We start from the raw sequence: 287,078 nt of genomic DNA, 5'->3' as shown, positions 1-287,078 counted from the left end.
AATGGGGGTGAAGATGCTCCTTCAAGTATAAGTGGATAGGGGAAAAGTTTCCTCCCTCTCTCGTAGCACTAGTGAAGCTGAACACAAAGTGAAGCTGAAAGTGGGACGATTTGGGACAGACAGAACAAAGGATTTCTCCACACAGCACGCAATGGAACTATGGAACTCCCTGCCACAGGGGGCAATGGTGGCCAGCAACCTAGATAATAATAATAATAATAATAATAATAATAATAATAATAATAATAATAATAATTATTTATACATTGCCCATCTGGCTGGGTTTTCCAGCCACTTTGGGTGGCTCCCAACTGAATATTCAAAATAGAATCAAACTTCCCTAAACTGCCTTCAGATGTCTTTTAAAGATAACATAGCTGTTTATTTGCTTGACATCTGATGGGAGGGCGTTCCACAGGGCGGGCGCCAACACCGAGAAGGCCCTCTGCCAGCTTCCCTGTAACTTGGCTTCTCCCAATGAGGGAACCGCCAGAAGGCCCTCGGTGCTGGATCTCAGTGTCTGGGCAGAACACTGGGGGTGGAGACGCTCCTTCAGATATACAGGATGGCTCTTTTAGATGGCTATAAAAGAGAATTAGACAGATTCATGGAGGGCTATCAATGTCTCCTAGCCAGGAGGGCTCTGCTCTGCCTCCACAATTGGAAGCAGCGATGCTTCAGAACCCCAGATGCTGGAAACCTGGGGAGGGGAGGGGGGCGCTTGGGTTTTGCTTGTGGGTTTGCCTTTGGGGCCTCTGGCTGACCTCTGTGGGAACATCAATAGGAGTATAGCATCTAGATCAATGGAAGTAATAGCGCCACTGTATTCTGCTCTGGTCAGACCTCACTTGGAGTACTGTGTCCAGTTCTGGGCACCACAATTCAAGAAGGACACTGACAAACTGGAACGTGTCCAGAGGAGGGCAACCAAAATGGTCAAAGGCCTGGAAACGATGCCTTATGAGGAACGGCTAAGGGAGCTGGGCATGTTTAGCCTGGAGAAGAGGAGGTTAAGGGGTGATATGATAGCCATGTTCAAATATATAAAAGGATGTCACATAGAGGAGGGAGAAAGGTTGTTTTCTGCTGCTCCAGAGAAGCGGACACGGAGCAATGGATCCAAACTACAAGAAAGAAGATTCCACCTAAACATTAGGAAGAACTTCCTGACAGTAAGAGCTGTTTGACAGTGGAATTTGCTGCCAAGGAGTGTGGTGGAGTCTCCTTTTTTGGAGGTCCTTAAGCAGAGGCTTGACAACCATATGTCAGGAGTGCTCTGATGGTGTTTCCTGCTTGGCAGGGGGTTGGACTCGATGGCCCTTGTGGTCTATTCCAGCTCTATGATTCTAGGATTCTAGAACAGGATGGGGGACTAGAGGGGACTTTGGCCGCATCCAGCAGGCTTTCCTTGTGACTCTGAGCCTCCCTTTCCCTTCCTGCTTGTTTCCAGCTCGCTATCCCCACATCCCTTCCTGGGAAGGCGCCACTCAGTGCCTGCGGGGGCTTTTCGCACACACACACGAATGATAGAGCAATATAGGCTTGTTGTCACTCTGCTGCACGCTTCTCTAAGCGGCAGTAATGCCTCCTTTAAGAACAGTATTTTCCCTCCGCGGGACTTCCTATTGAGAAGCGTTCCCATCTCATTATCCGGCGGGGGGAGCGCGCCAGGGATCTGCGCTCAGCACAGGTTGCGTTATTAAGAGGCTCGGCGCCCGGCTGGGAGAAAGGAGGGCGAAGAAGGAGAGGGAGCCGTGCCCTGCCGCATGCATTAGGGAGGGGGGAAGAGGGGACAACAGCAGCAAGCTGCGGTGTTTTTTTTTTTTGGGGGGGGGATGATGGATTCAGCTCTGGCCCTACCACTAGGCAGAAGGAAGCATGCGCCTACGGGCGGAAGATGCTGCGGGATGGGCAGTAATGGGGAGCTATTATTATCATCATTATTATCATTATTATTATTATTATTATTATCAGGTTTATACACTGCCCTTCATCTGGAGATTACAGGGTTACCCAGAGCGCAAAAACACAAAGGCAAATGACATAATTACAAACAAAACAGTAACATGCACACACAAACCATTGTTTAGGGAAGTTTTTAATGTTTTATGTTTTATCGCTTTATTATTATTATTCTGTTGGGAGCAACCCAGAGTGGCCGGGGCAACCCAGCCAGATGGCTGGGGTATAAATATTATTATTATTATTATTATTATTATTATTATTATTATTATTAAAGATTGGGAGGCCTGGGAGAAAAGGAAAGTCTCTACCCCCATTGTTCTACCCATACACTGAGGTCCAGCTCTGAGGGCCTTCTGGCGGTTCCCTCACTGCAAGAATTGAAGTTACAGGGAACCAGGCAGAGGGCCTTCTCGGTGGTGGAAGGATATAATTAGTTGGGATGTCATGTTAGTCGCTTTGAGACTCCTTCGGGTAGTGATAAAGCGGGATATCAAATCCAAACTCCTCTTCTTCTAAACCACTGAGCCTCTTGGGCTTGCCGATCAGAAGGTCGGTGGTTCAAATCCCCGTGATGGGGTGAGCTCCTGTTGCGCTGTCCCAGCTCCTGCCAACCTAGCAGTTCGAAAGCACGCCAGTGCAAGTAGATGAATAGGTACCGCTACGGAAGGTAGGTAAAATGGCATTTCCGTGCGCTCAGGTTTCCGTCACAGTGTTCCATTGCACCAGGAGCAGTTTAGTCCTGCTGGCCACATGACCCAGAAAGCTGTCTGTGGACAAACACCGGCTGCCTCTGCCTGAAAGTGAGATGAGTGCCATAACCCCATAGTTGGCTTTGACTGGACTTAACCATCCAGGTGTCCTTTACCTTTTTCCCTTTTACCTTGCCCAGCAAGAAAGGGGGTCAAGGAATATCATATACAGTGTTACCTCTGGTTGCAAACGGGATCCGTTCCGGAGCCCCGTTCGCAACATGAGCAGAACGCAACCCACATCTGTGCATGCGTGGGTCGTGATTCGCTGCTTCTGTGCATGTGCGTGACGTCATTTTGAGCGTCTGCGCATGTGCGAGCGGCAAAACCCAGAAGTAACCCTTTCCTGTACTTCCGGGTCACTGTGGGACACAACCTGAAAAGATTTAACCTGAAGCAAATGTAACAAAAGGTATGACTATGTTGTGGTTAAGGTCAAGTGAATGCGGCTTCGGAAATTGGCGGTGGGAGTTTCTTGGATAAAAAAGGGAGAAGTCCTGGAGACAAGCCTGAACTCCTGGAGCTGGCACCTGCCAAGGCACAGAGATTGTGTTTAGCCCCAGCTCCTTGGCACTCCTCCAGGCTGTTACCTTGGCCAGACAGCAGCCGAACTCCTACATGGCTTCTCCTGACTCCAATGACAAGGAGAAACAGAGCTGGGCGTCTTCAGCATACCAATGGACATGCAGCTGAATGTTGGAAGATTCAAGCAGAGAAATAATGGGCTTCTTCATGCAGCCTACACCATATTTTTTGCTCTATAAGACGCACCTTTTCCCCTTCAAAAATGAAGGGGAAATGTGTGTGCGTCTTATGGAGCGAATTCAGGCTCCTTGGCTTCAGCAATAGTAACGCGAAGCCTCCGAAGTGCAGAGGGAGAGCTCCTGCTGCGCTCCGAAGGCTTGCGGATAGCTTCCTGAAGCCTGAAGAGCGAGAGGGGTCAGTGCGCACCGATCCCTCTTGCTCTCCAGGCTTCACTTCGCTGGAGAGGCACTGCACAGTTTTCCCTCTCTGCGCAACGGCCCTTCAGCGAAGCGGGAGGAGAAATGGAAGGGGCTCCGTTTCTCCTGCCGCTTCACTGAAGGGCCGCTGAGCAGAGAGGGGGAGAATTTTCTTTTTCCTCTTCTCCCCCTCCTATGGTCCGGTGCATCCTATAGAGTGAAAAATATGGTAATTAAACAGTGGAACTCCCTGCTGCAGAAGGCCACAAACGAGGATGGCTTTCAGTTCTCCCACTGCTGGAATTTACTGCCTCTGGCAGGGACTTTAAATACTGTGAAGCATTGTTACATAACGCTTCCAAAGTTTAAAGTTTTAATGCTCCATTTAAACAACAGCAACAATGGAAGAGAACCTAACCTGAAAAAATACTTTTATTCCTTGTTTCCTCCATTATCCCATAATTTCCTTTATTGGTTGGAGTGATGGACTAGGACCTGGGTGACTTTGAGCCAATTGCTGCACCTCAGCCTAAATTACCTCACAGGGTTGTTGTGGAGATTAAATGAGGGACGGGGAGAACCATGTAAGCCACCTTGAGCTCCTTGGATAAAAATGTGAGCATAAATGCAATCAATTTTGGGCAGAGGCGATTTGATGTTAGTTGCTGCTCTGCCTCACAGAATCATCAACTCATTAAGTTCAAAGTTCCCAAAAACTGTGGGGGGGTGCATATCCTACAGTTATTGTAATTTTGATATCAAGGTGGTGATAATATCCAAAGGAAGAGTTCAAGATTTGAGAACAAGCGAAGATTCTGCTTTGATTTTGCTGGCTTTTGCATTGGGGAGCTGGGAGAGATCTTTACCTGCCACCTCGTGGCTAGGCTGAGAATTGCCACCACCTCTCTTGGCAAATATCAGTAGATTTTATCTAGATTCAGGTAGGTAGCCGTGTTGATCTGACACAGTCGATATAATTAAAAAATTTTCCAGTAGCACCTTAGAGACCAACTAAGTTTGTTCTGGGTATAAGCTTTCAGGTGCACAAAAGCTTATACCCAGAACAAACTTAAAGGTAAATGTAAAAGGTCCAGTCGTGGACGACTCTGGGGTTGCGGCGCTCATCTCGCTTTATTGGCTGAGGGAGCCGGCGTACAGCTTCCGGGTCATGTGGCCAGCAGGACTAAGCCGCTTCTGGCGAACCAGAGCAGCGCACGGAAACGCCGTTTACCTTCTCGCCGGAGTGGTACCTATTTACCTACTTGCACTTTGGCGTGCTTTTGAACTGCTAGGTTGGCAGGAGCAGGGACTGAGCAACGGGAGCTCACCCCGTCGCGGGGATTTGAACCACCAACCTTCTGATCGGCAAGTCCTAGGCTCTGTGGTTTAGACCACAGTGCCACCCGCGTCCCAGAACAAACTTAGTGCTACTGGACCTTTCGACTTGATTTTATCTGTTCCTTTAATATCCAACATAAAAGTCAGATGGGAACAGTCCTTCCTTCCTTCCTTCCTTCCTTCCTTCCTTCCTTCCTTCCTTCCTTCCTTCCTTCCTTCCTTCCTTCCTTCCCATTTAATGCATGCTCAATCTGATCTGTTTGCAGAGGGATTTAGATAACACTGGGCATGCATCTTAATGTTTTTGTGGGGAGGTGAGATGGCCTTGCATCAAGCACTTGTCACTCGACACTCTCCTGGACATTTTCCTTATCCCAAAAAGTGACTTGGATTCACAAGAGCTCTGAACCAGCTTTGATTGTGCAGCCTGGGTTTGCAGGGATGTGATTGAGCCCCACCAGAAAAGAGTGGGGTCTTGAATCCTAAAACTATGGAGATAGGAAGCACAAAGCCACCCATTGACACCCCCAAACCACCCAAGTTTAACTCTTTAAAAGCTTACCTGAAACGTGGCAGCAGTCAGTGCTCAGAAAGCATCAAGCAAGCAGACCTGAGCCTGAAGTCTAGCTTTAAACATGGGACAAAAGGGTCAATGTGTTTTTATCTTCTTTAAAATTCCTATTTTTATTGTTTTCGCATGTTGAAATCCATCCAAGTAGAGCAAAACAAACAAAACCACCCTCCCCTGGAGATGTTTTAACCTTTTTCTCACTGTTAAATTTAATATATTGTTTCAATTTCTTTTGTAATTGTTTTTATTTCATTTTCTGATGTATATGAAACAGAGAGAACAGCTATAACAACATATGAAAGCTTAAAAAGATGAAAAACAAGACTATAAAATAGGCACATAGAATAAGTACAGCTGCATGCGGGTTAATAAAATAACATCTGGTTATCATGTCCAGTTCCAGATTTTCCAGGCTTGTGATGAAGTTTGTATTGAAAATGATGGTTCTATTGCAGATGTAATTCACACCCCAATGCTTTTAACTCTTTTTATTGATCACTTTGATATTTCTCACAAACCGCATACAGGTTTCCTGCAGTATGAACTTTGTTAAGCACATTTGGTGAAATAAATAAAGATCAGCTGTCAGATGGGATTTCTAACACTCTGGGCAGGTTGGCACATTTTCATCCCTGCGTCCGGGTTCTGCGGGGAATTTTTTGCTTTTGCATTGGGTTATTTACCAAGCACCAAGACTTTATGTCTCTAACTCGGACTGTCCAGGGTGGAGACAGCTGGCAGCGGTGCCAGGATCTCTTCCAGAGACCTCCTTTGTATGCATGGACAATACATACAAATTGCAGCCATCAGCTGCCATGAAGGAAGTCTTTCCGGCAGCAATTTCAAAGAGATTACCCTGACGGCACTAATGAAACGCAAGTCAAGAGTGTGCATAAGGAGCTCGGGAAATGGTAAGTGGTTTGACATCAACACGCCAAATTTCATTTCCAAAATTATTCTGTTCTGAATCACATTGGGGGGGGGGGAGGTTCGAAAGCACATCAAAGTGCAAGTGGATAAATAGGTACCGCTCTGGCAGGAAGGTAAACGGCGTATCCGTGTGCTGCTCTGGTTCGCAAGAAGCGGCTCAGTCATGCTGGCCACATGACCCGGAAGCTGTACACCGGCTCCCTTGGCCAATAAAGCGAGATGAGTGCCGCAAACCCAGAGTCGGTCACGACTGGACCTAATAGTCAGGGGTCCCTTTACCTTTACCTTTATACCCAAACAGTAAGGAATCAGCCCTGAGTGCTCACTGGAAGGACAGATCCTGAAGCTGAGGCTCCAAGACTTTGGCCACCTCATGAGAAGAGAAGACTCCCTGGGAAAGATGGAGGGCACAAGGAGAAGGGGACGACAGAGGACGAGATGGTGGGACAGTGTTCTTGAAGCTACCAGCATGAGTTTGACCAAACTGCGGGAGGCAGTGGAAGACAGGAGTGCCTGGCGTGCTCTGGTCCAGGGGGTCACAAAGAGGCGGACATGACTAAACGACTCAACAACAGCATTCCCAAACTGAGGAAAGACTCTGTCAAATAAGACCCTCATTTGGAAAAAGCCAGATGAGAAACCTTGCTTGTCTCCACTCTGGGCTGAATGTGCTCTGCAATTAAGACTCAAAAGTGGTGCTTTGGGTAGCACCTAGGAAGTTTGTGGGGTTTGGGGGGAATGTGGTTGTTGCTGCTGGTTTTTTGCATCTTTATTTTAGATCTTGCTGTGGAAATTGTTCAGTTTAGTTGTGTATCTTTTTAATGTTTTATTGGTTGTTCATTTCATTTTCTTATGTCGCAGTTATGTAATTCTTTCATGTTGTAAGAAGCCCGGAGCCTGGAGCCTGGTTTGAACTCTGAAAAGGTAGCATACAAATAAAATTATTTTTATTTTACAAATAAAATTATGTATGTATGTATGTATTTTATCCCAGAGGGGTTGAGACTATGATCACTGCTTGGAATTTGTGTTAAAGGTAGCCTATGCAGAACATACCAGATTATAGGGATTTTAAACCACTGCTATTAGAACTGCTATTAAGGTTAATGAAACATTTTTAGTAAAGTCACACTTCAGTCGCCTCTTCCAAACAAACAGTCAGTCGATTTTCTCCTTCCTGTGAGGTCTCCCCTACACTTGGACCTGTCTCTCATAATCTGCTGCACCTTCACCTCTAAATTCCTGCAGTTCCTAGAACCTAACAAACACCAGGCTAAATTTTCACTGAATTCTTAGGAAAAGACAAAGTGTTAGCCCAACAGCTTAAATCAGAGGTGGGAGACAAGGTCCTGAGTCAGCAACCAGCCACCTGCCACCGGCCTTCTCCAAAGCAGAGATACGATGCGCACCATCAGGCCCCAAAGAGCGGGATGATTCAGACAGGAATGCAAAATGTGTATGGATTCAGCACAAATGAATCTATCTGAAAACTACTCCAAGTCCTTGGAAGACACAAGACTTACCCACTCTGGAAGAATGGCAGATGAAGGTGATTGACTACATGGAAATGGCCGAGATGACTGGCAGAATCCGAGACCAGGGAGAAGAGTCGGTGGAAGAAGATTGGAAAAAGTTTAAAGAATACCTACAGAAATACTGTAAAATTTATGAATGTTAAATGGACGTTGGATCGAAAATAAGCGGTGTTGGTAAAAAGATTACCGTATTTTTCGTCCCATAGGACACTCCGTCCCATAGGACGCACCTAGTTTTTTGGGGGGGAAATAAAGGGAAAAAAATTTCCCTTTATTTCCCCCCCAAAAGCAGGTCGGGGAAACCGTACCAGGTCGAGGAACAGCGGGATGGCGGCGCTGCACCTCCCTGCTGTCCCCCGAGCTTGTGCGGCTGGCCGATGTCTGCCCCGCGCGAGGGGTGCTCTGCATCAGGGCGCCCCCCCCCCTGCGGGGCGGCAGGCTGCTATCCACAGCGTGGGGAGCCTTGCCGGGAACTCCTGCAAGGCTCCCCACGCTGCGGATGTCTGCCTGGCGCGGGGGGCGCTCTGCTTCAGGGCGCCCCTCGCGCTGGGCAGCAGGCTGCTATCCGCAGCCTAGACATCCCTGCCGGACCTCCCGTAGGGCTGCCTAGGCTGCGGATGTGTTCCTGAAGCCTGGAGAGCGAGAGGGGTCAGTGCGCACCGACCCCTCTCGCTCTCCAAGCTTCAGCAAAAGCCTGCATTCGCCCCATAGGACGCACCCAGATTTCCCCTTCATTTTTGCGTCCTATAGGGCAAAAAATACGGTAATAAGAAAATGTTAATATAGATTGATAATGAGGGGAAATGTATTTTTAATATAGGTTAAGATCTTGAGTAAAGTTAAGGATAGAGGGTAAGGATTTGCTGAATTAAATATCTGAATTGGAATACAAAAAGGGAGGTGTGAGGAGGTCAAGAAATTAGTGATGAAGTATAGGATATGAAAATCCTAATCTTTTTTCTGTTTTGTTTGTTGGTATTCTTTGTTCTTCTTTTTCTTTATTTGTTATTCTGTTAAATGTTTCTTTTTTCTTTATTCTGTACCTTTATAAATTGTTCAATAAATATTTTTTTTTTTTAATGAAAACTACTCCAAGTCCAGCTGCTGAAATCCTTCGGTCAGCGTCTGCCCCCTCCCTCCCTTGCACTTTCTTCATAAACCAGTTAACTGTTGTGGAAAGATGTGTTCTTGATTGTCTGCCAAGGCTGGATGGAAGAAGAAGGTTTTCAGCAGCAGCTTCTGGACTCAAGTCCAAGGGCAGCCCCATGTGGCGTGCATTGCAGTTGTCCAGCCTCGAGGGTGCCAACACACGGACTCCAATGGGCAGGCTGTCCCTGCCCAGAAATGGCTGTAGTTGGCAAATAATAAATTTTATTTGTACCCCACCCTACCCAGCCAAGACGGGGCTCAGGGCGGCTAACAACCAATAATAAAAACAAGTTGATTAAAATACAACTTAAAAAACAAGATTAAAATATTACATTAAAACATTAAGATGCAGCCTCTTCACAGGAGGAGAAAGGAAAAAAGAAAGAGGGGGAGGGAATCAAATTGACTCCAAGCCAAAGGCCGGGCAGAACAACTCTGTCTTACAGGCCCTGTGGAAAGAAATCAGATCCCGCAGGGCCCTGGTCTCATGAGGCAGAGCGTTCCACTAAGCCGGGGCCAGTGTTGAAAAGGCCCTGCCTCTGGTTGAAGTAATCTATCTTCCTTAGGGCCCGGGACCACTAGGGTGTTGCTATTTATGGACAAAGCTGCTAACAGGGGCTCCTATTATTATTATTATTATTATTATTATTATTATTATTATTATTTATTAATGCACTACCCATCTGGCTGGGTTTCCCCAGCCACTCTGGGCAGCTCCCAACAGAATATTAAAAACGCGATAAAACATCACCAACTGCTTTGGTATGTTTTGTATGGCACAGCAGTAGACAAATACTTTTTAAATAAATAAACACACTTCTCCTTTGTTCTAAACTTTGGCCAGCCTGGACAAAGGACCCCAACCTCTGTCCATCATGCCAGATGATGAAGGAGAAGAGCCCTGCAGCCCCTCCTGCCATGCCCTGTGTTGCAGCTTGGCAAAGAAAGGGACTCCTCCACTGTGACACTGGCCTCGTGGAATTACGTCCTATTAGGAACAGCGGCACTGTGTAGGAACATCACTGGTAGCAGGATCAGGCTCTGTCTTCAAGCCGCGATTCCCTCCGTTTTGAAGCAATTCCAGGACTGGCAGATTTAATCACAGATAGCAGCTCTGCTTGGGGCTGCATCTTATCTGCGGCTTCCACCTTATCCCCCCATTGCAGAACTTCCCGTGTATGTAGAACATCTACACTCCCCTTTCTAAGCTTTCCTTATCTGCTTTCTTGGGGATCAAAGGATTCTTGAAAAAAAAAGAAATCAATATAATTTGAGATCTGTCAAAATGATTCACAGCCAGCCTTACTTTGAAATGTCATAGGAAGTTTCAGCTGCTGGTTCCAGAGCAGAGTGGGGACTGTTTATTGTGCCCCCACCCCATCACTGTGTACTTCCAGCCCCCCCTTTTTTTTAAAAAAAAAGGAAAATCTCCTTTCTGATACAGCTAGTCCTTTTTTGTGCATCTAGTGCAGGGGGCAGCAATCTAAGGCCCATGGGCTGGAAGGGGCCCACGGAGGTCATTTGACTGGCTCCTGAGCTGCCTGCTCATGCGCTGCGCTAAACTGGCACAACACGGAGCAGGGACTTGCTTCCGCGGCACTGGAAATCGCATCTGCGCATGCACAGACACAGAAAATCGTGAGAGCACGCGCTCACACACGTGATCCGACCCACGAAGGGATCTCCGCAGGACCAATCCGGCCCAGGCAAGATAAACCTTGCCGCCCCCTGATCTAGTGAATGAGGTCCTCTAGTTATACTCAGCAATATGAGGTCCCCTAGTTATATATCCAGTAGTGATGTATGGAAGTGAGAGCTGGACCATAAAGAAGGCTGATCGCCAAAGAATTGATGCTTTTGAATTCTGGTGCTGGAGGAGACTCTTGAGAGTCCCATGGACTGCAAGAAGATCAAACCTCTCCATTCTGAAGGAAATCAGCCCCGAGTGCTCACTGGAAGGACAGATCGTGAAGCTGAGGCTCCAAGACTTTGGCCACCGCATGAGAAGAGAAGACTCCCTGGTAAAGACCCTGATGTTGGGAAAGATGGAGGGCACAAGGAGAAGGGGACGACAGAGGACGAGATGGTGGGACAGTGTTCTCGAAGCTACCAGCATGAGTTTGACCAAACTGCTGGAGGCAATGGAAGACAGGAGTGCCTGGTGTGCTCTGGTCCAGGGGGTCACAAAGAGTTGGACACAACTAAATGACTAAGCAACAACAGTTATATATCAGAGCTTAAATTCTTACAGCAAAATTCTAGCTGGATCTGAGAAGGCCTTAAAAGTCTGGCTCAGTAGCTTTGACCAGTTGATCCTGACAGAAGAGCCTATGCTGGATCAGGCCAATGGCCCATCGAGTCCAGTGTCCTGTTCTCACAGGGGCCCACCAAATGCTCCAAAGGAAAAACCCCAAGCAGGATTCGAACACAAGGGCAACTCTCCTTTCCTGCTTGTTTCTAGCAACCGGCATTCAGAAGCTCAACAGATGGTGCCACACGTCTAAAAGATAAAGAAGCTATTTGCACAGCGCTGGAAAAAGCACAACCAGCATCTCCTTAACCGCAACTCCCCTGTAGCTGCTGAGGTCCTATCACAAATTCTGCAAAAACAAATTAGACGGTGATGGACTGGGCCTCAAGACCTGGATACAGATGGCCAAAGGTCACCCTTTTACCCAAGAAAAAAGTTGAGACCGTCAAGCCCTCCCCACCCCGATATAGGCAGGGGCGAACAAGGGCTAACCGACACCCAGGGCGGGGCAAACCACCAGCTGCGCATGTCATAGAATAGAATCATAGAATCAGAGAATCAGAGAATCATAGAATCATAGAATCATAGAGTTGGAAGAGACCACAAGGGCCATCGAGTCCAACCCCCTGCCAAGCAGGAAACACCATCAGAGCACTCCTGACATATGGTTGTCAAGCCTCTGCTTAAAGACCTCCAAAGTAGGAGACTCCACCACACTCCTTGGCAGCAAATTCCACTGTCAAACAGCTCTTACTGTCAGGAAGTTCTTCCTAATGTTTAGGTGGAATCTTCTTGTAGTTTGGATGGCGTCGCTATGTACAGCACATGTGTGCGACACCGCGCATGCGTTGTATGTAGCGGCTTGCTGCCAGCACCGCTCAAGCACCGTACGGACGGTGGCAGGATCCTCTGCCCACAGGGTGCCTTCTTGTCACCCCAGACATGGCACTCGGGGCAACTGCCCCCCGCTCTCTTGTGATGCCACTGGATACAGGTCCACATCGGTGGAGACCCAGCTCTGTTCGGTATCAAGGAACCCCCATAGATCTGTTTGGCACAAAGCGCCTCAAGGCCACTCTGTGTTTCTCAGCTGCCTGCTAATTTATGGACATGCTCTAATCTCCATAAGATTAGCAGTGTAATTAATAATAATTAATGGGTACATTAATCTTCCGCTGGCTGTGATAAGACCTATTCAGACAGACGTGGCTTAGTCTCTGTTTGCAGAGACGCAGAATCAGCAGAAAGGCATGGGTGGGGACTGTCAACGCAAGGACTTCATCTCAGAGTTATTGAGATCTGTTTCATATATATATATATATATATATATATATATATATATATATATATATATGCAGGTTTTGGTGTCTTCGGGTGTCTTCCCGTGTAAGAGTTGGGGTGTCTAGGCGACGTTTCGACGAGGTCTCACTCGTCATCTTCAGGCTGGTGCTTTCGGCTTCTTGTTACTGGAACAGAGCAGGATCTCAGTGTTTGAGTTCCTATAAATACTGTTGAGGGGGTGTGGTGTATAGCCTCCAACGTTCTGGGCAGAGAGGAAGTTCCCAGGTTAGTGTGCCTTTTCTTCTTTTGTTCCTTAATTACTTGAGGGATATCTTGAGTGATTTCTTGAGTGATATTCTGAGTACCACTTAGGTGGGTCATTAAGTGTGGATTAGTTGCTAAAGCTTTCGTGTCTTGACCTCTTGAGCTTGTGAAGAGTTTTTCTGAGAAGATGGCTGTACTGCACTTAGTTGTGCTCTGGCTTGGCTTCGTGTATAGGGGCGAGCTGTGGTTTTGTGCCCTGTGCCAGCCAGATCTGTGTAGGGATTGCAGGGGGGTGCAGCATCCGGAGGTGCCACTATGGTTTGGCTACTAGATGGTGTCTGTAATTTATCTGTGGAGAGTGCAGTACAGCCATCTTCTCAGAAAAACTCTTCACAAGCTCAAGAGGTCAAGACACGAAAGCTTTAGCAACTAATCCACACCTAATGACCCACCTAAGTGGTACTCAGAATATCACTCAAGAAATCACTCAAGATATCCCTCAAGTAATTAAGGAACAAAAGAAGAAAAGGCACACTAACCTGGGAACTTCCTCTCTGCCCAGAACGTTGGAGGCTATACACCACACCCCCTCCACAGTATTTATAGGAACTCAAACACTGAGATCCTGCTCTGTTCCAGTAACAAGAAGCCGAAAGCACCAGCCTGAAGATGACGAGTGAGACCTCGTCGAAACGTCGCCTAGACACCCCAACTCTTACACGGGAAGACACCCGAAGACACCAAAACCTGCATTCCTGTACCCGTGAAAATCTACGAAAGCAAATATATATATATATATATATTCACTCTGATTTATGCCCACCAGGCTGCCTCCCGAAGTGGAAGGCAGAGCAATGCTATGTTGACTAGTAGCCATCCATAGCCCTCTCTTCCTCCACAAATTCACCCAATCCTCTTCTAAAGCCATTTAGGTTGGGGGGCATCCTATGACAGGGAGTTCCATAGTATTATTATTAATTAAATTGATATAAAGAAGCACTACTTGAATAAGTACAAGAAATACAACCTCAGGAGCTAGTCTGGTGTGTTTTTCCTGCCCACATCTTGACAGTTCAGTACTAAATATGTTTCAAGTGAACGTTTTAAATGCAGAATGGTTTTTTTCCTTCATTCTTTGTTAGAAATGAAGCCAGATGAGGAACGGTTGAAGGAGCTGGGTATGTTCAGCTTGGAAAAGAGGAGACTGACTGAGAGGAGATACGAGAGCCATCTTCAAATATCTCAAGGGCTGTCACATGGAAGAAGGAACAAGCTTGTTTTCTCCTGCTCTGGAAGGTAGGACTTGAACCCATGGCTTCAAGTTCCAACTGGACATCAGGAACAACTTTTTGAGGGTATTAGGTATTCAGGACTGGAACGGGCTCTCTTGGCAGGTTGTGGACTCTTCTTCACTGGAGGTTTCTAAGCAGAAGATGGAGCCCATCTGTCTTGGATGCTTTAGCTGAGCTTCCTGCATTGCTGGGGGCTGGACTAGATGACCCCGGGGTGTCCCTTCCAACTCTACAATTCTATGATTCTATCTTACTCTTTATGTGGAAATTGTTTGATTTGGTTGGTGTGCTTTTGGAGGAGGAGGAGGAGGAGCTGCCACCACGGAGGCCCTGCCCCACATGAGAAGCTGGCTCTGAGGGTCCGGGCAGAGGACAGGGGCTGCGCTGGGTGGGAAGAACGGTGAAGCAGAGCAGAGCACCAGGAGTCCTGAATGCATTGTCCACCTGCATCTAATCTTGCCCCTTTCTCTGATTTATTTACTGGTATGGTTCTTTTTTTTGGGGGGGGGGAAGGTTAAATCTACCAAAGAATAAAATAAAATAAAATCAGGATTAAGGGGTTTTCTCAGGAGGGCGGAGAGCGTTTTTGCTGAGTCCTGTTGGCGCAGTGTCAGTGGGGCTTGCTCATCTTCTGATAGGAAATGCTTCTGCGGGGGCAGAGGGGACACAAAAAAACAGGGGGTTGAGGAGGGTGAGTTGGGGGGAGTGAGAAATGTCCCTATTTTCATCTGAGGAATGTTGGAGCTCCTGCTGTTATAGGGGGGAGGAAATCCGGGGTGAGAGACCACTGAAGGAGCGTCTCCACCCCCATCGTTCTGCCCGGACGCTGAGGTCCAGCTCTGAGGGCCTTCTGGCGGTTCCCTCCCTGCGAGAAGCAAAGCTACAGGGAACCAGGCAGAGGGCCTTCTCTGTGGTGGCGCCCTCCCTGTGGAACGCCCTCCCAGCAGATGTCAAAGAGATAAACAACCACCTGACATTCAGAAGACATCTGAAGGCAGCCCTGTTCAGGGAAGTTTTTAATGACATCTTAGTGTATTTTGGGTCTTTGTGGAAGCTGCCCAGAGTGGCTGGGGAAACCCAGCCAGATGGGCAGGGTACAAATAATAAATTATTATTATTATTATTATTATTATTATTATTATTATTATTATTCAACAGCCTAGCCTAGATATTGCAATGCAAGGCATCCCTGACAGGTGGCCATTCAACCAGATGAGGTGAGCTTCTCTCCAAAGCACTGTGCTAGGTTCCTAAGCGATTCTCCACCCCCCAAACAAAACTCCTACCCTTAAACTTAAGGCTACATCCTTTGGGGATATTAAACATCCCTCCCATCCCAGGCTCATCCCAAATGACGACTCAGCATGAAATGGCCGGCTGGCTTAGACAGCCATAAACATCCGCGGAGCCAGAGCCATTAAGGAGGCTGTCAGGAGGGCGAGATTAGCTGATCTACTGGAATTCGCCTGGGCTCCAACTCAGAAGAAGCCGGACGGGGCTTGTCAAGGCTTTCGGCTTCTCGGAGGAAGGAAGTCACCGAGCAAAAAGGACGTGATGCTCATGGCTCTCAAAGTGGCCACTTATGAAGTCATTTCGGCGCCAAGGTGGCTTCTTGCCCTTTCGTGTTCAAAATTGCGATTGCTTTCTCTTCTTAATAAGAGAATCGCCCAAGTAAATAAAAATAGGTAATATACAGGGCTCCATATTTGGCATATGGAGCAGAAATGATAATTAATTAGCTAAATGTCTCTAACACACATTCTTAATATTCCTACCTAAATATTATTGCACAATATTTCTGCTAATCTTTTACGTACTTGATTGATTGATTGCATTCTGATTCTGCCTTGTCTCCCTGGAGCTCAAGGTGCCATTGGTGGTTCTCCTCCTCATTTAATCCCCACAAGAGCCCTGAGGTTACGCAGACAGGCAGTGACTGTAACCCAAGGACACCCAGTGAGAGTCATGTCTTAGGGGGGGATTCGAACCCTGGTCTCCCAGAACCTTGTCCAAAACTGTGACCACTACACTGCACTGAAAAGTAAGGCAAATGGGGAGACCTCTGCCTCAGGCCCTTAATATAGCAGTGCAAGGAATGTCTTATTCTTATTCTTCATCATCATCATCATCATCATCTTCTTCCTCTAGCTGCTGTGAATGGCAACTGAGTTATTTGCATAAATCTATTTTTTTTAAAAAATAAATTTTTATTGATTTTACAAAGTTTTTTAAAACACAATGCAAACATATAAAAAGACATACAAACACACATAACTTCATAACCTTAATCTCATAAACCTTGTTTCTCGGACTCCCCCATACCTCCCCTTTCTGCATCCCAATGTCCAAAATTTTTTCAGCAACTTCTAATAATTCTGTCAAAAAGAAATGTCTTACTAATCTTTCCTCCAATCTATTCTTATATCACTGAAACCCTTTCGTTCTCAAAGCCTTGACATTTTAACATCCATCAAGTTTATAATAGTCCTTAAGATAAATTTTAAATTTCTTCCAATCTTCTTCCGTCGTCTCCTTCCCCTGATCACGGATTCTGCCAGTCATCTCAGCCAATATCATGTAGTCCATCACTTTCATCCGCCACTCCTCCAAAGTGGGTAACTCTTGTGTCTTCCAATACTTTGCGATGAGGATTCTTGCTGCTGTTGTAGCATACATAAAAAAAAATCTGTCTTTCTTTAGCACCAATTGGCCGACAATGCCCAAAAGGAAGGCCTCCGGTTTTTTAGGAAAGGTACATTTAAGTAGCTTTTTCATTTCATTGTATATCATTTCCCAGAAGGCCTTGATCTTTGGGCACGTCCACCAAAGGTGATAAAAGGTACCTTCAGATTCTTTACATTTCCAACATTTATTGTCAGGCAAATGGTAAATCTTTGCTAGCTTGACTGGGGTCATGTACCACCTATAGATCATTTTCATAATATTTTCCTTTAAGGCATTACATGCCGTGAATTTTATCCCGGTGTTCCACAACCATTCCCAGTCAGCAAACATAATGTTATGACCAATGTCCTGTGCCCACTTAATCATAGCTGATTTAACTATTTCATCTTGTGTGTTCCACTTCAGCAACAAGTTGTACATTCTCGATAAAATCTTGGTATTGGGTTCTAACAATTCAGTTTCTAGTTTTGATTTCTCCACCTGGAAGCCGATTTTCCTATCTTGTTTATACAACTCCATTATTTGATAATAATGGAGCCAGTCTCGTACTTTAGGTTTCAATTTCTCATGACTCTGTAACTTCAATTTGTCTCCTTCTTGTTCCAAAATTTCCCAATACTTTGGCCATTCGGCCTCCATATTGGGCTTTTTGAATGCCTTAGCTTCCAAGGGTGACAACCATCTAGGGGTTTTATTTTCCAACAAATCTTTATATCTTGTCCAAACATTAAACAATGCTTTTCTGACAATATGATTCTTAAAGGCCCTATGCACCTTGATTTTGTCATACCATAGATATGCATGCCAACCAAATGTATTATTAAAACCTTCCAAGTCCAAAATGTCTGTATTCTCGAGGAGCAACCACTCTTTCACCCAGCAAAACGCTGCTGCTTCATAATACAATTTTAAGTCCAGCAGGGCAAATCCCCCTCTTTCTTTAACATCTGTCAGTATTTTAAATTTAATTCTGGGCTTTTTGCCCTGCCAGACAAATTTCGAAATGTCTTTCTGCCACCTCTTGAAACAATCCATCTTGTCAAGGATTTGCAAAGTTTGAAACAAAAATAACATAAATCTAAAAACAGTTGCAATACTGTTGTTGTTGTTGTTGTTACTGCTGTTAATACCCTGTCTATCTGACTGGTGCTAACTGGGCCTCCAGTACATATAAAACAAGATAAAACCTCAAACCTTAAAAAGCTTCCCAAAACAGGGCTGCCTTCAGATGTTTTCTAAAAGTCAGGTAATTGTTTATTTCCTTGACATCTGATGGGAGGGTGCCACTATCGAGAAGGCCCTCTGCCTGGTTCCCTTAACCTCACTTCTCACAGGGAGGGAACCGCCAGAAGGCCTTCAGAGCTGGACCTCAGTGTCCGGGCAGAACGATGGGGGTGGAGATGCTCCTTCAGGTCTACTGGACGGAGGCCGTTTAGGGCTTTCAAGGTCAGCACCAACACTTTGAATTTGGGGATTCCTTGATAGGTTGGAAGTCCAAAAAGCAAGGAATCGTGGCCACATCTTCAACAGAGGCTGAATACTGTGCTTTATCAGAGTTGTGCAATGAAATAAATTTTTACGTTCAAATTCTCAATGATTTAGATATCCAATGTGGTTATCCAGTTCAAATATGGGTAGACAATCAAGCTGTAATAACTTTGGCTGGGTCTGAGCAGTTTAAAAATAAATCCAAACTTTTAGAAATTAAGTATCAAAATGTAACTGAAAATGTTAAACAAAACCTGATAATGCTAAAATACTGTGAGAGCATGCAAAAAGTGGCTGATATATTTACGAAAGCACTAACTTTTGAGAAACATGCACAACTAGTGACAAAATTAGGAATTGTTGTGCGTGATGTATAAATATGTTTTGTATATGTTTAAAGTACTGTTTTGTTTTCTGTTTCTGTTTGAAAAACCCCCTCTAAAAGGTCCTCATCACTCTGCACATGCTCAGAGGTGCTTTGCCTTTAGGGAATTCTTGGAGAGATAGTTCATGTCATCAAGAAGTAGAGGCATTTGGGACATCTTCAGAGGAATTCTGCTGATCTTAAGGAGGCGGCTCAGCAACTAAGCGTGAACAGGACCCTATATTCTGCAGCCTGCGTCTTTTGCCAGGAGGAAGGGGGTGGCGGAGGCAGGCAAGTTCGCCTGGAAAGGGTTGCCCCCATTTTCAAGGTTTCCCCCGGCTGCAGGCTTCAGTGAGCTTGGCAGTTGATTAATGCCTCCGCTGTGGAGTGGCAGTTTGGCCATACAGCTTCATCCATCATCCGCAGGCCATTTCCTCTGGGTTTGGAGACCCTAACAAATTGTCACCTAAGCGGCAGGGACAATGTCTCTTCCGTCGCTTGCCTGCTGCATCGGGAAAGTGCCCCAGTTTGGTGTGACGCTGGAGCGGGGAGAATGAAAGGAGCTCAGGAAAGCTCAGCACCATCGTGTTGTGCCCACGCCGGGATGTTCAATGGTGTTACGGAGTTTTTATTAGGGTTACGGATTCGGTGTTTGGGCATATAAGAATTTAAGGAGAGCCTGCTACTTTGGGCCAGTGGTCCATCTAGGACAGAATCCTCTTCTCACAGTGGCTGAACAGTTGCCCAAAAGCAAGAGCCCCCTCCCTCCCTGCAATTCGCATTGCTGCCTCCCAAGTGTGGAAGTCGAGCTAAGCCGTCCATAGCCCTCTCCTCCTCCATGAATTTGCCTCATCCCCTTTTAAAACCATCCAAGTGACCATCACTGACTCCTGTGGGAGGGAGTTCCGCAGTTTAACCATGTGCTGCATGAAGCACTTTCTTTTATCTGTCCTGTGCGCATGTTTGTATGACAAAAAAATCAGTTCTGGTAGAGATGTTCATTTAAAATCAACCAGAGCTGAATTCTGTGTTGTTTTGCAAGCCTGTTGAATGGACTGCTATCTATCTATCTATCTATCTATCTATCTATCTATCATCTATCTATCTATCTATCTATCTATCTATCTATCTATCTATCTATCTATCATCTACACACACACACACACACACACACACACAGAGAGAGAGAGAGAGAGAGAGAGAGAGAGAGAGAGAATTGGGGGGTAAGTTACATAAAGAGCCATAAAAAGGAGGTGTTTACTAGAAACAAATAAAAGGTTTTCAAGACCAGACAAGCACATTATTATATTGCTCATGAAATAAAACTAAATGAACATTACAACATGGGGGTGGGGGACAACCACACAATGATTTTATTTTGAAACTTATTACTCAAAAATTAATAAAGACACAAAAGGTCCCTTTTTGTGTGTGGTTTAAAGGTAAAGGGACCCATGACCGTTAGGTCCAGTCATGACCGACTCTGGGGTTGCGGCGCTCATCTCGCTTTACTGGCCGAGGGAGCAGGGGTGCAGCTTCCGTGTCATGTGGCCAGCAGGACTAAGCCGCTTCTGGCGAACCAGAGCAGCGCACGAAAACGCCGTTTACCTTCCCACCGGAGCGGTACCTATTTATCTACTTGCACTTTGACGTGCTTTCGAACTGCTAGGTTGGCAGGAGCTGGGACTGAACAATGGGAGCTCACCCTGTCGCAGGATTCGAACCGCCGACCTTGTGATCAGCAAGTCCTAGGCTCAGTGGTTTAGACCACAGTGCCACCCGTATGTGTGGTTTAGAGGGCTGGAAATGAAGAACTCTGCATTTCTAAAAAGACATGTTCCTTTTGATGTATTTATCGCATTGTTTTTCGATGTGGGGGTGCCTCTCCCTTGCTGCTTAGAAGGCGGGAGGACAGTTTCCCTCTCTCTTTGTGCCAATTGCATGCAGCCTTTTAACGCCATAACTTTTTGATCTTGGAGGGAAATGTCAGTTTTGAAAGGAGTAGGAAGAGCAGCTGAACCAGAGTTGAGCTGCCCTTTGCTTCTGAGAGAGAGAGAGAGAGAGAGAGAGAGAGAGAGAGAGAGAGAGAGAGATATCCCAGCCCAAGGGGAAGAAGAGGTTCATTTTTCATTTTTGTTTTGTTTCCCACAGTGCAAAATCTTATGCAATGGGGCAGGGGGAAAGCGTTGCCTAAACAGCGTTGCTTTAGGAGCAGCAGCAAAGAGACATGTGGCAGCCGAAAGATTTTGGTTTTTTTTGTTTCGATATATTCTTCTGCAACACGTCATTTGCAGGACACATAGGCAAGAATGAGACCTGACCACAAGACCGATAGGAACCAACTAAAGAAATTTTATTTTATTTTAGACTAGTCTATTGTGGTTTTAACTTTATGTATGTTTTAAATTACGGTCGTAAATTTTGTTGTTTTCTCTTTTTGGGAAATTGCTTTGAGGGTGTTTTTTTCCTGCAGTCAAGCAGTGTGTAAATTTAATGAAACAAACGAATAAATAAAATTGACATCTGGCTGCAAAAGTGAAAAGCATCACCATGCAAGGTAAGGTTACCAGACGTCCCTGTTTCCCGGGGGCAGTCCCCAGATTTGCGCATATGTCCCAGGACAAATTCCATCCCCGGAATGTCCCCGGATTTCATCTAATGTCCCTGGGAAACGCAGCAGCGGCAGTCTCAGCAGCCCGGAGCAGTTGGCTCTGGCTGGCTTCAGGAGCTGCTTGGAAGTCCCCGTATGATGGTGGTGCAGGGGCTCAAAGACGCAACTTCTGGGCTGCCTCCACCTTCCCTGAGCCCAGCAACTAAGCTGTGAAAGGAGGCTTCATGATGCCTATCGGAGCAGCCTCCCAAATCCTACTTGCGTGCAAGCTGGAGTGGGGCAGGGATCTCTCAGTTAGGCAATTGAAAGCCTCCCTTCCCAGCTGAGGGATACCTGCCCCCTCCTGCTTGCACACAAGTAGAAATGGGATTGGGGCTGCTCTGATGGGAAGGGAGGCATCGCGCTGCCCGAGCCTCACCGCCGCTGCCACTCTCAGCCCTCCTTCTCCTTCCATGCCTGACCCACAGCGCAACGCTTCCCCACCACAACCACCGAAGAACCAACAACTCAGGGGCTGCCCAGGCTCATGGAGAAAGGAGATAGAAACCTCGGAGGAAGGGGAAATGTGGCGGTTGAGGTCAAGGCAGCGGCTACTCCTCTGTCACTGCCATTGCTGCAGCAGCAGCATCCCGAACGTGTAGTATCTATCTGTCTATCTATCTATCTATCTATCTATCTATCTATCTATCTATCATCTATCTATCTATCTCTATCATCTATTTAAAGTGTCCCCAGATTCATTGAAAAAAATCTGGTAACCTTCGTGTAAGACACAAGGAGGGTTCTCCTGTGTGCAGTGAAAAATGGGTTGAGTAAGTGGTTAGAGGAGAGATGGTGGGGTGCTGGGGTGGCAGAAGGGGGTTGGGTAGAGGGCAGACAGCTGAGTTGCCATGCATTTGAGTTCACAGGGTGTGTCCTATATAGGGCAATGTCCTTGCAGACTCTTTGGACTCTGCCCAGTAATGCATTGCTAAAATCGACTAGGAATTTGGTGTGAACCTCTGTACTTGAACCCCCAAGAATGAACCTCCCACAGTTCCCATGTTCGGGAGACAGGCAAGTGACCTGTTTTGGATGGGATTGCTCTCCCTCTGAAGGAGAAAGCGTGTCACTCAGGGGTACTCTATCTTAGAGTCACTCAAGGCCCAAGAGTCCTCTGTGGCTAGGCGTATACCTGAAGGAGTGTACCTGAAGGAGCGTCTCCACCCCCATCGTTCTGCCCGGACACTGAGGTCCAGCTCCGAGGGCCTTCTGGCGGTTCCCTCCCTGCGAGAAGTGAGGTTACAGGGAACCAGGCAGAGGGCCTTCTCGGTAGTGGCACCTGCCCTGTGGAACACCCTCCCATCAGATGTGAAGGAAATAAGCAGCTATCCTATCTTTAAAAGACATCTGAAGGCAATCCTGTTTAGGGAAGTTTTTAATGTCTGACATTTTAATGTATTTTTAATCTTTCGTTGGGAGCCACCCAGAGTGGCTGGGGAAACCCAGCCAGATGGGTGGGGTATAAATAATAAATTATTATTATTATTATTATTATTATTATTATTATTATTATTATTATTATTACCCATCATTGCTAGGAGCCAGCCAGAAACCTCTCCTCCTCCACAAATTTATCCATACCTCTTTTAAAGCCACCCAAGATGATAGCCATCCTGTGGGAACAAGTTTCAAAGTTTAACTTGGACTACTGCCATGCTCTCTTTGTGGGGCTACCTTTGAAGGTGACCCGGAAACTGCAACTAATCCAGAATACGGCAACCAGACTGGCGATTAGGAGCGGCCGCCAAGACCACATAACACCAGTCTTGGAAGACCTACATTGACTCCCAGTACATTTCCGAGCACAATTCAAAGTGTTGGTGCTGACCTTTAAAGTCCTAAACGGCCTAAGTCCAGTATACCCGAAGGAGCGTCTCCACCCCCATCGTCCAGCCCGGACACTGAGGTCCAGCACTGAGGGCCTTCTGGCAGTTCCCTCTCTGAGAAAAGTGACGCTACCAGGAACCAGGCAGAGGGCCTTCTTGGTGGCGGCGCCCGCCCTGTGGAACGCCCTCCCATCAGATGTGAAGGAAATAAACAATAAAATGCAATAAAAACCATATAAAAAAAGACAGGGATCTCAGCTGCAGAATACTTTGACCGACGGCCATCTAACCTCTGCTTAAAAACCTCCTGTGAGCAGGATCCTGCCACCTTCCTGTTCCCTCTTGGCTCCCAGCTCTGCCTGTCCTTCAGCTCATTGAGTTTTTCCTCCCTCTAACTTGTTTGCAGGGCTTGATTTGATTTTCGTTTATTTGGCTGCAGCATCGGAGTCTGTTATTGATTTCCAGCGCTCAGCCCTCCCCCAGTTTGCCTTGGTCCGCAGAATTGGAGGCCACCATCAGAATCTCAAATGCCAGCGGGAGTCTGTGCGTCCCTTACGGACCGTGTCTCTCTCCACAGATGACGGGTCTCCATCTCCCTTGAAGGGCTGCATTCTCAGCCTCCCTCTTACAATCATAGAGTTGGAAGGGCCACTGAGGGCCACTTAGTCCGCCCCCCTGCAATGCAGGAATCTGCCCTGGCCATCCAACGTCTGCTCAGAAACCTCCAAGGAAGGAGAGCCCACCACCTTCAAAGGTGGTCTGTTCCACTGCTGAACCCTCAGAAAGTTCTTCCTAATGTGCAGTGGGAAGAGATAGCCCTCTCCTCCCCCATGAATCTGGCCGATCCTCGTTTAAAGCCATCCAAGTTGGTGGCCATCATTGTCTCCTGTGGGAGGGAGTTCCACTGGGTTTCTACAAATCTGAAACTACTATATTATCATACGCCACCCCCAATCTCCAAGCGGTTGTGATAAATTCAAGGGGTTCCAGGCACTCACCCAGGGTTTGGCTTGCTCGGAACAAAGGTCCTCAGAAATATATTTGCACACGGGTGCAACCTGAGCACCCTTCCCCACCCTTAAAATACGAAGTTGGTTTTGGGCAAGTGAGCTTCCAGCATTTGCCTGCCCCAAGAAAGATGTTCTACACTGAACATTTCTGGCAGGGGGGAGACACATAGTGGGCCAAACTACATTTAGGCCTAAGAGCAAAGATTTGAGCTTACACATGGGGTCCTTGGCTCTCAAGTATTGAAAACAGGTTAATACACCAGCAGGATTTTAAGAACACTTGTAATTTTAGAAATAATACAGGAAAGTTGAGGTAGGAAAATAATTTGGAGTAGAAATGATATGCAGTTGAAAAGGAAATTTAAGGAACCGGGAAGGAGAATCCCGTTTTATGGATTTGATATTGCTTTTGTGTATATTTTTCTTTGGTTGTTGTTGTTGTTGTTGTTGTTGTTGTTGTTGTTGTTGTTGTTGTTGTTGTTGTTGTTGTTGTGTTTGCTGTTGTTTGTTTTTGTTTTTTCTGTTGAAATTTAATAAAAATATTCTTAAAAAAGAGCAAAGATTTGAGTATACACAGGGGATCCTTGGCTCTCAGCTGTGCCCTGAAAGAGGGGACCAGTCCCTCAAAAAGGGCAGAGGACAGATGCCACGATTCCAGAGCAATGACATTTGCAGGCGAATTAAGCAGAGAGCCCTCGCCCGGGCACCACAAGCTCTGTTGGCAACCCCAGAGGGAAAGCTCACCATCAGCCTGATAGCTTTGGGAAGTCACTGAGTTTCGCCGGCCGAGAGTCGCAGCCCGCTTGCTAAAAGGATTGGAGTTCAGAAGCGCCTCCTGCGTGGGTGTCGTGTAAAATACGACCAGCGCCATTTAGCCTTAATTAAAGCTGCCACCGCGACGTGACACAGCCCTGCCATCGCCACCAGCGTTCCATCTGCATTTTGGACGTTTTGTCCTAGACATCCGAAAGGCAGGGAATCCACGCCCAGCAGCGTGGCGCTGTCTGGAATCAATCACCCAAGAGGCACAGGGAGGGCCTTTTCTCGTCTGTGCGAGTGTGCAGGGAGAATTGCTAAGAGGGAAGAGGCTAGCGCAATGCCACTCGCCTCTTGGCCCAAAACGGTCCTCGCTGCCTGGGGGCCAAGGCAGGGAAAGGAGCGCAGAGGAGGGAGAAGGCAAATGAGAACACAAGGAGGATGCTTCATATTAGAGCACAGCAGAAGCCAGTTGCTCAGAGGGGACTGTGCATCATAAGCCCCTCTCTCATGGAGCTCAGGTCTTCCATAGCATAACATGCCACACCAGTCTCTAAATGGTGATCCCGCCCATCTGGCTGGGTTTCCCCAGCCACTCTGGGTGGCTTCCAACTGAATATTAAAAACAATACATCATCAGACATTAAAAACTTCCCTAAACAGTTGTCTTTTAAAAGTAAAATAGTTGTTTATCTCTTTGACATCTGGTGGGAGGGAGTTCCACAGGGCAGGTGCCACTACTGAGAAGGCCCTCTGCCTGGTTCCCTGTAACTTGGCTTCTCACAGGGAGCGAACTGCCAGAAGGCCCTCAGAGCTGGACCTCAGTGTCCGGGCAGAACAATGGGGGTGGAGATGCTCCTTCAGCTGAGATTCCTGTCTGTTTTTAACTTTTTTTATATGGTTTTTATTGCATTTTATTGTTTATTTCCTTCACATCTGATGGGAGGGCATTCCACAGGGTGGGCACCACCACCAAAAAGGCCCTCTGCCTGGTTCCCAGTAACCTCACTTTTCGCAGGGAGGGAACCGCCAGAAGGCCCTCGGAGCTGGACCTCAGTGTCCGGGCAGAACAATGGGGGTGGAGCCGCTCCTTCAGGTATACAGGACCGAGGCTGTTTAGGGCTTTAAAAGTCAGCACTAACACTCTGAATTGTGCTCAAAAACGTACTGGCAGCCAATGGAGATCTTTAAGGACCGGTGTTACATGGTCTCAGTGGCCACTCCCAGTCACCAGTCTGGCTGCCGCATTCTGGATTAGTTGTAGTTTCTCGGTCACCTTCAAAGGTAGCCCCACGTAGAGCGCATGGCAGTAGTCTAAGCAGGAGATAACTTGAGACTCCAAAGCAGGAGATAATGTGGTGAGACTCCAAAGGTGCCGGGGTTTGCTTTCTGAGGGCACTGGCGTTTGCCCACAGACAGCTTTCCAGATCATGTTGCCAGCAGGACTAAACCACTTCTGGCGCAATGGGACACTGTGAAGGAAACCAGAGTAATGCACGGAAATGCTGTTTACCTTCCCACCGCAGTGGTACCTATTTATCTACTTGCACTTTGACGTGCTTTCGAACTGCTAGGTTGGCAGGAGCAGGGACAGAGCAACGGGAGCTCACTCCATCACAGGTACTTGAAGCGCCAACCAGTCGGCAAGCCCAAGAGGCTTAGTGAAAGGGATGTGGGTGGCGCTACACATATATACGACCTGAGCGTACATTAACACCCCAGCAGATCTCGCATTTCCTTCAGTCACAGCTTTGAATCCAGCCCAGAGCAAGCAGGTCTCTGTGTCTCCAGCTTCCAGCCTGCTTCCAGCTCAGCTCTCTCACACCACTCAGGCTAATCTCCTCTGATCTTGCATTCAGTCTATAGCACAGAGCAATCTTTTTTGTTATGTCGATCGTGGCACTTCGCTAGTCAGCCAAAGCCATTGCTTAGAAAAAGAGGCTGGGTTAGGAAAATTGGCTCTGACTATTGTCCTGGCTGATGGGACACGGGTGGCGCTGTGGGTTAAACCACAGAGCCTAGGACTTGCAGATCAGAAGGTCGGTGGTTCAAATCCCCACAATGGGGTGAGCTCCCGTTGCTCGGTCCTTGCTCCTGCCAACCTAGCAGTTCGAAAGCACGTCAAAGTGCAAGTAGATAAATAGGTACCACTCTGGCGGGAAGGTAGACGGCGTTTCCATGTGCTGCTCTGGTTTCGCCAGAAGTGGCTTAGTCCTGCTGGCCACATGACCCGGAAGCTGTATGCCGGCTCCCTCGGCCAGTAAAACGAGATGAGCGCCGCAACCCCAGAGTCATCCGCAACTGGACCTCATGGTCAGGGGTTCCTTTACCTTACTGTCCTGACTCCTGCCATTTGAATAGGGTTGCTATACATCTGAACTATTCCCCCCCACAAAGGCTCAACAATTTGCCCCCCAAAAGTCCAACAGCAACCCTACCTTTGATGTACCAAACAGGTGAGAGGGCTGGCTGTGGAAGATTCCCTCCATCAGCCACCGAGTTTGGGGCTTGTCAAAGTAAATGATTCCCAGAGTTTGCAAAGCTGGTGCCACTGGATTAAGTTCATCAGATTCATTGAATTAATTCAACTAAATGGTTTTAATGGGACTTTGAACCAATGTAGGATTCCTTGTTCCCGTTTTGAATTTTATTGTGTCAGTATTTTCCTGAGTGGGTTGTGCAAACTGCTATTCGGAATAATGCTTTTTGAAGGGTAGGGGGCACTGGGGGGTGGGCTTGTGGAACCAATAAGGAAGCAGCCCAAAAGAGTGTGGGAGCTACCGGCCTAAAGGCTCTTCTCTCCCCGCCTCCTTCAGAACGCCACACATTATGCAAACCTGGGAAAGGCAGCTGAACGGTTTGGCTCGGTAATCTTTGGGCTGTGAGCCAAACCAGTTCCAAAATGTATTAGCGATATGCACACACAGTTCAGTGGAGAACAGAGAGACTTTGGTCATTAGCTGAAGTGATGCAAAGCCAGGCGTGGGAGGCAAAGGGCTCACTTGGGGAGGGGAAATCCTGCCAGTGATGGTTTCTCTCGACTTCTCGTTTTTTCTAGTCCCCAGTTCAGGTCTGCACATTTCCATGCAAGTTTGCAATTTATTTTTTAAAAAATAACTATTCTGCTTTTAGTGCACAAATCTCCCTACAGACACATTTTTGCAAAGCAAATCTCCCTCATAATAATATGTTTTTGTGTGCTGTTTTCACTAACATTTGCATTTTTTTGCACACTTTGCCCTGGTATACACATTCCTGTATGCATTACCCGTAACCCATTGCGGCCCCACAAAACAGTGGATGTGTGATTTTTTTTTGGTGCAGGCTGTAGCCATGGACATGTTATGTGATCTGATGGTGAATTGGGGGTGACCCAATGCAAAAATCCTGAGGATCCATGGGTTTTTACCTCCCCCCTCCCAGGCAGCCTCCTTTACCTCTAGAGTCCCTTATCTCCCTCCAGATTGTTTGCAGATCAGCTGCTCAGCGACTTCGTTTCAACACCCGCTTCCCTCTTTCTAAAAATAAAAGCACGACCTGCTTTTTGCCCCTGGGCAATTCGGCTCCAGGGACCACGCATTCGCTCCATAAGACGCACAGACATTTCCCCTTACTTTTTCGGAGGAAAAAGGTGCATCTTATGGAGCGAAAAATACGGTACTTGGCTGGAGAACTGCACTGCCAAGTCCAGAGATGGGCTTCTTCATGCAGCGTGCAGTTAAACTGTGGAACTCATGACTGCAGGAGGCAGTGCCAGCCACCGACATGGGTGCCTTTAAAAGAGGATTAGACAAAATCATGGAGGAGGAGAGGGCTACCGGTGGCTACTGGCCAGGATGGGCAAGCTCTGCCTCCACAGCCTTCTGAAAGCCAATTGCTGGAGCCACAGGAGGGGCTTGCAGGTTCCCCAGGGGTGACTGCTTGGCCACTGTAGGAACAGGATGTGGGGCAAGATAAGCCAGTTGCCTGACTCAGCAGAGTCTTCTTATGTTTTGTGTTCTTAAATGCACAAGGGGTAGAATTTCTCCCTCTATCTGAACGTTGCCTCTGCAAGGCCTCTGCTCCTCCCAGAGGGGAGCGTTTGTGAGCAGGAGCAGCTTTCCGCTGGGGCAGGGAGGTGTGCTCAGCTCCCTGCTCCTGATTGCTTCTGCTGCCGTGGCCAAGCCTTCCAGCCGACCAATATGGCCGGCTGGTGGGCGGGGCTAGCCGCATTTAAATGGCCGTGGTAGCGCTCTGCTCCCAGTCTGTTCCAGCTTTCTTCGGATCTCCCTCCTTCCCTCTTAGGTCAGCTTCTTTTGTGTATTGACCTTGCTATGGACTTTTCGGTTGGTTGCCTTGGTTGCCCAAGGGGCCTGGTAGGACTTGTTTATCCATTTGGCAAATTGGCACCAGCTTCTTGGGTTTTTCGCCTTTGTTGTTGTTTAGTCGTTTAGTCGTGTCCGACTCTTTGTGACCCCCTGGACCAGAGCATGCCAGGCACTCCTGTCTTCCACTGCCTCCCGCAGTTTGGTCAAACACATCCTGGTAGCTTCGAGAACACTGTCCCACCATCTCGTCCTCTGTCGTCCCCTTCTCCTTGTGCCCTCCATCTTTCCCAGCATCAGGGTCTTTTCCAGGGAGTCTTCTCTTCTCATGAGGTGGCCAAAGTCTTGGAGCCTCAGCTTCAGGATCTGTCCTTCCAGTGAGCACTTGGGGCTGATTTTTGCCTACCGCGTAGCAATTTGTCACAACTTTCTGGTATTGGCAGTTAGGCACTGGAATATGTGTGCTGTGTTGCAGGATTGGGTATGCGCCATTGTAGTAAAGTTGGTACTGCTTAGAAATCATTCCTTGGTCAAGTAAAAAGAGCAAAGCCTTGTGGGAACTTCATCAGCCACAAGGACCCTGGGAAAGGGAGTTGTGTTTCTTTAAACTCTAGACAATCTGGCTCCTTGGTGTGAGAGGTTTATGGGGATAAAGGAATCCTTGATTTAATGAAATGCCTGACACCTGGGTTTCAGAGTGTGAACCTTCCCCCCCCCCCTTCAATGATGTTATCTGTCCTTGAAGTGCTTGGGAATGGGGATCTGGTTAATTTCCCCGAAAGGGAGGAAATTCTTTGATTTGGGTTTGGACCCTAAATTGACCCAGCTGCAAAAGGGTAAAGTGGTTAATTAGGACTTATGATTGGCTGGAAAGTTACGACGCCAGGGGCGAATTGGAAATAAAAGATCAAGGAATTGTTAGAGAAGTTGCTCTTTGCAATCCGCAAAGATGCCCGGCTGTGATGTCCACCTAATAGCCGTCGTTTCGTCTTTTGAAATGGAAATCTTCAAACACCTTCAATACGTGGATGCTTGAAAGGACTTTGACTATCCTAGCTGTGTTTGTCTTTGTGAGTATGTAAGTTAGTTAGACTATGCAATGTTTTTATTTTCCTTGCTTGTAAGTTCCATAAGAAGTGCCTGTTGTTTCAACATGTTTTTTGTTATTCTTTTAAAATAAATTTTTAAAGAAGAACCTGTTTGGTATTTGTGCCTTTTCCGGGGGAATAGCTAAATCCTAGCCTTACGCTTGGTTACGCTCTACCGTAAGAATTTCTGTCTGCAAGTCTGTGGATTCAGCTTGTAGAGGGGGGAATTGCCAGTCTAACGGACACATCCTTCTCCCTGGGTTGTGGCTCTGGGTTCCCCGGAACAAAGGGAGTGGTGGCAGCCCTACCGGTGTTATTTCGGCCTGTGTTTCTGAAAAAGTAACCTCGCCAGCCAGTGTGCTCAAGAAACCTGTTCTGGCTGGAGAGCAAAGACAGGTGAGGGAGGGGCAGCTGGGGGCGAAGCATTACCACAGCCATCATCTACCCCTCCTCTTTTGGATATTCTATTAAAGGAATCTGGCGGTCATGAATCCTGTCCGATGCCCTGCTGGTGGCTAGGGCCATGGCACGACCCCCGGTGATGTCATGGGGGAGCTTCCAGTTGAATTTGCATCAACAAATGTTAACAACCCATTGGTTGTTAACCCTGATATGACTCCCGTGGAGTCTGGTATTGCTGTTTTATCCAATGCCTAACCCAATACTACTCGCATACTGTAGCCAATAAAAGTTGTGGCCTAATTTTGCCCATTAACCTAAAACAATGTGTCTGTGTGTCTTACTATACTCCTATGCAGGCGGAGGGTCCTGGACTCACAACCACTTCTGAAGGCAGTAGACACAGTTACACCAGGGAGCAAATGGGAGATGTCACAGCACCTCGTGAGGAGGTGCCTCGGATCCAGATCCAATGTCTCTGTAGCTCCCCCCCCCCCCCATTCAAGTTGCCTTTTCATGCCTTTTGATTTTTTGCCAATTACAAGTTCCCTGAGCAGGGGCAAAGTCGCTTCCCTCTGATATATGTACAGTGGAGCTTTAATGGCCTGGTATGTTTTCACATTATCTGCTTTATGGAGACAAGGTTTTGAAGACTTCCTCATTCTTCGCTCGCTCTCTCTTTAGCCCATGGCCTTTAGCACTCCCATTATTTGTAACTGCTGCAGAAACACATTCCCTTTTAATGGTAGTGTTATAAGAAAAAACTGCTTCTTTTCCCTTACGGCGTATCCAAGAGCCCATATAGAGACCTGAAGTGGGTTCCCTGTAGGTAGGAGAACATAACAGAAGCCAAGCAGAGAATATTGAGAAGCAAAGCAGCTAGTAAGCCTGATCTTTATTAACCGTTGCAATAGGTTCCTCACTCACCACATGAAGGAGGGAGGAGGAACTCCGAACAATGTATGCAAGCTCTCACACAGACTTTTGAAATTGCCCACCCTGTAACCTAAGACCACCCCCCAAAAAACATCATACATATATCACAGAAGGAGGTGGGTCTACAGCAGAAATCCTGTTTGCCAGGATACCTGATAATGGTCACTGATTGCTTTTACCTGGGCAGTCTTTCTACACTTCTGTGATGGTAAATACTCCGTTCCTGAATCCAGGTCACAGGCTCACCCTATTCATACACGGATACGCCATTAAGACAGGATTTGTGAGCAAATAGACAATGGGGAGGTTTTCCCATTTCAAAACATTTAAGGTCAAATTGGGAGAGTCAAAATGGTTTCAGGACTAATTTCCTGTACTGTTTTCAGACGTGGTTTATATATTTATGTATGTGTTTGCCTGATACAGGGGACGCAGGTGGCGCTGTGGGTTAAACCACAGAGCCTAGGACTTGCGGATCAGAAGGTTGGCGGTTCGAATCCCTGCGACAGGGTGAGCTCCCGTTGCTCGGTCCCTGCTCCTGCCAACCTAGCAGTTCAAAAGCATGTCAAAGTGCAAGTAGATAAATAAGTACCGCTCCAGTGGGAAGGTAAACGGCGTTTCCGTGCGCTGCTCTGGTTTGCCAGAAGCGGCTCAGTCATGCTGGCCACATGACCCGGAAGCTGTACGCCAGCTCCCTCAGCCAGTAAAGCGAGATGAGCACCGCAACCCCAGAGTCGGCCACAACTGGACCTAATGGTCAGGGGTCCCTTTACCTTTACTTTGCCTGGTACATTTATGAACATTTATATCTTAGACCTTATCATTCTCATAACAGGTAGCTGGCTAGCTCTCAGGCTGCACTGAAGGAGGATACACCTGAATCTTGGAGAAGAGGAAGGAGCTGAATCACAGAATTGTGGAGTTGGGAGGGACCCCAACGGTCATCTAGTCTAGCCCCCTGCGATGCAGGAATCCAAGCTAAATAATGCCCAACAGGTGGCCACCCAACCTCTGTTTAAAAGCCTCCGTGGAAGGAGAGTCCACCATCTTCTGAGAGCTCTTACCTTCAGAAAGTCCTTCCTACTCTTTAATTGGAATATCCTTTCTTGTACTCTGAATCCTTTGGTTTCAGTTCTCCCCTTTGGAGCAGCAGAGAAGAAGCTTGAACCATCTTCTGTCCAACGACCCTTCAGATATTTGAAGATTGCTCTCAGATCACCTCTCAGTCTCCAGCTTGTTGTTGTTGTTTAGTCGTTTAGTCGTGTCCGCCTCTTCGTGACCCCATGGACCAGAGCACGCCAGGCACTCCTGTCTTCCACTGCCTCCCGCAGTTTGGTCAAACTCATGCTGGTAGCTTCCAGAACACTGTCCCACCATCTCGTCCTCTGCCGTCCCCTTCTCCTTGTGCCCTCCATCTTTCCCAGCATCAGGGTCTTTTCCAAGGAGTCTTCTCTTCTCATGAGGTGGCCAAAGTCTTGGAGCCTCAGCTTCAGGATCTGTCCTTCCAGTGAGCACTCAGGGCTGATTTCCTTCAGAATGGAGAGGTTTGATCTTCTTGCAGTCCATGGGACTCTCAAGAGTCTCCTCCAGCACCAGAATTCAAAAGCATCGATTCTTCGGCGATCAGCCTTCTTTATGGTCCAGCTCTCACTTCCACACATCACTACTGGGAAAACCATGGCTTTTACTATACGGACCTTTGTTGGCAAGGTGATGTCTCTACTTTTTAAGATGCTGTCTAGGTTTGTCATTGTTTTTCTCCCAAGAAGCAGGCATCTTTTAATTTCGTGGCTGCTGTCACCATCTGCAGTGATTATGGAGCCCAAGAAAGTAAAATCTCTCACTGCCTCCATTTCTTCCCCTTCTACTTGCCAGGAGGTGATGGGACCAGTGGCCATGATCTTCGTTTTTTTGATGTTGAGCTTCAAACCATATTTTGCGCTCTCCTCTTTCACCCTCATTAAAAGTTTCTTTAATTCCTCATCACTTTCTGACATCAATGTTGTGTCATCTGCATATCTGAGGTTGTTGATACCCAAGTCCTTCAGCTGTTCCTCAGTTTCCAGGCTTGGTTTCCAGATTTTTTTATCGTCCTCTGCATGTAGCAGAGCGTTCCAAATGCAGGCCAAACTTCAGCACAGTTTGTGGCACCTTTCCTTTTTCTGCTAATGGGGTGCTTAGTTTTAAATCAGAGGTTCTGAATCAAAAACCTGGATGTTTTACCTTTGAACAACAAGAAGAAGATGGTCGTGTGAACCATTTGCATTTCATATCATTACCAGCTATGCCAATCTGCAAACACAGATCTCCATCAGACAGTTAGAATTTCAGAGTTGGAAGGGATCCCAGGAGCATCTAATTCATGGGTAGCCAGGCTGGGGGCCGGATCTGGCCCAATCGCCTTCTAAATCTGGCCCACGGACGGTCCGGGAATCAGTGTTTTTAGAATGTGTCCTTTTATTTAAAATGCATCTCTGGGTTATTTGTGGGGCATAGGAATTCATTCATTTCCCCCCCAAAAAATATAGTCTGGCCCCCCACAAGGTCTGAGGAACAGTGGACCGGCCCCCTGCTGAAAAAGTTTGCTGACCCCTGATCTAATTCAACCCCCTGCAATGCAGGAATTTCAACATGCAGTCACCCATCCAATTTGAAACCATGCCAGACCCTGCTTAGCTTTGCAAATGTTCTTAGTGGAAGTTAAAAGTTTGATGTCAGAGAGCGATTCCCCCTTAGCTATGAACTGGGATCAGTGCTAGATTGAAGGCACCAGATGAGTGCATCCTAATTTTGGACAGGATAGACATAAAATCTCCCTCTAACCCTCTTGATAGAAACCTGATTCCTCCACGTTTATAGGGTGGCATTGCTAATCCCTTAAGGAGATGAATTTATAGCTGGCTTCAGTTATAAGCAGCCCTTTCCTCCCTCAGAAATGGAATTCCTTGTGAAACATTTGTATTTATGTAATACCCTAATTCAAGCTGCTTACTTGTGGATCATGTTTGATGGGAAATTGTTGCTAAATGGATGGTGATAACTTTCGGCCCTGAAGGTGGGAGTCAGATAACATGGCCCTTTCTTGCTCCCTTCTTTGGGATAACAATGGCTCTCAAAGTGAACCATTCACAGTGGGATCAGGTGTTAAACAGGGTTGTGTTATTGCCCCAACTCTATTCATTATTTTCATTGCATTGATCCTACACTTTGTCGAAGGGAAACTCCCCACCGGAGTAGAAATCATATGGAAAGCTTTTCAATCTGAGCAGGCTGAAAGCAAAGAGTAAGGTTACCATAACTTCCGCCATAGAGCTTCAGTATGCTGATGACAACGTAGTGTGCGCACGCTCAGAGGATGACCTCCAAACCATCCTAAATATCTTTGCAGAAGCTTACGAAAAGCTTGGCCTATCACTTAATGTATGCTTGTGAAACATAGACCGCTTATAAATGCTGTCTCCAACTCCTTGAAAGACTCCATCAACGGTGTCTCCGAAAAATTTGACACATCACTTGGGAAGACAGGCAAACTAATGCCAGTGTACTGGAAGAAGCAAAGATCACCAGTGTTGAAGCAATGATTCTTCAACATCAACTTTGCTGGACTGGTCATGTTGTGTGGATGCCTGATGATCGTCTTCCAAAGCAACTACTCTATTCCCAACTTAAAAATGGAAAGCGTAATGCTGGTGGTCAACAAAAGAGGCTTAAAAACTGTCTCAAGGCAAATCTTTAAAATGTAGTATAAACACTGACAACTGGGAAACACTGGCCTGCGAGCGCTCCAATTGGAGAACAGCCTTGACCAAAGGTGTCGTGGGCTTTGAAGACACTCGAACTGCAAGGGACGCAAGGGAGAAACGTGCTAAGAGGATGGCACGCTTGGCAAATCCACACCGTGATCAACTCCTGCCCAGAAACCAATATCCCCACTGTGGAAGGACGTGTGGATCCAGAATTGGCCTCCACAGTCACTTATGGACTCACTTTTAAAACCGTGTTTATGGAAGACAATCTTACGCGGCTTCGAGGGATGGCCAAAGAAGAAAGAGAATGGCTGAGCAACTGTGATTGTGGGGTGAAGATGAACAGAGGAATAGACGTCTTGGTGGGTGTTGCTCTTGAGGCTGCTGTAAGGTGGGCAGCTGCTGTTTTCTAATAATATTCAGACCTTGGAGCTGCAAGTGGGGACTCCATTGCTCCCCTATTTTGCTGTTTAAATCTTGGAAGTGGAGAGCAATATTCCCCATCGTTGCCATTATGGCGCAAGAGGATGCCTGCGAAATTAACGGGTCCATGAGATCAAACCAGCCAATTATTTTGTTTTCAAAATCCCTGCCAATACCAAAGTGTGGTACTAACACAGAGCTTTGAATATGCTGCACAGATTGTGGAGAAGGTTTGATGGAGGGCTGGACATGGCTTCCTTTTATTTTATTGCCTCCACTTTGGATGGTACATCGCTTCCTTTAAAATAGACTTTCAAAGGCAGGTACTCTTAAGACAGTTATCTTAAAAGACTGAATCCCCCATCCCCTTGAGAAGGGATCTCTGATCATGCAGTGCCTTTACTAAATGTGCCTCCAGGAATCTTATAAACTTTTCTGTACTCCGTCATAAATGGTGCGGCAACCATTTTTTGCTCAAGGCACAGCAAAGTCTCGTTTTGCACTTTCAGGTGAATTTAAAAGTGAATAAGATACTGTGGGCAATTTATTTTTGTACAGTGTGCGTCGCAAGGTTCTGCATAAGCTCTGAATTTTGGACAGCTACTATTTGTGCAAAATCTAAACTGGTGAGGAAAGGCATTAAGGTGAATTAAAAGTGGGTGGAGGCCTAACGTAGAATGTAAGCGGTATGCCTGTTCTTAATTCAACTAATACTAAATGGAAACATTAATGCTTTTCTGTATGAGAGTAAGGTTTTTTATGCTATGTCTGTCGGATATCAAGCCTTATCAGAGGAACTGGCCACTTTCCAGGCACCCGGCTTGATCTCCTTGTTGACCTCCCCATCTGCGGTCCCGGCAGGATTCAGGCTAGGTCACTATCGGCGATCCTCATCAAGCATGAGAAGAACACACCACTCTTCCCTGCTCCCTGCCTCCCCCAGGGAGGGGAAAGAGATAGACAGAAATGTATTTACATGTCTTTATTTCTGTCTTTGCAGCAGTACAGAGAAACGCGTCTGCTCTCTCCAAACTCCAACAGTAGAGAGACAAACTCCACCCCTGTACTTCCAGTACAGGTCAGATGACACTCTGAGCTAACATCCGGTGCTCAGCACAGTGAATAGACTGCCTCTTTGTTCCCATGGTACAGTCCCAAACATCAACATCCTGTTTTGCATTCCAGCCAGCTGCAGCTCGCTGCTGCATTGCTCCTTTTCCGTAACAATGTCAGCCCAGATACTGTGAGCCCAAAGATGGAAAGAGGAAACAGATTGGCAGACCAAATTAATGGACTATGCTGAAATGGCAAAATTAACTGGAAAGCTCAGATATCAAGATGGCAACAAATTTAAAATATAATGGGAAATGTTTACTAGGTAAGTCTTGTAAGCAGGTTAATACATTGGCAGGATTTTAAGAACACTTGTAATTTTACAGATAGTACATGAAATTTGAGGCGAAAAATAATTTAGAATAGAAATAATTGCAGTTGAAAAGGAAATTTAAGGAATGGGGGGGGAGTCATGGGATTCAGAGAATCCCATTTTATGTATTTGATACTGTTTTTGTGAATATTTTTCTTTGTTGTTGTAGTTGTATCTGTTATGGGCTTTTTATTTTTATTTTTGTTACTTTTGTTGAAAACTTAATAATATTTTTTTTTTTAAAAAAAAGAAAAGAGTAACATTTTGTGCGGCTCAGATTTTGAAGGAGGGCTGCTTCTGAGACTTGGAATGCAATGAGTCCTTGTGATAAGAGCTGTTCTTTCTGTTCCCTTAGATTTGCCTCCCCTATCTTTGGCTACAATGAGTTCTGCGCTTCCTTGTGTTCATGCGAGATTTATTTCTTCTGTGCCGTGTTTTCATCTTATGCGCCCTGTGCTGAAAAGCCAATAAAAATTATTTTTTAAAAGAAGCAAACTTCTGAGCTTTTTTCATCGGTGCACCGTTCAGCTGTGCCTGCCAGCAAAGCCCATTTCTCTCTTTTACGGCGTGTGTATTGCTCCAATCTTACTGGCCATTTTACAGATCCGTGGGGACTCGATGCAGCTTGCAACATTCACCACCCCGCCTCCTATCAGTGTTGATAGAAGACAAATATATGTGTATATTCGGTGCTTCCTGGAGCAGGAGATCTGTCTCAAAAGATTCATCTACTAACCCCTCTTCCATGCCCTGCAAGATCCCTTCCAGTCGGAAATAACCAGCTCTCAACTCTCTGCTGTGTGCTTTCTCCTTTCGTTAAGCAAACTCATTTCTCGTCAGCCTTCTCAATCTTCACAAGCCTACAGGCAAGCAGCACCTGGGAATGCTATTCCGCAAAACACTGGGAAACTGCACCAAGGCAGCACACTCTGGAGCAGGGCAGACAATGATAATGATGATGATGATAATAATAATAATAATAATAATAATAATAATAATAATAACAACAACAACAACAACAACAACAACAACAACAACAACAACAACAACAACAACAACAACAACTACTACTACTACTACTACTAATAATAATAATAATAATAATGTTGTTTAGTCATTTAGTCGTGTCTGCCTCTTTATGACCCCCTAGACCAGAGCACGCCAGGCACTCCTGTCTTCCACTGCCTCCCACAGTTTGGTCAAACTCATGTTCGTAGCTTCAAGAACACTGTCCCACCATCTTGTCCTCCGTCGTCCCCTTCTCCTTCTGCCCTCCATCTTTCCCAACATCAGGGTCTTTTCCAGGGAGTCTTCTCTTCTCATGAGGTGGCCAAAGTCTTGGAGCCTCAGCTTCAGGATCTGTCACCGCTACTGAAGTTGGGCATGTGCAGCAGTTGGCAAAGCTCAGAAAAGGCACCTTTATGAGACTCTGACAGAAGACTGAAATAACTTAATTGCAGTGAGTTGGAATTTCTGCAAAACCCATGATCAGCAAGGCTAGTGTCACACAAGCAAGAGTGCAGCCTGACCACAAAACGGGTAAAAAGCCATTAAGGAGGAACCTAACAACTGTCGTTTAAAGTGAAAAACCATGCCAGATAAAGTACAAGGAGGGTTCTAATAGATACTGTGAAAAAGGATTGAGTAAAAGTTGGATGAAGAAATAGTGAGGTTCTGGGGCAGCAAAAGGTGATTGGGTTAGAAGACAAAAGAGCTAAGATTATGCACATATTGCCTATAAATTGTGTCCTGGTGGAAAGTTCTTGCAGACTTTCTGAACTCTGTCCAGCTCTGCATAACTGAATACATTCTGACCGACTGGGAATTTGACGTGAGCCTCTGCACTTGAACACCCAAGGGAAACTTTCCCAATAACAAACACAGAAACACAAATAAAATCACAGCCCCAGTTAAAATGCCAACCCCTCTGATCAATCAACCCAGAATGCAATACTTGGGAAGACAGGCAAACTAATACCAGTGTCCTGGAAGAAGCAAAGATAGCCAGTGTTGAAGCAATGATTCTTCAACATCAGGTTTGTTGGACTGTTCATGTTGTGCGGATGCCTGATGATCGTCTTCCAAAGCAACTACTCTATTCCCAACTTAAAAATGGAAAGCGTAATGCTGGTGGTCAGCAAAAGAGGTTTAAAGACCGTCTCAAGTCATTTAAAAAAAAAATAGTGTAAATACTGACAGCTGGGAAACACTGGCCTGTGAGCGCTCCAATTGGAGAACAGCCTTTCCCAAAGGTGTCTTGGGCTTTGAAGATGCCTAAACTCAGGATGAAAGGGAGAAACATGCTAAGAGGAAGGCACGCTTGGCAAACCCTCACCGGGATCAACTCCCATCCAGAAACCAATGTCCCCATTGTGGAAGGACGTGTGGATCTAGAATTGGCCTCCACAGTCACTTACGGACTCACTGTTAAAACCGTGTTTATGGAAAACAATCTGACTCGGCTACGAGGAATCGCCAAAGAAGAAGATAAAGCTTCCCACAAGAGGAAATTTGTGTTCTTGTGTTATCTTATGCAGAAGGATGTTCAGGTGGGCTTTGACCTAAATCTTTTCTTCGTAAAAATCTACCATACCGATTAAAGCTTGCAGCAGCCCTCCTTAAAGCTCATCCATGTTCCACCGGCCTCTGGAGAATCTTAGCAGCCAGGGCTGAGGGACCCATCAGCAGTCAGACACAGCTGCTAGGGCATGTCTTGGGGAAATGGGAAAGGCTTGGGAAGAGTGTCATCCCTTGAATTCTCTCTCTCTCTCTCTGGGCTCATTTGGGATGCAAGGAGGAAGCAAATGATTCTGCTCCTTAACAAGACAGATATTTGTTTTTTTATGGAAGGGAACTGTCTAATGTGAGGAGGAGAGGTTTAAATATTCATCAGCTCCCTGTGCAAAGAACTCCATTTGCAGGGAAGGCAAACCTCTCTGGCATTCGCTGAATTTCAAATGAAGGCTTTATTTAGAAGAGCTGTTTCCCCACCCTGCCTGAGCAAACATCTTATTACACTTACGGAGCTCAGACAACGGAAATTGAGTCCCCTTGCTTGCTCTGAAGAGATTCGCATTATGAATAGTGCTGGGTCCTTAGAAGCCTGCTTTCGTTGTGGGCAAAGGCAAGCAGACTTCTCCAAGTTTGGTGCCATCTGTGCCTGCGCCAGGACTTAGGAACGTAGGGTGCCAACACAGGCCTACTGGCTGGAGCTGATGCCAGCTGAAATGTTGGCTTTCCTACTGGAGGCTGCAGGAAATGTCATGTCAGGATTGCTGTGAAGGCAAAGGACTCAAATTTGGAGGTGTTAAAAAAAAATTAAGGTCTTATGTACGTATATAGTGGTACCTCGGGTTAAGAACTTAATTGTTCTGGAGGTCCGTTTTTAACCTGAAACTGTTCTTAACCTGAGGTACCACTTTAGCTAATGGGGCCTCCTGCTGCTGCCGCGCGATTTCTGTTCTCATCCTGAAGTAAAGTTCTTAACCTGAAGGTACTATTTCTGGGTTAGTGGAGTCTGTAACCTGAAGCGTCTGTAACCTGAAGCGTCTGTAACCCGAGGTACCACTGTATAATAGATGTTCATAAATGTACCAAGCAAACACATACATATACATATATGTAAACCACGTCTGAAACCCACAGAAAAGTCCTGAAACCATTTTTTCTCTCCCAAAATGACCTCAAATATTTCTCTGCAAGGTCGAAGGAAATGGGAAATCTCCCCATTGTCTCTTTCACAAATCTGTCTTAAGGGCACATTTAAGATATGTATAGCAGAGACATCACCTTGTCAACAAAGGTCCGTATAGTTAAAGCTATGGTTTTCCCAGTAGTGATGTATGGAAGCAAGAGCTGGACCATAAAGAAGGCTGATCGCCGAAGAATGGATGCTTTTGAATTCTGGTGCTGGAGGAGACTCTTGAGAGTCCCATGGACTGCAAGAAGATCCAACCTCTCCATTCTGAAGGAAATCAGCCCTGAGTGCTCACTGGAAGGACAGCTCCTGAAGCAGAGGCTCCAATACTTTGGCCACCTCATGAGAAGAGAAGACTCCCTGGAAAAGACCCTGATGTTGGGAAAGATGGAGGGCAGAAGGAGAAGGGGACGACGGAGGACGAGATGGTGGGACAGTGTTCTCGAAGTTACCAGCATGAGTCTGACCAAACTGCGGGAGGCAGTGGAAGACAGGAGTGCCTGGCGTGCTCTGGTCCAGGGGGTCACAAAGAGTCAGACACGACTAAACGACTAAACAACAACAACATACAGTCATACCTCATGTTACGTCTGCTTCATGTTACATTCTTTCAGGTTACGTCCCACGGCGACCCAGAAGTACCAGAAAGGGTTACTTCCGGGTTTCACCGCTCGCGCATGCACAGAAGCGCAAAATGACGTCATGTGCATGAGCAGAAGCAGAGAATTGCAACCCGCGCATGCGCAGACGCACCGCTGTGGGTTGTGCTCTTTTCATGTTGTGAACGGGCCTCTGGAACAGATCCCGTTCGCAACCAGAGGTACCACTGCAGGGTGTGAGCCTGTGACCTGTGACCTGGATTCAGGAATTGTGTAACAAAAGAGTGGCCAGGATGCCCAGGTAATCCAATCAGGTAACCTGGCAGACAGGAAGAAACAACACACCCAGATTTACACCCCTTCTGTGATGTATGTATGACATTTCTGGGGGGTGGTCTTGAGCTACAGGGTGGGCAATTTCAAAGTCTATATAAGGGCTTGCACACCTTTGTCCTAGGTCCTCCTCCTCTCTCCTGCGTGTGGGGGGAGCACCCGGTTGCAACAGCTTTAATAAAGATCAGGCTTAAAGCCGCTTTGCTTTTGTATATCCTGGTCTGGTCTCTTTCCCGACCGGTTTGAGCCTTAAAAGGTACGCTCTCTCCAAAGATCCAGTCTTCCTTAAGAAGATGAACCCCTTGAAGGGACCCCATTTTTATTCTTATTTCACAGGTTACAGTGTGTGCTGTCAAAATAAAAAAATTCCTTCCAGTAGCACCTTAAAGACCAACTAAGTTAGTTCTTGGTATGAGCTTTCGTGTGCATGCACACTTCTTCAGATACACTGAAACAGAAGTTGCCAGATCCTTCTATATAGTGAGAAGGTGGGGAGGGGTATTACTCAGAAGGGTGGTGGGAATGGGAGATTGGCAGATAGCTGAGATGAGCCTGTTGACGACTCTTAACGACTGCAATAGGTCTTACAGGAAAAGGCAAGGGGTGAGAAGGTGAGAAATGGCTTAGTCGTGTATAATGAGATAAGAATCCAATGTCTCTGTTCAGACCAGGTCTCTCCATGGTTTTGAGTTTGGTAATGAGTTGCAATTCAGCAGCTTCTCTTTCCAGTCTATTTCTGAAATTCCTTTGTAGTAAAACAGCTACTTTGAGATCTTGTATAGAATGTCCTGGGAGATTGAAGTGTTCTCCTACTGGTTTCTCTGTTTTGTGATTCTAGATGTCAGATTTATGTCCGTTTATTCTTTGGCGTAAGGTTTGGCCTGTTTGTCCAATATAGAGAGCTGAAGGACACTGTTGGCATTTGATGGCATACACAATGTTAGACGATGAGCAATTAAATAGTCCCGAGATGGTATGTGTGATGTTGTTGGGGCCAGTAATGGTGTTGTCCGGGTGTGCTGTGTCAAGCAATACTTTATCTGTCCTGAATCTCCCACAGGGAAGGTAGTGTCAACAGGTGGCTCCTGGCAGTTAGCTGTGGGTGTGGAGGAAATACACAGGTTGGTGGCCCTCCCTGCCTCCGGAGTTCCATAGTTTAACTACGTGCTGGATCAATCCCAGCCCTCCTGCATCACGTCTAGTTTGGCTCCCCGTTGCAGACACTTCATGCTCATTCATCCGGTAATGACACTAAGGACCACGGGGTGAAAATACCCATTTGGACACAGGTAGACAAACCCACATTAAATCTCCTTCGAAAAGGACTAACTGGCAAACTGGTTCCTTCATCACTTTTAAACACTTCTCTATGCGTCCGCTACAACTGAGGATGGACTTAGAGAGCCATTGAAGCAAATGCAATCGATATTCAATTTCGCCGAGATAATGCAACAATAACATAACCGAGAAGCATTTATCAGAAACCCAAACAACATTAACAAACAGAAAAGCAGGGGCCCAGGTTTAAAAAGGCGTCGCACCGCTGAACGCCAATGTCAAGCTGCTGCGAAAGTTAACACCCCGTTGTTCCGGCCAGGTTGTGTTAGCAACTACGGTAGGTAACAGAGGTCTTGGCATCATATTTTGCCTTCTTTGCAGGCATCGGTGGAAAGATGAGATGGAAACAACACTTTTGTGGAACTTGCAGTTTGACCATCATTTGCGGATGTTAAAGAGAGTGTGCATCTGCTGGAGCAGTGAATTGGTCTTTGTTATAAGAAAAAACTGCTCCTTTTCCCCTTATGGGGTACCCAAGAGCCCATATAGAGTCCTTATGTAGGTTCTCTGTGGGTAGGAGAAAATAACAGAGGCCAAGCAGAGAATATTGAGAAGCAAAGCAGCTAGTAAGCCTGATCTTTACTGATCTGTTGCAACAGGGTCCCCACTCACCCCACGCAAGGAGGGAGGAGAGAACCCAGAAAAGTTGTGTCCAAGTTCTTATATGGACATTTGAAATTGCCTCCCCTGTAGCACAGGACCACCCCCAAAAAACATCATACATACATCACAGAAAGAGGTGGTCCCCAGCAGAAATTAGAGTGTGTTGCTTCTCTCCTGTTTGCCAGAATACCTGATCATGCCTTATCTGATTGCTTTTTCTGGGTAGCCTGGCCATTCCTTTGAGGTGGTAAATCCTTAGTTCCTGAATCGTATATGCATATTGAGAGTGTGCTCAGCTTAACAGATACTTGCCAGACTGTATTTGCAGGGAGGTATTAGCACCTACAATAGGAAGCTTTTCCCATTTCCTTCCTCCTTGCAGAGAAAAATATTTGAGGTCAATTTGGGAGAGTCAAATGGCTTCAGGATTGTTCTCCTGTACTATTTCAGACACGTGGCTTATATACTTATGTATATGTAATGAGGGTGAGAAAGGAGAGCGCAAAATGTGGTCTGAAGCACAACAGAAAAAAAACAAAGATCATGGCCACTGGTCCCATCACCTCCTGGCAAATAGAAGGGGAAGAAATGGAGGCAGTGAGAGATTTTACTTTCTTGGGCTCCATGATCACTGCAGATGGTGACAGCAGTCACGAAATTAAAAGACGCCTGCTTCTTGGGAGAAAGGCGATGGCAAACCTAGACAGCATCTTAAAAAGCAGAGACATCACCTTGCCGACAAAGGTGCGTCTAGCTAAAGATATGGTTTTCCCAGTAGTGATGTATGGAAGTGAGAGCTGGACCATAAAGAAGGCTGATCGCCAAAGAATGGATGCTTTTGAATTCTGGTGCTGGAGGAGACTCTTGAGAGTCCCATGGACTGCAAGAAGATCCAACCTCTCCATTCTGAAGGAAATCAGCCCTGAGTGCTCACTGGAAGGACAGATCCTGAAGCTGAGGCTCCAAGACTTTGGCCACCTCATGAGAAGAGAAGACTCACTGGAAAAGACCCTGATGCTGGGAAAGATGGAGGGCACAAGGAGAAGGGGACGACAGAGGACGAGATGGTGGGACAGTGTTCTCGAAGCTACAAACATGAGTTTGACCAACTGTGGGAGGCAGTGGAAGACAGAAGTACCTGGCGTGCTCTGGTCCATGGGGTCATGAAGAGTCGGACATGACTAAACGACTAAACAACAACAACAAATGTGTTTGCCTTGTACCTTTATGAACATTATATATATATATATATATAAGACCTTAGAATTCCTGTAACAGTCTTCAATGCCTCTGTTCATTCTTGCTTCTAAAACCCAGATGTTGGTAGCAGAAATGCGGCATCAAAGTGAAACAAAACTGAACCAACACACAAGAGTGGTGTGCTCATTTGGGGGGGCAGAATTATGCCGGTGAAACACAGTGCGATAGCAAACTCCACCTCAAGCAAGAGAGAAAGGAGTTTCTCTCGCTCCCCCTCCGTTCTTTCTTTTGGATTCTTCTTTTGATAGCAGTGCCACCAAGAGTCTGCGAGCCAGACCAGTGAGACATCAGATCCGAGAGAGAGGCAGGGAGGCAGCGCAAAGGAGCTTTGCAAAAAGCAAATCGCAAAGGGAGCCTTTTCCCTCTCTCAACTGAAGTCCAACAAATGAATTAGACTCTCCCCACCCCACCCAATATTTATGGAGCCGCTGAGGCAGAAAGCAAATCTCGGCTCAGAGGCCTACCTGAGGGTTACATAACAAAATACTTTTGGGCATCCAGTGAGTCAGCGCAGGAGGACTTTCCCAGAGCACTGCGAAGGATGCAGCAGCCTCTACCCCACAAAGGGAAGAGTTCAGAGGAGCCAGATACTGAACTGCAACAGTTTAAGGCTGCAGATCATGCACAGGAGACGGATTCACCCTTTTTTATTCTTTCCACTCTGGTTTAATCTGTTACCGTGGACGCTCGGGTTGCAAACATGATCCGTGCGGGAGGCACGTTCACAACCCACAGTGTTCGCAACCCGCAGCGTCACGTCTGTGCACACGCGGGTTGTGATTCAGCTCTTCTGCGCATGTGCAACCACCAAAAGGTTCCGGTACTTCCGGGTTTTTGCGCGTCCGTAACCTGAAAAAACGCAACCTGACGCGTCTGTAACCCGAGGTATGACTGTATAAGAAAAAACTGCTCCTTTTTCCCTGAGGGGTATCCAAGAGCCCATATAGAGTCCTTATGTGGGTTCTCTGTTGGTAGGAGAAAATAACAGAGGCCAAGCAGAGAATATTGAGAAGCAAAGCAGCTTGTAAGCCTGATCTTTATTGAACTGTTGCAACTGTTTCCCCATTCCCCACACACAGGAGGAGGAGGACCCCGAACAAAGATGTGCCCGCCCTTATATAGGCTTTTGAAATTGCCACTCTGTAGCTCAAGGCCACCCCCAAAACATCATACCTACATCACAGAAGGAGGCAGACCTACAGCAGGATCCTGTCTGGCAGGAAACCTGTTAATGGGTTTACCTGGACAGCCTGACCATTATAAACAATTAATTCCTGAGTCCAGGTCACAGGCTCACCCTATTCATACCCAAATGTGCCCTTAAAGGCAGGATTTGTGAGCACAGAGACAATGGGGAGGCTTTTCCCATTTCCATCCAAACTGCAGAGGAAAATTTGAGGTCACTGAAAGAATCAAAATGGCTTTAGGACTGTTTTCCTGTACTGTTTCAGACATGTGGTTTATATATTTATGTTTGTGTTTGCTAGTACAGTTAGGAACATTTATTATGTATCTTAGATTTTATAATTCTCACAACAATAACAATGCCTATGGAGTGAAAGCAGCATTGTGTGACTGTTTGAAGGAGAGAGACAGTTTCACAGCACTATTGCTTTCCTCCTAAAAATAATATTTTTTGTTAACGTTTTCTCCCTTGTCCTGGAATGAACTCCAGAAAGAAAGGAAGCAAGAAAATTCCTACAAAACATGGTCTGGCAGGTTTTCAGGGCAGAGGGCAGCACATCCCGGCAATTTCCAAAATGAGAGCACTCTCTGCGTTCAGGAGCAAAGCAATGCTCTTGGGGGGGGGGTTGCAGACATTTGCTTGGGTTTGGGTCCCAGTTCCAGGGGACAGGATGGACCCCTAAGGAGTGGGGAGTGGGATTCTTCTAGCGAATGGCCCTGGAAGAAACCCTGACTACATTTTCAGCGGAAGGCAATAATGCAAAGTGACAGCAGGAAAATACGGCTGGGTGATTTTAGGTTGGAAATAAGGCAAAGGCAGGGAGCACAGATTATTAACCTCCTGTGGGTGGGTGGGTGGAATTCTCCAATTTCTTGATAATGCAAGTCACACTCGGGGGCATTTCAGGAGAAACACACGTGTCCAAAAGCAAAAGGCAAGTCACAGTTCCAGGAGGGAATTCCTGGGTTCGTGGTTGGAGACGGGATGGAGAGAAGAATGGGCTGGTGGAGGACACACCTTACACACCTTTGCTATAGGTTTAATCATTTATATGGCATCTTTGGACCAAAAAGTTATGGCACCCCCAGGTAGCGCACAAATTTTATAAAAGCAAACACACCCATGCAAACACATTAAAAATCTTACCATTTCAAATTGTTAACAGAGAAATCTGAGGGCTCCCTTGGACAAAAAACAAGGACACCAGCCAGGAATACCAGAGCAAAACAGCAGCCAGTAGGCTTGGTCTTTATTGAAGACTGTTACGACAGGACTCCTACCTGCCACCAGGTGGAACAAAATGGAAGCCCAGAACAAAAGAAGACCCCAACTTTTATTAATTACTAATCCCCCAAAATACACCCCTAAGACTACATCACAACTACATCACAAAAAGGAGGGGTTGAGGGAGGCGTTGCGGCGGTAACCTGAGTGTCCTGTCACCTGGCTGGTTCCTCCCTTCCCCCTCCCCATGAGTCACTTCCAGGAGACAAAGGGGAGTTGGCAGTTTCCTGCCCCCAGAGGGAAGATCTGATTATTGTCCTTTGTTTCAGTCCATGCTGAATCCACTCCCATATGCAAGTTCTTTGTGATCTTGATGGTCTTCTGTCTAGGACCATAGGGTTGGCATAGCAACTGGGCAGGGCTCCTGTGTATGTGCTGGTATGCTCAAGGGATTATGGCTGCCCTGTATCAAACCTTCCCCATTTTGTAGTCCTTCCTTCATGGAGTAAAATAAAAGTGGATCGGTGCAGATCCGATGTATGGTTGTTTTTCTATGAATTTATAACAGAAGCGTAGCTGTCAGAGCTGCTTGAAGATCCTAGCTCACAGAGGATCACGCTAGCCAGCGATCATTAAGTAAAAGTCTTTATTGAATTACAGTTTCCATTCTCACGCTGCTGCGCGCAACTCTACGTCTAGTAGCTAGATCGGCGAGGCTCCGTCTGAGTCTCCGCCCCGTGTGCACCAACTTAATATCCTAGCCTTGCTCCACCTTTTCCGCCTGACTGTCCTCCTCTGGGTCCCTCTACCCCCCGGGGTTTCTTCCTTCCGGGATTCTTCTGACGCTGACCCGGACCCTCCTGCCTCCTTGCGCCGGGCTTTAGGACCTGGCTCCCTTTCCGGGCTGCTTACTGTGCCGCCCTCCTCTGCATTTGAACTTGGCGCGCGCGCCCAACCTTCCACTTTCCTCTTAACCGTTTCTTCGCTCCCCGATGGAGGTGTGGCCACTCCTGACTCATGCCCTCCCTCCTGTGGTGAGCTGCCAGCGCTTCCCCCCTGGCTCCCTTCCTCTTCCCTGCTCCCTGGCGGTGACGCTGGTCCCGATTTCCAGCTGCTCCCCCCTGAGTCCCCTCTGGCTCTATCTTCCTGGGGTGCCCCCCTAGACTCCCCCCTTGCCCTGGCCACTGGTGCTCCTTTCTGTGAATCCTCTGATTCACTGGAAAGACTAGGAGATCTCGGGTCGTCGTCATCACTCATCTTTTCTTCTGCCTCCTCCCCTTCGCTCTCTGTTTCCTCCCTTGCCCGTGCCTTTGCTCCTAAACCCCTGACATCCATCCCCCCCTCGAAGCCCCCCATTCCCCCCTCCCCTCCTTCCGGTGCTGGAGCTGGGGGCTGCTGTTGCAAAGGGACGAACGTCGGATATCGGTCGCTTCCCGTGGCGGGCCTCCATCTGAAGTCTCGCGGGTCTTCCTCCCTGCTCTCGGCGACAACGGTCACCTCCGCTTCCATCTCTGTGCCGCCGTGCTCGAAACCAGGGTCGTCCCCGAAAACGTCCATGTCCGTCTCTCCCTCACTTCCTCCTGGCGGCGTTGCTCGTCCTGGGCCTTCCAGCCACCTTCTGCGGAAATGCTCCTCTGGTCTATCGTCCCACCAATACGAGGGTTCTGATGCAGATCCTGAGGGTGACCCCTCCGGGGAACGGACGTCTTGTGTCGGGTCCTCGTCCGAGTTGAACCCCCGGAAAGTGCTGGCCGAAAGCGTGGGCGTGAAAAGCCAGTCGTCGAAAAAGTCTGCTGGCATAGGTCTATGGGGAAAGAGGGCATGAAACTCGTCTTTGAGGAGAGGTTCGTCCAAGGCGTAGCCCGGCACCCAGCTGTTCGCACTGGCCGGGGTGCCCTCCTTGGCGAGAAAGTATTCTACCCCCTCTTCCCCCCATCTGGAGTCCAAAATCTCCGTGACTTCGTTGATGCGCTCCTTCTGTGCCACTCCCGCGTGCCCTGTTCTGTCTCTGACCGGACTCGGCGCTGTTCCGGGTTCCTGGAACCTGTGCGGTGCCTTGTAGGGAGTGAGCACCGATCTGTGGAATACCAGATGCATTCTGGAACCCTCCGGAAGTGCCAGTCTGAAAGCTACCGGGTTGACCTGCTCTTCGACTTGGTAGGGCCCCAGTTGTTTATGCCCTAGTTTCTTCTTGGCCAACGACCTGGCCGGCACTGCGTGGGCTGCTAACCAGACCCAGTCTCCCACGTGGAGCTCTTCGCCAACCCTTCTGTGCTTGTCCGCTTGTACCTTGTATGCGTGTTTGGCCAGCTCCAGGTGGCGCCTCAGCTGATCGTGGACTTCCTGCAGCTCCGACGCGAACGCATCTGCTGTCTGCGGCTCCCCCTCCCCCATTCTTTCCAGTCCCGGGAAGGTTCTGGGGTGCCTCCCGTTGTTGGCGAAGAACGGCGTGACCCCCGTGGACACGTGCTTCGTGTTGTTGTAGGCGAACTCGGCAAGCGGCAGGTAATCCACCCACGTCGCAGGCTGTTGATTTGCATAACATCTCAGGTACTGCTGCATGATGGCATTGACCCGCTCCGCTTGCCCGTTGGTCTGCGGGTGTCTCGCCGACGCCAGGTTGATCTTGACGTTCAGGAAGCCCATCAGCTTCCGCCAGAAATTCGAGATGAACTGCCGCCCCCGGTCGGACAGAATAGACCGTGGCAGACCGTGAACCTTGAACACGTGGTCTATGAACAGTTTGGCGGTTTGCTCCGCCGTGGCCACCTTAGCACACGGAATGAAATGCGCCATCTTGGAAAACAGGTCCACCACCACCAGCACTGCCGTCTTGCCCCTCGAGCTGGGCAGATCCGTGACAAAGTCCAGGGCCACCCTTTCCCAAGGTTCGACCGGAGTTTGCAGCGGTTCCAACAGTCCGGCCGGCGGTTTGTGCACTGGTTTGGCCCTCTGGCAGGTGTCACACCTCGCCACGTAGTCTGCGACCTCCCCTCTCATTCCAGGCCACCAGAAATCCCTGGCTACTAATTCCACCGTCTTCTCCTTGCCAAAGTGCCCGGCCGTGGGCGCGTCGTGCAGCTGCTGCAGCACCTTGGCGCGAAGGTCGTCTCCCGGCACGTAGATGGCCCCTTTACGGATGAGCAATCCATCTCGTAGCTGGAAACCGTTGGCCGCAGCCGTACCCCTTTGCACCTCTGCCATCTTTGCTTGCGCGAAGGAGTCATCCTGCAACGCTCGTCGCACCACCTCCAGGTCCACGGTGGCCGCGGCGCACGCCCATACTGTTGGTGCGAAGATGTGCATGGCGGCCGCTGGCGTTGCGTCCTCCAGATACTGTGGCTTATGGGAGAGGGCGTCCGCCATGATGTTAGTGTCCCCCGGGACATACTCTATGCGGAAGTCGAAGTTCGCAAAAAACTCAGCCCAACGTATCTGCCTCTGGTTTAGGAACTGTGCCGTGCGCCAGTGCTCCAGATTCTTGTGGTCCGTGCAAACCTGCACCGTGTGCTTGGCGCCGATCAGGAAGTGCCTCCACGCTTTGAACGCTGCATGAATGGCCAGCAACTCCCTGTCCCAGATGGTGTAGTTCTGCTCGGACTTGCTGAGCTTCCTGGAGTAAAACGCTGCCGGTCGCCACACCCCCTGCTGGTCCTTTTGCAGCAGGACCGCCCCCACGGCTCTGTCCGAGGCGTCTGTCTCCACCCTCATCGGCCTGCTGGGGTTGACGTGAAGCAGCTGCTCTTCCGACGCGAAGAGACGCTTGAGTGCCTGAAAGGACTGCTCCGCCTCCTCTGTCCAAACGAACTTCTTTTTCTTGGAGCTAAGCGTGTCTGTGATGGCCGCTGTCTGCATAGCGAAGCCCTTGATAAACTTGCGATAGAAGTTCGCAAAGCCGACAAACCTCTGGACCTCCTTCCGGTTGCGTGGACTCTTCCAATCCAATACCGCGCGAACCTTGGCGCTGTCCATGGCGAGCCCCTTGTCAGACAACTTGTAGCCCAGAAAATCCACCTCCGTCACGTCAAATTGGCACTTCTCCAGCTTGGCGTAGAGCCTATGTTGCTTTAGTCTGGTCAGCACTTCCTTGACGTGTCTGTCATGCTCCTGCTGCGATTCCGAAAAGATCAGGATGTCATCTAAGAAACAGACGCACGTCTTGTAGAGAAGTCCCGCCAACACGTGATGCATGAAAGCTTGAAAAACGTGGGAGCCATTTTGCAATCCAAAGGGCATAACTCTGTATTCGTAGGTACCCAGTGGCGTGAACATGGCTGTCTTCCACTCATCTCCCTCCCGCATACGAATGAGGTTGTACGCCCCTCGCAGGTCTAACTTGGTGAACACTTTCCCCTTCCGCACCTTCGCCAGGAGGTCGTCGATTCGGGGCATGGGGAAGTCCGACGGCTTGGTCCCATTGTTTAAAATGCGATAGTCCACGACCAGTCTTTTTCGGGGCGTGTCTCGCTTTTTAACAAAGAATACTGGACTGCCCCCCGCTGCCTTGGACTCTCGGATGAAACCGCGCTCCAAATTATGATCTATGAACTGTTTGAGTTCCTGCAGCTCGTCCTCTGACATGGAATACAGTTTCCCCTTAGGCAGCGCCACCCCCGGCAGCAGGTCAATCTTGCAGTCATATGGTCTGTGAGGGGGCAGCCTGTCCGCCTCCTTCTCGCAGAAAACTTCCAAAAATTCTGCGTACTTGTGGGGAATCGCTTGCAGCGTGCCTAGCAGCAGCTGTGACTCCTCTTCCTCTCCTTCCTGCCGGGGCACGATGCAGTGTTCAGCACAAAAGGAAGAGCCGAAGATCAGCTGCCTCTGGTACCAAGCCAGCGTTGGGCTGTGCTTGTCCAGCCAACTCATTCCCAATACAATGGGCGTATCCGATAGTTGAGTGACATTGAAGCTGATGATTTCTTTGTGATTTCCAAGTCGCATCGCCATGGGCGGCGTCTGCTTCACCACTTGCCCCCCGAGCAGCTCCCTGCCATCCACCGTGACAACCTGCAGGGGCAGTGTGGCCGGCAGCAACTGTATAGCGTGCTTGTCGACAAAGTCCTGCCCTATAAAGTCCGCGTTGCTGCCCGAGTCAACTGTGATGGGCACGTCAGTGGTGATTCCATTGGGCAGCTGGAGAGATGCGGTGAGCCTCACCACTGGTTTGGGCGGGAGGGGGTTCACGGGCTGTAAAACCTCTGGGGACTGCGTCACTAACACGTCTGGCTGGGCCCCAGGGCCTCTTCCTCCAGCCAGACTGCGTCGTTTCCCTGCTGTGGTCCTCCTTGCTGCGTTGCTGCAGTCACCATTGCCGAGGCTGCAGTAAGCTTGTGGAGCCTCTGGGGACACTCTTTTGCCATATGCCCTGGCTCCTCACAGACGTAACACTTCCTGTTCCCTCTAGGAGGCTTCGCTTTCACTGCTGCCGGTGCTAGGGCTCTGGTTGCTGACTGAGCCCTTGCACCTCCAACCTCCATAGGTTCGGCTCCTCCTCCTGGCGGAGGCGTGGATTGCGCCCGCGCTGCTTCTCTGGGAAGGAAGGAGGGGCCCCTGGCTGGTTCGCGCCCTCCACGCCCTTCGTCCCTGCTCCACGGACGTTCTTCCAGCCTCACCCCCACTGCCAGTGCCCTCTGAACGACCTCCTGGGTGGTTCGGGGTCTCTCCCCCCTCGCGATCTCATCTTTAATCGAGTTGTGCAGCCCCTCCCAAAAGAGGTCTCTTACAGGAGCCGAATCTCTGTCCCATTCCAGGGCACTGACCAAGGCGAAAAAGCGGGCATGATACTGCCTGACGCTGGCCCTCCCTTGTCTCAGCCCATGCACCTCCTTCCGTGCAAGATCCACGTCAATACTTGATAAAAAACACCCATCCATCGCTTTAATAAAGGCATCTGCATTCTGGAGCGCCGGATCCTTATCTCTCCATAAATTGCGTAGCCATGCTTTAGCATCCCCATGCAAATGGGACATGATGAATCCCACTCTCTCTTGCTCATCTCTAAAGTCTTTATGCAGCAGTTGCAGTGCGCACAGTACGTCGGCTCTAAAGTTGGGATACTGCTGCAGGTTCCCATCGAAGTGAGAGACCAGCCCGCCTGTCCGTCTCGCCAACCCAATTCCCTCCTGCCGGGGTGTCTGCTTTGTCAGCACGTCTAACCTGACCTGGAGATCCCTGCAGGCGGCAGCTGCCTCCTCCTCTCTCTTCCTGGATGCGAGAGCCTCGGCATTCAGTTGTGCCACTGCTTTTCTGAGTTCCTCTATCTGCTGCTCAGCCGTCATGTCGTCTGCCGTTCGTGAGCTCGCTAGTAGGCACCTGTTTCTCTCCCCTCCTCGAGGCTGTAGATGCCCACAATCGTGAGACGGAGCTTACTGTCAGAGCTGCTTGAAGATCCTAGCTCACAGAGGATCACGCTAGCCAGCGATCATTAAGTAAAAGTCTTTATTGAATTACAGTTTCCATTCTCACGCTGCTGCGCGCAACTCTACGTCTAGTAGCTAGATCGGCGAAGCTCCGTCTGAGTCTCCGCCCCGTGTGCACCAACTTAATATCCTAGCCTTGCTCCACCTTTTCCGCCTGACTGTCCTCCTCTGGGTCCCTCTACCCCCCGGGGTTTCTTCCTTCCGGGATTCTTCTGACGCTGACCCGGACCCTCCTGCCTCCTTGCGCCGGGCTTTAGGACCTGGCTCCCTTTCGGGGCTGCTTACTGCGCCGCCCTCCTCTGCATTTGAACTTGGCGCGCGCGCCCAACCTTCCACTTTCCTCTTAACCGTTTCTTCGCTCCCCGATGGAGGTGTGGCCACTCCTGACTCATGCCCTCCCTCCTGTGGTGAGCTGCCAGCGCTTCCCCCCTGGCTCCCTTCCTCTTCCCTGCTCCCTGGCGGTGACGCTGGTCCCGATTTCCAGCTGCTCCCCCCTGAGTCCCCTCTGGCTCTATCTTCCTGGGGTGCCCCCCTAGACTCCCCCCTTGCCCTGGCCACTGGTGCTCCTTTCTGTGAATCCTCTGATTCACTGGAAAGACTAGGAGATCTCGGGTCGTCGTCATCACTCATCTTTTCTTCTGCCTCCTCCCCTTCGCTCTCTGTTTCCTCCCTTGCCCGTGCCTCTGCTCCTAAACCCCTGACAGTAGCGTATGTAGTGTGTGAAGTTTGTACAAACTGAATGATTGGGGGGGCGGGCTTCCTGCGACAAAATCAAACTTTGAAAGGCTGATATTGTGGGATCAAGTTCATGAATTTTGCTGAATTAGACTAAATAGTTTTAACTGGATTTTGAATCAATTGTTCCTGAATTTCCCTTTGAATTATCTTGTGCTGTTGTCTTCCTTCGTGAGACTTGAAACCCACTATTTTGAATAATGCTTCTTATGCCTTAGGGGGCAATGGGGTTGAGCTTATGGAACCAAGGGGGCAGAAACCATACACTGGTTTGGGGATTTTTTTTGCTCCTGCATTTAGAAAGAAAGAAAAAAGAAAACACACACACAGGAGGCCAAAAGAAAGAACAGCTCCGACACATCAAAGATGGCACCCAAGAAGGAAGTCACCCACGTTCTTGCAGTTCTGGGTCTGGTGACCAGATGGGCAGCTTCTGCAGTCAAGGAATGCAGAATGGGCGCTTTCAGACTTACATCTCAGGATGTCTGCAATTGTCACTTAATGGAGGGCCTCAGAAGGTGGCAAGCTCCCCTTTCTTAAGGAAACAATTCCGGGCTGAGAGACTACTCAAGAGCCTAGCTCAACAGGGTGCAAGTCCCCCGCGGGTCCATAAAGTCAGTAAAAGAAGGAAGCTCCAGCCAAGTAATTTGGAGCAAAACAGCGGTCAGTAGACCACGATCCTTATTGTTACGCAACAGGTCCCCCCAGGAGTAAGAACCCCGAGCAGGGGGCGGGTTGTAAACAAAAAAATTGCCCTTTTCCCTTATGGGGTATCCGAGAGCCCATATAGAGTCCTTACATAGGTTCCCTATTGGTAGGAGAAGATAACAGAGGCCAACCAGAGAATATTGAGAAGCAAAGCAGCTGGTAAGCCTGATCTTTATTGATCTGTTGCAACAGGGTGCTCCCCTTGCACACAGGAGAGGAGGAAGAATCCAGAAAAATGGTGTGCAACGCCTTATAAAGACTTTTGAAATTGCCACCCTGTAGATCAAGACCACCCCCAGAAACATCATACATACATCACAGAAGGGGTGTAACCTAAGACCAACCCCCAGATACATCACACCTACATCACAGAAAAGGCAGTCTTAAAACAGAAATTTGAATGTTGTTTTTCTCCTGTCGTTGTTTATCTCCTGTCTGGCAGGTTACTTGATTGGATTGCCTGGGGAGCCTGGCCAGTCTTTCGTAATGATAAATACTTAGTTCCTGGGCCAGGTCACAGGCTCAGGCGACGTCCTCTTTTAAAACTTCCCTCTTTCCGACTTCCGGTTCCGGTCGCGACCTGGGAAGGAGCGCAGAGAACCAGCTCTTGGTTTTTCTGGGCGTTGCGGAGGTCTGGGGAGCCGCTAGGGCGCAGCGAACCCGAAAAATCCTAAGGGGGGTACCCTTGGGAGACAGGCCCCCTGCAGCGTGGAAGCGGTCGTGTCACCTCTCCGCACCGATAGGGCGTGAAGACGGAGACCGCTAGCGCAATTGGGGATAGTTCCGACCCCGCAGCGTGACGCCTCGAGCTCCAGCCAGGAGAGGCGACGGACCTCCTAAAGAGAAGGAAGGCATCCGCAGTGTGTTGCAGCGTTTACATAGAACGCGTTCTTTTTTTCTGGAAGCGTAAAGCTAATAGCGGAGCTGCGTGCTGCCCAGTACCTTTTTTTAGAAGTGTGTAGGGGAGTTCACTCGGCGATGGAACTAAGATGGCGCAGGTGGAAGTCGGCGGTTTGAGGAGGCTTTATGCAAAGTCTGCCTGAGTGAGTGAACTTTAAGTTGTGGAACCAGAAGCGCGGTGTACCTGCCTAAAAGCCTTAATGGATTATAAAGAGTGACTAAGCAGTGGGGGGACAATAGCCAGCTCCTCTGTGTCGTTTACGCTGTTCTTAGCCGCTGTACGTCCTTTGGATTTTAAACTGTTCAAATTGCTTCCTACTTTTATATATTTCGTAACGGATATAAGGAATTTTTGGGGTGCTTTTTGGCCGCCCCTGAAAGGTATATAGACCGGCCCTTGAGAACTCTGAGGAGCGGACGGACTATTCCAGGAGAGAGGCGGTGGCAAGAGGTATCGTCACTCCCCTTCTCCTCCACGCCTCTGCTGCCTCTCCTTTTCCTTTTTCTTTTTCTTTTTCTTTCTCCCTTCCCCCTCCCTGCTTGGAGGACTACCCACCGGCAATTGGATTTGGATTTGGATTGGAAAGTGGAGAATATACCTTTAAGGCTTGATTGTGGACAGAAAGTTCTGCCGCCTCGTGATTCAGGACTAGTGGGGGAAAGTGGACTGGTGAGAGGGACTTGGAAGATAACGCCGGGACTTTAAGGCGGAACTACTCCGCTCTACGTCGCCCGCGCCCCCTTCTGGTACCCTTCTTCGAATTTGGATTTTGGAATTTTGGTATAGACGCCGGCATAGAACTCTGCCCTGGGGGTGCTTGGAGATTTATGTTTGGATTTAACCCCGAAGAGTCTGGCTATCTTTAGATGGTGAAAACTGCTTCATCTTTGCTTTATTTTTCTGCTCTATTTCCTCTTTGTTTCTGCCTATAATTGCTGATATTTGTTGAAATTTAAGGGAGGGACTTAAGGGGGGGGAAGTAGGAGAGGGAGGGGAAAGAAATTGGGTGGGGGAAATTTGGGAATGGCGGGGAAGGATGGAAAGGATGGGAAGAAGGGGGGCGGGACTCCGGGGGAGAGGAAATGGTCCCGCCAGGAAGAAATCAAAGATCTAGACAATTTGTGGGCGAGAATAAAGGAGGAATTTAAACAAAATATATTATGCATGGAAAATAAGCTAGGAGAGGTACAAGAGAGAATTGATAAAAGGATAGAGGGAGCAGTTGGGGAACTCTCGGCCAAAATCCAGGACCTCTCTGTTAAGTCCAGATTGATTGAAGAATCTAACAAGAAATTACAGAAAGAGATGAGGGATCAGAAGAAAGAGACAATGAAGGTGAAAGAAGAGTTAAGAGAGTTAAGCAGCTCACAAGACAGGATATGGGACAATCTAGCCATGGCAGATATGCGACAAAAGCAGCTACACTTGAAGTTCAGGGGAGTAGCAGAGGAAAGAAATGAAGATATAAGAGGAAAAATGATTAGAGAACTTTCTAAATGGCTAGATATAAGGGAGGAAGAGTTGGCTCTTTCTATAGAGAATGTTTTCAGGATGTCAAGACCTAAACATTTTAGAACTAACAAATTCTTGGGAGACTGTTTAGTGATTTTCAACTCAGCGGAAATGAAAAACCTAATCTTAAGAAAGAGCTACCATAATAGACTAAGAATTGATGGAAGACCCATTATTATTTACAAAGAAATACCGGTCAGGTTATTACGTAAAAGAGAGGGATATAAACAGGTGGTAGCTGTTTTGAAGAGAAAGGGGATACAATTTAGATGGGAGTTCCCGGAAGGGATTACCTTCTATTATAAGGACAAGAAATTCAGATTGATGGACACACAGGAGGCTGAGAAGTTTTTGAGAAGGTACGAGAAAGATCTGGGAAGGCCAGAGAACAGGCCTAGGAGCAGGGAGGAGGAGGAGGCGGGAGGAGGAGGAGAGGGGGGGCGGGAGGAGGAGGAGGGGATGGAGGGAACAGACGAGGAAGATGATGAAGCCGTGGTGGGAGCGGGGACGGCAGAGGAGGGGGAGCTCTCAGGTAATAGAGGCAGTAGAGTTTAGTTCGAGACTCCGGTCAGAGAAACCGTAATAGATAAAGAGAAACAATAACACATACATTAAACTTTTTATCCTGGAATGTGAATGGGTTGAATGAGAAAGTTAAAAGGAATAAAATTGAGAGAGTGTTGAAAAACAAAAACTATGATGTAATTTGCTTCCAGGAAACCCATATTGCGAAGAAACATAAACATATTTTGATGAATAAAAAATTAGGAGTAGAGTTTATCAATTCGGAGGTAAATAAAAAAAAAGGGGTAGTGATATATGTAAAAGAGAAGTGGGATCCCGTACAAATTTGTAAAGATGAAGAAGGAAGAATTTTAGGGATCCAACTAAATTTTAGAGGGGAAAAAATCAATGTTGTGACGGTCTACGCCCCGAATAAAAATAGAGCAGAATTTTTTGAGAAACTTGAAGGAATCCTATTAGAATTAGAAACGCATAAATTAATCCTGCTCGGGGATATGAATGGTGTGCCAGTACCGGAGCTGGACAGGAGCGAAAAGAGAGGGAATTCTAATAGAGGAAAACTGCCGAAATCTTTTAAGGACTTAGAGGATAACCTAGATTTAATTGATGTCTGGAGACAGAAAAACCCTACTTCCAAACAATTCACTCATTATTCAGAACCACATCAAAGTTGGGGTCGAATTGACCAAATTTGGATGACGAGAAACCTTATTTTAAGGGTGAAGAGATGTGAAATCTTACCTAGGACACTTTCTGATCATTGCGCGTTGGCAATGGAAATTAATGGTGGGCTTAAGGGACAATATAGATGGAGGATGGATGAAAATCTACTGGATAATGATGATGTGAAAGAAAAGGTTAAAGGCACCTTAAAAGATTATTTTGATTTGAATTTGAAGGGGGAACCCACCATAGATATTGTATGGGATGCCAGTAAGTCGGTCATGAGGGGGGTCTTAATTCAACAAAATAATTATAGGAGGAAACTAAGAGAACAAAAGAAAGAAGAAATCCTTACACAACTGAGAAATTATGAGAGGAAATTGATCACTAATCCAGCAGATGTTGAGGCCATCCGTGCCTTAAAGGTGCTACAGGCCCAATACTCAGCCATACTAAACCAAGAAATAGACTGGAGAATCAAATATATGAAGCAGAGGTATTTTGAATCGGCAAATAAAATGGGGGAAGTTACTCGCGTGGCAGCTGAGAAAGAGGAAAAAGCAAAATGTGATAAGTAAAATAATAATGGAAGATAACATCATAGAAGCCCCAGATGAAATAGAAAAAAGGTTTGTTCAGTTTTTCGAAAAGTTGTATGAAAGAGGAACGGAAGATAGATTAGAAATTGAAAGATATTTGGAGCAGGAAAGAGGAAAATATATACCGGAAGAGGACAGAACACAATTAAATAAGGAAATTACTGTAAATGAAGTGAAGGAAGCTATTAATAGGATGAAAAATGGAAAGGCTCCTGGGCCGGATGGCCTGCCCTCAAAATACTATAAAACATTAGGGGAACTCCTTGCTCCGGTGCTTAGAGATGTTATCAATAACATCCTCCAGGGAGGGAAAATTCCCGGCTCCTGGAAGGAGGCATTCATAACTCTAGTTCCAAAATCAGAAACTGAGAAAACTGATATAAAAAATTATAGGCCAATCTCTTTGCTTAACAACGATTATAAGATCTTTGCCGATATAATGGCAAGTAGACTCAAGAAGTTATTAATGAAATACATCCATAAAGACCAAGCGGGATTCCTCCCTAATCGACATCAGAAAGATAATGTGCGCCATATATTAAACATCATTGAATATTTAGATACAAGGATAGACACTCCAGCCGCACTAATCTTCATAGATGCCGAAAAGGCTTTCGATAATGTCTCCTGGGAATTCTTATCACTATGTTTGGAAAAGGCAGGTATAGAAGGCCCCTACATGAAAGGTATCAAAGCAATGTACTCGGAACAACAGGCCATGCTGATTATAAACAACAGCCTGACCAAACCATTTAAGATCGGGAAAGGTACAAGGCAGGGCTGTCCTTTATCCCCCCTGCTCTTTATAATGGTTTTGGAAGTTATTGCAAATAGAATAAGAGACGCAGTGGGTGTGAAGGGGATAAGAATTGGAAAGAAAGAATTTAAGCTAAAGGCATATGCCGACGACCTAGTCCTATCCCTGGAAGAACCAGTGGACAGTGTATGTAAGGTGATAGAACTATTAGAGGAATTCGGCAGACTGTCAGGATTTAGATTAAACAGGAAGAAAACAAAAATTTTAACAAAGAATTTGGCCAATGAGGACAAAATCCAATTGGAACAAAGGACTGGTATAAAAATTGTGAATAAGGTAAAATACTTGGGAATTTGGCTATCTCCAAAAAATATAAATTTGGTAGAAGATAATTATGATAAGATTTGGCAGGAAATAAAAAAAGATCTGGACATCTGGCAGAGGCTGAAGCTTTCATGGACGGGGAGGATGGCGGCGATTAAAATGTGCATCCTCCCAAGGTTATTATTTTTGTTCCAAAATATCCCGATAATCAAAGGCACCACCCGTTTTAGGAACTGGCAAAGAATTATGACTAAGTTTATTTGGCAGGGGAAGAGAGCCAGGATAAAGTTTAAATACCTGACAGATGCAAGAGAGAGGGGCGGATTTGCGGTACCGAATATAAGGTTATATTATGAGGCAGCTTGTTTAAGCTGGTTAAAGGAATGGGCCACCCTTAGAAACACTGATCTATTGGATCTGGAGGGTTTTGATATTAGGTTCGGGTGGCACGCCTACCTGTGGCAGGGGAAAGGTGAGATTCACAGAGGGTTTTCTAGTCACATAATTAGAGGTTCACTACTGGAGGTGTGGAATAGATATAAAAAACTGATTGAAAAAGGGACCCCTTGGTGGCTCTCCCCAGTGGATATTGTTAAAATAAAAAAACCGAACATGACGGGAGAAAGATGGACTTATGAGGATCTTTTAATTAAGACAGAAGAAGGTTGGAAGGTGAAGTCCTATGACGAGTTGAAAGATAAGATAAAAGAATGGTTTCACTTCCATCAGATCAATGCACTGTGGAGTGAGCACAAGAAACAGGGGATGAGAGTGATAAAAAATCAAGATTCCAGATGGAAATTTTAGAGAGTAATGATAAACACCTCTCTAAATTATACAAACAATTATTAGAATGGGATACAAGAGAGGATTTGGTGAAGGGCGCGATGGTGAAGTGGGATAGAGACCTTGGACACAATATCGATTACAATAAATGGCAGACACTCTGGAGGAAGGGTATGAAATTTACAGCGTGTGCAACCCTCCGAGAAAACCTAGAGAAAATGATGTACCGCTGGTATTTGACCCCAGCAAAGCTAGGAAAGATGTATAAAACTGTTGATAATAGTTGTTGGAGATGCAAAGAGAAGATCGGGACCTTTTTCCACATTTGGTGGACCTGTGAGGCAGTGAAGGAATTCTGGGGAAAGATCTATGATGAACTGAAAAAAATCTTAAAATACAATTTCCCCAAGATACCCGAGCTGTTTCTTTTAGGCATGATTGGCGAGGAAATAAAAAAAACAGATCAAATCTTTTTTCAATATGCGACAGCTGTGGCGAGGATCCTAATTGCACAAAAATGGAAATCCCCTGATATGCCTACGACCGGAGAGTGGCAAGTGAAATTATATCAATACATAGAATTAGCGAGATTAACACAGAAATTAAGGCAAAATAATACTACGAAACTTAAAGATGAATGGAAGAAATTTTTAATTTATGTTGAGAACAATATGGGTATTAGTAACACAACAGCAGAAGATAATTAACACCGTCGATGTAAAATACTATTGTAAATTCTACTGCAAAGATTATTTAATGATTGTGTAATCCTGGACCAAGTTGAACGGAAGTTTGTTTTTTACTGTTCTTTCTCTCTTGTTTTTTTCTTTTTTTTTCTCTTCTGAGTGTCTTTTTTGGTAATTTTCTTTTTTTCTTTTTTTCTTACTTTTTTTCTACTTTTTAATGGTATGTATATATGTATCTGATGTTTGACGTGTAACGTGAATCTCTTTTCTAATAAAAATTAATAAATTAAAAAAATAAATAAAACTTCCCTCTTTCCCCCAGAATACACTTTGAGAGGCATCACTGATACATCATCACTACATCACTGGCATGTCACATATGGGGAGGGGTCTACAAGGGTTACACAAGTCCAACATGAGGTCACTTTCTCAAACCCCTTTCCCAACACCTCTTAAGTCCCCATCACCAAAAGAACAATAAAACTCTTTCCATCTCCTTGCCCTCAAGACTGGTCTGAAGATGGGCTTTCAGAACACTAGACTTGCTCAACTGCCTCTGGGGGTGTCTAGTGTTGCCCCCCTGGTCGCTCCCTGGGTGGGGGGCCATGTCTGTGCTCTCACGCTTGGGGAATTATGGCGGGATGCCCTGTTCCTGCTGCCTGCGTGACTTCCCGCTTCTTGGTTCGTGGAGGGAGGTGGAGCCCAAATTCACCTTTCTGCAAGGGTTAAAATGGCACTGGAATGAGGAGAGCCGGTTAAAATATGGACTTTCTACGAATTTATAAAGCTGGGTATCTTCCCTGAGCTGTCAAGTCGAAAGGATACACAGAGGCATAATATTTGTAACATTGCAACAAATTTAAAGATGTGGTCCCCCCCCCCATGTCATTTCCGTAACACCTTCAATGGGGTTTTTAAAGAGAGGCTGGACTCTTTAGCTGTGATTCCTGCACTGCAAGGGGTTGGACTAGATGACCGCTGGGGGATCCCTTCCAATTCTACCATTCTAGGATAAGGCCCATCTCTTTAAAAGGTGATAGATTGTTAACACGGAGAGTGTTACTGAGTGCGCTAATAACGTATTGATTTCACCTGGGCAGGAGAAGAACACATTTTGAGAGTCTTTGCGCTTCAAACCGCCACCTCCACCGCCCAAGCCTGGCTTGCCTTGAAGTGGGGATGCCCTCATCCAGTCACCTGCAGCTGTGGGGTGTAAAGATGGATGGTACCAATTATTTCACAAGAACAGCCGGCAGGACAAGAGAACAGACTGGGCAAGCTGGGTTCCCAAACAGCCTCAGCATCCTCCCCTGAGGGACTCAGCACCAGTCGTCCTTCCCCTTACAGCTGTCAGGAAAGCAGGGTGCGTGTACAGTGGCAATGAAGCAGAGAACCCTGGCAGCTTATTTAACTTGTTTTAGAAAGACGTGCAGCCCGTGATCCTATCCGCTGAGTGACAGCAGGATAAGGCGGCCCAGGGATGAAGATGCAGACCTGCAGCTCAGAGGTTGCGCTACTGCTTTGCATGCAGCAAATCTAGCTGCAAGGCAGCATGCGGAGATCTGTGTTGATCATTGGAATACATTTGTATCTGAAGAAGTGTGCATGCACACGAAAGCTCATACCAAGAACTAACTTAGTTGGTCTTTAAGGTGCTACTGGAAGGAATTTTTTTATTGGAATACATTGTTATTGTTGCATAATTATATGATTACAGCGGTACCTTGGTTCTCAAATTAAATCTGTTCCGGAAGTCCGTTCCAAAACCAAAGCGTTCCAAAACCAAGGTGCGTTTTCCCATAGAAAGTAATGCAAAACAGATTAATCCGTTCCAGACTGTTATGTACTGAGTTGAATAGGATCCAAAATGCAGCAGTCTGATTGGTCCTAGAACAATAGGATTCAGAATGCAGCAGTCTGATTGGTCCTAGAACAATGCAGCAGTATGATTGGTCTGCAGGAGCCACCCAATCCAGCTCCAGGTGGAAGTGAATCCACAACCTGATTGGCCTACAGGAGAATCCTGGAATTAGCCAATCACGTGCGGCCCATTGTGTAAATAATGTATATAAAGCAGATACTTTGGGGGAACTTTCATTCCTCCTCACCACTATGAGCTGAATAAAGAGCATGAAATCCACTCTCAACTATGAGTATATTTCACAGACTTTTAAAAACAATCCCTAAAAGATGAATTTTACTATTCAATGAGACCATTGATCCACAAAATGAAAGCAATAAACAATGTACTGCAGCCACACAATCAGTCATACAATCAATCAATCAATCAATCAATCAATCAATCAGTAGCTGAACTGGGTTCCACACAGTCACAAAAACGAAACAAAAAACTGCAAAAACAAAAAGGCAAAATAAATAGCAAAAACAGTCAGACCAGCATAACACTCAAATGAATGCTTAAAACGGAAGTGTAACACTCAAAACGGGGCATATCAGCTTCCCAAAAAAGTTTGCAAACTGGAACACTTACTTCCCGGTTTGCAGTGTTTAGGTTCAAAGTTGTTTGAGTACCAAGGCATTTGAGAACCAAGGTGCTTCGTAATCTTAGAAGGGGGCATGGTTGCGATCACAAAAAGACCCGAATCTGCCTCTACACCAGTGCTTAAAGTTCCACGTAGAGAATCATTGTACCTCAGAGATGAGCAACTTCAAAGACTCGGGATAAAGTCTGGATCTTTGCTTTTATTCACAAAAAATATACATGATCAAAAGGACAGCAAAGTATTAGCCTTCCTCCTCCAAGTTATCTATGAAGCTGCCTTATACCAGGAATCTGCCCTTTCATCCGTCTACTCCGTGACACAAATCTTGGCTGTGAGCACATTTGGAATACTATGTACAGCTCTGGGGGACCTGCCTAAGAGAGAGAGACATTGTAGAGTTAGAAAAGGTTCAGATAAGTGCAGCCAAAATGATTTAGGCCACAGGGGTCAGCAAACTTTTTCAGCAGGGGGCCAGTCCACTGTCCCTCAGACCTTGTGGGGGGCCGGACTATATTTTTTTGGGGTGGGGGAATGAATGAATTCCTATGCACCACAAATAACCCAGAGATGCATTTTAAATCAAAGGACACATTCTACTCATGTAAAAACACGCTGATTCCTGGACCGTCCACGGGCTGCATGAGAAGGCTATTGGGCTGGATCCAGCCCCTGGGCCTTAATTTGCCTACCTATGTGAGTCTGACCCAATAATATTAGTTTCCTTGCTGTGAAAGTGAAACACTGTCTTCCTGCGAGGAGCAACCTTCAGTTATTGAGCACCCAGCTTCTGACTCGACTTGTGTTCGTTCAGTTTTTATGTGTTCTCTTACATCTGCTCGGTCCCATTGATTTCAATGAGGCTTACTCTCTGGTGACTAGAATTTTCAGCCACTTAACTGACATTTCTTTGACTTAAATTGTACTCTGTAACCTCATTTCTCTCCATTTATGCTTCAATATTCAGAAGAGGCTTTTTGCTTCATTTTTCTGTTTGTTTCATTTCTCACTGTCTGTACAAACAGATAATACATTAATCCTGGTTACTATGTCAACAGCAAATCATTTATATTTGGAAGCGGTGTATCCAAAAAGCGCTTTACCAAGGAGAGCGAGGCAAGCAAAGGTTATTCCTACCAGATTCTCAAAATTGCCCTCCGAATTTTGAAGTGCAATATTCACTACCAGATACACCCTAGCTATTTGAACATTGAATTGCTGCTACTTGACATTCAGGGATGTTTTTATATACCGTATTTTTTGCTCTATAAGACTCACCTTTCCCCTCCTATTATTCCTTTTGGCATCTAAGAATATATTGATGTGTAAGAAGAGGTTTTCCCAGTAGTGATGTGTGGAAGTGAGAGCTGGACCATAAAGAAGGCTGATCGCCGAAGAATGGATGCTTTTGAATTATGGTGCTGAGAGTCCCGTGGACTGCAAGTAGATCAATCCTCTCCATTCTGAAGGAAATCAGCCTTGAGTGCTCACTGGAAGGACAGATCCTGAAGCTGAGGCTCCAAGACTTTGGCCACCTCATGAGAAGAGAAGACTCCCTGGAAAAGACCCTGATGTTGGGAAAGATGGAGGGCGCAAGGAGAAGGGGACGCCAGAGGACAAGATGGTGGGACAGTGTTCTCGAAGCTACAAACATGAATTTGACCAAACTGCAGGAGGCAGTGGAAGACAGGAGTGCCTGGCGTGCTCTGGTCCAGGGGGTCACGAAGAGGCGAACACGACTAAACGACTAAACAACAAGAAGAAGAGACCACCTAAAAAGCTGGGGGGGGTCAGTCGACAAAGTCCTGCCTGCAGCTAAACCTGCAATTTTTTTGCCACTGGTAGCCCCAGTCAGTATGGAAGGACTGCAATCAGGAGAGGAAGAGAGTCATAAATAGCATCTGACATGGCGAGCTCTGCATTGTGAGCTCAGTAAATATGTTTTTCTGGGGAGACAGCGAGAGCAAAGAGATGCCAAGCCTTAATCTTGATGGAAGGTCCTTTTAGACCCAATGCATTAAAGAAACTGTTCAAGAACATCTCATCCTTGGAAAAATATTGCTTCTGAGTGGCTGCCAATATCATAGGGCGCCCCAGTAGTTTTACATCATGGAAATGATGGGGGGTGGGCAACACTTTCACAATGGCTTCAAAGGACTGGGTTAGGGTACTCATATGTTCTTTTCCCCTTTACAAAGTTGTGGGTTTTTTTGTCCCCCCCCCTTTTTTTCTCTTTTTGCATCACTTTACTGCTGCATATTTGATTCCCCCCCCAAAAGATCAATAAATAAGAAACAGGCAGTTCCTTTTTAAAAAATAATCTTTATTAATTTAAATGACACACATATACAAAGAATTTACAATCTCATACTACAAAAAGAAAATTAAAGAAAAAAATTAAGAAAAAAGAAAAGAAAAAAATACAGAAAAAAGAGAGAAGAAAAAGCAGATTTATGTGCACAAAAAACTTAATCTTCCTAATTAATACTTAAATGAACACTTAAATAAAAAAGACATCTGACAAAATGAGTCTTCTAATCATTCTCATTGTACTGTTTATACTGTCATTTTTTTCACACAGTTTTATATTCTTGAATATTGTTCCCGTCTACTCCACAAAAAACAGGCAGTTCCTAGTACAAAGTGAGGATTGCACAAGGAGGGAGCCAGCCGGGCTTCTCCAGGGAGGGAGTTTTAGAGTCTGAGAAGGTGGTGGGATGGAGAGAAAGTCCTCTCCCAAAGATCTCAGAGCCCAGGAAGGTTCATAGGGGAGAATAAAAAGCCGCCAATAACAAGATTGTGCAAAAATGTTCAAGCACATGTAACTGCAGATTACCAGCAAAGCAGAATGACCGCCATGTAAGCCGATTTAAAAGGACAAACACGTTTTAGAAACTTGTTGCAACTTCTGTAATTTTCTGGAATATTTGAGGCAGTGACTGAAATGCTACTGTATAAATGCTTTGCACTTTGTACCATGTTCAGAGCACCCATAGCACAGATGCGCGAAGCCCTTCTCCTGATAGGCATATCGGAAAAATAGGTCACCAGGTTGATGGACCATATGGAATTGATAGAAAGGACTGACAGAATCCGAGACCAGGGAGAAGAGACGGTGGAAGAAGATTGGGGGGGAAAGTTTTTTTTTTAAAAAAAAAAATTATTTAGAGAAATGTTGCAAAATTAATGAGTGTTAGAAAAATGTTGGAATGAAATTATATGGCTTTAGTAGAAATGTTATAAGAAGTTAAGTATAAATAAGTTTTAGGGTTTTAATGGTAAGATAAGGTTAAAATAAATTAAGATAACTAAATGATAGAAAACAGTGAAAGATGGAAAGGATTTGCTGAAATAATTAATAACTAGAATACAAAAAGGGAGGTGTGAGGAGGTCGATGAAACAAGCTAATGAAAGATAAAAATATGGAAATATTGGATGTGTTTTTAATTGTTTTTGCTTTTGTTTTTGTTTTGATGTATTGTGTCTTTTGTTTTTTTATATGTACTGTAATGTATTGATTTGTATTGTTTATTTTTTTCTCTTTCTTTTTTATTTCTCTCTTTAATTCTTAAACTTTTAATAAATATTATTTTTTTAAAAAAAGGAAAAATAAAATACGCTGGTGTAATTTTAAAAATGATTATCTTGTGGTTAGATTTCCTTCTAACTAGAGATCCCGACGGGAACGGGCAAACTCTGGCAGGTGAATCGACACAGAGATTTTGTTCCTCCTCACAGTGTAAGATTTATTCCACATCTCAGGCGCAAACCCTCTTCAGATTCCCACTGGGATCCAGTGTGGCGTTCAGGAGAGAGGCGATGGCAATCTGCGAATTGGGTCCCTTTTATCAGCTCTTTTCTCGTTAGCTCTGCTCTGCAAAGGCCATTAGGATTATCACTCAGCCATTCAGTTCAAAATTAGCAGCGTGCAGGAAAAGAAGTTCAAAAATTAAAAAAACTACCGCACTCTCCTCTTGGAGTGTTTGTAGGTGGTAATTCAGCTGTGCCGGGGGCTACATGGGTAATCAAGAGCAGAATTGAGCCTGTTGACATAATACAGATAGTTTTAATGGAATTCTCCACACCCCTCCTTGGTTTTGACTGTTTAACAGCTGCAGCAAAGCAACTTGCCATTATTGCATCTTCAATTAAAAAGACACCGCAGAGAGATTTCATGCAAAAAGAAGAGAGAATATGTTACCTAGGAAGAAAAAAGCTCTGAGCAGCTGGGAACAGGGGCGATGTTAATTAAGGCTGCCAAGTTTAGAAGGGGATGAGAAGGAGGGGATCCCTCTTTAAAGGAGAAAACACCAGATGTTTGTGTGGGCTGCGATGTAGCCACCCCAGCCCATGGTTTAAGGGTGTTGCGTGGTGGTTCAGGGCTGGGGGAGGCCCTTTTCTCCCCATAATTAAGAGGGAGAACATTAGGGCAGGGTATCCAACTGCAGGGGGGGGGGGGATAAGGGGGGAAGAGAGAAAAGCCATCACTGAGGATGTGCATAGCCAGCCTGGAAGACTTGCTCTCTATCATAGAACTGTAGAGTTGGAAGGGAGACCCATGTCCTCTAGTTCAACCCCTTGCAACGCAAGAATACAACTAAATAATCACTGATAAAAAGCAGAGACATCACCTTGCCGACAAAGTTCCGTATAGTTCAAACTCTGGTTTTCCCAGTAGTGACGTATGGAAGTGAGAGCTGGACCATAAAGAAGGCTGATCGCCAAAGAATGGATGCTTTTGAATTACGGTGCTGGAGGAGACTCTTGAGAGTCCCATGGACTGCAACAAGATCAAATCTCTCCATTCTGAAGGAAACCAGCCCTGAGTGTTCACTGGAAGGACAGATCATGAAGCTGAGGCTCCAAGACTTTGGCCACCTCATGAGAAGAGAAGACTCCCTGGAAAAGACCCTGATGTTGAGAAAGATGAAGGGCACAAGGAGAAGGGGAAGACAGAGGATGAGATGGTGGGACAGTGTTCTCAAAGCTACCAGCATGAGTTTGACCAAACTACGGGAGGCAGTGGAAGACAGGAGTGCCTGGCATGCTCTGGTCCAGGGGGTCACAAAGAGTCGGACACGACTAAACCACTAAACAACGGGCTCTTGGATATCCCATAAGGGAAAAGGAGCAGTTTTTTTCTTATAACAATGTACACTAAGAGAAACTTTCAGCCAGGGCCGTCTTAAGCATACCCGGCGCCGTGGTGCAAAGATCCATCTGGTGGCCCTCCCCCTTTCCCAGAGTTGCTGACCTTTTTATAGGGAAGACAGCGTTGCCAGTGATGTGCCCAGCTTTGCAGGGCTGGGGGAGGTGGGCAGTGGCTGGAGGGAAACTCCTCTGGCGGGGAAGAGGCGGAGGCTGGACGCTGTGGCTCCTGGTTCAGCTGGCCGCTTCGTGCCACAGTGGCCACAGCAGTAGAGGCTCCGGGCACGGCATGGCGGAGGTGGGCGAGGGCGGTGAGCTGATGTCAGGAAGCGCTGCATCCAGCCTCCGCCTCTCCCCTGGCGCCCTGCAGAACTTGGCACCCTGGTGCCCTGCACCACTAGCCTCTATGGGTAAGACACCCCTGCTTTCAGCTTAATGAAGTCATGTGTGGAGAGCTTCATCCACAACTTTGCACAGCAGTGAAACCGGAGGGTTAATTCTCTCCTGCGACGGTGAATGCATCCTGACAGGTAGAGACAAAGCAGGGAAGAGAAATCCATAGTTTTGGTTCAGCTTGGCTCACTAGACATTGTGGAACAGGAGGAGATAAGATAAGGCAGACTCACAGACTCTTTGCTTTTAAAGTTTCTCGCTCCATCTAGAGGCTGAGCTTATCTTCATGCCATTTAAAACACCTCTATTAAAGAGGAAGGAGGAAGAATTAGAGCACTGCCCCTCCCGCTCCTTCAACCCACACATATTAGGGGTGAGTGGAGCGCCAGGGGTCAGGAGGGCCTGCCGGGATAAGCCATCCCATGCTCAAAGTGGACTGCCTTAAAATATCCAAAATTTGAAAGGCTGGCTACGATCTGAAGGAAAGTGGCTTAGATAAGGAGCTGGAAGGCAAGGCAGGAAGAGAAAAACCTGGGGTTTAAGATCAGCAATTTCGTGGTGTGCAAACTTTGGTAAAGCTTTGAACTTTGCACTCTCAACATCTCTGGAGCCAGCATTAAGTACGGCTGGTAATTCTAGGATTAATTGCTTTCTAAACAGCACCCCCACCCCACCCCCGTCTGCCCCAATTAATCCTCCCCAGAACTGGTTCCAAAACTGAATGTTCAGAGTGTGCCCCTCTGAGGCCAAGGAGTTCCTAGTCCTTCTCCAGGTGCTTTCCGAATTGCAGAAATAGCAGTAATGAACCCTGCTAACTGGGAGTTAAGATTTGTTTGTTCAGAAAAAGCCCCCCAGGCAGCCTATAAGCCTGCCTGCTCCCCTCGCACGCAGGAAAGGAGGAGGACCCAGAACCCAGGTGTGCCCGCCCTTATATAGACATTTTAAATTGCCCGCCCTGGAGTCCAAGAGCACCCCCAGAAACATCATACATACATCACAGAAAGGGCGGTCTACAACAGAAATCTGAGTGCATTGTTTACCTCTTGTCTGGCAGGTTACCTGTTAATGGTCACTTGATTGGATACCCTACAAAGGACTCTGTAGGGGCTCTTGTGTTCCCCATAAGGAAATAAGGGCAGATTTTTGTTTATTACACTAGTAACTATCAAAAGCCATCTCCTCCTCCATGAATTGTCTGAGACTCTTGATCTCAGGGTGATGAGTTTGAGCCCCATGTTGGGCAAAAGAATTCTCCATTTGCAGAGGGTTGGGCTAGATGAATTTGGGATGTGGCTGAAGGTCAAGGTGCTTGGAAGGGGATGGTGGGACCTTCTTCATGCCAGGAAGATGCTGCACAGGCCTTCAGGGATGCGGAATCAGGTGGGCCTTGGGTCTGATCCAGCTGCAGGTCTTCTGCTATGCTCTTCGGTGTGGCCAGAGGCAAATGACTCACAGGAGGTGACACACCAGCAGCATGGCAGCCAGGGGTTTCCTCACACAGGCACCATCTTTCCATCCAGGCCAGCAAAAGGGCACAAAAGCACTTGAGTCTGCCAAACAGGGTCAGGGAGAGGTCTGGGATGTCCGCAGAACTGGACAGAGAGGACAGAGGCAAGGAGAGGGACATTGGGCCTGTGGTTCTCGACTCTGGCTTGCATGGTGCCCATATTGCCACCCAGAGCCAGCAGAGAGGCTGACACCTGCCTACATAGAATAATAGAATTATTGACCAGGGGTCAATCCAGTCCAACCCCCTGCAATGCGGGAATCTCAGCTCAAGCATCCAGGACAGATGTCCATCCAACGTCTGCTTCAAAACCTCCAAAGGAGGAGAGTCCACCACCTTCTGAGGGAGTCCAGTCCATGGTCAAACAGCTCTTACAATTAAAAAAAATAATATTTATCATGTTTAATTGGACTCTCCCTCCTTGTAATTGGAATCCACACTTTGTGCTCCTGATTTTCCCAAGCTGCAAATGTGCATATAATTATATCATAGGGCAGCAGCCGGCCCGGTCTCCCCCAAAGCCTTAAATCCTCCTGGCCAAAGAGCTCAAGTAATGGGCAAGGGCAACAATTTCTTCAGAAATTAACAGCCCGAAAAACTGGAGCCCTTTCACGAGAGGGCAAAGGGGAGACAGGCCCAGCTCGTTTTTTCTTGCAAATTAGAGCCGTTTTGGTTATTATAACTGCCAGGTATTGATCCCTTCCCCGCCAGCCTCTTTAAGTGACAGGGACTTAGGAGGAGGTTATCAATCAAGTTGGCCAGGTTTCAGAGGAAAGGAGTGAGCTGGCATAAACAGGGCAGCCCAGGTCGGGTGTGTGTGTGTGTGTGTGTGTGTGTGTGTGTGTGTGTGTTTGTGTAGAGCAGCAGGGTTCCTGCACCTTCAACAGCTTCAGTTCAGTTTGAAGGGCAAGCTGCCTCCTTCTCCATCTCTCCTCCTCCTCCTCCTCTTGGGTTGCCATGGCTTTGCAAAGCCCCAGGAGCGGCTGTGTGTAGCCTGCTGGTTATGTCTCAATGGCAATCATTCATAAAGTTTAGTGTCCTTCAAGAACATCCGTAAAATCGCCAGCACACGACCTCCTAGGACCAATCCATCATGCCCAAGCCGTTAAGCTGAAGAACGTTAAAGAGAACCTGGCCAAGGATTGCCCACCTAGGCCAGGATCCTGTTCTCTCAGGGGCTAACCAGATGCCCCAGTGGGAAACCCATAAGAGGGTTTTTCTCTCTGCTGCCAATTCCACCCACCTCTGGAGGGCTTTGGCGTCTGCATGGCCTGAAGCCAAACTCAGCTCTGAACCAAGCTCCTGGTGGTGCCAGGAACTGGGCGCTACAGATGAGAGACACATTTCCGCACCAGCCTTCTTGACTCCTCCAGTCTTTCAGAAAGCAATTGCTCAAAGGGATTTGCAATTGCATCATTCCAATTCATTTCAGCGGCTGACTGAGCTGCCAGAGAGGCTGTTTCTCAAAAAGGGTGGGCATCGCATCTCAGCGGAGATGAACCCCTGGCAGAGATGGGCTGTTCTCTCCTCTGTCCCACAGCCTAGATCAAGTCTGCTGGAGGGTGGCTGGCTAGCCTGCAAACCTTGCATTCAGATGCTCAAGGCTTTAAATTCCCCATCATGTAGAAAAGGCTTCTGAGTGGAAAATTTTCAGAAAGCAAAGCAGGGATGGGAGGAGTGATCATCCAAAATAGGGGTCAATTAATTTCTCAGTTTCGGTTTTGTCACTGTTTCTGATCCCCCCCAACCTAAATTCAGTTCTCTGTATTTCTGCAGCACTTTGCATTAAGCAAAACCAAAAACAACTTCACAAAAATTCACTAGTGATGTAGTATCAATTTTTCCTAATATACACAAGAGCACACTCCTGTCAGCTGAGCGAGGGCCTACAGAAGAGACCCCCCCCCTTTGCTATCAGACAAAGAGCTCTGTGTGGCACAGAAGCCTGAATATTCCTTTTCCCGGTTGGTCCACTCAACTCTGTCCTCCAAGGTTTGGCGTCTTTCAAACCACGAATGTGTTTGCGCTGCCCATTGGCTTCTGTTCAGAGTCCCACCAGCCCCCTCTGCCTGGGCTGCAGCTGTCATTTTTCAAAACCGTGACAATGAATAGACTTTAATTATTTAGTGTCCCAAATAAAACGCTAACAGCCTCTTAATTGTTTCGGCTGAGCGTTTTTGGAGGGACCTCTCGCATTTGCAAAAAGGAGCTTTCTCCCACACAGGCAATTCTGAATTAACACCAGGCTTTAAATGCCAGAGAGCCCCCTTTCTCGCCCCCCCCCCCCTACAGCTAAATTATTATTTCAGACATTCTGGTCTCTAAATATTTGCTCAGAAAGGATCCTCCTCCTGCTGCGTTTTCTGAGCAGCTGCAGAGAGTGAATTTGAGCTACAAAGGGCCAACAGAAGCTGAAAGCGCAGTTTAAATTCCACCTAAAGATTCCACCTAAACATTAGGAAGAACTTCCTGACAGTAAGAGCTGTTGGACAGTGGAATTTGCTGCCAAGGAGTGTGGTGGAGTCTCCTTCTTTGGAGGTCTTTAAGCAGAGGCTTGACAACCATATGTCAGGAGTGCTCTGATGGTGTTTCCTGCTTGGCAGGGGGTTGGACTCGATGGCCCTTGGGGTCTCTTCCAACTCTATGATTCTATGGTTCTATGAAATGTTTCATTTTTTTATTTGCAAAGCTATATTCCCCCCCCCCCAAAAAAGCACACTTCCCTGACTCTTTGCCTCCCCAGTGTTTTCCACATAATTCCATGGGAGCTGCAGTCTGAGGGCACTAGTTTGAGGAAGCACTATACAATAATCATTGGGATTTTTGTGTGCTCTTCTCATCCATCCTAGTTTGGCCTGATTTTGGGTGGCAATTTTCAAGCGTTCGTTCCACCCGATGTCAGAAACAGGCCTGCCTGCCTCCTGCCTCCCTTGAATTATTTGCTCGAGGAGCTTATATAACTCATTAATAATAATAATAATCAAGGGGAGAAGCGCTCAGAAAATAATCAGGCCCATATATCAGAAGGTTGGAGTTAGGAACCCTTCACTTAGCGCGGAGGCTTCCTGCGACCGCACTTAATGAGAAATGAAATTTGTGCCAATAGGTAAGGAGCAACCCTCCTCACTCTGCTAAGAGCCCAGAACCACCTAGCTGAGATTTACTGCTGCCCCGTTTTAATTACATGCCTGTTTGCGATCAGCTGGGATGTGATTAAAAGGTGCAACCTTCCAATGGTTTGCCTCCACCCACGAAAGGCACACATTTCTCCATTGTCATATGAGACAAACAGGTGCCAAGCTTATGGCATAAATACCCCCTGCTACTACTTCAACCATGCACTGGGTTAAAATCCATCTGGGATGGTTTAAGGGGAAGGCGGGGACCATGTTTTGTGGGCTGTGGGCAAGACCTGTTTAAAAATGCCCTCATTGCAGTCAGCACTTGTGAAGAGAGGCCTGAGGTGCTCACCCTTTCCTTACATCTGTGGGAATGTTCAGGGTGGCAGGAGAGGATATATTGTTTAATCACATCCTTCCTAACTTTCACTAGCAAGTTCTATAACTTAGCAGAGTTTTACATTCCCCTTTTAAACACACAGCAGTTCGCTTGTTTAAACCTCTCAATATTAGATTCCTGGTAAGATCCCTTATATCCCTCTTAAAAGAATGGACAAACCACAATCTTGTGTAAAGTATATAAAAGAAGTTTACTCACACATTCAGTTCACAGATGGATCCCTGAAGGCAGACTTAGTTGCAAAGTATATTCATGTGGAACTACCCCATATGGAGATAGTCTCTTTGTCCTCTGTTGGCATCTCTAGCTAAAAAGAGCTGTTGCTCCAATGAAGGAGGAAGTCGGAGAGAGGAAAGAGAGGAGGGCTGCGTGCCTTGTGGTTTTGTTACCTGCACAGGTAAGATCACGCCCACCTCTAGTCATATGCAAGAGGAAGGATGTCCCAGCCCAGGAGGAAACAGGAAGTTCCGACTGGCTGGAGCAAACATCCCCTTGCAAGGCCACTCTAGGAAAACAAGGAATGTTGTACTTGACTGCTATCTCTGTATCATATCCCACAACGTCAAGGGGTCATATATCTCCTTGTTAGTCCTCTTCACAGGATAAAAGGTACTTAAGGGGCTTCCTGAGGAACGTGCAGGACTGGGTACCATAAGTGTTTCAGCAGGACACGTTTCACTGTGATGCAGAAGTAAAAAAAGCTAATGCGATTCTAGGCTGCATCCACAGAAGTCTTGTGTCCAGATCAAGGGAAGTCATAGTCCCACTCTATTCTGCCTTGGTCAGACCCCCACCTGGAGTCCTATGCCCTGTTCTGGGTGCCACAATTTAAGAAGGATGCTGACAAGCTGGAAGGTGGGCAGAGGAGGGCGACCAAGATGATCAAGGGCCTGGAAACCAAGACAATGAGGAACAGTTGGGGATGTCCAGCCTGGATCAAAGGACACTGAGAGGAGCTATGAAAGTCATCTTCTGATCTCCATGAGGGCTGCTCCATGGAAGATGGAGAAAGCTTGTTATCTCCTGCCCTGGAGGGGAGGACCCAAACAAGGGATTCAAATGACAAGAAAGGAGATTCAGACTAACCAACAGGAAGAACTTTCTGAGAGTAAGAGCTGTTTGGCGGTTCAACATTTCGTTTAAAACAACAACAACACACACACGGATTCATGCAGAACGAATATTGTTCTTCTAGAACAGGCATAGGCAAACTCCGGCCCGCCAGATGTTTTGAAACTACAGTTCCCATCATCCCTAGCTAGCAGGACCAGTAGTCAGGGATGATGGGAATTGTAGTCTCAAAACATCTGGAGGGCCGGAGTTTGCCTATGCCGGTTCTAAAAGCACTTAGGAAAGCTGGCCTGAAAATTCTAGTAGCTGCTTCAAGATCTGTGTTGCTTGCAAGAAGTCCACCATATACAGTAATTGTCTGTATGTTTTTAATATAGATCTGGAGAGAGTTTTAATTCTATTGTTTAGTTGTTTTTTTAATTATTGTTTCCTGCCCACCAATATTTTAATTGTTATTATTTCTCTGTAAGCTGCCTTGAGGTGATAATATAAGCTCTCCTTGAGGCCACATTTTTTTTCTTTTTTGCCATTACATTTACATCCATGAGAGACAGGCCACTGCTGTGAAGAGGAGGAGGAGGAAGAAGAAGAAGAAGAAGAAGAAGAAGAAGAAGAAGAAGAAGAAGAAGAAGAAGAAGAAGAAGAAGAAGAAGAACTTATTGTTTCTCCCCTGCCCATCTGGCTGGGTTTCCCCAGTCACTCTGGGCGGCTTCCAACAAAAGATTAAAAATACATTAAATAAACATGTGTTGTGAACACACAACAGCATCACCTGTAACTTTGCAAGAGATCTGGGAGCATCTCCCTCCGTCTGTGCAATGCAGCTCTGAGGTCTGGGAAATGTCCTGGGCCTCATCCACCATTGCAGCTGAAGCTGGATGAGAGACCTTTAGCTGCCCTTGGACTGACATTGTTTTCGGTCTGAGTCGCTGGAGGACAAGCTGGACTCCTAACGGATTGGAGTTGTGCGGGGGAACGGACAGGAGGGGTGCACACAGACAAGTCCTGTCCAATGACTTCTGATCCGTTACTGTGAGAGAGAGGCAGCGCGGGCGAGAGCAGAGCATTGCCGCTGTCTCTGCTAATAAGGAGATTTTTCACGGTGCCACTCCTGAAGTGGAAGGAGCTGTCAAATGAGCCACTTGACAAATAGCCGTGCCGCAGAGTCCCTTACTTTGTCATTGTAAATAGAGGTCTTGTGCAGGCTGCATGGTTAAGCCCCCGCCTAAGTCTCTCCTCTGCTTCCACCACAGATATTTGACAGCCAGGCATGGAAGCCATTTCCCAGCTAATTGAACAGACCAGGTTTGTTCCAGGAGTAATAATAATGATAATATATTATTTGTACCCCGCCCATCTGGCTGGGTTTCCCCAGCCAGTCTGGGCGGCTTCCATAGAAACCAAAAAACACTAAAATATCATACATTAAAAACTTCCCTGAACAGGGCTGCCTTAAGATGTCTTCTGAATGTCAGGTAGTTGTTTATCATTTTGACATCTGATGGGAGGGCGTTCCACAGGGCGGGCGCCACTACCGAAAAGGCCCTCTGCCTGGTTCCCTGTAGCTTTGCTTCTCGCAATGAGGGAACCACCAGAAGGCCCTCGGCGCTGGACCTCAGTGTCCGGGCAGAACGATGGGGGTGGAGACGCTCCTTCAGGTATACTGGACCGAGGCCGTTTAGGGCTTTAAAGGTCAACACCAGCACTTTGAATTGTGCTCGGAAACGTACTGGGAGCCAATGTAGGTCTTTCAAGACCGGTGTTATATGGTCTCAGCGGCCGCCCCCAGTCACCAGTCTAGCTGCCGCATTCTGGATTAGTTGTAGTTTCCAAGTCACCTTCAAAGGTAGCCCCATGTAGAGCCCATTGCAGTAGTCCAAGCGAGAGATAACCAGAGCATGCACCACTCTGGCGAGACAGTCCGCGGGCAGGTAGGGTCTCAGCCTGCGTACCAGATGGAGTTGGTAGACAGCTGCCCTGGATACAGAATTGACCTGTGCCTCCATGGACAGCTTTGAGTCCAGAATGACTCCCAGGCTGCGCACCTGGTCCTTCAGGGGCACAGTTACCCTATTCAGGACCAGGGAGTCCTCCACACCTGCCCGCCCCCTGTCCCCCAAAAACAGTACTTCTGTCTTCTCAGGATTCAACTTCAATCCATTAGCCGCCATCCATCCTCCAACCGCCTCCAGGCACTCACACAGGACCTTCACCACCTTCACTGGTTCTGATTTGAAAGAGAGGCAGAGCTGGGTATCATCTGCATATTGGTGAACACCCAGTCCAAACCCCCTGATGATCTCTCCCAGCGGCTTCGTGTAGATGTTGAAAAGCATGGGGGAGAGGACGGAACCCTGAGGCACCCCACAAGTGAGAGCCCAGGGGTCTGAACACTCATCCCCCCCCACTTTCTGAACATGGCCCAGGAGGAAGGAGCGAAACCACTGTATGACAGTGCCCCCAGCTCCCAGCCCCTCAAGACGGTCCAGAAGGATGTTATGGTCGATGGTATCAAAGGCCGCTGAGAGATCCAGCAGAACTAGGAAACAACTCTCACCTTTGTCCCTAGCTCGCCGGAGATCATCAACCAGTGCGACCAAGGCAGTTTCAGTCCCATGATGAGGCCTGAACCCTGATTGGAAGGGATCCAAATGGTCCGCATCCTCCAGGCGTGCCTGGAGTTGTTCAGCAACCACACGCTCAATCACCTTGCCCAAGAATGGAAGATTTGAGACTGGGCGATAGTTGGCCATACTGGCCGGGTCTAAAGATGGTTTTTTAAGAAGCGGTTTAATGACCGCCTCTTTCAGCGGATCTGGGAATGTTCCCTCACAGAGGGAAGCATTCACCACCCCGCAGAGCCCATCGCCCAGCCCTTCCCGGCTTGCTTTTATTAGCCAGGATGGGCAAGGGTCAAGGAGACAGGTGGTTGGTTTCATGCGCCCAAGCAGCCTGCCCACATCCTCGGGGGTAACGGATTGAAATTGATTCCATGCAACTTGACCAGACAGAGCTCCAGCACTCTCCCGCCCCAGCCCTGCTCCCACGGTGGTGTCTAGCTCCTTCCGAATATGAGTGATTTTATCTGCAAAAAACTTTGCAAAATCGTTGCAGGAGGTCTTGGGGTCTTTACAAGGCCCCGGTGGTAAAGGTGGTTCCGTTAAATTGCGGACCACCTGAAAGAGTCTCCTGCTACTATTTTCTGCAGATGCAATAGAGGCCGTGAAGAAAGTCTTCTTCGCCGTCGCTATCACCACTTGGTAGGCTCGACGTTGAGCTCTAACCTGTGTCCGGTCAGATTCGGAGTGAGTTTTCTGCCACCGACGCTCTAGCCGTCTCAGCGATTGTTTCATCACCCTCAGCTCCGGGGAAAACCACGGGGCTGTCCGGGCTCCATGCAATCGGAGAGGGCGCTTCGGAGCCAGACAGTCGATAGCCCTGGTTAACTCCGCATTCCAGCGGGCCACAAGGGAATCAGCTGAAAGGCCATCAACATGGGATAAAGCATCCCCTACCACTCTCTGGAAACCATTTGGATCCATTAAGTGGCGGGGGCGGACCATCCGAATTGGTCCCACCTCCCTGCAGAGGAGAAGGGTCACGGAGAAGTCCAGTTGCACCAGGAAGTGATCTGACCATGGCACTTCTTTTGTTTCACTTTTACTTAGTGTCAGATCACCCACGTCACTAGAGGTGAATACCAGGTCTAAGGCATGTCCATGACTATGAGTTGGGCCCAACTTATTCAGGGACAGCCCCATGGAGGCCATGCTTTCCACGAAGTCCCGAGCGGCCCCTTGTAAGGTCGTGTCGGCGTGGATGTTAAAATCCCCTAGGACAACCAAACTAGGTGTCTCCAGGAGAACATCCGCCACGACCTGAAGCAGCTCGGACAGGGAATCCTTGGTGCAGCGGGGAGGTCGGTACACCAAAAGGAATCCTGTACTGCCCCTATTGCCCAACTTCCAGAACATGCACTCAGAAAACTGGGTCTTCCCAATAGGACGCCTGATGCAAACTAATGACTTCCTAAAAATCACTGCAACCCCCCCTCCCCGCCCACATGACCTGGGTTGCTGTGCGTAAGAGAAACCTGGTGGACAAGCAGCGGCAAGGACGGGCCCATCTGCTTCCTCCAACCAAGTCTCTGTCACACATGCCAGGTCAAATCCTCCATCCACAATCAGGTCGTGGATGGCAGTGGTTTTATTCATCATTGACCTGGCATTACACAGCAACACCTTCAGGTCATGTGGGTTTCCCCTGTTGATTCCAGTATCCATCCGGTCAAGGCCAGACCCGGAGGCAGGGATAGTCTTCAAACAAGGACTAAACCTGCCTCCTTGGTAATGACATGGTCTGGTCTTAGCGTAACTCCTCCTCCTGCCCATGATCACCGAGATTGGATGTCCCAGTGCTTCCCCCCCTGTGGAACTTGTCCCAGCCCTCCTGTTGGCTGGGGCCTCACTCCCAGGCAGCCCTGATCCCGCCCCTTAAAAACAAAACACAAACTACACAGAACCAATAAAACAACAGAAAACAAAAACAGAACAATTATACTAAAATTAATCCCCAATCAAATGTCCATCCCACCCACCCACCCCCAACAAAGGAAAAAAGGAAAAAAAGAAATACAAATTTAAATTGCCACCGACTGCTTGAGGACATTTTAAAACACATTAACCACTTGGAACAGGGAAGCAATTGCAGAACACTTCCCAGCTTCCCCAAAAGTTTGTTCCAAATAAGGGCCTGGGCCACGCCCCCTGGGCCAGTTGGAAAAGGCCCTGGAAGGGAGCAGGCCCTGCAGTCCTCACCCAGCCGAGGCTGAGGTCCGCTGTTTCAGCACTGGGAAGTTCTGGGAGGGCTGGGGTTGAAATAGCAGAGCTGTTGGGCAGATAAAAATTGTACCCCATGTGAAATGATTTGGGAGGCTTTGACTATGACAGAGAAAAACAGGAAGGGAGAGCAAAAAGTACAAGAGGTTACCATATCTGGTGGCCCAACTCTATTATTGTTATTGCCCCAACTCTGTTCATTATTTTCATTGCCATGATCCTACGCTTTGTCGAAGGGAAACTCCCCACCAGAGTAGAAATCATATATGGAACAGATGGAAAGCTCTTCAATCTGAGCAGGCCGAAAGCAAAGAGTAAGGTTACCGTAACTTCCACCATAGAGCTTCAGTATGCTGATGACAACGTAGTGTGCGCACGCTCAGAGGATGACCTCCAAACCATCCTAAATATCTTAAGAGAAGCTTACAAAAAGCTTGGCCTATCACTCAACATCCAAAAAACCAAAGTGCTGCACCAACAAGTACAAAATAACCCCTCTGCAGCACCACAAATCCAACTCAATAGTGTAACATTGGAAAATGTTACACCTAGGCAGTTATCTCTCCACAAGGGCCAACATTGATGCTGAAATCCAGCATCGCCTGAGCTCTGCGAGTGCAGCTTTCTCCTGATTAAAGTGCAGAGTGTTTGAGGACCAGGACATTCGCAGGGAAACCAAAATGCTTGTTTACAAAGCTATTGTACTACCAACCTTACTATATGCTTGTAAAACATGGACCATTTATAAACGCCACCTCCAACTCCTTGAAAGATTCCATCAACAGGGTCTCCAAAAATTTTTTACATATCACTTGGGAAGACAGGCGAACTAATATCAGTGTACTGGAAGAAGCAAAGATCACCAGTGCTGAAGCAATGATTCTTCAACATCAACTTTGCAGGACTGGTCATGTTGTGCGGATGCCTGATGATCGTCTTCCAAAGCAACCACTCTTTTCTGAACTTAAAAATGGAAAGCGTAATGCTGGTGGTCTACAAAAGAGGTTTAAAGACTGTCTCAAGGCAAATATAAAAAAAATGTAGTATAAACACCAGCAATTGGGAAACACAGGCCTGCGAGTGCTCCAGTTGGAGCCTTTCCCAAAGGTGTCATGGGCTTTGAAGACACTTGAACTCAGGACGCAAGGGAGAAATGTGCTAAGAGGAAGGCACGCTTGGCGTGACCAACTCCCGCCTGGAAACCTATGTCCCCACTGTGGAAAGACATGTGGCTCCAGAATTGGCCTCCACAGTTACTTATGGATTCACTGTTAAAACTGTGTCTATGGAAGACCATCTTACTCGGCTATGAGGGATTGCCAAAGAAGAAGAATCTGGTGGCAATGTAAAACCATTAAAAAGGCCTGGGAAAAGACATATAAAGACTTGAAGAGAATGTGGAAAATGACTGTTGTTAAAAAAACCCTGAAGTCATGGTATTGAGATGCACAAAACTTGATGGGCTTATAAAGCTAAAGATTTTGTTCCTGCATCTGAGTGCTGACAGATCAGCCCATCCCTATAGAAGGAAGAAGCCACCACCAAAGAAGATAAAGAAGACTGGCAAAAATTTATTAATGAACTATGCAGGACATATTAGATAATTTGAAACCCAAGAAAGAAAGAGGATATTCTTTTTTTTTTTTAAGGGAAATGTTTAAAGCATATTTTTCAAGGGTTGTGTACAGAATTTTGCATTAGTAGAACTTTTTAAAGTCCCTTGTATTAAGATGAATAAGGTTTGAAAATTGGATTGTTAAGAGTATAAGGCCTTATGGATGCGCATGAATAAGTTAATACAATGGAACTGAGAGGGGGAGCGGAGAGAAGTCATCTGAGTCAAGATTTATGATTTGAATTTCTATATTTGTTTTGTTTTACTTTGTTTTTGTATTGCTATTGTATTGATTTTTCTTTTTCTTTTTTGTCATTTTTGGAAAATTAATAAATTGTTATCAAAAAAAGGGGGGGGGGAGAAGCAGAAATACTGAGCTGCACTCCCTGGGAGGATATGTTCCCACCACCAAAGGACCAGAAAAGACTGTTTATGTACGCGGCAACAGCCACACGGATGCTACTAGCCCAGAGATGGAAGGAAGAGACAACCCCAACCAGAGAAGAATGTTACAGATAGGTAGCCGTGTTGGTCTGCCATAGTCAAAACAAAAAAATTCCTTCCAGTAGCACCTTAAAGACCAACTAAGTTAGTTCTTGGTAGTTCTTGGTACCAAGAACTAACTTAGTTGGTCTTTAAGGTGCTACTGGAAGGAATTTTTTTGTTCAGAGAAGAATGGAAAACCAAGTTGCTGGGCTGTGGCAAAATGGCAAAATTAACTGGGAAGCTCAGAAATCAAGGACTTTTCAAGAGTGGGACGGGGAAAGTATATGATTTACCGTATTTTTCGCACCATAGGACGCACTTTTTCCCCTCCAAAAATGAAGGGGAAATGTGTGTGCGTCCTATGGTGCGAATGCAGGCTTTCACTGAAGCCTGGAGAGTGAGAGGGGTGCTCTCCAGGCTTCGCACACCTCTCCGCAAGCAGCGGAGAGCTGCCAGCATGCCGAAGCCTGCGCACGCTGAGAGCAACGCGCCCAGGCTTCGTGGACCTCTCCGCAAGCAGCAGGAGCACTCCCACGGCTTGCAGAGAGCTGCCTGTTTGGGGGCTGGGGTCGGGGGAAGCTCGAGCTTCCCCCGCCCCAGCCCCGCGCCTGGGGGGGAAATAATTTTTTCCCCTTTATTTCCCCCCCAAAAAACTGGGTGCGCCCTATGGTCCGGTGCGCCCTATGGTGCGAAAAATACGGTACTTACGAGAACACTGCAAGCTAGTTCAAACATTGGCAGGATTTTAACCACACGGAAAGTATGGATAATTTAGAAAGATAAAAAATTGGATAAGTATTGATATGCAGATGTAAATATTATCAGTAGGACCCATGGAAGGGATGGAGGGAAGTCAGGAAATTCAGATCAGAGTAATCTCGATATTTGGACTTTGAATTTATATATATATGATTTCTTCACACCATTCAAGTTGGAGTTCACTTTTTATTAGCGAAAACCAGTGTTCCCCCCCCCCCCAAAAAAAATGTTACTCTCATTTCCCTACTCATATTGAAACACTGCCCCTCAATGCAGCCACACTTAGATTCACAAAATGTTTAAGGGAAGGGTATGCGTCCCCCCAGAAAAAAGCAGTGGTGAAAACACAGACTTGACAGAGGGTCAGGCTTAATGAGCTCAGCAGCTTATCCCCATGGATCAGTTGCCATGACTAAAAGTCCCTGCCTCCCCACAACTGTCTAGGTCCCCTCTTCTCCAGGGCTTTCCCCCAAGCAATCGGAGACTTTGCCTGCAGGCAGCCTGCCTTTGCTCCTCCCATTTCATGCCTCTTCTGGTTTTGGGAGAGGAGCTTGTCGCAGCAGGAGGGGGAGACACCCGTGATTCTTCACCAGCTGGACTCCTCGCCGTACTGAAATGTGCCCACTTGACTGCTTCAGTCAACAGAAATGGCTCTGTTACAGGCGGCACATAAGACCCGGTCCACATTTGTAGGAACTCAATATTTTAGTGCGGCAGCACCTACACCCTGGAACTATTGATATCAAGCAGGAGCCTTGACTGAACTCCTGTGGGACCTGCTGTAAACATCCCTGTTTAGACAAGCCTAGTGAAAGCTCTGGTTTTCCCAGTAGCGATGTATGGAAGTGAGAGCTGGACCATAAAGAAGGCTGATCGCTGAAGAATTGATGCTTTTGAATTCTGGTGCTGGAGGAGACTCTTGAGAGTCCCATGGACTGCAAGAAGATCAAACCTCTCCATTCTGAAGGAAATCAGCCCTGAGTGCTCACTGGAAGGACAGATCCTGAAGCTGAGGCTCCAGGACTTTGGCCACCTCATGTGAAGAGAAGACTCCCTGGAAAAGACCCTGATGCTGGGAAAGATGGAGGGCACAAGGAGAAGGGGACAACGGAGGACGCGATGGTGGGACAGTGTTCTCGAAGCTACCAGCATGAGTTTGACCAAACTGCGGGAGGCAGTGGAAGACAGGAGTGCCTGGCGTGCTCTGGTCCAGAGGGTCACAAAGAGTTGGACACGGCTAAACAACAACAAAGAGGTTTAGAAAGCTACTGGGAGTTTGAATGTTTTTAGGCCATTGTTGTTGGCTGGAGAACTGCATCACAACATCTGGAGACAAGGGGATTTCAAAGGACGGCTCTGCTTTGCATTGCATACGGTTTTAGAAAGTGTGAATTAGGCCGGTTTGCTTTTAGATGAATTTATCGTATTTTTTGCACCATAACACTCACTTTTTTCCTCCTAAAAAGTAAGGGGAAATGTCTGTGCGTGTTATGGAGGGAATGCCTACGGGTGGCATGCCTACGGATTTTCCTCCTCTAAAAACTACATGCGTGTTATGGTCGGGTGTGTGTTATAGAGCGAAAAATACGGTAAGTTGACTTTCTCCCTGCTTATAGCAGGCTTCCCAGCTCCACCTGTGCACTCTCAAATACATGGAGAGGGGCTCTCATGGAGAGAGAGAGAGATGGGTTTCAATACCTGATAGCTGCTATCTATTTGATGCGCTGTTTACTATACACTTGCAATGCTTTCCTTTCCTGCCTCGGAGCCTCCGGAATCTGACTTGCTTTTTTTAAAAAAAGCAAAAAAGCTGATAAACAGATGCACCATTCTTCAGCTCCTTACGGAACACAAGCTTGATATACCTCCTTCCTTAAATTCCAATTCAGATGAGGAAGAGAGGGAGAAAGCAGGCCATTATAGGGGGTATTGCAGTTGCAGTCCAGGAGGTGGTCTGCAGATTATTTTCTCTCTTTTTCTGGAGGTGGGGCAAGTGATGAGCTTTGGTGGAACAGGAAGAGACATGACTTGACAGCATTAAATTAGCAATATGAGGGTTGGTTTATACTGTAGACATGGAGAGCTTTGAAATAAGCAAGTGTTTTCGTTTTAACCTTCTGTGTGGGGGCAGGCATCTCATTTTGCAGACTGGGAATTGAGGTGTGGAATCTGGATATTTTAAACAGTTTACCTGTTCGCTTTGTTCACAGAGGATGAGATGGTGGGACAGTGTTCTGGAAGCTACCAACATGAGTTTGACCAAGCTGTGGGAGGCTGTGAAAGACAGGAGGGCCTGGCGTGCTCTGGTCCAGGGGGTCACAAAGAGGCGGACACGACTAAACAACAACAAAAATAGAGTTCTTCAGGCAGCCCCCCCCCCGTGTGTGTGAGAGAGAGAGAGGGAGGGAGGGAGAGACAGAGGGAGAGACAGACAGAAGAGACAGAGGGAGAGACAGACAGACAGACCGACAGACCAGAGACATGTCTGCAGCCTCTTCATCCCGAGAATGGAATAATTTGTCCCCTGTAGTAAATTCCATAATGAAGCGATGAATCACCAGGAATAAATCTGCACTATTACAAGCGGTTGAGGACAAACTGCTATTGATTTACAGCCTGCAAATCCTGTGTGTCTTCCTGTCACAGGAGGGGAAGGCAGGAGGTGTCCTGAGGATGTGGTGTCAACACCTGCTTGGTTTTTAATCCAACTTTTCTCTTCGTTTTATGGGCGCATAATCATTAGGGAGAAGCTGGCCCTCTTCCGTGTACCGGGATGGGCGTGGTGGGAGAAGTCTGGTTCAGGGTACATTTTATTGCAAATGAAAAAGGTGGCAGAGCAGCTTTTGAATGGGTTGCAGCGGGTGTGGGAATCCGGCAGGAGCTGAGGAGGGTCCAGTGGCCAGTATGACTAAGCCGCTTCTGGTGAACCAGAGCAGTGCACGGAAACGCTGTTTACCTTCCTGCCGGAGCGGTATCTATTTATCTACTTGCAATTTGACGTGCTTTCAAACTGCTAGGTTGGCAGGAGCAGGGACCGAGCTACAGGAGCTCACCCCGTTGCAGGGATTCGAACCTCCAACCTTCTGATCGGCAAGCCCTAGGCTCTGTGGCCAAAGCATGGAAAGTGAAAATGCAAGGGACAAAGACAGACATGCTAGACCCATGCAGGTAGGTAAAGGTAAAAGGTAAAGGACCGCTGGACAGTTAAGCCCAGTCAAAGGTGATCAACTCCCACCCGGAAACCTATGTCTCCACTGCGGAAGGACGTGTGGATCCAGAATTGACCTCCACAGTCACTTACGGACTCATTGCTAAAACCATGTTCATGGAAGACAATCTGACTCGGCTACGAGAGATCGCCAAAGAAGACCAAGTCTGTACCGAGTTGCCAGGCTTTTGCTGGGGTAGTTGAGAGCAGAACCTCATCTGGAGTCCAAGAGCAGCCTCCATCAAACATGTTTCCAAACTCACGATCCCTCTTTATTGTATGGATTACAGCCTTCGCAGAGCATTTGTTTCCAATTTCCATCAACACTCTTGATAGCAGTGAGCAACTGAAAGACACTACAATCAGAGATTTAAGATGCCTCGGTTGCCTCCTAGTGGCAGCTCGTATATACTTATTTTGCTTTGCCTTTTTGAGAATGTCATGCTGAGCAGTGGGCTTGATCCAGCAGGGTCCTTGGCTTCTCCCGCTCCAAACGGCCAGCCTGCCTGCACTCTCAAGGGTGTCATTGGGGCCTGGATCCCCTTGGAATGGTAGCACATATTCCTGGAAGCAAGGTTGCCAGATTTTGGGGGGCAAAGCTGTACTACCAACCTTACTGGTTGATGTATTACAGTATTTTAATATTTTTTTGGAAGCCGCCTAGAGTGGCTGGGGAAGCCCAGCCAGATGGGTGGGATATAAATAATAAATTATTTGTTGTTGTTGTTGTTGTTGTTTAGTCGTGTCCGACTCTCCGTGACCCCCTGGACCAGAGCACACCAGGCATTCCTGTCTACCACTGCCTCCCGCAGTTTGGTCAGACTCATGCTGGTCGCTTCGAGAACACTGTCCCACCATCTTGTCCTCTGTCGCCCCCTTCTCCTTGCGCCCTCCATCTTTCCCAACATCATGGTCTTTTCCAGGGAGTCTTCTCTTCTTAGGAGGGGGCCAAAGTCTTGGAGCCTCAGCTTCAGGATCTGTCCTTCCAGTGAGCACTCAGGGCTGATTTCCTTCAGAATGGAGATGTTTGATCTTCTTGCAGTCCATGGGACTCTCAAGAGTCTCCTCCAGCACCATAATTCAAAAGCATCAATTCTTCAGTGATGATGATGATGATTATTATTATTATTATTACTACTACTACTACTGTATGCTTGTGAAACATGGACCACTTGTAAACATCATCCCCAACTCCTCGAAAGACTCCATCAACAGTGCCTCCAGAACACACCACTTGGGAAGACGGCGTATTAAGTATTAAGACAAGTACTGTATTTTTCGCTCTACAGGACGCACTTTCCCCCCTCCAAAAATGAAGGGGAAATGTGTGTGTGTCCTATGGAGCGAATGCAGGCTCCTTGGCTTCAGCAATAGCAATGCAAATAATAATAATAATAATAAATTTTATTTATATCCCGCCCTCCCCAGCCGAAGCCGGGCTCAGGGCGGCTAACAACAATAAAACAGTATAAAAGTATAACATAAACAACACTCTAAAATCATTCATTGTAAAATTAATTAATTCAGGCCACTGGCAACCATTGGGCCAGAGCTCCGCGAAGATTGCCGAGGGAGGGAGTCAGGCTGTGCCCTGGCCAAAGGCCTGGCGGAACAACTCTGTCTTGCAGGCCCTGCGGAAAGATGTCAAGTCCCGCAGGGCCCTGGTCTCTTGTGACAGAGTGTTCCACCAGATCGGAGCCACAGCCGAAAAAGCCCTGGCTCTAGTTGAGGCCAGCCTAACTTCTCTGTGGCCTGGGACCTTCAAGATGTTTTTATTTGAAGACCGTAAGTTTCTCTGTGGGGCATACCAGGAGAGGCGGTCCCGTAGGTACGAGGGTCCTAGGCCGTATAGGGCTTTAAAGGTTAAAACCAGCACCTTAAATCTGATCCTGTACTCCACCGGGAGCCAGTGCAGCTGGTGTAGCACCGGATGAATGTGATCTCGCAGCGAAGACCCCATAAGGAGTCTCGCCGCGGCATTCTGCACCCGCTGGAGTTTCTGGGTCAGTCTCAAGGGCAGCCCCACGTAGAGCGAGTTACAATAATCCAATCTGGAGGTGACCGTCGCATGGATCACAGTGGCCAGGTCAGGGCGAGAGAGGTAAGGAGCCAACTGCTTAGCTTGGCGGAGATGGAAAAATGCCGCCTTTGTTATAGCTGCAATCTGCGCCTCCATGGAAAGGGAGGCGTCGAAGATTACACCCAAACTCTTAACAGACGGTGCTGGCACTAATTGCGCCCCCGCAAGAGATGGGAGTTGCCCCCCCAATCCCATATCGCCCCGCCCTAGCCACAGGACCTCTGTCTTCGAAGGATTTAGCTTCAACCGGCTCCCACGTAACCATCCAGCCACAGCTTCCAAACATCTGGTCAGTGTGTCTGGGGCCGAGTCAGGATGGCCATCCATCAACAGATAGAGTTGGGTGTCATCGGCATACTGATGGCAACCCAGCCCAAAACTCCGGACAAGCTGGGCGAGGGGGCGCATAAAGATGTTAAAAAGCATCGGGGAGAGAATCGCACCCTGAGGTACTCCACACACCAAGGAGTGGCGCGATGACAATTCCCCCCCAAGCGCCACCCTCTGTCCCCGACCAGAGAGAAACGAGCGCAGCCATTGAAGGACTGTGCCCTGGATCCCCACGTCGGCAAGGCGGTGGTCCAGAAGTTCGTGATCGACCATGTCGAAAGCTGCTGATAGATCTAGAAGAATCAGCAGCCCCGACCCGCCTCGATCCAGCTGTCTACGAAGATCATCTGTTAGGGCGACCAGAGCCGTCTCGGTCCCATGACCAGTGCGGAAGCCGGACTGGAATGGATCCAAAGCCTCCGAAGCACAGAGGGAGAGCTCCCACCGCGGTCCGGAGGCTTCGCGTTGCTTTCGCCGAAGCCGCCTGAAGCCCCTGCAGCGCAGGGAACTCCCACTGTGCTCCGGGGGCTTCAGGCAGCTATCCACAAGCCTTTGGAGCACAGCAGGAGTTCCCCCCGCGCTCCAAAGGCTTGCGGATAGCCGCCTAAAGCCTGGAGAGCTCTCCAGGCTTCACTTCGCTGGAGAGGCGCTGCACAGTTTTCCCTCTCTGCGCAACGCCCCTTCTGTGAAGCGGAAGGAGAAATGGAAGGGGCTCCGTTTCTCCTGCCGCTTCGCTGAAAGGGCGCTGAGCAGAGAGGGGGAGAATTTTCTTTTTCCTCTTCTCCCCCTCCTATGGTCCGGTGCATCCTATAGAGCAAAAAATACGGTACATAAGAAACCAGAAGATTTCTGCAGGATCAGGCCCATGGCCCACCTTGTCCAGCGTCCTGCTCTCACAGTGGCCAACCAGATGCCTCAAGGGGAACCTGCAAGCAGGATTCGAACACAAGAGCCCTCTCTCCTCCTGTGGTCTCCAGCAACTGGCATTTGGAAGCATTGCTTCCTCTGACTGTACAGGCGGAGCAGAACTATCCTGGCCAGTAGCCATCAATAGTCCTCTCCCTCATTAGTCTAGTCCTCTTTTCAAGCCATCCAAGTTGGTGGCCATCCCTGCCTCCTGTGGCAGGGAGTTCCACAGTTTAGCTCTGCACTGTGTGAAGAAGTCATTTAAAACAATTCTGTCCTGAATCTTCCAAGTACTCAGCTTCACTGAATGTCCCCGAGTTCTCAGAGGGGGACTGGTAGGGGGGAATTCAGCCCATTTTGTCTGGGGTTGCATTCCCCTTGACGGCTCAGAGTCTGTTGCGTGTACTCTGCATTCATCCCTGGGAGCCCAGTTTTGGAGCAGAGTCCATAAGTGCTTTTGCACAGCTCACAAAGGTCGCCTTTCCTGGATCTGACCACCTGAATCTGGTGTGCTGTAAGACACCTTCCCTAAATGACTTCAAGTCTTAGTGTCCAAATCAAGGGAAGTCATAGCATTGCTCTATTCTCTTTGGGCTAGACCCCACCTGGAGTCCTGTGTCCAGTTCTGGGCGCCACCATTTTAGGAGGGTCTGGAAACCATGCCTGATGAGGAATGGTTGAGGGCATATCTAGCCTGGAGAAAAGAAAATTGAGAAGTGACAGGATAGCCAACTTCAGATATCTAAAGGGCTCTCCTATGGAAGATGGAGCCAGTTTGTTTTCTGCTGCTTCCGAACCAATGGACTCAAACGGCAAGAAAGAAGATTCCAGCTAAACACCAGGAGGAACTTTCTGAAGGCAAGACCCACTCGACAGTGGAATGAATTCCATCAGGAGGTGGACTCTCCTTCCTTGGAGGTTTTTAAGCAGAGGTTGGATGGTCAAATGTCAGGGATTCTTCAGCTGCGATTCCTGCATAGCAGGGGGTGGACTGGATGACCCCTAGGGTCCCCTCCAACTCTGATTCTATAATAAGGAAAACAAGCATTCTGTTCCCCAAGTTTGAATGCACCCCAGGACAGGAGCCAAAAGCAGCTTCTGTCAGGAAATCTTGCCTCTCAGGAGAAACTGGCCACTCTCCAGGCACCCGGCTTGATCTCCTGTTGACCTCCCTGTCTGCATTCCCGAGCAGGATCCAGGGTAGGTCACGATTGGCGATCCTCCTCAAGCGTGAGAAGAACACACCACTCTTCCCTGCCCCCCCAGGCAGGGGAAAGAGATAGACAGAAATGTATTTACATGCCTTTATTTCTGTCTTTGCAGCGTTACAGAGAAACACGTCTGCTCTCTTCAAACTCCAACAGCAGAGAGACAAACTCCACCTCCTGTACTTCCTGTACAGGTCAAATTACACTCTGAGCTAAATCCGGTGCTCAGCACAGTGAATAGACTGTCCCTCTGTTCCCACGGAACAGTCCCAACATTCCCATCATGTTTTGCTTTCAAGCTAGCAGCTGCTTGCGGCTGCATTGTTTCTATATCGTAACAGCTTCTAGGCCCTTGGTGGGGTCCTTAAGGAGGAGAGACCCCTTTGGCTGCACGGCATGTGTTAACATCCTCCCCATGTTCATGGAAGCAAGAAGAATTACTGACGAAAAAAGAATGGAGGATGAAGTGGATGGACTACGCAGAATTAGACAATTAACAGGAAGGATTCGAAACCTGTGGGATCAGAGATTCTTAGAAGACTGGAGTAAATATATGGACTATTTGGAAAGTAACTGTGATGAACAGATTATGCTAGTAGGATTGCAAGAAGTTCTGTAAGGTGGATTGTTTGAAACATTGCAAGAAAGACTATGAAGAGAATTATTAGTTAAGGATAATTAAATGTAAAATAAAAATTAAGAAATGCATAATAAGTGATAAAGAATGGAAAATCATCAGAGGTGTTGACGGAAGTCTAAAACATTGTATAAGATGAGAATATATGTTGTATGACTGTTGGAACTGATATGTTAAAAAAATTAATAAAAATGTGTGTATATACACACACCGTATTTTGCGCTCTATAAGACACACCAGACCACAAGACGCACCTAGTTTTTGGAGGAGGAAAACAAGAAAAAAATATTCTGAATCTCAGAAGCCAGAACAGCACGAGGGATCGCTGCGCAGTGAAAGCAGCAATCCCTCTTGCTGTTCTGGCTTCTGGGATAGCTGCGCAGCCTGCATTCGCTCCATAAGATGCACACACATTTCCCCTTGCTTTTAGGAGGGAAAAAGTGAGTCTTAGAGAGTGAAAAATACGGTGTATACACACACACACACACCCTTCCCATGTTCTTGAAGAGTGGAAAATGCATGGCGACTCACTTGCCAATGACAGAGCAACAGCAACATATGCACACACACACTGTAGATAAATGCCAATCCTTTATTTATTCCAACATTGCCATCTCCAAAGGAAAACACAGCCTCGAATCCTGCCCCAGCATTTCAGCGCTCTTTCCAGTCTCTCAGCAGAGAACAGTGAAGATAGGAAGTCCACCACAACTTCCGCCAACCTGACGCGCTCCCAGATGTTTTGGACGGCAACTCCCAGCGCGGCTGCAGTGGCGGACGGGAACTGTAGTGCAAAACTTCTGAAAGGCAGCCAGGCTGGGAAAGGCTGGTTTTTGCTACTTCTAACAGATTGGAAGAACGTCGATGCATCGTCTGTGCAATGGCAAAGGAGGAGAGCAAAGGCCAGGAGTCTGCGAGGGCCTTGCACAGAAAGCAAGCCATGGAGAACAACAGTTTTCGACTGAAAATAGAAAGAAAACAGAAAGAAATGGGGAAGGAACGCAAAGGTCTGTAGTGCTTGGCTGAACTGGAAAGGCTTCATTCAGACAACCCTGGAAGCCCATGGAAATCTGCATCGGAAGTACGGCGGGAAACATAAAACCGTTTATCGGGCCCCGTTGCTTTAGGCACATGCTGGTTTCTTCGTCACGCATATGAACTTTGGACCGTGCAAAATCTTGAGAAAGTCCTCGTGCTTGACCATCCAAGTGCCTTAGGGGTGGGTGAGGGTGTTTCTGTACACAATGCAACAACCCCCATCGACGTCAGTGTGTGCTTCTCCCTTTGGCTTAAACTCACCACACCTTCCACAACTTTGCAAACGGATTTTACATTTAAGAGCAATAATTGTAGCAGTGGGCATTGGGTCAGAGAGCAGAGAGACACACCAAGCCGTTGTCTCTCCAGCGGCTCCCCCACCCAAGCTGGAAAAACAATATATATATAACATTTTTTAAAGGCAAAATGGCTCATTGTACATCCAGATGTCTTGCACACACACGCCTCTGGGTTACAGGCGCTGTGCAGTATCGGTTTGGACATTTATGAAGTATCAAGATTTTAATTCAAAATGAAAGCTACAGTCGCACATTACATTGCCAAGCAAAACACAGCAATTGTGGGGGAATCGGGAACAGAGCTCACTGCCTTGACAAAATCTGTTGGAGAGATCTAGATCTTTTAATCAGCACTTTAAAAACCTGATGCACAGGAACTCTCCAGCTTTGCACAGCCTTCTAAAACGCCAGATCCCTTCAGAGGGTGTATTAAACAACCTCCCCAATTATTCCATTTTGCCCTCCTCTGTCCCAGGAAAATTTCCAATTTGACTTCTCAAACCCTGCTTCGAAAGAAAACAATAAATTTACAAATCTAGTAGGAAAGAGAGACAGGCGCAATAGATGTAGGGGGGCAGGAGCTGGTCCCCCCCCTTTACATTCAGAATCCAGGGTGCCAAAAGCAGACAACACAACCTGGGAAGTAGGAAAGGCTGAATCGCAAAACAAAGCCAAGCCAGATTATTGCAGGTGGGGTTGTCTTATTAAGTGTGCCGTTTAGAAGCCTAGCTGCTCATGCTAGAGGCTGCTTCTACCCTAGTGATAAAGCCCCCCCAAGACTTTGCACGCTCAATTTTTTGTGGGATTGCTCAGTTGCAGCCTGAAAAGGTTGGTTGGCTGGCTGGCATTGGAAGAGTGTGCAAAGGGGAAACCAGTAATAACAGCCACCCTGCCTGAAAGAGCAGGAAGCAACAAATTAAATAGTTGCGCGAAGTAGTCAGAGCTTTGCAGAGTAAAGCGCTGTTATTTTAGCGCAAGGCTGCAAACGGTTGAGGGGAAAGGGAAGCCTCAGCCGGGCCAAAAAGTCCTAGCATGGAAGCAACTTTAGGGGCGAGAAACCTTATAGCTCCTGGAAAGGGAGGGGACAGGGTGGGCTCCAGCTTGGAATCTCCAAAGCCAAACCTCCACATGCTACGTTGGAGAATGGCGGCTGAAGAGATGCAGCTGCTGGTTATTCCTCTGCCAAAGAAGGTAGTTTGGGGACAGGTACTACAGTACGGAAACGCGGAAGGAGGCACCGAGGCAGAACTCCCTGTCCGGGGACTCAGCTACAAATAAAATGCTTCAAAGGTGTTGTAAAGTGCAATAAACAAACGTGGCACTAGGTGGCGACAGAGAGCTAGGCAAAATTCAATGTGTTTTTAAAACAGAGCATTTTCACAGCGTTCTTTTATATGTGTGTAGATTCCACCCGGGAGCTGCAGAAGAGGCAAGCCGCAAGCCGCCCTACATGTAATGCTGGGGAGGGAATGGGCAGCGGTATTGCTTGCTAACTGGGGGGGGGGGGGACTCTTGTCTTCAGGCAGAAGCAATGTAAGTGGCAGGTGTGTGTGTGTGTGTCATGGAACTTTGTGCTTTTAAGTGTGCAAGGTGGGGGGTCGCCTCCAACCAAAGTGGGGCCAGGAGGCACTTTGCAGCAGGAGCTCCTCCTGAGGTTCAGGTGTCCATAATGCCTCCCACTGTGCTCCACATATCTTGAAGGAGGATCAGCCACGGAGACCGGGAACCAACACCCCAACATGAAAGGGTCCAGCTCCACAGCTGTGTGCAAAGTTTCCTGAGGGGTGGGCGGAGAGGTCCTACAATCTCAGCTAAGCACCCCAATGCTACAAATCATGCCTCCCTGGGAACCCCAGGCCTAGAGGTGCCGGCTCTCGTTGCAAGCTGCACCCAGGGAAGCTCACCTTGGCAATGAGACCTGGGATGTGCCCAGGGAGACCCATGGATGGCATTTGCAAAGGGGGCAGCCTTTGCAAAGGGCACTTTCCTTTCTAGGCCTTTCCTCCCAGGAGTGGGTAGGACAGGAGTCGGCAACCTAAGGCCCATGGGCCACAAGCGGCCCATGGACCCCCACTGCCCGCTCAGGGACCCCCGCCGCCCGCAGCCAATGGGAAGCTGCGCACGCCTCCTCTGCGCCAGGAGGAGCGCCAGAAATAGCATTTGCGCTTGCGTGCATGCGCACACACTCCGGCCCACCGTGGCGTCTGATCCAGCAGCAAAAAAAGCTAATGTGATTCTAGGCTGTATCTGCAGAAGTCTAGTGCCCACAGATCAAGGGAAGTCAGAGTCCCACTCTATTCTACCTTGGTCAGGCAAACACCTGGAATGCTGTATTCAATTCTGGGCACCACAAATTAAGGAGGATGTTGACAAGCTGGAAGGTGGGCAGACGACCAAGATGATCAAGGAAACTACGCCTGATGAGGAGTGGTTGAAGGAGCTGGGTATGTTTAGCCTGGAAAAGAGGAGACTGAGAGGAGATATGAGTTAAAAGGTAAAGGTAAAGGTAAAAGGACCCCTGACCATTAGGTCCAGTTGTGACCGACTCTGGGGTTGCGCCGCTCATCTCACTTTATTGGCCGAGGGAGCCGGCGTACAGCTTCCGGGTCATGTGGCCAGCAGGACTAAGCCGCTTCTGGCGAACCAGAGCAGCGCATGGAAACGCGTTTACCTTCCCGCCGGAGCGGTACCTATTTATCTACTTGCACTTTGAGGTGCTTTCGAACTGCTAGGTTGGCAAGAGCAGGGACCGAGCAATGGGAGCTCACCCCGTCACGGGGATTCGAACCGCCGACCTTCTGATCAGCAAGTCCTAGGCTCTGTGGTTTAACCCACAGTGCCACCCGCATCTTAATAAATGTGAAATTGTTACTGTTTTGAACTTTAATTACCTTCTTTAGTAAGTGGTGCAAAGAATTATTCTGAATAAGTCTTTTTAATAGGGTCTGAGGGCGCCGGGGAGGAGTTTATGGAACAAAGGAGGCTGTGGTTCCAAAAGGCTGGGGAACCCCTGTGCTAGATGATGAACACCCCTTTGGACAAACCAGTTTCACCTACATGCCAGGGGAAACCATTTTGGAGCAACCAACTGGGAAGACGTCTTGCACAACCTGCATGGAAAGGACCAGAGGACAGGGAACAGTGCCAAATTCAAGGAGGCTTGCTCAGGAGAAAAATTTCCTGCACGAAGGACCCCATTGTCTGCACTCACCCTTGCAAGAACCCAAATGCGTTTAGTGTATGTCTGTGCCCTTAAGAAGAAAGTCTTGGCCCCCAAACCTAGTCTTTGACAGGACCTCCCCAATGTTTCCCTACACGTTTGGGGGGTGGAGGCACCAGCAAGTAATCTGGGGACAGAGGAAGACCCTTTCTCCCTGCCATGATCCCAATGTCCAACCAGGGGGAAAACATCCAGAGGTTTAAGCATCTCTCCATTTCCTTTTCCTGTGCTGAGCGTCAACAGACTCATGGCCTCTGCTCACCCCGCAAGGGAAATGGAGAAAAGACCCCCATCCGAGAGACATCCCCATGAAGACGCTTCATGGGAGAGGCTGACAAGACTTGGCAATGGAGGAAGAGACCCCAGTTGTGTGTGTACACAGGCAAGCTTTTGGCACCTGAAACAGCATTGTTGAACGCCGAGCAATAATAAATACAAGTTTTGATGGGATGCAGCAACACGGGAGAAGTGGGAAATGGCAGCTTCATCAGTAAAAAATAATAATCAACCAACCAACAACCGTCGACTATTCTATGTCATATAAAAATAAACCATATATTAAAAAAAACCAGCAACCAGACCACTGGACATGGCACGGTGGGAGATGGAGAACAGAACGGAAAGTCCCAATGTGTGTGTCGGTCGATTTGCTGCAAGGGAGAGTTAACACTTTCTGACCAAAAAGGGGAATCAAGCCTAAAAGATCAGGAGGGGAGGGCAGGGCAGTGAAATCTAGGCCAGGACGCAAGTTTGGGAAGGAGAGGAGAGCCATTCCTTTAGAGGGGCTTTTCCAGGGTGTAGATGGTTCAGGTAGGTAGCCGTGTTGGTCTCACGCAGTCAAAATAAATAAAAAAATTGTCCAGTAGCACCTTAGAGACCAACTAAGTTTGTTCTGTGTGTAAGCTTTCCTGTGCATGCATACGAAAGCTGATACCCAGAACAAACTTAGTTGGTCTCTAAGGTGCTACTGGACATTTTTTTGATTTTTAAAATTTATTTCTAGGTGTTGCATCTTAGGGCAAAGTGGGCAACCAGGATTCCCCCCCCCTCCTGCCCAAGGCACTTCAGAACAGCCTGCTATAGAGTGCTTTTTTAAAGTTCCTAGGCCTCATTGTTTCAGAAATACAAATGAAACCTGAAAGGCTGAAACTTCTGTAAATTAAGAGGAAAGTAAGTCTAAGGCCAGTAGCTAACCTGTTAGGCGTTTCAGAAGAAATGGGGCAATGCCGAAAGTATGTTCGGCAGTTGTATCTCATTCAGAATATGTCGAGAACATTTGTGCAGGAAAAACTCAGCCTGGAGCCAGCCTGAGATGACTCAAGTTTCTATGCATGTGTGAAGTTAAGGTGAGGGAACGCGTCTCTAGAAGCCGGTGAAATTTATACACCAGGAGACTGCCCTTTTGCTATGCCTGAGTAAAGCTGCCTTAAATATCACAATGGTGCGGCTTTTAAGAAAACCATCGACACCACCTTCTCAAATCCATGTGACGCTTCCACCTAGAAGGTGGAATTAACCATTTTTGTCTCCTGTTTGCATTCGCGCTAAAGAGGGAAGGAGAGAGAGAAAGAGCCAGAGAACATCTTGTTGGCAAATGGCAGCCTTGTGAACTGCAGGAGGCAACAAGGATGCAAAAGCATCTCCCCTGGATCAGGCCAACGGGGGTCCCCGCCCCCCAATCCAGCATCGTCTTCTCACACTGGCCAGCCAGCTGCACATCTATGCATAGCCTGCAAGCCAGCCAGGAGTACTGCGGCCCTCTTCAAACCTGCAATTCCCAGCAAATGGTACCGTATTTTTCGCTCCATAAGGCACACCGGACCATAAGGCGCACCTAGTTTTGGGAGGAGGAAAACAAGAAAAAATTATTCTGAATCCCAGAAGCCAGAACAGCAAGAGGGATCTGGCTTCTGGGATACCGTGTGGCTGTTCTGGCTTCTGGGATAACCGCGCCAAGCCTCTTCAGGGCAGCAGGATGAAGGCTCCCCCTGCCCAAAGAGGCTGTGCACGGCTAAGGCAGAAGCCAGGACAGGCGCGTCGCTGAAGGACTGCGCAGTTCTCCCTCTGTGCGCAGTGCCTCTCCTTCGCAGGAGAGGCGCTGCGCAGAGAAGGAGAGCTGCGCAGCGCCCCTTCAGTGAAGTAGGAGGAGGAACAGAAGGGTCTCCTTCTGTTCCTCCTCCTGCTTCGCTGAGCGGGCGTTGCGCAGCTCTCCCTCTCTGCGCAGCGCCATTCGCTCCATAAGACACACACACATTTCCCCTTACCTTTTAGGAGGAAAAAAGTGCGTCTTATGGAGCGAAAAATACAGTACTCAGAGCATCTCCTGCGTTATGTCGACCCCTCTCTGAAAGCCATCTAAGTTCATGGCCACTGCTAGATACTGGGAGAGCCGATGCTCTGTTTTAAATTTGTGCTGCGTGAATACAGCGCTACCTTGGTTCCCGAACGGCTTAGCTGGCGGACAAATCGGCTCCCGAACCCTGCAAACCCAGAAGTGTTCCAGTTAGTGAACATTTTTTTTGGAAGCCGAATGTCTGTTTCGGCTGTCGGCATTGTTTCCAGAGCCAGCCAATCAGAAGCCATGCCTTGGTTTTGGAAGTTGAATGGACTTCCGGAACGGACAGAGTTCAAGAACCAAGGTACCACTGTAATTGCTTCCTCTTTGTCTGCCCTGAAATCTCCCAAATTTCAGTCAGAGGCGTTTAGATTCTAGAATTACGAGAGAGGAGGGGGGAACCTCTTTGTCCCCACGGTCTCCGCAAAGGAGGGGAAATCTCCACCACACTTTCCCCCCATTAAAAGAGTCCCAAACACCATCGCTTTTCCTCGCTGGGGAGTCTCCCCTGTTCCGTTTATCATGAAGGTAGTGGGCTTTCCTTCACTGGAGGTTTCTAAGCAGAGGTTGGACGGCCCACCGCCAGGGATTTTTTAAAGCTGTGGTTCCTGCATTGCAGCAGTTTGGGCTAGATGACCTTTGGGGATCCCTCTCGACCCTACGACCCTGGGCTTGTTTCGGCTGCCCTCCTCCCAGCCCCACGAGATCCTCGCTGGGCAGTGGCGGCCGGAAGATGGCGCTACGTGATCCCAAAACCAAAATGCGCGACGGGAGAGGTGGGCTGTGAAAAAGCTGCCCCACGAAAGCCAGATTTAACTGCCCTGCCCAGGAGACCGGAGGGAGGTCGCCAAGGGAGAAACTCAACGAACTGGAGAAGAGGCACTGTTTGTGGACGTCACAATGCTCAGGAAGGAGGCCATTCCCCGGGAGATCCTTGGAAGCTGGAAGGAACCCAGGAGATCTCCAGGAAGGATTCCAGCAAAGTTTGCTACAGAAGAGAGTCCGTATCAGCAAAAAAAAATTGCCTCGTTCGTCCTACTGCTTATAGTGGTAACCTGCAAATGAAAGAAAGAGAAATATTAACTTGCTTTCAGTCCCCTCGCTGTCTTGAGAAGAGCAACAAACCTTTCAGCTCTTGTGGAAAACAAAGATGCTATTATTTTAGTGCCGTATATCAACATGTTTTAAAAAAGAACGCAGGAACATGTTGCAGTTCTTAAAACGTCTTACATCTAAATTAACTGGGGTCCATTTTTAACTTTTTGCGTGGCTTCCCTTCTGTACCTTTGTATTAAAACTGCTTTGATACCTGTATGAAACAGCAGTATATAAATATTTCTATAAATAAATTAGGCAAGCGTATTGGCAAGTTTAAATCAGTCCTTCCTGTTTAAAAGACCACAGAGCTCTCGAATCTCATTTCCCTTTTCTGCTTGCGAGTGAGATGGCCCGTGGCAGAGGCTTTCTCGAGAGGCCGACACTTCAAATTTAAATTTTGCAGCTTGCAGCTACAAGAATTTGCTGAAAGGGCGCAGTTAACAAATACCCTGAGAGGCAATTCAAAACAAAAATTTATGGAAAAGTGGGATAGATATAAAACATGTTCAAAAATACAGTAAAGGTTCGCTATCTATGCTAGCATTTGATTGACGTTGGAGTGAGACTGAGTTGAGGAATAAGGCTAAGAGCACATATTGATATAGGAATGTATTAGATAATATGTAAAGAAACATACAATAGTAAGAGTACGTTCATTTGTAAAAAAGGAATATACAATGGGAAAGACAGGAAGTCTAGTGTGTTGGTATGAATATGATTGGGGGGGAATTTGTTTCTGTTTTTTGTTTTTTGTTTCATTTTCTTTCTAGGTATATACAATTTGTATATAATTTTTGTATACATGTTGGAAATTATATTATAGTAAGCCTCCCCTCCCCACAACACGTTTGAAAGGGTATCAGGTGTTAAATCTAGATGGGCCAACAGCACCCCAAAAATAAGCAAGTTGGAGACCGAAAAGGAGTGCCGCTGTTCCCCCGAGTGGGTGGGGGCGTTGCCCCCCTCACCTTTATGAGAAGGCTCTGGTCTGGGCGTTTGATGTGCCAAGTTCTGCTGGCTTGTAAGGTTACAAAGGTGGTCCAGATCCTCGGAGGGCGGAGGGGGAGGCCTGGCAAAGAGAGCAGGGAAACGGTTTGGAAAAAGGATCCGTCGGCCGGCCTGTTACCCAAAGGTTGATGCTGCAAAGCCTTTCCCCCAAAGGGTCCGCTTACAGGTGGTTCTCCCCCTCCCAACCACTTTTTTAGTGTTTTAAATACTTGTTTTTTGCGGGTCATCTTACTGATTTATTCTCTCTGCAAACTGCTTGGAGGGTCTCTGCTCCCCCGCCCTTTACAATCAAGAGGCGTGTAAATTTTACGAAACAAACAGGACTGAGCCTCCGTCTGCTAAAAATCAATTTCAGCCTCAGTCCCTCCATCTGTAAAAGGGGACCTAACCCCGTGCACAGAAAGGACACTGCAAAACATTCACACAATGCCAACGAAGCGCCAGCGGTTTGTGCACGACACAATATTGTGAGCCGAAGGGCTGGCGATCTGGTTGCATAGCTTGAGAGGGAAGCAAGGAAAGTTTTTGCTGAGGTGAGCTGCCCGCCACGTGACGTGCGCTGCAGGTAGAATCTCCTCTGGCTCAACCTTCCTCTCTGCACTTAGAAAGCTAGGTGCCAGGGAGAAGGTGACTCCCTTCTACCCGACATACTTTTAAATCAGAACCAGCAAAGTCGGTGAAGGTCCTGGGGGAGTGCCTGGAGGCGGTTGGAGGATGGATGGCGGCTAATGGATTGAGGTTGAATTCTAACAAGACAGAAGTACTGTTTTTGGGGGACAGGAGGCGGGCGGGTGTGGAGGATTCCCTGGTCCTGAATGGGGTAACTGTGCCCCTGAAGGACCAGGTGTGCAGCCTGGGAGTCATTTTGGACTCACAGCTGCCCATGGAGGCACAGGTCAAATCTGTATCCAGGGCAGCTGTTTACCAGCTCCACCTGGTACGCAGGCTGAGACCCTCCCTGCCCGCAGACTGTCTCACTAGAGTGGTGCATGCTCTGGTTATCTCCCACTTGGACTACAGCAATGCGCTCTATGTGAGGCTACCTTTGAAGGTGACCCGGAAACTACAACTAATCCAGAATGCGGCAGCTAGACTGTTGACTGGGAGTGGCCAACGAGACCACATAACACCGGTCTTGAAAGACCTACATTGGCTCCCAGTACGTTTCTGAGCACAATTCAAAGTGTTGGTCCTGACCTTTAAAGCCATAAACGGCCTCAGTCCTGTATACCTGAAGGAGTGTCTCCACCTCCATCGTTCAGCCTGGACACTGAGGTTCAGCGCCAAGGGCCTTCTGGCAGTTCCCTCCGCCAGAAATGAGGTTACAGGGAACCAGACAGAGGGCCTTCTCGGTAGTGGCGCCCACCCTGTGGAACGCCGTCCCTTCAGATGTGAAGGAAATAAGCAGCTATCTTCTTTTTAAAAGACATCTGAAGGCAGCCCTGTTTAGGGAAGTTTTTAGTATTTAATGCTGTATTGTTTTTAACACTTGATTGGAAGCCACCCAGAGTGGCTGGGGAAACTCAGCCAGATGGGCAGGGTATAAATAATAAATTTTTATTATTATAATTACTAGTTTTCTATGTGCAGGGAGATAGATAACTGAATCACAAAACTGCAAAGTCCAACCCCTTAAAGCAGGCATGGCCAAACTTGGCCCTCCAGCTGTTTGGGGACTACAATTCCCATCATCCCTGACCACTGGTCCTGTTAGCTAGGGATGATGGGAGTTGTAGTCCCAAACATCTGGAGGGCAGAGCTTAAAGGGCCTTAAAGAGATGGAGATGAAGGAGACACAAACCAAAAAATCCATCCTGTAATCACACCGCCATCGTGCCCTGCTTACATCCGAGGCCATTTGACCAGATGAGGCTTCCCCACCTGCACTCCTGGATCACGGATCGGGGATCCCTCTCACCTCGTTGGCTTGTCGCTTCTGGACCGGTGACCTTCGTGACCTTCCCTTGACCTCGGGCGCACCGATTCGTGTGAGTCGTGCTGGGGAGAGGAGAGAGAGGAGGGCGGTCAGCTCAGACCGGAACACGACAAAATAAAGTCCTCCTTCACGTGGCGCAGAGTTAAGCTGTGGAACTCCCTCCCCCAGGAGCCAGCAAGGGCCACCAACTGGGACGCCTTTAAAAGAGGATCAGACTGCAGTGGCACCTTGGTTCTCAAACACCTTGGAACCCAAACACTGCAACCCCGGAAGTCAGTGTTCCAGTTTGCGTACTTTTTTCAGAAGCTGAACGTGCTCTGTTTTGAGTGTTACGCTTCCGATTTGAGTGTTATGCTGAGGTCTGTCTGTTTTTGCTATTTATTTTGCCTTTTTGCGGCTCTTTTTGTTTTGTTTTTGTGACTGTGGGGAACCCAGTTCAGCGACTGATTGATTGATTGTGTGACTGCAGTACACTGCTCATTGCTTTCATTTTATGGATCAGGGGTCTCGTTAGACAGTAAAACTCATGTTCAATTGCTGTTTTAGGGGTTGTTTTTAAAAGTCTGGAACGGATTAATCCCTTTTGCATTACTTTCTAAGGGAAAGCAGTGTTCCTTGATTTTGGAATGCTTTGGTTTAGGAACGGACTTCCGGAACGGATTAAGTCTGAGAACCAAGCTGCCACTGCAATTCCTTTGGCCTTGGGGATACTTTTAATAGATTTCTCTTTCCTCTTGGTTTTAATGTACCTGGGCATGTTTGCTGTCTATTGGTTTAGTTGTAAGGCGCTTTGGGTTGCCCCGGGCAGATTAAATCAATCATCGTAGGAGAGCTCCGCACGGACATCTCCTCACCCGGCAAAGAGAGACAAAGTCAACTGGGGACGCATCACCCACCTTCCAGTCTGGTTCCTGCCTCTTCTTCTCCAGAGAAGACTTCCCCCGTTCCTTGGCTTTCTTGTAAGCCTTCTTCTCCTCCGCCAGCAACAGGCGAGCTATTTCCTAGCAGAAACAGCAGGATAAGAACTTTACAAGGATGCTTTGAAAGAGAATATGGTGAAAATGATGTATAGATGGTATATTACACCAGTGAAATCAGCTAAAATGTATAAGACAAATAATAAATGTTGGAAATGTAAAGAAAAAGAAGGATCATTTTATCATATGTGGTGGGAATCTAAAAATGTAAAGAACTCCTGGGAAATGATATATAATGAGATGAAAAAGATGTTGAAATATACATTCGTTAAAAAAAACCAGAAGCATTTTTACTTGGTATTATAGGTCAGGACATTAATAGGCAAGATGTTAAATAGTTTTTATATGCAACAACAGCAGCAAGAGTATTGTTAGCCCAGAAATGGGAACAAGAAAAAATTCCGATGAAAGAAAAATGGCAGACGAAATTAATGGACTACGCAGAATTGGACAAAATGACAGGAAGGATTCGAAACCTGCCGGACCAGAGATTTACAGAAGATTGGAAGAAGTATATGAATTATTTGAAGAGCAACTGTAATCAACAAATTACACTAGTAGGATTACAAGAAGTTTTGTACGGAGAAATATACAAAGTGTTACAAAGTAGAAAAAGATAGAGATATTGGTTATGAGTTTGAAATGTAATAGGGAAGATAAGAAATGCATACTAAGAGATTAGATTGGAAAATTTTCAGACAGGATTGATGGAAGTCAAAAATTTGAATAAGATGTAAAAGTATGTTTAATTACTGTTGGAAATGATATGTTAAAAAAACTAATAAAAATTAGATAGATAGATAGATAGATAGATAGATAGATAGATAGATAGAATGTTACAAGGAGCTCGGCAGCTGGATTAGGCCCACGAGGGACCCACCTGGACCAGCATATTCACAGGGGCCGAAACCCTCCAGCAGGATGCAAGTGGAAGAGCCTTTTGCCGCTCTTGTTCTCCACCATGATTAAGGTAGGCTGGCTTTGTCCATGGAGGCTCCATTTAGGAATTAAAAGGAGCTAAGAAGAGGCCAGGCAGCTGGGCTCCTCCTCACAGTGGCCAGCCAGACTCCCACAAGGAAATCCCACAAGCAGGACCCCAGCCCCACTGTGCTCTCCCCTCCTGCAGAAAAGCTTTCGTCAAAGATGCTTCAATTTAGAATCCTGCCTTGCAGGGGGTTGGACTAGATGACCCTCGGGGTCCCTTCGAACCGTATGATGCGACCGTTTGCAGCAACTGGCATTCAGAAGCATCGCTGCCTCCGGTCACGGGAGCAGAGCAAGTTGACCGCTTTACCCACCGTGAATTTGTCTTTCAAAGCCACCCGAGGGGCTGTTCCACAGTTTAACTACGTGTGGCTACAGGGCACAACCCAACTGGGCAACTGCTGCAGCCTCTGAACAAAACAGAGGCAAGTCCTTCGGCCACAACCACGGCCTCCCACATCGGGGGACAAGTTGCAGCGTTGGCCTCGGGGTTTGAGGCTGATGCAAGAGCAGGACTCCAACCACCTCCGTGGGTCCCCTGACTGGCTAGCTGAAAGCAAGACATTTGAGCCCAAAGGGGTCTAGGATCTGAACTGCTTGGGGGAGCGAGACAGGGACCCCTGTTTACACGCAAGAAAATGGGTCCCGACGGAGAACAAAAGTGGTAAGCCGGGATTCACCACCCTGGCAACTGGAGCACAGAAAAGACCCACATGTGTCCGACTGCAGCCAGGTACGTTGTTAGGGCTGAGCTCCCTCTCCTGGCCCTAGACTTTCATCCGCCCCACCGCTCTGCCCTCCATGCACTTTCCCTCGGCCAGAAAACTCTCCTGGGCGCCTCTCCAGCCTGCAGGAAAATGGTTTGTCTTCCCTGCACCACCAAAAACAAGTTTCTTGGGGAGCGGCGAAGCCACATGGAAGGCTTCAGGCTCCCCATCGAAGGCTGCCGACTTTCCCACCTGCCTTGCTCCTCTCCCCCCCCGCCAGAGACCCTCGTAAGGCAAAGACTCTCATCTTCACATTTTTGCGGGGAATGTTCTTCACCTTTTGGGCAGCAGCATGGACGCATTGGGGTTTTTTTTTTTACTGGGTTTTTTTTTTACACCCAGCTCTATCTGTTGATGGATGGCCATCCTGACTCGGCCCCAGACACACTGACCAGATGTTTGGAAGCTGTGGCTGGATGGTTACGTGGGAGCCGTTTAAGCTAAATCCTTCGAAGACAGAGGTCCTGTGGCTGGGACGGGGCGATATGGGATTGGGGGGGCAACTCCCATCTCTTGCGGGGGCGCAATTAGTGCCAGCACCGTCCGTTAAGAGTTTGGGTGTAATCTTCGACACCTCCCTTTCCAGGGAGGCGCAGATTGCAGCTATAACAAAAGCGGCATTTTTCCATCTCCGCCAAGCTAAGCAGTTGGCTCCTTACCTCTCTCGCCCTGACCTAGCCACTGTGATCCACGCGACGGTCACCTCCAGACTGGATTATTGTAACTCGCTCTACGTGGGGCTGCCCTTGAGACTGACCCAGAAACTCCAGCGGGTGCAGAATGCTGCAGCGAGACTCCTTACGAGGTCTTCGCTGCGAGATCACATTCACCCGGTGCTATACCAGCTGCACTTGCTCCCGGTGGAGTACAGGATCAGATTTAAGGTGCTGGTTTTAACCTTTAAAGCCCTATACGGCCTAGGACCCTCGTATCTACGGGACCGCCTCTCCTGGTACGCCCCACAGAGAAACCTACGGTCTTCAAATAAAAACATCTTGAAGGTCCCAGGTCACAGAGAAGTTAGGCTGGCCTCAACTAGAGCCAGGGCTTTTTCGGCTGTGGCTCCGATCTGGTGGAACACTCTGTCACAAGAGATCAGGGCCCTGCGGGACTTGACATCCTTCCGCAGGGCCTGCAAGACAGAGCTGTTCCACCAGGTCTTTGGCCAGGGCACAGCCTGACTCCCTCCCTCGGCAATCTTCGCAGAGCTCTGGCCCAATGGTTGCTAGTGGCTTGAATTAATTAATTTTTATAATGAATGATTTTAGAATGTTGTTTATGTTGTACTTTTGTACTGTTTTATTGCTGTTAGCCGCCCTGAGCCCGGCTTCGGCTGGGGAGGGCGGGATATAAATAAAAATTTATTATTATTATTATTATTACTACCGTTGAAATGCTTTCATCTCTTTCACTGCTTGCTTTTGCATCCCAGTTCAATTCTCATCGTTCGCACCGTTTTGTATCTACATGCATATTTACTGCAGAGAGCCTTTTTGGCTGAAAGGCGGCAGGTCAACAAAGAGTATCCTAGCACCACGACAACACAGGGGGGTCTGCCAGGATCCCTTCCCTGCATGGGGGAAGGAGGGTTTGGGTCTGGCTCTGAGCGAGGCCAGCTTTTTTGGGGGGGGGGCAGTGCAGAGAGGCAGCCAATGGCAGGATGCAAAAGGGAGAGCTGTTGGCAGGCTCCCTGCACAGAGATATTTGCAAGCCTGAGCTTGAACACAAAGGGGGGAAAGGAGGGGGATCAGTGGGAAGAGACTGGAGTTGGACCTCCACTAAGAAGTAAGATCTCAGAAAGCCAGTTGCCTCCTCGGCTCCAAAGGCAGACACGCCCCATTCCCTTATTTGCATATGCAAATGCCTACCTCGTCCTGGGCGACCTGCGCTGCTCTCTTGTCCACGTGGCTGGCCTGAAGAGGAGACGAGAGGAAAAACAAGAGCTTTTATGAAACAGGAAACCCAGGCATGGTTGGTCAGCTGCGATTCTTTCCAGCTGAACCCTTTTAGGACTTACTGGAGGTTTCTAAGCAGAAGTTGGCCAGTCAGGGATGGCTTAGCTGTGAGTCCACCATTGCAGGGGTTGGACTAGGTGACCCACCCTCTGGCTACCCTCCAGAGCAGCAGAAAACAAGCTTGCTCCAACTTCCATGGGACAGCTGTTTAGATATTCGAAGGAGGTTATGGTGCTGGTGAGTCAGGAGGAATTAAAGAACCTTTTAATGAGGGTGAAAGAGGAGAGCGCAAAATATGGTCTGAAGCTCAACATCAAAAAAATGAAGATCATGGCCACTGGTCCCATCACCTCCTGGCAAAAAGAAGGGGAAGAAATGGAGGCAGAGAGATTTTACTTTCTTGGGCTCCATGATCACTGCAGATGGTGACAGCAGTCACAAAATTAAAAGACGCCTGCTTCTTGGGAGAAAAGCAATGACAAACCTAGACAGCATCTTAAAAAGCAGAGACATCACCTTGCCAACAAAGGTCCGTATAGTTAAAGCCATGGTTTTCCCAGTAGTGATGTATGGAAGTGAGAGCTGGACCATAAAGAAGGCTGATCGCCGAAGAATGGATGCTTTTGAATTCTGGTGCTGGAGGAGACTCTTGAGAGTCCCATGGACTGCAAGAAGATCAAACCAATTCATTTTGAAGGAAATCAGCCCTGAGTGCTCACTGGAAGGGCAGATCCTGAAGCTGAGGCTCCAAGACTTTGGCCACCTCATGAGAAGAGAAGACTCCCTGGAAAAGACCCTGATGTTGGGAAACATGGAGGGCACAAGGAGAAGGGGACGACAGAGGACGAGATGGTGGGACAGTGTTCTCGAAGCTACCAGCATGAGTTTGACCAAACTGTGGGAGGCAGTGGAAGACAGGAGTGCCTGGCGTGCTCTGGTCCAGGGGGTCACGAAGAGTCGGACATGACTAAGCAACAACAATCATATTATTTCTGGAGCCTTCTCCTTTCCAGGCTAAACACCCCCAGATCCTTCAACCATTCCTCATCAGGCTTGGTTTCATGACCCTTGATCATCTTGGTCACCCTCATCTGCACACCATCCAGCTTGTTAACATCCTTCTTAAATTGTGGCGCCCAGAACTGGACCCAGTATTCCAGGTGTGGTCTGACCAGGGCATAACAGAGTGGGACGATGACTTCCCTCGATCTGGACACTAGACTTCTGTTAATGCAGCCTAAAATCGCATTAGCTTTTTTGCTGCTGCATCACAGTGAAACATGTGCTGCTGAAACACTTAATGGTACCCAGTGCTGCTTGTTGTTACTGATTGCTGCTCAGTGCTCCAAACTCAGAGTCACTTCCACCCCCAAAACACTCTCTCTGTGTCTCTGGGATGAAGCCCAAATCTGTCCCACTTACCAACAGCTCTTCCTCCTGCAGCTTCCGGGCGATCTCTGCATCGTAGAGCTCCTGGTCTTGGGGGGCTGCCGGGCGGCCTTTGTGGTAGCTGGCATCCTTCGTCCCCCGCGTTTTCGTTCCTTAAGAGACGAGAAGCCACATTCCTCAGTCACAGAAGGGGAAATAATTAATGTGCCAGCTAAATTCAGAGCTACCCACACAAATAAAAAATAGTTCTGCACCAAGGTACAGTGGTACCTCGCAAGACGAATGCCTTGCAAGACGAAAGAGTTTTCCGTTTTTTGAGTCGTTCCGCAAGACGAATTTCCCTATGGGCTTGCTTCGCAAGACGAAACGTCTTGCTAGTTCTTGCGAGTTTGTTTCCTTTTTCTTAAAGCCGTTAATAGCCGCTAATAGCCGTGCTTCGCAAGACGAAAAAACCGCAAGACGAAGAAACTCGCGGAACGGATTAATTTCGTCTTGCGAGGCACCACTGTAACGCAAATTCCGAAGACTGTGTGGATCTGCTTATGTTCTGTGTGTCTTCCTGCTTTGGGGGACCAGAGGCTGCAAAAGGGGGGCTGCACGGAGCCCTGAAGAGATGCTTGATGTTGGTCCATCTATTCCAAATCAGAGCATCTCGCCAGGGATGAAGGCAGAGGCTTTGCCCACCTGCAACTTTCTCCATGGAACACACCTCCTCCTTAACTGACCTACGCTATCCCACCTTGGTCCAGAAGTCAGGGAAGGGCCGTAATCTTAGCGGCAGAGCCCCTGCCTTGCATGCGGAAGGCTCAATCTCCAATAGCCCCTCCAGGCAAGGCTGGAAATGCCTGCGGCCTAAAACAGGCCTCAAAGGCCCAGTTTCCTGAAGGAGCATCTCCACCCCCATCGTTCTGCCCAGACACTGAGGTCCATCTCCGAGGGCCTTCTGGCGGTTCCTTCACTGCGAGAAGCCAAGTTACAGGGAACCAGGCAGAGGGCCTTCTCGGTAGTGGCACCTGCCCTGTGGAACCTCCTCCCATCAGATGTCAAGGAAATAAGCAGCTATCCTATTTTTAAAAGACATCTGAAGGCAGCCCTGTTTAGGGAAGTTTTTAATGTCTGACGTTTTAATGTATTTTTAATCTTTCATTGGGAGCCACCCAGAGTGGCTGGGGAAACCCAACCAAATGGGCAGGGTATAAATAATGATTTTTTTATTGTTGTTATTGCGGTTGTTGTTATTATTATTATTTAACCCAGGAGGGAAATGGCTGCCTGCCTGTGCTGACAATTACTGAACTGCATGGGCCAGTCTGACTCAGCAGGAGGCAACTACCTGGGCGACTTTCTGCCCAGTTGAGAGGCTTCCAGATAGCTCAGTTGGTGGAACACAAGACTCCTGACACAAGACACAAAGAGCCCTGCGTTAATGGGGTCAGACTAGATGGCCCTGGTGGTCCCAATTCTATGAATGCATGCACACAATTGCAAGTCACCCGTCACAGAGTTATAGTACTCGAAACATGTGGGGCAGCCAGGGGTCTTCTGTGCACTCTGGGGTCTCTCCCCACCCCTTTAGACAAATAAACGGAGGAGGGCTATGAACGGCTCCTAGCTACGACTGCTCTGCCCTGCTCCGCTTCCACAATCGGAGGCAGCCGTGCTCCTGAATCTCAGCTGCCGGGAAAGGCAGGAAGGGAGAGACAGGGCTCTCGCGCTCGGATCCTGTTTTGGGGTTTCCCTTTAGGGCATCTGGTCAGCTACTGTGAAAACAGGATGCTGGCCCAGCTGGGCCACAGATGCTCTTATGCTCTCAGGCTGCAGATGTCTGCGGTGGAAGATAATTTTAAAACTGGTCCAGGCAGGCTGGAGGGGTTTGCTCCAACCTGCAGGAGCACCCGGGGTGCAGAAGGAACGCACAGACTTAAATAAGTCCCGCCGGAAAGTACCGTATTTTGCGCTCCATAAGACACACTTTCCCCCTCCTAAAAAGTAAGGGGAAATGTGTGTGCATCTTATGGAGCAAATGCAGGCGGGAGACTCTGCTCAGCGCTCCCTTTAAAGAGCCGCGTGGAGCATGTGTGCGGCTCTTGGGGGCTTTTCCCTGAGGAGGGAGAAGGGACTGCCAGGCTGCCCTCTGTCTCTTCCCACACCTCCCAGAAAAGCCAGCCAGAGCCACTGCCAGGCTCTGCTCAGCGCTCCCTTGTAAGAGCTCCCTTTCGCCCCTCGTCCCTCTTTACTGGGAAGCCAGCAGAAGAGGCGCTGCGCAGCTATCGCTCTTGCTCTGCTGGCTTCTCAGCGAAGCGGGAGGAGGGACGGAAGCGTCTGAAGCAAGAAAAGCGAGAGCCGCTTACATGCTCTGCGCAGCATATTTTTTCCCTTGCTTTCCCCCTCTAAAAACTAGGTGCGTCTTATGGTCAGGCGCATCTTAAGGAGCGAAAAATACGGTAGCTCCGTAAGTGTGCAAAGAGGCCGATGAAGGGGGCTTCGGCGCTTCTCCCGCACAGCCCTGGCAAAGTCTCGGGTTGCAACAGGGAGCCAGCTATGATTAGAAGCAGCAGGAGGAAGAGGATGCAAGCATCTGCTCACAGATAGACGGGAGCTATTTTCAGCCACGGCAAACATCGCAAAAACTGAAAGGGGAAATACCACCGAAAACAGCGTAAGTGTCATTTGTGTGGAAAATTGCAAAGATCAGTCCATCCGCCACGCACCTGCAACATGGGGGCAAGAAGAGTACCCACCCTGTGGAATTAACTGCCTGCCCTGTGGAACTCCCTCCCGTCAGATGTCAAGGAAACAAGCAACTGTTTGACTTTTGGAAGACATCTGAAGGCAGCCCTGCGGAGGAAGTGTTAAATGTCTGGCGTTTTGTTGTGCTTTCGAGATTTTGTTGGGACTCGCCCAGAGTTGTTCTTTTGACCAACCTACCTTTCAGGGTCGTTGTTCCAGCAAATACAGAGAGAAGCGCTTGCTGAACACTCAGGAAAACCCTGCCTCCCCCAACCTGGTGCCCTCCAGATGTTCAGACTACAACTCCCACCAGACCCTTTCAACACAGCTGGAAGGCCGGAGAAGGAGGCTAAGCATTGTCACTAAGCCTATTATGAGGACTTTAAAAATATTTTTAATGGCCAACTTGCACAGCCATTGCAAGGAGGAAGAAAAAGCTTTCTCCGTCCAGCTTCTCCATGTGATGAATCCTTTTACAAACTTCTACCTTACTGGCTCTGGGATCCCTCGCAATGCTGAACAGGATCCCAGCATAACAGCCACCAAGAGGACAAGACTCCTTCCATGCCTGCTCCAAAGTATTACTTGGGAAACCGGCTTTATTCTGCTGCGGGGTGCAGCCTCCGAGTCTTCGAATCCGTGCCGTTTCACGACCGCCAGCTGCTCTGGGCGGGGGCCTGTGTGTTTTTATCATCTGGGAAGCAGCTGCCTGAGTTTCAGCACAATACAAATGATGGAGGAGCGACAGAGGAGGGCATTAAGCAGCAAAAAACTCCCTGGCGTTAATGTTGCAAAACCGTCCAAAGCAGAGCCGTTTTCAAGACATAGCGGCCGATTAAAATGTCACTGCGCAACCAGGAAAAGCATCGCGGCAGGAATACGATTTTCCTAAGTATACCATTCTAAGCTGGTTTGCAATCTGCTAGCGCTTGGCCTGAAGCGAATCTGGAGTCGGCATGGGAGCCAAGAACACATAATTTTTTCCTCCTGTGTGGAAAAATAAGGCCTGTTGCATCTTCCGCCCCAGTCTGACAAAACGGCCTTTGTTTTCAGGCTCAAGACTGTCTTCTGTTTCAGCTTGGAGGGAAAATGAACTAGGAAAGCCAAACAGAGACAAATTAAATTTTATATATATATATATATATATATATATATATATATATATATATATATGCAGGTTTTGGTGTCTTCGGGTGTCTTCCCGTGTAAGAGTTGGGGTGTCTAGGCGACACCCCTGTTGAGGGGGTGTGGTGTATAGCCTCCAACGTTCTGGGCAGAGAGGAAGTTCACAGGTTAGTATGCCTTTGAAAAGCCATCGAGATAGAGAAACACCCTCACAACATGAACAAGCGTGACGACACGTCCCGCCTGCCAGACATCTGGAAATTAGCCCTCCCCACAAAAACCGACACCAGAACCAGAGGCACACAGAACGCCATCACCAATCAACCACACCAGACCCAAACCCAGACCCTCTCCACAGATAAATTACAGACACCATCCAGTAGCCAAACCATAGTGGCACCTCCGGATGCTGCACCCCCCTGCAATCCCTACACAGATCTGGCTGGCACAGGGCACAAAACCACAGCTCGCCCCTATACACGAAGCCAAGCCAGAGCACAACTAAGTGCAGTACAGCCATCTTCTCAGAAAAACTCTTCACAAGCTCAAGAGGTCAAGACACGAAAGCTTTAGCAACTAATCCACACCTAATGACCCACCTAAGTGGTACTCAGAATATCACTCAAGAAATCACTCAAGATATCCCTCAAGTAATTAAGGAACAAAAGAAGAAAAGGCACACTAACCTGGGAACTTCCTCTCTGCCCAGAACGTTGGAGGCTATACACCACACCCCCTCAACAGTATTTATAGGAACTCAAACACTGAGATCCTGCTCTGTTCCAGTAACTAGAAGCCGAAAGCACCAGCCTGAAGATGACGAGTGAGACCTCGTCGAAACGTCGCCTAGACACCCCAACTCTTACACGGGAAGACACCCGAAGACACCAAAACCTGCATTCCTGTACCCGTGAAAATCTACGAAAGCATATATATATATATATATATATATATATATATATATATATATATATATATCTCAGAATGACGGAAGGTTCCTTCAGCTGGAATCTGACAGTTCTCCAGCACATATGAAATATGCAGAACATTACTAACGGGGCCAGAATTAGACTCTGATGGTTTGTTTTTTTAAAAAAAAAACCCACAGAAACGAATGCCGCACAAATTTGCACTTAACGTGTTCCTACCTGAAGCCAGAGACTTTCACGCAAAAAAAGCTGGGATTCTCTACCCGGTGTATGTTTTGTGGGTTGCCTAAGCAGGAACCGTTTTATTTATTTCGTGAAATGTATACACCGCTCGAATGTCAAAAAGACAAGCAAACACCATCTCAGAGCAGTTTATATAAAAAAGGTAAAAGCCATAACATCACCGCCGAGAAAAGCCAACAACAATAAACTTCGGAAAAGTTAAAACAGCAACAGGCTAAAATTAGAACCAAGCTTGCGTAAATTAAATTGAATTAACTTCCAACAGAACCAGAGGAGGAGAGATTTTGCAGGGGTGCCTTCACCAGAAATCAGTGCCCACCGCGGGCGCCTTGTTACCTGGATCCTTACGGCGCTGGGCATCTGCTCCCAAGTCTTCCCCGCAGTGCGAGGAGGGAGAGGCGCTTGCCCCGTTGCGACGTTCCCTTTCTCCGTCCCTCCTGCCGCCTCTCCGGGGTGCTGGTGCTTCCAGGTCCTGCAGCCTGGGGTCGCGGGAGGGAGGCCTGGGCGACTCCCGGTCCTGGCGGGGTGGTCGCCTCTGGCGATCCGGGTCTGGGGAACAGCTGCGGCCCAGCCGGTGCCTTTCTTCCCAGACGGCGCTCAGGTGTGCCGGCCGCGGGGACCTCTCTGAGCTAGGGGACCGCCTCTCCCGGGGCTTACGGGGCCGGCCACCGCTGTCCAGATGCACCCTCTCATCTTCCCAGTCCAGTGGAAAAGGGGGCGTCCTGTGGCGACCCTCTCGGCTCCCTGGCCTCCTTTCTCTCCGCCCCATGCTGCTACCTGCGTGGGGCTGGACCTCCCCGTCCAGCGTGAGCGAAGAGGGCCGCCAATGTCTTTCCTGGCTGGACGGCTTTCTTTCCCGGCGGTCTGTGTCCCGACGGCTTTCCTCCTCCGTGTCCGAAGGAGGCCTCCGAGGCCTCTCCTGGCCGCCCCGGTTCCTGTCCTGCCTCTCCCTCCGGCCGCCTCCGGCCTGCCTCGCTTCCGAGGAGCTTCCCAGGACTTCCAAGTCCAGCCCCTCGGACAATAGAGGGGGTCCCCGTCGGGGTTCCCTTGGCCTCTGGGGCTCCCTCTCACCGCTCCGGGCTCGGCGAGGTCTAGCCTGCTCCCGGGGGCTCCCGCACGAGCGGTCTGAGCAAGGGGTGGGGGGCGAGACAAACAAGCGAGATGGGTTAGTGACACACAGGTTAACAGCCCACGTAATGGCAAGCAAACGGGGGGGGAGGGGGGGCAGCAGGAGGAGCAGCAGCAGCAGCAAAGGAAAGGCTGGGAGGCTCAGAGGCGGATGAGGAAAAGCATGCAAAGTTAGCAAAGCTAATGCTGCAGATTGGAAGCTGCCTTAATTAGAGTCCGATCGTTAGGAATGGCAGATGAAGATGATGGACTTTTCGGAGCTAGCCGACCTGACTGGAAGAGTCCGTGACCAGAAGGAGGAGTACCAGGAGGAATGGATGAAATTCAAAGACTATTTAGTTAAATATGTTAAGATAACTCAATTGGAAAAACTTGCAAATAATAGATAGTCTTAGGATTTAAATATGTCATGTTGGAGAAAAATATGTTTAAAGTCAAAATGAAAACAAAGTAAGATGTTAAGTGATTAAGTTAATTATATGAGAAAATTGGTTTTGGAAAACTGTTACAATGATATACACTGAAATTCAGCCGGGGGGATTTGAGGACGTCACTTAACAATGTTACTAAGATTGGATTAAGTATAGCTCAGGTGTATGTTTGTTTGTTTGCTCAAAATTTTGGAAAATTAATAAAAAAATTCTGTGGGGGGGGATATACAGAGTCCAATCCTTGGTCCACTAAGCCCCATACTGTTTACTCTGAATGGCAAGGTCTCAAGCAGAGAGGGGGGTCTTCCACGGACCCACTGCCTCTTGCTTTGCGGGGGCAAGTTGGGCTGGATGATCTTTGGGGGGACTCTTCCAACTTTGCCATTGTATGGTTCCATTTGCTTTCAGGTAGAGACACAGGTGCTCTAACCCTGAGCTGCGGCCTCTCCCCGTGAGTCGGGGCTCTGGATTTCAGTAGACCTGAAGGAGCGCCTCCACCCCCATCGTTCAGCCCGGACACTGAGGTCCAGCTCCGAGGGCCTTCTGGCAGTTCCCTCTCTGCCAGAAGTGAGGTTACAGGAAACCAGGCAGAGGGCCTTCTCAGTGGTGGCACCCGCCCAGTGGAACGCCCTCCTACCAGATGTCAAAGAGATAAACAACTACCTGACATTTAGAAGACATCTTAAGGCAGCCCTGTTTAGGGAAGCATTTAATGTTTAATAGATTATTGTATTTTAATATTCTGTTGGAAGCCACCCAGAGTGGCTGGGGAAACCCAGCCAGATGGGCGGGGTATAAATATTATTATTATTATTATTATTATTATTATTATTATTATTATTATTAATAATAATATTAATTTTTATTTCTGAGAGGGGTGTCCCAGAGGGGTGGTGTTCAGGGGCTGCCCAGTGTGAAAACCAGGCTCCCCGCTGCCCTTTCTGGCTCACAGCTGGACCTCCATGGCAGCTCAGAAGGCACCCCAGGCCCCCTTCACCGGGGAGAGGGGCCATCGTTCAAGCCCTGCTCACAGGCTCAGGCTCCAGCGACTCCTTCTAAAGGGATCTCCATCCCTGATGGCAGGAGAGGTGGGTGATGATGGCGACGCAACCAAAGGTGGCCGTATTGGGTTAGCAGGCTAATGTGATATTTTGAGTCCACTCTAGTCTAAGGAAGCATTATTAGTTTGCATGCAAAAGATGCTTGCGCCGGAGGAATATTTGGCGGGTTGAGGCTGCCTTGTTAAGAAGAAGCGCAAATCTAGAGGGAAATGGGAGGGGGGGTTGCCCTTCTTCCTCCACTTGGGTGGGAAAACCCACCACGAACTATGGAACTCCCTGCTTTGCAAGGGGTTGGACTAGATGACCTATGGGATCCCACCCAACGGGGCTGGGCGATATATTGGTATCTCATCCAAAACTGGTTTGAAGCCCATACAGTGTTACCTTGGTTCTCAAACGCCTTGGTTCTCAAACAACTTGGAACCCAAACACTGCAAACCGGGAAGTCAGTGTTCCAGTTTGAGCACCACACTTCCATTTTGAGTGAGGTCTGTCTGTTTTTGCTATTTATTTTGTGTTTTTGTTTTTGTGGCTTTTTTGTTTTGTTTTTGTGACTGTGTGGAACCCAGTTCAGCTACTGATTGATTGATTGTGTGACTGCAGTACATTGTTTATTGCCTTCAAGTGGTCTTGTTAGATAGTAAAACTCATGTTCAATTGCTGTTTTAGGGGTTGTTTTTAAAAGCCTGGAACGGATTAATCCATTTTGCATTACTTTCTATGGGAAAGAGCGCCTTGGTTTTGGAACGCTTTGGTTTTGGAACGGACTTCCGGAACGGATCAAGTTTGAGAACCAAGGGGCCACTGTGTTGTGATGTCAGTTTCCTAATTTTGTGCAACACAAAAATCACATTGTGGGGAAAACCGTGAAGCCTGCTAAGGCTACTCTCGATTCCTGCAGCCCATTAACTCTGCCACCTCAGCTCTCCCCCGTCTCGTGAAGAGGGCAGCAAATTGCAAGAGCGGGCGTTGGCAAAGCTCACGATGCAGGAAAAACCGTGAAGCCCGACGATGCCTGTGCATAGCTCCATCCTTATTCCAGTCGTTGTGACATATCAATATATCGCGATGTTTAGCTGGTGATCTATTGCGATGTTGAAAACCAGGTATCACCCGCCCCTACGCCCAACTCTGCAATTCTAGGATTCCCTCTCTCAGGAGGCAGAGATGGCCACCATCCTTGATGGCTTTAAAAGAGGATGAGAGAAACTCACGGAGGAGGAGAGATCACTCTTGTGCTGGCAACGCATTGTTGTATCTGAGTAGCCACAGTGAGAACAGGATGCTAGACTAGAGGAGCTCCCTTTGGCCTGATCCAGCACTTTCCTCTTAGGTTTCTGAGCAGCAGCAAGCAGGAAGAGACCTCGACAAGAACCTTCTGCTTTCCCGATACACGCAAGCTGAAGGAAAAGAGGTTTGTGCAGATGTGCGAACGAGGGCAAGGCAGAGGCACCCGCCACCAGCAACCAGAAAGCAAATCAGCAATTTGGTGCCCACGGAAACCCTCAGGATCACACCGTGTTTGATCGCAAAAGCATTTCAGAGAAGAGAAGCCTCTGCAATTTCTTGTCTGAAGCAATCATCTTTCCAGAGATGGCACATTTGGCGGTGATCAGAAAGGCAGTCCCGCAAGCGTCCCCGATTCAGGATCCGTCCGGCTCTCATTGCATCCGTCCTCCTCCAAAAATAATTGATTTTTCGTCATGCCAGAAACCTCCAGCGCTTTCCCAGAATAAAAGCGGGAGAACACACCTTGCCAGGATGAGGCACAGGGCGGCATCAGTGCCAAGGTCTGCGTTGGGGGGGGGGTTGGGCTAGAGGACCCCTGGGGGTCCACGCTATGAGGGGCTCCCCCTTACGGTTTCAACCCCTGCAGCGGCGGGGTCGGGAGCCCCACATCCCACCTGAAGCACATCCCTCAGCCCCCAAGATGACCACCTGTGCTTCTCAAAGCAAAGCTCAGCTCAGAAAGAGGAGGGAACATCCTGCAGCCCTGGCAGTAGGAACAACAGGTCCACAGGCACACCGGAGGTTTCGGAAACTCGGCAGAGTTCAAAGAGTTGTTCAGACCTGGCGGAGGCAGCTCTGGCATCTGCTGCGACCCACAAGCAGACACAAAACCTCCCGGGCTGGAAGGCCAGAAGGCGAAGATGCAATGCAGAGCCTTCTGGGTCTGCGGTGAGGACCACAAAACCTCCTGGTTCTAGAGGAGGTCCTGCTTACCTCTGCTTTCCGGGTAGTACCCCTCATCGTAAGTGCTCTTCTGCAAGGGCTCTGGGTGGGGCTTCTTCCGACGCTTCTCCTCCTGAAGCTCCTTCTGCTGCAGGATCCGAGCAATGTCCTAAAGGAAGGAAGAAGGTCAAACCCTGGCATTTTCGCAAAGAACGTTCTTGCCAGTTCTTTGGTGACTGGGAGCGGCCGCCAAGACCACATAACACCGGTCTTGAAAGACCTACATTGGCTCCCAGGACGTTTCCGAGCACAATTCAAAGTGTTGGTGCTGACCTTGAAAGCCCTAAATGGCCTCGGCCCAGTATACCTGAAGGAGCGTCTCCACCTCCATTGTTCTGCCCGGACACTGAGGTCCAGCTCCGAGGGCCTTCAGGAGGTTCCCTCGCTACGAGAAGCCAAGTTACAGGGAACCCGGTAGAGGGCCTTCTCGGTAGTGGCACCTGCCCTGTTGAACACCCTCCCATCAGATGTCAAAGAGATATACAACCATCTGACATCTGAAGGCAACCCTGTTTAGGGAAGTTTTTAATGTTTGATCTTTTATTGTGTTTTTAACATTCTGTTTGGAGCCACCCAGATGGGTGGGGGATGATGATGATGATGATGATTATTATTATGCCTTTTTGGACAGGAGCATGGGTGTGTTTGGTTTTAAGGGACGGATGGATTGTATTTCTAACACCGCTTTTCATTCAAACAAACCCCAAAACAGATTATACACTACAGATAACAGTAACACAGAAGCATGTGGCGAGTGCAGCATAAATCATTATATATATTTTAAAAATCACCAGCAAAACAACTGCAATCTTTAAACCACTATTAACAAACTGACAACTAAAACAATAAGCTAAACACCACAACTGCAGCGTGGGACTTATCATATGATTAACAAATCAATAAGGCCTTTATAAGTGATAAAACAGGGACGTGGATGGCGCTGTGGTGTAAACCACTGATGCTCTTGGACTTAGAATCATAGAATCATAGAATCGCTGACAGTTCGAATCCCCACGACGGAGTGAACTCCCATTGCTCGGTCCCTGCTCCTGCCAACCTAGCAGTTCGAAAGCATATCAAAGTGCAAGTAGATAAATAGGTACCGCTCCGGCGGGAAGGTATACAGCGTTTCCGTGTGCTGCTCTGGTTCGCCAGAAGCGGCTTAGTCCTGCTGGCCACATGACCCAGAAAAACTGTCTGCGGAAGCTGACAAACGCCAGCTCCCTCGGCCAGTAAGGCGAGATGAGCGCTGCAACCGCAGACGTAACTGTCAGGGGTCCCTTTACCTTAAACAATACTGACAAAACAGCAACTAAAAATAAGCTAGATGCTATTAGGTTCCTACACACACGTTACCATTGACATGCTTCAAATTTCTATTGTTTGCATTTGCATTATTGCATCTGTTTATTCCTGGGGGATTTTTTAGCTGAAAGGCAGCATATAAAGAAACGAGAACACAACGTCACAAGAGACAAGGGGTTGTTGATCGGGCTTCCCAGGGGCACCTGAAAACTTGAGAGGGAGCATTGGACTCAATGACCCTTTCGATCCTCTCTGCAATGCAATGAAATTTGCTTTCGATTTACTGGTTCCTGCTGCTGCCTCCGCAGCAGCAAACGCAGCTTAACGGACCCCTAACTCTCCCTGGCAGCCCTGTTCAGGGAAGTTTTTAATGTGTGATATTTTAGTGTATTTTTTGTTCTGTGGAAGCCGCCCAGAGTGGCTGGGGAAACCCAGCCAGATGGGCGGGGTACAAATAATAAATTATTACATTATTATTATCCCTGCACCTAGAAATATTCATTATTGGGGGCAAGTTCCTGGCAGCCTTGTTTTCGACATGCACGGCTATATGAAGTCAAAAATCAACTTCTGTGTTCTGGCGATGGTTCTCTCTCCCCCGCCCCCCCCCCGCTTTCCTTTAAAGACGTGAGATTTGGCCGGAGATCAGTCACTTTCCTCCCTGCCCGCGACACCAAAGGGCTGACCTCATCGTCCTCTTCTTGGCGACGCCGCTGTTCTGCCTCAATGACCAGCTTGACTTGAATTTCCTGAGCTATCTCGCAGTCCTGCCTCTCCCTGGGAAGAGACAAAGGGGAGGGGGTGGCAGAGGGGAAAAGGTGAGGGGTGGGAGTCCGTGGGAAAAGAGAGAGAGAGAGAATGTGGGGGGAGAGAAAGGAGAAAATGCAGCCCAAGACCCCGGCTTCACATTGAGAGATGAGCGACCAAGACGGGAAACACTCTCAAAACAGAAACGGAAAAAACAACTTTTTCTTCCGGTGCAACTTTTGAACCCTTAGCGCCGTGTTTCTCAACCAGGGGCCATATGGAGTCCTGGCCCCCCCGGGATATTCTAAGGGAGGGGGGCACAGGTGAAATAATATAATTTATATAAAAATGATACATTTCTGCCCAGCTAAACCAGGGAGGGGGCAGCCCAGAGGCAAAACGGCCCCCGCATCCCGCACACTCACAGGTCTTTGTGCCGCTCCTGGATCCGGGCCCGTGCCTTGCGGTCCTCCTCTTCCTGCAGCTGCTTGGCCATCTGCAAGTCATACTGCACCAGGCGGTTGCGCTGCACATTGGTTGCCAAATGATGCTCAACTGCAAGAGGGCACAAGAACAGGCACGTTTAATTCGGCTGCGGGTCTGGGAGGACCAAAACACCCTCTTGGCTGTGCCCCAAGGGGGACCCCGCTCTCTTGCTGGCCCCTTCCGCAGGGTGGAGTAAAGAATTGTGGTTTCCACCCCCTTTTGGTTCCGCACCCTATAAAAAAAATTATTCAGAAAAGCGGTCTGCGTGAAACCAAAACACAAGGACGTTCAGAACGGTAACAGTTAAATGCACATCGCAGAACCCAGCTTCACCCGCCAGGCGAGACGTACTTTCCTGTTCTTGCAGGCTGTGGGCCAGAGTGTGATCCTCGAGGACGGCAAAATCCCGGCACACTGAAAGAAAAGAGAGAATGGAAAAAGTGAGGGAGGAGAGCAACGCTTCTGACCGTAGCCTCGGTTATCATCCCAGAACCCAGAACTTCTTTCCAAGACACAAGGAAGTCGATGGGACATGACTCCCGTTAAACTTACAAAAATGTACAGAACAAACTGTTATAAGTGCTGGAAATGTAAAGAGTTAGAAGGTTCCGGAGCCCCGTTCGCATCTTGAAGTGAACGCAACTCGAGTCTGCGCATGTCGCGATTCACCGCTTCCGTGCATGACATCATTTTGAGCGTCTGCTGCGGAGCGCAACCTGAAAATGCCGAAGCTACTTCAACCCGAGGTATGACTACATCAAAAACTAATGGGAAATGATTTTTAATGAACTGAAGATGTTTCAGATAACTTTTGTTAAAAAGCCAGAAACTTTCTTGTTAGGTATTGTAGGACAGGAATTGCCAAAAGAGCGGAAGCCGTCATTTATGTATGCCACAACAGCTGCTAGGATATTACTAGCCCAAAAATAGAAGGACGGTAAGATACCAAGGAAGGAAGAATGGCAAGTTAAACTGATGGAATACGCAGAAATGGCGAAACTTACAGGAAGACTTAGAGACAATGACAACACAGTCATACCTCATGTTACATTCTTTCAGGTTACGCCCCGCGCCAACCTGGAAGTTGCAGAAAGAGTTAATTCCAGGTTTCGCCGCTCGCGCATGCGCAGCTGTGCAAAATAACATCAAGCACATGCGCAGAAGTGATGAATCGCAACCCACACAGACACGCCACTGTGGGTTGCGTTCTTTTCATGTTGCGAACGGGCCTCCGGAACGGATCCCGTTCGCAACCAGAGGTACCACTGTAGAGACTTTTAAAAAGATTGGGAAGCATTTATGCTGTATCTTCAGAAACAGTGTAAAGAATTGGACTTACTAGTAGGGTTTGAGTAAACGCTTACAATTAAGAAAATATGAGCACGGTTAAGAAACAACAATATGGAAATTAATTAAGTGCAAGATGTAATTTGAAAGGAAATTTGGTATCAAAATGGTAAGAATATAAGAGCGTTTAGCAAAAAATAATAATAGAAAGTAAGATAAAATTAAGCAGAAGTAGCATATATTTAAAGAACAAGAAGGGGAAGTTGAGGGAAGTCACTGGGTGGGGAGGGGAATTCCCTTTTTTATTTTTATGTGTCAAATGTGTCGAATATCCAATTGTAAAACCTAATAAAAATTTATAAAAATAAAAAAGAAGACACAAGGAAGTAGGAACTGCAGAAAGAGGGAACAGGCAGCGTTCTCTTGCAATGCACAAATCTCCACTTCCCACAAACACTGCAAGGAAGTCGCAAAGCGGAACATGCAGAGCCATTTCGAGGAACCAGGGGCAAAAGTTGATTTTTTAGTAACTTAAATCTAAGCAAAAGGAGCACTGATTTGCCCTTGGCACACATTTGGAGCAAGGCTCATCTCTTTAAAACGGAACAACCGCCCAAAAGTGCCACAGTTTAAGAAGGGTACCGGCAAGCTGGGGTGTGTGCAGAGGAGGCCTGATGAGGAACGGTCGAAGGAGCTGGGTACATTTAGCCTGGAAAAGAGGAGGCTGAGAGGAGATGAGAGACCCATCTTCAAATATCTCAAGGGCTGCCCCATGGAAGAGGGAGCAAGCTTGTCTGGAGGGTAGGACCTGAACCAATGGGTTCAAGTTGGTTGATTGGGGTTGCAGGGGGTTGGACTAGATGACCCCTGGGGTCACTTCCAAATTTACAATTCTATGAATCTCTAAGTTATAAGAAAGGAGATTCTATGCTGGAGGTGTAAGGATGGCATAGGGCCATAAATGCACATGTGGTGGGAATGCACAGCCATGAAAGAATTTTGGAATAACATCTACAATGAATTAAAAAAACTATTTAAGTTTTCATTTAAGAAAAAACCCCGAAACCTTTCTCCTGGGAATAATGTCACTAGAAATCAAAAAAGAATATAGACCACTTTTTATGTATACAACAGTAGCAGCCAGGATCTTAATCGCAAAAAACTGGAAAAGTGACAAAACACCTACGATAAATGAGTGGCAGGTCCAATATCTACGGATGCCTACGATGACAGGGAGAATTAGAGGGTATCCAAAACAGAAAGTACAGAAAGAAAGGAAAATCTTTAAAGACTATTTGGAAAAGTATTACAATAACAAACATCTCCTACGATAGAAATAGAATGATCCTTGTAAAACAACAAACATAATGTTTTTCTGGACATATGATGAAAACAAAGAAAGAAATACAATAATGTGGAACTGTGTGTGAAAAAACTGTAGAAATAATAATACAATGAGTCTAATCGGAAGTCAATTACCGTATTTTTCGCCCTATAGGATGCACTTTTCCCCCTCCAAAAATGAAGGGGAAATGTGTGTGCGTCCTATGGAGCGAATGCAGGCTCCTTGGCTTCAGCGATAGCAACGTGAAGCCTCCGAAGCGCAGAGGGAGAGCTCCCGCTGCACTCCGAAGGCTTGCGGATAGCCGCCTGAAGCCTGGAGAATGAGAGGGATCAGTGCACACCGATCGCTCTTGCTCTCCAGGCTTTGCTTCGCTGGAGAGGTGCTGCACAGTTTTCCCTCTCTGCGCTTTCCCTCATTCCGTCCGCTTGAAGTCCGGGAAGGGTTAACCACCAGTAGGGGGTGTCCTGCTGATGCCCATCAACTAGGAACTCCCCCGGGGTCACCAATAGGGGGCGTGCCTTAGGCCCTCACCTCCATAGGCTTTGGACGGAGCCATGCCCCCTGGAATCCTTTATCGGACTACCCTTCAATATGGGGGGCAGGTGATGGCGCTACCTCCCCTCTTCCATCTACAGAGCAATACCAATGCCTAACCACCAATACCCAGAAAGTTGTGACGATTTGCTATCAGGTACCGTATTTTTCGCCCTATATGACGCACCTTTTCCCTTCCAAAAATTAAGGGGACCCCTCTCGCTCTCCAGGCTTCAGGAAGCTCTGCGCAACCCTTGGGAGAATGGCGCCACTTCGCACCCGCCTCCCGATGGCTGCGCAGAGCTGCCTGCATTCCGAAGCCTGGGGAGACTGGCGCGACTTACCGCTGGCCTCCCTAGGCTTGCGGATAGCAGGCTGTTCTCGGGGCTGGGATTGGGGGAAGCTCGGGTTTCCCCCGCGTCTGGAGGAAAAATAAATTAGTCCTATTCTTTATTCCCCCCCCCCAAAAAAAAACTAGGTGCGCCCTATGGGGCGAAAAATACGGTATGTTTATTTTCCTTTGGGGTTTTTTTCCTTTGGTTTTTTTCCTTCCTCCTTTCCCCCCCTTCCCTTCACCCCCTCTTCTTTTTCTCTCTTTTTGTGCTTCCTTCCTTGGTCCTTCTCTTTCTGATACGTTATGGAAAAGATAAAGAGATAAAAGCGTATTATGAAAACCTCAGTAAGTTAAAAGTGATGCTATGTAATTTCCTTAGTAGTATTTATAAAATGTTTAAATTGGTTAATTGTCATGATTTGATGTAGCAACTGCTGTGGGTTTTGTTTTGTTGCTGTTATTGTTGAATTCCAATAAAGTTTTATAAAATCCAAAAAAAGAAGAAAAAGAAAGGAGATTCTGACTAAACACCAGGAAGGACTTTCTGAGGGCAAGAGCTGTCCAGCAGTCGTACAAAGACCCTCAGAGAGTGGTGGACTCTTCCTTCCTTGGAGGGTTTTAAACAGAGGTTGGCTGGCCAAATGTCAGGGATTATTTAGCTGTGATTCTTTCATTGCAGGGGGGTTGGACTGGATGACCCCCCCAGGGTCCCTTCCAACTCTGCAATTCTGCGATTCTAAATGTCTCCCTCAGATTTTGCAGGCTGCCTTCTTTCCATGGGCAGTTTTGAAAAGGCACACCAGGTCAAAACTCACTTGTATTAAGATAAACAAGGCTTGAAAAATTGGATTACAGTCATACCTCTTGTTTCAGTTACAGATAGGTAGCCGTGTTGGTCTGCCATAGTCAAAATAAAAAAATTCCTTCCATTAGCACCTTAAAGACCAACTAAGTTAGTTCCTGGTATGAGCTTTCGTGTGCATGCACGTGTATCTGAAGAAGTGTGCATGCACGTGTATCTGAAGAAGTGTGCATGCACACGAAAGCTCATACCAGGAACTAACTTAGTTGGTCTTTAAGGTGCTACTGGAAGGAATTTTTTTATTTTGACCTCTTGTTACGTTCAGTTCAGGTTACGTTCTTTCAGGATGCATCCCATGGCGACCCAGAAGTAACGGAACGGGTTACTTCCGGGTTTTGCCGCTTGCGCATGCGCAGACGCTCAAAATGATGTCACGCACATGCGCAGAAGCAGCGAATCGCGACCCATGCAGATTGTGTTCTGCTCATGTTGCAAACGGGGCTCCAGAACGGATCCTGTTCACAACCAGAGGTACTACTGTATTAAGATTATAAGGTTATAAGGACGTGTGTGAACAAGTACTAAACAATGAAACCAAGAGGGAGAGGGGAGGGAAGTCAAGCAAAAATTCTGGTTTAATTTTTTTTATTATGCTGGTTCCCCCCCCCCCCTTTTCATTATATATTGTTGTTTTCATGCTTACTTTTTATGTTAGCTTTTTGGAAAATTAATAAATTGTTATCAAAAAAAGAAAGAAAAGGCACACCAGGAGATCTGGTGCCTCACGCAGCTTCAAAGAGAAGCGTTCCACTGGGTAGTATTTCTCTCTCCTGTATTGTGAAAATAAAATGAAAACAAACGCAAGAGGCCAAGGGAAGGAACAGCTTGAACAAAACTCCACGCCAAGGATGGCACACCAAAAGGAAGTCGCCCACGTTTTTGCGATTCTGGATCTGGTGACCAGACGGGCAGCATCCAGTCACTAGCTGTAACGTGTGTGCTTTGGGGCTTCCGTCCCAGGATGTCTGCCATTGTCCCTTAAAAATTAAAGCACCAGAACAGGATCTGGGGGATTCTCCAGATAGCCTGGAGAAAGCGAAGTTTTTCCTTTCTGTCTCCTAACACCAGAACAGGTTGACATCAAATGAAACTGGACATTGGAAGATTCACGCAGAACGTAGTTAAACTGTGGACCTCACAGTTGTGAGTGCCAAAACAGAATGTCTAGTTGCCACTGGGGGGGGGGGTGTCAGCAAACCTTTTATTTATTATTTTGATAAGCGTGATTTAATCTGCAATTCACATGTGACACGTTTTTAGCAGAAATCGTTAATACGTGCTTAATTTGGTGCTGACAATAAAAATATCGGCACAGTGGTACCTTGGTTCTCGAACATCTCCGTTGACGAACATTTCGGAACCGAACGCCAAAAAACCAGGAAGTACCGTATTTTTTGCACCATAACACTCACTTTTTTCCTCCTAGAAAGTAAGGGGAAATGTCTGTGCGTGTTATGGAGGAAATGCCTACGGGTGGCGTGTCTACGGATTTTCCTCCTCTAAAAACTATGTGCGTGTTAAGGTCAGGTGCGTGTTATAGAGCGAAAAATACGGTAAATGCTTCCCCTTTCAAACGCACCTCGGAAGTCAAACGGCTTCTGCCGCGTGTTTTTCAATTTTCTCAATTGAATTTGCAGACCACCCTTTGCGCCTCAGGTTTCGAACGTTTCGGAACGCGAATGGTCTTCCGGAACGGATTACGTTCAAGAACTGAGGTACCACTGTACCATACTTCAGTTTTCAAAACACTCGTTGTTAAACTCCTTAACATATTGTCTATCCTTGACATATACTTTGAGGCTTCAAATCACAGAGATTTCAGTAATCCTTGAGCGTCAGCCAGGAACAAAATAGGGCATCCAGACTTTGGGAGGTGCAAAATGCGCCTGGCGCCCTGCTAATTTCGAACCCTGAAGGCAGTGATGCTTTTGAGCACTATTTGCTGGAAACTGCAGGAGGGGAGAGAATTGCTGTTGTGCTTGAATCCTCTTTGTGGGTTTCCCATAAGGGGCATCTGGTTGGCCACTGTGAGAACAGAATACCAGACTGAATGAGCCACTGGCCCTGATCCAACAGTCTCCTCTTATGTCTGTTGTCTATGCTGACCAGCAGATGTTCTCTCTGGGTTTCTCGGCCAGCTCTAAGAGGCTCCTGGGATCTGAATCTGGGACGTTCTACATGCAATGTAGGCCCCCCTCTGAGCTACAGCCTTTTGCGGCAACAAGATAATAATAATAATAATAAGAAGAAGAATTTATTATTTATACCCCGCCCATCTGGCTGGGTTTCCCCAGCCACTCTGGGCGGCTTCCAATCAAGTGTTAAAAACAATACAGCATCAGACATTAAAAACTTCCCTAAAGAGGGCTGCCTTCAGATGTCTTCTAAAAGTCTGGTAGTTGTTGTTCTCCTTGACATCTGACAGGAGGGCATTACACAGGGCGGGTGCCACTACTGAGAAGGCCCTCTGCCTGGTTCCCTGTAACTTGGCTTCTCGCAGGGAGGGAACCGCCAGAAGGCCCTCGGCGCTGGACCTCAGTGTCCGGGCAGAACGATGGGGGTGGAGACGCTCCTTCAGATATACTGGACCGAGGCCGTTTAGGGCTTTAAAGGTCAGCACCAACACTTTGAATTGTGCTCGGAATTGTACTGGGAGCCAATGCAGATCTCTCAGGATCGGTGTTATGTGGTCTCGGCGGCCGCTCCCAGTCACCAGTCTAGCTGCTGCATTCTGGATTAGTTGTAGTTTCCGAGTCACCTTCAAAGGTAGCCCCACATAGAGCGCATTGCAGTAGTCCAAGTGGGAGATAACCAAAGCATGCACCACTCTGGCAAGACAGTCTGTGGGTAGGGAGGGTCTCATCCTGTGTACTAGATGGAGCTGGTAGAAAGCTGCCCTGCGCCTCCATGGACAGCTGTGAGTCCAAAATGAGCCCCAGGCTGCACACCTGGTCCTTCATGGGCACAGTTACCCCATTCAAGACCAGGGAATCCCCCACACCAACCCGCTCCCTGTCCCCCAAAAACAGTCCTTCTGTCTTGTCAGGATTCAACCTCAATCTGTTAGCCACCATCCATCCTCCAACCGCCTGATCTTCAACAGGCAAAGGATGCACAAACAACGGGAGAATCTGTGCACTGGGAGACAGAGGCTGCAGGAAATGTGGACACTGATGCTTGATGAGGAACGAGACAGAGGTGTGTCTGGGCAGAGAATTTACAGCCTGGGCTACAGATCTCTCCCGTGATGCATGTGCTGTTGTTTGGTTTCGTTTCGCAAGGGAACAACAAATGCTTGTTTGGTTTTACAGCAGAAGGAACCTTGTTTAGGATGAATCTTCCAGCTTTGTCTCCTTTCTGCTCTGCTCAGGTATCTCCCAGGCATCGTTGGGTGGTGATGGAAGGCGAGTGGCAACTTCTGCACAACCAAGGAGGCGTCTGTTGGCACTTTAAGCACAAACATTTATTGGACTCCAGTTACAAGAAAGGAGATTCCAAGTGAACATCAAGGAAGGGCTTTCTGGTGGTAAGAGCTCTTCAACAGGCAACCTCAGAAAGTGGAGGGCTCTCCTTCCTTGGAGGTTTTTAAGCAGAGGTTGGATGGCCGTCTGTCAGGGATGCTTTAGTTGAGATTCATATGGTGACAAGACCTCACCCCTTTCAGCAATCGTGCTGCAGCATTCTGCATTAAATGCAGCTTCTGGATCAAGCGCAAGGGAAGCCCCACATAGAACGTATTGCAGTAATCCAGTCTTGAAGTAACCAATGCAACTAACGACTGTGGCCAGGTTTTCCAGGTTAAGGAATCTTTCCATTCCTTCTTCCCTCAGTGGGCTCCAGTTCTTCCATAATTCGCAGGGGCAAACCAATGGGGCGGCTTTCCTCTGACTGCGTGCGCACTGCTGAGCACCTTCGAAGCACATTTCTCCCCTCAAAGAATTCTGGGTCCTGTGGTTTGTTAAGGGCTGCTGCGAATTGGAACTCTGTGATAGATAATTTATTACGGCCGGAGACCAGCTTATAAAACACACTTGGGGGTACAGTCAGAGAAGAAAAACAAACAATTAAAACAATGCACAACAATAAATTTAAAAACAATGTACAACAATAAGCTACCGCAGGGAGTTGACCCAGAGTCACCCATGAAACCGAATTTGGGGATTTTCTTCACAAACTAGTTTGAGTCGGGGGATGGTCTGCGCCTGCAGATCTGTACACAGAATCTGGCGACCATCCGCGTCGTCTTCTGATCTTTACCTAACAGGAAAAGGTCAAATTTTTGCTTTTCCGGGAGGTCAGCGAGCCTCACCAGCAGGGGATCAATGGTCTCACTACGTGCCTCTTCGTAAAAGAGACATCTAAAGAACAAGTGCTCTGGGCTTCCTATCTCCCCCAATGAACAGGTGCAAAGTCTCTGAGCATATGGGACTTTTTAAAAGGATCCTTCCAGGATTGGCGAGGGCAGAGCCGAGCTTCTGGCGAGTGTAAAAGCCCTTCTTGCATTTTTGGATATGAGAAAGAAGAGATATGCTGCCGGTGCGGCTATATATCTCTCGATTTCTCCAATTTTATATGAGCTTTCGTGTGCATGCACACTTCTTCAGATAAGTGTGCATGCACACGAAAGCTTATACCAAGAACTAAGTTGGTCTTTAAGGTGCTACTGGAAGGAATTTTTTTTATTTTTCCAATTTTATAGTCAGGGCACCTTGAGCAGTCCCGTTGTCTCTCAGTGTCTATGATTCTTTGCCTGACTGTAGCTTTGGCCTGGCCCAAGCCCAGGCTTAGAAGGGCTTGGAACTCTCTGGCATGTGCAAACTACAGTGATGCACGCGCTGTTGTTTTGCCTAATTGGATGCCTTCCCTATTCCTGCTTCCCAGCAGCAGCGCAGATCCCAACACCCTTCTCGGCCGCTGCTATCAAGAGCTGGCACGAACTTTGCAAAGTGCAGATCTCCGAAAAGCCCCCTTGCCCATCCTTAAGTAGAAGAAGGCCTGTGGGGTGACACACAGGCAAGAGGCGGGAAGGAGAGAGCGTGCTTCAGCTTCTTGCTTCTCCCCCTGCCCTTCGCCTTCTCTCATGCCCTTCCAGGCCCTTTGTTCTCCTCTTCCCTGCACACGCCCCTTCCTTGGCTGCCGATGCTGACGCTCCCCCTCCCTGGGGAGAAGCGGCCCAGAAGGATGTGCAAGGAGGCACCAGGGACTGTTTGTTGCTTTTGGGGAAGGGGGTGGAGGGACCCGTCCAGGCCAGCATCCTGTTCTCACAACCAGACACCCGTGGGAAACCAGCAATCAGGATTCGAGCACAAGACCAACACAATCCTGTCCCGCAGTTCAGAATCATCGCTGCCCCCTCCAGCTTTTGGGGGGCAGGGCAAAGTCATCCTTCCTGGGAGCCATCGGTAGCCCTCTCTCCCCCACAAATTTGTCTCATCCTCTTTTCTTCATTGGAAATTTAATTTACAACATAACCCCCTACCCCCTCAATACAGAAATCCACCCTCACTAAACGTGAACATAGCATACAATAAGCATAAAATACAACAATACAAACAACAATACAAACAACCAAATAAAAGGCTTCCTTTATCCTGTATCTGGCCTCCTTATTTACTTCTTATAAGCTGCTTCCTTTATGAATAATTAAGATTTTTCTAATTATAACTTAAATATCCACAAAGTCTCCTGCAGACATTAATCGAAACAAGTCCAGCTATGTATTTTAGGGCACTGTTTTGTGAAGTGTTCTCTGCATTTTCCCCATGCTTTTCGAAACTCTTGTCTAGTGTGATCTCTAATTGCCTCTGTTAATCTAGCCAGTTCAATATACTCTAACAGTTTGTCTTGCCATTCCTTTTTTGTTGGCACAGTTTCTTTTTTCCAGTTTTTAGCAATTAGGATCCTGGCCACTCCTGTGGCATAGAGGAATATCTTCTGATCTTCTCTTGCTATACCTGTGTCCGTTATCCCTAGTAGAAAAGCTTCTGTATTTTTCATAAAGTTATACTTAGACATTTTTTTAAGCTCGTCATATACTATGTTCCAGAAGCTTCTGATTTCTTCACAGGTCTGTCTCATCCTCTTTTCAAGCCACCCAAGTTGGTGGGCCATCCCTGCCTCCTGTGGGGGGGAGTTCCATAGGTTAACTGTGCTGCGTGAAGAAGTCCTTTTTTGAAAATATGTCCCAACATTCAGATTCATTAGATGCCTATGGTGTCGAGAGAGCACAAGAAATCTTCTCTCCATCTACTTCTATCATGTTGCCTTTCAGTTGTTGGGGTCTTAAGTTTTAACGGTGATTTGGAAACCATCTGCTCTGGTCAGACCTCACCTGGAGTACTGTGTCCAGTTCTGGGCACCACAGTTCAAGAAGGACACTGACAAACTGGAACGTGTCCAGAGGAGGACAACCAAAATGGTCAAAGGCCTGGAAACGATGCCTTATGAGGAACGGCTAAGTGAGCTGGGCATGTTTAGCCTGGAGAAGAGGAGGTTAGGGGGTGATATGATAGCCATGTTCAAATATATAAAAGGATGTCACATAGAGGAGGGAGAAAGGTTGTTTTCTGCTGCTCCAGAGAAGCGAACACGGAGCAATGGATCCAAACTACAAGAAAGAAGATTCCACCTCAACATTAGGAAGAACTTCCTGACAGTAAGAGCTGTTTGACAGTGGAATTTGCTGCCCAGGAGTGTGGTGGAGTCTCCTGCTTTGGAGGTCTTTAAGCAGAGGCTTGACAACCATATGTCAGGAGTGCTCTGATGGTGTTTCCTGCTTGGCAGGGGGTTGGACTCGATGGCCCTTGTGGTCTCTTCCAACTCTAGGATTCTATGATCCTTCTACACTGCAGTTTCAGCAAAACTTGCTCTTTACTCCTCTGTCCATTTTTCAAGCCACCTTTGCAACTTGAAAACGAGGGTATCAGATGTGCGTTGATTTCATTTCCAGATGCACCCTTGGAAGCCGTCTAGAAAGTCGGGTCGGCCAAATGTGTTTCCCAAGATCCACACAGTGCTTCCCAGCCACCTCCCAGAGCCGACATATTTGGGAAGATGAAGAAGAGGAGGAGTTTGGATTTGATATCCCGCCTTTCACTCCCCTTCAGGAGTCTCAAAGAGGCTAACATTCTCCTTTCCCTTCCTCCCCCACAACAAACAGTGGGGCTGAGAGACTTCAGAGAAGTGTGACTGGCCCAAGGTCACCCAGCAGCTGCAGGTGGAGGAGCGGGGAATCAAACCCGGTTCACCAGATTACGAGTCTACCACTCTTAACCACTACACCACACTGGCTCTTGGCTAGCTTAAAAGACTGTGGAGGGGAGAGGGCTGCAGGTGGCTCCTTGTCCCCTTTGGTGTGACGGAAGAAGAACAGTCGGAAGGGACCCCGAGGGTCATCCAGCCCACCCCCCTGAAACACCGGCTTGAATGCGAGAAAACCTCCCTGCCATTGACAAAAACGTAAAGCAAAATATTTAAATACTCATCATGACAAAAAGAGGGGCGATCCAAAGATCGTTAAAATCAACAGTAGCTAAAAAAGAGGTGAAAGGCAGGGAACGTCGCCACATCCGGATGGACTTGATAAAAATGTTATCGGCCGGCCCAGAAAAGGATCAACCTTGTGGGAGATGAAATGTTGGGAATACAGGGACCGGGGGTGCTTTCTGGGAACAAGAGTCATGGATTTGTGGCTTCACTGGGTGAGGGGAATGTACGGCTCTCGGCTCAACTCCGGTCTGGATATTTACCAAAAGGGGACAAAATGTTCCCGCAGGAAATGCCTGATAATTTTAAGCTCCAGTTCTTCAAAACAGAGGAGCGTTTAGAAACAGGCACCGACATTCCAGCAACGGACCACCGGACGTCGTGGAGGAGCCCGTGAAACGTCCTTCTCCCAAATCACGCACTCCAACTTGGTGCGTTCCAGGTGTTCCTGGCCATCCCAGCTGTGGTCCAAGACAGGTTGCGGAAAGCTGCCATAACCTAAGGCCACAAGGAGAGGCTGCTGGATCAGGCCCCTGGCCCTTCCAGTCCAGCACCCTGACTCAGTGGGAAATCCTCAAGCAGCATTTGAACCCGAGACCCCTCTCCCCTCCTGCAGTTTCCAGCTGTGGAGGAAGGGCAGAGCCACCCTGGCTAGCAGCCATTGAGTGTCTATGGGCTACTTTTAAAATGAGGCGGCATTTTAAAACCTGTATTTTAACCTGTATTTTAAATTACCCCTCCTTATTATGTTTTTACTGTAATTTTACTGGTGTTAGCCGCCCTGAGTCTGGCTCTGGCCGGGGAGGGAGGGGTATAAATAAATCATCATCATCATCATTGTTATTATTATTATTATCATCTTCCACGAAACCCAACTAGCTGTGGCCAGGGATAGAAACTCAGGTATACAAATCAGGGGCCAAATGGCTCCTTAAACCTAGGTTGCAGTTGCAAAATCGGAATGTCTAGTTGCCATTTTGGGGCAAGACTTGTTTTTCAAAGGATGGGCTGACTGCGATCGATTCTCAGGTAAACATCTGGCCAGTTCAGATGACAACCTTGAGCCGGGTTAAGAGCTTTGAGAACTTAAAAGAAGGAATATTGAGAAACTGAGTCACTTGACCCAGGGACAGTCTGCTTAGAGATTGGTCTTTTCTGGCCTCTTTTTCTTCTGCCTGTTGAAAAATCAATAGCATTTTTTAAAAGGAGTGGTTGGGAACATCCTTGAGTTGTTTAGGGGCCCCTTTTTGGGCTTCGGTAGAGAGCCAGCCGCTAAATCCTCATCTGGCTGAGAACAATCGGGAGCAAAGAGAACGGGGTGGAGAAAAGAAGTTCAGGGTGGGCTCTGTTTGCGGAAAAGTCCCTGGTTCAGTACTGGTCTGTCAAAGAATGGCAGAGTTGGAAAGGGTTCCCCAGGGGCCATCTAGTCCAACCCTCCGCCATGCAGGAAGCTGCGCTCCCATGTGGCGCAATATTTGTACAAGAAATAAAACCACGCCATATAGATACAGTGCCGGATATACATATAAGCTAAACAAGCTGTAGCTTAGGGCCCCACTCTCTTGGTGGCCCCCCAAAAAATTAAAGGAAAAAACAAAACCTGGATGTACATTTCCAAAATATAAGATAAAAAACAAATAAAATATAACCTACATCCAGCAACCGTGTTTTGTGTTGTGTAGGCTCCTAGGATGTAAATAATGGGCCTCGCCTGCTCACCTGCTCCCTCAAATATCCCTGGTTTGCTCCTTTCTATATATAGGGTGCCTGCATTCTGCATGGACTGGTATTTACTTCTTAATCGTATTTCAGTTCCACAGTTACTTTGATAAAATACATATTTTGTTATGTGCAAATGGCTTTAGATACCTTTAGATACGTATTAGTTCCATAAGTGACCATATAACATATAAAGGTAAAGGAACCCCTGACCATTAGGTCCAGTCGCGGACAACTCTGGGGTTGCGGCGCTCATCTTGCTTTACTGGCCGAGGGAGCCGGCGTACAGCTTCCGGGTCATGTGGCCAGCATGACTAAGCCGCTTCTGGCAAACCAGAGCAGCGCACGGAAATGCCGTTTACCTTCCCGCCGGAGCGGTACCTATTTATCTACTTGCACTTTGACGTGCTTTCGAACTGCTAGGTTGGCAGGAGCAGGGACCGAGCAACGGGAGCTCACCCCGTCGTGGGGATTCGAACTGCCGACCTTCTGATCGGCAAGTCCTAGGCTCTGTGGTTTAACCCATAGCGCCACCCGTGTCCCTACATATATATAACATATATGCAACACAAAAAACAGGGACAATTTGTTGTTGACAAAGGGCAGCTGGACATAGAAAGAGCCCCATTACCTTCAGGAGATGAGGGCCTCATCAAACCTCAATCCAGCCTGTATAGATACTTTCAGCACACAAGATCCCTTTCCAAGAAGGGCGGTTTGCCAAAGCCTCAAATACCAGCCGTCCAGATAATGGAGATTAAAGGTCTTCCAAGGTTTTGCAATCCTTTGCGGGTGGGGAAGCGCGAAGCAAAGAGGGAACGGGAATGCAAGCTTGCAAACGGCTGGGGGATGGGCAACTTGCTTTCCCTGCCCCCCTTCCCCGGCGATCCCACCCCCACCCCATGCCATCTTCCAGAGCCTGGACAAAGGAGGTCTTCGTCCCCTGGCACACATCACGGACCTCCCAGGCAAAGGACGGCAAAGAAGAACGAGCAAACACAACAATAACCCAACCGAAGGCAAAAGCAGCCCCATTAGGAATGACTCAGGTGACCTTTACCCAAAGGCAGGGAAGGAGGGCTGGCGCCGCGCCACAGAGAATTGGCCAGGATTGGCAGCGGCTGGCGCGTGGAGGTTGCCCTGGCGACGGTGCCCCGCTCTCCACGCTCCGATTCAGTGGCTCTTGGCGTGTCAACAGATGCAGCCCTCTCCGTCCCCAAGAAGGCCAGACCCACAGCCCAGGTTACGCTGCCTTTTACCCTTGCAGATTTGCAGAGCTTTCATGTAGGAACTCGGCTGTTTTTTGTGCACTTTGGAACTCCCTGCCCCTTGATACCTGCATTCACGGTACTCTCTTGGCGCCTGCTAAAAACCAGATGCTTAGAAAGTTGGTATGGATCTCTTTCAATATATTTTTCTTCCTTTTATCTTTCTGTAAACTGCTTCCCCCCCCCCCCCACAATCAACTACAGTAGTGCATAAATTTTGCAAAATACATAATTTCGATCCATGAAAACACCTGAGCCAGTCACTCCCCCCAGCCCCATAAAAATGGCGCAAGACAGTTGCTAATCTGGAAAAGAGCTTTCCATAAGTTCAAAAATTCAGCCCCCTTGAGCCTATAAAAAGCACAATTCAAAATAGTGGTTTGCACAACCTTCTAGGGAAAGTAATAAAAAGTAAAGGGACCCCTGGCCATTAGGTCCAGTCGTTACCGACTCTGGGGTTGCGGCGCTCATCTCGCTTTATTGGCTGAGGGAGCCGGCGTACAGCTTCCAGGTCATGTGGCCAGCATGACTGAGCCGCTTCTGGCGAACCAGAGCAGCGAACAGAAACGCCGTTTACCTTCCCGCCGGAGTGGTACCTATTTATCTACTTGCACTTTGACGTGCTTTTGAACTGCTAGGTTGGCAGGAGCAGGGACCAAGCAACAGGAGCTCACCCCGTCACAGGGATTTGAACTGCCGACCTTCTGATTGGCAAGTCCAAGAGGCTGTGGTTTAATCCACAGTGCCACCCGCGTCCCTAAGGAAAGTAATAACGCAATATAATTCAGAACAGCAACAATTGATGTCACATTTACTCAAAGTCCAATTCAAGCTATTTAGTTTAATTCAACAAAACCGACAAACTTGATCCAGCGGCAACAGTTTTTCTAGGTCTGCTAAGCCATTTGCGCCTCCAGCGGCCCCTTGCTGCCCCCTGCCTCTTAGCACCCTCCCAGGTAACCCCACTGCCCTCCCCAGGGGGGGTGGTACCACCCACTCTGGGAACCACTGGTTAAAGCGAGGCTGGACCATCAGAAATGAAAAGACCCCGGCTCGAACCAGGGCCAAGAATTCAGGAAGGAGCAAAACTTTGAGAGCCACCTCGCTGCAGAGAACCCCCAAACTTGCTTCAATTGAGGCGAAACTTTGGTCACAATTCCAGCTGAGGTTCACCTGCCCTCCTCTAATGCCCGAGCTGCAAAATGCAAGGGCAGACGCTGTCAAGCTGGTGCCCTATAGATACTTCGGACTACAATTCCCATCAGCGCCGAATGGGAAGCCCCTGGAGGGCACCATGTTGATCCTGAGACGGCTGACCATCACTAAATTGCAAAAAGCAGCGGCTTGTGGGAGCCTCTCCCAGAATCACCACTTTTCAAAGCAGCCCTAGACAGCTTCTTTGCGCTTGGTGAGCTGTTGGCCTGTCTTGAGTTTTACTGCAGGTGTTTTTGAGCAGGAAGCGGGTTCGAGAGGAAGCAAAGAAGGGAGCCAGCGGCAGGCCAGCTGGCCAGGCAGCCCGTGCACCCATTCGCACAGCTGCTGAAAATTGCAGAAGCTCCACCTGCCTGCAAACCTCCGTCTAGGGAAAGTGCCCTTTCCCGGTTTGCTCTCCCTTCCTCTTGCAACTGCAAAGGCAGTTTCGCCAATACGGCACTTCTGCTGCTGGGAGTGGCTGGGTAAATAACTAAGGGAGATCTGGGAAGGTGTTCTGGCGGGAGGAGAAAGGGAGTTTCTAGAGCTCCACACTCCGTGTGTGTGTGTGTGTGTGTGTGTGTGTGTGTGTGAGAGAGAGAGAGAGAGAGAGAGAGAGAGAGAGATCTACTCTCTTTCTGAGCTGAATGCTGAAATATGAAATACAGGGAATTCTGAATTGCTCTTGCATTTCCCCCCATTGGGGGCATTCAACCTTAAAATAAGAACATATTAAGAGCCCTCTGGGATGCGGGTGGCGCTGTGGGTAAAACCCCAGCGCCTAGGACTTGCTGATCGCATGGTCGGCGGTTCGAATCCCCGCGGCGGGGTGCGCTCCCGTCGTTCGGTCCCAGCGCCTGCCAACCTAGCAGTTCGAAAGCACCCCCGGGTGCAAGTAGATAAATAGGGACCGCTTACCAACGGGAAGGTAAACGGCGTTTCGTGTGCTGCGCTGGCTCGCCAGATGCAGCTTGTCACGCTGGCCATGTGACCTGGAAGTGTCTGCGGAAAGCGCTGGCTCCCGGCCTATAGAGTGAGATGAGCGCACAACCCTAGAGTCGGACACGACTGGCCCGTACGGGCAGGGGTACCTTTACCTTTACCTAAGAGCCCTCTGGATCTGGAATACGTAGAATTTGCAAAGCTGATGGGGAAGATCCGGAATCAGCGTTTCAAAAGAACTGGAGCAAATTCACATTACATATGAAAGAACATTGTAAACATCTGAAAACGTTTGAAGCTTTGAGTTGAACCGTTTTGTCATGAGAATAGAAGGAACTGATTTACATTTAATAAGGGGAAATATAAAAATAAGAGAGAAGGTAAAAAAGGGGTTATAGAAATGCGAAGAATAAAGAAAATACGTACGGAAGTCAGAAAGAGGGGCGGGAGGAGGTCGACGCTCGGATGGAGCGATGTTTGAGTTTATTGATTTATGTATGGAAATTGTGGTTATGATAAAACTGAAAATGCAGTAAGAATTATTATAAAAAAGAGCTTCTGCTGGATCAGGCCAGTGGCCTCTCTGGTCCAGCATCCTGTTCTTGCAGCAATCAAGCAGATGCCGGGGGCAGAACTGCAAGCAGGATTCGAACACAAGACTCCTTAGTTTCCAGCAGCTGGACTTCGGAAACATTGCAGCCTCTTGACTGTGGAGGCAGAGCAAGAGCCACAGTAGCCATCGAAAGCCCCCTGTCTAAGCCTCCTTCAAAACCCTCTAGCTTGGAGCCCATGGCTGCCTCCTGCAGCAGGGAGTTCCACAGTTTAAGGATGTGCTGCGTAAAGAAGGACTTTCTTTGGCTTGCCCTGAATATGCCAATATTCAGCGTCAATTGAATGTCCACAAGTGCCAGTGTCAGGTCAGAGGGAGGAAAAACATTTCTCTCTCTGTCCACTTATTGCGTGCCACACATTATTTTATAAGAGGGGTCAGCAAACATTTTCAGCAGGGGGCCGGTCCACTGTCCCTCAGACCTTGTGGGGGGCCGGACTATATTTTGGAAAAATAATGAACGAATTGCTATGCCCCACAAGTAACCCAGAGATGCATTTTAAATCAAAGCACACGTTCTACTCATGTAAAAACACCAGGCAGGCCCCACAAATAACCCAGAGATGCATTTAAAATAAAAGGACACATTCTACTCATGTAAAAACACACTGATTCCTGGACTGTCCACGGGCCGGATTGAGAAGGTGATTGGGCCGGATCCAGTCCCCGGGCCTTAGGTTGCCTACCCATGTTTTATAAGCTTCTATCATGGGCTGCCTCTCGCTTGCCCTTTTCTCAAAACCCACCCATGCGCAATGGTCGCGACCATCGAATGCCAACCTACGATTTGCACACAGATACAGTGGACCCTCGGGTTGAGAACATGATCCGTGCAGGATGCACATTCACAACCCGCAGTGTTCGCAACCCGTGTTTGCGCATGCACGGGTTGCGATTCAGTCCTTCTGCGCATGCACAAAGCGTGACTTAGCGCTTCTGCACATGCGCAACCGCCGAAACGCAGACGTAACCCATTCCAGTACTTCTGCAACCCGAAAGAAACGCAACCTGAAGCGGCTGTAACCCGAGGTATGACTGTATTTCCAAGCGTGCCTAACCCTATCCCGTCTCCTGTTTAGAAAAAGATCTCTGCTAAGATACTTCCCTTTACACACATCGGCTTTCACATATGGGCACCTCAAATGCCATTTCTGTGCAGGTGAAAATCCAAGCCCCCCCCCAGCAGTGGGGAAATCTAGCCTGCCTCCGTCTCCCCCCTCCCCACTTTCAAAAGCAACCCGACCCTGACCCCACCCCTTGGCGCTTTCCCCACAGCTCAGCAACAGGGAGAAGACATCTCTCTTGCAGCATGAAAGGGAGTGCGCGGTTCTTTGTAGCAAGGCAGGCTTGCGATGCGCAGGAGGTTAAGATCAAGGAGCAGCCTGAGCTCTGTGTGCTCTCGGTGGGAGTCCCAGGGGTCCCTCTGCGCAAGCCCCCTCCCCGCTTTCAGGGCAGACAACAGCCGGGCTTTGAAAGAGAAGCCCCGGAGGATAATAGGCAAGCGCCCTCCCCTCCTGAAAAGAAAATCCGGAGGCTTCAAGTCTGGCTGGGGAAAGGAAAATGGCAAACAAAAGGCCTAATCCTCTCTTGGTCCGCAAGCAAAATGAAGGTTGCAATCCTGTTCCCAGGGAGCAAGGAAAGCCTGCTGGATCAGGCCAATGGCCCACCTAGCTCAGCATTCTGTACTTGCAGGATTCGAACACAAGAGCCCTTCCCTGCAACTGGTTTTGAGAAGCATTGCTGCCTCTAACTTAATAATAATAATAAGAAGAAGAAGAAGAAGAAGAAGTTATTATTTGTACCCCGCCCATCTGGCTGGGTTTCCCCAGCCACTCTGGGCGGCTCCCAACAAAGATTAAAAGCACAATAAAACATCAAACATTAAAGACTTCCCTAAACAGGGCTGCCTTCAGATGTCTTCTGAAAGTCAGAAAGTTGTTTATTTCCTTGACATCTGGTGGGAGGGTGTTCCATAGGGTGGGTGCCACCACCGAGAAGGCCCTCTGCCTGGTTCCCTTAACCTCACTTCTCGCAATGAGGGAACCGCCAGAAGGCCCTCGGCGCTGGACCTCAGCGTCCGGGCAGAATGATGGGGGTGGAGACGCTCCTTCAGGTATACTGGACCGAGGCCATTTAGGGCTTTAAAGGTCAGCACCAAAACTTTGAATTGTGCTTGGAAACGTACTGGGAGCCAATGTAGGTTTTTCAAGACCGGTGTGTTATGTGGTCTTGGCGGCCGCTCCCAGTCACCAAAGAACGGGCTAAATCGCACTTTGCGCATGCGCAGAAGCGCTGAATCGCAACCCGCGCCACTGCGGGTTGTGAACATCCATCCCACACGGATCACGTTCACAACCCGAGTGTCCACTGTATTACAAACGGGTGAACATAATAATACAGTCATACCTCGGGATAAATATGCCTCAGGATAAGTATTTTCGGGTTGCGCTCCGTGGCGACCCGGAAGTAACGGAGCATGTTACTTCCAGGTTTCGCCACTCATGCATGAGCAGATGGTCAAAATGACATCACACGTGTGCGCGAACCCACGGTGACCCACGCAGACGCGTCTTACGTTCTATTCAGGATGCGAACGGGGCTCCGGAACGGATCCCGTTCGCATCCCGAGGTACCACTGTACGGAAACCTGCAGAGGGCTCAAGGCATTTAAAGGCCACCTCCCCATTCATCTGCAACAACCCTGCAATGCAGGCCAGCCGGGTTGTCGCCATATTGTGGCCGTGGCGGGAGGGGTGGAGACCTGAGACTGACCTGCCTTTATGACCACCAGATGTGCTCAGGGGGACGTGGTATTTAAACCAGGAATGTCTTAAGTCGCTGCTCACTGTTTTGGTCCCTGCTCCCCAGCGACACCAGCTGCGGGGGAACCTAGCCAACCGTCTCCTTCCGGAGGTGGCGAACTCTCCCTCCTTGGAGGCTTTGGGTGGCCCATGTCATGGCTGCTTGGGCTGAGATTCCTGCATTGCAGGGGGTTGGACTGGATGACCTCTGGGGGTCCCTTCCAAGTAACGTCACAATTCTATGAACACTGTTATTTTTATTTATTTGGCCAAAGTCGTTACAAAGGAAGGTGCATGAAAGCAAAGCACATTGCCAGGCCAATTGTTATTAAAGCTAGGCATGTTGTCAACTGAAAATGAGCTCCCCTGAAGAATTACACTTACCATCCCCACCAACTTCTATCCTTCAAATTGCCACTTGAAAGGTAAAGCGGGATGTGTTGCTAATGTGTGCAAAGAGTCCAGATGCATGGAAACATCAGGTGCATCCACCCAGGCAGGTGGGCATCTTCACTTGGTCGCAGGTGGCCCACAGGCAGGTGCAAAATGCACCTGGCAAATTTCGTTGATCTGTGGAACTCCCTCCCACAGGAGGCAGTGACAGCCACTAACTTGGGAGGCTTTAAAAGAGGACGGCTCTGCCTCCAGGGTTGCAGGCAGCAATGCTTCTGAATGCCAGGTGCTGGAGAGTTGTGTTCGAATCCTGCTTGCGGATTTCCGTTAGGGGCATCTGGTCAGCCACTGCAAGAGCTGGACCAGATGTTTGGACCACTGGCCTGAACCGGCAGGGACCTGCGATGTTCTCATTTGAAAAACCCGCCACATGAAAGTGAGTCGCATCAAGGATTGAGCCGTCAGCAGTGTCAGACCTACTACCCCTTTGTGTGGCAGGAAATGAACATTTCACATTTGAAAACTCTCCGCAACGTCCGCCACAAATTCGGCCCTCGCCACCCACAAAAGGGTCGAGTCCATTTGTCCTGTCCCAACATGATTTATGCCAGACACTCTGCCCCAGCCTTGAACTCCAAAGCAATTAACCGGAACTCATCAATGCACATTCATTTCTATAGCGATCACCAAGAAAGCAGTTGATTTCACCAATTCGCACAAACTGAAATAATAGTGCCACGTGCAAGAGAGAGAGAAAATGTACCTCTCGGATCATGATTTGAGCCTGATTTGGTAAAGGCTGCAATCCTTCCCACGTTTACCTGGGAGTAAAGCCAAGGCAACTCAGCAGAGATAATTTCTGAGCCATGTTAGAAACTCAGATATATGAGCTAGGTACCAAATGGAGCCTTAAATCTAAGTCACAGTCACCACAACGGAACGTCTGTTCGCTAGGGGGTTGAACTAGATGACCCTGGGGGGACCCTTTTTCCAATGCTAAAATTCTGCGATTCTACGATCTCATTGCCTCACTGCAGCTTGCTCTTGCAACGATTCACTTGTCCCAGCGTGCAAGAAGGTGAGACACACAATGGAAATGGAAATGGTATTAACTATGATCGAAGGCAGAGGTTTTTTAAACTGTGGTCGCCAACCTGGTGCCCAGGTATCTCGCCGTAGTCACAGGTGGACCCGTGCCAGTAGCAAAACACGCCTGGCGCCAGGCTAATTTCTAACACTAAGCTCCGGCCCAGCAGAGCGGCCAACTTACATCAGGGGATCCTGGGTATATGCTTCCTTGCAACAGGAATGGCCAACTTTGGTGGGCTGTGGGCACCTCTGGGTTCTGGAGCACCAGCTGCGGGCGCCACCCCCCTGGATCCTTCCCCAATTCCTTCACGGGATCAGCTCTCCCACCCAGAGAAAGAGGCGCAGAGAGAACACAAACGCTTCGCTTTCCCAAGAGATCCAGGCAGAGCCTGTGCCTTGGAAAGCACATGGACCTGAAAAGATGGCCATTTTTTCAGCTTCCTCCGTTAGTCCTATGTTCCTGTTCAAGGGAGAAAAAATAACGACCCTTATTTCTTGACCAAGCAGGGTGTAAAAGGGGGTTGTGGGTCAAAGGATCTGTGGGCACTGGGGGGCATAATAATAACAGTAATAGTAATAATAATTTATCATTTGTACCCTGCCCATCTGGCTGGGTTTCCCCAGCCACTCTGGGCAGCTTCCAACAAAGATTAAAAATACATTAAAATGTCACACATTAAAAGCTTCCCTAAACAGGGCTGCCTTCAGATATCTTCTAAAAGTCAGGTAGTTGTTTATCTCTTTGACATCTGATGGGAGGGTGTTCCACAGAGCAGGCGCCACCACCGAGAAGGCCCTCTGCCTGGTTCCCTGCAACCTCGCTTCTCGCAGGGAGGGAACTGCCAGAAGGCCCTTGGTGCTGGACCTCAGTGTCCGGGCAGAACGATGGGGGTGGAGACGCTCCTTCAGGTCTACTGGGCTGAGGCCATTTAGAGCTTTAAAGGTCAGCACCAACACTTTGAATTGTGCTGGGAAACATACTGGGAGCCAATGTAGGTCTTTCAGGACCGGTGTTATGTGGTCTCGGTGGCCGCTCCCAGTCACCAGTCTAGCTGCCGCATTCTGGATTAGTTGTAGTTTCCGAGTCACCTTCAAAGGTAGCCCCACGTAGAGCGCATTGCAGTAGTCCAAGCAGGAGATAACTAGAGCATGCACCACTCTGGCGAGACAGTCCGTGGGCAGGTAGGGTCTCATCCTGCATACCAGATGGAGCTGGTAAACAGTTGCCCTGGACGCAGAATTGACCTGCGCCTCCATGGACTGCTGCGAGTCCAAACATCGTCTGTAGGCGATGAAAGGTCTTCCTCCCTTCTTTAAGATCCAGTGAGGGAACTGCCAGAAGGCCCTTGGCGCTGGACCTCAGTGTCTAGGCTGAACGATGGGGGTGGAGACGCTCCTTCGGGTCTACTGGGCCGAGGCACTGTGCCCACGAGGACCGTATTAGCGACCCCTGCCTCCAGGTACAGGGCGGTATATGAATTCAATAAACGATAAAAAAAAGAATAACACACATCCCATCACGGAGTATTTGGAAGAGTAGAAAAGCCTTTCTTTGCTCCCATGCCGGAAGTAGGACTGGGCCAGGAGATAGGCTCCAACATTTCCTGTTTTGCAGGGGGTGGGATGGATGACCCCTGGGGATCCCTGCCAGCCCTACTATTTTATGATTCCGTGATAGAAAAAAGCCACACACCTTAAAAACAAAACACACACCCTGCATTTAAACCCTATTTCCCAACCCAAAGCGAAGAGGCAGCTCGCAATACAAAGAGGATAACACAGAAAATACAAATGATAAAATATAAAAGCACAACTGCAAGGTCTGAAAGGTTAGTCAGCTACATTTTTATCAATAAAAATGTGCTACAATTAATTTGGGAGATCCACCCTTCCCACAAGTTTATTTTTTAAAAAATTCAAGTACTTAAAGAGCCAGAGTGTGGTGTGGTGTAGTGGTTAGAGCATTGGACTAGGACCAGGGTTCAAAACCCCACTTGGCCATGAAGCTCAGGCCAGTCACCGCCTCTCAGCCTGACCTACCTCACAGGGCTGTTGTGGAGCAATTAAATGAGGAGGGAGAGAATTATTATTATTAATTATTATTATTATTATTATGTCAGCCTGAACTCCTTGGAGGAAAGAGATTGGGATATAAATGCAATAAACAATGGGGGGGGGGAGAGAGTCTGAGGCCAAGCCCAGTTTTAAAAGACGCGTCCTCTGCAGGGGGCTGGACTGGAGGACCTTTTAGACCCCTTCTAATTTTACAATTCTTTTGTCCCCTGCCCCTTTTTGTCTGGAATGGAGGGGAAGGTCTCTTCCCTCCTGCCCTGAGGCACAGAGGAAGTGGACCTCATGGGCAGAAAAATCCCTGCACCAAGAAAGGTAGCAGCTTGGGGGGCAGGGGGGCCTTCTGCCCTTTGCCCCAGACACAGCCTGGACTGCAGCTCAGCGGTTACAGCAGCTGCTTGGCATGCAGAAGGAGGTGCCGGGTTCAGTGCCCCAAGGGCAGCCAAGACAGCCAGGGGAAAACAGCTTCCTCCATAGATCAACCCTTTGCCCAGATTCATGAGGACTAGAATCTGGTTTTATTTGGGGGACCAGGGCTGGGGTGGGGGAAGCTCCGGAGAGAGCAGCTGCTGCCGGCCAGAGCAGGACTAGAGAGGTCCGAATCGGTGACAGCTTCCCGGGTCTCCAACTGCCCGGGAGATCCGTGGCACGTCTGAAAGGGGCTCCCCGTGTTCCCCATCGCAAGGGGACGTGGTGCCAGGCAGACCCGGATCCGGCCCTCCAGGCCTTCTGCTCCACGAGTGCCACGGGGGGGGGGGCATCCGGCATAGAGACCCACCGGCGGTAGAAACCCCCCCAGCCCCTCCTCCGCAGAAGGGAGAAAGGATTAGATCCCCCCCCCGACTCCGAAAAGGGGGCGCAGCGGAGACCACCCAAAGGCACCGTGGGGGGGGAGGTATTCTCGGACGCCCCCCCAAAAGGAAACGCCCCCCCAAGGGGTCTCCGCCCTCCCGCCCCGCCCAGGGTCTTGCAAGGGGGTCTCCCTCTCCCCCCCCCACCAGAGGTTTGCAAAGGGGTCTCCCTTCCCCCGCCCCAGTCTCGAAAAGGGGTCTCCCTCCCCATCGCCCCCACCCCACCGAGTCTTGCCAAAGGGATCTCCCTTCCTCCCCCCATCTTCGAGGGTCGCAAAAGGGTCTCCCTTCTCCCCAACGCCGCCCCCCAGTCTTGCAAAGGGGTCTCCTTCCGTCCCTCGACGCCCCCCGGTGTCTTGCAAAAGTCTCCCTCTCACGCCCCCCCATATCGCAAAAGGGTCTCCCTTCTCCCCAACGACCTACCCCCCCCAGTCTTCCAAGGGGGACTCCTTCCTTCCCTCGAAACCCCGCCCCCCCATTCTCGGTGTCTGGCAAAGGGGTCTCCCTCCCTCCCTATCTTCGAGGGTCGCAAAAGGGTCTCCTTTCTCCCCACCGCCCCTTCCCAAGTCTTGCATGGGGGTCTCCTTCCTTGTCCTGACCCCCCCCCCCATTCCCGGTGTCTCGCAAAAGGGTCTCCTTTCTCCCCAAACTCCCCCCAGTCTTGCAAAGGGATCTCCTTCCTTTCCTCGACGCCCCCCCCCGTCCTCTCGCAAAAGGGTCTCCCTCCCCCCCACCGCCCCCTCCCCAAGTCTTGCAAGGGGGTCTCCTACCTTCCCTCGACCCCCCCCATTCCCGGTGTCTCGCAAAAGGGTCTCCTTTCTCCCCAACGCCGCCCCCCCAGTCTTGCAAAAAAGTCCCCCCCCCAGTCTTGCCAAGGGGTCTCCCTTCCCCCCCCACCGACCCCTCCCCAAGTCTTGCAAGGATGTCTCCTTCCTTCCGTCGGATTTCCCCCCCCCCCAAATTCCCGGTGTCTGGCAAAGGGCTCTCCTCTCCCTCTCCCCCCCCCCCGCCCCAGTCTCGCAAAAGGGTCTCCCCCCCCCACGGCCCCCCCGCTCCTTCTTCCCCGCCTACCTTCCTTGACTCCCGGCAGCTTGGACTGGTCGATGCTGATCTCAGCCATGTTGGCTTCGGGCGGCGGCGGATCCTCTTCCCGGCGCCCCCCCCCTCCAGCTGCTCTGGCCGCCGCCCCCGCCGGGGAAGGGGCCGAGCCCCCCGCCGCCGCCTCGCTGCGCAAGCCGGAGGGCCCGATCCCCCGGCTGCAAGACGCCGGAGCCTTTCTTTCCTTCCCTGGGGTGGGGAGGTGTCCTGCGCGCCCCCGCTCGCGCGGAACGAGCAGCCCGTGCGCCCGCGCGTAAAAGCGCAAAAGCGCACCCTCCGCGGGCCTTTGGGTCTCCTCGGCTCCGCTGCAAAGCTTGCAAAAAAAGAAAGAAAATAGCAGCGCTTGAACCCGAAAGGGGGCAGCGCCACTTTCCCTTTCTCCGCCTCCTCCTGCTCAGCCCTCCCCCGCGGAATGCTGGGAAGTGTAGTTTCGAGAGCTTCCATTATTGTGGGGGGGTTTTTGGCACAAAATCCGCCCGCGCGCTTTCTCAGCCGCTCCAGTGCGCGCCGCAAGATTTGCAACTTGATCCCTGGACGAGGGACTTTTCCTTGCACCTCCAATCAAAAGGGGCCCACCTGTTTCACAATAATCACCTGAGATCCTTTTATGGGGGGGGGGGGTTGCTATCCAATAAATCATTAAAAATAACTAACTGAGGTTCTGCCCCCCTCCCAGCATTATGCCCATGCCCAGCAACCTGTTCCCACAATGGCCAACTAGATGCCCCAGTGGCAGGGGCGCCAAATATAGGGGGCTCTGGGTGCCTAAGCACCCATAAAAATTTTACTGCAGGGTCAGGGGGTCTGTGTGACCAAAATGTATTTTATTTTAAAAATCATTGTAAACAGTTAAAATCATTAGTCGGATTGGAATAACACTTGGGAGTTTAATGGTGAATTTTGGACATAATGGAAATGTAAAAGATTTTTTATAAAAGATGCAGGAGAAAATGATTAACAATAGGACCCAGAAAGTGAAGGAGGAAAGCCCAGGAGATTCTTCTTTGGAATCTTGCTTTTATGATGTATGTTGAGTATGCGATTGTAAAAATTTAATTTGAAAACGCAAATAAATTTATCAAAGAGAGAGAGAGGAGAACGCAGGAGGGGTCCTGTGATTTCCAGCAACTGGGACTCAACAGCATCGCTGCCTCTGACTGATTGTCTTCTTTTAATTAAGGCCCTCCAAGTTGCCGGTCCTCACTGCCTCCTGTGGCAGGGAGTTCCGCAGTTGCACAGTCGTGGGAATGCCCTCCTTCCCAGAGGTGTCCCCCCCCCAACTTCAAAATCCCACTTGGGAAAAGACTTGGAGCCGTATGTGAAGAGAGCATTGGGAAACAGAGCTCATCTCCCTGCGCCCAGGAGTCTTCTTCATTGCAGCCTCTGCCATCCTGGTAACCCCGTAATAAGCCAAGCCAAGGGCATGATTAGGTGGTTTGCCAAATGACAGGAGGAGGATTTTTGTGGCTTCTGGGGCTGCTCTTAAGGAGCTGGGATGGCAGGTTGGCCGGCCTGCGTTGGCCACAACTTGCTAGCCTTATAATAGCCCTGGGCTGCGACGGAACTAAAAATGTGGGGCTGTTTCACACAACCTGACACCTTCCTGCCGAAAGGCGTCTTCTCCCTGTCCTGGAGCCCTTAAACTCACAGCCTTTCTCCACCTGTGGCTCCCCAGATGTTGCTGGACTACAACTCCCATCACCCCTAGCTAGCAAGGTCAGGGCTCAGGGATGATGGGAGTTGTAGTCTAACAACATCTGGGGACCACAGGTGGAGAACCCGGAGCAACAGCCCCTGAGGACGAAGCAGCAAAAGAGAGGAGTGAAGAACATGAGAAGAGCCTGCCGGATCAGGCCCATGGCCTGCCTAGTCCAGCACCCTGTTCTCACAGGGCCAACCAGATGCCCCCCCCCCAAAAAACCTGCAAGCAGGATTCGAACACAAGACCACTCTCCCCTCCCATAGTTTCCAGTGCCTGGGATTCATAAGCACCGCTGCTGCCTCCAGGCTGACTCATAGCCGTCTCCTCCTCCTCCCTGAATTTGTCTATTCCTCCTTTAAAGCCATCCTGGTTGGTGGCCTTCATTTCACCTTGTGGGAGGGAGTTCCATAGTTTAACACTGTGCTCTATGAAAATGTCCTTTCTGTCTTTTTCTTTCTTTTTTTTAATTTTTGTTGGAAATTTTATTTATAACATAAAATAAACCCCCCACCCTCCAAACAGAAATCCACCCTCATTAAACATGAACATAGCATACAATAAGCATAAAATACAACAATACAAACAACCAAATAAAAGACTTCCTTTATCCTGTATCGGGCCTCCTTATTTACTTCTTATAAGCTGCTTCCTTTATGAATAATTAAGATTTTTCTAATTATAACTTAAATATCCACAAAGTCTCCTGCAGACATTAATCGAAACAAGTCCAGGTACTGTTTTGTGAAGTATTCTCTGCATTTTCCTCATGCTTTTTGAAACTCTTGTCTAGTGTGATCTCTAATTGCCTCTGTTAATCTAGCCAGTTCAATATACTCTAACAGTTTGTCTTGCCATTCCTTTTTTGTTGGCACAGTCCCCCCCCCCCCCCAGTTTTTAGCAGTTAGGATCCTGGCCACTAGGTAAAGGTAAAGGGACCCGTGACCATTAGGTCCAGTTGTGACCGACTCTGGGGTTGTGCCGCTCATCTCGCTTTACTGGCCAAGGGAGCCGGCGTACAGCTTCCGTTTCATGTGGCCGGCTCCCTTGGCCAGTCCTGTTTCGGGCAGCATGACTAAGCCGCTTCTGGCGAACCAGAGCAGCGCACGGAAACACTGTTTACCTTCCTGCCGGAGTGGTATCTATTTATCTACTTGCACTTTGATGTGCTTTAGATCTGCTAGGTTGGCAGGAGCAGGGACCAAGCAATGGGAGCTCACCCCGTTGCGGGGATTCGAACCGCCGACCTTCTGATCGGCAAGTCCTAGGCTCTGTGGTTTAACCCACAGCGCCACCCGTTTCACTAAAGGACGTTTACCAAAGATGCACTGCACTAGTGGCGGCGCTTGTCATTCATGATGGCGGTGCTTGTCAGACTCAACAGCGGCGCTTGTCATTCTCAACGGCGCCATGTATGCGAAATTAACTCTTACATCAAAATATTATGTTGCGTATTGTATTGAGATGCTGTGAGGCAGCGGGGTGAGTCAGGGGCACCTTTGAGACGACTGATGTTTCTCCTAAGGAGGTGCCTAAACAATACTTATAAGTTTAAGTGTGGTGGTGTTGCATACTTAAGTACAAGTGTATTGTAAAGAAATGAGCAAATAAAGAAATTTGTTTCTTTTCCCTCCCTTCTTTCATAAACAAGGCATCAGCGTGGTGTCTGACATAAGCGTAATAAAGGTTAATTTGGGGGCGCTGGCTGGATCTTTGCACCCCGGCGGCGCATTTACTAAAGACAGCACTGGTCAGGGATGCTTTAGCTGAGACACCTGAATGGCGGGGTTGGACTAGATGACCCTTGGGTCCCTTCCGACTCTACAATTCTATGATTCTATATCTCCTCCTCCTCCAGGCCTGCACATAACTTCTCAAAATTCATTCCCCCAAGGAGCTGGATTTGCAGGCTGGTGGGAGTCAGGCTTTTCCCAGGTCACGAGAAAAGAGTCATACAGCATTTGTGTGGGGGTTTCTGCTCAATTGCAGGCAGGTTAAATGGGGGAGCCTCTCTTCCTCTCTCTTTCCATGTTGAAAGCAACATCCGTTCCTCCCCACGGAACTCGCATGTTGGAGCTGAGATTCCTGCATTTTAGGGGGTTGAGCTAGATGGCCCCTGGGGGTCCCTTCCGACTCTACATTTCTATAATTCTGACCAGAATCTGTTTGGGGTCTTTATACCCTTCACTTTTCCTGGCCATATCACAACAGAACTTTAATTATCAGTCAGGATGCCTTGTCAAGTTCATCGTCATCATTTTTTAATTAAAGGACGGACAATGTTTATGTTCATGCTGGCTGTATTTTTATTAATCGTTCTCAAGCCTCTGCAAAATTGAGTCTCTAAATTCCAATGCATCTTAATTATAACTTGCTGCCTCTTACAGGAATGGCTTCTGCCGCTCAACATCCCCGTCTTACTCAAAATAGATCCATCTTTGCCGTTTTCTGCATACAAAGTGATAATATTAATTGTCGTGCCTGTTGCTCGTTTGCTTCCTAAGAGATCTAGGGAGGTTTGGTTGACGCCTTGCCTGTTGCATTTCACACGAACTCGTGAGTTGCCTCTTTTTGCAGGCAGGGGAGGGGATAGGTTTACTGATTTCATAGAATGATAGAACTGTAGAGTTGCGAGCAACCCCAAGGGTCATCTAGTCCAACCCCTTGCAGCGCGGGAATCTCAGAATTTAATTTAATTCAATTTGATGAATTGAAGGAAGGTGGGGGAGGAAGGTCCAGAACTCAAATCTATTCATATACCTCCGTTCATTAAAAAAAATAATCAGTTGTGCATAAAATCATACAACCAAAACTATACAAAGTCAGAAATCAGCTAACTATTGGGGGAAATTCTGGAAAAGTGACTTGAAATTTACAGCATGTTATTCTTTGAAGGAGAACTGTCTGAAAATGATTCACAGTTGGTATTTAACTCTGAGTAGGATGTTAAGATGTATAAGACTGAATTAGATAAGTGCTGGAGATGTGGGACATAGCATTCAGATGACAGATTGGGGAAGATTATGGGGGAAAGATATAAAATTTACGGCCTGTACTGCATTTAAAGAGAATTATATGAAAATGATGTACAGGTGGTATTTAACACCGGTTAAATTAGCAAAAATGTATAAAAGAAAAGAAATCAAGTGTTGGAAATGTAAAGAAGTAGAGGGTACGTTTTATCATATGTGGGGGCAATGTAAGGTTATAAAAGGTTTCTGGGAAATGATTTACAATGAATTGAAAAAAAATGTTAAAAATAACCTTTGCTAAAAAACCAGAAGCATTTTTAATATGAATGAATATACCGAAAGAATACAAGAATTTGTGTGTGTATCTGTGCAAATTAAACCATATATCCTAAAGACACTGCAGTCTCCACGGACCTTCATGCCAAGAAAACTGAACCCAGGTAAATGCCGGGAACCCCTGGAGTCTCTCACCTCACAGAGGTTGGGATGGCCTGGAACAATACAGAGGGCCCGGAAATTTATCAGAAACAGCCTAGCTATCAAATGACAGTTTATGGATGTGAGACATCACAGCTTCCAAAATATATCAGAATCTGAATTTCAGAGTGGATGCCTGAGTTTTGCATTCTTGGTTGGGGCCAAGGCTTCTGCCAGGTATTCCAGGAAGTTCACACAGAAGAGCATGATGGGTATATCCACTCGCAACATCGGGAGGGGTGTTAATCAGTGTTCACCATGTCTAAAATACACCTCGGTCAGATTACCATCGGCCAAAGTGTTCTCTGTTTTCTTTCATTTTTCGCTCCGAACAGTCAAGCCTTTGTAATTTGAGAGTTCCTCTCCAGCCTTTCTAATGATAAAGAGTATTTTGTTTCGCTGTGATATGTTTCAAAAGCAATCAGTGGGCTCTTGGCTGGCTTCACACAGATGCCGGCTTTATTCCCTTTGGCAGATTATTGTCATCTCCTTTTTTAAGTTGAGGAAAAATCACTATAGCAAATTAGCAAGGATGGCACCAGGGTTAGGGAGATATTGGCTGCCCACAAGTGCCCTGCAGTTCAGATTACATGTTTGTACCGCAGCTGAGCAGATCTAAAGAGAGGAATATCTCCCTTTCCTTGCCGAACACCCCCTGGCAAAGCAAAATAAATGCAGTTCAAAGTGAGAGACTGAGAAAACAGCATCCTATGGAACTGGGTGCCACCAGAGATGTGGGAGTGAATAAAAGCTAGATCAGTTTTCGAAGGGTGTTGTTTTGGCCACAGCCATCAAAATAAAGGATATTTAAAAATACACTTCAGGGTCTATTTTAACTGAGAATCAACTTAAGCAACATTGTCACAAGATCAGTCAGTTGGTCATATCCATCAAGTGCTTTGTCATCTGACTAGTGCCAACCTTTGCCAACCTGGTGCCCCCCCCCCCCCGATGTTGTGGATGAGAACTGTCCCGGCTGGGGCAGAAGGAAGTTGGCGTCCAAAACATCTGAGGTCTCTTCTCTTCTGAATCCCAGTTGTTGGAAATCGCAGGAGGGGAGAGTTGATCCTGTGTTCGAATCCTGCTTGCGGGTTTCCCATCACGGGCATCTGGTTGGCCGCTGTAGGAACAGGAAGCTGGACTAGATGGGCCCCTTTTGGCCGAATCCAGCAGGGGTATTCTCATGTTTCAGAGAGTCTATTAACAACAACAAAAACAACAACTTATTATTTATACCCTGCCCATTTGGGCTTCCCCAGCCACTCTGGGCGGCTTCCAACAAAAGATTAAAAATACATTAAAACGTCAGTCATTAAAAGCTTCCCTAAACAGGGCTGCCTTCAGATGTCTTCTAAAACTCTGGTAGTTGTTGTTCTCTTTGACATCTGGTGGGAGGGCATTCCACAGGGCGGGCGCCCTCTTCCTGGTCCCTTGTAACTTGGCTTCTCGCAGTGAGGGAACCGCCAGAAGGCCCTCGGCGCTGGACCTCAGCGTCCGGGCAGAACGATGGGGGTGGAGATGCTCCTTTAGATATATTGGACTGAGGCCGTTTAGGGCTTTCAAGGTCAACACCAACACTTTGAATTGTGCTCGGAAACATACTGGGAGCCAATGTAGGTCTTTCAAGACTGGTGTTATGTGGTCTTGGCAGCTGCTCCCAGTCCCCAGTCTAGCTGCCACATTATGGTTAGTTGTAGTTTCCGGGTCACCTTCAAAGGTGGCCCCACGTAGAGCGCATTGCCATAGTCCAAGCAGGAGATAACTAGAGCATGAACCACTCTGGTCCTAGAGAACTTTGAATTTTATTTAGGCAATAACTCTTGGAGTGCAGCTCCCGGCTCTGCTGAACCATCGAAGGCCTCCTCCAGCTGCCACCCAGGAGGGAAGAGACACAGGCTCCATCTCCTGCCTTTGTTGTGTTGTGTTGTGTTTTGTGTGTGTGGTTGTGGAAGACAACCAGCTGAGACTCCCCATCATGATTTCCCTTCTCCATGGTTCCCAAGATCAAATATTCTCCATAAGTTTTGTGGCGAACCATGAGCGTTTTCTTTAATCTCTCAGGACAGCCCCTGAGACTTGCTTCCTTGGACCACCTTGAAGACAGAATAAAACCCAAACAAAGATTGCAATGCCAGGTATTTCTCTCTCTCCCCCCCCCCCCATTCTTCTTTTTCTAATTTTTGTGTTGCACCACAACTCCTGGAGCCACATTATGATGCAAGTGGCGGGTGTCCTGCAAAACACTCCACACGCAAGGAGCTTGGAACATCTGTTCTCAAGATGCGGAGCACTGTTCAGCTACGGAAGCTGCTTCAGCAAGAGGCAGCGAGACCCATGCAAACGGATGGCTGTGAAAGACGACTGGACAAATTCACGGAAGAGAAGGCGACCAAGGGATCGTGGCCGCAATGGCTCACTCAGCCTCAACATTTGGAGGCAGCAATGCTTCTGGGTACCAGTGGCTGGAAACCACAAGAGGGGAGAAGATGCTTGCTGGTTTCCTACAGGCATATGGTGACAGGATAGAACCACAAAATCATAGAGTTCAGCCCGGACACTGAGGTCCAGCTCTGAGGGCCTTCTGGCGGTTCCCTCACTGTGAGAAGCAAGGTTACAGGGAACCAGGCAGAGGGCCTTCTCGGTGGTGGCGCCTGCCCTGTGGAACGCCCTCCCATCAGATGTCAAGGAAATAAGCAATTATCCGACTTTTAAAAGACATCTGAAGGCAGCCCTGTTTAGGGAAGTTTTTAATGTTTGATGTTTTATTCTGTTTTTATTCTGTTTGGGAGCCGCCCACAGTGGCTGGGGAAACCCAGCCAAATGGGCGGGGTATTTATTATTATTATTATTATTATTATTATTATTATTATTATTATTATTAGCCTAAATCACTCTCCATTCCACCAATATTGACAAAGCTGAACCGTTAGGTAGAAAAAGCCTCTCCCTATTATTATTATTATTATTATTATTATTATTATTATTATTATTATTGAGTTGAAAGGGACCCCCGAGCTCCTGCAATGGCGGAATCTTAACTCTCAACTACCCTGATTTAGCAGGGCTTTTCTTATCTTCTGATGCCAGTTCTCATTTTATTGGCAGGCATTCCACATACACAAAGCATGTTCTTTGCAGGAGCAGGTGAGAACTACGAAGACACCTGCAGGGTCCTATCCATCTGCCTCAGCATCTTCTGTCCAACGGGGCCCCTGAGATGCTTCCAGGAGGCTCCTTCTCAGGCAACAAACCCCTGCCTTTCGTTTTCCCCCCTGCATGCGGCATTTATGTGGTTTGATTCAGAGGTTGAGGCTAACGCCCACGGATGGATTTGTCTTCGGTGAATTTGCCAAGTTGCGTCTTAAAACCTCCTAAAGCGTTGCCTCACCTTGGGGCAGCAAATCCCATCAATTAATTCTGCTCTGCAGGCAAAAGACAGGACAACGCCAGGATCTAATTCTGTGTGCCAAAGCCGACCAGGCTGGCAGGTGAACCTGACTTCAGCACAGGTGATGGGCCCGCATCCTGCACCGTACCTGAGGCCAGCCAGGTGGCTTAGGGAGCCGGGGGCAGCCTGCGCCGCACACCAGGTGAATTCCCAACTCCCTCAACCCTTCCTCATAAGGCTTGGTTGCTGCTGTTAGGATCGTCCTATGCTCATGTAGGACCCTGGCAGAGACACATGCCCGACTGGCAAGTTCTTTCCCTCCTGGTCTGTCGTTCGGGAGCTTCAAAAGCTTTCTTCTGCCCGAACATCACAGCGACCGATGCCAACAGACATCGGCACACTTAGGGATCTGCAGAGCCTTCGCAGCTTGCGTAACAGACCTCAGCAACTCAGCATTTTGGCTAATCTACTTTATTTACATATAATACACTCGGAGCATTCTGACTTAGCTCCTTCCTCTTTCTCATCAGACAGCAAATAGAGAAAGAACAAAGGACAATAGTCCCACTTCATGGAACACAGTAACATAAACATCCTGTCTCTGTCACGTCCCGCTCTGTGGAGTCAAAACATACACCGTCATGGGATAGACAACAATCCCATGACTGCAGTCATGGAGCAGGAATTTTAACAGCCGGACCCTTTGCTTGGCTGAATTGTTGCCTTCCCTCCCAGGACTGTTGTCCTAAGTCAGGCATGTCCAAAGTCCGGCCTGGGGGCCATTTGTGGCCCGGGGCCCGGTTTAAATAGGCCCCACAGGCAATTTGGAAAAAAAATCAATCTGTTGCGGCTCCTGAGCACCTGCCTGCTGTTCTGCTGGCTCTCCCCTGGAGCCAACACTCTGCCAAGGAAGGTTAGTGGCAGGCTGGGCAGGCTGTGATTGGTGCGTCTCCGGTGGTGGCACTTTGTGATTGGAACCCTTTGTTCACCTCTCACTCCCACCCATCGTTTCCGCTATTCCAAAAGGCATTTCTTAAGGATTGTGAGACCCTAAAAAAAGCTCAACAATCAACAACTTTGGGGGAACAATCCTAAAACATGGTCAAGAACTTCAATCCTAAAAAAAGGAAAAAGGTCAACAACTTTGGGGGAACAATCAAATAGTCAGGCAAAATGTGGAGGAAATTTAAGGACTATTTGAATAAATATTGTAATATAAAAAATTAGAAATTACTGGAAAGAAACAAATAGGCCTAGGATTAAACTAAGTTATAATTAAATAAATGGGATTTAGAATGTTAAGAAAAGTGAATAAGATGGACTATAATTGGAAATTGTTTTAGTTTAATAATGATATTGGAAAGCTGTTACTTTTAATTACAAGGAAACTCAGAAGGGAGGGATTTGAGGAAGTCAACCAAGATGTTTAAAAGGTTGGATTTGTGAAGAATTAAGTTTGTTGTTATTGTTTATCTGTTTATTGTTCCTTTTTTCTTTCTTTTTTCTGTTTTTGTGTATCATTTTGCTTTGTGGTTTGTGTTATCATTGTGGAAAATCTAATAAAAAATTATTTTTTTAAAAAAAATGTCAGGCAAAATGGTCGGCCCTCACGCATATTCACTTCATCAAATCTGGCCCTCTTTGGAAAAAGTTTGGGCACCCCTGTCCTAAGTGACGTTGTGTTATAAACACAGCCAATATGGAGAAGGAAGAAGGATAGCCAGCCACATATGACACGTTATGCTTTATTTGAACATGATGGAGTTTATCCAGCTCTTCCATCGCTCTAGAATAAGGAGCATCTCCAAGGACATAAGTCAGGAAAATACAGAGCTATTCTTGGAGAGAGAGAGAGAGAGAGAGACTCAATCAACAAGGACAAAGCATTGGTCGTTCCCCCAAACACCAGTTTCTTTTTCCATTTGCGACATGTAAGATTTCAGTGGTTAAAATAATGAAGGAGTTCAAGAGAAAATACGACGTTGCAGGAAGCAAAACTTCAAAGCTGAGGAAACTGGCACCATCTGGAAAGAAGAGTCACAGGACACCGGCTCTGCTTGCAGAAGGCCCCAAGCTTCAGTCTCCAGCATCGAACCAAAAGAGACAGTTCAGAGTTGGAAGATTCAGGGATGCTCTGTGTGCCCACGTAAAGCAGCTTTAAGGAGGGCGTGAGCTGCGATTCCTGCACTGCAGGGGGTTGGACTAGATGACCAGGTGGGTTCCCCCTTCCAACGCTACAATTCTGTGATTCTAAGGAGAGGAGAGGGGAAGCGGAGAATGAGAACAGGGCTGAGAGCCAGAGAGAGAGAGAGGCTGTCGAAAGAGATGAGGTCAGAAGGCAAGGCAGATTCCTAACATTCCACATGGTGTCTGTCATGGTCGTAAGCTGTTTACCCGATAGACAGGACTTGCTGCGGGGGCAGTTTCTCTCTCCCCCCCCCCCCAACTTGGATCACTTTAAAAGATGATGAGGCAAATTCGTGGGGGAGGAGAGAGCTCCTTACCTTTCCTGCCCCGCCCTGGCCACAGTGATCCACGCAACGGTCACCTCCAGGCTTGACTACTGTAATTTGCTCTACGTGGGGCTGCCCTTGAAGCTGTTCCAGAAACTCCAGCGGGTGCAGAATGCTGCAGTGAGGCTCCTCACGGGGTCTCTGCCATGGGAGCATATTCACCCAGTGCTTTACCGGTTGCACTGGCTCCTGGTGGAGTATCGGGTCAGGTTCAAGGTGCTGGTCTTGACCTTTAAAGCCCTTTGTGGCCTAGGACCCTCGTATTTATGGGGCCACCTCTCCTGGTCTGCCCCTTCATGGACCTTAAGGTCCATGAATAATCATAGTTTAGTGGTCCTGGCCCCTTAGGAAGTCAGACTATCCTCCACCAGGGCCAGGGCCTTCTCAGTGATGGCTCCGACCTGGTGGAATGCTCTGTCCCATGAGACCAGGGCCCTGCAGGATTTAACTTCCTTTTGCGGGGCCTGTAAGACAGAGCTATTCCACCTGGCTTTCAGCTTGAACTTAGCCTGATCTTTTATTCCCCTTCCTTCCCTCCCTCTCCCCTTTTTATGAAGATCACCTGCTCTGGGATCCCACAGCTAATTCTCCCCTGGTCTCCTCGCTGGCCCAAATAGGACTAATTTAGCCAGCTAGCCCTGGTGATCATCTAATGTTTATTGGATGGATTCCCCCCCCCCATTGATTTTTGAATTCTGAATTTATCGTTATTCACGTTTTATACTGTATCTTATGCTGTTTTTTGTTGCATCAATTAAGTGTTTTAAATTTGCTGTTAGCTGCCCTGAGACCGGTTTTCTGAACCGAGAAGGGCGGGGTATAAATAATTATTTATTTTTTATTTATTTACTGGTCTTGATGGCTGGGCTTCCACAGTTGGAGGCAGGGATGGTTCTGGGTACCAGATGCTGCAAACGCAGGAGGAGAAAGGGCTCTTGGGTCCACATCTGGTTGTTCCCTGGGAGAAGGCAATGCTGGACTCAAGGAGCTCTTGGCCTGACCCACTAGGCTCCTCTTAATGCAATTACCTGCAATTGCTGCTCAGAAGCATTTTTGGGTGGCTCCACATGAGAAAATCCCCACCAGCAGGACCCAGACGGGGAGAACTTTAGGAAGGAAATGCCAGCCAGGAGGTTGCGCTTGGATCGTAATGATGGGGAAGGATCATAGCTGTCAATGTTTTCCCTTTTTTAAGGGAAATTCCCTTATTCCGAATAGGATTCCTCGCAAGAAAAGGGAAAAGTTGACAGCTATGGGAAGGATGCTAACTTGAGCAGAGGTCCTGAGCTGACCTGAGATGGGGGACCAGTAACCAGGTGAAAAGGGGTTGTGTGTGTGGAAATAAGAAGCTTTGCTCATTAATGTTGCTCCAGAGTCAACAACACCACCTTGCTATTTTGCTGCACTGCATTCTAATAGCCCTATTAAACTCCCAAAAGTCATTTTTTTTTAAAAAAAAAGTGGCATGCAAATGAAATTGTTATATACATATAAACAAACAAGCAGACAAACAGACAAAAAAACCACTTTCTGTTCCCTTATTCAGGAGAGCAGAGCGTCAGCTGGAAGGAAGTGTGGTCTAGTGGGCAGATCCTGCTATAACGAGAACTGGAGGCATGTTTCTTTTGTTTGGTTTTAGGAGGCCTGTTTCTGAACTGCAAAGTCCCTGGGAGTGGCGGTGGGACTGGCGGAAGTGCCTTTGGCAGTGGGAGATGTTCTGCGGAGGGCGTCCACCAGGGCGGGCAAACCTGTAGGGGGGGAAGTCATGGGGGGGGGGGAGAGAAAAGAAACCCATAAGAGGAGCCTTGTAGCTGGATCAATGAGCTCCCGAACAGCTTGAACAGCTCTTCCTGGAAGTCACAGGAGGCGAGAAGAGGGGGTCAACCAAGACGTCCCCATTGTAAAGCCCCCAAGCTGGACATGCGCACAGCCTCCTCCCAGTTAGAGCTTTTCAAGCTGGAATAAGGAGGTTTGAGGGCCCCTCTTGGCTGTTTTCTTTTTAGCTTCTTGTGGGTGTGCCCTGCAATATAGAAGCCCTGTTAGAATTCCTGCTCCATGATTGCAGTCATGGGATTGTTGTCTATCCCATGACGGTGTATGTTTTGACTCCACAGAGTGGGAAGTGACGGAGACAGGATGTTTGTGTAACTGTGTTCCGTGAAGTAGGACTATTGTCCTTTGTTCTTTTTCTCTTTGCTGTCGGATGCTAGAGAGAGAAGGAGCCATGTTGCAGTGCTCCGTGTGGGTTTAGATGTAAATAAAATAAAAGGTAAAGGGACCCCTGACCATTAGGTCCAGTCGTGGCCGACTCTGGGGTTGCGGCACTCATCTCACTTTATTGGCTGAGGGAGCCAGCGTACAGCTTCTGGGTCATGTGACCAGCATAACTAAGCCGCTTCTGGCGAATCAGAGCAGCGCACAGAAACGCCGTTTACCTTCCCGCCGGAGCGGTACCTATTTATCTACTTGCACTTTGATGTGCTTTTGAACTGCTAGGTTGGCAGGAGCTGGGACTGAGCAACGGGAGCTCACCCCATCGTGGGGATTCAAACCACCGACCATCTGATCGGCAAGTCCTAGGCTCTGTGGTTTAACCCACAGCTCCACCCGCATCCCAGTAAATAAAGTAGATTAGCCAAAATGCTAAGTTGCTGAGGTCTGTTACACAAGCTGCAAAGACTCTGCAGATCCCTAAGTGTGCTGGTGTCTGTTGGCATCGGTTGCTGTGATGTTCGGGCAGAAGAAAGCTTATGAAGCTCCTGAACAATCAACCAGGAGGGAGGGAACATGCCAGTCAGGTATGTGTCTCTGCCAGGGTCCTACTCAAGAGGAGGACGAGCTCCTGACCAGGCCATCTGTCATGGATGCTTTAGCTGAGAATCCCGCATCGCAGGGGGTTGGACTAGATGACCCTTGGGGTCCCCTCTACACTTCTATAATTCTATGAGTCTCCTCCCCAGGGCAAAGAAGGGGAGATGTGTGAGAGCCTCACCCCTTGTGATGCCCTATGCGCTAAAGCACCCTTTGCCCACCTGGAGAGTGCCAGGGTAGCAAAGGCTGCCCTACAGGAACGCGTGATATTTGCTACAACCATTCGCCCAAGTGCTCCCTGCATTCCTCACAGCAGGAAGAGGTGAAATGCTTAAGGTTTATAAAATGATGCCTGGCGTGGACATTGTTGTAGGCGCCATCCATGCAGGGCCATGGGGGCCCAGGCACCCACAAATTTTCAGTGAAGGGGCTGGGCGGCCCCCAAAGTTCTACGAGGCAGTGTGCACCCTCTGGAACAAGGCAGCACACCTGGTCATTGTCATGCACTTTGGAACTCCCTGCCTCTTGACGTCACGCCTAGGCCTGATATCAATACCCAGCTCCCCCAACTGTTCCTTGGTTTCTGTTTTTGGGGGACAGGAGGAGGGCTGGTGTGGAGGACTCCCTGGTCCTGAATGGGGTCACTGTGCCCTTGAAGGACCAGGTGTGCAGCCTGGGAGTCATTTTGGACTCACAGCTGTCCATGGAGGCGCAGGTCAATTCTGTGTCCAGGGCAGCTGTCTACCAGCTCCAACTGGTACGCAGGATGAGACCCTCCCTGCCCGCGGACTGTCTCGCCAGAGTGGTGCATGCTCTGGTTATCTCCCTCTTGGACTACTGCAATGTGCTCCATGTGGGGCTACCTTTGAAGGTGACCCAGAAACTGCAATTAATTCAGAATGCGGCAGCTAGACTGGTGACTGGGAGTGGCTGCCAAGACCACATAACTTGAAACACCTACATTGGCTCCCAGTACATTTCCGAGCACAATTCAAAGTGTTGGTCCTGACCTTTAAAGCCCTAAACGGCCTCAGCCCAGTATACCTGAAGGAGCGTCTCCACCTCCATCATTCTACCCAGACACTGAGGTCCAGCTCCAAGGGCTTTCTGGCGGTTCCCTCCCTGCGAGAAGCCAAGTTACAGGGAACCAGGCAGAGGGCCTTCTCTGTAGTCGCACCCGCCCTGTGTCATGCCTTCCCACCAGATGTCTAAGAGAACAACAACTACCAGACTTTTAGAAGACATCTGAAGGCAGCCCTGTTTAGGGAAGCTTTTAATGTTTGATGCATTACTGTATTTTAATATTTTCTTGGAAGCTGCCCAGAGTGGCTGGGGAAGCCCAGCCAGATGGGCGGGGTATACCGGTAAATAATAAATTATTATTATTATTATTATTATTATTATTATTATTATTATTATTATTATTATTGGCTTCTAGATCCTTGATCATCTTGGTCACCCTCCCCTTCATGCTCCCCAGCTTGTCAATAGCCTTCTGAATTGGGACAGAATTGGGCCAGAGGCGGATATGGGGCAGTGTGACCGTCTCACTTGTAATGGGCTCTGATCTGAGAGGGGGCTCTTGGGGGGGGTGAATTTTGGTGTCACAAAGGGTGTCTCTGAAATCTGAAAGCCCCAAATCCGCCACTGACTGCACCCAGCACTCCAGGTGTGGTCTGACCAAGACAGACTAGAGTGATGCGATGACTTCCCTTGATCTGGACACTAGACTTCTGTGGATGCAGCCTAGAATCGCATGAGGTTTTTTTGCCGCCGCATCACGCTGTTGGCTCATTTGAAGGAGGTGGGGAAGAAACCGATACACAGAATAATTTCCAACCCCCTGGAAGCTGCCTATCTGTTGGAAGCCGCCCAGAGTGGCTGGGGCAATCCAGGGATGATAATAATAATAATAATAATAATAATAATAATAATAATAAGCTGCAGCCAAGCAACAGGCCCTGCAAGTCCGCTTTTATCTTACCCACGTCTGCTAACCTCTGGTGTTGCTCAGACGGTTCACTCCGATCCGGTCAAGGGGGATTCCAAACCGTCTCTTTGGAATTTCCACAACTTTCCTGTGGAATGAGATGCAATTAATTGGGATATCCCAATGCCCCTTTGTTGCATAATCTCCATCCTAACTGCCCCCAAAGTGGTGCCCTCCAGATATTTACCCACCAGCCCCAGCCAAAACAGTCAGGGGCTGAGACGACTCTTCTGCAAGGAAGTTCTGTGTGCAGATGCTTATAAAATTATTCATGGCCTGGGGGAAGAGAATAGAGGGTGGTTTTCTCCCTCATGGTACTAGAAGGAGTGAACACCCAGCGAAGCTGAATGTTGGAAGGTTTAGGGCAGAGAAGAGAAAGCCCTTCTTTACTCAGAGCATATCTGAACCCTGGAACTCACTTCTGCAGGAAGCAATGATGGCCAGTAACCTAGATATCCCTCCCAGCCATGAATTTGTTCTTTTCAAACTATGGATGGCTCCGAGCCAGCCTGGTTCTTCCCTGCCTCTACAGCTGGAAGCAGTGATGATTCTGAATCCCAGATGGTGGAAACCACAGAAGGGGAGAGTGTTGGTCTTGTGTTCGAATCCTGATTGCAGGTTTCTCATTTGGGGCCCCGGCTGGCCCCTGTGAGAATAGGAGGCTAGACTAGGTGGGCCGTGGGTCTGATCCACCAGCCTCTTCTTGCGGCCTTATACACATTAGAACTAGTGCAATGAGTGCTAGGATCCAGCATGCGCAAGACCTCTGTTTCTTTTGCAGGGCTCTACAAGAACCAAAGTATCACAAAGTGTTCCAATTGGAATTGGAACGCATTTGCGACTGTCACTTTCATGGGGTTTCCACAGAGCAAAGCTCATTGGCAGAGCACTTTTGGTGGGGACGTGCTCCCTCTTGTGGCCATCTCAAGCTATAGCAAGGCTCAATCTTCACTGCATGCTTGTGAAACATACAGGTAAAGGGACCCCTGACCATTAGGTCCAGTTGTGACCGACTCTGGGGTTGTGGCGCTCATCTCACTTTATTGGCTGAGGGAGCCGGCGTACAGCTTCCGGATCATGTGGCCAGCAGGACTGAGCCGCTTCTGGCGAACCAGAGCAGTGCATGGAAACGCCGTTTACCTTCCCACGGGAGTGGTACCTATTTATCTACTTGCACTTTGAAGTGCTTTCGAATTGCTAGGTTGGCAGGAGCAGGGACCGAGCAACCGGAGCTCACCCCGTCGCGGGGATTCAAAACGCCGACCTTCTGATGGGCAAGCCCTAGGCTCTATGGTTTAACCCACAGCGCCACCTGCATCCCTTTGTGTAACATGGACCACTTAGAATCATAGAATCATAGAATCATAGAATCCTAGAGTTGGAAGAGACCACAAGGGCCATCGAGTCCAACCCCCTGCCAAGCAGGAAACACCATCAGAGCACTCCTGACATATGGTTGTCAAGCCTCTGCTTAAAGACCTCCAAAGTAGGAGACTCCACCACACTCCTTGGCAGCAAATTCCACTGTCAAACAGCTCTTACTGTCAGGAAGTTCTTCCTAATGTTTAGGTGGAATCTTCTTTCTTGTAGTTTGGATCCATTGCTCCGTGTCCGCTTCTCTGGAGCAGCAGAAAACAACCTTTCTCCCTTCTCTATGTGACATCCTTTTATATATTTGAACATGGCTATCATATCACCCCTTAACCTCCTCTTCTCCAGGCTAAACATGCCCAGTTCCCTTAGCCGTTCCTCATAAGGCATCGTTTCCAGGCCTTTGACCATTTTGGTTGCCCTCCTCTGGACACTTCTAAATGCCATCTCCAACTCCTCAAAAGATTCCATCAACTGGGTCTCCGAAAACTTTTACACAACATTTGGGAAGACAGGCAAACTAATGCCAGTGTACTGGAAGAAGCAAAGATCACCTGTGTCGAAGCACTGATTCTTCAACACCAACTTCGTTGGACTGGTCATGTTGTGTGGATGCCTGATGATAGTCTTCCAAAGCAACTACTCTATTCCGAACTTAAAAATGGAAAGCGTAATGCTGGTGGTCAACAAAAGAGGCTGAAAGATCTCAAGGCAAAGCTAAAAAAATGCAGTATAAACACCAACAATTGGGAAACACTGGCCTGCGAGCGCTCCAGTTGGAGAACAGCCTTGACCAAAGGCACCACGGGCTTTGAAGATGCTTGAACTCAGGACGCAAGGGAGACACGTGCTAAGAGGAAGGCACGCTTGGCAAACCCTCACCGTGATCAACTCCTACCCGGGAACCTATGTCCCCACTGTGGAAGGACGTGAGGATCCAGAATTGGCCTCCACAGTCACTTACAGACTCACTGTTAAAACCGTGTTTCTGGAAGACAATCTTACTCGGCTATGAGGGATCGCCAAAGAAGAAGAACAGCAAGACTCAGTCTGGCTTATTGGGGCTGACGAGATCCGTAGTTCCTAAACAGCCGGAGGGCACCAGGTTGGGGAAGGCCGATGGAAAGCTTTCTGTTTCCTTTGACGAATGGCTGCCTCCATTTGTATTTTGAGTATGACACAAATTAATTTACGTACGGTGCAGAAGTGTGCGGTGCATATTATTGCAAATTTGTTTCAGCATTGCAAGCCCCCTTCTGCTTGTCCCCCGCCTGGAAGACACGGGTCTGAGCTCCTTCCCACTAGTCCCATGCTTCCTAGGCACAGTGGCTTTGCCTTTGCCCTGCTTCTCCTCCCACCCACCAAAACCCGCTCTTTAGCGCTAAATTGGAACAAACAGCAGTCTGCGAAAAACATGATTGCCATTTGTTCCAATTCAGCACTAAACCATAGGGTTCCTGGGGGGAAGCAGCAGAGCAAATGGAGCTTTGGGTGAGTCCTTCATTGTACACACATTCTTGCTTACAAAACTACCAGCATCCATAAGGGAGTGCAATTTAAGCATGTTCTTCCTGCGCATAGAAAGCAACCTTTGGGTCTCTTCTGCAGTTCCATGACTCTGAGATCCAGTTCTTCCTCACAGCTCACCTCTGCTTGGCTTTCAGGTCCAGGGAGCCAGCCGAAAGCCTATCGAGAGGGGAGCCAAACCCCGAGAAACTCCGCTTCTTTTTCGTCTCGATGACATCATTTTCAAGGGACACCAGCTCGTCGAAGAGGAGAAGCTTTGCGACCAAGTCGGCAGCTGGCTTCTCCTGGCCAGACAGAGACAGGTGACCCTCACCCAGGGGAGAGGAAGGAGCCGAAGGCTGCTGCAAAGGAGAAAAGAATGATCTTCCAGCTATTATTTATGGATTACTATAATTATCAGTCAATGACAAACCTAGAGAGCATCTTAAAAAGCAGAGACATCACCTTGCCAACAAAGGTCCGTATAGTTAAAGCCATGGTTTTCCCAGTACTGATGTATGGAAGTGAGAGCTGGACCATAAAGAAGGCTGATTGCCAAAGAACGGATGCTTTTGAATTCTGGTGCTGGAGGAGACTCTGGAGAGTCCCATGGACTGCAAGAAGATCCAACCTCTCCATTCTGAAGGAAATCAGCCCTGAGTGCTCACTGGAAGGACAGATCCTGAAGCTGAGACTCCAAGACTTTGGCCACTTCCTGAGAAGAGAAGACTCCCTGGAAAAGACCCTGATGTTGGGAAAGATGGAGGGCACAAGGAGAAGGGGACGACAGAGGACGAGATGGTTGGACAGTGTTCTTGAAGCTACCAGCATGAGTTTGACCAAACTGCGGGAGGCAGTGGAAGATAGGAGGGCCTGGCATGCTCTGGTCCAGGGGGTCACGAAGAGGCGGACACGACTAAACGACTAAACAACAACAACATCATAAATAGAATGAAGCACCAGGGCCAGATGGACTTTCGACAATTTATTATAAAAAGTTCCAGGATGCTCTTCTTGAACTACTTAAGGACACCATGAATAGAATTTTGGTGACTGGAGTAATTCCCGGGTCATTTATTACCCTGATCCCTAAGCAAGATGGTGACTTAACAAAGACAAAAAAAATTACAGACCTATTTCTTTACTGAACTGTGATCATAAACTATTTGCTATAATTATAGCTAACAGACTAAAAAAGACACTGACTGAATCAGTCCACAGAGACCAAGTCGGGTTCTCACCAGGCTGATAAATGAAGGACAATATAAGAAATGTAATTAACCTAATAGAGTATTTGGAAGTGAGAAATGAAAAACAGGCCACATTAATATTTTTAGATGTGGAGAAAGCCTTGGTCATTTTTGATTAAGGTGTTAGAGAAAATGGACATAGGTAATTCTTTCCTGGCTAGAATTAAAGTGATCTATAGTGATCAATCCGCAAATACTTTAATAAATAAAAGGGTTGTGTGGACCTGAGCTGTATTTGGGTTTAGTTGAGTAAAGAGTTTACTTCACTGGCATCGGAGACTTATGACTTCAGTGCTGACCTGGCACCACCTGAGCTACTGACAACTTTCTCCTCTTCCGGGAATTTGCCTGTTCCTCTTTTAAAGCCACTTTTAATTGTCCTTGCCTCTAGCATAGAGGAAAAAGGAGGATTGATGGCAGTAAAACTCTTCTTATGGTCTTTTCAAACTGCTTTTAAGAGCATTTAAAAAGAGAGACAGAGATTTTAACTCTGACCGCTCGAGGGCGCTTTGAAATAAGAAATCCCAGCCTAGGAGAACGTCTTCAGTGCAGAAATCTGGGCTTGCCAGAAACAATTGGGCCTTTTTTGAGATCACCACTTACCTCTTGCAATGCCGCTACCTGGAAAGTTGTCCTGGATTGCCACTGGAAGAGGGTGATAGCCAAGACAAGGTACCCAGCCGCTCGCTGGCAACGCAGCATCTGCAAAAGAAAGCAGCGCCACAGTCCTTTGCCCGGTCCAGTCCCACACAGCTGGGTGCCCACTCCAAGCAGGGGGAAGTTCAAGGTATTTATTGACTCGGGTATTATCAGCTACACTTGCACGGTGTTGCAGGAATTTATGTATAGGTTGGGGGGTGGGTTGCCTCTCCAGCAGATATCATGCACACGCAGCCCACTACCAAAATCAGCACAATCGCTTTTGTGACTTTTGTGCTTTATTCCCCACAAAACACTTCATCTCAGTTTCTTCCTATCTATTCAAAGGGCCTCTGCTGCACGATACCAAATGTCACAATTCACTGATAAACGTATCTATGTACTGGCTCACTGGGGAAACTTCAGAAATTCATATAGACAGGTGAGCTCAGCTCCTCAGCAGCCCCTCTGCCTGAGTGATAATTCCTGGCCTCCTGATACCTGAGTGCCAGACAGGTAGCCATTCCAGAAATAAGAAACCCAGATGAAGACAAAAGGGTGGGATTAACTTGGCTGGGAAACAGGGAAATGTAAAGATCTCTTTTGTTCCACTTGATGGGTGTTTGGTGGAGGACAAGGGGAACCATGGGGCAGGGTCCAGGATGCTCAGATTACTGCCACCAGACCTCCCCTTTCGTGATGTAACCATGATGTATGAGTGATGTAGTTGGGGGGGGGGTGTAACATGGCGGTTAGTAGCTAATAGAAGTTTCGGTTTTCTTTTGTTCTGGGCTTCCATCTTGTTCCACCTGGTGGCAGGTGGGAGTCCTGTCACGACCTGTTCAATAAAGACCAAGCCTACTGGCTGCTGTTTTGCTCAGGTATTCCTGGCTGGGGTCCTTGGTTTTTTTTTTGTCCAAAGGAGTCCTCAGATTTCTCCGTTAACAGTGGCAACCATCGAAAGAAGAAAGTGCCATATTTTAAAACGCAAAGCCAATAAAATGGAAATTTCTCCTTTCGGGTGGAGGAAGCGGGGAAATAAACTAATAATATGGTAAACCAGAAACGGTAACAGAAGAAGCAGAGATTATAACTTTAGAAAATCCAAGCTGCTCAAAATGCCTGGGTGAATAAAAATGGCCTTCAGCTGGCATCAAAGAGACGAGCTTTGCAGAAATTAAAGAGGAGAAAGGAGAGAGCAACTAAAGGTTAGGAAGAACTTTCTGGCGGTAAGGGACCCCCTGGAAGGTGGTGAACTCTCCCTCATTGGTGGGGCTTAAGCAGAGGTTGGGTGGCCATCTGTCATGGATGCTATAGCTGAGATCCCTGCATTGCTAGATGACTCTTGGAGTTCCCTTCCAACTCTACAATTCGATGATACTATGAAAATTCCTGGGTGAAGGTCCTGGGATTCTTCAGCAGAGGAAGCCATGGAGAAAGAGGTTTCTCTCTGCTGATAAAAGCTTTAGATAAAGTAAAGGTAAAGGACCCCTAACCATTAGGTCCAGTCGTGACCGACTCTGGGGTTGTGGCGCTCATCTCGCTTTACTGGTCGAGGGAGCCGGCGTACAGCTTCCAGGTCATGTGGCCAGCATGACTAAGCCGCTTCTGGCGAACCAGAGCAGCGCACGGAAACGCCGTTTACCTTCCTGCCGGAGCAGTACCTATTTATTTACTTGCACTTTGATGTGCTTTCGAACTGCTAGGTGGGCAGGAGAGGGACCGAGCAACGGGAGCTCACCCCGTCGCGGGGATTCGAACCGCCAATCTTCCGATCGGCAAGCCCTAGGCTCTGTGGTTTAACCCACAGCACCCTCTGTAAATCTAGAACCCCACTGCTGTGTTTTAAATGTCACAAAACAACCATACACACTCAGAATATATTTGTAGATGCTAAGGGTAGCCCCAAACCACCCCTGTAGTTTCTCCATCCCATTCAGGGGGTAACAGAATATGGGGAGGGAGGATCTTGGAACTTCTCGGTCATGGTGTTCTGGCAGAACTCTTTTCGATGCTTATGGCCTCCTACAAACTTTGACCAGTGAGCCTCGGCTGGCGTCCCTGTCCTCTGGCCCATCTTGCAGAGGCTGATGGAGACCAGACTCAGGTTGTTCACATACCCACAATGGCTGCGTTCTGTCCCCACAGTTGGGGGCGGCAATGCTTCTGAATTTCAGTTGCTGGAGACAGGGCTGGATTGAGGTTTGATGGGGCCCTCAGCTCCTGAAGGTCATGGGGCCCTTTTTATGTCCAGCTGTCCTTTGTCCACAACAAATGGTTGCTGTTTTTTGTGTTGAATGTATGCTGTATGGTTATTTATGGACCTCATAGGTATTTCAAGCCATTTGCACGTAACAAAATACGTATTTTATCAAAGTAACTGTTGAACTGAATTACAATTAAGAATAAGTATATACCAGTCCATGCAGAATGTAGGCACCCTATATATAGAAAGGAGCAAACCAGTGATACAGTGGTGACCCGCAAGACGAATGCCTCGCAAGACGGAAAACCCGCTAGACGAAAGAGTTTTCCGTTTTGGAGGTGCTTCGCAAAACGAATTTCCTATGGGCTTGCTTTGCAAGGCGACAATGTCTTGCGAGTTCCTGCTGGCCCCCTCCTTTTTCTAAGCCGCTAAGCCGCTTATCAGCTGATCCGATCAGCAGATAAGCCGCTAAAAGCCTCTAAAAGCCTCTAAAAGCCGCTAATCCGTCAATGGGCTTGCTTCGCAAGACGAAAAAACCGCTAGACGAAGAGAATCACAGAACGGATTCTTTTCGTCTTGCGAGGCACCACTGTATTTGAGTGAGCAGGCTACCAGGCGGGGCCCAGGACTTACATCATAGGAGCCTACACAACAGAAAACACTCAAAAAATATGTGTTTTATCCAAGTAATTGTTGATCTGAAATACAATTAAGAAGAAGTATACTCCCCCCCCCCCAAGCTATATAGCTTATACGTAAATCCGGCACTGGCTAGAAACCAGAGGAGAGTGTTCCTCTCGTGCTTGGATCCTGCTTGTGGGTTTCTCACAGCAATCTTTGTCACAGTGAGAGCAGGTTCACAGAATCATGGCGCTGGAAGGGACCCCCGAGGGCCATCTAGTCCAGCCCCCTGCAATGCAGGAATCTCAGCTCAAGCGTCCCTGACAGACGGCAACCCGACCTCTGCTTAAAAAGCTCCAAGGAAGGAGAGCCCACCACCTCCCGAGGAAGTCTGTTGAATGGCTCTTACCGTCAGAAAATCTTTAGTCTTAATCTCCCTTTTGGTAATGCAGTACTGGATCTGCCATGGGCCTCATCCTGCAGGCTCTTCTGATGTCCTTCTTTGCCTTCCTCTACGGCCCCTGGCGAAAGGGCAAATCTCAGCAACAGAGTATATCTGCTTTGCACTCCTGTGCCGCAGGGGCTGGGGCTGGGCTGGATGATCTCCGGGAGGGTCCCTTCCAACTCTACAATTCTATGATTCTGTGAATCCCTGACAGATCTCCCAGTGAGGCTGGGAGCTCAGATAAGTGCAGGTTGGCCTGACGGTCTGACTCAGTATAAGATGGCATCTTGTGCCCTTTGAATTTTTATGCAGGTTTCTGCGCCGCCAAACTGGGAAACTGCAGCCTATCGCTGCGCAAGGAACCCACATCCTGATTATCTGCCTACGGAAGTGGGGGCGGGGGACGTAAAAATAAATGGCAAGGTTAAACACACACTTTTTTTTTCTTCACGGTGAAACATCTGTGCTGCTGTTCATTCATCCCGGCGAGCTAAAAATAAGCCCCTGTACGCTAATCAAAATAAACAGAGAGGTCCAGAAGTGCAAAAAGGCATCTTGACTTCAACACAATTCAGGTAACTCTGGGAGTGGAAGAGGTGGGAAAGGTCAATGGCCCAGCTCTGCTTACAGGTTGCCTGGGGTCTTCAGCCTTGCCCTGCAACTAGCTGGTTGCACACATAATAATAATAATAATAATAATAATAATAATAATAATAATAATAAAATTTATTATTTCTACCCTGCCCATCTGGTTGGGTTTCCCCAGCCACTCTGGGTGGCTTCCAACAAAAGATTAAAAATGCATTAAAAGATCATTAAAAGCTTCCCTAAACAGGGCTGCCTTCAGATGTAATAATAATAATAATAATAATAATAATAATAATAATAATAATAATAATAAATTGTTGAACTATGGAACTCCCTGCTTCAGGAGAGATGGCAGCAATGAGTAGCAACTGCTGGAAATCCTGCAAATTATTGTCAGTCTGACCTTGTAGTCTTATAGTCCGGGGTCAGCTGCACACAAGGTTCAAATCATCCACTGTTAGATCTATATCTCACCTCTTCTCCAAAGAGCACAAGGCGGCTTAGACATTCCTGCCCTTCTCTCTTTTATCCTTACAATAACCCTGTGAAGTAAGCTAGGCTGAGAGATAGTGACTGGGCCAAAATCACCCACTGGACTTTGTGGCTCAGTGGATGATTTGAACCCTGTTCTCTCAGGTCCTAGTCCAGCCCTCTAACCACTAGGCAACACTGGTTGACCAAAGGGTACTCTATGCAGGTCCAGGTGTGCTAAACTGACACACAGTCCTATCCGGTATCTAGGACTTTCCCCACTGAAATCAGCTCTCCGACAGCACTAGACTTCTAGAATTAGGAAGGCTGCTTTTGCCAGGTTGCACCAGAAGTGGGCAGCAAGTCTTTTCCTTGACATCATTATTATGGGATGGTTCATCCTCATTTTGAGAACAAAGCTGATCCAAAATGAATGAGGCAACATCACATTGTTACAGGAAAGTGTCATGCTTTGAAAGGTTTTAAAGCAGAGGTTGGGTGGCCATCTGACGGGGTCTTTTAGCTGAGATTCCCGCATTCCAGGGGGTTGGACTAGATGCCCCTTGGCTTCCCCTTCCAACTTGATGGTTTTATGATTCTATAAAATATCCGACACGGAAGTTGGAGCAAGCTTGTATTCTGCTGCTCCACAGGGGAAGGCCCCAGGGGAAGGATCTAGGAGTCTTGGTTGACCACAAACTTGACATGAGCCAACAGTGTGACGCGACAGCTAAAAAAGCCAATGCAATTCTGGGCTGCATCAATAGGAGTATAGCATCTAGATCAAGGGAAGTAATAGTGCCACTGTATTCTGCTCTGGTCAGACCTCACCTGGAGTACTGTGTCCAGTTCTGGGCACCACAGTTCAAGAAGGACACTGACAAACTGGAACGTGTCCAGAGGAGGGCAACCAAAATGGTCAAAGGCCTGGAAACGATGCCTTATGAGGAACGGCTAAGGGAGCTGGGCATGTTTAGCCTGGAGAAGAGGAGGTTAAGGGGTGATATGATAGCCATGTTCAAATATAGAAAAGGATGTCACATAGAGGAGGGAGAAAGGTTGTTTTCTGCTGCTCCAGAGAAGCGGACACGGAGCAATGGATCCAAACTACAAGAAAGAAGATTCCACCTAAACATTAGGAAGAACTTCCTGACAGTAAGAGCTGTTTGATAGTGGAATTTGCTGCCAAGGAGTGTGGTGGAGTCTCCTACTTTGGAGGTCTTTAAGCAGAGGCTTGACAACCATATGTCAGGAGTGCTCTGATGGTGTTTCCTGCTTGGCAGGGGGTTGGACTCGATGGCCCTGGTGGTCTCTTCCAACTCTATGATTCTATGATTCTATGATTTATTGCATTTCAATGACAACCAAGGAAAGTAGAATTTGCTTTCTGAAAATAAAAGACACCTGACATTGGAACAGGCTCCCTCTGAAAGTGATGGACTCTCCTTCCTTGGAAGTTTTTGAACAGAGGTTGGGTGGCCATCTGTCATGGATGCTTTAGCTGAGATTCCTGCCTTGCAGGGGGTTGGACTAGATGACCCTTGGGGTCCCTTCCAGCCCAATGGTTCTATGATTCTAAGACCAACCTGGGCCCATTCAATCACCACAAGCTGAAGCTACACCTCTCTCCTCTTCCGAAGAAGAACCAGGGGAAGCCAAGCTGGGTTTCTTCTTCTTTGGCCAGGTGTAAAAGAGAAGCTGCAGAGAGATTCCTTCCTCCTTTCCTTCTACAGTGGTGCCTCGCAAGACGAAAAGAATCCGTTCCGCGAGTCTCTTTGTCTTGCGGTTTTTTTGTCTTGCGAAGCAAGCCCATTAGCGGCTTAGCGGATTAGCGCTATTAGCAGCTTAGCGGGCTTAGCGGATCAGCTGATAAACGGTTTAGCGGCTTAGCGGATCAGCTGATAAGCGGCTTAGCAGATCAGCTGTTAAGCGGCTTAGCGGCTTAGGATCAGCTGATTAGCGGCTTGGGAAAAAAAAGGGGGGGGAAACCGCAGGAACTCGCAAGACATTTTCGTCTTGCGAAGCAAGCCCATAGGAAATTTGTTTTGCGAAGCACCTCCAAAACGGAAAACCCTTTCGTCTAGCGGGTTTTCCGTCTTGCGAGGCATTCGTCTTGTGGGGCACCACTGTATTGGGAAAAGCGCTCACACTGTGCTCACATTACAGCCGTACCTTGGTTTTCGAACAGCTCAGTTCTCGGACGTTTTGGCTCCCGAATGCCGCAAACCCGGAAGTGAGTGTTCCAGTTTGAAAACTATTTTTGGAAGCCGAGCGTCCGGCGGGGCTTCCATGGCCTCCGATTGGCTGCAGGAGCTTCCTGCAGCCAATGGGAAGTCGCGCTTTGGTTTTCAAACGTTTTGGAAGTCGAATGGACTTCCGGAACTGATTCCGTTCGACTTCCGAGGTACCACTGTACTGCTTTATAGTGCTGTGAAGTTGTTGCTTTCCTTGGTATTATTTTTATTATGATTCATTGCATTTACATCCTACCCTATCCCCCAAGAAAATCCAGGGTGTACTTGGTTGGAGTGTCGGACTAGGACTAAGGGGACCCGGGTTCAAATCTCTTCTTGGCCCTGAAGCCCTGAAGGGTGTCCTTGGGCCAGTCACTGCCTCTCAGCCTCAGTTTCCTCACAGGGTTTTTGTGTAGGATAAACGAGGAAGGGGAGAACTGTTAAGCCACCTTGAGCTCCTTGGAGAAATTAACAGGATACAAATGTAATAATCATAATCATAATCATAATTCACATCTGCTTCATGGGCATGTAATGAACTTAGAATTGAACTATCAGCCCCCACTGAATTTCCATCCACTTTATTGAACTCGAGGGTTGGTAGGTGTTAATGACAGGAACTCTGAGATGGCAAGAATTTCAGCATTTTGGTAACTTCTGAAAATCCTGGTTTATCTCAAAAAAAGGAGTTGGCTGGTTGCTGTAGCAAAAGCCAACAGAGAAGGAAAAATAACCGCTATGTTGACGTGAAAAGGGCAATTTTGCTCTTATATCCCGGGAGAAAGATGAGCCACAAGTAGTTTGCTATTTTATTTTATTTTTTAAAAAATAACGCTTTGATCCTGAGGGCTTACGAGAAAAGACATCTTGCAGAACGCAAGCGGCTGATGCCGCCAGATAATGGGCACCATCAATCATTTACTTAAACCCTGTGTCAGGATGTCCGAGACTTGAGAAAACACACTTCCTTTCGTTAACACTGGAAATGAGCCAAAACAACCTGAGGTGGTTGTTTTTCTTAGAAGCTGTGACTTTTGGGCAATTTTCCAGCAGCTCTGGGAAAAAAAGTTCCCTTTCTTTCTTTCTTTTTGTTAGAATCGCCTTTCCTTGTCCTTGGCGATATCGCTGTGTGGCCAACCCTAACTGGCTAGGTCATGCCATGAATCCTGACAGGTTGGGATCATTCAGGTGGTTAATCCAGAAAGGAATAAGATGGGAATGAAACGATAGGAACATAACAAAAGCCTGCTTGGATCAGGCCAATGGCCCATGGAGTCCAGCGCTCTCTTCTCACAGCGGCCGACCAGATTCCCCAGTGAGAAACCCGAAAGCAGGATTCGAACACAAGAGCAATGCTCTTCCTTCGCATCCTGGCTAGTAGCTGTAATAAACGAAAATCTGCCCTTATTCCCTTATGTGGGACACAAGAGCCCTTTTAGAGTCCTTTGCAGGTTCTCCATTGGTCGGAGAAAAGAACAGAGGCCAAGCAGAGAATACTGAGAAGCAAAGCGGCTCGTTGCAACAGGGTCCTCACTCCCCAAACACAGGAGGGAGGAGGAACCCAAAAGAATGGTGTGCAAGTCTTTATATAGACTTTTGAAATTGCCCACCTTGGAGTCCAGGACCACCCCCCCCCCCAGAAACATCATACTTACATCACAGAAAGGGCGGTCTACAACAGAAATCTGAGTGCATTGTTTACCTCCTGTCTGGCAGGTTACCTGTTAATGGTCACTTGATTGGATACCCTGGGGAGTCTGGCCAGTCTTTTGTAATGATAAATACTTAGTTCCTGAGCCAGGTGACAGGCTCACCCTATTCATACACAGACATACCCTTAAGACAGGATTTGTAAATGACAATGGGGAGCTTTTCCATTTTCCTTCGACCTTGCAGAGAAAACATTTGGTCAGTCTGGGAGCCAAAATGGTTCCAGGACTGCTTTCCTGTGCTGCTTCAGACATGTGGGTTATATATTTATGTACGTGTTTGCTTGGCACATTTATGAACATTTATTATATACAAATACTATATTATATTTTCACTTTATAAGACGCACCAGACCATAAGACGCACCTAGTTTTAGAGGAGGAAAACAAGAAAAAAAAACAGCAAAAGGGGTTCGCTGCACAGCAAAAGCAGCGATCCCTCTTGCTGTTCTGGCTTCTGGGATAGCTGCGCAGCCTGCATTCGCTCCATAAGACGCACACACATTTCCCCTTACTTATTAGGAGGGAAAAAGTGAGTCTTATAGAGCAAAAAATACAGTGTATAAGACCTCAATTTATTTATTTCATGGCCATCGATAGCCCACAGCTACTCCATGAATTGGCCCAATCCTCTTTTAAGGGCATCCAAGTTGGTCCTCCTGCCTGCAGGAGTGAGTTCCGCAGTTTAACTATGCACTATGCGAAGAAGTCCTTTCTTTTACCTGTTCTGCATCTTCCGACATTCAGCTTGGACGGCTGGCCGAGCCAACAGCAGCCAGAGATATCGAACAGGATCAGAAAGGGAAATATCATCGCACAAGGCTAAGTATTCAGGGGACGAAAATTCCTATTGGAACAAAAATAGCTAGGATCTACTCAAAAACCCGAATCTGGGTGTCAACACTTCAGGGCTCACACGAGGCTGTGGGCACATCTTGGCAAAAGTCCTCTGCTGAAACAGGGGTGGCGCAAGGTTATATTTGACTTTGCTTGCTTCCGTATTTATTTATACTATATTTAGCCATTGGCTCTTAAAATCAAGATTAGGTCCATTAAAGTGTGGCTGTGTTTAGGAGATTGTGGTGGTTGGATCAGAGGCCAAGAGAGAGAAGCAGCTGCTGCAGGGGTAAAAGGTGGCCAATACAGCAGGATTGGACCTAGAATCGTAGAACTGAAGGGTTCCCAGGGGTCATCTAGTCCAGCCCCCTGAACTGCAGGAATCCATTTGCTCCTTCTCCTCCCAGGCCACCCTCCAGTTTCAACAGCCTTATTGGGGTTCCCTTCAGACTTAAGGGTACACCCAGTGAAGCTGAATGCTGCAAGGTTCAAGGCAGAGAAAAGAAAGGATTTATTCATGAGGCAGAGTTCAGCTGTGGAACTCACTCCCACAGGAGATAGCGATGGCTGAGATGGTTTTAAAAGAGAATTAGACCATTTCCAGGGCTATCGATGGCTATGAGCCAGGGATGGCTACGCTCTGCCCTTTGCATGTGGAGGCAGAGATGCTTCTTAGTCCTGGTTTCTTGAGACCACTGGCCGGATCCTGCAGTCTCATGTTACATTCTCAAAAGTGCTGTTTCCCAAAGCTGCCATCTACACCCCCCTTTGAACAGAGATGACTTGTCCATTGTGCTCTAACAACCTTTGGAATGGACTACTGCAGGGGTCAGCAAACTTTTTCAGCAGGGAGCCGCTCCACCGTCCCTCAGACCTTGAGGGGGGGGGGGGCGAACTATATTTTGAAAAAAATATATGGACGAATTCCTCTGCCCCACAAATAACCCAGAGATGCATTTTAAATCAAAGCACACATTCTACTCATGTAAAAACACACTGATTCCCGGACTGTCCGCGGGCCGGATTGAGAAGCTGATTGGGCCAGATCCGGCCCCCGGGCCTTAGTTTGCCTACCCATGGGCTACTGCAACACAGTGGGGCTGCCCTTGAAGACAGTTCAGAACCTTCAGCTTGTCTAGCCTGCTAGCCAAGGGGACTTCCTGAAGTCATCTAACTCCCACTGACTGCCGGTTAATTTCTCAGACGAATTCAAGGTGCTCAAATTAGTGCTTAAATCTATACATAGGACTACAATAGGACTAATTTAGCCAGCTAGCCCTGGTGATCATCTAATGTTTATTGGATGGATTTCCCCCCTAAATTGATTTTGGAATTCTGAATTTATTGTTATTCACGTTTAATACTGTATTTTATGCTGGTTTTTGTTGCATCATTTATGTGTTTTAAATTTGTTGTTAGCCGCCCTGAGCCCAGTTTTCTGAAGTGGGAAGGGCGGGGTATAAATAAAAAATTATTATTATTATTATTATTATTATTATTATTATTATTATTATTATTATATTACTTGGGTCCTAAATACCTGCAAGGCTGACTCCTTTCCTACAGACCAGACCAGGTGTTAAGATTAGTGAGGGAAGCCTCCCTTGGTTGGTTCTCTTACCCTTGGCAGTTCAAGGAGAAGAGATCCGATAGCCATCTTCAAATATCCGAAGGGCTGGAAGATGAAGCAAGCCTGCTTTCTGCTCATGCTCCAGAGGGCAGGACCCGAACCGGTGGATTCAGATTGCAAGGAAGGAGATTCCAGCTAAACATAGGGAGTGCTTTCTGAGAGCACAATACAGTGGAATGGACCCCTTTGGAAAACAGTGGACTCTCCTTCCTTAGAGGTTGTTAAGCAGAGGTTGGCTGGCCACTTGTCATTGATGCTTTAGCTGAGATTACTGCATTGCAGTGGGTTGGACTAGATGACCCTCGGGGTCCCTTCCAACTCTGCAATTCTATGATTCTAAGAATAATGAGCAATGGACATGAGCAAAGACTGTCGCACTTGGGCTGAGTCTTTGTCTTGTTACTTTCATCCAGGTCTGTGTTCGAAACACCTGAGTCCAGGTGTCCATCCCTCCCTCCTGTTTTTTAGTGTGGGAACTTATTCTGAGCTAACTTTTCGAAGTCTGCTTTCTCCTCTGAAAGTTCCCTGGAGAATGAATCAAAGGGATGGGGATGACTTTATCTGCTAAGAAAATCCTCCTTTCCCTAAACGCTAAAGTCTCACTTCTTGTCCATTCTGCAAGCCGGAGAACACCATTATTTTTATTTTCAGGAGCACAGGAACCAAGTTGTTGAGTCAACTCTCTTCTCTGGCATGTTTCTTTAGAGGCATCATGTTGTGAAGTTATTTTATTATTTACGTATTGCATTTATATGCCGCCTTCTCCCCCAAAGAGCTCCAGGTGCTCTGTGTGGTACTTCTTCCCCTGTGAGGGAAGTTAGGCTGAGAGAAGGCGATGACTGGCCCAAAGACACAGTTGTGTTTCATGGCTGAGGTGGGAATCGAACCCTCGTCTCCAAGGTCTAACACTCTAACCACTACACCACACTGCCCACACTGCATTTTTAAAATCAGCTGAACAAAGGTGTTTAATAATAATAATAATAATAAATAAAAGTAATATGATCTGCCGTTCCCTGCATTCAGACACCTCTAAGAACAATGCAAACAGCCCATTCCAGAACACCATTTGACACGCTGGGATAATTTTGGTCCATGTCAGCCCCGTCTGAGAATTGCAGTGAGACACACAGTGTGCAGGTGGGGGAACCCCCTTTCCACCCTCTGCAGACTTTGCATATTCTTGCTGGTTCTGAGCAGAACTTTTCAAAAGCAGCAGTGCTAGGATGGAAGCAAAGGGTTGTAAGAAAAGCAAGAGACACAGAGAGAGATGGCCTCTGCTCACTCACCTTGACTGGAGGAGGCTTGGAAGATCAGTCCTTCAAATCTTCCAAATAAACCCCTGGTCCTTCCAAGCTGGTTCCTCTTCACTTATCTCTGATGTTCACTTTTCTCTCGGAGTTTTTATAGTCTCTGAAGGCGCTCCTGCACTCCAATCCCTGCCTCTGCTCACTCTTACATCATTTCTCAAGATTTTCCACTGCTCCTCGTCTCGAATCCCTCTCTCTCTCGGTCTCCCTCCCCTCTCCACATGCTCATTTCTCCTGTTTTATTTATTGCTCCGATCAGGGCAATTAGATTATCGAGAAATGAGACCTGGGTGGGCTGGATCAGATTGGGGTGTGTGTGTGCGTTTCTATCTCTTCCCGACAAAGCCCAGCTGGACGACTCTTCTGGGAATCTTGCAAGTTGGGTGAGGGCCACAAAAATTATCTTCCTTGTAATCCGGGTAGAAAAAAAGAGGCTTAAATCCCAAGAGAAAAAAGCAAGTGTTCTGAGCCCAGAGCTTTTGCAGGACAGAAGTTTATCAGATGGTGCACTGCATGGAGAAAGGGGATAGGGTAATGTTTTCCTTGTTCTCCCCTAACACTGGAACTTGTGCATCATTCAGTGAATCGGAAGGACGGAAGAGTCAGACCAGGTAAAAGACTTTTTCATGAAGTGCATAATTAAACTTTGGAACTCCCTCCTGAAGGAGACAGGATTGGCCCCAGTGCCAGATTTACATATAAGCTAAACAAGCTCTAGTTTAGGGCCCCACTCTCATGGGGGGTCCCCCCAAAAAATTAAAGGAAAAAAACCCCTGGATGTACATTTCCAAAATATAAGATAAAAAACCCCAAATAAAATAAAACCTACATACAGCAACGGTGTTTTGTGCTGCATAGGCTCCTATGATGTCAGTCATGGGCCCCGCCTGCTAGTCTGCTCCTGAAAATATCACTGGCTTGCTCATTTCTTTATCAATTACTTTGATGAAATACATGTTTTGCTATGTGCAAATGGCTTGAGATACCTATGAGGTCCATAAATGACCATATAGCATATATTCAACACAAAAAACAGTGACAATTTGTTGTTGACAAAGGACAGCTGGACATAGAAAGGGCCCCATTACCTTCAGGAGCTGAGGGCCTCATCAAACCAAAATCCGACCCCAACCTGGATGGCTTTAAAAGAGGATGAGACAAATTTATGGAGACGGAAAGGACCATTGATGGCTCCTAGCTAGCTATGATGGCTTAGCTCTGCCTCAACATCTTGGGGCAGCGATGCTTCTGAAAACCAGTTGCTGGAAAAGCTCAGGAGGCGGAAAGGTTCTTCTGCTCCAATCCTGCTTGCAGGTTTCCCATTGAGGCAGCTTGCTGACCACTGTGAGAACAGGATTAGACAAAGCCCCCTTTGGCCTGACCCAGCAGCCAGGCTCTTACGTTCTTACAGAACCTCCAGGTTCAGTGGCACTCTATCCAGATTCCTTGGGTGGTTTGACCGCTGTGAGAACAGGATGCTGGACTTTACGGACCCCAGGCCTGATCCGGCAGGCTCTTCCCATGTTCTTACTATGGCAGATCAGAGTGAACCTTTTCACATACAGTGGTACCTCTGGATGCAAACGGGATCCATTCCGGAGTCCCGTTCGCATCCTGAGCAGAACACAACCTGTGTTTGAGCATGCACAGGTCGTGATTTGCCGCTTCTGCGCATGCGCGTGACGTCATTTTGAGCATCTGTGCATGCGCGAGCGGCAAAACCCGGAAGTAACCCGTTCCATTACTTCTGGGTCGCCGTGGAACGCAACCTGAAAACGCTCAACCTGAAGTGTCTTTAACCCCAGGTATGACAGTCCGTATAGTAAAAGCTCTGGTTTTCCCAGTAGTGATGTATAGAAGTGAAAGCTGGACCATAAAGAAGGATGATTGCCAAAGAATGGATGCTTTTGAATTCTGGTGCTGGAGGAGACCCTTGAGAGTTCCATGGACTGCAAGAAGATCAAACCTCTCCATTCTGAAGGAAATCAGCCCTGAGTGCACACTGGAAGGACAGATCCTGAAGCTGAGGCTCCAATACTTGGGCCACCTCATGAGAAGAGAAGACTCCCTGGAAAAGACCCTGATGCTGGGAAAGATGGAGGGCACAAGGAGAAGGGGACGACAGAGGACAAGATGGTGGGACAGTGTTCTCGAAGCTACCAGCATGAGTCTCACCAAACTGCGGGAGGTAGTGGGAGACAGGAGTGCCTGGCGTGCTCTGGTCCAGGGGGTCACAAAGAGTCAGACACGACTAAACAACTAAACAACAACAACAGCATGACTGTCCCCCAGAGGCTCTGTGTCCTACTGGGGTTTCTTTTTAAAGCAGGTCTGCACTGCACCATCCCTTGAAACTTGGTTGGTCCAAAGGAAAGCAGAGCAAGACGTTTGACACTAGCTTGGCTGCAGGAGTTGCTGGAAGGAGACGTACAAGGCACCATCCAACCGCCTTAGGGACTCCAGATTGGTGTAGAATTTACTCCTTAGCCTTTTCTTCTCCCAAAGAAAACCCACAAGGCAGCAGAGATTTAGAGCCAGAGTTTTCCTTGGTTTAAACTTTTATCTCAGCTGTGAAATAGAAATAATAATAATAATAATAAGAAGAAGAAGAATACTACCCTGCCCATCTGGCTGGGCTTCCCCAGCCACTCTGGGCGACTTCCAACAAAATATTAAAATGCAGTAATGCATCAAACATTAAAAGCTTCCCTAAACAGGGCTGCCTTCAGATGTCGTCTAAAAGTCTGGTAGTTGTTTTTCTCTTTGACATCTGCTGGGAGGGCGTTCCACAGGGTAGGTGCCACCACCGAGAAGGGCCTCTGCCTGGTTCCCTGTAACTTGGCTTCTCGTAGTGAGGGAACCGCCAGAAGGCCCTCGGTGCTGGACCTCAGCGTCCGGGCAGAATGATGGGGGTGGAGACGCTCCTTCAGGTATACTGGGCCTTTGAGGCCATTTAGGGTTTTAAAGGTCAACACCAGCACTTTGAATTGTGCTCGGAAACGTACTGGGAGCCAATGTAGGTCTTTCAAGACCGGTGTTATGTGGTTTCGGCAGCCACTCCCAATCACCAGTCTAGCTGCCGCATTCTGGATTAATTGCAGTTTCCGAGTCACGTTCAAAGGTAGCCCCACGTAGAGTGCATTGCAGTAGTCCAAGCGGGAGATAACCAGTGCATGTACCACTCTGTTGAGAAGGTCTGTGAGCAGGGAGGGTCTCATCCTGCGTACCAGATGGAGCTGGGAGACAGCTTCCCTGGACACAGAATTGACCTGCGCCTCCATGGCCGCTGTGAGTACAAAATGAGCCCCAGGCTGTGCACCTGGTCCTTCAGGGGCACAGTTGCCCCATTCAGGACCAGGGAGTCCTCCACACCTGCCTGCCCCCTGTCCCCCAAAAACGGTACTTCTGTCTTGTCAGGATTCAACCTCAATCTGTGAGCAAACCACTCTAAGGAGGATTTTTTTGGAAAGGAACAAGACGAAGATTGTGACACACTTACTGCAAGTAAAATAATAATAGTCCAAATAAGAGACTATAATGGTGAGACACCTTTTCTTAAAGATCAAGATATATATTTGGTAGTTCTGGGATGGCATTTCCACGGGGTGTGACTCATCTGGGCGTAACGGTGTTTTTCGAAGTTATCTTTTATTGTGTAGCCGTTTTTACAGCCCAGAGATAATTGGACCTTCCCCACACAACTTAAATGCCAAGCCTTCCCCAACACGACACCCTCGCACTTTAAAGAAATTTTAATGGCAGTACGTCAGGACACGGAAACACAGACGGGGCCCATGAATTGGAGAATTAAGGCATAAAGGTGGAAACGGAGTCAAGAAGCAAAGAAATGCAGAACTGAATAATTCTGGTCTTTGCAAAGAACCATTAATTTGCAGGTAGCCTGGAATAGTGTATCTTACAGCGATTAAAAAAAAGTAATGAATGTTGCCACCTGCTCTGGGTTTGCTTGGCAGTGAAGGGCAGGAATAAATTATACAAATAAAATATAAAATAAAATAAAATAGACAGACAAACAGACAGATAGACAAATATTTGGGCAGTGCTGTGGCAGAGACGTGTGCATGATAGCTGTTTTCTTCCTCTGTACCTGAAGACAGAAATGCTTCATAAGAATATAGGAACATAAGAATTGCCTGCTGGATCAGGCCAGCTGCCCATCTAGTCCAGCCTCCTGTCCTCACAGCCGCAAGCAGGATTCGAACACAAGACCAGCCCTCTCCCCTCCTGGGGTTTCCAGCAACTGGCATGCAGAAAATGGCTGCCTCTGACTGTGGAGGCAGAGCATTGACAGCAGGCATTGACAACCCTCTCGCCCTCCACGAATTTGTCCGATCCTCTTTTAAAGTCATCAAGGTTGCTGGCCATGCCTGCCTCCTGTGGGAGGGAGTTCCCCAGTCCAACTGTGAGCTGCGTGAAGAAGGACTTTTATTTAATCCACATAGCTGTCAATGGGACGCGGGTGGCGCTGTGGGTTAAACCACAGAGCCTAGGACTTGCCGATCAGAAAGTCAGCGGTTCGAATCCCCGTGATGGGGTGAGCTTCTGTTGCTCAGTCCCTGCTCATGCCAATCTAGCAGTTTGAAAGCACCTCAAAGTGCAAGTAGATAAATAGGTACCGCTTTGGCAGGAAGGTAAACGGTGTTTCTGTGCACTGCTCTGGTTTGCCAGAAGCGGCTTAGTCCTGCTGGCCACATGACCCGGAAGCTGCACCCCGGCTCCCTCGGCCAATAAAGCGAGATGAGCGCCGCAACCCCAAGCTACCAGCATGAGTCTGACCAATCAGAAAGTCGGCGGTTCAAATCCCCGCGATGGGGTGAGCTCCCGCTGCTCGGTCCCTGCTCCTGCCCACCTAGCAGTTCGGAAACACATCAAAGTGCAAGTAGATAAATAGGTCTCCTTCCCTCCGGTGGGAAGGCAAACAGTGTTTCCGTGTGCTGCTCTGGTTCGCCAGAAGCGGCTTAGTTCTGCTGGCCACATGACCCGGAAGCTGTACGCCAGCTCCCTCAGCCAGTAAAGCGAGATGAGCACCGCAACCCCAGAGTTGGTCACGACTGGACCTAGTGGTCAGGGGTCCCTTTACCTTTACCTAGCTGTCAACCTTCCCTTTTTTGTGGGAAATTCCCTTATTCCAGCGCCATTTCCTGCTGCTTCCCACTGCTATCCCGGATTGTTAGATATTCCGAAGACTGTCCCCGGGACACGTGAAGCTGCTGATCCCTTATTTTCAAATCTGAAAGCTGACAGCTATGTTAATCCACCCTGAATCACCCAAGGTTCAGCTTCAATGGACGTCCGTGAGTTCTTGTGTCGCAAGAGAGGGAGGATTTCTCTATCCACCTTCTCCATGCCATGCATAATTTTTAGAAACCTGTCTCCTGTCTGTTGCTCTCGAAACTAGAAAGTTCTGAATACCAGTTGCTGCAAAACACAGGAGGGGTTTCCCTGACGTGTTTCCCTTTTGGGGTATCTGCCAGGCCAATATCTAGGTTGTGGTCTCTGACCTGTCCCCCACCTCACCCCAAAGAGACGTGCCTCCTCACACTGCCCCATGGGGGCCTTGGAAGCACCCCCTGGCCAGCCCCAGAGGCACCATTCGCCTGGGCAGCTTGTAGCCAGGGCTGCTGCAACAAGCAGCTGTGCAAGACTTTGGGAGGCAGAGACCCGAGAGGGCATCAGAGGGAAGGAAAGAGGGACAGAGGAGAGTGTTGTCCGCAGCACCCCTGACCAGCAGTGCTGGATTTACGTATGAGCTAAACAAGCTCTAGCTTAGGGCCCCACTCTCTTGGGGGCCCCCCAAAAATGTACAGGAAAAAACCTGGATGTACATTTCCAAAATGTAAGATAAAAAACAGATAGAATAAAACCTACATCCAGCAACAGTGTTTTGTGTTGTGTAGGCTCCTAGGATATAAGTCATGGGCCCCGTCTCCTCCCTCAAATATCCCTGGTTTGCTCCTTTCTATATATAGGGTTCCTATGGTTTTCCCAGTAGTGACGTATGGAAGTGAGAGCTGGACCATAAAGAAGGCTGATCGCCAAAGAATGGATGCTTTTGAATTCTGGTGCTGGAGGAGACTCTTGAGAGTCCCATGGACTGCAAGAAGATCAAACCTCCCCATTCTGAAGGAAATCAGCCCTGAGTGCTCGCTGGAAGGACAGATCCTGAAGCTGAGGCTCCAATACTTTGGCCACCTCATGAGAAGAGAAGACTCCCTGGAAAAGACCCCTGATGTTGGGAAAGATGGAGGGCACAAGGAGAAGGGGACGGCAGAGGACGAGATGGTGGGACAGTGTTCTCGAAGCTACCAGCATGAGTTTGACCAAACTGTGGGAGGCAGTGGAAGACAGGAGTGCCTGGCATGCTCTGGTCCAGGGGGTCACGAAGAGGCGCACACGACTAAACGACTTAACAACAACAACATTCTGCATGGACTGGTTGCAGGGCAACATGTGCAAATGGCTTTAGGTACCTATGAGGTCCATCAATTACCATACAGCATATATTCAACACAAAAAACAGTGACAATTTGTTGTTGACAAAGGACAGCTGGACATATAAAGGGCCCCATTACCTTCAGTAGCTGAGGGCCTCATCAAACCTCAATCTCACCCTGCTGACCATCATTCAAGGCACCCGAAGGTGCCACAGCACATGGGTTGAAAACCTCTGCACTGCATGAAAGGGTCCTTTCTTTAGCGCAGTCATGCATCAGATTGCACTGCAGGTGATAATAGCACAGCGCCGGAATTAATTCCTGTGTGGCACTTCGAATTTTGGAAAAGTGCTGTACGATTGCTACGTATTAATAATAAAAGGCCACAGCTTCTCTAGCCAGTTCTATGGGCTCCACATTAAAGGTCCAGCGAATGCTATCATGTTTTGAAAGCGTACCATTCACCCTCCACAAATGCCATTCACCTGAATTATGCGCCTGTATCTCGCCAATGCTCCTTGGAGTTAATGCAACTCTAGCACAGGCAGATTAGGAGCGCTGTGGACAATTATGGATGCCCTGTCTCAACAGGGGCATCATCATAGCATTGAAAGGGCACAGTAAAGGGTGTCTAAAATGGCAATGTGGGAAAGCCAGTGACAAGACTTCCAGTTTATTCGCTGTGCTCGTTTATGAAGTTTATGTAAAAGCAGCATGTGAAATGAACTGTGTTGAAAAATGACAATAGCTTTTTTAAATAATATTTTATTAGATTTTAACAATAGAAAGGTTTAGAAAAAAACGAAAAATACAAAAAATAAAAATACAAAGTTATAAAATACAAAAATACAGACATTAAACACCAAAAAAAAGAAAAAGAAAAAACACATATAAAAGAAAACAAAAATTCCCTCTTTCTTAATTTCTCCTCTTTAGTTAACTTATTTTCCTGACTTCCTCATGTCTCCCATTTTTGTATCCCTTCTAAAAATTTGTTCAGCAAATTCATGTCTGACAATAGCTTTGTTATGTACTGAAGTTCTCACCCTGGGCCAGCAGGGGGATACTGCAGATAGTTTTCACTCAGGTCCACATATGCAAATAAGGAATTGAAAGCTATGTTCAGTGATTGGATAGTTACAGAAAGTTGTTACTGTTGCTTTGTAGTTGAGCTCTATATAAGCAGGCTGACTGAGCCATTCAGTTCAGTTCTGGCCTGTGAATAAACAAGAGCTGTCTGAAGAATCGCTGTGTCGTCTGATACGTTCGCCCCACAACTTAACAAGCTTATTTACTCCTGTATTTTCTGGGACTGATATATTTCGGAGCAGGAATGGTTCCCACTCTTCCTGGGATCAAATTGTGCTTATTCCCTCTCCAACAGCCTATTGTCTGCCCTTGTAATTTCTGCCAGTGTACAGGAAATGCAAAGTTGAATGAAGGACTTTCAGTTCTTGAGACCATCTCTCACATGAAGACACATGACTCCAGGGCTGTTCACATGTTACATCCAGTGTGCGTACAGTCTGTGTACACAAATAGCTGAGCTGTGCACTTGTAAAGTTATTCACACGTAACGTTCAACCAGTGTTCAGTCTGTGTACTTGTGCACACAACAGATGAGCTGTGGAAATCAACATGTGTAAATCTTTCACGAAAATGCTTGTATCGAGACAGAGCGTACCTGTGTTCAGTCTAATCTGTTGACAAGCCTGTTTTAGCTCTTAAAGAAATTTCAATAAAGAAATATTGTCATTCCATATAGAGTGGGAAAACTGGATTTACCCCCCCCCAATAAAACTTAAATAAATAGGTTAGAGCAAATGTTTTTTAACTAGTAAAGAGTTAGAAATTGATAGCTGAAAAATACACCCAGCTAAAATTACAAATTATCATTTCGTTAACTTAACTAGTCAATTAATTTCCGCAAGGGATCTTGATTCAACTCATTGCCATGAAGCTCCCTGGGTAAATTTGAGCAGAGAAGGGAAGTTTTACTCTCGTTTGCTTGAACACGTGCAGAGTGCCTTTGGGTATCAGAGACCCGCTTGAAGAACATCAGGGAACACCAGGGATCCTGCACTCAGATCCTGCTTGCGGGCTGGCCACAATGAGAACAGGAGACTGGACTGATGGGCCTGATCCAGCAAGCTCCTCCTATGTTCTAAGCACAGCAGCTAATAAAGTGGAATTATGTGTGGGTGGTCCACTATAAGTCCAACTATCATTTTGTCAATGACATGTTGCAGAATACTCCCACGAGAAACAGAAATGTCAGCAACCCCAGCCCAGAAGAGCGTATTTCATGTGTCGTCATCGACAATAAAAACCAACCCTGCAAGGCAGGACATTTGTACCCCTTTCTACAATCAGGGAAGGGGGGCAGAGTAAGAATGACCCACCAGGAGGTCCCCATGGTTGCATGGTAATAATAATAATAATAATAATAATAATAATAATAATAATAATAATTTATTATTTATACCCCGCCCATCTGGCTGGGTCTCCCCAGTCACTCTGGGCGGCTTCCAACAAAGTATTAAAATACAGTGGTCTGTTAAACATTAAAAACTTCCCTAAACAGGGTTGCCTTCAGATGTCTTCTGAAAGTCAGAGAGTTGTTTATTTCCTTGACATCTGATGGGAGGGAGTTCCACAGGGCGGGCGCCACCACTGAGAAGGCCCTCTGCCAGGTTCCCTGTAGCTTTGCTTCTTGCAGTGAGGGAACTGCCAGAAGGCCCTCGGAGCTGGACCTCAGTGTCTGGGCAGAACGATGGGGGTGGAGACGCTCCTTCAGGTCTACGGGACCGAGGCCATTTAGGGCTTTCAAGGTCAGCACCAACACTTTGAATTGTGCTCGGAAACGTACTGGGAGACAATGTAGGTCTTTCAAGACCAGTGTTATGTGGTCTTGGTGGCCACTCCCAGTCACCAGCCTGGCTGCCGCATTCTGGATTAGTTGCAGTTTCCGGGTCACCTTCAAAGGTAGCCCCACGAAGAGCGCATTGCAGTAGTCCAAGCGGGAGATAACCAGAGCATGCACCACTCTGGTGTGACAGTCCGTGGGCAGGGAGGGTCTCATCCTGCGTACCAGATGGAGCTGGTAAACAGCACAAGGGCCCACCCCTCCCTCTCCCCTCCACCACCCGGCCAAGGCCGCAGGGCTGTTCTTTCCAGCTCAGCATTTTGAGATGGGCAACATCCTTGCAGAGTCAGCTCCGGGGGCCTCCGAGCCAAATCTGGGCCCCCCTGGCGCTTTCTGCCACGGCGGCCTCCGCTGCCAAACCTACGAGGCCAAAGTGGATAACAGCCGAAAGGCATCCGTGGGTACTATATATATATCGGAGATAAGTGGCAGGAGGTGTTTGTGGGAGTCTCGCCTGGCCCTCGGCTGCTGATCTCACAGTTTGGGTTCCAAGCCCTTGCTTCCCCTCTGGGGGGAAAGGGGCAGGACTCTGGATTTTGCCCCTCTGCTTAAGTTACATTCCTGGGTAGCATTACCTATGCAGCAATCAGCGCAATTGCAGGCTACGGGAGCTCAGCCTCCCAGCCCTCGGCTCTTTTGCGGCGACAGAAATGGGGAATTAAAAATAGATTTACGGTGAGCTGCCCTGTCTGGATTGCACTGGAGACGTCAAGTTTTTCTGCTTCCCCGCCCTGTGCAACACACCCCCCTCCCCCCCAAAAAACTCATCCAAAGCAATCCCAGATTCCCAGAAAACGATTTTTCATAATTTGGGATGCTTTGGAAATAAGATTTTGCTTCAGAAGCTGTTTTTCCAATGGTCCTGAGCAGCACACCAAGGATGGCGTTGAGAAGAGGCAACTTTCCCCCCTGTGTCAAGGACATTTGCCAAATGTCACATTACTCAGTAGATATTCCCTAGGCACACTTCCAGCCTAGCTCTGGAACAGGTAATAAAGAGGAATATTAGCTTTATAATATGGGCTTTTTAAAATAGATGTAGATGTAGACAAAGAGGATTAGACAAATCAAAGGAGCAGGAGGTCAGTTGTGGTATGTTCTGGTTCCACTGTTGAAGACAGTATGCTGTGATTTCTCTATTGCCGAGGTTGGACTAGATGACCCACGGGCCCCTTCTAACTCTACAATACTACGATATTTCCCTATTTCATCCAATTGGCTGCTGCTGTGTCTATTTGGGGCCATTTCAGCATTTCCACAGAAGTTGAATAAAAGTTTATAAAATTAGAAGTCTGTCAGAGAAAGTGGACAGAGAGTCGTTTTCTGCCCTCTCTCAGAACTCATGGGCACCCAATGAAGCTGAACATTGGAAGATTCAAGAGAGCTAGAAAGCTAGAGTTGGAAAGATTCAGAAAGATCATCACACAGCATCCTGCAGGGGGCAGTGGTGGCCACTGAGCTGGATGGCTTTGAAACAGGAGGAGGAAGAAGAGGAGAGGGCAGTTGATGGTGCTGGAGGAGACTCTTGAGAGTCCCATGGACTGCAAGAAGATCAAACCTCTCCATTCTGAAGGAAATCAGCCCTGAGTGCTCACTGGAAGGACAGATCCTGAAGCTGAGGCTCCAGTGCTTTGGCCACCTCATGAGAAGAGAAGACTCCCTGGAAAAGACCCTGATGTTGGGAAAGATGGAGGGCACAAGGAGAAGGGGATGACAGAGGATGAGATGGTGGGACAGTGTTCTCGAAGCTACTAACATGAGTTTGACCAAATTGCGGGAGGCAGTGGAAGACAGGAGTGCCTGGCGTGCTCTGGTCCAGGGGGTCACGAAGAGGCAGACACGACTAAATGACTCAACAACAACAACAACTCTATTCCGAACTTAAAAATGGAAAGCGTAATGCTGGTGGTGAGCAAAAGAAGTTTAAAGACTGTCTCAAGGCAAATCTTAAAAAATGCAGTATAAACACCAACAATTGGGAAACACTGGCCTGCGAGCGCTCCAGTTGGAGAACAGCCTTTTCCAAAGGCACCACGGGCTTTGAAGACACTCGAACTCAGGACGCAAGGGAGACACGTGCTAAGAGGAAGGCACGCTTGGCAAACCCTCACCGTGATCAACTCCTACCCGAGAACCTCTGTCCCCACTGTGGAAGGAAGTGTGGATCCAGAATTGGCCTCCACAGTCACTTACGGACTCACTGTTAAAACTGTGTTTATGGAAGACAATCTTACTCGGCTACGAGGGATCGCCAAAGAAGAACAGCAAGACTCAGTCTTGCTTATTGGGGCTGATGAGATCCGTAGTTCAAAACAGCTGGAAGGGCACCAGGTTGGGGAAGGCCGATGGAAAGCTTTCTGCTTCCTTTGACGAATGGCTGCCTCCATTTGTATTTTGAGTATGATGCAAATTAATTTACGTACGGTGCAGAAGTGTGCGGTGCATATTCCCCACTGTGAAAGGACTTGTGGATCCAGAATTGGCCTCCACAGTCACTTACGGACTCATTGTTCAAACCTTGTTCATGGAAGACAATCTTAGTCGGCTACGAGGGATCACCAAAGAAGAAGAAGAAGCTCTGCCCTCCACAATTGGAGGCAGCAAAGCTTCTGGGTACCAGTTTCTGGAAACTGCAGAAGGAGAGAGTATTTTTGTGCTCGGATCCTGCTTGTGGGATTTGCACAGGCAACAAGTCAAATTACTGTGAGAACAGAATGTTTGACAGTGGACAGTCTCCCTCAGAAGGTTGTGGACTCTCCTTCTTTGGAGGTTTCTAAGCAAAGGTTGGCTGTCTGTCTGTCAGGGATGCTCTAGCTGAGATTCCTGCACTGCAGGGGGGGGGGGTGAACTAGAGGATCCCTGGGGTTCCCTTCCAACTCTCCAGTTCCAGGATTCTTTGACTAGATGGGCCATTGGCCTCTGCTTAGGTTCTTATGTTCCAAGGGTCCTGCACTATGTGTCATATCTCTGGATTTACATATAAGCTAAACAAGCTGTAGCTCAGGGCCCCATTCTCTTAGAAGTAAAGGGACCCCTGACCATTAGGCCCAGTCATGGCCAACTCTGGGGTTGCGGCGCTCATCTCGCTTTACTGGCAGAGGGAGCCGGTGTACAGCTTCCGGGTCATGTGCCCAGCATGACGAAGCTGCTTCTGGCGAACCAGAGCAATGCAGAGAAACACCATTTACCTTCCTGACGGAGCGGTCCCTATTTATCTACTTGCACTTTGAGGTGCTTTCGAACTGCTAGGTGGGCAGGAGCTGGGACCGAGCAACGGGAGCTCACCCCGTCGCGGGGATTCAAACCACCGACCTTCTGATCAGCAAGTCCTAGGCTCTGTGGTTTAACTCACAGCGCCACCCGCGTCCCACTCTCTTGGGGCCCCCCAAAAAAAATTAAAGGAAAAAAAACCCCTGGTTGTACATTTCCAAAATATAAGATTAAAACAAATAAAATAAAACTTGCATGCAGCAACCGTGTTTGGTGTTGTGTAGGCTCCTATGATGTAAGTCATGAGCCCCGCCTGCTCACCTGCCCCCTAAAATATCCCTGCTTTGCTCCTTTCTATATATAGGGTGCCTACTTTCTGCATGGACTGGTTGCAGGGCGACATGTGCAAATGGCTTGAGATACCTATGAGGTCCATAAATAACCATATAGCATATATTCAACACAAGAAACAGCGACAATTTGTTGTTGACAAAGGACAGCTGGACATACAAAGGGCCCCATTACCTTCAGGAGCTGAGGGCCTCATCAAACCGAAATCTGGCCCTGGGCAGAGGTTGTTCAAACCTAGCACCCCCTTTTTTGCTTGCTCCCAGCGCCTTTCCTCTCCTCCAGTGACCCATTCCCCCCCAAGCACTGCACGGACACCTCAACAGTTCTGAGGAAACGCTCTCCTATCCAAATGGCGAGCGAGATTTGAAACCCAAACCCTGGCCAGAGGGCCCAGCCCAGTCGTTTCGCCCTTGCCAGCATTTTGATTGCGAAGTCTGCTGACAAGCGCCTTTTGAGGGCAGCGCCACGGTCGAGCCCCAGTTCAGATCTGAGTCCAAGCCTCATGAGACCAAAATAAATACAGGGTTATCTGAGAAACGCCTTTGCAGTTTTATACGTTTTTTTTATTTTTGTCTCTCGTGTTCCAAACCCAAATGTGGACTAAGCACATCGGAGGATTTCTTGGAAGAATCTGCAAGAGAGGCCACTTTGTGCCCAGAATAAGGAGCAGGTTAGAGATGGAGTGGGGGAGATCATTCTGATCAATGATCAGTTTATTCCTTTGCCTCACAGCTGTCCCCCTGGCAGGGACTCAAGGCGGGTTGCACAGCTAAAGCAGAAGCAGATAAAAAAACAGAGGCGAGGCAAAACATTCATTAAAAAAAAAAAAAACATTGTTCTTTCTGTTGTTGGCATCCATCAGCCTCGAGAATCAATGTAGTGCGCCTCCAGGGGTGAAGACATACTGCTGCGCTAACAGCACCAAAGTGACCTCCCTGGGGCACAAGCCTGGGCAGGGTGCGTGGAGGCCCTGGGCTGCCCAGACGACAAGACCCCCCCCCTTGCTGATGTGGTCCAAAGGGAAGTAAAGGAAGACATTTGGCACCAGTTTGGCTGCAGAAGTTGCTGGAAGGAGGCGTACAAGGCACCATCCAACTGCCTTAGGGACTCCATTCCAGATTGGCATAGAATTCACTCCTTAGCCTTTTCTTCTCCTGAAGATATACGCAAAGCAGCACAGGTTTAGGATGAGAGTTTCCCTTCTTCAAGACGGGCTCCCTTCCCAGGTGGACAAGCCCCATCACTTCCCTCTAGGGCAAAGGCAGAAACCACCTTCTTGATCGTTGGACCCACTCCTGGTCTCATCTGCTTCATCCTTCATCCAGCAGAGCCCGTCTCTGCATGCAAGGAAAACCCCTAACGCATGGAGGGTTTGAGACCCATTCTCCCCTGCTTTAGCTGGCTAGTCAAGGCCATTTCCCATGGTGGAGCCCCTGTCGATTGCTGACAGCTTCCAGGAGCCACAGGTGAGAGCTGAGTGCACAGGAGGGAGCAAAGTTGGACAAACTACTCCAGAAGGAGCTCTATCTACCTACCTACCTACCTACCTACCCACCTATCTATCTACCTCGATCATCTCTACCTATCATCTATCTATCTATCTCTATCTATCTATCATCTATCATCTATCATCTATCATCTATCATCTATCATCTATCATCTATCATCTATCATCTATCATCATCTATCATCTATCATCTATCATCTATCATCTATCATCATCTATCATCTATCATCTATCATCTATCATCTATCATCTATCTATCTATCTATCTATCTATCTATCTATCTATCTATCTATCTATCTATCATCTATCTATCTATCTATCATCTATCATCTATCTAATCTCTATCTATCTATCTATCTATCTATCTATCTATCTATCTATCTACCGTATCTATCTATCTATCTACCGTATCTATCTATCATCTATCTATCTATCATCTATCTATCTATCTATCTATCTATCTATCCATCATCTATCTATCTATCTATCTATCTATCTATCTATCTATCTATCATTTATCATCTATCTATCTATCTATCTATCTATCTATCATCTATCTATCTATCATCTATCATCTATCATCTATCATCTATCATCTATCATCTATCTATCTATCTATCTATCTATCTATCTATCTATCTATCATCTATCTATCTATCATCTATCATCATCTATCATCTATCATCTATCATCTATCTATATCTATCTATCTATCTATCTATCTATCTATCTATCTATCTATCTATCTATCTATCATCTATCTATCTATCTATCTATCTATCTATCTATCATCTATCATCTATCATCTATCATCTATCATCTATCTATATCTATCTATCTATCTATCTATCTATCTATCTATCTATCTATCTATCTATCTATCATCTATCTATCTATCTATCTATCTATCTTATCTATCTATCTATCATCTATCTATCATCTATCTATCTATCTATCTCTATCTATCTATCTATCTATCTATCTATCTATCTATCTATCTATCTATCTATCTATATCTATCATCTATCTTCCATCATCTACTGAATGAAATCTATTGAAACATACAGATCATTGCAATAAAAACATGACAGCACCAACCCTTTCCTTAAAATACAGTCGGTTCTCCAAAGCCTGTTGGAACAAGGAAGTCTTCACCTGCCAGTGGGTGAACAGCAAGGAGGGAGCCAGTCTGGTTTCCCCAGAGAGGGAATTCCAAAGTTGCCTGGGAGCAGCCATCACTGAGAAGGCCCTGTCTTGCATGAGAACATACAATCCTTCATCTATCCTGGACCTTTTAGGTCCATTTGGAGGTAAAAGATGGGACCTTGCCTTCAGAACTCCTGGGACTATCCCATTCTTCATCCCAACATGCTCAGAGGGGGTCCCGTGGGTGTGTTACTTCATCTCCCTCTCTCCTTCCAGCCCTCTGGAAGGGTCCTCACAATGGCCGGCTATTGCTAACCCACGGGCAACTTTCCTGCAGAGATGGGCAAATCTACAGAAACGTCACTTTGGTGTGGCTTCACCTGACTCTTAATGTGACTAGTCCAAACTTGCAAACTGGAAATCAAGATATTTTGGGGGGTTTCAACACAACAACAACAAATTCCAGGCAGCATCAGCTGCTTGTCGCTAGTTCAAAATAATTCAGTGTTCGTTATCAATGAGGAAATCTGGAGGAAACGTGAGGAGGAGGAGGAGAAGAAGAAGAAGAAAATACAAAATGCAAAATACAAAAGGGGGGTACTACTGAAGACTGCAGTCTCAAGCTCAGCAGCCCTCTGTGTGCATCTGTCCTCCTCCCCAGCGAAAAGAAGGGAAACTCCCTTGGATGAGCAGGGCGTGAGCAGATGCACAGAGGATGAGGGCTGGATCCTGCCCAGAAGGTGTCTCCTCCTCCTGACTCAGCGAAAGCCCTGAGGTCAGCGAAGCGGCTGTTTCTCACAACTGCCTATCTTTCAGCTTGGCAGCCGAGCGCCACAAGCCTCCATGCTGCCTCGTCCGCCCGGCCAATTCCTTGAAGGGTAAACGATGTGTTCCATCGCAAAGGCATTTATTTCTCCTGCCTTTAGCCAACCTGCCCCTGGCTGCTCAGCCGGGTTTGGCCGGGATGGGCTGAGGGCGAGAGTTTATTTCAGGTGACGGGAAGCTTTTAGGCAGCACAAATGAAGGGGTTTGACAAAAGGGTCAGTGTTGGGAAAATTCTCTCTCTCTCTTTCTTTTCTCTTTCTTTCTTTCTCCCTCTTTCCCACATCTTTGCTGACGCTCATTCTTCCTCACACTGCCTGCGATGCAAAGACTGATTTGCAGGTCCCTTGAGTGCCGAAGGACCCAGTGCCCATGGAAGTGATAGCGGAATACACCATTAAAGGAAAATCAAAATACTATTTGAAGAAAATGAACTGATGCATTTGCGGGAAATGCGATATTTAAATAAATGGACTATGGGCTTATCCTTCCCTTTCCTCTGTGATTTCGAGGCACAATCCAGGATCCCTGCTCCTTAGCACTAAATCAGAGCAAATGGCCATCCACAGAAAATTCTGCTGCTGGGTAAAGAGTACAGGGACCCCTGACTATTAGGTCCAGTCGTGACCGACTCTGGGGTTACGGCGCTCATCTCGCTTTATTGGCCGGGGGAGCCGGCGTACAGCTTCCGGGTCATGTGGCCAGCATGACTAAGCCGCTTCTGGCGAACCAGAGCAGCGCACGGAAACGCCCTTTACCTTCCCGCCAGAGCGGTACCTATTTATCTACTTGCACTTGGATGTGATTTGAACTGCGAGGTTGGCAGGAGCAGGGACCAAGCAACGGGAGCTCACCCCATCGCGGGGATTCGAACTGCTGACCTTCTGATCAGCAAGTCCTAGGCTCTGTGGTTTAACCCATAGCACCACCTGTGTCCCTGATACTGCTAGTGTACCAATAAAACAACTGGACAGGGGCTGCCGGAGGTGTTTAGGCACCTGAGGCAAAACACCCACTACCACCTCCAAGATGGGGGTGCAAATCCCTATGGCAAAGCTGGGTTGTGGGACGCCTCCCCTCTTGCCAGCTTGGAAGGAAGAGAGGTGTTCCCCTGAGCTTTGTTGCTGATCTTTCTCTGCCCCTTGAGGCTGGGGAGACCAGCAGCAGAGCAGGGCGGTGGAACCAGAGTGACCCCCCTTTGGGGGTGCTGCCTGTCGCAGCCACTCACCCAGCCTCATGGGAGGGCCACCTCTGCCCCATGGCATTCTGTTGGGACTGCCAACATACCTGAGTTCTGTAGGATGTAACCCACTGGGAGCAGTCAAGTACAACATTCCTTGTAATGCTAGAGAAGACACGCGTGGGAATGTTTGGTCCAGCCAGTCGAAACTTCCTGTTCCTCCTGGCTGGAGCATCCTTCCTTTTGCATGTGATGGAAGGTGGGCGTGACCTAACCTGTCCAGGTAACCAAAGGACGAGTCACTCAGCACACCTCTCTTTCCCATCTTCCTTTCATCCTGCAAACTGCTGGACCGTTAGCCTGCAGTCACTAAGTAAATTTCCCTTATGGGGTAAACCTGTTTGTACAGTGGACGCTCGTTTGCGAACGTGATCCATGAGGGATGTGGGTTGAGATTCAGTGCTTCTGCGCATGTGCGACCGCTGAAACCCGGAAGTAACCCATACTTCTGGGTTTTGGTGGTCCCTAGCCTGAAAAACGCAACCTGAAGTGGCTGTAACCTGAAGTATGACTGCATATGTTTGGAACCTTAAGGCTAAAGCCTGCCTTCAGGGATCACACTGTGTTCTGCCGGATTGTGAGTAAACTTTCTTTTTATTGCTTATGAATGAGATTGTGGTGTCTTTATTCTTTTAAGAGGGATTCAAGGGAACCTGTTTAGGGAAGCTTTTAATGTCTGAAGGTCTATTGTGTTTTAATATTTTGTTGGAAGCCTTCCAGAGTGGCTGGGGAAACCCAGCCAGATGGGCAGGGTATAAATTCTTCTTAGAATCATAGAATCATAGAATCATAGAATCCTAGAGTTGGAAGAGACCACAAGGGCCATCGAGTCCAACCCCCTGCCAAGCAGGAAACACCATCAGAGCACTCCTGACATATGGTTGTCAAGCCTCTGCTTAAAGACCTCCAAAGTAGGAGACTCCACCACACTCCTTGGCAGCAAATTCCACTGTCGAACAGCTCTTACTGTCAGGAAGTTGTTCTTCTTCTTCTTCTTCTTCTTCTTCTTCTTCTTCGTCTTCTTCGTCTTCGTCGTCTTCGTCGTCTTCGTCTTCGTCTTCGTCTTCTTCAACTTACCAGTAACGTACAATTCAATCTGAGACGGACTGAATTGTATGATAGTGAGAGGCTCACACGAGCCTGCAACCAGCTATCTGCTGTGCATATAACTGTGCTACATAAAGGAACATGCTAGAGTGAGTTAGGAAGGATATTAATAAACAATATATCCTCTCCTGCCACCCTGAACATTCCCACAGGTTCACCTGTCGTCTTTCAGGGCCATCTCCCCGCTGCAGCACAGCTTACAACAAGCAGCTCGAGGGCCAGTGCTGACAGAATGGAGCTTGAATTCAAGCCAGCGGGTCTAAATAAAAACCAGAGTTCTGGCTGCAGGGCCTCGTCGAGAGAGACACGCAGGAGCTAAGATGCTCTTAACCACAGGATTCTTCCTGATAAGCACGTACAAAGCTAGCTGGTGGGTGCCATGGCATGACGTTGGAGAAGCAACATCTGCATTTAATCGAATGACTCCACTCAGATTCATCTGGAAGCCCATCAATCTTGCAATAAAGGCATCGCAGCCCTATCAAATATCTCTGTTTTCGCAAGGCAAAGGGCCCGGAGGGCGGGGGGCATCCATTAATATAATAGGTGCGGAAAGAACCAACTTTTGGAGCTTCAGGGCAACAGCTCTGCTGTGAATTGATGCGAAGTCCTTGGACGACTTTTGCGAGGGCCCCCACGTGCATCTGGGGAAGGGGGCAAGCTCTGCTGTGACTTGTTTATGTGTAGCAAAAAAATGGCCCATAGTTTTTGCAAGGTGTGAAACCCAATAAAGAGGAACAGTGTTGATGATTGAAATATGGGCATTTTAATTAAAACGCCTGCTTTTGTGAGCCAGGCGAGGATTGGAGGGTATGGCCTCATCCTGGTGGTTTTGGATGACGCCCTAAGAATAGCTGGGCTTCTTGCTGATCCATCACCAAACACTGCAGCAAGAATCTATTCGAGTTTATCATTGCAGAAATGAAGCCTCTGGGACCCTGTGAAATGTCAGGCCCCTGGGTCACCTGGCCCGGTGTTTTCTGCTCTCTGACTGGTGGTGCCTTTGCGGGGATTCAGCAGGGCTGGCTCAAGACATTTTGGCACCTGAGGCAAACCACAAAATGGTTCTTCTTCTTCCTCCTCCTTGGGAGATCCCTCCTAGCTGAGTAAGATTGTCTTCCATAAACACGGTTTTAGCAATGAGTCCGTAAGTGACTGTGGAGGCCAATTCATCCTTCCACAGTGGGGACATTGGTTTCCGGGCAGAAGTTGATCCCGGTGTGGATTTGCCAAGTGTGCCTTCCTCCTAGCACGTTTCTCCCTTGCGTCCTGAGTTCGAGTGCCTTCAAAGCCCGTGACACCTTTGGTCGAGGCTGAAACTGGAGAAACTGGAGCACTCGCAGGCCAGTGTTTCCCAGTTGTCGGTGTTTTTGCTACATTTTTTTTAGATGCTCCCCACCCAACAGGGAAGATTAACAGCGTTTCCGTGTGCTGCTCTGGTTCGCCAGAAGTGGCTTAGTCCTGCTGGCCACATGACCCAGAAGCTGTATGCCGGCTCCCTCGGCCAGTAAAGCGAGATGAGCGCCACAACCCCAGAGTCGGTCACGACTGGACCTAATGGTCAGGGGTCCCTTTAACTTTTTACACAACAGGGGAGAAGGGGCAGGTGAAGACCTACATCAGGAGCAAAAGGGGAATAAAGACCTACATCGGGAACAAGAGAGGAGATCTATTTAGGGAAAAGAGGGGAGGCCAGTGGTGCCTTGGAGGCCAGATCTGTTGCTCTGGTGGATCCTGTCACCTTAGCTGGTCACCTCCCCTTGCCTCATCAGTGGGCTGGATTTGGGTTTCAGGTGGAGGTCTCCCTTATCACCAATTTCCTTTCTAAAACTAAGGTTACCAGATTTTTTTCCAATGAATCTGGGGACACTTTTCAACTTCAATGGATTTTGTATGGGGACTGATTTGTAAATCCGGGGAGTGTCCGCGTTATGGTAACCTGTCAGAGGACTGCCATCGGAACAGGGGAGGGAGGCAGGGATACAGAGAGCCTCTGAAACTCCTGAGGAGCAGTTCCTCTTCCAGCGGTGGGAAAAGCCACACCTCCAGTGGAGAAGAGAGGGAAGGGGCCAGCCAAGCGAGGAAGGGGCTTGAGGATGCTGCTGAGAGCCCCAGTGCCTCACCTGGCCAGGTTGGCCAGGAGGGAAGCACGCCACTTCCTTCGTCCAGCTTGCACAGAGGGGTGAAACACAAGGAGGGGAGGAGGAGGCTTGGGGTGCCGAAGTTCTTACATTGGGGGAGAAGCTGGATGGGGCCACTCCCGGATTCTGCAAGTGACTGAGACGGACATGAACTTGGTAGATCTGCACTGTAAACAGTTTGCACAATAAAACCTGTAAAAGGCAGGTTGGAATCCTGCCTGGTTACTCACGAGCAACCACCATCAGCATCTGACATAACCTTATCTTAAACAGTCTCTCATCACACAGAGATGGTAGTGTCTTCCTCTCGCATTTCAAATGCACCCCTTCCACAAAGCCTTTGACACATACCTTTCTTTGTGCCTTTTCATTTTCTCTCGTCCTGGCCTCACAGGAACATAAGAAGCGCCTGCTGGATCCGAGCGCAAGAGTAGCCCTCCTCTCTTGCGGTTTCCAGTATCTAGTCTTCAGAAACATTGCTGCCTCTGTGGCGGTAAGGCCTGGCCATCAATAGCCTTCTTCTCCTCCTCCATGAATTTGTCCAATTCTCTTTTATATTCCGCTCGATTGGTGGTCATCGCTGCCTCCTGCAGCAGTGAGTTCCATAGTTTAACTATGCACTGCATGAAGAAGTACTTTGCTTTCTCTGTCCCGAATCCTCCAGCAGAGATTTCCTCTTTCCTCTCTACTCTCTCTCTAAATAATTTTATAATGCTAAAAATGAAAACAATAAGCAAGACATAACAACAGAAAAGAAGGTTCATGTATTCCCCGCCCCTCCCACCTCCCTCACCCTCACAAGTCAATTAATAAAACTTATGCTTGTCAGTTTTGTTTCATTGTGCAACTTGGAGTGATCAGAAGGAGTCCGGGTGAAGTTTCGCTTTTCTGTCACAGTGCATATGAAAAAGACGACCATCAACCTGACAAGGCAATGCTATTTCATGTTGTCGTTATGACAGCTATATCTGTCCTTGAATGGATAATTGTTCTCTCCCCTGATTGCCATTAATATATGAAATGAAAAGGCCCCCCCCAATAATGAAAGTGTCTTGTGTCTTTTGCATTTTGAAACCACCCGCTGTGTGACTTTGCCCTTGAAACAGAGCATAAATCTCCTTATTTGTGCATTTTGATTTCTCTGACCCTCGCCTCTTTCCCCCTTTTCCACTGCCAAAATTGATCATCTCTTTTATAAGTTTAAAGTATCTTAAATTATTGTTTCTCTCCTTTGTTATTTTCCCATACTGCTTTTTTGTATGTCTGTATGTGTATTTGGTTAAACTGCCTTATTTCCTAGAAAATCGGAATAGCAATGCATAAAATTTAGATTGCATTAACCTCACCAGGGCAGGATATATAGATATATGTTATTTGGTAAATTGCAGTATACAGTCATGGCAAAAATGAATCATCAGTTCTGTGACGTCCCATTTTACATTCTTATCTTTTGCAAACTCAATTCAATTTTGACCAAGTTGTAACTGACAACAATTGCCCCAGAAGTCAGAGAGATCTATGCATCATCTTTCTGTTTGCGGACATGAAGACTTAAGCTGATATTGTTCACATATAAATAACAGAAAAAGGGAGCTATTATCAGAACCACCTGTTCATTTCCAGACACAAAATGTTTGCCCTATTTTTTCTCTCTTATGTCTTGAATCATTCCAGGAAGATGACGCAGGCTGGGTGGGAAAGATGCCAAAATCCTCTTTCTGGGTATCTTCTCGGACTTTGCTTGGCAGCTGAAACAGCACCTTCTTCTCATTGTAGTGATCACAAGAAAACAGGGAGGTGAAGACGAGCTCAGGAGGTAGGTGTGGCGCTAGGTGTCTAGAGCAACGTTCTTGCATATAACATAAAGGATGGATCAAGCCCAGATTCGTCTAAGGCAGTGATGGCAAACCTTTTAGTGCCCAAACCGCAACCCCAAACCCTCTTATTTATTGCAAAGTGCCAACACGGCAATTGAACCTGAATGCTGAGGTTTTAGTTTAGAAGGGGAGGTTGGCGCATCCATGTGGAAAGAGAGTGAAGCACTACAGTGGTACCTCGTTTTTCGAATGGCTTAGTTCTCGAACTACTTGGAACCTGAACACTTCAAACCCAGAAATGAGTGTTCTGGTTTTCGATTTTTTTCCGGAAGCGGAACATGCTCTGTTCTGTTTTTCCCCCCAAAAGATATTTATTAAAGTTTTTAAGATATAACAATGAAAAAAGATAAAAAATAAAAAGAAACAAAATACAAAATACAACATAAAAACAGTTAAAAAACAAATAATTTTCCATAACATATCTTCCTGACGCTTATTTCCCCAGACCTCCTCATACCTCCCTTCTTTGTATTCCACTTCAATTTGTTAGTTCAGCAAATCCTTACCATTAAGCTTTTACCCATTTATAAACCTTTTTTTCGTATCTCCTAAAGCATTACAGCTGGAAACCCCTTAGTTTCTACCCAACATCCTTCTAACATTCATTAATTTTACAATATTTCTGTAAATAGTCTTTAAATTTCTTCCAGTCTTCTTCCACCGACTCTTCTTCCTGGTCCCGGATTCTGCCAGTCATTTCTGCCAATTCCATGTAGTTGATCACCTTCATCTGCCATTCTTCCAGCGTGGGTAATGTTCTGAGTGTAACTTCCGTTTTGAGCGCCACGCTTCCATTTTCAGAGTGAGGGAAGGAAGGCTGGATGGCAGGCGAACAGGCACTCCCCTCAAACGAGAGTTTAAAGGAGCCCCAATCTCCACATCAGATCCCCTGCAAATTCATGAAGGCAGCTAGGCTGAATAGTTGCTGAGGTTGGGGAAGGTGGAGGCAGCCCGGAAGCTGCATCTGAGAGCCCGTGCACCACCTGAAGGTCTATTCCTGCTCCTAGGTAAAGGTAAAGGGACCCCTGACCATTAGGTCCAGTCGTGCCCGACTCTGGGGTTGCGGCGCTCATCTCGCTTTATTGGCCAAGGGAGCTGGCGTACAGTTTCCGGGTCATGTGGCCAGCAGGACTAAGCCGCTTCTGGCAAAACCAGAGCAGCGCACGGAAACACCGTTTACCTTCCCGCTGGAGTGGTTCCTATTTATCTACTTGTACTTTGACGTGGTTTCAAACTGCTAGGTTGGCAGGAGCAGGGACCGAGCAACGGGAGCTCACCCCGTCGTGGGGATTCGAACCGCCGACCTTCTGATTGGCAAGTCCTAGGCTCTGTGGTTTAACCCACAGCGCCACCCGCGTCCCTTAGTAGGTGCGTGCATATGCAGAATCTGAATTGTCCTTAAAAATCTGGAACGTCCACCAGTGATTTTCTGGGAAACAATTAGAGAATCACTCCTAATGGCGGTTGCAGTTTGATACTCTAGATGGGAATGAAACTCCCTCCTAGGGAGAGAGGCTAAACTGATCTGTGATCAAAAATGGGTGTCTTGTTGTGAACTCCAGCTGCAAATCCAATTAATGCAAGGTCCAGAGACAGCAAAAAGGTCACCCTGCAGAGCAAAACGGGGAGAGAAACCGCACCGCAGCTCAGCACCCATCACCCTGCCTTTTAATCTTTGCTCTCCTTGGCATTATAAGGCATCAAGATCGGTCACCTGTGACTTTGCAAGAGGTTGCCTCTGACAACTTTCCCATAAAGATGCCTCTTTGCTGGTGTCGAGCAACACAAAGGAAGCTGCAGGATCTGTTCTGGGAACACACAAGGGGGGGGGGGAGTGCAATCTGCAAATGTCATCAGGAGAGAAGCCGTCCATGCATTCATGCAAACCTTGCAGGAAGGAGCAAATGGAGAAATTGAGATACTTCGTCCCAGGAAGCTGAAGGTGTCTTGATGATGGCAGCAGAGCAGGGCTTGGTGGGCAGACGGTCATTTCCTGAGCGATAATTGTGGGCGTTAAGGCAACCTTTCCTGCTTGCCAATGCCCTTTCCAGTGGCGAGTTTCCTACTGTTTGCCCAAATCCAGCTCAAAGTGACTCATCGCCCAAAGGTCTTCCCCCACTCTCCTTGGGTGACTCTTATCTCCAGCTGCCAGCCGTCTCCCCATTAGGACTTTTTTCCTTGAGCGGAGCTGAGATCGCCCTTTGCTAAATTATTCCTAATTATATCGCCAAGGCCCACCCCAAACAAGCTCCCTCCACCCTGGGTGTTTACATTTCTCTAGGGCAGCACCCCAACCACCTCCCACGCCCGGCTCGAGGCCCTGAAATGCGCCTAACCTTTTCCTGCGGCTCCAAGTTTGGTGATCAGGCGGCTATATTTATCCGCCACCAAAGAGGTGCCTCTTAGACATAATGACTTTCTCCTGCCATTTCACAGGAGGAGAAAGGAAGCCGGGTCACCTTCCGCCTGCCTCTGTGTGGAGAGGTTGCAAAGCTCAAATGAGGCGGCCCCTTAATCAAAATATTGTGGGCATTAGGTTTTCCTCCACCCTTCATTTTGAAACCGCAGGGGAAGCAATTAAAGCAAACGGAGGTCACAGCTTTTAATCCAAGTCAGAGATGTGTGCGGTTGCCCTCAGGCAGGGAAAAGGCTTGAATTAATGCAATATTTTGCAATATATTATGGCTTGCTGCAGCTTGAGTATTATTTGTTTGATAAAATCTACACACCACTTGATTGTAGAAGAAGCCCCTCAAGGATCATAGAATCATAGAGTTGGAAGAGACCACAAGGGCCATCAAGTCCAACCCCCTGCCAAGCAGGAAACACCATCAGAGCACTCCTGACATATGGTTGTCAAGCCTCTGCTTAAAGACCTCCAAAGAAGGAGACTCCACCACACTCCTGGGCAGCAAATTCCACTGGAATCTCCTTCTAACTTGAAGCAGTTGGTTCTGGTCCTACCCCCCAGAGCAGGAGAAAGCAAGTTTTCTCCATCTTCCATGTGACAGCCCTTTAGATATTTGACCTTGACTATTGTAACTCCTCTCGGAAAGAGCTTTCTGATGGCAAGAGCTATTTGACAGGGGAATGGTCTCCCCTAGAAGGTGATGGATTCTCCTCCCTTGGAAGTTTTTAAACAGGGTTTCGATGGCCATGATCTGTCAGGGGTCCCTTTAACCTTTACCTTTACCTCTAAAAGGGGATGCAGGTGGCACTGTGGTCTAAACCACAGAGCCTAGGGCTTGCCGAGTGGAAGGTCGGCGGTTCGAATCCCTGCGATGGGGTGAGCTCCCGTTGCTCGGTCCCTGCTCCTGCCCACCTAGCAGTTTGAAAGCATGTCAAAGTGCAAGTAGATAAATAGGTACTGCTCCAGCGGGAAGCTAAACGGCATTTCCGTGCGCTGCTCTGGTTCGCCAGAAGCGGCTTAGTCATGCTGGCCACATGACCCGGAAGCTGTGCGCCGGCTCCCTGGGCCAATAAGGCGAGATGAGCGCCGAAACCCCAGAGTCGGTCACGACTGGACCTAATGGTCAGGCGTCCCTTTACCTTTATACGACTCTTGGATGTATCTTCCAGCTCCACAGTTCTATGATTCACCCCATCTAGCCTAAACATCCCCAACTCCTTCAACTGTTCCTCATAAGGCTTGATTTCCAGAATCTTGGCTGCCCTTGTTCTAGCTTGTCAACATCCCTCTTAAACTCTGTTGCCCAGAATTGGACACAGGATTCCAGGTGTGGTCTGACCAAGGTAGAACTGAGTGGCCCTGTTGCTTGCCTTGATCTGGACACTAGACTTCTGTTGACGCAACCTAGAATAGCATTAGCCTATTTCTGCTGCTGCATCCCACACTGTGATGTGAATTTGGGGCAGGAGAAGGTGCCTTGAGTTTAGGGCTAGGGGTAAAACCCTCTTAAGTGTGTGCTTGTGCCTCCTCCTTGGCGGCTTTCCCTTCTCAAGACCTGGTGGTCCTGCACAGGGCCTGGCCACTTGCCATGGTAGCAGGGCTGGTGTTGATGGGCTTCCTGATGGCAGTTCCATGCGGCCGTCATTTTTTCTCATGTTGCAGGATCCTGCGCAGCCTTCGCCCGGGGCTGCTGGAGGAGGAGGAGGAAACAGGCTGCCTAGCGCCAGATCACAAAAAAACATCTCTTCTGCAGTCAGAGGAGATGTTCGGCTTCTCCTGGTGGGTTGACGGCTTAGATGAGGGCTTACCTTCATTTTCCACCTTTCTGCCGCAGTAATTGCTTTCCCGGGCACTCTCTTCGCAGCCGCTAATGAAATGATCTGGCCTTTCCAACGTCTTCTAATGTGAGCACATTGCCTCTTGGAAAACGGAACTGCTCTCTTGTTTTTTATTTGCAGTGGGGGGAGGCGAATGAGAGACTCAAAAGCCTGGCTTCATTTCCATCTTCTCAGGTGAGGCCTCTGCAGGGAAGGGACAGGGCTGAAACCTGCTTTGGGTGAATAACATCAGGAATTGCTGTTCATTCAGGGCAATGCTGATCTTACAAGCTGATTTATTTAGTTACTCTGCTTTATTTGTGAATCAACTTCCTACGAAACATCTCAAAGTGATTTATTATCACTGTTGTTATTTATTACGATTCTATACCGCCCATCATCCGAGGACTGCAGGGCGGCTTACGAGATAAAACACAAAAATACATACCATGCTGTCAGGGGTTTAGGAGCAGAGGCAAGGGCAAGGGAGGAAACAGAGAGCGAAGGGGAGGAGGCAGAAGAAAAGATGAGTGATGACGACGACCCGAGATCTCCGAGTCTTTCCAGTGAATCAGAGGATTCACAGAAAGGAGCACCAGTGGCCAGGGCAAGGGGGGAGTCTAGGGGGGCACCCCAGGAAGATAGAGCCAGAGGGGACTCAGAGGAGAGCAGTTGGAAATCGGGACCAGCGTCACCGCCAGAGAGCAGGGAAGAGGAAGGGAGCCAGGGGGCAAGCGCCGGCAGCTCACAACAGGAGGGAGGACACGAGTCAGGAGTGGCCACACCTCCATTGGGGAGCGAAGAGACGGTTAGACGGAAGGTGGAAGGTTGGGCACGCGCGCCAAGTTCAAATGCACCGGAAGGCGGCGCAGGAGGCAGCCCGGAAAGGGAGCCAGGTCCTAAAGCCCGGCGCAAGGAGACAGGAGGGTCCGGGGGGTCAGCGTCAGAAGAATCCCGGAGGGAGGAGACCCCGGGGGGCAGAGGGACCCAGAGGAGAATAGTCAGGCGGAAAAGGTGGAGCCGGACTAGGATATTGAGTTGGTGTACAAGGGGCGGAGATTCAGACGGAGCTTCGCCGATCTAGCTACTAGACGTAGAGTTGCACGCAGCAGCTTGAGAATGGAAACTGTAACTCAATAAAGACTTTTACTTAATGATCGCTGGCTAGCGTGATCCTCTGTGAGCTAGGATCTTCAAGCAGCTCTGACACATGCTAACAAAGGAAAACAATAAGCACCACCCCAGTAACACCTTTTCCCCATGAAAACATGCATATAACAATTTCACACAGAGAGATACCAACATAGATATAGCCTGGAGAGGAGAAGACTGAGAGTTGATACGGTAGCCATAAGCAGATATCGAAGGGCTGTCCCATGGAAGATGGAGCAAGCTTGATTTCTCCTGCTCCGGACGGTAGGACTCGAACCCATGGCTTCAAGTTACAAGAAAGGAGATTCCGACTAAAGATTAGGAAGAACTTTCTGACAGTAAGAGCCGTTCAACAGTCTCTCTCTGGGGGTTGTGGACTCTCCTTTGTTGGAGATCTTTAAGCAGAGGTTTGACGGTTATTTGTCACGGATGCTTCCGTTGAGATTCCTTCATTGCAGTGAGTTGGAGTAGATGTCCTTTGGGGGTCCCTTCGAACTCTACAGTTCCATCACATCAGTTCAAATGCCTGTCTAAATGAGAAAAGGACAGCCTGAAAGTGAATACAGAGGGAAAAGGCTTGTCAGATACAGCGCTGTCTTTAGTAAATGTGCCACCGGGGTGCAAAGATCTGCCCAGTGCCCCCAAATTTAGTTTAGCCCCCGAGTTAACTTTTATTCTGCTTATGTCAGAAACCACTCTGACGCCTTGTTTACGAAAGAAGGGAGGGAAAAGAAACAAACTTTTTTGTTTGCTCATTTCTTTACAATACACTTATACTTAAGTATGCAACACCATCACACTCAACATTATAAGTATTGTTTAGGCACCTACTTAGGAGAAGCATCAGCCGTGTCAAAGGTGCCACTTACTCACTGCGCTGCCGCGTAGCAGCTCAATACAATACGTAACATAATATTTTGATGTAAGAGTTAATTTCCCGTGCACGGCGCTGTTGAGAATGACAAGCGTCGCCGCTGGCGTGGCGCACTTTTGGTAAATGTGCGCACAAAGTCGAAAGTCCTTTAGTGAAACAGTAGGTATACATTTTGGTAATACATAGTTATATATGTATTTTGTTTTTCTAGCTTGATCAAAATTATTTATTATTTCATAACAGGAAGATAGTTAAGAGCTTAGGCGGCTTCAGCAGTGGGCAGCTGGCACCCCCCCCCATAATTCGGCACCTGGGTGCTCTGCGCCCCTTGCACCCCCAGGTAAAGATGGCCCACGTCAGATATCTCCTGGAAGACCACCTCCATGCTCCCCACCCACTGGATTTCAAAAGGAATTGGGACTTTTGGCGCTGACTACAGGGCTTGGAATATGGGACGTGGGTGGCGCTGTGGGTTAAACCACTGAGCCTTGGGCTTGACGATCAGAAGGTCGGCGGTTCGAATCCACGCGACGGGGTGAGCTCCTGTTGTTCGGTCCCTGCTCCTGCCACCCTAGCAGTTCAAAAGCACCTCAAAGTGCAAGTAGATAAATAGGTACCGCTCCGGCAGGAAGGTAAACGACGTTTCCGTGCACTGCTCTGGTTCACCAGAAGCGGCTTAGTCATGCTGGCCACATGACCCGGAAACTGTACACTGGCTCCCTCGGCCAGTAAAGCGAGATGAGCGCCGCAACCCCAGAGTCGACCACGACTGGACCTAATGGTCAGGGGTCCCTTTACCTTTACAGGGCTTGGACTTGGTTTAGGCTTCGATGTCTTCTTCCTGTTTTATCTTTTTAGAGATAGCCTTGCTTATACCCCCTCCCCAAGTTGGAGCAGCTGTTTGTTAGGCTGCCATGACTCCAGGAGCGAAGTTGTGTGTGTGCGCATGGAAGGGAGGCGGGAGGGACGCTTGGCACCTCGTACCCACTGAATGTTTATTTTAAACCGTGGGTGACATATTCTAGGAAATGAGGCCTGGAAGCCCCGTGCGTGCGCTTTCTCTCTCTACCCTTTTATAGGCCCAAGTGGTAAACAATCCAGTTTGGCACAGCGCTTTAATTTGTCCAAGGGAGCCCTGGAGGAAGGAAAAGAAACTTCGCACCTCTCAGAATGGAGCCGGGGAACCCTTTTTCGCATGACTCATTTCTAGGGCGCCTTTAGGATTGCGTCATGTCCAGAGGAGGCCAGAGTGGTTTGGGACGGTGGCAAATGTGCCTCTCAGAGAAGCGGTGCCCGCAGGGCAGAGAGGAAAACCACACCTCGTCTTCTGGGGCCTTGTGGGTACTGTGTTTCTCGTTGCCCACGTTTCTGTGGCTGGTGGAATCGCCGCTGTTGCTCATATGAGTGTATTTTAATCCATTCGTATGCAAATGCAGGGGCCAATTGTCTTCTCAGTGAATAAATAATATTGCACGGGATGGAGAATTGCTTGTAAGGCTGGAGTAACTAACAGCCCAGTTAATTCCGTATTTTCCCTAAAGAAGAGATTAATTGCCTGAAATGAAGAGACTTTATAATATTCCTCTTTGAATAAACATACACATTCTTCATGCACTGGGATCTCCCCTGTTGTTGGACAAATCTTCACATTGGAAACCCAGTTTGAAAGTTCCTAGGCTCTGAGTCACCATCTGTCCTATACGATCTATTTGAGATTCTTGCATTTCAGGGGTTGGACTAGATGACTCTTGTGGTCCTTTCAGACCCTACAATTCTATGATTCTATGACTGAACTATTGCCTTCACCCTGACTTGACACTTGCCTGCCTACAATGTGTTGCTTCTGTTATAGGAATTCTGAAGAGACTATCAAATTGAAATTTTGACGCAGAATCTTCTAAGAATAAAATGCTGTTTTTGTTTTAATAAAAGAGGATACAGATCATCTTACACTGGGAGACGGCCCTTCCTCAGGACTTTTCCCCAGAGGACCTGGCCACCCAAAAGTGTTTTGCAAAAATTTTAAGCAAAATCCAGGAATAATCCAGACTCGTGCAGCTTTGCATGATGTCAGCAATGTGTTTCCATAACCCCAACACAGCCAAGGAACCCCCTCCACAGAGAAATCTGTCACGGAGCAATTCTTTATAGCTTGAGAGAGGAGACAAAAACATTTGCTTTGTCAAGTTTCTGGCTGATTGATGAGCTTTTATAACAATATGTTTTACAGGCGTCTGGTCTAAATGACCATTGATCCTGCAGGTCTCATCTAACGTTTTTAAGGGTGAATAAGGATCCAGATCGTCAACGTTCTTTTCTTTAACAATTAAAATAAGGCAAAGGAAGTTTCTCAAAAATATCGCAGATAAAATAGTGTTCAGGTACAGTTAGAGATTTCCCCCCCCCCTCTCTCTCTCTCTCGCACACATACACACACACACTCACACACTGCAGCTAATGTACAAGGGATCTGTGTTGGGGTTTGTGTGTGTGGAGAAGACAAGGATCCTATTTCAATACAATATTTATAGGTTTGGGAAGCGCCAGGAACATAAGCTTTATAATAGTTATTAGGGGTTTTATGGATGCTGGGTGGACGAGCGGTTTCGATGGGAGCCAACCATGTATATATATATATATATATTCTTTTTAATGAAAAGATCATTTTGGTCTGGCAGGAAACCTCAACAGGACCTTGAAACAACAAAGCAAAAGAATAAGCAAAACTGAAAGTGTGGAAAGTAACTGCCTGCCTCAGCTCTGCTGCTGCTGGAGCTGCACGGTGGATCTGCCCCAGATGTTGTCCAGAGACAGAGAACCTTTCAGATGACCCAGGAATAGTAGTAGTAGTAGTAGTAGTAGTAGTAGTAGTAGTTTAGTCGTTTAGTCGTGTCCAACTCTTCGTGACCCCTTGGACCAGAGCACGCCAGGCCCTCCTGTCTTCCACTGCCTCCCGCAGTTTGGTCAAACTCATGCTGGTAGCTTCAAGAACACTGTCCCACCATCTCGTCCTCTGTCGTCCCCTTCTCCTTGCGCCCTCCATCTTTCCCAACATCAGGGTCTTTTCCAGGGAGTCTTCTCTTCTCATGAGGTGGCCAAAGTCTTGGAGCCTCAGCTTCAGGATCTTTCCTTCCAGTGAGCACTCAGGGCTGATTTCCTTCAGAATGGAGAGGTTTGATCTTCTTGCAGTCCATGGGACTCTCAAGAGTCTCCTCCAGCACCAGAATTCAAAAGCATCCATTCTTTGGCGATCAGCCTTCTTTATGGTCCAGCTCTCACTTCTATACATCACTACTGGGAAAACCATGGCTTTAACAATACGGACCTTTGTTGGCAAGGTGATGTCTCTGCTTTATCTCCTTGACATCTGATGGGAGGGTGTTCTACAGGGCAGGTGCCACCACTGAGAAGGCCCTCTGCCTTGTTCTCTGTAACTTCACTTCTCACAGGGAGGGAACTGCCAGAAGCCCCTTGGAGCTGGACCTCAGCTTACGGGATGGATGATGGGGGTGGAGATGCTTCTTCACGTATACTGGGCCAGGAAGACGACTTTTGCATGTTCTTTCTATAAGCAGGCCAGTGACTCTGGAGTTTTCTCCTCCTCCTCCTCCCCCTCCTCCTCCTCCAGGGGTTACTCAGAGTCCTTACTTCAGCCTCTGACAACCTGGCACCATCCAGATGGTTTGATCTACAACCCCGGACAAAGAGTCAGAATGAAAGGATGTCTTAATCACAGAACTGGAGAGATGGAAGGGACATCTGCAATGCAGGAATCGCAGTTAAGCTGGGCCCCGTGGCAGAGGCCCCCAATTCCTTTCCCTTGGTGACCCACTGAGGGCTCTCAGGGGCCCAGACCAACCCACCTCCCGTGTCGAACCAGACAATTGACCTGACCCCACGGCAGCCATTCTGGGCACAGAGCAGGAGGAGAGTTTTATTTTTCAATTGCCCCGGCAGAATCACCTCAGCTGAATTGCTCCCCTGAGACCCTTTCACATCTTCCCAGCTCCAGATGATAGCAGTGTTTTCTTCAAATAGCTCATTAAAAAGAGAGAGAGAAAGCCCTGATTATCTTTTGTGGTGGGGCCTCAGAACCATCAGCGATTCAGGGATGGAGGAGGGCCAGAGATAATTTCGGTTCTTTGTGATTTGCCAGCTGGGTGGGTGAAGTTCAGAACTGCTTCTTGTTGTAACTTCCCTCCTTTCCCTTTCTCTGGACTCTCTCTGGACAGTGCATTGTGTCAACCCCTGCAAAGGCACAGTACTCAAAAAAAAAAAAAAAAAAAAGCCATGCTCAACCCTGGAGCATTGACACAACTGGCCCCATTGCATGAACATCTGCAAGGTCAGTTCACCCATATTCCAATGAGAGGGGAGGTGAACTGTCAGAGAATCATGGAAGAGTTGGAAGGGACCCCTAAGGCTCATCTAGTCCAACCACTTGACATGTAGGCGTCGCAGCTGAAGAATACATGGCAGATGGCCACCTCTGTTAGGATATTGATGTTCCGCTCCACCTTAACATGTCACATGTCCGTTTACACTCCAGCACAGCTTGCTGCGAACTTTCGTCTCTGTGTATAGCTTTTGCTTATGCTGCTTGCTTGGACATGAAAGGGAGAAGACATGTTTTTTCATCTTGTCCTGATGTATGCTGAATAAACTGCTTGTAAATATGCTTTGTGGGACGCGGGTGGCGCTGTGGGTTAAACCACAGAGCCTAGGGCTTGCCGATCGGAAGGTTGGCGGTTCAAATCCCTACGACGGAGTGAGCTCCCGTTGCTCGGCCCCTGCTCCTGCCAACCTAGCAGTTCGAAAGCACGTCAAAGTGCAAGTAGATAAATAGGTACTGCTCCGGCGGGAAGGTAAACAGTGTTTCCGTGCGGTGCTCTGGTTCGCCAGAAGCGGCTTAGTCATGCTGGCCACATGACCCGGAAGCTGTACGCCGGCTCCTTGCTGGCCAGTAAAGCGAGATGAGCGCCGCAACCCCAGAGTCGGGCACGACTGGACCTAATGGTCAGGAGTCCCTTTACCTTTACCTTTAAATATGCTTTACACAGCCTCTCCCTGCCACTTCTGTTGTGCATTTACTCTGCTGAGTTGCGTGCACAGCTTCTGAAGCTTCTGAAGCTCTGGGTCGCAGATTCTTGCTGCACCAAGGACTGGAGTTCAACCGGCACATTGGCTGGTGGGCTGGAGACAGCTGGGGGCTTGCCAATTGCCCCCGATTCCTTAGCAGCATCCCAACAACCTCTGCTTAGAAACCTCCGAGGAAGGAGAGCCCGCCACTTTTGAAGGGAGTCCGTTCCGCTGTTGAACAGCTCTTGCCACCAGAACGTTATTCCTGACACTTAGTTGGAATCTCCTTCCTTTCTATTTGAATGCATTGGTTCAGATCCTCCCTTCTGAAGCAGCGGAAAACAATCTGGCTCCATCTTGTACAGACATCAGACAGGATTTTATTTGCACACCGACTTTCCACAGTTCAGACCATGATCAAGGCTGCTCATAACATGGGCGGGAAACCCACACAACTACAACAAAAGTAGTCACAAACAGTAAACAAAACATTAAAAAATATATTTTGTTGTTGTTGTTGTTGTTTAGTCGTTTAGTTGTGTCCGCCTCTTCATGACCCCCTGGACCAGAGCACGCCAGGCACTCCTGTCTTCCACTGCCTCCTGCAGTTCGGTCAAACTCATGCTGGTAGCTTCCAGAACACTGTCCCACCATCTTGTCCTCTGTTGTCCCCTTCTCCTTGTGCCCTCCATCTTTCCCAACATCAAGGTCTTTTCCAGGGAGTCTTCTCTTCTCAGGAGGTGGGCAAAGTCTTGGAACCTCAGCTTCAGGATCTGTCCTTCCAGTGAGCACTCAGGGCTGATTTCCTTCAGAACTGATAGGTTTGATCTTCTTGCAGTTCAAGGGACTCTCAAGAGTCTCCTCCAGCACCAGAATTCAAAAGCATCAGTTCTTTGGCGATCAGCCTTCTTTATGGTCCAGCTCTCACTTCCATACATCACTACTGGGAAAACCATGGCTTTAACTATACAGACCTTTGTTGGCAAGGTGATGTCTCTGCTTTTTAAGGTGCTGACTAGGTTTGTCATTGCTTTTCTCCCAAGAAGCAGGCGTCTTTTAATTTCGTGGCTGCTGTCAGCATCTGCAGATATATAACCAAACTGAAAAATTTCCACATAAATCATAACAGGATCTAAAACGATGATACAAAAAACCAACAGCAACTCCCCAGGCCAAGAGTCTGTTCAGCAACCTCAGCTTTTGCGTCTTCCATGTCACAGCCCTTCACATATCATATAACTTCTCAGTTTTCTCTTTTCTTCTCCAGGCTAAACAGACCAAACTCCTTCAACCATTCAGAAGCCGAGGAGCCCAGAACTGAACACAGGACTCCATGTGGGGTCTGACCAAGGCAGACTAGAGTGGTGCTATGACTCCCCTTGACACTCTCTTCCATGAATTTGTCTTACCTTCGTTCAAAGCCATCCAAGTTGATGGCTATCACTGCCTCCTGTGGCAGGGAGTTCCATAGTTTCACTGCATGGAGAATTCCTTCTTTTTGTCTGTCCTGAGTCTTCCAACATTCAACTTCATTTAAATGCCCCTGAGTAAATCCACACCTTTCTCTGTAATTGTAACTATAAGCTAATGCCTGCCTTCAGGGATCATGCTGTGAACTGAATGTAAGCAGGGGAGAACGAAGGCCAACCGACACCCTGGGCAGGGCAAACCGCCAGCTGTGCATGTGTGGCATTGCTACGTACGACACATGTGCAGTACGTAGCAATGCTGCACATGAGCTGTACATAGCGGTCGCTACATACAGCACATGTGTGTGACACCGCGCATGCATTGTACATAGCAGTTTGCCACCAGTGCTGCTCGAGTGCCATACCAATGATGGTGGGATCCACTGCTCGTGGCTGCACCTGCGAACGGAAGATCCTCCACATGCGCTGTGGAGGCACGATGGCTGCTCGTGTCGCTGTGCCTGGGGGTGGCTGGGCGAGCACCCCACGGGGTGCTTTCTTGTCACCCCCCGAACACGGCACCCGTGGCGCACTGCCCCCCCCCCGCCCCTTGCAGCGCCACTGAATGTAAGTAAACTTCTTGTAACTTTTAAGGAAAGACTGTTGTGTCTTTATTCATTTGAGAGGGATTGAAAGGGGACTTACCAGGAATAATCCAACCTGGGCAGGCCAGACTGGATTGCTTGTCTAAAGAGATTCAAAAGAATCTGCAAACTAGCTTCCTGTGTTATATAGGGGAATGTGCTCTGCTACTTGACTCACTAGCATGAGTAAGGAAGGGTAATATTTAACCAATATATCCTCTCCTACTACAGTGGTGCCTCGCAAGACGAAAAGAATCCGTTTTGTGATTCTCTTCGTCTAGCGGTTTTTTCGTCTTGCGAAGCAAGCCCATTGAAGGATTAGCGGATTAGTGCTATTAGCGGCTTTTAGCGGCTTATCGGTTTATCGGATCAGCTGATAAGCGGCTTAGAGGCTTAGAAAAGGGGGGGGAGGGGGGGAAAACCGCAGGAACTCGCAAGACATTTTTGTCTTGCGAAGCAAGCCCGTAGGAGATTCGTTTTGCGAAGCACCTCCAAAATGGAAAACTCTTTCGTCTAGCGAGTTTTCCGTCTTGCAAGGCATTCGTCTTGAGGGGCACCACTGTATCCACAACATTCCCACATAAACAGCCATGTATCCTAAAGACGCCACAGTCTCCACTGAGCCTCATTTCCAGAAGGAAACGTGACCCCTGTGTAACCCCCTGAAACCCCTGGAATCTCGCGCTGCTGTGGGAATTGGGGTGCAACAAGGCATGCTTCCGTCCTATGCACTGAGAGAGTTGCTGCTTCATTGAAAGAGCTGCATGTGTGCATCACTGGTGCACATTTCTGCTCCGCTTGCCTGGGCAAGTGCCCCTCCACCACCACCTCCGCCCGGTTGGCTCCATCCAGAAGAGCACGCGCCGCTGAATCGGTGCCCGGGCCCATCCTGCACTTTCCCACTTGTCCCTCGGGCAGAGTTTTCCTCCCTGTGCATTTTGGTTTTGGCACCGCGGAGGCTCCATTACATAACCCAGGGCTGCGCCGCAGAGACCAAGATTGCTACTTAGCCGCTGTTTATCTTTTGCGGTGTTCCTTTTGTTTGAGACCTCTGTGTATTTTACCTCGGTCAGAAGAACGCGAGGCTGGGGCCTGCCGCTCGAAGGTCGGGAAGAAGCGCAGGGAACAATTCTCCTTCGAGACGGAGCCTGCTTCTGGGGGCAAGAGGACGTTGAGGGCGACCAGTTGTTTGCAACAGCTGGAGGAGAGGGCCATCACCTTCAAATTCTGCCTGCGGGCGTCCTAGATTTATTACCTGACCTTCACCCCAAGGTCCCAGTTCTGGTTACAGCATTAAAACACAATATTAAAAACAGTTTAGCTTGTCATATGCACTTATAAAGACAAGGTGTTACAAGTCCAGCAGGCTCTTCTTGTAAAATTTGTTAAAAGAGTAATTAAATCCCACTAAAATTAAAACAGAAATGTTGTACTTTGCCACGCAGTGCATTGTGGTCAGGGTTTTCAAAATTAAGTTTTCGTATTTTTTCACATCATTCTGTTACAGATATCCAAACCAAAGAAACATCATCAACAGATCCAAAAACAAGTGAGCTGCAGGATGTATGCAGTTGGCGAGTACGTGGGTTCATTTATAATATTACACTTTCCCTGTAAATATCCGGTTTTCTTTTGGCAGTGCATTTGGGGAGTCTTGTTTGGGTCTCCACAGTGCACAGTCAGTCTAAGGAACTCACTGCCAACTTGGACAGCTTCAGAAGAGGACAAGACATATTCAAGGAGGAGAGGACTAGCGATGGCTGCCAGCCAGGATGCCCCTGCTCCACCTCTGCTGTCAGAGGCACAAATGCTTCTGGATATCACTTGCTGGGGGTTGCAGGGGGTGAGGGTGTCTTGTGTTCGAATCCTGCTTGTGGGTTTCCCTTGGGAGCATCTGGCTGGCCATAGTGAGAGAAGGACATTGGGCAACCCTGGACTTTTGGCCTCAATCAGCTGCAGGACTCTTATCGAGAGACAGTGTGGTCAAGGGGTTAGAGCAGAGATCGGTAACCTTAATCGGAGGATGGGCTGAAACGTCCATGCGCGCTCTTCCGGGTCGGAGGAGGAGCACCGGTGCGCATGTGCACACGCTATTTCCGGTGCTCCACCGACCCAGAAGTGAGCTGGAAATAGTGTGTGAACATGCGCACAGGCGCTTCTCCGTCCCGCACACGTGTGCACACACTATTTCCAGTGCACATCCGGGTTGGAGGAGTGCCCATGCGCATGCACATGGGTGCCATCAACCCAGAAGTCGGTCCCCGCGCCGCACTGCACCGGTGTAATGGCCTGGGACTTGGGTTCGGACTCAGAACCAGAGGAGACTCAGTCTGCACTGGATCCTTTGTCTCAGGCATCACCTGAACCAAGTCTGGGGCCTGATCCTGAAGAGTCCCAGTCTGCACAGGTTCCCCTGCAACAAACACCAGCTGAGTCAGGGGCCTGAGCCTGCCCTGGCTCCAGATGTGGGGATTCCCTCGTTGCCTCCAGCTGGGCCATCACTTACAGCTGCTCCACTGCCGGTTGGGTCAGGGGAGGCTGAGGCGGCCCCTGGGTCTAGTCACCCACCAACGTCTCCCGAGCTGCAGAGACTGAGGTCTGAGAGAAGGAGAGACCTGAGAACTCGCAGGAGGAGTGCTTGCCTTCGGGCGAAACAGGGAGGTGAGTCGCCGGGGGATCAGGACCGGCTGCTACCCTGACAGAGATAAAAGGCTGTCGGACCCCGCCCCAGGTTGCGGGAGCAATGTTTGCCAGAACATGGAAGACTGGGGTTTGACCATGAAGCTCCCTGAGCGAACTTGGGGGCCTCTCAGCCTAGCCTACCTCGCAGGGTTGTTGTTGTGGGGATTAATTCGAAGAGGAGGGGGGAAGAACAAGGGGGGCCACTTTGTTATTTTTGTAAACATAATCTTTATTATTATCACACATTAATGACACAAAACTCAATAAATATTACACAATACACAGTACATACATTTCATACAATACTTGCCCTTTTACCTTATATTGGACAGCACATCACACACATTTGACTTTCCTCTCAAAGCTATGTGGTGTAGTGGTTCAGAGCGGTGGACTCGTAATCTGGGGAACCGGGTTCGCGTCTCCACTCCTCCACCTGCAGCTGCTTGGGCCAGTCACACTTCTCTGAAGTCTCTCAGCCCCACTCACCTCACAGAGTGTTTGTTGTGGGGGAGGAAGGGGAAGGAGAATGTTAGCCGTTGAGACTCCTTAAAGGGAGTGAAAGACGGGATATCAAATCCAAACTCCTCCTCCTCCTCCTCCTCCTCACCCTCCTCCTCCTCTTCTTCTTCTTCTTCTTCTTCTTCTTCTTCTTCTTCTTCTTCTTCTTCTTCTTCTTCTGTGTTATCAATCTTAACTCCATACACATGTTCTTCCACATTCCTTTTGTTTGTCTATACATATTTTACCGTATCCTCCCTCTGTTTACAAGACTCAGTCTGAATCTGCTAGACTTGCGTTGTCCATATAGTTTTTAAGATATTCGTCAAAGATCAACCATTCTTTATTAACTTTTTGAACAGTGTTTCCTGTTCCTTTCCCTGTTAGTTTTGCAAGATGTAAATATTCAATCATTTTAGCCACGGACGCCACTTTGAGTTCCTTGAAGGAAACAGCATGTGAATACGGTGAATTAAATAATGCTAAATAACCACAAGTGTGTTACTAAGAAGGCTGCGAGCGATTTGGCAGTCCTTGCATCCACACCGGCTGTGAGCCTCAACTTGCTTTTGGTTTCGGCATAATGAGAACTTCAGGTGTGCGCCTGCAGGATGGGTAGGAAGGAAGCGAGACTTCCAGTCTTGGCATCTCAGCTTTCAGGGGGAAATCTGCGCTGAGGAAAGGCAAAGGACGAGAAAGGAAATTAAATTAACCTCATGGAGAAGCGGTGATATTCGTATCACCAAGAAAACCTCGCATCATGTGATGGCGGAGGATGTGGCGAGTTCCTGGAGAGTGGCAAAAAAGCTAATAATAATAAATAATAATAATAATAATTATTATTATTATTATTATACCCCTCCCTCCCCGGCCAGAGCCAGGCTCAGGGCGGCTAACACCAGTAAAATTACAGTAAAATCATAATGGGGGGGGGGACACACGACAATTTAAAATACAGGTTAAAATGCAATTTAAAATGCAGCCTCATTTTAAAAGTAACCCATAGATCAAAAACATAAGGGAAGGGAAAACATAAGGGTCAGATTGCGTCCAAACCAAAGGCCAGGCAGAACAGCTCTGTCCTGCAGGCCCTGTGGAAAGATGTCAAGTCCTGCTGGCATCACAAGAAGCCAGACAGGTGGTTTTGAGCACCGTCCGAATCGCCTTCTGCTCTTTCCTCATGAAATATGGCAGGGCGCCTTTTGGAGCCCGACTTGTGTGGTTGGAGTCAGCAACAAAGAGGGAAGCAAAGGGGCATAAGAGGAATATTGCTGGATCAGTCCAGTTGCCCAATTAGTCCAGCATCCTATTCACACAGTGGCTGAATAGCTGCCTGTTATGGGAAACCAAGAAAAAAGCACACCAAGAACTCTGGCCAATATAAATTTCAGCAAATCAATAGTCAATTGTAACAAAAGCTAATCCATTCAAAAGTATGTATTCTGACAGGGTTTACAAACTCAAATAGAGATTTTAAACTCAAACGCAGATTACAGATAAGATAAGAGTTTACGAGTAGAGATAAGTTCATGTGAGTCCGTAGTCAGATTCAATATGAAGGTCTTAGACTTTAATTCTGTAAAAAAATATTGTGTTATACATATCCTTATGAGCTTGAGTTTGTAATCTCTGTTAGAGTTTATAATCTCTATTTGAGTTTGTAATCCTTGTCAGAATACATACTTTTGAATGGATTAGTTTTTGTTACAATTGACTATTGATTTGTGAGCAGGGGCCACTCCCACTACTGAAATTTATATTGGCCAGAGTTCTTGGTGTGCTTTTTTATTGGTATATTATGGGAAACCCTCAAGCACGATTCAAGCCAAGAGCCCTCTCTTCTCCTGGGTCTCCAGAAACTGGCATTCAGAGCCACTGTTGCCTCTGACCGTGGAGGCCGAGCAGAGCCATCCCTAGCAACCGGCAACAGCGGCGGAGGAAGGGGGTGCGGTGGAGGTGGTCTGCCCCGGGTGCCATCCCTGAGGGGGGGGGTGGCATTGCTGTGCTGCTCCCCTGGGCTGCTCACTGCTCGCTGCGGGCAGCACCCTGGGACACTCGCTGCTCACCATGGAAGCCACCCCCTGCCCCTGGGACACTTGCCACAGGTGGCACCCCCACGAGTGGCTATCCCTGCCCCCGGGTGCGCAGCATGTGCACCGCTCTGGGTGCCAGAGCAGCTAGCTCCGCCTCTGGCCAGCAATTGCTCTCTCTTCCATGGATTTGGCTGATTCCCTTTCAAATCCACAGTGGCGTAGCATGGGGGGTGCAGGGGGGGCCGCACCGGGCGCAACATCTGGGGGTTAGAGTTAGGGGGCGCAAATCCACGGGTTAGGGGGCGCAAATTACTTGCCTTGCCCCGGGTGCTGACAACCCACGCTACGCCACTGCAAATCCATCCAGGGTGGGGGGGGGGTGTCAGTGCCTCATGTGGGGCTGAGTCCCACCATTTAACTGTTTGAACAACTAATATATATATATATATATATATATATATATATATATATATATATATATATATAATTTTGTATTAGTTTTTTTTAACATATCATTTTCAACAGTAATTAAACATACTTTTACATCTTATTTGATTTTTTTGACTTCCATCAGTCCTGCCTGAAAATTTTCCAATCTAATCTCTCAGTATGCATTTCTTATCTTCCCTATTACATTTCAAACTCATCACCAATATCTCTATCTTTTTCTACTTTGTAACGCTTTGTATACTTCTCCTTACACACCTTCTTGTGGTCCTACTAGCACAATTTGTTGATTACAGTTGCTCTTCAAATAATTCATATACTTCTTCCAATCCTCTTTAAATCTCTGGTCCCGCAGGTTTCGAATTCTTCCTGTCGTTTTGTCCAATTCTGCAAAATGACAGAACAACTATTTTCTCTTATCTGCCCTGTATCGTCCAACCCTCAGCTTCTTCGGATGTCCACAGCCTCTAGTGTTAGGAGAGAGGGAGGAAAACATTTCTCTCCTTGCAATGCACAATTATATGAGCTTCTATCGTGTTCCCTCTGAACTAAAAAAATCCCAAATGTTTCTGCCATTCCTCATGGGGATTCGCTCCATCCCCCCGATCATTTTGGTGACCCTTTTCTGAACCTTTTCCAATTCTGCAATGCTGTATCCTTGTTGAGGTGAGGTGGCAAGCATTCCAGATGCAGCTGCACCATAGATTTGCACAGTGGCATTATGATAACAAGGGACGCAGGTGGCGCTGTGGGTTAAACCACAGAGCCTAGGACTTGCCGATCAGAAGGTCAGCGGTTCGAATCCCTGCAATGGGGTGAGCTCCTGTTGCTCAGTCCCTGCTCCTGCCAACCTAGAAGTTCGAAAGCACATCAAGTGCAAGTAGATAAATAGGTACCGCTCCGGCGGGAAGGTAAATGGCATTTCCGTGCACTGCTCTGGTTTGCCAGAAGCGGCTTAGTCCTGCTGGCCACATGACCCGGAAGCTGTACGCCGGCTCCCTTGGCCAATAAAGCGAGATGAGCGCCGCAACCCCAGAGTCGGCTACGACTGGACCTAATGGTCAGGGGTCCCTTTACCCTTTACCTATTATGATAACAACATCATTGATGAGCTTCCTGACTTGGCTCCAGCAGGTTTTGCAGGATTGGCCTAGGAACCCCCAACCTGCCCCTTCCAGGTGTCAGTTATAACTTCCACCAGCCCCAGCCAACTGATGGGATTTGCAGTCCAAAATATTGGGGAAGGCTAGACTGGTCAGACTTTCCTTGCCCCTGGAGCACATCTGGCTTCCTGGCAATCATGCCTTCATGCGGGGGGGGGGGGGGAGATTTACGGGGCCATTTCTGGAGAGCCCCTCTGTTTCAACTTCAGTCGTAATGTCTGCTCATCCTCAAGAATGTTAACACAGTTCAGCTCTGTTGTCTGTGTTGTTTTCGTGTTGCCAGGGGAACAGGGAGATGTCTGAGTCCTTGCCTGTATGTTTTATCTCTTACCTTGAAGACTGGTCCAAAACTGGAAGGTAATTCTGCAAGATCTCAAGCACCCCCAATGTCTGTGGGGGCCAAGGGACAGAGAGAACAGATTGCCCCCCGAGTGTGGATGGTGTCCAATCTATTCATCAGGAAGTAGCCTTTAAACTGATTATTAGGAAATATATATATGCAAAGGTGTTATCAATTAAGCAATGTCTAACAACAATATGGAATAATGTGAATTATTTAAAGGTGTCATAGAAAATTAAGAGAAGCAGGATGGAATAGGAGATGACAGACTGAAAAACAAACTTCCTTTATTTTATTTTCCAACTGAAGGTATAAATTGGTGGAATCTACACACTTGCTGTGCAAATGCTCTTTTTAAAAACATTTTGAAGAACACATTGAATTTTGCATAGCTCACTTTTGCCATCTAGTGTCGCATTTGTATACTGCACTTAAGAACACAGTTAAAGCGTTTTATTTGCAGCTGTGCAGCTGAGTCCATTGTTACAAGCCACCCCGATCTCAGAGGGCTGAGAGATTCCTGAGGGTTACCTAGTTTGCTTTTGTTGGATTGGACTTTCAGCAGACACTGTGATGTCTTTAGGATAGATGGTTTTATTTGCACCTATGTACAGCCTGAGCATAGGATGGAGGTGCCCACAACATAAACACCCCAGCAGATCTCGCTTCTCCATTAGCAACAGCTTGGGATCCAGCACAGAGCAAGGAAGTCTCCAGCTTCTAGCTTAGCTCGCACTCCTGGCTATTGCCCACTTAGCCAGGAGGCCCCACTGCTTAGTTGTAGCTCTTGCAGCCTGGCTCATTCATCTGGGATGCTGATGAGAACACCCAAGTGGCCAGCTAAGGTCCTTGCCTTACAAAGAGACTTGACTGACTCTGTTGGAGTCTAACCCTCACTGGGTACAGCACCCCAAGAATGGGAAGGGATTCCTGAAGGCAGACTTAGTTACAAATATGTACATGTGGATCTACCCCATATGGAGGTATAATCCCAGTGCTTCTGTTAGCTGAAAGCTGGCATAGCAGTCCCTAGCTAAAAGCTGGTCCAATGAAGAAGGAAGTCGAGAGAGAGAGAGAGAGAGAGAGAGAGAGAGAGAGAGAGAGAGAGCTGTGTGACTTGTCCTTTTTGTGGGAATGTTCAGGGATGCAGGAGAGGATATATTGTTTGATTATAGTCTTTCCAAGTTGGGTAAGCAAGTTCACAATTTAGCAGAATAACATTCCCCTTTTTAAACTTGCAGCGGATGCGTTTGCTCAGGCTCGCTAAAGCCTCTATAAAAACTGCTCTGGTATTTTCCCCTTATTCCCTCATAAAAGATAAGACACGACACAGTCTTCTATAAAAGTATAAAAAGAGTTTACTCACTAACATTCTGTTCACAATCGGATTCCAGAAGGCAGGCTTAGTTTCCAGGTGTATGTTAATTTTCTAGGCTATCTCATTAGGAGACCGTCCCTTTGTCCTCTCTTGGCTGGAGGCCAAGAGAGCATCTTTGGCTAAGCAGATGTTGCTTCTTCGATGCATGTAGTCAAAGAGAGAGAGATGGCTGCCCTGCCCTGTGCTTTTGTCGTTACCTGCACAGGTGAGGCCACGCCCACCTCTAGTCACAGGCAGAGGAAGTCTGTCCCAGCCCAGAAGGAAACAAGAAGTTTACCTGCTGGCTGGACAAACATTCCTCCCCAGGTGTAAACATGTTCACTCTAGGAATGTTGTACTTGACTGCTTTTGTGTTTCACATCCCACATATTTGTGGTCCTCAGTGGTGACTTTTGCCTGCCCCTGATCCATTAAGTGTCAGAGTTAAGGCAGTATGAGAGACACTCTGATTCCTACACTGCAGGGGGTTGGACTAGAGGACCTTTGGGGTTCCCTTCCAACTCTTCTATAATTCTGTGATTCTATGCCTACGATGCCCTGAATGGCAGTTGCTGAGGGTTGCAAGTGGGGAAATTTGCTGCTGGGCTTGGGCCCGTCTTGGAGGCTCCACTTGGGGAGAACAAGACCCTGGGCTGGACAAACCCCTTTGGCCTCATCCTGCTCCAAGGCTCCTCTTCCGCCCTTATGACATCACAGACCAAAACTCAATGCTGATGTCGCCCTGCTACACTTTGCCTCCTACTGGCAGGTGGCAGGAACTGCATGGCTGAATTAACTTCTTGAAAAAGTGTTTCATGAACGGGAGTCCATAAAAAGTGTGTGAAGCCAGGCATCCGAATCCCCAAAAATGGAAAGAGGAGGAAAAAACCAAAGGGGGTGGGGAGGAACCGTTTTTAAGTAGCTTTTAATGGCTTTTAGTGGTTTGGTGGTTTTTAAATAATAATAATAATAATAATAATAATAATAATAATAATAATAATAATAATAATACATTTTTTAAATTTATATCCCACCCTCCCCAGCTGAAGCCAGGCTCAGAGCGGCTAACAACAATAAAAAAATGGCTTCTACCAGCTGTATTGTGGTTGAAAAATGCAAATTTTTTAAAAATTGCATTATTATTTGTTTCAAGCTCTGTTGTATTTCATAAGCATGATACTGTTGATAACTATATTTCTGTACAATGGTACCTCGGGTTACATACTGTCAGGGGTTCAGGAGCAGAGGCACAGGAAAGGGAGGAAACAGAGAGCGAGGGGGAGGAATCCGAAGGAAATATGAGCGATGACAGCGGCCCGAGATCTCTGAGTCTTTCCAGTGAATCGGAAGATTCACAGAAAGGGGCGCCAGTGGTCAGAGCAAGGGGGGCGCCTAGGGGGACACCCCAGGAAGAAGGGACCAGAGGGGACTCAGAGAGCAGCAGTTGGAAATCGGGACCAGCTTCCCCACCAGAGCGCAGTAGGGGGGAGGAGTCCCAGGTATCGGGATCAGGCGGCTCGCCGCAAGCGGGAGGGCATGCGTCAGGATTGGCCACACCTCCATCGGGGAGCGAGGAAACGGTCAAGAGGAAGGTTGAAGGCTGGGCGCGCGCGCCAAGTTCAAATGCACAGGAAGGCGGCACAGTAAGCAGCCCGGATAGGGAGCCAGGTCGCAAGGAGGGAGAAGAGTCCGGGGGGTCAGCGTCAGAAGAGTCCAGAAAGGAAGAGACCACGGGGGGCAGAGGGACCCAGAGAAGGAAGGAAAGACGGAAGAGGTGGAGTAAGGCTAGAGTATTAAGTTGGTGTACAGGAGGCGGAGACTCAGACGGAGCTTCGCCGGTCTAGCTTCTAAGACGTAGAGCTGCGCGCTGCGGCTTGGAAATGGAAACTGTAACTCAATAAAGACTTTTGTACATTACTGCCGGCTAGCGTGGTCCTCTGTGAGCTGGGACCTGGAAGCAGCTCTGACACATACGCTTCAGGTTACAGACTCCGCTAACCCAGAAATAGTACCTCGGGTTAAGAACTTTGCTTCAGGATGAGAACAGAAATCGTGCTCCAGCTGCGTGGCAGCATCGGGAGGCCCCATTAGCTAAAGTGGTGCTTAAGGTTAAGAACATTTTCAGGTTAAGAACGGACCTCCAGAACGAATTAAGTACTTAACCCGAGGTACCACTGTATATTTATCTGCCATATCTATTTACCATTTCTATCTACCCTATCTATCTATTAGTATATTTTGTTATTTTGCTAGCTGCCTTGAATTCCCTTGTGCCAAAAAGTGAAGTATGGAAGGAAATAACACCAACCCTCCAGGCAGGAGCAGACCTTGGCACCCCGAATTTCAGTGCCCCCCAGCTCTCGACTTCCATTGAAAGCCATAGTTGCAGCATCCCTTGCAGCAAGCACCCCAGAAGCGCTGCACAGTCCTCTAGATCCAGCTTTGTTGCAAGTTAGATCGGAACTTTTATCTGTTTGACACCAGGACGGACAATTGCTTTCCATAGAGGGAAAGGTTTCTCTCATTTGATGGAATCTGAATGCAACAGACTGGGGTTTTCTAGAACACCAGAAGAACAGACATCTCAAGAACATTCAAAGCCAGGATGGAGCGTGTGTTAGTCTCCTGAGCGCCTCAGCTGCTCAGTCAACCCAAAACTTATTTGTATTTCAAATAAGAAGGGTTTTCTTCTTCTTTTCCACAAGATGGTGCTCCTGCAACACCAATTCAGGAGGGTGCAGGTTAAAAATGGATCTTAAACAAGAGAGGAAGACATTTCATCGCCTACAGACGATGTTTGAACTCGCAGCTGTCTATGGAGGCGCAGGTCAATTCTGTGTCCAGGGCAGCTGTCTACCAGCTCCATCTGGTACGCAGGATGAGACCCTACCTGCCCACGGACTGTCTCGACAGAGTGGTGCATGCTCTGGTTATCTCCTGCTTGGACTACTGCAATGTGCTCTGTGTGGGGCTACCTTTGAAGGTGACTTGGAAACTACAACTAATCCAGAATGCGGCAGCTAGACTGGTGACGGGGAGTGGCCGCCGAGACCACATAACACCGGTCCTGAAAGATCTACATTGGCTCCCAGTACGTTTCCGAGCACAATTCAAAGTGTTGGTGCTGTCCTTTAAAGCCCTAAATGGCCTCAGCCCAGTAGAACTGAAGGAGCATCTCCACCCCCATCGTTCTGCCCAGACACTGAGGTCCAGCGCCGAGGGCCTTCTGGCGGTTCCCTCACTGCGAGAAGCAAAGCTACAGGGAACCAGGCAGAGGGCCTTCTTGGTGGTGGCACCCGCCCTGTGGAACACCCTCTCACCAGATGTCAAAGAGCTAAACAACTACCTGACATTTAGAAGACATCTGAAGGCAGCCCTGTTTAGGAAAGTTTTTAATGTGTGACATTTCAATGTATTTTAAATCTTTGTTGGAAGCCGCCCAGAGTGGCTGGGGAGACCCAGCCAGATGGGCGGGGTACAAACAATAAATTATTATTATTATTACAGACAGCCACCCAATCTTAAACAACTCTTCACCTACAATAATACAGCAAGGAGACTTAACATGGACACTGGTACCAGAGCCTGCAATAAACCCAGATGCCAACTTTGCTGCCGCAGACACCTAGACAACACCATCACTGGACCCAACAACATCAAACATACCATCTCAGGCCTATATAATTGCTCATCTTCTAACATTGTGTATGCCATCAAATTCCAGCAGTGCCCTTCAGCTCTCTGTATTGGACAAACTGGCCAAACCCTACGCCAAAGGATAAATGGACAGAAATCTGACATCAGGAATCACGACCCAGAAACCAGTAGGAGAACACTTCAATCTCCCAGGACATTCTATACATGATCTCAAAGCAGCTGTCTTATTGCAAAAGAATTTCAGAAACAGACTGGAAAGAGAAGTTGCTGAATTACAACTTATCATTAAACTGAAAACACCTTGGTGTTAATAGAGATATTGGATTCCTGTCTCATTACATATGCCAATCATCTGTATAGTATCCCTTGCTTTTTCCTGTAGGACTAATTGCAGTCATTAACAGTCGTCAACAGGTTTACTGTACCCATTGAGTCAATCACCCATCTCCTAAAACCCCACCCCACCCTCCCACTATATATAAGGGTCTGGTGACTTCTGTTTCAGTGTATCTGAAGAAGTGTGCATGCACACGAAAACTCGTACCAAGAACAAACTTAGCTGGTCTCTAAGGTGCTACTGGAAGGAATTTTTTTTATTACCGTATTTTTCGCACCATAGGGCGCACCGGACAATAGGACGCACTTTGTTTTAGAGGGGGGAGAACAAGAAAAAAAAATTCTCCCCCTCTCTGCCCAGCGCCCCTTCAGTGAAGCGGCAGGAGGCGCTGCACAGAGAGGGGGAGAACTTTCCTCCTCTTGTTTTCCCGCTCTAAAACAAGGTGCCGTTTAAGGTGCGTTCAGGCGGCTACCTTGGAAGCCGGGAGAGCGAGAGGGGTCGGTGTGCACTGACCCCTCTCGCTCTCCAGGCTTCAGGTTACTTTTGACCTGCTCCTTGGGGCGGGGGAAGCCCACCACCAGCCCCAAAGAGCAGGTCAGGGAGCAGCGGAAAGGCGCAGCGGAGAGGCTCCTGCCATAGCTGCGCGTCACCTCTCCAGCCGGGAGAGGTCACGGGGGGCTGCTTTAGTGCATCCTATAGAGCGAAAAATACGGTATTTTTATTTTGACTGCGTCAGACCAACATTCCAGTTGCTCCCACCCAGGGAGCCTGAATTCTCTTTGACTCTGCAGGGATTTGGACACACCTTTCAGAGATTCAAATATTGATTTGTTTATTGGCCTTGCCCTCCGATACATAAACAGACTTTTACATTTTTTGTCAACTCTTGCAAGAACAAATACAACACCCATTGATGGTTTATTCCCCCCCCCCTTTTTAAAAAGGTGCAAAAGATAAAGGTAAAGGTAAAGGGACCCCTGACCATTAGGTCCAGTCGTGGCCGACTCTGGGGTTGCGGTGCTCATCTCACTTTATTGGCCGAGGGAGTCGGCGTACAGCTTCCGGGTCATGTGGCCAGCATGACTAAGCCGCTTCTGGCGAACCAGAGCAGCGCACGTAAACACCTTTTACCTTCCCGCCGGAGCGGTACCTATTTATCTACTTGCACTTTGACGGGCTTTTGAACTGCTAGGTTGGCAGGAGCAGGACCGAGGAACGGGAGCTCACCCCATCATGGGGATTTGAGCCGCCGACCTTCTGATCAGCAAGTCCTAGGCTCTGTGGTTTGACCCACAGCGCCACCCGTGAATCTACCTGCAAAGCTGCTCTGGGGATGGCATAGGAATAAGAGTCCTGCCAGCAAAAGCACTAGCCAATCAGTGCTGTGCATGGGCTGACCTCAACTGAAAGAGAGCCAGAGTTGTAGTTGCAGCGTCATGCTAGGACCTAGGAGACCCGAGTTCGAATCCCCACTTGGTCACGAAGCTCACTGGGTGTCCCTGGGCCACTCACTGTCTCTCAGCCTAAGCTACCTCACAGGGTTGTAGAGAGGAATAAATGGGAAGAGGGGGGGACCATTGTATGCCACCTTGATCTCTTTGCGCCACCCAGTCCAGCATCCTGTTCTCATTATGAGAATGTCCATTATGAAAAACCAGAGAGCAGGATCCGAGCACATGAGCCCTCTCACCTTCTGCAGTTTCTTTTTCTTTTTCACAATAAATTTTGATTTGATCTTATATATACAGTGGTACCTCGGGTTACAGACGCTTTGGGTTACAGACTCCACTAACCCAGAAATAGTGCTTCAGGTTAAGAAATTTGCTTTAGGGTGAGAACAGAAATCGTGCAGCAGCGGCACAGCGGTAGCAGGAGGCCCCATTAGGTAAAGTGGTGCTTCAGGTTAAGAACAGTTTCAGGTTAAGCATGGACCTCTGGAACAAATTAAGTACTTAACCCGAGGTACCACCGTGTGTGTGTGTACACACACACACACACACACACACACACACAAACACACACACAAACACACACACACACTTATATATATACATATAACAAAATGAATTCCAAATCCAAATGTCAAGATTACTCTGAATCTCCTGACTTCCCCCCATCCCTTCCCTGGGTCCTATTGATACTATTTCCCACTGCATATCGATACTACTCCAATTTAAAGACTTTCTAAATTGTCCGTACAGTGGTGCCCCGCAAGACGAACGCCTCGCAAGACGGAAAACCTGCTAGACGAAAGGGTTTTCCGTTTTGGAGCTGCTTCGCAAAACGAATTTCCTATGGGCTTGCTTCGCAAGACGAAAATGTCTTGCGAGTTCATGCGGGGTTTTTTTCCTCCCCCCCCTTTTCCCAAGCCGCTAAGCCGCTTATCAGCTGATCCGCTAAGCCGCTTAACAGCTGATCCGCTAAGCCGCTTATCAGCTGATCCGCTAAGCCGCTTAACAGCTGATCCGCTAAGCCGCTAAGCCGCTTATCAGCTGATCCACTAAGCTGCTAAACCGCTTATCAGCTGATCCACTAAGCCCGCTAAGCCGCTAATAGCACTAATCCGCTAAGCCGCTAATGGGCTTGCTTCGCAAGACGAAAAAACCGCAAGAAGAAGAGACTCGCGGAACGGATTCTTTTCATCTTGCGAGGCACCACTGTACATTCTGTTACATTACAAGTGTGTTTAAAATCCTGCTAATGTTTTAACCTGCTTACAATGACCTTGTGTATAAGTTATCAAAATAGGGATGCGGGTGGCACTGTGGTCTAAACCACAGAGCCTAGGGCTTGCTGATCAGAAGGTCGGCGGTTCGAATCCCTGTGACGGGGTGAGCTCCCGTTGCTCGGTCCCTGCTCCTGCCCACCAGCAGTTCGAAAGCACATCAAAGTGCAAGTAGATAAATAGGCACCACTCCGGCAGGAAGGTAAACTGCATTTCCATGCGCTGCTCTGGTTTCGGTGTTCCGTTGTGCCAGAAGCGGCTTAGTCATGCTGGCCACATGACCCGGAAAAACTGTCTGCGGACAAACATCAGCTCCCTCAGCCTGTAAAGCGAGATGAGTGCTGCAACTCCAGAGGTGTCTGCAACTGGACTTAACATTAGTGGGTTAGAGTATTGCTTTGTTTATTACTTGGGTATTGTTAATGTTGTGCACTACTATTTATATGGCTGGTATGCCCCCCCCCCGATGTTATTTTATATGAAATATCAATTTATTATATATAGTTCTTTTTTGCTGCAAGTCGCTTGGAGACCTTTGGGTGACAAGCAACTAAGAAGCCTAATAAGTCAGATGACACGAAATGAAATGAAAACCCGCCTTGGCCAGAAGGCGGCCGTGGCCTGACCGCTGTTCCTCTGTGGTGCCCCGTGACCATTGGAGGAGAAGGGCATTGTGCCCCTTCGCCCTGAATTGTTGGAGAGCGAGGAGAAGTGTCGGAGACCGCGGCTCAAGGACTCAAGAGAGAGAGGCATGTTCAGCTGCTCAAGTCCTCGCAAGGAGGGTGTTTGGGGAGGCGGAGGAGACCCAGAGAGAGGATGAGGGATGGCAGTGTTAACAGAAGAGCATCTGTGAACCAGGCGCAGTGAATGGCGCGAGGGACCCTGTTAGCGGCTGGGGAGAATAGGGTCACCCGAGAAGAGGCCCCCAGAGGGGGGGCGCGCCTTTCAAGGAGACGGTTTTGCCCCCTGCACCGAGGCAAGGTTCCAGGGGTGACGGGAGGCCTGTCCTGACTGCCCCTTCGTCTTGGCAGCCTGTCCGAGGCCTGTCCAGGGTTGAATGCCTGCTCCACAATGGAGCCAGCCATGTCCTTTTCTGCCTTGCCATACCCATCCATATCCTGGTGGTTTTCCCCCGCTCCTTCCAAGCCCCTTTCACTGGCGATTCCTCATCATCATTCCTCTCTCTCGCCTTCCCTTCTCCTGGGGCTTGGACCGCCTCCAGCCCCATGAACTCAGGGAAGGAAACTTCCCGGCCGACATTCGCTTTCAGCCCCCTCTCGCTCTCCATTCCTCGCTCTCTTCTGCTCTTGACTATTCAGAGTGAACTTGTGGACAAAATAAACTTTGGCGCAGCATCGCCTCCTCCCGCCCCCTTCGCCCATCGGAGCCTCGGGGGGGGGGGGTTAAACTAATCGAGTACAAGGATTCACTTCGGGCCCCGCCTGGGGCACTGCCAGAATGTGTGGATGCGGGTGAGAGAAGAGAGATGCTACAATGCGGCTTTCCTGCCCACGAGGGTTGAAAATATACCTCTTGCACAGGGGTGGGGGGGCATGTGTGTGAACCCATATGCCTTTGCCCCAATGGTGTTACTTTTTCACGTTTTGTTGTTGTTGTTTAGTCATTTAGTTGTGTCCGCCTCTTCGTGACCCCCTGGACCAGAGCATGCCAGGCACTCCTGTCTTCCACTGCCTCCCGCAGTTTGGTCAAACTCATGCTGGTAGCTTCGAGAACACTGTCCCACCATCTCGTCCTCTGCCGTCCCCTTCTCCTTGTGCCCTCCATCTTTCCCAACATCAGGGTCTTTTCCAGGGAGTCTTCTCTTCTCATGAGGTGGCCAAAGTATTGGAGCCTCAGCTTCATGATTTGTCCTTCCGGTGAGCACTCAGGGCTGGTTTCCTTCAGAATGGAGAGGTTTGATCTTCTTGCAGTCCATGGGACTCTCAAGAGTCTCCTCCAGCACCAGAATTCAAAAGCATCAATTCTTCGGCAATCAGCCTTCTTTATGGTCCAGCTCTCACTTCCATACATCACTATACATCACTACGTAGTGTAGAGTTAAACTGTGGAACTCACTTCGGCAGGAGGCTGTAATGACAACCAACTTGGGTGGCTTTAACAAACCCTCCCCATTTCCCCCAGCCTTCCCAGTTTCTGATTTGATCCAGGAATGTTCCGCTTATAAGGTTGCCATACGCCAAGGTCTGGCCGCCTTACAGTGCCCTGGTGGAAATTGCTTAAATGTCCAGGATTTCCCCTGATGTTTGGCACCTATGTCAGAAGTGTAGATTTTGGTGAATAAAAAAAAAAAGGTGCGCAACAACTTTTTGCAAAACTAAAAAGCGCTCAACAACTTTGCCCCCCCCCTCAGAAAGCTCAAACTGGGATGTCCCAATTTTCATCAGAGAAATGTTGGAGGGTGTGGAGTTATGTGACTCCCGAGCCAAAGAGATAAGTAACTATACAACCTTTAGAAGACACCTGAGGGCAGCCCTGTGTAGGGAAGTTTTCTTAAAAAATGTTTAATGTTTTATTATGTTTCTATATATGTTGGAAGCCACCCAGGGTGGCTGGGGAAACCAAGCCAGATGGTCCGGGTATAAATAATAAAATTATTATTAGCAGTAGTATAGAATAGGTAAAGGTAAAGGTAAAGGGACACCTGACCATTTGGTCCAGTCACGAAAGACTCTGGGGTTGCAGCGCTCATCTTGCTTTACTGGCTGAGGGAGCCAGCGTACAGCTTCCGGGTGATGTGGCCAGCATGACTAAGCCACTTCTGGCGAACCAGAACAGCGCATGGAAACGCCGTTTACTTTCCCACCGAAGCGGTACCTATTTATCTACTTGCACTTTGATGTGCTTTTGAACTGCTAGGTTGGCAGGAGCAGGGACTGAGCAACGGGAGCTCACCCCGTCACGGGGATTCAAACTGCCGACCTTCTGATCAGCAGGCCCTAGGCTCTGTGATTTAACCCACAGTGCCACCCGCATCCCTATTTTCTACAGGAAAAGTTTCAGAGGGTATGTTTCAAAAGAAGATGAGACGAACTCAGGGAGAAGGGGTGAGGGCTGTCAGTGGCTACTAGTTCATCCTAATGATGGCAAGGAATCTCTTTTCTCCTTCGTTGGGTCAAACCTTGGCGAGGCAGGTAGTGACCACCTCAGTTCAGTGTGCTGAGAATTTCAGCTTTCAAAATATTTCAGATATTTGAAATATCTTTGGAGACTTAATGAAAACTATATATATAGGGAGAGGATTTCAGCTTCCCTTGAACCCTGGAGAGAGAGATGGTGATGGGTGCACACCAGAGCCTGTCCCGTCTACTTGCCTGGCATTAGATCTCAGATGCCATTAAGAGCTTCCCAGGGGCAGCGAATGGGTCTTCAGGGGTCCTCCTTTCGTGCCCTCCTTGACTGGCAGCAGCCAAAACCCCGCGGTGAAAGGGCAGCCTGTTTCCCAGACCTTTGCAATTCGGTCAAGCTGTCGTTGCCAAATCCTGGCTCTCCGTAGCCACCTCACGTGTAGCATCTGAAGCCCTGAAGACGAATCCCCCCAAAAGAGGCCCAGCTGGGCTTGCAGCAAAGCCCGAGGGAAAGGGTGTGTGTGTGTGTGTGTGTGTGAAGCCGCGGCGGAGGGAAGGAGAACCGGCTGATACAAATCCCGGGCCCAGACTATCACTTGCATTTCCACATTCATACCAAACTGTTTATTAGCGGAGCAATTAAGAGCCAGCCTGAAAGGGAAGCAGGACAAAACGTGTCTTGTGTTGCCTTTAAAGAGAGGCCTTCGTGGGAGAATTCGCCAAGCCTTGCCAGACCTGGGCAAATAAACAGCCCACTGCCGGCGGAGATCCTTCAGCTCTCCGTCCGCCGGTCGGATCGTTGGCTGAAATACCTCACCGTTGTTTGGAAAAATAAACGGGCAGGATTGATGCCCGAGGAATTCACATGTGTCAGGTGGGGGTTTCTGTTGGAGTTGTGGGGCAGGATTTTCGCTCCCCAGCTGTGGGAGGTGTGATATGATGTGTTTGGAGGATGTGGGCATGGGAGAGTTGGGGAAGGGGGGCCCAGGACCCTCACAGAGGTGGGAGACGGATGAGGCCAGGGAATCATAGAATCATAGAACTGTAGAATGGAAAGGGTCTCCCAAGGGCCATCTAGTCCAACCCTCTGCAATGCAGGAATCACAGCTAAATAATCCCTGACAGGTGTCTATGCAACCTCTGCTCAAAAACCTCCATGGAATTAGAGTACACCACTTCTAAGGCAGCCTGTTCCACCGTCAAATGGGTCTTGCCGTCAGAAAGTTCTTCCTGAAACATAGGCAATCTTTGAAATTTGTACTTCTCTGAATTTTGCAAAGTACTTTTCCAGCCAGGTAATGGGGGGGGGGGGAGAGAAGAATAAGAAGAATTTATACCCCGCCCATCTGGCTAGGTTTCCCCTGTCACTCTGGGCAGCTCCCAATCAAATATTAAAAACATGATAACAAATCAAACATTAAAAACTTCCCTAAACAGGGCTGCCTTCAGATGTATTTTAAAAATAGGATATTTGCTTATTTCCTTGACATCTGGTGGGAGGGAGTTCCACAAGGCAGGCGCCACTACTGAGAAGGCCCTCCGTCTGGTTCCCTGTAACCTCACTTCTCACAGGGAGGGAACCTCCAGAAGGCCCTTGGAGCTGGACCTCAGTGTCTGGGCAGAACGATGGGGGTGGAGACACTTCTTCAGGTCTACTGGGCCTTTGAGGCCATTTAGGGCTTTAAAGGTCAGCACCAAAACTTTGAACTGTGCTCAGAAACGTACTGCATAGGTCAGTGGAAATGGCACACAAAAATGCACTCGATTGGGGGAACTGTTTTGCAAAAAGGAAAGGTGTCTATTGGGCATACAAAAAAAAATGTATATGATGGGAACTCTGTGCCAAACTGCTGCTGAATTTTTGCAATTTTTTAAAAAATAAAATAAATCACACAGTGATCCAAAAATCCGCAGAACTGGCCTTAAAATAGAAAAAAAGGAGAAGCTGAGAGAAACTGAAATTGACAGATGCACCCATGCACAAAAACTGCCACAGGTTTTGCAACACTCTTGACTCATATATTGCCACTTAACCACTTCGGTCTGCATAACTGGCCCTGTTACTTGTTCTACATTTGTAAGAATTCAGTCTTTCAGTGTGACAGCTCCTACACTTTGGAACTCCCTGCCAATTGACACCAGGCAGTGGGTTCATTGTTCTCTTTTCAGCACCTGCCCGAAACATTTTGCTTTAGGCAAGCCTTCCCAGGTGTGTCGAATATGGATGTAGGTTTTAATCTGTTCTCAGCTGATTGCTGATTTCATCTTTTGAATGTTTTAAAGAGTTGTTTTAATGAAAATTTTATTGCATTATAAACAGCTTTGAGGTCAGGGTAAAAAAACCCCTCAGAACCCCAATCAAGCAGTGTATAAATTTTATGTAATTAAAATAAAATTGAGAGCCCGCTTCAAGGAACTCAGTTTTCCTAGAGTGGCATAACTGAGTCAAAGGGTAGGAGGGTTCTTGTGATTCTTAGAATCATAGAATTGTAGTTAAAGTGACCCCGGGGGCATCTAGTCCAACCCCCTGCAATGCGGGAATCTCAGCTAAAGCATCCTTGACAGATGGCCACCTGACCTCTGCTTAAAAACCTCCAAGGAAGGAGAGCCCACCATATCCCGAGGGAGTCCAGTCCACTGTCAAACCTCTGTGACTAAACAAACCCTGTGTTGCAAAGAGAACATCAGCAATGTCTAGGCAACACAGTGACCATCTACACACGCAATAGACAATCTGTTATAGAATTCCTTTAAACCATAACAAGTCCAAAATGAAATCTTTAGTCTCAAAGTCTCTGAAAATCTTTAAATGAAGTGAGGTACCAGACCGTGTACGATGACAGACAAGCTGTGAAGCTTTGTGTATTCAGCAAATATGATGTCCAACACTGAACAGTGGTTCCGGATATTGACTACTGTTTCGTAGAATTCTTCATTATTGCAGTGACTATATTATTACATGAGCACTGTTCCGCAGCATTTGATATTTTCATTTACATAGATTCATTCGAAATAAGATGGGTATCCTCCCACCACGCTGACAAAGAATTCTATAAAAGATTGTCTCTTGAGTATGTACATGGTCATCGTGTGCTTAGACATTGCTGAACTTCTGTGACTGTCAGAAAGTTCTTCCTAATGTTTAGTTGGTATCTCCCTCCATAGAATCATAAAGCTGGAGGAAGAAGAAGAAGAAGAGGAAGGAGGAGGAGGAGAAGGAGGAGGAGGAGGAGGAGGAGGAGGAGGAGAAGAAGAAGAAGAAGAAGAAGAAGAAGAAGAAGAAGAAGAAGAAGAAGAAGAAGAAGAAGAAGAAGAAGAAGAAGAAAAAGAGTTTGGATTTGATATCCCGCTTTATCACTACCCTAAGGAGTCTCAAAGCGGCTCACAATCTCCTTTCCCTTCCTCCCCCACAACAAACACTCTGTGAGGTGAGTGGGGCTGAGAGACTTCAGAGTAGTGTGACTGGCCCATGGTCACCCAGCAGCTGCAGGTGGAGGAGCGGAGACGCGAACCCGGTTCCCCAGATTACAAGTCCACCACTCTGAACTACTACACAACACTGGCTAGCACACAGCTCAAATGCATGCATGGGTCTGGCACAGATTAAACACTCTAAGCCACCGCTCTTCACCACTACACCACACTGGCCTAGGGTCATCTAGCTCAACCCCCTGCCACCCGGAACCACAGCTAAAGAACCCCTGGTAGATGGCTATCCGACCTCTCCTTGAAAACCTCCAACGAAGATGCTTTCTTTCTGTACACCTCAGCAACCGCAGACAATAATGCTTGGGGGTTGTGTGAACTGACCTGATTCTCTCACACCCGGGTGCTCCTGCAGAAGCCAGGCCTCGGGTCCAAGGGCACCCGGTTGTCCCTGGGCAGGTTTTGGAGAGAGACGAGAGGCTGAGGCTCTGAGCTTTGTCTGGGGCGACGGGATGGGCTCCCTCCAGGTTGGCAGATTCCAGTCCGCAGCTCCCTGTGGGGCGGGCGGAGAGGTCCTGAGCAACCTTTTATCCGTCATATTTATCCAAGGCTGCATTGCAGCGATTGCCAAGCCTGGCTGGGGCCGTTTGCATTCTTGAAACCAAACAAATTTGCCCGGCGCACACACAAACAGCCCTTTCTAATATGTTTACATGGCTCAGGGCCCCCTAACCGCCTGGTAGGCCTGCTCTGTTTTCGACAATTTGCTAATGATAATTGGGAGGATAGCTGGTGTTTGCCAACACCTTAGCTGTGCCATTCAGGAGATAAGGACTCGGGGAAGGGAGCAGGGTGCATCTGGCCCAGGACTGGGAGCCGACCCATAAATAGGGGTCCCGGTGTTGTGTTTAAAATGGAGAGAAAGAGGGGCAGGGAAGGACCCTCTCTGGGGCAAAACAGTGATAGTGCCAGAACCCAGGAGAGTCATTTCAAAAGCGGCACATTCCTCCCATCCCGATTCGTCTTCATCCAGAAACTGCTGAAACAAAACCACCACCCTCTGTTGCGGGGTCTCTGCCTAGGGTGAAGTGAAAGCCCCAGATTGGGGAACTGGACGAGGATCAAAATTCTGGCTCAAATTGAGCTGGACGAAACTTGTAAAGGAATGGGCCGTTGCAGATTGCACACGCTGCGATGCAATTAATTCTGAAGGGAGTCTCCTTGGCCAATGCCTCTTGAGGCGTCTGTCCACGCCAAAGGCTATTCTTCTCTTTCCCCCAGCAGGTCCTGGGAACTGTAGTTCTCTAGAGAAGGGCCAAGGATTTTAGACGGAGAATTGTGGGTGATCTTAGTGATCCATGATGGGGGAAACTTGTACTAAGGACAGGGACCTAGAGTACATAAGAAGAGGGTGCAGGATCAGGGCAATGGCCTATCTAGTCCAGCATCCTCTTCGAACAGTGGCCAACCAGATGCCCCAATTTGGGAATCCTGCAAGCAGGACCTGCGCACCAGAGCCTTCTCCCTTCCTGTGGTTTCTGGCAAATTGTGTTCAGAAGCATTTCAGCATTGTTGCCCCAACGTGGATATTACAAGGTTCTCCTGTTCTCACAGTGGCCAAATAAAAACTGGAACGGGATTTCCGCAAACAGAATCTGAGCATAAGTATGCTTTCCTCAATGGCGATTCCTAGCAACTGGTATTCAGGGGTTATGTTACCTGTCACAGTGGAGGTAAAACATCCCTACCTGGGCTGGCAACCATTGATCGCCTTATCTTCCATGAAATGATCAAACCTCCTTTTCGAAATCCCTTCGAATCGGTGGCCAACATTTCTGAGGGGAGCCAATTCCATGGTTTCTGTGCTGTGTGGACAAGTAGAATCATAAAGGTAAAGGGACCTTTAGGTCCAGTCGTGGTCAACTCTGGGATTGCGGCACTCATCTCGCTTTATTGGCCAAGGGAGCCGGCGTACAGCCAGCAGGTCATGTGGCCAGCAGGACTAAGCCACTTCTGGCAAAGCCAGAGCAGCGCACGGAAATGCTGTTTACCTTCCTGCTGGAGTGGTACCTATTTATCTACTTGCACTTTGACGTGCTTTCGAATGGCTAGGTGGTCAGGAGCAGGGACCGAGCAATGGGAGCTCACCCCATCGTGGAGATTTGAACCGCCGTTTTTCTGATCGGCAAGTCCTAGGCTCAGTGGTTTAACCCACAGTGCCACCTACGTCCCTAAGTAGAATCATAGAATTATGGAATTGGAGGAGGGAGCCCAAGACTCATCTAGTCCAACCCCTCTGTAATTCAGGAACCTCAGCTAAAGTATCCATGGCAGATGGCCATTCAATCTCTGCATAAAACCCTCCCGGGAAGGAGAGCCCACCACTTCCAGAGGGAGACCGCTCCACGGTCAAACAGCTCTTATTGTCAGAAAGGTTTAGGCGGAGTCTCCTTCCTTGTAACTTGATGCCATTGGTCCAAGTCCTACCCTCCGGAGCAGGAGAACATGAACTTGTCTCCTCTTCCATGTGACAGCCCTTAAGTTATTTGACGTTACCATACTTTGTCTGTCCCGAATTCCACACTGTTTAGTTCCGTTGAATGACCTTCACTGGGTTCTAGGATTATGAGAGAGAGAAAGATCAATACCTGTATATCCATCTTCTTCATACCATCCATGGATTGATCTCTGCTGTAAGGAAAAAAACAACCCACATAGCCATTTCCTGAAGTTTCACCTTTATGCATTTATGAATTTGGTGGAAAAACAGAGACCCCAGTCAGCTGAAGCGTGCGGTCCATGCCACCCCCTTCTTCTTCTCAGATGTTCTTCCCACACCCCTGTGTCAGCCCTGAAGCTTATTGTACAAACTGACAAGACTTTGCAGGAATTCAAGAGGCCGGAAGGTGGCACAGTTTGCTTGTGCTAACTCCAGGCACCAGGCCTTTCTCTCTGACAGATGTCAGAGCAGGACCGGTGTGGCAGGAATGGGGTTTGCCAGAAGCAGGAGCAGAAGAGGACCATTCTCTGCCAAAGTTGAGCAGGAGGAGCCCGACCTGCTCAGGCCGCTTCCTGCTTCAGTGGCTCCTTGACTGATGCTTCATTGAGCAGGCATCTCTCAGACAGGCCTCCGGACCACTGAATGAGGCCAAAGGAATGAGACGGCGCTCAGAGCCCCTCGATCGAGTTACCAATCATTTGTTTGCAGATGGAGGCTGTCAGGTGGCTGAGGGGTGGTGGAGCTTTGCTCCCTCCCCATCAGTGCGCATGGCCTGCCTTTATTCTTACGGAAGAGAATCTAGTCCCCTTTTAACACTAGAAACCCATTAACCAAAGAGCCCTTCCCCACCAGTGGGGTATGAAATGAACCTCAGCATCCTGCGCCGTTTAATTAAATCTGCCTTAAAACTTCCTAATCCTGCCATAAAGATTTAATCATCACAAGGAAACTATTTATTTTTTTTGCTTCTCCTCACCCAATGTATAATATTTATTGCTATAATCTGCTGATGGCTTCATATTTTCCCTGACGTGGTGTTCATTTGTTGTTTTTTAGTCGTTTAGTCGTGTCCGCCTCTTCGTGACCCCCTGGACCAGAGCATGCCAGGCACTCCTGTCTTCCACCGCCTGCAGCAGTTTGGTCAAACTCATGCTGGTAGCTTTGAGAACACTGTCCCACCATCTCGTCCTCCGTCGTCCCCTTCTCCTTGTGCCCTCCATCTTTCCCAGCATCAGGGTCTTTTCCAAGGAGTCTTCTCTTCTCATGAGGTGGCCAAAGTCTTGGAGCCTCAGCTTCAGGATCTGTCCTTCCAGTGAGCACTCAGGGCTGATTTCCTTCAGAATGGAGAGGTTTGATCTTCTTGCAGTCCATGGGACTCTCAAGAGTCTCCTCCAGCACCATCATTCAAAAGCATCAATTCTTGTCATAGCGGTCAACCAGATGTCTCTTCTGGGAAGCCCACAAGCCGGATTTGAACACAAAGGCACCCCCCATCCTCTTGTGGTTTCCAGCAACTGGTATTCATAAGCATTTCCTTGGTGGCAGAGCAGAGCCATCCTGGCTTGTAGCCACTGATAGTTTCCTCCTCCTCTATGAATTTGTCTCCTTCTCTTTTCAAGCCATATCAGTTCCTCCTGTGGAACAGAGTTCCACAGTTCAACTCTGTGCTAAGTAAACAAGTCCCTTCTTTCTTCTGTACTTTATCAGAGGTGGGGAACCTCAGGCCAGGGGCTCTGCCTCAGGCCAGGGGACATACCAAGGAAGAACAGAGGTGGGCTGCAGTGCTTGCAGCGTCGCCCTACAGCTCACCTCTGCCCTCTGGTGCCCCTGCCACTGAGGACGTCTCATTGCCTGGCAACCGAAAGGCTCCCTGAACACAGACAAGCCCCCCCCCCCGCAAACAATCATGCCATCCAGCCCCACCTTGCTGAGTAACAGGAGACCTCAAGCCGCAGAACTGAGTAATCAAAGGCTGAGCGAGGCTTGGCTGTCAATCTCCGAAACCTCTCCGGAGCCACGTAGGCCCAGCTGAGTTTCACACGCCAGACTCTCCCTCTGCATTGGCCCGCCAGTGCCTTCCCCACACGCTGCCTCTCCTCCTCCTCCTCCTCCTGCTCACGTCCTTTATTCTCCCCTCCTCCGGCCCCTTTCGATTTCACGCTGGCTTTTTAAATTGAGGATAAAGGTAATTCGCCCGACAATGCCACAGCTGGAATGGAATATGCCCTGTCTGGGCGGAGGGGAGGGCTCAGGGCTGGCTGGCTGGCTGGTGGCGTCAATTGGATCAGCCCACCCCCACCCCAAATACCCTCGGGGGCCGTCGCTGCTCTGGCAGGGGCAGCCTCTGGCGACAAAAGTGGGAAGTTAACTTAATTGAGAGCATATGGTTCTGGGGCTGAAGCTGACTGGGCAGCCACCTTGTTAGTTGGGAGTGGGCTGTAGGTGTTCAGGCGGAGGTGGAGGGGGAAAGTTTTGGTCGGGAGGGTGTGCCTGAAAGCCCCAGCGGCAGGCTTTCGGGGAGGACCGATTGATCCTAATCTACTCCTTTTTGTTTGGCGGCGGCGTGCCGCTGGCAGGAACAGCTTGGTAATAACAGAGATTTGAGGCCGCTAAGTCCTTGCGGTTACGGGCGGCACGCGGTCCACAGCCCGCTTCCCCTCCTCTAATTGGCCTCGCCAACAGCGGGGACCGAAATGAGACGAGGGGCTCCGAGAAGAACACATGGCCCACCTGAAATTGCACCCCGCAAGCTGTGGCACAGATGTCTCCGGGCTTGCCGTGGGGTGGGGGCCAGGGGAACGTGGTAGACTGAGGGGTGGGGGTCTGAGGGTTTGGGGAGCAGTTAATGAGAGGGGGCGAGGCTTGAAATCATAGACTTGTAGGGTTGGAAGGAACCCCAAGGATCATCCATCCCACTCTCCTGCAACACAGGAATCGCAACTAAAGCATCCCTGACAGATGGCCAGCCAACGTCTGCATAGTAACCTTCAGTGACGGAGAGCCCACCATGTTCAGAGAGAGTTCATTCCACTGTTGAACAGCTTACTGTCAGGTGTGTGTGCTGGAGCCAGGCCTTGTGACCAATAGGACTTTGCAGGACTGGGGCCTTCCTAAGTTTGTTCTGAAGAGACAAGGCGCGGCCGCACAGGTGAGGCCGATTGGTAATTCACAGCACCTGGTGGCAAGAGCCGGCAAGGGTTATAAGGTCAGCATTTCCCTTCAGCTCTTTGCCACAGCAACGCACTTCCTGCCTTGGGCTTCTTGCTTCCTGATTCTTGAACCTCAGCTTCATAACTCCTTGCTTCTTGATCCTTGGACCCCTGACTTCATGACTCCTTGCTTCCTGACCCTTGGACCCTTGGCTTCCTGAATCCTGGCTTCTGGTCCACTGTTCCTGCTCCCACCCTCCCATCTTGCCCCCAGTCCTGACGTCCCCTGCCAGGACTTCGATTGCCCGTGAACCAGACCATGACACTTACCACCAGAAAGTTCTTCCTAATGTTTCATTAGAATCTCCTTTCTTGTTAATTTAATCCACTGGTTCCGGTTCCGCCTGGAATAACAGAAAACCAGCTTGCTCCATCTTCTATGTGACAGCCCTTCAAATTTTTGAAGATGGCTATCATATCCCCTCTCAGTCTCCTCTTCTGGAGGATAAATATACCCAGATCCTTCAACCATTCCTCGTTAGGCTTGGTTTCCAGACCCCTGAACATCTTGGTCACCCTCCTATGACACAATATCCTTACACAAAGCCAACTGGCCTTGGACCACAGATGAGGCGGCTCTGCTCATGGGGTAAAGTGAGGCACCTGAATACTTGTCGCTGAAAACCAGAAGAGGGAGAGAAGTATTGTGCTTGAATCCTGCTTGCAGATTTCCCACAGGCATCTGGCTGGTCCCTGTGAGAAAGGGTGCTCGACTGGATAAGCAATTGGCCTGATCCTGCAGGATCTTCTTATGCCATGGAAGATAAACCTATTATGAAGGAGAGGCTGTTAGCAGCCAGAGTCAGTGAAGTTAAGTCTTTATTCAAAGAAATCCAAACAGCTCAGGCCTAGTGGTCTCAGCAACTCTTTCCAGTAGGTCTTGCCCCAATGAGGCATGGTTGAGGACTGAAGGCCCCTGTCTTCCCACCACGCTCTAAGACTCCAGGTCCTTCCTCAGCAACCTGAGACTCCTTCGCCTTGTCTCTCTTTGCTCCACCCTTTTCATCCCTCTTTGTGTTCTGGGTGACCAGGGGGGAGGGAAGCTGGTCACAGCAGGAGAGGGAGACCCCCTGGCTTCTTCAACAGCATTCCTTCACTCTGACTCTTTGTCTCCCTCCTCCCCAGCCTCTGCTTCTGCCTCTAATTCTCGACTGATCTCTGCCACAACCTCTTCCTGCTCACTAAACCCTGTTGCCCCTTCAGCTTTCAACATGTCCTTCTCCCAGCCTGCTCCCTCTTCTCCCTCTGAGCACACATTGTTGTTCCACCACCAGCCCCCCAGCTCTGAGCCTTCTTCCCCTGGGGGTTCCCCGGCTGGTGCCTCTCACCACTTCTTGGCACCCAGTCAGTCCATGACGGAAGGCTATCAATGACAACTGGCCAGGATGGCTCTGCTCTGCTTCCACAGTTGGAGGCAGCAATGTTTCTGAATACGAGTGACTGGTAACTTGCAGGACTGGAGAGTTGCCCTTGTGCTCAAAACCTGCTTGTGGGCTTCCCACAAACATCTGGTTGGCCACTGTGCTGGACTGCATGGGCCATTGGCCTGATCCAACCGACTCTTCTTATGTTCTTAGGTTCTTGACCAGGTGGGAAGCAGGCAGATCTCCTGAGACACAGAGCCAGCTACACCAGGATATTCTCCTGAAGGAGCCAAACTGAAGTGAACATAATCCATGCAGGAGCCTTTCCCTGAGATTAGAAGCATGGCCGTTCTTAAAATATCAGAGGACTCTTCTATCACCTTCAGAGTAGAAGAAGGCTCCATTTTGTTCATGGGAGATGCAGCTTTCAATGGCTACTGCTCCTAATAGCATCTCTCGTGTGCTGCAGACAGCATGCTTCTGAATTTCAGTGGCAGGGGATCATGAGTGAGACAGTGATGTTGCCCTTTTGCCCCATTTCCCAGCTTCACTTTGGGGCATCCAGTTGGCCACTTTGAGGACAGAATGCTGGACTAGATGGGACTCCTATGCTCAGATCCAGCTGCCAGGCTCTCCTGAAGTCCAAATCTCCTCTTTGACTTTTCAGAGATGAAGAGTTCTATTGAAACATCCTCTGAGCTCTTATGAAAGGCAGGTGAGAAGTCCAAAAGGGCAAAAAGACTCAGGATCTCATCACTGGGTGACGTGCCACCTGTCCCCTTTTCATTGAAAAGCACTTTCGGTCTCTAAGGTAAGAAAACCACCTACCTGGTGTCATGGCTCACTGGACCTTAAGGAGTCCTTGACTGCTCAGAGCCCCAGAAATGGTGGAAACTTTCCCACTAGAGTATTCCAGGAAGCAGTCACTGGGCCTCCCTCTTCTACAGAGATTCCTACAGACAATGAGGAAGAAGCCCAACTCTTCATGATCCAATCTTCCATGAGCAATTGCCCTCAAGGGGGCTAGACATTGGGGCTCCCTTGAGCTCTTGCATCTTACCTTTTTATCAGGATTCCATTCACAGAGGCAGCAGTGGGGACGTGCTATCATGTCATCAGATCATGTGATCTCCATCTTAAGTGGAAAACTGGTCTTCTCCAGGGAGGAGAGTCTAGCTCCCAAAACTTCCCTGCTACATCATTTTTCATCTTCCCCAACTCAGGAACCAGCACTGGAGCAACATCTGAAACAACTTCTGCTCAGAGCTCCCTGTGATCTGTCCATGGTCCTGATTCTTTGCTGTCATCTCCTGGCTCCCCGGTTCTTGGATCGCTGCCCTGTCCTTTGAATTTCACAGCTTCTAGGAGTGGGGACATTCTCTACCTGGTTGACCAGGCAATACCTCCACCAAAGGCTTCATGAGGAGCAGAAGACTAAGAAGGTGTTGGAAGCTGAGCACATTCTTGAAAGATGAAAGGCCAATCCACATCTATTAAGCACAGCATGTAACGGTAAACGGAATCACCAGGTTTTGGGGTAATATAACCCTGGACAGAGCAGAGACATCACCTTGCCAACAAAGGTCCATATAGTAAAAGCTATGGTTTTCCCAGCAGTGATGTATGGAAGTGAGAGCTGGACCATAAAGAAGGCTGATCGCCGAAGAATTGATGTTTTTGAATTCTGGTGCTGGAGGAGACTCGTGAGAGTCCCATGGACTGCAAGAAGATCAAACCTCTCCATTCTGAAGGAAATCAGCCCTAAGTGCTCACTGGAAGGACAGATCGTGAAGCTGAGGCTCCAAGACTTTGGCCACCTCATGAGAAGAGAAGACTCCCTGGAAAAGACCCTGATGTTGGGAAAGATGGAGGGCACAAGGAGAAGGGGACAACGGAGGACGAGATGGTGGGACAGTGTTCTCGAAGCTACCAGCATGAGTTTGACCAAACTGCGGGAGGCAGCGGAAGACAGGAGGGCTTGGTATGCTCTGGTCCATGTGGTCACGAAGAGGCGGACACGACTAAACAACAACAACAACAAACCCTGGACAGATGTCAGGAACTGGACTTTTGTGAACTCCCAGGTGTCTACTGATGGAGGCAGTGCAACAGACCATGGAGAAGAAGACTATAATTTGCTGCTGGCCACAATGGCTATGCTCTACCTGGATTGTTGAAGACAGTATGCCTCTGAACACCAGATTCTGAGAAATAAGAAGTGGGGGAAGTGCTGCTGTGCTCATGTCTGACTTGTGGGCTTCTCAAAGGCATCTGGCTGGGCATTGTGGAGAAAGGATGCTGGATCAGACAGGCCTTTGGCCTGATCCAGCTACAGGGCTCTTATTTGTTATACTCTAACCCAGAGGTTTTCAACCTTTTTGAGTTCACAGCTCCCTTGACCAATTACTCTCTCTCTGTGGCACCCCTGTGGGGCTCAGGAATCCTGTTAGGTCACCCCTTGCCTGCAGAGCTAGCAGCCCCTCACCCTTTTCTGAACACTCTCCCTTGTGGAGTGTTCCCTCAGCCTCCTCTCCTGTCTTCTTGGGAGTCCTCTGGGAAGCCACTGCTGCCGCCCCTGATCTCTGAGCTGCCTCCCCATGCCAAAGAGAGCTGCCTCTTCACACTGCCCCATAGGGGCCTGAAAAGCACCCCCTGGCTGGCCCCCAGAGGCACCATCTGCCTATTGAGCTTGTACCCAGGGCTGCTGCAACAAACAGCTGTGCAAGCCTTTGGGAGGCAGAGATGTGAGAGGGCATCAGAGGGAAGGAAAGAGGGACAGAGGCCAGTGTTGCCCACGGCACCCCTGACCATCATTCAAGGCACCCCAGGATGCCATGGCACATGGGTTGAAAACCACTGCTCTAACTCATCAGAGTCCCATGGACTGCAAGAAGATCAAACCTATCCATTCTGAAGGAAATCAGCCCTGAGTTGTCACTGGAAGGACAGATCCTGAAGCTGAGACTCCAATACTTTGGCCACCTCATGAGAAGAGAAGACTCCCTGGAAAAGACCCTGATGTTGGGAAAGATGGAGGGCACAAGGAGAAGGGGACGACAGAGGACGAGATGGTTGGATAGTGTTCTTGAAGCTACCAGCATGAGTTTGACCAAACTGCGGGAGGCAGTGGAAGACAGGAGGGCCTGGCGTGCTCTGGTCCAGGGGGTCACGAAGAGTCGGACACGACTAAACAACAAAACCCATCAGACCTTGGTCTAAGTAAGGGACATCTGCTCTTGCTATGGTCATTGCATTTGATTGTTTTATTCGTGTGTGTGTGCGTGTTTTAATTTTAGAAGAGTTACCACTTCATCATGATTTACAAATAAAACTGGCATGGACAGAAAATATACTCTTTCACATGCAACATGCAATGTATCATTTACCGTCATTTAAGATCACTGACCGACATGCATATAAGACTCAATGCAGCTTATCTTTGCAGACGAACAGTGTCTGGTGTTCTTTTCTGAAACAAGAAAATAACGCTCCGATTTGAAATGACGTTCGTTGGGACCCACTTGTCTAAAGCAGAGAAACATCTGGATTTGGCTCATGTGCAAGCTTCAACGAATATATTTCCCCACATTTGAAAAATCACAGATTCGAAGGAGGAGAGGTGGGGAAGGAGCAGGTAAATCAACCAGGGACGCCCCTTCCCTTCATTTTGCAGAGCCGCTGACTCGCCTGCCCGTTCTTTCCCGCCAAATGTGAGGCCTGCCATTAGACCGGCTGGCCTCCCCACTGGAAGCAATATGCTTGATCTTTCATTCACAAAGGCCTTGTTTAACATCTTCTGATGCATCCGAACAAACTGCCCCAGTGGGAGGCTGACCTAACCTGGCCTCCCTTATGGGCCCAACAGCCTGTGTTTGTAAACAGACCCTTGTTAGATTTGTGGGGGTCACCGGCAGAAGTCAGCTAGTTAATTGAATGTCAGCTCCCCGCCGAGAATGAGACCTAATGAGTCATCCTGCGAGAAGAGAAGGAAGCAGAGATTTGCAAGCTGCCCCCCTCACCGGCACGGGAGATCTAAGACGCCCTTCTTTACGTTTGGCTAAATAGAGATTAAGAACCGCTCATGGATTTGCACTTATAAGCACCAATTCCTGGGGGCTCAACATAGCTCTAATGATGGTTCCTGCAAAAGGGAGTCTTGCTCTGTGAACCTGTGAATATATATTTATCAAGCATGTGGATTATATTGTCCGAGACGTTATATTCTTAGGCTTCCAAAAAGTGCTTAACAAAGGCTTCATAAACATAGCAGTCGTTGATAAAAGGGATGGGGACCTTTTAAGTAGGTGAACAATGGAAGCAGAGAGTATGAGTCCATGGCGGATCTAATAGTGGTAAGGGAGAAAAGACCGATTTCCCCCAAGAATCAGTACTTGGAGGAATAAAGCTGGATAATTTATTCATAAATGATCTGGAGTCAAAGGTGGGCAGTGAAGTGGCCCCCCCCCAAAACACTGAACCACTCGGGATGGTGGAAAACCACAGATGATTCCAAAGAGCTCCAAAAGGGTCTTTTGAAATTGGATGCGCAACAAAATGGCAAATGCGCCTCAAAGTAAAGTTATGCATATTGGGGATGGAAAACCCCCCACAATTCGCTGTTATGAACAGTGGGAATGTTGTGGATAGTAGGTGAGGATATACTGATTAAATATTATCCTTCTTCTCCCATGCTAGTGAGCTAATAACAGAGCACATTCTCTTGCTCATTGCTGGAAGCAGGTTGATGGATTCGTGAGAATCATTTGAGTTAAGCATTCCAGTCTGGCTTGTCCCTGGTAGGTTTTCCCCATATATTTCCCTCTTAAAATAATAATAAAACAGTCTTCTTTAAAGGTAACAGTTTACATACATTCAGTTGACAGTAGTTTCCTGAAGGCAGGCTTTAGCTGATACTTGCAGTTACATTTATAGAGATATGAAGTGTAGCTTCTTCCTCTGTAGGGATGAGACATGTGCTGCTGGCTGAGGGCCAGCAGAGAGCAAAAGGCAAAACTGAGAGAAGGGCATCAAGAGAGTATCAAGAGGACAGGGGTGAACGAAGGCTAACTGTCCCAGAAACTCCAGAGGGTGCAGAATGCTGCAGCGAGGCTCCTCACGGGGTCTCTGCCATGGGAGCATATTCACCCAGCGCTTTTCCAGCTGCACTGGCTCCCGGTGGAGTACAGGGTCAGATTTAAGGTGCTGCTTTTGACCTTTAAAGCCCTTCACGGCCTAGGACCCTCGTACCTATGGGACCGCCTCTCCCGGTATGCCCCACAGAGACCCTCAAGGTCCATAAATAGCAACACCGTAGTGGTCCCGTGCCCTAAGGAAGTTGGATTAGCTTCAACCAGAGGCAGGGCCTTTTCAACACTGGCTCCGGCTTGGTGGAACGCTCTGCCTCATGAGACCAGGGTCCTGCAGGCTCTGATTTCTTTCCGCAGGGCCTGTAAGACAGAGTTGTTCCGCCTGGTCTGGCTTGGAGCCAATTTGATTACCTCCCTCTCTTTCTTTTTTCCTTTCTCCTCCTGTGATGAGGCTGCATTTTAACATTTTAATGTTTCAATATTTTAATGTTGTATTTTAATCTTGTTTTTAAGTTGTATTCATTCAACTTGTTTTTATTATTGCTTGTTAGCCGCCCTGAGCCCGGCCTTGGCTGGGGAGGGCGGGGTATAAATAAAAATAAACATTTATTATTATTATTATTATTAACTGACACCTGGGGTGGGGCAAACCGCCAGCTGTGCACGCATTGCGTCGCTACGTACGACACATGTGCGGCGTCCTTACGTAGGGCATGTGTTTGGAGTTGCTGCGTAGCGGTTGTACGTAGCGGTTTGCCGCCGGCGCCACCCGAGCGCTGTACGTACGATGGTGGGATCCTCCACATACGGCTCCGGTGGCGCGATAGCTGCTCTCACCGCCATAGCCAGGGGTGGCAGGGTCAGCACGCAGCAGGTTGCTTTCTTGTCACCCCTCCAGACATGGCACACGGAGCACCCTGCCCCCCTTTGCAACGCTACTGCAAGAGGAAGATGACTGTGTGAATGGCCCCTTTTATAAGGTCTGCTAGGGTTATGCCCATCTACCTGGTCACATGCAGGGGGAGGAGACTCCGGACTAGGTCTAACAGGAAGTCCTCCTGGCTGGAGCAACATTCCCCTGGGTGTCCACTTTGGGCAAACAGGAAATGTTGCATTTGACAGCTTCAGTGATGTTATATCCCACATGAACATACTCTGATCAAGTCTAAACAAGCAGAAAGAGATCAGGCCCATGGCCCACCCAGCTCAGCATTGTTCTCACAACGGCCAACCAGATGCCTATAGAAGAAGGGAGCTGGGCATGTTTAGCCTGGAGAAGAGGAGGTTAAGGGGTGATATGATAGCCATGTTCAAATATATAAAAGGATGTCACATAGAGGAGGGAGAAAGGTTGTTTTCTGCTGCTCCAGAGAAGCGGACACGGAGCAATGGATGCAAACTACAAGAAAGAAGATTCCACCTAAACATTAGGAAGAACTTCCTGACAGTAAGAGCTGTTTGACAGTGGAATTTGCTGCCAAGGAGTGTGGTGGAGTCTCCTTCTTTGGAGGTCTTTACGCAGAGACTTGACAACCATATGTCAGGAGTGCTCTGATGGTGTTTCCTGCTTGGCAGGGGGTTGGACTAGATGGCCCTTGTGGTCTCTTCCAACACTAGGATTCTATGAAAACTCTTATCAGCTTTTAAAATGAAAAGTTGGTTGGCTTTTCTAAGTGAAAATGTTTTTAGCAGGTGCAGTGAAGGCTCCTGCCTGATGTCAATCAGTGTAGCTGCGTCCACATTAAAAGTTTTAAGTTCTCACAAATGTGAAATGTGTGCTATGGGCCACCTGTGAAAGTGCCAGTTCCACTGTCTGAAGCAGTCAAGTGGGCATATAGGCAATCTCACAGTGAAGCTGGTTCCAGGTTGTGTAGATGCTGCCTATCCACATTGCATTGCTTTCAATGGGATGTGCAGCTGGACAATCAGCCCTGGGGTGGGAATGAGGCTGTAGATCCAAGAAAAAAGCACAGTTCATGATGTCCTCACACTGGTTCGGTGTTCCCTGACTGGCTAGAATGGGGAAGAAATGTGTGGTTTTTTTTAATGGCTTTAAAGCTGTTGCTAAAACATAAAGGAGGCAGCTATGCTTCAGTGGAAGTTCAAGGCCCATGAAAGCCCCCACTACCACACCAAAATAATCACACAGTACTAACTTTGAGTCATACATACTTGCCAAGGTTTTGCTTGATCAAGGAGGAGGTGAGAGGTATTCTGGAAAACTTTTGAATATATCATTATTTTATGTATTGCATTTATGTTCCACCTTTTTCTCCAAGGGGCTCAATGGGGCCTCCATGGTTCTTCTCCCGCTCCCGATTTAATTCCCTCAACAACAGCCCTGTGAGGTAGGCTAGGCTGAGAGGCAGCGACTGGTCCTAGGTCACCCACTAAGCTTTATGGCTGAGTAGTGCGTTTGAACCCTGGTCTCCCAGGACTGTTGTCTTTGTCCATGGAGTTTTCTTGGCAGGGATACTGGAGTGGCTTGCCGGTTCCTGCTCCAGGTGGATCACGTTTGGTCAAAACTCTCCACTATGACCTGTCCATCTTGGGTGGCCCTGCATGGTGTGGCTCATAGCTTCTCTGAGTTATTCAAGCCCCTTCGCCACGGCAAGGCAGTGATCCATGAAGGGGCAATGAGACATCACCTTGCCAACAAAGGTCCGTCTAGTTCAAGCTATGGTTTTCCCAGTAGTGATGTATGGAAGTGAGAGCTGGACCATCAAGAAGGCTGATCGCCGAAGAATTGATGCTTTTGAATTCTGGTGCTGGAGGAGACTCTGGAGAGTCCCATGGACTGCAAGAAGATCAAACCTCTCCATTCTTAAGGAGATCAGCCCTGAGTGCTCACTGGAAGGACAGATCCTGAAGCTGAGACTCCAAGACTTTGGCCACCTCAGGAGAAGAGAAGACTCCCTGGAAAAGACCCTGATGTTGGGAAAGATGGAGTGAGCAAGGAGAAGGGGGCGACGGAGGACGAGATGGTGGGACAAAGCTACCAACATGAGTCTGACCAAACTGCAAGATGGTGGGCCAAAGCTACCAACATGAGTCTGACCAAACTGCCGGAGGCAGTGGAAGACAGGAGGGCCTGACGTGCTCTGGTCCAGGGGGTCATGAAGAGTCGGACACGACTAAACAACAACAACAACTCCCAGGTCTTCTTTATCTGACACTCTAACCACTAGACCACCCTGGCTCTCTAGAGCCACACAAGGTTTCAATTGCACAAGTTATTTTGGGATGAGCAGCACCTGCCTCGATATTTCTGTTCTCCTCTTGAAGCATTGTCATTGGCATGCAAATGTTGTCAAGTCCAGATGGCAAACTCTCTCCTGCTCAAAAACTCAGTGTGGGCTCAATCTCAATCCCTGGGGCTGGCCGTGGGCCAAATGAATGCCAGATCCAACTTCTCGCTCAAACTGTAGGGATGTGAGTGGTCCCCAGGCGCTCCCTCTCCCCCAAAAATCTTCCCTTCCCAGATGTTTCACTACTTTACTGACTTGGGTAGGGTGGTTGTGTCACATTTCTCAGGAGACACTCACTACTAATAACCTTCTGGAGTCGAATACTCCCTTTGCAGCCAGTGTGTGCATCCCAATTTAGGGCTGATACCTATTCCTGCTCCCCCCCTCTGTTTTATAACTGGATCTCCCTGGCTTGTTTCGCTCTCTGGCTCAGCAGTACCTTCCTGAACAAGAAAGAGTCGGTGCAAGAATTGAGTTTATGAGGACAGCACTTTGCAGCACAGCTCTCAAAAGCATAGAAGGAGAGCCTAAATCTCTTCCCCACTCCACCGATATTTCCAAAGCTGAGCAGTTGGGTAGAAAAAGCCTCTCTGCACCATTTAATAGTTCTGCTGAAAGAAGCTTCATCAAGACCAGGCACGACACGCAAAGTTGTTGGATCGCGGAGCCAAGTGCAATTAGTTCATTGTCATTTGGCAATTCTCCTTCAGTCACAGCCCAAAACCCAAGTCACATATGACGGGAACGAAGTGGCTTAAGAACATGGAATATCTTTCCACTCATTTGAAAAATCACAGATTAAGAATTGTGGAATTGCAGAGTTGGAAGGTTCACCAAAGGTCATCTAGTCCAACCCCCTCCAAGGCAGGAATTGCAACAAAAGCTTCCACAACAGAAGACCATCCAACATAAGATCTACTCCAGCATCCTCTTCTCACGGTGGCCAACCAGATGCCTGCGAGAAACCAGGAAGCAGGATTCGAACACAAGGCCAATAAAAGAAATCAGCTACTTGATAAGCACCCTGCTGAGTTAGATGGACCCAGCATAAGACAACTTCCTACAATCTGCAACAGACTTTTAGTGTTATTACTCTTTTAATCTGAACTTGGTGGCACTTATTAGCTACTTAAGATGCACCTATTTCCTTTGGAAGCACAGCATGAATTTTGTCCTGAAAATTGTCCTGTTAGTTGTTAGATGCGTTATACTTTTACAGTAGTTATTTTACAGTCTGTTGATTATGGATTGTTTTGTAATTGTGTTTTAGTCTGTTTAATCCATCTTGGGGCATGGGATGAATGGTGGGTACCAAATAATCATCCCCAAACAAGGAAATAAATGCAATCTATCTTGGGAACTGAATTTCTGCTTTCCACTCATGACATCATTTGGAATACCCTGGTCCGTGCTTTGAATATTGTAGGTTTATCCTCACCACCTTGAGCATTTTTAAAAACAGGATATAAGTTAAAAACAGAGAAGTTAAAGCAGCATCTTCAATGTATCTTCAACTGATTATGAACAAAATTTTGGGGTGAAGAATGAGTAATAAATTGTAATCATCATAATCATCACCATAATTAAAAAATCAATAGAATACAGTGGTACCTTGGTTCTCAAACGCCTTGGTACTCAAACAACTTGGAACCCAAACAGCGCAAACCCGGAAGTAAGTGTTCTGGTTTGCGAACTTTTTTCGGAAGCTGAACGTGCTCTGTTTTGAGTGTTATACTTCCGATTTGAGTGTTATGCTGAGGTCTGTCTGTTTTTGCTATTTATTTTGCATTTATGTTTTTGTGGCTCTTTTTGTTTTGTTTTTGCGACTTTGTGGAACCCAGTTCAGCTGTTGATTGATTGATTGATTGTGTGACTGCAGTACATTCTATATTGCTTTCATTTTATGGATCAGTGGTCTCGTTAGATAGTAAAACTCATGTTAAATTGCTGTTTTAGGGGTTGTTTTTAAAAGCCTGGAACGGATTAATCCATTTTGCATTACTTTCTGTGGGAAAACGTGCCTTGGTTTCAGAACACTTTGGTTTTGGAATGGACTGAGAACCAAGGTAGCACTGTACCATCCAATTTGGGGGTATTGTTGGTGCTGATTGAGGACCACACAATTCTCCTCCAAATTTATGCAACCTCCAGAATCTTTGCCTGGATCTGACATCTCCCAGGCATAAAATCTGATGAGAAGTCACTGGGAAAAATAAAAAATTGGGTGGGTTAAGGTTCCTGATTTTTTCACTTGTCGAGTGCCAGCTCGACATCCGAAGAAATCAGTCTCACACCAAGATAGGTTGAAGAAATATGGCTGCTCTGGCCCCTTGGCTCCTCTGGCCGCCTTAGAGCTACTGCAGCACAGCCTTTATTGTGTGAAGTCAGAAAGATACAAAATACAAGCAAAGCAATTTGTTCTCTCTCAGCAGATAAGGGCCATCATACTAGACCACGCGAGCATCAGGCCATGCTAGTTGACCAATCATTTGGGACAGCACGAGCTATTCACGCGCTGTTCATGCTCCAAGGATGCTTTTAGCTATGAAATCACCCTGCAATAATAAGAACTTTGCTCATGCTCTCATGTACAAGCAATCATTTTCCCACATTCACTGCTGCAATAAAAACTACAAATAGCAGGCAAATTTCATCTTCCTCACTAGTCTGGGAGATGGTCAGGCCTTCAGTGTGCCATCATCCAAAAGACAGGGCCAGATACTCATGGAAAAGCCGCCCACATGAATCCAGCAAGCGAAATAGAGTCACACATGTCTGTCCTTCGAGCGACTGACAGTTCACACTTGTGGTCCTTGCTATTATGCTCTGGAGCGAGTTTTCGGCAATAATTTCCTGGCACATTCCTGACTGCATTTAGAGGAGGGGGGTTTCTTTATCCCCTTCCCTGCTGTTCCCTGATCTGCCCCTGGGTTAGCAGCAGCCCCACCAGACTGCCTGGTTCCTGCTGCCTGCTGCTCAGGGGAAGATTAGCTTCCCTGGCCGCCATCTGGGCCACCGGCTCAGGCAAATTCCTCTCCCTTTGGAAGGAGCAGGAAGAAGCAAAAGGGAGAGTTTGCCGGCCCAAATAATGAGACCCCAAACTTGGTAGAGCCCAGCCTGGGCCATAATCATCTGCAATTTGCTCCAATCAGCTGTCTGGGGGTTGAAAAGCAGCCAAGCCCTCATCTTCTGCAGCACACAGTTTATTTGTTGCTAAAATTTACCTTGGCTAACAGTAGCAACACCTTGAACTTGACATGGGCAGCCAGTGCAGGTCTCTGAACACAAGCATTCAATGCTACAAGGCCTCACTCCTGCCAGCAATCGTGCTAGTGGTGTAGCGTCAGGGGGCACAGGGCGGTTGCTCTGGGGGCAAAATTGTTAGGGGTGCAAAATTTCAACACTTGGTGCTTCCTCAATATAGCTGCCTGCTTCTGTCGCTGGGCTCTGTTGAAAATGTTTTCTCATGCAAACCAAGAGGAGACCTCTCCAGACAATGGAACGACTCTTCTTATTTCTATGGCTGCGATCTCCTGGGTGACGTGGATGCCTGAGGCAGTTGAATGAGCATGCGTAGTTCATCTGTTTCCCTCCCTCTGCAAGGCTCCGGGCGCAGGCAACCCACGCTACACCACTGAATCGAGATGCAGCCTTCTGCACCAACTGCAGCTTCCAGATGAAGCGAAAGAGAAGCCCCACTGATACATACATTCCCTTTACCCTGGTAGAGGCATTGTTGTACACATTGCTTGGCTGCAGAACTGCATTGCAAAAATCTGAAGAAGATTTCAAAGGATAGCTCTGGGTGTACACTTGGTGTCTTGTTTAGGAAAGTGTGAATTAAGTGCGTTCGCCACCCCATCACCCCATATAGATATATGCTTGCCAATGTGTGCACATTGCTCTAGTCTTACAGCTGTGCTTACTGTTCCTTGTGGACCAGGCAGGATAAAACCACACGCACACATTCTGCTAGGCGGCAGTGGCAGCCCCCAGCCCCACACAGAAGAAGATCTTGACGTCCGCCTAATCCAGCTCCAGCTCGATTCCTCAGCCCAGAAAGCCAACTAATGAAGTTTTCCCAGCAGGCCGGTGGCCTCGCCTCTTGGCCTTGTGCTCGAGGAACAAGGATGGAGACTCCTGCATCAGCAAATACCTTGCAAAAGGGGGACGCAGGGTTTGTGGGGCAGAGCAAGACTGCCGCGAGAGCAACAGGAAACTTTGCTCTTAATGAAGCCCTTTGACAGGAAGGTCTGGACGACGCAGCCTGGCCAGCGAGGGCTCACCTCCACTGCAGATGCCACCCCAGGGAGGTCCTGTCGCTGGCCTAATCCTCTTAGGCGATCCTCTTAATCCTTAGGGGACCATTCCCATGACTCTGTCTTCTTGTTGCCGACTCTGCTTGCTCCCTTGTTTGGTGTACTTGCTTCATTCTTCAAGTTCATTTCGCCCTCTGTCCTGACTCTTCCAACTTTCAGCTTCTTTAGATGTCCACGAGTTCTCATGTTGTGAGAGCAAAAGCTAAAGGACCCCTGGACGGTTAAATCCAGCAGGAGCTGCCTGTGGTCTAAACCACTGAGCCTCTTGGGCTTGCCAATCAGAAGGTTGGCAGTTTGAATCCCCGCAACGGAGTGAGCTCCTGTTGCTCTGTCCCAGCTCCTGCCAACCTAGCAGTTCGAAAGCACGCCAGGGTGAGTAGATAAATAGGTACCACTGTGGTGGGAAGATAAACGGCATTTCCGTGCACTCTGGTTTCCATCACGGTGTTCGGTTGCAGAAGAAGTGGTTTAGCCTGCTGGCCACATGACCCAGAAAGTTGTCTGTTAACAAACGCCGGCTCCCTCAGCCTGAAAGCGAGGTGGGCAGCGAAACCCCATAGTTGCCTTTGACTGGACTTAACCATCTAGGGGTCCTTTATCTTTCTACTTTACCATGTTGTGAGAGAAGGAGAAAAATGTTTATCAATGCTGTGAATAATTTTATAACTTCTATTGTGTTCCCTCATACTTCCCTTTTCTCCAAACCACTGTGGATACAGTGGTACCTCGGGTTACAGACGCTTCAGGTTACAGACTCCGCTAACCTGAAAAAGTAGTTTGGGTTAAGAATTTTGCTTCAGGATGAGAACAGAAATTGTGCGGCTGCTCTATTGCAGCAGGAGGCCCCATTAGCTGAAGTGGTACCTCAGGTTAAGAACAGTTTCAGGTTAAGAACAGACCTCCAGAATGAATTAAGTTCTTAACCCGAGGTTTGTTGTTGTTTGTTGTTTAGTCGTTTAGTCGTGTCCGACTCTTCGTGGCCCCCTGGACCAGAGCACGCCAGGCACTTCTGTCTTCCACTGTCTCCCGCAGTTTGGTCAGACTCATGTTCCTAGCTTCGAGAACACTATCCAACCATCCCGTCCTCTGCCGTCCCCTTCTCCTTGTGCCCTCCATCTTTCCCAACATCAGGGTCTTTTCCAGGGAGTCTTCTCTTCTCATGAGGTGGCCAAAGTCTTGGAGCCTCAGCTTCAGGATCTGTCCTTCCAGTGAGCACTCAGGGCTAATTTCCTTAAGAACGGATACGTTTGATCTTCTTGCAGTCCATGGGACTCTCAAGAGTCTCCTCCAGCACCAGAATTCAAAAGCATCAATTCTTCGGCGATCAGCCTTCTTTATGGTCTTCATGGATCACTGCCTTGCCGTGGCGAAGGGGCTTGAATAACTCAGAGAACCTATGAGCTACGCCATGCAGGGCCACCCAAGATGGACATGTCATAGTGGAGAGTTTTGACCAAACGTGATCCACCTGGAGCAGGAACCGGCAAGCCACTCCAGTATACCTGCCAAGAAAACTCCATGGACAAAGACAACAGGCATAACATGAGGTACCACTGTACTAATAAATACCAGAAGATAATGAAAATGGGGTTGGTGCTTGGGGTGGCAATGGATAATTAATTGGTGGCACTCAATGCTTCCTGAGGTGGACAGGTATGTTTCAGAAATGCTTCCGATGAAAGTCTTCCTCTTTCTAGAATCTACCCTTTGTGGGTCCTGGTAAAATGCCCCTTGCGAGACGATGAGATTTGTTCTTTCTTCAAAAACATTCACTCTTCAGTTGCACTGATAAATCCCAGCTTTGCCCAGACTCGCTGGTCTCCGAAACTCTTAGGGAGAGGAACTGCTGTTGCCTGCAGTTCTCATCTCTAGGCTTGCAACACACCCTCCATCCCCTAGAGGGCATGCGCAGGCTGGAAGGCGCATTGTGACCAGTGTGGCAATGAGCCTCCGGGGACATTGGTACACTTTCCTTAACAGGAGAAGGCAAAATGATTTAAAGAATTTGGTTTAGGAAAAAAGGTGACCTGGGGAGCAATCCCATGTGCTAGAATATGGCACGAAGTAAGCTGGCATGAAGTAAGCAGGGACGCGGGTGGTGCTGTGAGTTAAACCACAGAGCCTAGGACTTGCTGATCAGAAGGTTGGTGGTTCGAATCCCCGTGATGGGGTGAGCTCCCATTGCTCAGTCCCAGCTCCTGCCAACCTAGCAGTTTAAAAGCACAAAGTCAAGTAGATAAATAGGTACCGCTCCAGCGGGAAGGTAAACGGCGTTTCCGTGCGCTGCTCTGGTTCGGCAGAAGCGGCTTAGTCATGCTGGCCACATGACCCGGAAGCTGTACGCTGGCTCCCTCAGCCAATAAAGCGAGATGAGCGCCGCAACCCCAAAGTCGGCCACGACTGGACCTAATGGTCAGGGGTCCTTTTACCTTTAAGCTGGCATCAATTCAGCCGGCAAAAAGTTACACCAGTTCCAAACCCCATTAAGGAGCAAGGCATCTGTGACATCACCATACCCCATATGTGCCCACTCAGCCGGTTTGACTGGCAGAACTGGCGCTGTTACAGGCACCTCATAATACCCACACCCACATTTGCAAGTACTTGGTTGTTTCCTGTGGCACTTGGGAACTCCCTGCGCATTGACATCAGCCATGGGTCTTCACTGTAGTCTTCTCAGTGCCTGCTAAAAATATTCTTGTTCAGCCATGCCTACTGAGATGTTTAGAAAGTGGATGTGAGTTTTAATCTGAGCATATATATGTGTGGAACTGGTGCTGGAGCACATACATAATGGAGCTAGCCACAGGTGGCAAAGACAAAATCAAGGGCATGTCATGCTCTGAGCATTGGACCCATGACCATCTCAGACAGTCCCATGGTTGGCATCTTTTTTCTCTTAAGTATTTTACTGCTTTTCCACTTATAATAAAACATTGCAGTGGTACCTCGGGTCACAGACGCTTCAGGTTACAGACTCCGCTAACCCAGAAATAGTACCTCGGGTTAAGAACTTTGCTTCAGGATGAGAACAGAAATTGTGCTCCGGTGGCGCGGTGGCAGCGGGAGGCCCCCATTAGCTAAAGTGGTACCTCAGGCTAAGAACAGTTTCAGGTAAAGAACAGACCTCCGGAACGAATTAAGTTCTTAACCCGAGGTACCACTGTACTTGAAATGCTATGAACAAGAAGAGCAGCTAGTCTGTCATTTTTTAGGGGGGAGACAGGGAAGCAGCTTAATGTCAGAACCACTACTAAGAAGAACTTTAGGATCCATATTAACGACTCTCATCCAATAGGTCTTGCCAGATGTTTCTGTGAGTCTGAGGATGTTCATGGAATTAGTGAATTGTAGAATTGTAGCGTTGGAAGGGACCCCAGGGGTCATCTAGTCCAAGCCCCTGGCCACCCAACCTCTGCTTAAAAACTTCCAAGGAAGGAGAGTCCATCACCTCTTGAGGTGGCCCCTTCCACTGTCAAACAGCTTTTACTGTCAAAAAGCTCTTCCTGGTTTTTAGTCAGAATAGGTTATCTCAACTGATCATGAAATCATGGAACTTCTGAGTTGGAAGAGACCCAAAGTATCATCTAGTCCAACCCCCTACAAGGCAGTCCAACCCCCTACCCTCTATTCCAACCCCCTACCCTCAACTAAATCCTCCATGAAGCATCTAGATGGTCAGCCAACCTCTGCTTAAAAACCTCCAGTGAAGAGGTCCACAACCTCTCGATGGAGTCCGTTCCCATGTCCAACAGCTCCAACCATGAGAAAGTTCTTCCTGAGGTTTAGTCAGAATCTCAGTTCTTGTAACTTTAATTCCTTTGTTCTGGACCTGCTCTCCAGAGGAGGAGGAGAAAGAAAGTTAGATGCATCTTCCATGTGACGACCATTCAAATATTTGAAGATGGCTCTCATATGGAAGATTCTGTCTCTGGTCAGCCTAACCTGACAGGTCAATTTCTCGCCAGAACAATGGACCACATGTGAGCATCCCTTGAGTCTATTGACAGGGCTGTTGTCCAGATTTAGTACCGTATTTTTTGCTCTATAAGACTCACTTTTACCCTCCCAAAAAGTAAGGGGAAATGTGTGTGCGTCTTCTGGAGCGAATGCAGGCTGCGCAGCTATCCCAGAAGCCGGAACAGCTGCTTTCACTGCGCAGCGATCCCTCTTGCTGTTCTGGCTTCTGAGATTCAGAATATTTTTTTTTCTTGTTTTCTTCCTCCAAAAACTAGGTGTGTCTTGTGGTCTGGTGCATCTTATAGAGCGAAAAATACGGTAATTTCAAAATGAGCCTCTGCCAGCAAAAATGTCAGTGTATCCTGGTGAGATAAATGCTGATTTGATTAATCTATTATTCCTAGCAAGGCTAACAAAGGAATTGGGCTTATAATTTGTATTACGAATTGATCCCATCTTTGAGATGCTGAGAGCCAATGGTGGGTCCTTGAAGTCCCCCCTCTCTCCATCTCCTCAGTGGCATAGCAAGGTCAGCTGGTACCCGGCGCAGAAAATTTTCCGTCACCCTTCCACACACATTGAAATTATTAAAAGAGGGGAAAACAAGAGACTGTAGCGGGATGTAATGGTTGCTGATCATATGTGCCAGCCCTGCGTTTAGCCTGGGCTTGGCATTTCATGGTGCCAGCTGGGTTATCTTGGGAAGGGAGGCTCCGAAAGAATGGGCACTGATTTATACCTTCATTGTCTATGCTGGGCACAATTTTGGAACGAGAACCTTGCAAGGAAGAGGAGTTTGAATCAGATATGTAGTGAGGAATGTTAAAGTAATTGACTCAACGACCCTTCCATCTATATCTGACATGCTTTTAAAAGCGCATTGTTTTACGCTCACATACAGATGAGGAAAAAACTGAGGTTTGCATTCAGAAAGTCCTGAATTCAATCTCTGGCTTCTCTGAGTAGGGCTGCGAGACACTCCCTGCCTGAAACCCTGGGGATTTGCTTCCGTATTGAGCTAGGTGAGCTTAGTATAGAGCAGATGGGTCTGACTTGGTCCAGAGCAGGTTCCTATGCTCAGCTTCCTTTGAACCAAGAGTGGCGCATGCCTTGGTAGCTCAACTGGTAGAGCACGAGACTCTTAGCCTTGTGGTTGTGGGTTCTGGTCCCATGTTGGGCAAAAGTTGCAGGGGTTGGACTCGATGACTTCTGTGGTCCCTTCCAACTCTATGATTCTATTACGTTGTAATTTCTGGACTCCAGCAAAATTTTACCAGAAGGAAATAACAAATGCAGACAACTGCTGGAGATGTGGGAGTAAAAATGCAAACTTAGACCATATGATGATTAACTGCCCGATGATAAGATCATTTTGGTGCGAGGTGAGGATATATATATAACTAGAGAAATTAATTTTTTTTTGTTATTTAGGGGAATTTAATTTAATTCTAAATTATATACCAGAATTATATACCAGAAAAGTGGGAGATTACAAGGGGTCAAAAAAATGGATGTACTGTGCCATATTAGAAGCAAAAAAAACAACCCCTGTTTTGATGAACTGGAAGAGCCACAAAAAGATTCCATTGAGCACATGGATTGATAATATGGACAGACTAGCTACATACAAGAATTGCATGTCGACAGAAATTAAGAATGGATAAATATGAAGAAATCTGGAAGGAATACTTAAGCAATAAGGCGGACAGTGGTGGCAAGTAGGGGGAGGAGAGGTGGGGAAATTTTGTTTAAAAGGTGTAGTTATAGGTATATCAGTACTGTTAAATTGCGTTATTAATGTTATTGTGATTTTTGTTGCATGTGTTTTTTGTGGTTGTTGTTTGTATTGAAAAATGATTAAATAATTTTTTTTAAAAAATCTGGGTTGTTTTTTTATACTCTGCCCCCCCTACTCAATCTGCTGGCCAACCCCCCACTTCTCCAAATCAACCCCCTAAAATTTCCCCTTTGAATCCCGTGAAAGAGCCAAACCTTCTTTCCCCCTTCCTAACTCTGTTTCTGAAGCCGCTTCTCTTTTCTGTTCTGCAGCCCCCCTTGGCACCCCTTTGGGTTCCCTGCCAACTGTACAGTTCTATGATTCCGTGGCCTCAGGTGGGGCAGAGTATCCTTCCCTGAAGATCTTTAGGCAGAAGGTTGGCTGACCAGCCCATCAAGGGTGCTTTAGCTGTTGCGCCTGCGTTGCAGAGGGTTGGACTAGATGACTCTCGGAGTTCCTATGGTTTTATGATACTTTAGTAGCTGTTGCCACGTTTTTGTCTCTTTTTTTTTAAATGATATTTATTAAAGTTTCAAAAAAGGTTACAAAAAAAAGAAAAGAAAAAAAGAAAATACAAAATACAGAAAAATAAAAACAATTAAAAACAAATCAATCTTTCCATGTCTTGTTTTTCATTTACTTGTTTCCCTGACCTCCTCACACCTCCCTTTTTTGTATTCCAGTTCAATTAGTTAATTCAGCAAATCCTTTCCCTCTTTGATTTTATCTTAATCTTTTATCTTAATATATTATAACTTTAGATTATCACCTGTTAACAATGCATTTTTACATATTCCTTTATAACATTGCTGCTAAAAGCCACTTAACTTCAATCCAACATCATTCTAACATTCATTAATTTTGCAATATTTCTGTAGATAATCTTTAAATTTCTTCCAATCTTCTTCCACCAACTCTTCTCCCTGGTCTCGGATTCTGCCGGTCATTTCTGCCAGTTCCATATAGTCCATCACCTTCATCTGCCATTCTTCCCGGGTGGGTAAATCTTGTGTCTTCCAATACTTTGCAATAAGTATTCTTGCTGCTGTTGTAGCATACATAAAGAAAGTTCTATCCTTCTTTAACACCAATTGGTGTTTTTGTCAACTGGTGAGGCACTCTTGCACAATAATGGAACAAAAAAATTAGAGAGTGAATGTCGTGGGGGTGAACCCAAAACATTTCTGGTGTGAAAATTTAATAGATTTCATTAGGAAGCTGGTGTGTGTGTGTGTTTGTGTGTGTTTGTGTGTGTGTGTGTGTGTGTGTGTGTGTGTGTGTGTGTGTGTGTGTGTAGTGCATTCTGGGCACAAAGGAAGCCATACAGTCGTACCTCAGGTTACAGACTCTTCAGGTTATAGATGCTGCAGGTTACAGACTCTGCTAACCCAGAAATAGTACACCAGGTTAAGAACTTTGCATCAGGATAAGAACAGAAATCGCGTGGCGGCAGCGGGAGGCCCCATTAGATAAAGTGGTACCTCAGGTGAAGAACATTTTCAGGTTAAGAACGGACCTCCAGAATGAATTAAGTTCTTAACCTGAGGTACCACTGTACATCCAGTCCACCCTGAAACTTTTGCAGGTGTAGAATATTGCAAGTAGGATTGGTTAGGACCACCCAGATACCCCCAGACCACAAATTGCCATGAATGCATAATAATAATAATAAAACTTCTAGAGGGGTCCTGTGCAGTATCAAACATTTTCATCCCACTCGAGTTTATAGTGTAATATGATTCCCTCTCATATTCGAAAACTGATGTTCTGTGATCTGCAAGAGAAAACAAGACATCTATATGGTGCTATTTGAAGAAAAAGCTAGCTATTATGCATTTTGGAGGTTATTTTAATGATGAGCATGAAATAACTATGCAAGATGCCAGCAGATGGATCTTCCTGGTGAAATTCTCCCCATGGCTGGTGCTGCCAGGCCAGGCCCCCTCAGTCGAGCAAGCTGACTATTCTGCAAAGGCTTGAAGAAGGGAGACGCGCTTAATTCGGTTGCTGAATCCGTATTGGAGTGCAGAGGGCTAGTAAAGTCCTCTCCTTTTTCAGAGATTCCTCGAAGGAGGAAAAAAGGAGACCCACGTTTTGTGAGCGAATAAAGAAATCTTACGTTGCTTCTCAAGTTCGCCAGTATCTGTGGTTTCATTACAAAAATCTGAGCTGTACATTCAGTTTAGAAATTCACCCCACTCCCCCTTTTTTTACCCTCCATTCAAACCTAGATGCCACCTTGCGAGGACAGCATCACCCAGAACCAAGAAAAAGGGGGACCTGACAGAACAGCAGCGCATCTTGATGTCGTTCACCTCCACCTTGCACTGAAACCCTTCAGGGTGAAAAAGGTGCCCCCCCCCCAAAAGAAGTGGGGAGCTGCTGACTTCTTGCTGGCTCAGTGGAGAAAAAGAAATGGTTGGATTTGACATCCTTTGGTTCCAACAAGGGACCGCAGCTTCTTAGCCTTCCCCATCTCTCGCTTGGAGTTCCTTCTGTCCAGTTTCGCATCCAGCCCAGGAAATTCGCTTTAGGATCAAAGATGCTCCGTTGCCTCCTTGAGTTGCCTAAAGTTAATCGCCAGGTAGCCCAGCGCTGCTTCCCAACAAACTGGCCCAAGCGATCCCGACTTTTCTCTGGCAGGAGAGAAGCTTTTGCAGATTGCAAGGCGCAACTCTGCCCCCTCCCTCCCTCCCTCCTCCCTCTCTCCTCCCTCCCTCTCTCTTTCTCCTTCCATTCCCCCCTTCCTTGTGAGGAGGACCTGGGCCAGGGCTCCCTCTCGCTCGCGCTCTCTCGTCACCACTTTGACAGCTTCGCACCAAATCGGACGGCAGGGCGCAGGAGGCGTCGCGCGGGGGCCACTCTCCGCTGGATTAGAACTCGCCTCCTGCTCCTCGACCGTCCCGTCCCGTCGCGGGGCTGCCGGCTGGAGAAGGCACCCCGGAGTTGGAAGGGGAGGGCGGGGGAACGACCGGATCCCGACCCCAACCTGCCAGATGGTAAGCCGGGAAGGGGTCCTTTTGGGCAGGGTCTCTCTCTTGGTGTGGGTGGGTGGGTGTTTTCTGCATGCCAACTCCCGGGATGTGCTGGCTAACGAGCGAGGCGTGTGTGTCACTCTCCGGGGAGTTTGGACGGGCTCGGATTCCAGAAGCCCAAGGGAGAAGCAACTCGGCAGCTCACCCCCCACCCCGCGCGCCACTCGACGTGGGCGCCTCCGGCAGGACGCCCGGTGAGAAAGGCGCTAGTAAGGGACCGAGGGGGTCATTCGTGGGGGCGCTTCCTGCGGGTGGTGGTGGGGAATGCTTTGGCAGAGTCCGCCCCGTCTAAGCCCGCCAGCTGCCCGCCCATCACCTCTAGGTAGGCGCGGTACAGGGCACTTTTTTGGGTAGGGGGCTTGCAGTTGCAAAGAGGTGCACCCCCTAGCAATTTCCCAGTCCAAGGGCGCCCCTTGCCTACCATCGTGAGGGGCACCAGGTGGAAGACGTGTTGTTGGGGGGGGGGGGAGAGCTGGAGGGTGTGTGTGTGTGTGTGTGTGTGCCTGAGGGTTTCAGATCCTCGTTCCGGATCCCGTCAAAGGGTCCTGGGCGCGCAGCCCGACAGAGGAGCCCCCGCCCCACCGTCGAGGGGGGTTTATCCGCTCCTCCCTCTCACCCCACCCCTCTTCCTCCCTCCCGGCAGAGCAGCGCCGCGCCCTGCCCAGAGCTGCCGCCGGCCTTCGCGGGGGGCCCCGTCTGCGCCCGCCCCTGGGCCCACTCGACGTCAGCGGCGGCAAAGGTTGCCCCGGAGACGTGGCTCGACGCCGTCTGGACGGGACTCCTGGACGACGACGAGGCACCGGGCAGCAGCAGCAGCACCGCCGCCGGTAAGGAAGAGCCGTCCGACGGCCGGACAGGCGCGGCGCGGGCGCGCAGGCGAGAGGAGGCGGAGGAGCGCTTGGCCCGCCCCCTCCAGCCTCCTCCTCCTCCTCCGGCCGCTGCGCTCGCAGCTTCGCACTCTCCGTCGGGGAGCGCGCCGGGTAGGAAGGCGCAAGGGCTTCCCTGGCTCCTTGCGGCGGCGCTTGCATGCAGCGGGGACCTGTCTGCGGTTCCCAAATCAGTTAGTTGGAAAGGACCCACTTGGGCGTGGAGAAAGTGGAGGAGTAAAGCATCTCTCTCTCTCGCGTAACACAAAAACCCATGAAGCGGAGCATGGGAAGATCCAGGGCAGATGAAAGAAAGTCCTTCCTCTTGCAGTACATAGGTAACCTGTGGAACTCCTTGCCACAGGAGGAAGAGATGACCACCCGCTTTGATGGCTTTAAAAGAGGATCAGGCAAATTCATGGAGGAGGAGAGGGTTATAGATGGCAACTAGCCAAACTGGAGGGACTCGGGTGGCGCTGTGGGTTAAACCACAGAGCCTAGGACTTGCCGATCAGAAGGTCGGCGGTTCGAATCCCCGTAACGGGGTGAGCTCCCGTTGCTCGGTCCCTGCTCCTGCCAACCTAGCAGTTCAAAAGCACGTCAAAGTGCAAGTAGATAAATAGGTACCGCTCTGGCAGGAAGGTAAACAGCGTTTCCGTGTGCTGCTCTGGTTCGCCAGAAGCGGCTTAGTCCTGCTGGCCACATGACACGGAAGCTGCACACCGGCTCCCTCGGCCAGTAAAGCGAGATGAGCGCCACAACCCCAGAGTTGGTCACGACTGGACTTAAGGGTCAGGGGTCCCTTTACCTTTCCCTCTAGCCAAACTGGCTATGCTCCGCCTTTATATCTTTCCAGAAACGCCCCCTGAACTGGTACCAGCTAGAATCTTCTTTCTTGGTCTCCTCTCCCCTTTAGAAAGCCCACGTGGAATTTCACTTCGAGCATCAAAAACTAGCGATTCCTTCACAGCATCAACGCTGTGTGTCTTCAGTCTGACAGAGGAACATAAGAAGAGACTGCTGGACCAGCCCAAAGGCCCATCTAGTCCTGCCTCCTGTTCTCGCAGAGGCTGAACGATGCCCTTTATGGGAAACCCACAATCAGGATTCGAACGCAAAAGCAACTCTCCCCTCCTGGGGTTTCCAGCCACTGGCATTCAGGAGCATGGCTGCCTCTGACTGTGGCGGCAGAGTAGAGCCGTCCTGGCTAGGAGCCAGCCATCTGTGAATTTCTCTAATTCTCTTTTCAAGCAATCCAAGTTTGTTGCCAACACTGCTTCCTGTGGCAGGGAGTTCCATAAGTTAATTATGCATTTTTTAAACATTTATTTTGTTTTATCCTAGTAAATGATTACACACACACACACACACACACACACACACACAAAACCTCAAAGCAGTTCCAGAACCATTCACTGCCTGGAAGTCCAAATCAGAAAAGCACTTCTGCAATGCAGAGGCTCCAGGCTTGACTAGAATCAGAGGGCGCTTGCCTCCCTTTCACCCACCGCCAGCAAAGTTAGGACAAGGACTGCAAAAATTGTGGTCTCTGTGCCAAGCCGAGCAGAGGCTGAGCCATCAGGTCAGATGGGGTGTTGCCCCACCAGCCCCAGCTGGTCCCCACATCCTTGCTTCCATTCTTACAACCAGAGGATGGCTCTGGCGCCACCTACTGCTGGCCTCCATGTCTTCTGACCTATCTGTCTTTCTCCCATCTGGAGGTGCCTGTCTGGGGATCCTCAGGTCTGAACCGTTTTCACACACGAATACCCCATCCTGTAGAATTTCATTTGTTATATTTTATCTGCACGATCAGAACAAACTTCAGGAACCAAAACATTGCATTGAAAAATGTGATTCTCAAGCTGCCTGGCCCCAAAATGGCAACCAGGCATTCTGTTTTGATGACTGTAACCCAGGTTTAAGGAGCCATTTGGTGCCTAGCTAACATATCTGAGTTTCTGAATTCCTGACCTAGCAGGAATTATTTAGCTGTGATTCCTGCATTGCCAGGGGTTGGACTAGATGACCCCTGGTGCCCCTTCCAGCTGTACAATTCTACAATGGTTCTTCTTATGTTCTTTGATCTCCCTCCTCTGCCTTTTCTCTCTACACTGATTTCCTCCTTGGTATGTCTGGTCGCTCCCTGGTAAGTCTGAGGCTGGCAACACTATCATGTCCCTTATTTTATTTTATTTTATTTTATTTTATTTTATTTTATTTTATTTTATTTTTTATTCTATTCTATTCTATACTATACTATACTATACTATACTATACTATACTATACTATACTATACTATACTATACTATACTGTGGCTACTTCCTGTCGGCAAAGCATCACCAGTGATGGCTTCGCACACCTGATTCTCGTGCACAGACCTGTTTCCTTGCACGAGAGCACCATCTCCAAGCCCCTCTTGCATCCTGGGCCCCTCTCCTTTTGCAAATTAAGCCCTGGAGAGGACTCCTTGGACTCTAAATTGCCCCCAAGATCCACTTGCGCCTCTCCCCACACACTTGCCTCCCAGGCCAATTAACCCTTCTGCTCCTGGGAACAAATGTCATGGCGGCAGGAGTCCTGAGGTTTCTGAGCAGGGGCGAAGGGCTTGTGGGAACCGGGCTGCGTTGCCTTTGTGGTCTGAGTGGGCCTTGAAAGGTACTCCAGGCCTCTCCAGCTCCTCTTGGTCCTGGGATGCCAAGAACAGCTCAGAATGGGGATGTTTGGCAAACTGCAGCAGAGAGCTTGGTGATCAAGTATTATTTAGGGGACAGAATTCATTTTTAATGGGGAAAGAGGGAGGGGTGGGCTTTCTCTTGGGATGGACTGTGCAGCCACCACACCAGACTGTAGCTCAGAAGACGCCATATGCGGCACCCCTGTTAAAGCATCTTCGCTGGTTGCCCACTTACAGTCCAGCCAGAATCAAGGTTCTTCTATTAATTGACAAAGCCCTGAGCAACTTTGGCCCAGGGTGCCTGAACCCTGATATCCCAGTTCCATCACTGAGATCACCTGCAGGAGCATCACTGGAGGCAGCGATGCTTCTGAGTGTCAGCTTCTGGAAAGCACAGGGCAGGAGAGTTGTTCTTGCACTTGAATCCTGCTTGCTGGTTTTCCACAGTCACCTGGTCAGCCACTGTGAGAACACAATGCTGGACTAAATGGGATCCATTGGCCTGATCCAGGAGGCTCTTCTCAGGTTCTTAGGAGTGCCATTGGTCATTCCGCAAGTTGGCGAGACTCGTTTGACAACAGCGAGAAACCAAGCGTCTAGTGCAGTGATGGCCAAACCTGGCCCTCCAGCCGTTTTGGGACTACAACTCCCATCATACCTAGCTAACAGGACCAGTGGTCAGGGGATGATGGGAATTGTAGTCCCAAAACAGCTGGAGGGCCAAGTTTGGCCGCCACTGGTCTAGTGTCATCGGCCCAGCCCTGTGGAACTCCCTGCCACTGGAAATTCAGCAGGCACCTTGTGTGCCAACTTTTAAATGCCTACTGAAAACTTTTCTGTTCCACCAGGCCTGTGCAGGAGTATGCCCTTCCACAATGGTAAATTGATGTCTTTTTAAAAAATTGAGACTTTTGTCTTGAACCATTAAGATCCAGTCAAGCATCTGCAGATATGGAATAATAGAATTGGAAGGCACCCCAGGGGTCATCTAGTCCAACCCCTTGCAAGGCAGGAATCTCAGCTAAAGCATCCACTTCTTCAGATGATACAGAGGAAAAATAAGTGAATGGGTGTGTGGGTTCCCTGCCCCCCTTTGAGGGGAACCCAACATGCATGAAGGTTTCATTCATCCTCACATTCTTGTAACCCTCAATTCCAGCTCTCTGATTTCTTTGATCTCTCTCTGTTGCTGCAGATCATTTCTGCAATTTGGGCATCTCCCTCCAAGACGATGCGGGGTCTGGAGACCAGCTCTCCACGCAGCTCTACAGGAACAAACAGGTAACAATTGTGAATCTACACCAGTCTGAAATTAGGCTGGGATTTTGATGCCGAAAACCGGGGTTTATTTATTGCAGCTGAATTCGGAGGATGCGTGAGAATATCAGTTTAAGCATTGCTGGCCAGTGTTACAGCGCAGATCTTACATGCTCACCTGCCCCAAGGTATAAAATGCAGCTGGAATGACTTTTGAAGGGGACCCTTTTATTTCTCTTGCCTTGTTGAAATCCCCTCTGAAAATGGAGAAGGAGATGAACTGGTAACCCCGCATTGTGATGGAGCTAATCCTGTGTGTTTAATCCCTGCGCATTGTTCGCTGTTGACTTTCCCCTCCTTCCTGCACACATTTTTGTGCCTTTGTGGTTACGTTTTTCAAAGGAATCTCCTCAAATACATGGCGAGAGAATAGAAAAAGTCAGAAGTGAGTCTGGGACAGTCATACTCCTGATCTCCTTGGCTCCCTCGGGTTCCCTGCTGGGTGTCGGGTTCCAAAGGCACCCGTGCAAAGTTAGCAGTTTGGGTTACAGGGCTGCGGAGCTTTCCGTCCTCACCCTTCTCTGTGTTTTGCAGCTTCAAGACACCCTCTTGCAGAAGGAGGAAGAGCTGGCCAGGCTGCAGGAGGAGAACAACCACCTCAGGCAGTTCCTGAACTCCGCTCTGGTCAAGCAGTTAGAGGAGAAAACCAAGGTAACCAGGGCAGGGAGAAGCAGAGAGAGGGGGGAGAGAGAGAGATCACAGCCTTCGCGACATAGCCACGTGACCCATTCAGAACATAAGAACATTCTTTGCTCTACAGTGGTATCTTAGTTCTCGAATGGCTTGACTCCCGAATAAATTGGCTTTTGAACGCTGCAAAACGGGAAGTGAGTGTTCCGGTTTGCAAATGTTTTTCAGAAGCTGAACGTCCGACGCAGCTTCCACAGCTTCCAATTATGTGCAGGAAACTCCTGCAGCAAATCGGAATCAGCGCCTTGGTTTTCGAACCCTTTTGGGAGTCGAATGGACTCCTGGAACGGATTGAATTCAAGAACCAAGGTACCACTGTATTTCTGTACTCCAGGCATAATTTTATAAACTTCTGTCCTGCCCCTCTTAGTTGCCTTGTCTCTAAACTAAAAAGTCTCAAATGCTGATCGTTCCTCACTTCGTTCCCTTGATTATTTTGGAGGTGAGGGGAGCAGAAATGAGGTCACACCATAAGTTTGCATAATGGCATGATGATATCGGCAGTTTTATTTCCAGTTCCTCTCCAAATTCACATGGAGACCCTCCAGACTTCCTTTTCATTGCACATCCATGATGTGCTCAAGGTGCTTTTGGGGCGGTTACACACAATCCCAGTTTCAGAACTGTTTGCGCCTGCAAAAGTTCTGTGATGTCCATACTGCTTCATTTCCAGTTGATGGTTGCCCTGTAACGTCCTGCTGAAATCCTGTAAATGTTGCTGTTGGGATCTGTCTGTCTTTTGCTGTGCTATAGTCCTTTCAGACAGCAGGAATCTCGTCGCATTGGAGTAGCGTCACAGAGCACTCAGTAAATCAGGATAAATTCCCCCCAATGCACTATTTCCTGCACCAAGAACATGTTGCAGAAGACACGCACCAGGAATCACCAGGACCTTAAAATTTGATGAATCCTGTGCATCTTCTACTCCGCAGCTAGTGTTGTGATTCGTCCCACCCCTGTGACAACTCCTCATAGCTAACAGGGGCAGGAGTGGAGTCACAGGGCTTAGGTAAACCTGGTGTATTTGAAACAATAAAAAATAAAATAAAAATTCCTTCCAGTAGCACCTTAGAGACCAGCTAAGTTTGTTATTGGTATGAGCTTTCATGTGCATGCACACTTCTTCAGATACATGCACAATAACAAACTTAGTTGGTCTCCAAGGTGCTACTGGTGAGGCGGGTGGCGCTGTGGGTTAAACCACAGAGCCTAGGACTTGCCGATCAGAAGGTCGGCGGTTCGAATCCCTGTGACGGGTTGAGCTCCCGTTGCTCGGTCCCTGCTCCTGCCAACCTAGCAGTTCGAAAGCACTTCAATGTGCAAGTAACTAAATAGGTACCGCTCCGGCAGGAAGGTAAACGGTGATTCCGTGCGCTGCTCTGGTTCGCCAGAAGCGGCTTAGTCACGCTGGCCACATGACCCGGAAGCTGTACGCCGGCTCCCTCGGCCAGTAAAGTGAGATGAGCGGCACAACCCCAGAGTCGGTCACGACTGGACCTAACGGTCAGGGGTCCCTTTACCTTTACCTTTAGGCACCAGTGAGAGAAATGTTTGCATTTTTTTCAAGGACCTTGGTTGTTGGGGACAGGAGAGGATTTAGTGAAGAAGGTTACTGGAGGGCAGAGGGCATGCAGGTTGTATTAGGTTGAAGAAATCTTGAGTTCGAGGAAGCACTGAGGCGAAGGAAGCAATCTGCTGCTAGTCCTCAGTGCTGGCTCTGCACTATTCTGACCTAGTGCAAACATGTATTAATTGTCTGCAAGAAAGCCCTGGTTGAGTTTCTGGGCTGAACTGGAAGGAATTTTATTTTTATTTTATTTTTTGATTCGACACCGCAGACCAACACGGCTACCTACCTGTAACTGGTGTATTTGGTTAGGCAGACTCCCCCTTCCAGCCTCTTACACTTATAAACTGCACAATATTCTCAGACTTGCTCATCAGATGTTCTCTGCCCCCCTCTCTCTGCTGCCCTCTCAAACAGAAGCTGCTGCGACAGAGCGGCCAGAAATCTCACAGCCCTCTCCAGAGTGGCAAGCGGAGGCTGAGAGCAGAAGGCCTTCCCCTTCCTCGCGAGGCGTCCCACCCACAGAAGGCCAGGCGGAACCTGCTGGGCTCCTTCTCCGCCTGCGAAGAGCCACGCGACCCCCACGTGGACACCTGGGTCCTCCGGACGCTGGGCCTCAAAGACCTCGACACGATTGACGAGTCGCCTGCTTCAGCTAACTACAGTGCCTTGACCCCGGAACTTCCTCTGGGCTCTTTCACTGGGGACCCACCCGAGGCAACAAACTTTGGGTGCAATGACAGCCAGCCAGCTGTTTACAGGTGTGCAACTTTGCTGTCCGTGGACATGAGAGAAGAGCCTGCGGCTCATGCACCCGACCTGCCTTGCCATTTCTCACTGCCTGAGAACAACTACCCTCCGCTGCCTTGTGGGCTGCCCTGCTGCTCGGACGCCTCTCCCACCCCAACGGAGGTGGCTTTCACCACCTCCTTGAGCCCCCACTGCAACGTCAAAACGCACACCTTCCGCCAGGGACAGGCTTTCGTGCGCCGGGATGAGGATGGAGGGTGGAAGCTGACTTGGGTACCCAAGCAGCCTGAGTGAAGGAGCTTTTCCCTGTCCATACCCCAAACCCACCTCAGCACTGCCAGGAAAACAATGTGTTTACAGATTAAGAGTGATAAAAATATTAAAGGCCCTATTGCATTTCTGTTGAGAATGGGAGGGCCTGGGATTATCGTTGCTACTGCTAGTCTGATACGCAGCTGTGGAAGTCTAGCTCACTGCCCAGAGGCAAATTGCAGCCACCCATCTATGGATCAAGGCTGATCGATGCGGACAGTCAAACCACGAGCAGTGAGCAGGTGGACAGCAGGCAGGTGATGCTCTGTGCAAGTTTGCAAAGCTACATGGCTCCTGCCGGAAACCTTTTCATCTTCCCTCCAACTCCCTCCCACGCACCTCCCCCCCAAGGAGTTTGAGAGCTCCGTTTGTTCCGGGGCGGGGGTGCGACTTTGTGATTTCTATCCAAGGAGGAGGCCTCCTCTTCAGACCCAGAAACCTTGCCATGTTCTATAGCTTGCCTGGTGGGTAACAATGGCAATCCATTTTGCACATGCTCAGAGACACTCTGTACCTGCTGCTAGGCCCTAGGCTCAGCCCTGGAGATCCATGGGTCAGATGAGCTTTGGCAGTGGCAGGCAATGAAGTCCCCGAAGTGCTGCCCACATGGGTGCCTGTCTGCCTCGTGCTCATTCTGGAGCAGGGAGAGGCAGGATACGTCCCACCAGCTGCACTTTTCCCCACTGCCGCCTGAAGAAGAGCCCTGAAGTCTTGCCAGAAAATGAGCTGCTCCAGTTGAAGGACAACTTGGTTCCTCCAGCATTGAAGGACTTGGCTTTTCCTTTTCGTACCACCTACTTCCCCCTCTATTGGTGCTGCCCTGGCCCATTACTGCTTTGCCACAAATGGATTGCTCTCCTTCCACCCAGAGCCGTGTGCTGTTGGGGGTGTCATGTTTAACAGCCCCTGGAGAAGTTAGTGGAGGCTGGGTGTCAGTGCAGGAAGATGTAAGACGAGCCCTGAAACCAAAGCATGGAGTACATCAGAAGCTACTGGATCAGGCCAGAGGGAGCCCACCTAGTCCAGCACCCTGTTCTCACAGTGGCCAAGCAGATGCCCCAATGGAAAGGATGCCCCAAGCAGGATTCGAACACAAGAGCAACTCTCCCCTACTACGGTTTCCAGTAACCAGGATGGAGACTCATCGCTGCCTCCAACTGTGGAGGCAAGGAGATTCCACCCTGCAAAGAACTGAGAGCGCAGTTGTCAGTTCCCTGTGGAGAGACACTGCCGGGTCAGTTGTCGTTGGGTCGCTGAAATGCAGTTTCTTCTTTTCTGCTGCTAATTGTACAGTTTCCAGAATTCATTGCAGCTGCGTCTTTGTGACCAGAGCACATTGCGCCCACAGCCAGAAATGCCCTACTGTAGCAAAGGGTGGTTTAGCTGGAAGGGATCTGGGTCTACTCTGAGCCGGTCCAAATGTGTAATCCAGTCCTGACCACCCACATCACCTCCGGCTGAAGACACTGCCAGGGCCGCAGACATCAGTTCCACGGCTGCATGAGAATAATGGCAGAGGAGCTGGCTCCCCACCAAAGCTGAAACAGAATTTGGCACAGCTGCTTCTCTCTTCTGGCCCCAGTTCAAATCAAGAATTTTGAGTTTTTCCAAATTTTGAGTGTGAAATGCAATTTTATTTCTTTGCTTCTCTTTTTGTTTTTTAGCCACACTACTGACACATCTTAAGGCAATTATGTTAAACGTTAACTTTCCAGATTCACCATTAACTTTGCTTTGTTTCTAATGTCACTAAATCCAAAAATGTCAATCAGTGAGAATACTTGGGGGGGGGGGAGGTCTTAAATTAGGATAACAGAAACTCATCTTTCCCTTCTTCAGGGAAATTCCAGAATTCTTCCAGATAAGTTCCAGTTCTGCTTCACATTGCTATTAACAACACAAACAGGTTGTAGAGAGATTGGTGTGTCCGGAACATCTTCATTCACCTCAGTCATCATGCCAGGCTTGAAAGGGCTCCACGTCCCTCGTTCTCCTAAATTTGTTCTGAAGTGGAACCTAATTCTCTGTAAGCTGATTGACCTGTATTCTGCTGTCCATTGCAGAATGTGGATGGCAAGCGTTGTAACTGAACGCTTCCCTGTATGCAAGTGTTCCTGGCACTTAGACAATTAGAGCTGTTCTCCTTAACATGTGTAGGGATTAGATTCAGGTAGGTAGCCGTGTTGGTCTGACGCAGTCAAAATATATATAAAAATGGAAAATTGTCCAGTAGCACCTTAAAGGTAAAGGTAAAGGACCCCTGACAGTTCAGTCCAGTCACGAACGACTCTGGGGTTGCGGCGCTCATCTCGCTTTCCTGGCTGAGGGAGCTGGTGTTTGTCCACAGACAGTTTTTCTGGGTCATGTGGCCAGCATGACTGAACTGCTTCTGGTGAAATCAGAGCAGCGCATGGAAACCCACCAGAGTGGTACCTATTTATCTACTTGCACTTTGACGTGCTTTTGAATTGCTAGGTTGGCAGGAGCTGGGACCAAGCAACAGGAGCTCACCCCATCGCGGGGATTTGAACAGCTGACCCTCAAACTGCTGACCTTCCGATCGGCAAGCCCTAGGCTCAGTGGTTTAGACCACAGCGCAGATGATTAGCATATTCCTGTCTCATTATATATGCTAATCATCTGCATACTATCCCTTGCTTTCTCCTGTAGGACTAATTGCAGTTGTTAACAGTCTTCATGAGTCAATCACCCAACTCCTAAAACCGCACCCCACCCTCCCACTATATATAAGGGTCTGGTGACTTATGTTTCAGTGTATCTGAAGAAGTGTGCATGCACACGAAAGCTTAGACCCAGAACAAACTTAGCTGGTCTCCATGGTGCTACTGGACATTTTTTTTTAATTTATTTTTTTATATGTGTAGGGATTGTGTGTGTGTGTGTGTGTGTGTGTGTGTGTGTGTAGAGGAATAAGGATCAAGTGAGCCCCCCCCCCTGCAGTCAAAAGCAATGTAGCCCAGAATCAGGTTGACCTCCCCAGTGAGAACTAAGCCTAAATTCCATGTTCGTTGTTCTCACAGTGGCCAAGCAGAAGCCCCAATGGAAAGGATGCCCCAAGCAGGATTCGAACACAAGAGCAGCTCTTCCCTCCTACGGTTTCCAATAACCAGGTTTGAGAATCATTGCTGCCTCCTTTCAACTGCCCACCACCCTTGTCTTGAGAAACCCTTGGACACCCCATGAACGTACCCATGAAGCAGCGTTACACTAAGTCAGATCCCTGATGCTTATAGCACAGTATTGTGGGAGCTCCCCAAGGGAAGGTCTTTCCCGATCCTGCTATGTAAGAACAGAAGAAGCAGCTGCTGGATCAGGCCAGTGGTCCATCCATTCCAGCATCCTGCTCTCACAGTGGCCAAACAGGTGCCTCAGTGGGAAGCCCACAAGCAAGACCCAAGCCCAAGAGCAACTTCCCCCTCCTGCTCATTCCCATAACTAGCATTCAGGAGCGTTGCTTCCTCCATCCATGGAGGGCACAGTTAGTAGAACCAGCCTGGCCAGGAGCCATCAAAAGTCCCCTCTTCATCCAAAAATTTGCCTACAGTCAACAGCCAACAGTGTGACGCGGCAGCTAAAAAAGCCAATGCAATTCTGGGCTGCATCAATAGGAGTATAGCATCTAGATCAAGGGAAGTAATAGTGCCACTGTATTCTGCTCTGGTCAGACCTCACCTGGAGTACTGTGTCCAGTTCTGGGCACCACAGTTCAAGAAGGACACTGACAAACTGGAACGTGTCCAGAGGAGGGCAACCAAAATGGTCAAAGGCCTGGAAACGATGCCTTATGAGGAACGGCTAAGGGAGCTGGGCATGTTTAGCCTGGAGAAGAGGAGGTTAAGGGGTGATATGATAGCCATGTTCAAATATATAAAAGGATGTCACATAGAGGAGGGAGAAAGGTTGTTTTCTGCTGCTCCAGAGAAGTGGACACGGAGCAATGGATCCAAACTACAAGAAAGAAGATTCCACCTAAACATTAGGAAGAACTTCCTGACAGTAAGAGCTGTTCGACAGTGGAATTTGCTGCCAAGGAGTGTGGTGGAGTCTCCTACTTTGGAGGTCTTTAAGCAGAGGCTTGACAACCATATGTCAGGAGTGCTCTGATGGTGTTTCCTGCTTGGCAGGGGGTTGGACTCGATGGCCCTTGTGGTCTCTTCCAACTCTATGATTCTATGATTCTATGATTCTATAATCCTCTTATAAAACCATCTAGTTTGGTGGCCATCACTGCTTGTTGTGGGAGGGAGTTCTACAGTTTAGCTTTGTAAAGAAGAACTTTCTCTGTGTGAATACTCATTATTAGAAAGAGATTCAGTCGTACCTTGGTTTTCGAATGCCTTAGTTCTTGACTGTTTTGGCTCCTGAACGCTGCAAACCTGGAAGTGACTGCTCCGCTTTGTGAACTATTTCTGGAAGCCGAACGTCTGAAGGGGCTTCCGATTGGCTGCGGGATCTTCCTGCAGCCAATCAGAAGCCATGCTTTGATTTCTGAACATTTTGGAAGTCGAATTTACTTCGGGAACAGATTCTGTTCGACTTCCAAGGTACGACTGTAGTGGGGCCTGATCCTGGGAACTTCTGCATGCAGAGCAAATGTTTCCACAGCTTATGATCCTGCACCACCACTTGCTAGCCGGAAGATGCCCTCTGTTAATCATGATGATAATGACCCACATTCTTGGAATGCTGCAATGCCAGCAGCAATAAATTTAATTTAATGGATAATCCTGATTAATTTAACTTGATGCATAATATGTGGTTTGTTTATGATTTTTGTTTAATGTTTGTGTGTGAGAGTGATTTTTTTTTCTTGTGAAAAGAAAAGCCTCTATTACTTATCGCTCCATTCAGAAAGCATGTTGCTCTTCTGCGGACACATCCTATTGGAATAAATGGGCTCTGCAAGGTGCCCATTCATTTGGGGGGGGGGGGAGAAATTCATGGTGGAATGTACCTGTAGTGATGTCTAATAAAAGTAACACATTGCTTGCCTTCGCCTGAATTTCCCTTTTTCATTTCGATGCCAATTGATTTTGTCGTTCTCCACATCCTAAAAAAATGCCAAGTGGATCGTCGTAGACTTAAAATTTAGAATGGCGCACTAAAATGCCAGTGAGCTAAAATAGGAGACAATTGATTCAGCTCACACAGAAAGGCAAACTGACCTAATTCACCCCTCCCGAAACAATGTGCAACTGAAATGCAGCCAGTTTTCAAAATTCACACTTCTCTGCATTTTGCAGTGCCAAGCAGTGGCCACAGAAGTGTAGATTCTAGGGTAAAGCGTGCATCGCTATGCGTATCTCAGTGACTGAAAAAAATGAGAAATGAAAATGAACTGACCGTGATACAGATTCACCCATCCCTAAGTTAAAACAAGGGTTCTCCTTGCTTTATTCCCAGCCCATAAAGGCAACCCAAGAATTTTAATACAGCAAAATGTCTGGAAACTAATCCTGATGAGGTCACCCAGGAGAGAATGCAGCCTTCAATTGGGATGGGCAAATAAGTCAATTTCGGTTTCTCTCTGTTTCTCACTTTTGCAAACTTGAGTTCACTTCTCCATATGTCTACATCAGTTTGTAATTTATTTTTAAAGTCTGCCTGAAAAATTAATCATGAATGTCTCTTAATACAAACATTTCTGTATGAACTCTCTCCCAATATACACATTTCCCCTAATATTTATCTTTTTGCTGAATGCAATGCATTTTTGCAGGTTCTTTTCCTGCATTACTTGGCTGGAGAATGTCTTCTCGGAGAGGTGGGAATTTTGAGTGATGGCTGTCGCTTCAGTTCATGCAATGATTCAGATGTTCTCCTGCATTGTTTTGCAATGGGCCGTTCTGGACTCTGTGGAAGGGTGGCTTGCCTGACAGGCATCATTCCAAAGAGAATGATCTCTTCCCAGGATGACTGCTACTTCTCAGGGCAAGAGGACGGAGGCGAGAGATTGAAGCAGGAGTGGAAGAAGCCAATTCTGGGACAAATCACTTGTGCTTGACATTTGAAAAACAGCCACGTTACTCATTAACTCCTGGACAGGTTGTTGAGTAATTGTGGGCCAGGTGGGATCACAGGGAGATGTTCCTTCCACTGGAATGCAAATGGATTTAATTGCCCATCAAGAAGACACAAGCTGCGCCTCAAACTTTGAATCCCTTTGCTCCTAGCACATCACATTTGATGTCCAGCCCACGATTCTCCTTGATGATTTAATATTATTTTAACCCTTAACAGACGTTCATTGATTTATGAATCATTGACAGAATGAAGGCAAAAGGCCACGGACAATTGCACCAGGTGTTGCAGGGTGGAGCTCTGTGAGGATGGAGACAGAGGTGGCAGAGAGCGAGGATGTCTCCCGGACAGCCTGTTCTTTTGGGATGCCTTCAGCTTTTGCCCAGCACACACCACCCAGCCTCAAGAAGGGGAGATCCAAACTGTTTAATGGGGATGAGAATATCGGGCACCGGGGGTCTTTCAAACCAGGAGGAGGCTCTTATGCTATACTCCTGTGCCGCTAAAGTTTTTGCCTCAAGTAGCGTCATTTGGTGGTATAATGAATGGATGCTGACCCCATGTATTCCTGGAATTGGGGGTTCATCTTGGCAAGGATGCAAAATATTTGCTACTATGAATTGTAGAGTTGGAAGGGACCTAGAGCGTCGTGTAGTTCAACCCCTTGCAATGCAGGAATTGCAGCTGATCCCAAAATTCAAAACAGTTTCCTTGTGGAATTGAGGGCCGCTGAACATGGTGATAATGTCTGCCTTAGATGCTTGCAAATTCATGAAAGAGGGTTGTTTTCATGTATCCTTTTACTGGCATATTACCAAAAAGTCAATATCGGTAATGATAACTGTATAGCTGGAAGGTGTGCAGAGGAGGGTGACCAGGCTGAAAAAGGGTCTGGAAACCAAACCTTAAGAGGAATGGTTGATGGAATTGGGTATGTTTAGTCTGGATAAGAGAAGACTAAGAGGTTATATGATTGTTGTTGTTTAGTCGTTTAGTCGTGTCCGCCTCTTCGTGACCCCCTGGACCAGAGCATGCCAGGCCCTCCTGTCTTCCACTGCCTCCCGCAGTTTGGTCAAACTCATGCTGGTAGCTTCAAGAACACTGTCCCACCATCTTGTCCTCTGTCGTCCCCTTCTCCTTGTGCCCTCCATCTTTCCCAACATCAGGGTCTTTTCCATGGAGTCTTCACTTCTCCTGAGGTGGCCAAAGTCTTGGAGCCTCAGCTTCAGGATCTGTCCTTCCAGTGAGCACTCAGGGCTGATTTCCTTCAGAATGGATCGGTTTGATCTTCATGCAGTCCATGGGACTCTCAAGAGTCTCCTCCAGCACCAGAATTCAAAAGCATCAATTCTTCGATGATCAGCCTTCTTTATGGTCCAGCTCTCACTTCTTGTGAGAGCCATCTTCAAATATCTGAAGGATATGGAAGATGACGTGAGCTTTTTTTCTGCTGCACCACAGCGTAGGACACAAACCAATGGATTCAAATGGCAAGAAAGGAGATTCAGAGTAATATTTATTATTATTTTATTTAGAGCATTTGGCTTTTATGTAATCATTGAAAACAAGACAGTCCCTGCCTGCAGTAGCAGAATGATGGGCCCTGAGAACTCAGCCCTAACTATTGACAGTCGTCCTTAGAAATACAAATTGGCCCCCACTCTTGGCTCAGTTAGACCTTCCATTGAGTTTTGGAGGAGAAAGTTGCAAGAGTTTTGTGGGGTGGGGAACAAAATTTAGGATCTGATGTCATAGTGTGCTCAGAGAGCAGTTCAGTGCCTCAAAACTTTTCTCACTAGAATAATCAGAGCTCCCCTTGATACTTTAATACCCCCTACCTCATTTAAAAAACAAGCTTCTTTGAAGAAATCTTGCCTCTGACCAAGGTGCTGAAAGCAGGAACTCTCCAGTACTGCAGCTATAACTGAATCTTTCCCTTCCAAATGAGGCAACAGAGTAGGAATTTCAGTGGTCTTCACCAAAAAGAGCCTTTGGCCAGACCTTCCTGGGTGTTAAAATCAGCAGCATGGCAGAGAGGGGGGGGGGCTCTTTGGTGGTTCCACCATCCCTAAAACCTTGGGAGGGGGTCCAGGAGAGAGTCTTCTCTGTGGCAGCCCCTAAGCTGTGGAATTTCCGCTCCATGGAGAAGCAACCGGCACCTTCATTTTGCAATCTCTGTTATATGCTGAAGAGGTACACCTTCATCCTGGACTACTCTACGTGTGTATTTACATTGCTGAATGGCACACAGGCTATTTTATAAGAGAATTACAGAATTGTACGGTTTAAAGCATAGGGTGTGAAACACAGAGAAGTCAAATACAACATTCCTAGAGTGGACATGAAGAGGGATGTTTGTCCAGCCAGTAGAAAAACTTCCTGTTTCCTCCTGTGCTGGGACAAACTTCCTCTACATGTGACCAGAGGTGGGTGCGACCTTACCTGTGCAGGTAACAAAAGCACAGGACTGGCCACCACATCTCTCTCTTCTCCATTTTTCTTTTGTTGAAGAAGCATCAGCTTCCAGGCAAGAGAGGACAAAGGAACTATCTCTTTATGGGATAGATTCCAGGAGTATATATTTTGTAATTTAAGTCTGCCTTCTGAGATCCATCTGTGAACAGAATGTGTGAGTAAACTATTTTATACATAATAATAATAATAATAATAATAATAATAATAATAATAATAATAATAATAATAAATAATATTATTTATATCCCGCCCTCCCCAGCCAAAGCCGGGCTCAGGGCGGCTAACAACAATAAAATTTACAAGTCTGTATTGTGTCTATTTCTTTTTAGGAGGGAATAAATGGGGAATTACCAGGTTACTTATTTTAGAGGCTTAAACAAGGCTGGCAAACCTTATTTTAGAGGCTTAAACAAGGCTGGGGAATGTTACTCTGCTAAATTATAGAACTTGCTAACGCAAGTTGGAAAAGATATGATTAAACAAAATATCCTCTCCTGCCTCCATGAACATTCCCACACAAAGGGACCCCAAGGATTATCTAGTCCAGCCCCCTGCAATGTGGGAAGCACAGCTAAAGGATCCCTGACAGGTGGCCACCCAACCTCTGATTTAAAACCTCCAGTGGAGGAGAACCCACCACCTCGTCCATTCCACCACTGAGCAGCTCTTGCCACCAGAAAGTTCTTCCTGGCATTTAGTGGGAATCTCCTTTCTTGTCATCCAAATCCATTGGAGAAGCTGAAAAAAGCAAAATGTTAGAGACTTCCCCTTTGTTTTGTTTTTTTAAATCTTAAAGGTGACATCGTCTGAGAGAAGGAAGGGGCAGGTATGGTTGCCTTGTTCTTCTCCAGACTACTTAGACTAGAGACAGAAACTTTTCTACTCAAGTTAGGAATTTCCTACAGCCAAGCTTCTCTCTGCACTATTGCAACTGGTATAGTTTCTAACCAAGATTCGGCAGCTAAACACAGCTTACTCTGCACACAAAGGGGTTTCAATTGGTAATTGAACTTGGTATCCCAATACTCGTAAAGTTGGGCCACAACACTGAACATTTGGCTTCTGGTGGATATAAACATCTGAGCCACAGGGGAACTCTATCTTTTTTTTTTAACAAGCAATTTATTGGTTTTATAATAATAATAAAAAAGAAAAAGGGAAAAAAACTCAAAAAAGAAATCATAAACACATTTTTAAACCATAACATTTTGCTTGACTTCATTCCCCTTCTTGGTTCCATTGCTTTATACTTCTTCATGCACCTCTATAACACCTTATATTCTTAACAATCCATTTTTAAAACCTTCTTCATCTTATTACAAGTGACTATAAAAAGTTATACTAATGTAAAGATCTATACACAAAGCTTAAAAAATACGCATTAAACATTTGCCCTTTTTTATAAACTCAAAGTCTCTTTCCTTCTTGAGCTTCAAAATGTCTAATTTATCCTGCATAGTTGAATAGTTAGTTTTGCCAATCTTCTTAATTTTGTTTGGCGGAGGCTTCTATCTTCTGTAGGGGCTGTCTGGTCTTGGCCTGGCCTCCGCTCTCAGATACACGGACAAAATCTTTCACTCTATAAATCCTTTACCTCTCAATATCCTAACTTCAGATTTTTAATAACAATCATTTTCCACATTCTCTTCACATATATGAACACAGGGGAATTCTAAGAGTGTCTCCATCGAAGACTGCCATGATCAGGTGGAAAGGGATTAGGCAGTCCTGGGGTGTGCGAGACCCAAGTTCTTAAGGGCCTTGCAAATGATTACAAGACCCTTGAACCTGGCGTAGTTCAACAAATGCATGCTTTAAAGTCCTATACGGCCCAGGACCCTCGTACCTACGGGACCGCCTCTCCTAGTATGTCCCGTGAAGGACCTTAAGGTCCACAAATGACAACACTTTGGAGGTCCCAAGCCACAAGGAGGTTAGATTGGTCTCAACTAGGGCCAGGGCCTTTTCAACACTGGCCCCGACTTGGTGGAATGCTCTGTCCCAAGAGACTAGGGCCCTGCGGGACTTGACATCTTTCCGCAGGGCCTGCAAGATGGAGCTGTCCCACCAGGCCTTTGGCCAAGGCACAGTCTGACCCCCTCTCTCCTTCTGTAATCCTCATAGAACTCTAGCCCAATGGTTGCCATTAATTTGATTCTGAACTGATTTTAGAATGAATTGATTTTAGAATGTATTTCAATTAATTGATTGTGATTTTATGTAAACTGTGTTCATAGAATCATAGAGTTGGAAGAGACCACAAGGGCCATCGAGTCCAACCCCCTGCCAAGCAGGAAACACTTTTATTGTTGTTAGTCATTTTGAGCCCGGCTTCGGCTGGGGAAGGCAGAATATAAATAAAATTTTATTTACTATTATTATTTTGAGTACCAGGGTGCTTGCTTTGCACACTCAAGGGGTTCAACAGGTAATTGACCCAGTCAATCCCAATCCCAATCTACCTGTGGCCTTCACTGCAATTTCCATGCGTCACAATTCAATCTGAAATCCTCTGCCCCTATGTTTGTGCATGCAACCATCAATCCTTGCACTGTCTGTTAGGCATTCAGTGACCAAGAGCTTGGCTGCCACTAGGTAAAAAATTAACTCCCACAGAGAACAAATCAGCGCAAAACGGGTCAGGTTTCGTTACACTGAGAGCTGTAAATCACCCGGTGTCCAGCTGGCTGCACTGGGGCAATGGGATGATTTGCGAGGGCTGGTATCCAGCATCAGAATCTAAAAGCAACAGATATTTCAGAATACCGGGTGCCAGGGAGGAACAATGCAATTAGGAAAGCAGGGAGGACAGTCTCTTGCACCCCGCGAGGTAGGAAAATAGGAAGCTGCCTGAGTCAGACCATTGCTCCATCTACCTCAGTATTGTCTACACTGACTGGCAGCACTCCAGAGTTTATCGGCACTCCAGAGTTTATTCATTCATGACATTTATATCTCGCCTTTTCTATAAGGAGCTCAAGGTGTCATACAGAGTTTCCCCCCTTCAAAAGCCAGAGATGAGTCCTGCAGGCGAAGAGGCACTGCGATCTCCCCCTCCTGCTGCGACAAGCTCCCCTCCCTGCTGGTCTCCCAGAACCAGGAGAGGCGTGAAGAGGGAGGAGGGGAAGTTAGCTTCAGGCAGGCGCAGTCTCAGATTGCTTGGGATGAAGGGAACTAGGAAGCTGCGGGGAGGCGGAAACTGTAGTCTCAGCAACTGCTTCGTGCAGATCCTGTTTTTGCTAATAAAGAATTACCGTATTTTTCGCTCCATAAGACACACATGACCATAAGATGCACCTAGTTTTAAGGGGAGGAAAACAAGAAAAAAAAATATTCTGAATGAAACAGTGGATGTTTGATTTTTGTGGTTCATGCTGTGGCCACAGACATGTGATTTGATGGTGAGTTTGGGGTAGCCCAAGGCAAAAATCCTGAGGATTCGTGCTTTGTAACCACGTTTTTGCACCATTGCAGCCCCAGGAAACAGTGGGTGCATGATTTTTTGTGTGCGGGCTGTAACCATGGACATGCTATGTGATCTGGTGGTGAATTTGGGGT

At 48.1% G+C, this 287,078-nt stretch overlaps 3 protein-coding genes and 2 long non-coding RNA genes across 9 annotated transcripts; 1 reads left to right on the top strand and 4 right to left on the bottom strand.

Moving 5' to 3' along the window:
• Positions 1-93,010: 93,010 nt before the first annotated feature.
• On the bottom strand, positions 93,011-231,613 carry LOC310707467. 2 transcript variants are annotated; one of them, XR_014526474.1, is made up of 2 exons: positions 231,286-231,613; positions 93,011-96,660 (listed from the first exon to the last, which is right to left on the bottom strand). It is a non-coding gene; the product is annotated as an uncharacterized lncRNA (long non-coding RNA). The 2 variants fall into 2 exon arrangements; XR_014526475.1 differs by lacking the exon at positions 231,286-231,613 and adding an exon at positions 170,823-170,877.
• Positions 99,806-147,955, bottom strand: CCDC50 (coiled-coil domain containing 50). 3 transcript variants are annotated; one of them, XM_083504213.1, is made up of 12 exons: positions 147,708-147,955; positions 122,207-122,269; positions 121,795-121,924; positions 121,309-121,399; positions 119,309-119,426; positions 114,802-115,590; positions 109,472-109,590; positions 107,963-108,007; positions 104,263-104,367; positions 103,349-103,428; positions 101,391-101,491; positions 99,806-100,379 (listed from the first exon to the last, which is right to left on the bottom strand). In XM_083504213.1, the coding sequence occupies exons 1-12, from the start codon at positions 147,754-147,756 to the stop codon at positions 100,360-100,362; spliced, it is 1,710 nt and encodes a 569-aa protein (XP_083360339.1). In that variant the 5' UTR covers positions 147,757-147,955; the 3' UTR covers positions 99,806-100,359. The 3 variants fall into 3 exon arrangements, with proteins under 3 accessions (XP_083360339.1, XP_083360340.1, XP_083360341.1); XM_083504214.1 differs by lacking the exon at positions 101,391-101,491; XM_083504215.1 differs by lacking the exon at positions 114,802-115,590 and having other exon boundaries at positions 147,708-147,951.
• Positions 158,000-180,603, bottom strand: OSTN (osteocrin). Of its 2 annotated transcripts, none has more exons than XM_083504638.1 (5): positions 180,381-180,603; positions 168,315-168,413; positions 166,603-166,823; positions 163,593-163,672; positions 158,000-160,531 (listed from the first exon to the last, which is right to left on the bottom strand). In XM_083504638.1, exons 2-5 carry the CDS (start codon positions 168,411-168,413, stop codon positions 160,419-160,421), a joined length of 513 nt encoding a protein of 170 aa, XP_083360764.1. In that variant the 5' UTR covers positions 180,381-180,603; the 3' UTR covers positions 158,000-160,418. The 2 variants fall into 2 exon arrangements, with proteins under 2 accessions (XP_083360764.1, XP_083360765.1); XM_083504639.1 differs by lacking the exon at positions 180,381-180,603 and adding an exon at positions 171,587-171,898.
• LOC310707510 lies at positions 219,937-225,910 on the bottom strand. The gene is made up of 4 exons (XR_014526527.1): positions 225,102-225,910; positions 223,317-223,870; positions 222,491-222,619; positions 219,937-220,420 (listed from the first exon to the last, which is right to left on the bottom strand). It is a non-coding gene; the product is annotated as an uncharacterized lncRNA (long non-coding RNA).
• An 18,117-nt stretch (positions 231,614-249,730) lies between the features above and the next one.
• GMNC (geminin coiled-coil domain containing) lies at positions 249,731-275,308 on the top strand (the record flags this gene model as incomplete). The annotated part of the gene is made up of 5 exons (XM_083505318.1): positions 249,731-249,748; positions 267,466-267,649; positions 271,563-271,648; positions 272,219-272,335; positions 274,359-275,308. 5 exons carry the CDS (start codon positions 249,731-249,733, stop codon positions 274,983-274,985), a joined length of 1,032 nt encoding a protein of 343 aa, XP_083361444.1. The 3' UTR covers positions 274,986-275,308.
• Positions 275,309-287,078: the final 11,770 nt, after the last annotated feature.

Source organism: Podarcis liolepis (genome assembly GCF_965112155.1).
Source record: "Podarcis liolepis genome assembly, chromosome: 5".
Classification (NCBI taxonomy): domain Eukaryota; kingdom Metazoa; phylum Chordata; class Lepidosauria; order Squamata; family Lacertidae; genus Podarcis; species Podarcis liolepis.
This window is presented reverse-complemented; position numbering and strand designations above follow the sequence as displayed.

Excerpts from the sequence above, each read along its gene's own strand:
- CCDC50 (XM_083504213.1), bottom strand. The coding sequence starts at position 147,756 with ATGGCTGAGATCAGCATCGACCAGTCCAAGCTGCCGGGAGTCAAGGAA. Across the intron at positions 121,925-122,206 it reads CAGCCTGCAAGAACAGGAAA|TTGAGCATCATTTGGCAACC; the intron begins GTACGTCTCGCC and ends GCCCTCTTGCAG. Across the intron at positions 109,591-114,801 it reads CCAGCGCCGTAAGGATCCAG|GAACGAAAACGCGGGGGACG; the intron begins GTAACAAGGCGC and ends TCGTCTCTTAAG.
- OSTN (XM_083504638.1), bottom strand. The coding sequence starts at position 168,413 with ATGCTGCGTTGCCAGCGAGCGGCTGGGTACCTTGTCTTGGCTATCACC. Across the intron at positions 166,824-168,314 it reads AGGTAGCGGCATTGCAAGAG|CAGCCTTCGGCTCCTTCCTC; the intron begins GTAAGTGGTGAT and ends TCTCCTTTGCAG. Across the intron at positions 163,673-166,602 it reads GACCTGAAAGCCAAGCAGAG|GAAAGTTGTGGAAATTCCAA; the intron begins GTGAGCTGTGAG and ends CTCATTCCACAG.